The sequence below is a fragment of the Oncorhynchus mykiss genome, chromosome 1, assembly GCF_057628025.1.
Source record: "Oncorhynchus mykiss isolate SJ-2025 chromosome 1, ASM5762802v1, whole genome shotgun sequence".
Lineage (NCBI taxonomy): Eukaryota > Metazoa > Chordata > Actinopteri > Salmoniformes > Salmonidae > Oncorhynchus > Oncorhynchus mykiss.
In genome coordinates, this window is record NC_143022.1 from 32,996,392 (window position 1) to 33,284,749 (window position 288,358).

General features: G+C 42.3%; 6 protein-coding genes, 1 non-coding gene and 1 pseudogene across 29 annotated transcripts; 4 read left to right on the top strand and 4 right to left on the bottom strand.

The window, feature by feature from the left end:
- The first annotated feature begins 11,769 nt into the window (after positions 1 to 11,769).
- LOC110532186 (cholesterol 25-hydroxylase-like protein 1, member 1) lies at positions 11,770 to 12,788 on the top strand. Its single transcript, XM_021615874.2, has one exon. It carries the CDS (start codon positions 11,789 to 11,791, stop codon positions 12,695 to 12,697), a length of 909 nt encoding a protein of 302 aa, XP_021471549.2. The 5' UTR covers positions 11,770 to 11,788; the 3' UTR covers positions 12,698 to 12,788.
- A 3,066-nt stretch (positions 12,789 to 15,854) lies between these two features.
- Positions 15,855 to 23,803, bottom strand: LOC110521155 (zinc finger protein 592). Of its 3 annotated transcripts, none has more exons than XM_021598585.3 (10): positions 23,216 to 23,803; positions 22,539 to 22,612; positions 20,143 to 22,439; positions 19,858 to 20,036; positions 19,565 to 19,738; positions 19,294 to 19,453; positions 18,917 to 19,186; positions 18,615 to 18,724; positions 18,299 to 18,437; positions 15,855 to 18,212 (listed from the first exon to the last, which is right to left on the bottom strand). In XM_021598585.3, the coding sequence occupies exons 3-10, from the start codon at positions 22,417 to 22,419 to the stop codon at positions 17,715 to 17,717; spliced, it is 3,807 nt and encodes a 1,268-aa protein (XP_021454260.2). In that variant the 5' UTR covers positions 22,420 to 22,439; positions 22,539 to 22,612; positions 23,216 to 23,803; the 3' UTR covers positions 15,855 to 17,714. The 3 variants fall into 3 exon arrangements, with proteins under 3 accessions (XP_021454260.2, XP_021454268.2, XP_036831543.1); XM_021598593.3 differs by having other exon boundaries at positions 22,539 to 22,624; positions 23,216 to 23,794; XM_036975648.2 differs by having other exon boundaries at positions 22,539 to 22,624; positions 23,212 to 23,571.
- A 2,687-nt stretch (positions 23,804 to 26,490) lies between these two features.
- On the bottom strand, positions 26,491 to 53,236 carry LOC110521169 (alpha-protein kinase 3). Of its 11 annotated transcripts, none has more exons than XR_016493784.1 (16): positions 52,850 to 53,231; positions 52,213 to 52,492; positions 51,858 to 51,890; positions 51,297 to 51,418; positions 44,469 to 44,586; positions 42,904 to 44,338; positions 33,093 to 35,664; positions 32,772 to 32,919; positions 32,025 to 32,152; positions 31,886 to 31,921; positions 31,169 to 31,443; positions 30,887 to 30,975; positions 30,498 to 30,715; positions 30,353 to 30,401; positions 26,711 to 29,721; positions 26,491 to 26,666 (listed from the first exon to the last, which is right to left on the bottom strand). XR_016493784.1 is itself a non-coding variant. In XM_021598606.3 (15 exons), the coding sequence occupies exons 2-15, from the start codon at positions 52,350 to 52,352 to the stop codon at positions 29,355 to 29,357; spliced, it is 5,730 nt and encodes a 1,909-aa protein (XP_021454281.3). In that variant the 5' UTR covers positions 52,353 to 52,492; positions 52,850 to 53,231; the 3' UTR covers positions 26,491 to 29,354. The 11 variants fall into 11 exon arrangements, 8 of the variants coding, with proteins under 8 accessions (XP_021454281.3, XP_090085071.1, XP_090085115.1 ...); XR_016493782.1 differs by having other exon boundaries at positions 26,491 to 26,650; positions 26,694 to 29,721; XM_021598606.3 differs by having other exon boundaries at positions 26,491 to 29,721.
- Positions 53,237 to 54,094: 858 nt separating this feature from the next.
- Positions 54,095 to 76,613, top strand: LOC110521202 (mucosa-associated lymphoid tissue lymphoma translocation protein 1). Of its 9 annotated transcripts, none has more exons than XM_021598641.3 (15): positions 54,095 to 54,306; positions 59,498 to 59,587; positions 60,026 to 60,150; positions 60,258 to 60,396; positions 60,541 to 60,716; positions 61,115 to 61,211; positions 61,885 to 61,905; positions 62,573 to 62,776; positions 64,686 to 64,863; positions 67,127 to 67,201; positions 67,285 to 67,412; positions 70,332 to 70,481; positions 71,202 to 71,356; positions 75,451 to 75,573; positions 75,680 to 76,613. In XM_021598641.3, exons 2-15 carry the CDS (start codon positions 59,569 to 59,571, stop codon positions 75,827 to 75,829), a joined length of 1,740 nt encoding a protein of 579 aa, XP_021454316.3. In that variant the 5' UTR covers positions 54,095 to 54,306; positions 59,498 to 59,568; the 3' UTR covers positions 75,830 to 76,613. The 9 variants fall into 9 exon arrangements, 6 of the variants coding, with proteins under 6 accessions (XP_021454316.3, XP_090085124.1, XP_090085134.1 ...); XR_016494575.1 differs by having other exon boundaries at positions 54,097 to 54,306; positions 61,885 to 62,404; XM_090228998.1 differs by having other exon boundaries at positions 54,097 to 54,306; positions 61,885 to 61,911.
- Positions 76,614 to 82,301: 5,688 nt separating this feature from the next.
- trnah-gug (transfer RNA histidin (anticodon GUG)) lies at positions 82,302 to 82,373 on the top strand. Its single transcript has one exon. It is a non-coding gene; the product is annotated as a tRNA-His (tRNA).
- A 1,046-nt stretch (positions 82,374 to 83,419) lies between these two features.
- Positions 83,420 to 202,534, top strand: LOC110521218 (FERM domain-containing protein 5). 3 transcript variants are annotated; one of them, XM_090229034.1, is made up of 15 exons: positions 83,454 to 83,825; positions 116,599 to 116,750; positions 180,153 to 180,257; positions 181,212 to 181,254; positions 182,089 to 182,167; positions 186,504 to 186,601; positions 188,903 to 189,026; positions 190,760 to 190,847; positions 191,087 to 191,175; positions 191,850 to 191,913; positions 192,172 to 192,254; positions 193,265 to 193,339; positions 193,947 to 194,015; positions 194,149 to 194,255; positions 197,498 to 202,534. In XM_090229034.1, the coding sequence occupies exons 4-15, from the start codon at positions 181,248 to 181,250 to the stop codon at positions 198,079 to 198,081; spliced, it is 1,467 nt and encodes a 488-aa protein (XP_090085160.1). In that variant the 5' UTR covers positions 83,454 to 83,825; positions 116,599 to 116,750; positions 180,153 to 180,257; positions 181,212 to 181,247; the 3' UTR covers positions 198,082 to 202,534. The 3 variants fall into 3 exon arrangements, with proteins under 3 accessions (XP_021454340.1, XP_021454332.1, XP_090085160.1); XM_021598665.3 differs by lacking the exon at positions 116,599 to 116,750 and having other exon boundaries at positions 83,420 to 83,825; XM_021598657.3 differs by lacking the exon at positions 116,599 to 116,750 and having other exon boundaries at positions 83,442 to 83,825; positions 192,163 to 192,254.
- A 9,906-nt stretch (positions 202,535 to 212,440) lies between these two features.
- On the bottom strand, positions 212,441 to 214,927 carry LOC110532195 (recQ-like DNA helicase BLM; annotated as a pseudogene).
- Positions 214,928 to 228,594: 13,667 nt separating this feature from the next.
- LOC110521239 (ras-specific guanine nucleotide-releasing factor 1-like) lies at positions 228,595 to 261,392 on the bottom strand. Its single transcript, XM_021598687.3, has 27 exons — positions 260,735 to 261,392; positions 255,592 to 255,698; positions 253,054 to 253,201; positions 252,072 to 252,167; positions 251,713 to 251,966; positions 251,222 to 251,301; positions 250,876 to 251,069; positions 249,588 to 249,697; positions 249,302 to 249,420; positions 248,633 to 248,793; positions 245,591 to 245,654; positions 245,203 to 245,345; positions 244,991 to 245,073; positions 244,615 to 244,863; positions 243,152 to 243,522; positions 242,815 to 242,937; positions 233,297 to 233,473; positions 233,011 to 233,117; positions 232,790 to 232,902; positions 232,578 to 232,638; positions 232,267 to 232,370; positions 232,027 to 232,111; positions 231,694 to 231,891; positions 231,362 to 231,441; positions 231,119 to 231,236; positions 230,954 to 231,022; positions 228,595 to 230,780 (listed from the first exon to the last, which is right to left on the bottom strand). Exons 1-27 carry the CDS (start codon positions 261,008 to 261,010, stop codon positions 230,688 to 230,690), a joined length of 3,783 nt encoding a protein of 1,260 aa, XP_021454362.1. The 5' UTR covers positions 261,011 to 261,392; the 3' UTR covers positions 228,595 to 230,687.
- Positions 261,393 to 288,358: the final 26,966 nt, after the last annotated feature.

Here is a 288,358-nt window from a genome sequence, read left to right on the forward strand (position 1 = left end):
TAAGTGATTTATTTTATCATTATTTTTGATTTTCGTGATGCATCTGCTTGGTTGGAAAATGTTTTAAATGCTTTTGTTTGCGGGGTGCTGTCCTCAGATAATCGCATGGTATGCTTTCACCGTAAAGCCTTTTTGAAATCTGACAAAGCGCCTGGATTAAAAAGAAGTTAAGCTTTTAATCGATGTATAACACTTGTATTTTCATGAATGTTTAATATTATACATTTTGTATTTTTAATTTCGCGCTCTGAAATTTCAACGGATGTTGTCGAGACCGGGCGCTAGCGATACGACTTTCCTAAAGAGGTTTTAAGCGTCATGTGTTAGTTTAAGTGTCTGTTCAATTTATTATTAAAGATCTCACCATGAACGATCTTTACAAATGTGTACATGTACATGATTTTGCAAAAAATACTTTGATTGCCAGAGTAATCTAATCAATTTCATTTGGCAATTTATCTAAACTAGGCATATTTTTTTTGTTTTTCTACCTTTATTTAACCTTTCTGATCTCCCCATCCCGGATCCGGGATCGTGAATACAGACTCAAGCTCATTACCATAACGCAACGTTAACTATTCATGAAAATCGCAAATGAAATGAAATAAATATGCTAGCTCTCAAGCTTAGCCTTTTGTTAACAACACTGTCATCTCAGATTTTCAAAATATGCTTCTCAACCATTGCAAAACAAGCATTTGTGTAACAGTATTGATGGCTAACGTAGCATTTAGCATTAGCATTCAGCTGGCAACATTTACACAAAAAAACAGAAAAGCATTCAAATAAAATCATTTACCTTTGAAGAACTTCAGATGTTTTCAATGAGGAGACTCTCAGATAGCAAATGTTCAGTTTTTCCTGAAAGATTATTTGTTTAGGACAAATCGCTCCGTTTTCTGCGTCACGTTTAGCTATGAAAAAACCCCTGTATCCAGGATTGTGTAAATCTATCAGCAAGCTCATTAGCATAACACAACGTTAACTATTTATGAAAATCGCAAATGAAATGAAATAAATATGCCATCTCTCAAGCTTAGCCTTTTGTAAACAACACTGTCATCTCAGATTTTCAAAATATGCTTCTCAACCATAGGAAAACAATCATTTGTGTAAAAGTAGCTAGCTAGCGTTAGCATTTCGCGTTAGCATTTAGCGTTAGCATTAGCGTTAGCATCCAGCACGCAACATTAACAAAAACATAAAAGCCTTCAAATAAAATCATTTACCTTTGAAGAACTTCTGATGTTTTCAATGAGGATACTCTCAGTTAGATAGCAGATGCTCAGTTTTTCCAAAAAGATTCCTTGTGTATTAGAAATAGCTCCGTTTTATACATCACATTTGGCTACCAAAAAAAATCTGAAAATTCAGTCCTCAAAACGCGAACTTTTTTCCAAATTAACTCCATAATATCGACTGAAAACATGGCAAACGTTGTTTAGAATCAATCATCAAGGTGTTTTTCACATATCTCTTCATTGATACATCGTTCTTGGACACATGCTTTCTCCCCTATATCAAATGGAAAAGTACGAGCAGCTGGCAATTGCGCACCGAATTCCACGCAGGACACCAGGCGGACACTTGGAAAATGTAGTCTCTTATGGTCAATCTTCCAATGATATGCCTACAAATACGTCACAATGCTGCTAAGACCTTGGGCGAACGACAGAAAGTGTAGGCTCATTCGTTGCGCAATCACAGCCATATAAGGAGACAATGGAAAACAGAGCTTCAGAAATTCTGCTAATTCCTGGTTGATGCATCATCTTGGTTTCGCCTGTAGAATGAGTTCTGGGGCACTTACAGACAAAATCTTTGCAGATTCTGAAACTTCAGAGTGTTTTCTTTCCAAAACTGTCAAGAATATGCATAGTCGAGCATCTTTTCGTGACAAAATATCGCGCTTAAAACGGGAACGTTTTTTATCCAAAAATGAAATAGCGCCCCTAGAGATCTAACAGGTTAACTAGGCAAGTCAGTTAAGAAAAAATACTTATATCACCATAATACAAAAGTTATTAGGCTAGTTTATATTGCAGCCAGCCAACATGTGCTGACCAACTGGTAGGTGTCTCCACTGACATTTTCAACATGTTCCCATGTTCCATGTTCCTGTTCCTGTAATATCAACATGTTTCAAGCAGACCACCATAGTCCCTGTGCAAAAGAACACAAAGGCAACCTGCCTAAATGATTACAGACCCGTAGCACTCACATCCATAGCCATGAAGTGCTTTGAAAGGTTGGTAATGACTCACTAGGAAAATATAGTCATCCAACTCGGAATTCCAAGTCGGGGACTCAGGCCTCTTTCTAGAGCTCTGACCTGAAGTGATTCAACCTTGTTTTTTTCAGCGTTCCCAGTTGTCTTGAAAGCAGTTTAATGACAAAACTTGCCCACAAAGGATCGCCACGCAATCTTCCTGTTCAAGTCAGCACAGCACAACAAGGTGAGTCCAAAAATGTAGTGAATGCTGCTGCATAAATTATGTAATATGCCAGGGAGATACAGTTGAAGTTGGAAGATTACATACACCTTAGCCAAATACATTTAAACTCAGTTTTCCCTGACATTGAATCAGAGTAAAAATTCCCTAACTTAGATCAGTTAGGATCATCACTTTATTTTAAGAATGTGAAATGTCAGAATAATAGTAGAGATAATTATTTATTTCAGCTTTTATTTATTTCATTATGCACTCAATTAGTATTCAGTAGCATTGCCTTTAAATTGTTTAACTTGGGTCAAACGTAAATTCAAAAGAGTTATTTAACTAAACTCAAAAATCTGTAGTTCAGAAGAGCTTAGAGCTTAGAAAGAGCAGAGACCGGTCTTCCCTCGAGTTGGCTTTAGCCTAGAGCCCAGAGAGAGCAGAGATCGTCTTCTTTTGTGTTGGCTCTAGCTTAGAGTAGAGTGAGAGCATCTGTTTTCCTCTGATGGCTTTAGCCTAGAGCTCAGAGAGAGCGGTTGAGACATGAGACACACGTTTACATAGTTTAGACAGCAGTGCCTCTGCCCCTCTTTCCTCACTGTAAACCCCAATGTGATGTCATTACTCAAAACTTTTGAGGAAACCTGTTGCACTAAATACAGTTGAAGTCGGAAGTTTACATACACCTTAGCCAAATACATTTAAACTCAGTTTTTCCATAATTCCTGACATTTAATCTTAGTAAAATAATAGTTGAATGATTTATTTCAGCTTTTATTTATTCCATCACATTCCCAGTGGGTCAGAAGTTTACATACACTCAATTAGTATTTAGTAGCATTGCCTTTAAATTATTTAACTTGGGTCAAACGTTTCGGCTAGCCTTCCATAAACTTCCCACAATAAGTTGGGTGAATTTTGGCCCATTCCTTCTGACAGAGCTGGTGTAACTGAGTCAGGTTTTTAGGCCTCCTTGCTCGCACACGCTTTCTCAGTTCTACCCACATTTGTTCTATGGGATTGAGGTCAGGGATTGAGGTCAGCCAGTCCAATACCTTGGCTTTGTTGTCCTTAAGCCATTTTGCCACAACTTTGGAAGTATGCTTGGGGTCATTGTCCATTTGGAAGACCCATTTGCGACCAAGCTTTAACTTCCCGACTGATGTCTTGAGATGTTGCTTCAAAATATCCACATAATATTCTAACTCATGATGCCATCTATTTTGTGAAGTGCACCAGTCCCCCCTGCAGAAAAGCACCCCCACAACATGATGCTGCCACCTGCGTGCTTCATGGTTAGGATGGTGTTCTTCGGCTTGCAAGCCTCCCCCTTTTCCTCTAAACATAATTGCCAAACAGTTCTATTTTTGTTTCATCAGACCAGAGGGCATTTCTCCAAAAAGTACGATATTTGTCCCCATGTGCAGTTGCAAACCGTAGTCTTGCTTTTTTATGGCGGTTTTGGAGCAGTGACTTCTTCCTTGCTGAGTGGCCTTTCAGGTTATGTCGATATAGGACTCATTTTACTAGTTTGTTAACTATTTGAAATTTGTGGAGTGGTTAAAAAACGAGTTTGAATGACTCCAACCTAAATGTATGTAAACTTCCGACTTCAACTGTATGTACACCGCAGCTAAGAAAGTAATGCTAAGTACATGTTGTGAAGTAAACTGATAGTAGTCCTTGTGCCTCGCCCAAATAATTTGTTACCTTTCCCCTCATAATTTCCCCTATTTTTCTGACTTGGTGGTCCACATATAGCCTACAGCTTGTTTTAGAGAAACGTTATCTTCGGATATTGAAAGAGCTTTCATTGTCTGATTATATGCCCCCTTTATTTATCCTATGGTTCTGACTTGGTGTAGAGGGAGAATACTGTAAGAACAGCCCATGTTCTGTCGCTGTACATTTCAAAATTCCTGAACAAGTAGTTTTATTGACTATGTCCATCCTAGCTCGATCATTAATCTCTTAATCGACTGGGCATGCCCTGAGCTTGTAAAGTGAGCGCTACTGGAGGACTACTGGAGCTAAATTGGAGTGGATGAGAAGCCGATGCGCCAGCTTTTGGGAAACTCTCCACGCTCCAGTCAAATTGGGCACACTCCACTCCTCACTATGCTCCAGCTCTGCTCCGTTCACATACCGTTCCACAACGGCCGTGGACACACTTAACGGTGGACTTTCTTACCGACCTTCCCCCGTCCCAGGGAAGTACTACGATCCTGGTCGTTGTGGATCGGTTTTCTAAGTCCTGTCGTCTCATCCCGTTGCCCGGTCTCCCTACGGCCCTGCAGACTGCGGAGGCCTTGTTTACCCATGTCTTCCAGCACTATGGGGTGCCTGAGGACATCGGTCCCCAATTCACGTCCAGAGTGTGGAGGGCGTTTATGGAGAAACTGGGGGTCTCGGTCAGCTTAACCTCAGGTTTTTACCCCGAGAGTAATGGGCAGGTGGAGCGGGTAAACCAGGATGTGGGCAGGTTTCTGCGATCCTATTGCCGGGACCGGCCTGGTGAGTGGGCACGGTATGTTCCTTGGGCTGAACTCACTCAGAACTCCCTACGCCACTCCTCAACTAACTTGTCCCCTTTTGAGTGTGTGTTAGGTTACCAGCCTGTCCTGGCCCCATGGCATCAGAGCCAGACCGAGGCTCCTGCGATTGAGGAATGGGTACAGCGCTCCAAGGACACCTGGAAAGTCGTCCAGGAATCGCTAAGGTTAGCGGGAGAACGGCAGAAGAGGAGCGCTGACCAGCACCACAGTGAGGCCCCCGTGTTTGCACTGGGGGACAGGGTCTTGTGCGGGATTGTTTTTGTTACTCTGTTGGATAGTGGTTTTCATGTGTGTATTCTCCGGACTGTTTGGTCCTGTGTTTGGGCTGGTCGATGCGCCCTGTATGTTGGCGTGACCGTTTTTTGGAGGAGAATAAATCAAGATACACTGATTCCAACCCACCACTCCTAGTATCCCGTGACAGGCTGGCTGAGTAAAAATAATATTCCTTATCGGTCTTGTGGGTGTCACACCATACATCGAGCAGTCCTAGATCCTGCAGTATCCTATTGATCTTTTTGGCAACTAGGCTCATTTTCCTATTTTGGTTTGTGCTGTCCAATTTTGAGTTTAGAATTGTGTTAAAGTCCCCTCCACCAGGGGTTGAGGGGATGAGCCTGTCCGCAGGATGGGCCCCTCGCTCAGATATGAAAATGCGTGACGTAGTCACAAACAAGACCTGGTGGAACCGAAAATAATAAGGGCGCCAATTTCGACGCTAATACACATCGGTTAATTACAAGTGAAAACTATATCGGTCATGCTTGCATATCATGAATCCTCCCCTTGATATGCCCTTCTGTCGCCCCGTTGTCAATGTGTCACTAATCCTTAGCTATTATATATGTTATTAACATGACGCTACTTAGTGTGTTCGTAAAGAACACATGCTTTTGGCTACTCACCCTTGTTCAGCATTGGGGGAAAATAGGGGATATATTTTACCTATTGTAATGTCAACCGTAACAACCCAAAGTCTTAACAGCTCACGGTAACTATTAATTATTCCCGTTGGAAATGCCTGAGTCTCTCTCGGATGTGAACGTCCTCTAGCCGAGATGGTTTCCCTCTTTCTCCATGACCCTGCTTGTCAACAATGATCCATGGGAGAGCTTTCTCGAGTCTTTCGGCTGGTGATGTCGCCTTTCTCCTGGTGGTATACTCCACTGGGAAGCCCCTTGACTTCAGGTCCTCAGCCGCATCGTCTGCATGCTCGTAACGAGCCATTTTCCAGAAATACCCGCATTTTTGCCGGGTATGGTGTTAAGAAGCGAATACCCTTCTCTTTAGGTGCTTTCTTAATGGAGGTGTATTATTTCCTTCTTTTCAGTATCTCTCCCACGTAGTCATGATCAAAAAACACTTGTTGGCCTTGGAAGTTAACAGGCTTTTTCCAGGTTGCATGTAAGACTTTCTCTTTGACTGAGAATTTTAGGAACCATACTACCATGGATCTTGGTGGGGCGCCGCTGGGGGGTTTTGAGGCCAGAGCTCGGTGTGCTCTCTCGATTCCCAGGTCAGTGTCGTTTTCAAGTATGCCCTTGAATAGACCCTCCACGAAGTTGGGCATAGAGTCTTTTTCTGCGCCCTCTACTACGTTATAAAGTCTAATGTTGTTTCGACGTGAGAAACCTTAGATTTCTGTCACGTTTGCCTGTAGTGCGTGTTCGCTTTTCAGTGACTGTTCAAGTATTTCCTTGACTGCTGAGTTCCATGTGTCCGTTTCCCCAATGCGCTGTTCTGAGTCCCCCATTCTTGTAGATATGCTGTGAAGTTCTAATTTGTTTTCTTCCAGTTTCTGGTTAATGTCCGTCTTGAACTCATTTTGTTATTTTCTTACATCTTCTCGAAGTTCCTCTCATAAGCCTGTGAGCGCCTCGCGCCTCGCTCAATTCCTCCTTCATCACCTCACGAAATGAGGGTTCTTTTGCTGCTGCTATCTTATTTGCGCTAGCATTAGCCATTTCGGGTTCATCGATGATTATATCTTCTGCTATCTTGTTACGGGCTGTTGTTGTAGCTCCGCGACCTTTTCCTATTTTCCCCTTTTTCATTTTGCGTAAGTTATTATAATGCTCAGAGTAAATACTTGAATTTAGGGGGGGAAATACCCAACCAATTTGCCGTATGAAAAACTAGTTGCGTCACTGGAAGCGATGGAGGAGCCTACAGTATGTTTCTTATCCCAGCAAAAGCCTTTAATCAATGTAATGCCCTACATTTACAATTGACTCCTCAGTGGCACAACTTTTAAAATTATCTCCCAATTTAACCCACACATTTACAAAGGATGATATTTTTATGTATTTTAGGTAGGCAAGCTAGACAAAATCATAGGAGTTTTCCTATTCAACAAAAGTGGGGCAATAGGTCTTGAAATTACTGAAATGCTTTCTAAATATGGTAACAATATTAGTACAAGATTGGCACTATTTCTGTAACGTAAAATGCCGGGAGTCAGAAAGCAGGTGCAGAAGGTGAGGTTAATAATGAATCAATGCAGAAAAACAAAAGATGAGAAGCGAACAGAATGTGAGAGAAAACAATACTACATAATGACTGATGTCTATTGAGGGCTAAATAAAGGGGGAGTAATCAAGGAAATAATAACCAGGTGTGTGTAATAATGGGGAGTAGGTGTGCGTAATGATGGGGAGCAGGTGTGTGTAATAATTGTTGCCGGTGGTTAGTAGACCTGCGAAGACGTGCGCTGGAGAGAGGGAGCGGGAGTAGGCATGACAATTTCATATAACTGCCGGCAGAGTTTGTGTTTATATAGGATGTACCGCCCCCACCTACCCTCAACCAATCATTTCAATACGGCGCTATGCAGAACCCACCGCATTGTTATACAATTTGGGAGGCACAGGGCATCGCCATACGGAGCTCAATTTGGCTTCCCGCAAGCCTCTGGGGACTCCACAATTGCGTCACACCCTCCGGACCACATTGTCAGATCAAGAATAAAGTTGGCTTTTAGACACAAGCACTTTGTACACCAAAATGACAGTCGGAACCAGTCCAGAACAGCGCTACGTCCCCCAAATAGGGAATTTTTTTTGCGTTTAAAGATGGGACTGGCTTCGGCCACCCTAGTCATAGACTGTTCTCTCTGCTACCACACGGCAAGTGGTACTGGAGCGCCAAGTCTAGGTCCAAAAGGCTTCTTAACAGCTTCTACCCCCAAGTCATAAGACACTTGAACAGCTAATCAAAGGGCTGCCCAGACCCCTCTTTATGCTGCTGCTACTCTCTGTTTATTATCGATGCATAGTCACTAACTCTACATGTACATATTACCTAAATTACCTAAATTACCTCCGCACGTTGACTCTGTACTGGTACTGCTGCTGTTGAATTATTTGTTACTTTTATTTTCATTTTTTTTTTTTACTTATCTATTTTTTACTTAACACTTACGTTTCTTAAAATGTCTTAAACCATTGTTAGTTAAGGCCTTGTAAGTAAGCATTTCACTGTAAGGTTTACACCCGTTGTATCCGGCAGATGTGACAAATACGATTTGATTTGAATAACTGTGTCAGTGGTTTTCTCCCTTGAGCCCCTGACCTTAATTAAGTCTTAAGATTAGGTAAGATTACACAGAAGATTAGGCTGCACAATATGTTTAGGTCATATTACATGAAATTGAAAGTTCTTAACTCACTAATCTTCTGAAATACATTAAGACCACATTGTAAAATAACAGATGGAAAATAACAGATTTCATGGACTCTGAACTAATTATATTCCACCTTGGCCCAAACATGATATTGAGAATCAAAAAATTATTCTTGACAATTTTGATGATCTGAATAGGTCACCCCGGTTGTCTCCAATTGAGAGATACCAATACATATATGCAATGTTCATTAATGTTGTGGTGTTGTATATATTATTCATTTAATAAATTACACTGATAAAGACATATTGCAGTTTTGTTTTAACTTGTGATCGGTAATATGCATAATTAACTCATAACTCAAGCAGGGACCAACAGATCTGTATCTGGTACAGTATGACTTACCGTTTTTAATAAGCTGATTAACTAACTGGTCTGGGGTAAACTGCAATTGGGGGGAGGGTGCTGCAGGTCGGTCATTCCACGAAAAGAGTGCCCTTTTGATATTTTAAGTAGAAGTAGCATTTAATACAGTGCCTTGCAAAAGTATTCATCCCCCTTGGCGTTTTTCCTATTTTGCCAAAAGGCATGTGGGAGACTCCCCAAACATATGGAAGAAGGTACTCTGGTCAGAATAAACTAAAACTGAGCATTTTAGCCATCAAGGAAAACGCTATGTCTGGCGCAAACCCAACACCTCTCATCACCCCAAGAATAGCATCCCCACAGCCTGATGCTACCACCACCCATGCTGTGGGGATGTTTTTCACTGGCAGGGACTGGGAAACGGGTCAGAATTGAAGGAATGATGGATGTGGCTAAATACAGGGAAATTCTTGAGGGAAACCTGTTTCAGTCTTCCAGAGATTTGAGACTGGAATGGAGGGTCACCTTCCAGCAGGACAAGGACCCTAAGCATACTGCTAAAGCAACACTCGAGTGGTTTTATGGGAAACATTTAAATGTCTTGGAATGGCCTAGTCAAAGCCCAGACCTCAATCCAATTCAGAATCTGTGGTATGACTTAAAGATTGCTGTACACCAGCGGAACCCATCCAACTTGAAGAACCTGCATTAGTTTTGACTTGAAGAATGGATAGATGTGCCAAGATTTTAGAGACCCCAAGAGACTTGCAGCTGTAATTGCAGCAAAAGGTGGCTCTACAAAGTATTGAATTGGGGGGGTAAATAGTTATAGTAAATAGTTATGCACGCTAAGTTTTCTGTTATTTTTGTCTCATTTATTGTTTGTTTCACAATAAAAAATATTTAGCATCTTCAAAGTCGTAGGCATGTTGTGTAAATCAAATGATATAAACCCCCCCTAAAATATATATTAATTCCAGGTTGTAAGGCAACAAAATAGGAAAAATGCCAAGGGAGGTGAATACTTTCGCAAGCCACTCTATAGACCACATGTACAATTCAATAAATCTGAATTTGTCTATGAATAAAGAGTTGCTAATGTCCCTCTGTGGCCCCTCAAATCATAGTGTAAGAGTTCTACACTTTTCGGGAATTTTCTGGTGTTTTGGTGTGGAAAACTGAGCAGGTTATGGATAACAAGTCAACCCTGCTACCTATAGATAGACAGGGTAGACATTTTATAACGATTACTTTTATTTTGTGAAGCTTGCATTCAATCCCCCTCCTTGTTGCACACAATAAACTTCTATTCCCCCTGTTACAATGGGATTCATGGCTGATTTAAGATTAAATTGTCAATACTGTTACTTTATTTGGCACTGAATAGGCACTTACTATAGTCATTTGTTTTATTTAACCTCTTGAGACTGCACACACTTGGCATTCTCTCAACCAGCTTCATGAAGAATGCTTTTCCAACAGACTTGAAGGAGTTATCACATATGCTGAGCATGTGTTGGTTTTCCACTCTGCTGTCCAACTCATCCCAAACCATTTCAATTGGGTTGAGGTCGGGTGATTGTGGAGGCCAGGTCATCTGATGTACCACTCCATCACTCTCCTTCTTGGTCAAATAGCCCTTACACAGCCTGTAGGTGGGTTTTGGGTCATTGTCCTGTTGAAAAACAAATTATAGTCCCATTAAGCGCAATGGCGTATTGCTGCAGAATGCTGGTTAAGTGTGCCTTGAATTCTAAATACATCACCGACAGTATCACCAGCAAAGCACCATCATACCTCCTCCTCCATGCTTCACGGTGGGAACCACACATGCAGAGATCATCCGTTCACCTACTCCGCGTCTCACAAAGACATGGTGGTTGGAAACAAAAATTTCATCAGACCAAAGGACAGATTTCCACTGGTCTAATGTCCATTGCTTGTGTTCCCTGGCCCAAGCAAGTATCTTCTTCTTATTGGTGTCCTTTAGTAGTGGTTTCTTTGCAGCAATTCGACCATGAACGCCAGATTCATGCAGTCTCCCCTGACCAGTTAATGTTGAGATGTGTCTGTTACTTAAACTCTGTGAAGCATTTATTTGGGCTCCAATCTGAGGTGCAGTTAACTCTAATGAACTTATCCTCTGCAACCTTCCGGTTACTAGTCCAACGCTCTAACCACTAGGCTACCCTGTTTGATTGGCTCAAGCACATTAAGAAGGAAAGAAATTCCACAAATTAACTTTTAGAAAGGCACACCTGTTAATTGAAATGCATTCCAGGTAACTACCTCATGAAGCTGGTCGAGAGAATGCCAAGAGTATTTAAACTTCTCATCAAGGCAAAGTGTGGCAACTTTGACTAATCTCAAATCTCAAATATATTTTGGTTTGTTTAACACTTTTTTGGTTACTACATGATTCCAAATGTGTTATTTCATAGTTTGTGGGCACCGTTTGTCACGTGATAGTGCAATTATTTAATTGTTTTGTTTAGTGTTGTGTAGTGGCTTTGCTGGCATGCATCCCACATTTTTTTTTGCCCCACCAAGATTTACAAACTAAAATCGCAACAGCTCGTACTGTATATATATATATGTAAGTTACACTACCCAAAAGGTACTCAATTAGTGGAACGACCCAGGCACCAACTTAAACTGTTCAGTGTTGAAATCTTTGTGTTTTGTGGTGGATTTTGTTAATCTGACGGAAATGGACTTATTGTTGTAAAGGGGTATTATGAGGGAAAAATCAGCTGTCTCATTGAAGTGGGAGCAAAGTACATAGCTAAGCACTATAAAAAGGGAGAATGTCTTCTTCTCTCTGCACATTACAATCACAGGCATTCAGAGTCACCAGGATGTTGAACATCACCAAGGTTCAGTTTACTTTGCAGCTTCCTACCTTTTCCAGATTCTCAGACAGGCTTTTGCAGCCTCTATGGGACTATTTCCTTTTCAATCACTACTCCCTCATCTCTTCTCCCTTCTTCCCTGTCATGATCTGCTTCTCCAGTTACTTCTTCTCCAGTCTCCCCTTTGCTGTACTAGACCTCCTGGGAGATAATGTCCCCTCCATTCACCGCTACAAGATCCAGCAAGAGAGACGTCCAACCATTCGGATGATGGCAAAGAGCTTCGGAAGGGCTGTATATAACCACTTGATCTTTGTTCTGCCTGCTGTGCTGATTCAGACCTGCTTTATGCCTTCAATGGTGCTACCTACCAGTGCTCCAACTGTGGTAGAGGTGCTCATTGATGGACTGGCTGTCCTTCTTCTTTTTGACACACAGTATTTTATGTGGCACTTTGTGCACCACAAACATCCACAACTGTATCGGTGGGTCCATGCCATCCACCATGAATACATGGCACCCTTCTCCTGGTCCACTCAGCAAATCAGCATTCCAGAACTGATAACAGTTGGATTCTGGAGCAACCTGGACCCCATCCTGTTGAAATGCCACCCTTTTACCATCTGGTGCGTCACCATCTTAAGTATCTGGATGTCAGTGGAGGACCACATAGGCTATGACCTGCCATGGGGTCTCAACCACCTGGTACCATTTGGACTGTTAGGAGGAGCACCAGCACATGACATGCACCACCAGAAGCCCAACAGTAACTATGCACCTTTCTTCAGCCACTGGGATAGAATTTTTGGGACTGCCATCCTGGCAGGGAAGATAACTGAGAAAAAAGGGTTTTATTCTCTGTAAATAGAAAAATTCACTATAATTATTATGTTCATACTTACTTTTATTGCTTACACTGCATTGTACATACAAATAAAATGTGTCTTTGTTTTTATTCATTTGTCAGTGTCAAACATCAATTGTATTAAAATGTACTACATTTTTACACACAAGTGCAATGTTTGAAAATGTTCTAAATTAAATAGATGTAGTAATTGCTGGAATTAGAGCAAAAGTAATGGTCCTTGGTAGTAATACATAGTCAAAGGATACAACTAGACAGCCAACTCCAGTTTACCATTTGCCCCAGAGAATGGCAGCAATCCATAATTTAAGCATTTGTTTGCCTTATCTGTTACAGTCTGATTCAGTAAAACATTTAAAAAAAACTGGATTCTACACAATGCAGCTTACGATTTCTTAAACAACTCAAACATACTTTCAGTCTTTGAAGACTTAGTAAGGATTTTCCTGTTTTCATCTGGCTTTCCAATCAACAAATCTGTTTGTTGGCCAGGGGTCAAGATGAGCCACGGGCCAAGTTTTAAGTACAGGGCAAGGAAATGTTAGAGCCAATTAAGGAAATGTATTGTTAATCCATCGCTATGTGACAAAACTTGGTAAAATCAAAAATCTATATACAGTTGAAGTCCGAAGTTTACATACACTTGTTGGAGTCATTTGTTGGAGTCGCTGTTGGAGTCATTAAAACTCGTTTTTCAACCACCACAAATTTCTTGTTAACAAACTATAGTTTTGGCAAGTCTGTTAGGATATCATCTTTGTGCATGACACAAGTAATTTTTCAAAAAATTGTTTACAGACATATTATTTCACTTATTATTCACTGTATCACAATTCCAGTGGGTCAGAACTTTACATACACTAAGTTGACAGTGCCTTTAAACAGCTTGGAAAATTCCAGAAAATGATGTCATGGCTTTAGAAGCTTCTGATAGGCTAATCGACATCATTTGAGTCAGTTGGAGGTGTACCTGCGGATGAATTTCCAGGCCTGCCCTCAAACTCAGTGCTTCATGGGAAAATCAAAAGAAATCCTTCTAGGGAGCAATTTCCAAACGCCTGAAGGTACCACGTTCATCTGTACAAACAATAGTTTCTCTAGGAGACGCAGAAAACGCGATGAACGTACTTTGGTGCAAAAAGTACAAATCAATCCCAGAACAACAGCAAAAGACCTTGTGAAGATGCTGGAGGAAACAGGTACAAAATGATCTATATCCATAGTAAAATGATTCCTATATCGATATAACCTGAAAGGCAGCTCAGCAAGGAAGAAGCCACTGCTCCAAAACCATCATAAAAAAAAGCCAGACTACGGTTTGCAACTGCACATGGGATCAAATATCGTACTTTTTGGAGAAATGTCCTCTGGTCTGATGAAATGAAAATAGAACTGTTTGGCCATAATGACCATCGTTATGTTTGGAGGATAAAGGGGGAGGCTTGCAAGCCGAAGAACACCATCCTAACAGTGAAGCACGCAGGTGGCAGCATCATGTTGTGGGGGTGCTTTGCTGCAGGAGGGACTGGTGCACTTCACAAAATAGATGGCACCATGAGGAAGGAAAATTATGTGGATATATTGAAACAACATCTCAAGACATCAGTTAAAGTTAAAGCTTTGTCGTAAATGGGTCTTCCAAATGGACAATGACCCCAAGCATACTTCCAACGTTGTGGCAAAATGGCTTAAGGACAACAAAGTCAAGGTATTGGAGTGGCCATCACAAAGCCCTGACCTCAATCCTATAGAAAATTTGTGGGCATAACTGATAAAGCATGTGCGAGCAAGGAGGCCTAAAAACCTGACTCAGTTACACCAGCTCTGTCAGAAGGAATGGGCCAAAATTCCCACTATTGTGGGAAGCTTATGGAAGGCTAGCCGAAACGTTTGACCCAAGTTAAATAATTTAAAGGCAATGCTACTAAATACTAATTGAGTGTATGTAAACTTCTGACCCACTGGGAATGTGATGGAATAAATAAAAGCTGAAATAAATCATTCAACTATTATTTTACTAAGATTAAATGTCAGGAATTATGGAAAAACTGAGTTTAAATGTATTTGGCTAAGGTGTATGTAAACTTCCGACTTCAACTGTATTTAGTGCAACAGGTTTCCTCAAAAGTTTTGAGTAATGACATCACATTGGGGTTTACAGTGAGGAAAGAGGGGCAGAGGCACTGCTGTCTAAACTATGTAAACGTGTGTCTCATGTCTCAACCGCTCTCTCTGAGCTCTAGGCTAAAGCCATCAGAGGAAAACAGATGCTCTCACTCTACTCTAAGCTAGAGCCAACACAAAAGAAGACAATCTCTGCTCTCTCTGAGCTCTAGGCTAAAGCCAACGCGAGGGAAGACCGGTCTCTGCTCTTTCTAAGCTCTAAGCTCTTCTGAACTACAGATTTTTGAGTTTAGTTAAATAACTCTTTTGAATTTACTGGTTATATGTGAGTTATGCTAATTTATAAAATTGCGGTAATCAGTTTACATTTTTTTTAAATGTCAACTTAGTTACATTTCAGAAATGGTATGTTATAGTTTTTGAGTAAGGTTGGACTTTGTTAAACTCAAACATTTCAAGTATTGCAACTTATACTTAAAGTGACTGACTTATAAAGATTGTCATGTTCATTTCACCATATTGATTTAATTTAACTTGTTTTTTATGTCATAGAAAATCAAAATAACTAAGTTGATTTACATGAAAAATGTTAGTATACTCAAAACATTGCATGTGTTACTCATATGAAGGTATAACAATTCACTTCAGCTATTTGAGTTTGAACTTTTTTGAGGTAATCAGTTTCAAAAACAATGAGCATAATTTATCCGGTTTTAGTGTGCGTATTGCTTGCCATGGATTGCATTTGGCGCATCATAGGCTGCGTTTACACATGCAGCCAATTCAGATCTTCTGCCCAATTATTGGCAAAATAGCTGATCTGTGGTCAAAACCCCAATTACTTAAAAAGATCTGAAATGGGCTGCCTGTGGAAATGCAGCAATATTGTTCAGTTGGTTGGGGATACTGGCCTGAGAAAACACATTTTGGAGGGAAAACAATTTTCCCTAGGTGAAGGTGTATTTTTTTCCAGCACATGGTCATCAGAAGGGATATCAACCATAGCAGAAGGGATCTTTTGAGGACAAAGGATGCTGATGCAGTCATGTACATGTTTATTTGCAATTATTTGAAGTAAACATTACAGCAAGGCACAATGGCCGATGCAGGTTGAATAGATATGTGATAGCTTAAATAATGTTAATAAAATGTTAATTAGCTACTGTGTACATGGGTTAGCTTACAAGTCCTTAATATTGTACATATCAAAAGTACAAAGTTTCTCTTGACAGGCTATAAAAACACTGAGATGTGAAGTTTCATATCAGCCACTGAGTTAACACTGAATCCATTTAAAGCATGAACACTGATTCATATAACCACTAGAAAATGAACAGTTCATTAAGCACTTAAATAGAAAGTTCACAAATAAGTCAATGTGACTATAAGTATCTATCTCCAAAGTAATTTATAAAATTGAATATTATGGGAGATAATATACATTTTGAGAATAATAATACATTTTACATTGCAGTGAGACCAAAGGTGAAATCTCCCAGAACATCCAAAGTTTAACAATCACTGCCTTATACTGTGGAGGTAGGAAGAAAGAGCTGCACAGGTCTTTATATTCAGCTTATTTCACATGCACTCAAACATGCTATAACCCTTTACATTTAATCATTGCTCTTTCAATTGCCTTAGTACACCGTTAGAAATGAGCCATTTAACACCCTGCATTATCTTGCAAAACAGATGCTCTCTCACATTCAATGAACACTCGCCAAAGATCATAATTAACCAAGAAAAACAATGGCATCGCTAAGACAAGTCACCACTACTCTAAACATAGATATAAGAGCATTTTAAATGAATGGAAGCTCACTTTTATCAGGGTACAAAAGCAAGAGTACAGTAAAAAAGTGTCATATCTTTTAGCAAGGCATTTAAAACAGCAGAAGAAATAATAACAAAGCGTTATCCCTGCCCATTTCAGTAAAAAACAGATGGGGCTTGAGAAATGTAAGCACTAGAAATTATAGCCATAGCTCTGGATGCAAGGACTGATCATTCATGATATCAAAATTATATATCTTTAACCATGTTGTACATGTTGGTTTACATTTACTAATGTATGACAGTTTAAAAAAGCTCATGTTATATTTTAAGAATAAAATAGGTACATGTAAATGTATAGGTCCAAAAATTGATGTAGCTGATTGCCTCTAACTCCAACACATATATTTTAACTTGTAGAAAAGTGCTATTTTGGTAGTTTAACCAGATTTTATAATAAATTCCATATCACATACCATGTGGTATGGAATTGATATCAAATATATATTCTGTGCTAAGTGATACCTAGGTCAGAGTAAATATTTCAACATACACATACAGTATGATAGAAGTTGATACTGACAGTATGTAACAGTATTGCGTCAAAACCTGCCTGAAGCACCATCTATTATAATGTACTTAAGTAGGAAACCAAACATATATGCCTGCTATAGACTAAAGCAAAGTCTATAGGCTTTTATTATATCAAATTTAATGGGAGGTTAGCCTGAGGGACAGCTCCTTGACGTTCCTGAGTCGCTTGTCAGAGTAACTGGAGTCACTAGAGAATACTGTTGAACCAAACAGTGTGCCTTAACAGGTGGGTGTGGTTATGTACCAGAGGCTCTTAAAGACACTTAATACAACACATGCAAGCTTCAAAAGGTCAAATTAAAGTAAATAATTCATGATAATCTTTGCCCAAAATTACCCAAGATGAATTGTATATTTTCAGTTGATGTGGAACATCTGCCAGTCCCAAGGGCTTGAGAAACATAAAAATAATTTTGTTTTAAGACAAAAAAGAAAAGCGTGACTACTATTTACCAAAGAAATGGAGATAGCAGCTTTTAAGAAGTTCAACATTGCTCTTATTGATTCTATTATGCCTGAAGATTATCCATGAATCTCTAGGTCAGTGCTGTATGTGGATTTAAAGGTCAATGGTCTTACTGCAGTCTCAAAGTGCAACCTGGTTGGATCCTCTTCCCGTGAAGGGTCAGATTTAACTAATGGAGGTGGCAAGTCCTCTCCCTCATTCACACCCACTGTTTTCCCCATGTCCTCTTTCTGCTTCTTTCTGCTCTCATACTCCACGTCTATCATTTCCTTCTTCTCTTCCTCGGGGTCTTTGACTTTGTGCACAATAAACAGGTGTCTGTTGAGAGACAGCTGAGATGCAAAACATAATCCACAGTGCAGACATTGGGGAGAATTTTTATCGGTTTTATGCTGAGGTATGTGCTGCTGGAACTGTGTGCCATCCTCTGAGGTGAAACCACACTTAGCGCAGCGAAAGTGAGATTTCAGACGTTTGTAAGCGGAGCCTTCTAGGGCAGCACCATCCTCCCCCTCCCTCTGGGATGCCACAGCAGGTCTCTTTGAAACAAGCCTCTGCAAGTAAAAATTAATGATTAGATTTCAAGTGTCATTTTTGACAATCAGTAAAATGCAGAAAAAAATAAGAACATTGAAATCACCTCTCCCAAGGCTTTGCTGGTATCTAGAGGGGTTGATTTTGACAGACTAAAGTCTGGATTTTTGATCCCATGCATCAAACTGATGTGGTTCTTCAGCATGATGTTTGTGGTGAATGTTGTCCTCTCATCTGTGCAATACCTGCACAATAAGAACAAATTATATCATTTACAAAAAAATATTCAAAATGTGGTAACCACAGCTTTTGTTTTTGCACGTTGGACCAGTTCCTACAGTGCCACCCAGGGGGTGCCAGATATGACCCAACCTTTCAGAAAGTAATGTACTTTGTAACGTAGATTTCAGGATAAATCTCACCAGCAGGTAAAGGTTTTCTTTCCATTGTGGTCATTGCGAATGTGTCTTCTCAAACTTGTAGAGGAATTGAAAGACCTCTCACACTGCCGGCATGGATACCTCTTCAGTGACTACAGAAAGCACAGAGAGAAGATTGACTTAATTAGGGTTGAGCTGACTTGGGAATTATTTCCTTTCATTAAGGGCCTGAAAGATGAAAATCCCACGTCTGAAATGGTCCCTAAATTATCACCTGTCCTATAGTACAATTGCTACAGCGAATTAGTTTGAATGAACAATAGAATAACTAAGTTGCTCCTCACCCTCCCGTGGTTGTTCTTCATGTGAGAGACGTAGACTTCTCGGTCAGGCAGCCAGTGTAGGCACTCTCCACAGGTCCAACCAGCATTTTTCAGATTGGTCTTCCTGTCCCGAGCGGCCAAGTTGGCCCTCTTTCTGGTTGCATCAGAGTGTTCAATGGGAGTGTTTACCTTTGGCTGGTGGAATGCAGAGGTAACATCTTGGTGCTGTGCAGACATCTCTTTTGGCTTTGTGCTTTTCTCCACCTCTTTGAAGATTCCTTCATGCACCCCCTGTAATATAGGCAGACAGCGTTGAAAAAGACAAAACCAAAAACTTAACATGATGTGCCCCATTTTATGTCAATGTGACTAGATTGAATTTTAGGATGATGGCAAACCTTAAAATGCTGCATTAACGACTGCTTGTGGGTGAAGATTGAAGTGCACTCAGGGCACTTGAACACACAGGTTATAAGCTTTTTGGCGTTTTGACGGAAGTGCTGAAGCAATAACTGCTTTTTCTTGAACACTGTATCACAAGAACACTTGAAGATTAACCTGCAACAGAAAATAAACAATTAGAACAAACAGCATTACAAACAATCATGTCAAACTTTAAAATGGGTTAGCAAATATGCAATTTCAGAAGATGCATTTAGTTAAACTCACTGAGGAGACACTACACTGGCGTTGTGCTTAGTTGTCAAATGCATTTGACATCCATCAGAAGACTTGAAGGCAACAGGACAGATAGTGCACTTATAGAAGACCTCACAGTGTTTCTCCTCAATGTGACTCTTCTGCACATTAAATGACATGAAAACCATATCACAGTGAAGACACCTGAAAGAAAACAAAGGATTTAGAAAAGGGGGCCAATGTTATAGAACACTTTTCTGATATGTATCCACCAAGTCCCATTCAAGGTCCTAACAAAAGCATATACTTTAGTATTGATTTACTTATAGCCAGCCTTGCGTGCATAGTGAAGACAGTTCTCCTTCACATGCTTCTGTATGTCCACAGAGCGACTCAGCGCACCACACTCAGGGCAGCAGTAAGGAGACTTGTGGGCATGAATACGCTGGTGAGCCCGGAAGCTGCACTTGTTTGGTAGCAGCATCGGGCACACCTTACACATCTATACATGACAAAACACCACAAAGCAAAACATATAAATACATTTTTACCTGGCCTATGATAGTGAACATCTCAGCAATTATCGTTTCAATTCAATCTTTACTCACCAGTCCCTCCATTTCTTCCGACAGCCTCTGGTAATGGCCTGCGAGACCTCTGTAATCTGATAGCTGCTTGTTACACTCCAGGCAGCAGAGTCTGTGGCGGATGACTTTGTCTGCATAGAGGGGCATGACTGGTTGGGTTTTAGGTGAGGATAATGGGGGCACATGGGAGCCCACATGCATAGAGGATTCAGCGAGCAAAGGTACAAACATCTGTCCCTCTGCTATGGGCTTCATGGAGAGCTGTGTGCACTGCATCACCACACCTTTGTTCTTATGTTCCCGTGCATGTGCCAGCAGGGCACACTTGTTGAAGAATACCATGGTCTTAGCACAGTGGGTGCAGGCTACTTCAATGTGCACACTCCTCCTGCCATAATGATAGGCGAGACTCCTTTCTACCCCAAAGGAGTCCCCACATTCAAGACAGCAATATCCGCGTGGTGGCAAGTGGATGTTGCTCTCAGGTGGTGGGTTCAGGTTGGGTACGAATGTGGGTACAGGGTTCGCATTGTTTAACAGTCTGTTTAAAGTACCTGCTGCTGTACTAGGAATGGCAGCACATGGATTAGGGGCAGCTTTTTTTACTTGATGCACCAATGGGACAGTGCTGCACACCATAGAGGAGGAAAGTGCATGTTGTTGGCTCTGTTGATGGGAGGTGGAGCGTGCTGCAACTGATGCAGCAACACTGTGAGGGACTAGGTTCAGGTTAGCTAAGTGCATTGCCTTAGGAAGGAAGCTTGCATTGGGTGAGTTGCCTGTTTGAACTGATGAAATCCTCTTTTGTGTAGAAGGCCCGTGCTGGGCAACCGGCATAGGTCTCATAACCGGACTACTTGTATTATGAAAAATGGTTGGGGACTGCATTGGTCTTGGCCTCTTGGAGTTCCCCTTTAATTTGTCATCAGTAACCTTTGATGGCAGAATACCAACTGGTGTACTTTTGATGGGCATATCAACAATGATATCGCTTATCACATTATGAGAGGGATAGGGAGACAAACTAGAGTAGGCCTCAACAATAATTCTCTGGGATGGGGAGGACTCAACAGACAGGACCTCCTCATTTTCTGAATCAGGGACTACACTGGTAACCATGCGCTGGATTTGCCCAGTCGTAGTTTTAATGGTCTTTATTCTGACCCTCGGTATGGCTGGGGGTGAGCCAGATGCCAGTGCTGGGGATCCTTTGCCACTGCTATCACTGCAAATGCTTACAGGACTGTCAGGTGGATTCATTAATCGCTTCACAGCTTCAGGGGAACTCCGGGGACTTTGTGGTGACATGGGCATTTTTGGACTAACATTCATGGTGCCGTCATGAGCCACTGATAAGTCTCCAGAGTTTGGTGGTTCACTGGGATAATTTCTGGCATTCAGAGCCACTAATGCCTCAAGGCAAGACGATAGTTTGGATGTTGGAGTTTTGACACATGGATGAGAGGTGGGCATCTTAGACGTTGCCACTATATTGTTACTGCTTGACTCAATAATGTTATGATCACTTGCAGGGAGCACTGCACTATGACAATCTCCCTTGTCCTTCTGGTCACTGGCATTACTGTCAGGCTTCACCTCTGTTCTGGTATCCTTTGCTTTGATAGATTCTCCTTTGCACCTTGGAAGGTTCTCAAGTTCTTCACAGTCTACTTTATGGCACTGGTCAAACATGCTGTAAGACAGCTGTTTTTTCTGATTGTCTGACATTGGGGGTTCTGCAGACATAAATATAGAGGCAGCAGGGAAGTAGGGTCTCTCTTGTTTTGGATGGACATCAACCCCGTTGCTTGGGGTGTCTTCAGATTCTGGACTAGAGATGGGGCTAAACTGGGAAAAGGACTGAGAGAAGGAAGGTGTTCCTTCAGGTTTTTGCTGGACGGGGGTCATCCCTAAGAGTCCTCTTGAGCCATCCCCCTTCAAAGCACACACAAAAGACTTAGAACCACAGTGGCTTATCTGATGAGAGTCCATGGAGGCCCCTGACCCCCTGAACCCATTTTGCAATGGGTAATTGAAATGTGGGCCCTCTCCACCACTATCAGGCGACTCCTGGTGACTTGTGTTCTTCACTATAACACTGACAGCAGGAACATCAGATGCACCCACAGCTTGGTGAACAGATACACTGTCCTCCATACACATCTCTGTCTGCTTCAGCTGACCTTCTGCCTCATCATGACTCTCCTGGACGGGCTCTTTAGCATCCAAACTGGTGGCATCAGGGATGTCAAAGGCAGCCAAAAGATCATCAAAATCAGGGGTCTTCATGTCACCCATGTTTGAAAGCTTACAAACACCTGAGGAAAACATAAGAGGTCAAATATGAGTACATAAACTGGGGTACCAGAGATGTGGCACATTCCCTGATGATAGTGATGTTGAGGAGAATTATTTACCATTTGGCTCTCAATTATGTTTGTTGCTAAAATTCTGCAGGGTTGTCAGTTGGTGTCATGATGGGCTGCTCCATCTGTGCAGATACCTGAGATCAATTAATAGGTATTAGGTTTCCTTTTGTACATTATAGACATACAGTGAGCTAGATAGCTTGTAATGCTAAAAAGTGTATTTCACTGGTTAGCTGTCAAATAACTGCGTTTAGCCATGAGCCAAGTGGATAGTTAGGTAACTAGTACTTGTATCTTCAGCTGGCTAGCTAGCCACAGCAAAGTGTAATTGAAGTTGAGCATAAAAATGGATAACTAGATATGCAATATATCACCAAACAACGCATTGTGCTGCAACATAATTGTTTAAACTGTAAATAGTCCGAACATGTGAATACAGAGGCCGGAGTTATCATGCTAGCTGTTAGTTAGCAAGTTAGCTAGGTGTGTAGCTAATGTTAGCCAGTTTGCTTGCTAATTGTCTAGCTAACGTTAGCTGGCTCGCAAATTTGACACTCGCAGAGCTAGCTACCATTAGCCAACTAGCGCAAAATTTGCGAGTTAGCTAACGTTAAACGACACGCTAAATAATCTGCTACCGAGTGAGTTAAGGTTAGCTCTAAGATTAAAAACATATTCGAGCATATCGTTGTAGTCTAATGAGTTAAAATGTAGAATTCACCTACTTGACGATTAGTTAACGCGTTGCAGCCATAATTCATCCGATTCACAGGCCTCATTATTTCGGGTGGACTTCTTAATTTGCAACAAAACAGCTAGCTAGCTTCTAGCTTATTGCTTGCTAACTCGCGAGAGCTAAACACATATGTCATCTCGCGAGTCTGAAGTGAATAGATTGATAAATCACAAATCGATGCAATGTTGGAAGCTATCAATGCAAACTGCTTCAGTAAATTTGATATGGAGATTCTACAGTCCCCCTCTTGTACCATTCCTTACAGCTAGCTAATTGCTCAGAATAACATTTTTTTCTGAGCTCTCTACCTAGCGATTTTATGGCGCATCGCCAGCTTCCTGACGCAATTCCTCTAGGATCAGTGCTGCTATCCGGGATCCTTGGCAAGTCCATACTTTAACCTTAACCTGAACCTTAATCCCAACCCAAACCCCAACCCCATACCCTAACCATAACCCCTGCCTAACCCCCATGCTAGCCTTAAACTGCAGTCCTAACCTTAACCTTAATCCAAACCCCAACCCCAACCCCTACCCTAACCATAACCCTTGCCTAACCCTCATGCTAGCCTTAAACTGCAGTTCTAATCTTAACCATTAATCCAAACCCCAACCCCTACCCAAACCATATCCCTTGCCTAACCCTAACGCTGACCTTAAACTGCAATATCAAATCAAATTGTATTGGTCACGTACACATATTTAGTAGATGTTATAGCGGGTGTAGCGAAATGCTTGTATTCCTAGCTCCAACAGTGCAATAATATCTAAAAGTGCATTAGTATCTAAAAATGATTCACAACCATACAAACCATTCTGAAAGTAAAATAATGGAATTAAGAAATATATACAGTATATCACAAAAGTGAGTACACCCCTCACATTTTTGTAAATATTTGAGTATATCTTTTCATGTGACAACACTGAAGGAATTACACTCTGCTACAATGTAAAGTAGTGAGTATACAGCTTGTATAACAGTGTAAATTTGCTGTCCCTTCAAAATAACTCAACACACAGCCATTAATGTCTATGCCGCTGGCAACAAAAGTGAGTACAGGAGCTGAGGGTAAAGGTGATGGACTGGCCAAGCATGTCTTCAGACCTATACCCTATTGAGCATCTGTGGGGCATCCTCAAACGGAAGGTGGAGGAGTGCAAGGTCTCTAACATCCACCAGCTCCGTGATGTCGTCATGGAGGAGTGGAAGAGGACTCCAATGGCAACTTGTGAAGCTCTGGTGAACTCCATGCCCAAGAGGGTTAAGGCAGTGCTGGAAAATGATGGTGGCCACACAAAATATTGACACTTTGGGCCCAATTTGGACATTTTCACTTAGTGGTGTACTCACTTTTGTTGCCAGCAGTTTAGACATTAATGGCTGTGTGTTGAGTTATTTTGAGGGGACAGCAAATCTACACTGTTATACAGCTGTACACTCACTACTTTGTAGCAAAGTGTAATTTCTTCAGTATTGTCACATGAAAAGATATACTCAAATATTTACAAAAATGTGAGGGGTGTACTCACTTTTGTGATATACTGTAAATATTAGATTGTGCAATGTCGGAGTGGCATTGACTAAAATACAGTAGAATAGAATACAGTATATACATATGAGATGAGTAGAGCAGCATGTAAACATTATTTAAACATTAAAGTGACTAGTGTTCCATTATTAAAGTGGCCAGTGATTCCAAGTCTATGTATATAGGGCATCAGCCTCTAAGGTGCAGGGTTGTGTAACCGGGTGGAAGCCGGCTAGTGATGGCTATTTAACAGTCTGATGGCCTTAAATTAGAAGCTGTTTTGACCTCGTCTGTACTGTACTGACCTCACCTTCTCAATGATAGTGGGTTGAACAGGCCGTGGCTCGGATGGTTGATGTCCTTAATGATCCTTTTGGCCTTCCTGTGACATTGGATGCTGTAGGTGTCCTGGAGGGCAAGTAGTTTGCCCCAGGTGATGTGTTGGGCAGACCGCACCACCGTCTGGAGAGTCCTGCGGTTGTGGGCGGTACAATCAAGTTGTAGAAACATCTCAAGGATGATCAATGGAAACAGAATGGACCTGAACTCAATTTCGATTCTGAACACTTGTGTAAATAAGTATTTCTAGAAAAGTACAGAAACCTATTTTTAGTTTGTCGTTATTGGGTATTGTGTGCAGATTTATAAAGAATTCAATTAATTTAATCCATTTTAGAATAAGGCTGTAATGTAGCAAAATGTGTAAAAAGTCAAGGGGTTTGAATACTTCCTGAATGCGCTGTATTTAACCCATTTCTATATCTTGTGTTGTTTTTGCCTCCATTTGCCCATCCAGAAGTAGCGTTATCTCTTCTTTAGTGTTGAGGCCTGTTCATAGGTATCTGTGCATCTCTGATTAATGCCTGTATTGCAGGTAAGTGCTTATTTTCACTTCAAAACTATTCTTGATATCACAGTTAACGCATCATCTGACTCTCCTTGGTGTAACATATCACACATTTCTTTTTTCCATTTGTTTGAAGTGAACCATGCTTGCTTTGTTTTTCATTGTTCATTGTGACCTCTCCAGGTATTCTCTATGTTCCTCCTCCTCCTGACCTTCTGAATGTTTTTGGGACCTCCTTTTTCAACACCACAAATATAGACCTAAAAACCTGCTTTACTGATCTCTTTGGAAGGTAGGTTTGACCATTTACAACAGTAACAATGGTTTAAGAGCTGGTAGATATCAGGATATAACATGTTTCTCTACATATCATTCTACAAATCTGACCTAATGCTTTGTTGCTGCACTGTGAACAATGGGACCATATAATTTGACGGCTCCTGGAGCACGGTGATCAACGGCACTTTGTACTTCACCAAATGCTGTGACCTCTTTAATAACACCGATTGTAACTAGGCCATCCTGTAAATCTTATGTTGATTACCAGTGAGTAGATTAACTTATTCAATGTGTGTATATATTTTTCATAACTTCTATTCACATTTTATTGTATATATTTATACTGTAAGTAATATAGAGTAAACTCTGTCCTGAGAATGCAAAATGAAGATAAAGCATGTACAGATTAAACCAGCCCTTTGACATGTTATTTTTTTAATGATAAATATTTATTTCTTATGATTCACCCTTTCATTCAAAGTGTCAGAAGACAGATATTATGAAAATAAATGTCAAGATATATTGAATTGTATATTGATTGTAAATTATAACATTGAGTAAATCTGTAAATACAGTACGTAAAAATATGAGTATGAACGTTTAACAAGAATGGTATGTACACTTTTATTTTACAAAATCTGTTGGCACCACATAACATACCAAATATTACAGTGTCATGGACATTAATTTCAGTAGCACTCTGCCAACAAGCACACACATAACTCACTCACTCACTCACTCACTCACTCACTCACTCACTCACTCACTCACTCACTCACTCACTCACTCACTCACCTCACTCACCTCACTCACCTCACTCACTCACTCACCTCACTCACCTCACTCACCTCACTCACCTCACTCACCTCACTCACCTCACTCACCTCACTCCAGTACATACACTACAAACTAGTGACAATATCACCCCATTACACACATTACAGACATTTAACAGTTTGCTCATGTCACAACAGACCACAATTTACTTACAGTATTTTTGACACGGTCATCTACAGTTCATGAATAAGTAAACACCAGAAGTGTGAATGATGTGAATGCATATCAATTTCAGTCATAAAGATAAGCTACCAGGTGAGCTACTGCTTTACTGTGACCATGGGCCAGGTCTAACCCAGTTTTTACATGGTTCTCATATTATATAGCCATGTCTTTCACTTTGTAAGTTGACTCATGCGTGTAAATGGCACTAACAAAGTTAGTGTTCATTTCTATAAGCCCCTTCCCACTCTTCAACACTCAAAGCTTTGTCAGTTACATATCACGACAAGTGCCAATCGTTTGAGGAACCAGGGTAAGGGGATCGGTGTACTGTACTGTTCAGACTTAAGCTGTGAACATATTCATTTCTAATTAACAGATTATGGGGTTTATAAAGTTCAACAAAAATGAACTGAACTACAAAAACCTGGCAATTTTCAAAAGGCAAGAAAACATTTGCAAAAAATGTGCACAAAAACAAATTCCCAGTAAAGAGGCAAGAGTAATATTGTTTGCTCTGTATTTGGAAGAGTGCATTGCATAGTTTTAGGGCATAATACTGCCATAATAGAACATCTTAGAACATGCTATTCCACTAACATTAACAAGATCAAATTACTGACCAACAAAAACAATTTCTACAGTGCATTTGGACAGTATTCAGACACCTAGACTTGTTCCACATTTTGTTACTTTACAGCCTTATTCTAAAATTGATAAAAATAGTTTTTTTCTCCCTCAATCTGCACACAATACCCAATAATGACAAAGGAATACAGTTTTTTAGACATTTTTGCAAAAATACTGAAATATCACAAGTATTCAGACCCTTTACTCAGTACTTTGTTGAAGCACCTTTAGCAGCGATTACAGCCTCGAGTCTTCTTGGGTATGACGTTACAAGCTTGGCACACCTGTATTTAGTGAGTTTCTCCCATTCTTCTCTGCAGATCCTCTCAAGCTCTGTTAGGTTGGATGGGGAGCATTGCTGCACAGCTATTTTCAGGTCTCTCCAGAGATGTTTTATCAGGTTCAAGTCCGGGCTCTGGCTGGGCCACTCTAGGACATTCAAAGACTTGTCCCGAAGATGCCACCACCATGCTTCACCGTAGGAATGGTGCCAGGTTTCCTCCTGACTTGACGCTTGAAATTCAGGCCAAAAAGTTATCATGTTTCTTGTTTCTCATGGTCTGAGAGTCCTTTAGGTGCCTTTTGGCAAACTCCAAGCGGGCTGTCATGTGCCTTCTACTGAGGAGTGGCTTCCGTCTGGCCACTCTACCTCCGTGACCAAGGCCATTCTCCCCCAATTGCTCAGTTTGACCAGATGGCCAGCTCTAGGAAGAGTCTTGGTGGTTACAAACTTCTCCCATTTCAGAATGAAGGAGGCCACTGTGTTCTTGGGGACCATCAATGCTGCAGACATTTTTTGGTACCCTTCCCCAGATCTGTGCCTCGACACAATCCTGTCTCGGAGCTCTACGGACAATTCCTTCTACCTCATGGCTTGGTTTTTGCTTTGACATGCACTGTCAACTGTGGGACCTTATATAGACTGGTGTGTGCCTTTCCAAATGTCCAATCAATTGAATTTACCACAGGTGGACTCCAATCAAGTTGTAGAAACATCTCAAGAATGATCAACGGAAACAGGATGCAATTTTGAGTCTCATACCAAAGGGTCTGAATACATATGTAAATAAGGTTTTTCTGTCTCATTTTTAATACATTTGCAAAAATTCTGAAAACCTGTTTTCACTTTGTCATTGTTTGGTATTGTGTGTAGATTGATGAGAGAAAAAAATAATTGTATCAATTTTAGAATAAGGCTGTAACTTAACAAAATGTGGAAAAAGTCAAGGGGTCTGAATACTTTCCGAATGCACTGTATGTCCAAGACATATACAGTACATCACAGATGTACAAGGCAGTTGGTGCACTCCAATCCCCTTGCATCTGCATCAAGCTATTAGATTGCTGCTTACAGCCACCGCTTTTCATCCAGCACCATTGTTTCAACCACTTCATAAGTCTCTTCTCCTTTGCAGGGGACAGAGCACTTGGTTCTGGACCTGAGGTGAATCACTGTGTCCCATTTCCTTAGTGCTGGAAGTTGAAGAGACCTTAAAAGTACTGTACCTCCACTCAATTAACCAGTTCAGCAGTTCAACAGTAAGCTGGAGAAGGGGGAGTATCTTACTACTGATTGTGATTGAGAAATTCACAGTATTGTTACACAACCATCCAACAGGGTCGGTCATTGACCTATTCCCTAGATTTGAACTAATCTCCCTGTTTTTCTCTTGGATGAGGACTTTTCAGGCACAAAGTCTGCTGCATTTTGTTCAAGGCCATGCTGGTCATCTTAGCTTCAACCAAACTAAATACAGTAATGGGTGACAGGAAAACAAAGTTGAATGTTTGTGTGAAGGAAAAGGGAAGCTGTTTTGATATGTATTCCCTTTTGTCGTTTTTACCTCATACCACAACTTTGAGTCTGTCATCGGCATTGGGTTTGGCTGTGGACTTGTTTTCTGTCTCCCCAGTCTTTCTTGGCACCTTTGGGCTGGAGGTTGGCTTTCTGGTTGTCAAGGGGCTGTTCAGTCCTTTTCTCTGTAGCTGGGGGCTGGATGAGAGCAACTTCCTGTTGAGCTGAGGGCTGGATGAGCCCAACTTCCTGCCGAGCAGGGGGCTTCGGGAGACTTTGATTTTGGGGGGCTGCTGCAGGGTGTCCATGGGCTTCAGGGTTCTCAGGCTGAGAAGCCCACAGTAGTAGTTACACTGATGCTGAGTCAGGAACTGCTCAAACACCTTAGGAGAACCATCCTCTGTAAGGCTTTGATACCTGCAATGCAGAAGTAATTTCCTTAGAGTTGGATAAGACGATGTGGACCAACTGGTAAAACATTTGCACGAATATATGCCTACTTTAAATAATAGCATCAACAGAGTTGGGGAGTAGTGAACTACATGTAGTTCAACTGAATTTAACTACATTTTGCCGTAGCTTGGTGGTAGTTGTACTGAATTCATATCTAGGTAGTGTTTTCTCTAGTTAATTATATTTTTTCAATGTAGCGGTATAGCTAGCTACTGGAAATACACACTACCTTTTTTTTGCAAAAAGATAAGAAAATATGGGTGAAGTAAGCAATCATTTCCTTTCTTTTTTGGCATCAGACCTGCTTAATTCTCACTTGAAATATTTAATTGGCTAAATTACACATTTTGTTAACTTATGACCCCAGAGTTATCTGTTCTTGCAATTTGTAGTTTGACATTTCAGATTTACATGTGATAATAAAAAAAAAAAGAAGTAGTGAACTACTTTTTCAAAGTAACTATAGTTAAGTAAACTCAATTTTTCTTAAGGGTAGCTGTAATGTAGCTTAACTTCTTCCAGTGTGAAGTAATCGGTAGCTTGGTAAGTAGCTTTATTTCCATATGAGAACCTAAATATAGAATGATATACAAACCCCTTCAATTTTGTGACGATTCTAACTTTAGTGATCTTTGGTCCAACACCTGAAATAAACAAATAACACGGATCATTTTGTTGTTTCAACTGCCTTTTTTCATCTTTTTCTTTTGAGAATGACCTTGTCTGCTAGTCTTTCTTACCCTCCAGCCCAGTGACCAGTAAGTTGCCATTTGTCCATTGGTGGATCCAATGCTGGAAGGAGCAGCATTTCATTTCCACCTCTGAGGTGGCTCTGGTGATCAGCCTGCCTTTGGCATCCATCATACAGTACTTGAGGAAGATGTCCTTCAGGTCAGCCTCCACAGTGGCATATGGGACCGAGTTGGCAGGGCGGTACATCAGATAAAGAGGGCTCACTCTGTGTAAGCATGCAGAAAAACAAAGGGAATGAATGACATAACCATACTCTGTCATTTTTTGTCATTGATTTACTCATACTATTGTGTATTGATAATGATCATTGATAAGTGTATTGATAATGATCATTGATAATGATCAAAATTTGAATTGCAGTCATTATATTACTTACTCCAGTGAAAAGCCAAAGTTTTCAATCACCCTCGCCTCAGCAGCAAAGATTTTGCAATACTCCCGAACTGTGTTTTGGATTTTGCACTCCTGGTGAGACAAAAGGCAAAGACGCATTGCATTTGTGTCACATTTGTTTTCTCATATGCTTTTTCTCTATAATCACCAATTCAATGTTAAACTAGTGAAAACCCATTATGCACTGGTATGCACCCTGGACTCTTTTTAGTTTCTTAAATCTGTACCTGAATGTCCTCATGATGTGATGTACAGTAAGACTCACCTGCTTAGTAATTTCCATGTTTCTCTCTGCAAGGTTGCTGTCCTCATTGGTCCCATAGGCGATGGGGTTTTGTACTTTGATGATGCAGTTGGTTCCGGACTCAAACACAGGGTCCAGGCCATAGATGACCTTCACCCTGCAGGCCTTGTGTGCACAGCCCTCTCCCAGGTGGGCCTCTTGTGTCATGATGCGCCCAAAGAACTTCTCCCCCCAGTATCCCGGGTCTGCTAGGCCTTTGGTGAACAGCATTTGAGTCATTTCTATCTCTTCTCCAACTGTAAAGGATGCAATATGAATGTCAGAAACTCTCTACAGGAGCAGGAACATTGTGTTATATCATAGCAATAAGGTAGTCAACAATACAGTATGTTTAAGTTATTTAAGCAATAAGGCCTGAGGAGGTGTGGTATATGGCCAATGTACCACGGCTAAGGGCTGTTCTTTGCGCAACGCAGAGTGCCTGGACATATGACTCAATACAGAGTGCCTGGACACAGCCCTTAGCCGTGGTATATTGACCATATATCACAAACCCCTGAGGTGCCTTATTGCTATTATAAACTGGTTACCAACATAGTTAGAGCTGTAAAATAAATGTTTTGTCATACCTGTGGTATACAGTCTGATATACCACGGCCGTCAGCCAATCAGCATGCAGGGCTCGAACCACCCGGTTTATAATACTGTATAAACCTCCTCAGTGCCTATGAGGCTTACCTTCTAAATCCTCACGCAGGAAGTACTCTGAAAGTACTGCAGAAAAACAAAAAAACAAACACAATTAGTAACTCATGGAATAAATGGTTGAAGTAATGTTGTGGGATTTGAAATATGCCACTAGGTTAACATAATTTACAGTCTACGCTGAGAAGGAAGTCAGTTGAATCAGTCCCAAATTCGTTCTTGATTGTGCAGCCGTACACCCCACAATCTTGACTGGATGTCTGGACGATGGCCAGCGCTACTTGGCTCTCATCTCCTCCACTGGGAAATAAAAGAAGATAAAAAGGTTGACGTGACACAAGACACACGCTCACAGCATATTCAATAATGTATTCACCTCCACAAGAGGTCACTGTGAGACTGAGACAGACAGTAGTGCTGCGTGCCATGCTTGCATGAGGGGAGATTTTTCTGACCTAGCAGCCAATAGCACAGATTTATATTTTAAAGCCCCCTGGTGAATAGCGAAATAGTGTCTCAGTTTTCAGTGGCTGTGTCTGGCCAAAGCTTCACCTCCCTGTGTCAGTCAGGATCAGAGCTGTGGGCTCCCTCGTCACATAAACTGGACACCTCCCAGAGTGAGAATGAGAGAATGATATGGCTGTGTGATAAACCCGCTGCTAAAATTAAAGGCTGTTCATCTTCAGAACATTAGTTCTTCAAATATAGCACATGGCCCAGATGAACCAACCAATGGGGCTATTAATGAATGCTTACAGTAATACTGTACAAAGCAACTGTTTTCAGAGGGCAGGTGTCTATTACTGTAAATGCACGATGGCTTTGATCAGAGTGAATATAAATGCCATGTCACCGCTAGATAGATGTATTGCAAGCAGTTACTGTAAACTCTGGGTTGGGAGATGCCCTAGGGATTTACCTTCTTTTCACCTCAACTATCTCTTCCTCGTCCCTGTACCACTTGATAGAGGAGTCAATGAGCACGTTGAAGAACTGGCACCAGAGTTTCAAGTGTCCTGAGGCATCTGGGAAGGGCTCTCCCCTGATTTTACGGATAACCTGAGGAGCTGGGTGGGGGGACACCAAGGTAAAGATATACTGTACATGATTTCCTCTAACGTTTCTACATTCAGAAGCAGCTTCCTGATCAGCTCCTCCTGATAGGAGACACCAACACCAAGAGATGGACATAGAAACAATATTGGATTAATCTCATACATTTCCTATTTTATTGTTTTACCTTTGAAGGGGTTCAGCTTCTCCTTCTCAAGAGGTTTGACCTCAGTCTTTGGGCTCTCTGGCTCCTCTGTGTTGGTCTCCACAACTTTAGGCACCTCCAGAGTTGCCTTCCTACGGCTCAGCAGAGGGGAACGTCTCTCCAGCGGTGGGGTCTGTGAGCCTGCTGGGGCCTGCAGGAATGCTGCCCTGCGAGCCTGACTGGGCGACAAGTATGGAGCCGCCTCCTTGACCTGGGTGTCCAGTGGGCTACCACCCACACCCAGAGCCACCACTACCCCTTCTCCCTCCCTGGGGATGAAGATCTTGCGGCGAGCTCCAGACGCCAGCTCCTCAGGCGTGGCAGAGCGGATGAGGGTCAGACTGTCCCTTCTTTTCAGCTTGGGGCTGCTCTCACAAGACAGGGAGGACGTTGGGGTGTCTCCACCACTCTGCTCCAATCCTGCCTTCTCACTGTTAGCAGGGTCATCCACAGTAATGGCAGGGGGAGTCCTGGACATTAACCTACGAAGAGTACTGGGACTCCTGGGGGGTGTTGGGGGTTTGACAGCAAGCCTCTCAATAGGGGTTCTTTCTCTTGGTTCATCGCCAATGATGTAAGACTCTATCCTTGACTCTTTGAGTGGTTTTACCTTATCAGTTTCTGTAATACTGATGTCCTCAGCTTTTTGGATTGTTGTTTCTTCTGATGGCATTACGGGTTTATATGACACAGAGGGGATATTGTCTATCACACTACGTTCCTTTGTTTCTATAGTCTGTTTTTGTGGAATACTATGGGGTTTGTCAGACTCAGGGGTAGAATCATTTTCTAAATCACTCTTGACCCCCCTGAGCATAGCCACGAAGGATTCTGATTCTTTACTCTCATTTTTAAGAAGCTCTTCGCTTTCGAAAGGGCTATCCTCACAGATTACAGAAATAGGAGGGACCACAAACAGAGGCACTTTGGGTACTTCCTCCGATGTTCCTGTATCTAAGACGAGGGGCTTAACTTGTGGATGCTCATGGTCTAGTTCACTATCATCAGAATATGAAACATTTATTTTAGGAATGAACTTATTATCCGTCTTTGTGAGGCACTCACTACTCGTTGGTTTCTCTGCCGTAGGCGTTTTTGCCTCTTCAACTGGTGTAACTTCCTGCACTTTCTCCATTGGTTCGATGATAATATTATTCTGCTTACTTTCTTGAGTGGGTGTCACATCAATTATCACTGGGGTAACAGCTGCACTTTTTTCTGTGATCATTATGTCTAAAACATCTTTTGCATCATCCTTTTGGAAAATGGCTGACTCTGATGTAGGTTCATTGGGTGTAATACGTATTAATGGCTGTGTAGGCTCTTTGACTTCTGGTTCCGTAATCTCTATATTTGGTATAATCATTGGCTCTTCTTTTGTCTGTTGTTCTGTCACAATCATTTTGATTTCTTGGATTTTAAGAGCAGAATCTACAATTCTAATCTCTGTTACATTTCTAGAATATCCACCCAGATGAGGGGCATTAGCCTTTCGACTGGTAACTGATGCTGCCACTGGTTGCTCAGCGGGCACAATGGCAGAGCCTCTCACAGGCTGTCTCTCTGAGTGTCTCTTAGATTCACCCAGCATTTCTACCTTTATCTCAGTCACAATTTCAACCCGTTTCTCCATAGTGAGGGTTGGCACCTCATTTCTCTGTAAACTCACATTCTGGTTGCCAAATGGACAGTCCACTAACCTATTCTCCAAAGCAGGAGTACATTCCACTTTTAAGGCACTTTCATCGCTTTTCTCTAAAGCTAAGATAGTTTTCCTTTTTGTGTTGAGATCATGGTCCTCTATGCTCTCCCCTGCCACAGGAGGGTATCCATCTGTTATTTTTAGAACTCTATTCTTTAAACTCTTTTGCAGCAAAGTGGGAGAAGATTCCTCCAATCTTTTGAAATGTATCTCCTCCTCCTTGTTATGTATTTTCTCTTTACTCTCCTCTAAAACCGGGATGCATTCTACGTGTGCTTTTGAAGAAATTGTCTCTACATTCTCTTGCAAAGTATCAATATCCTTGTCTTGGGACTTAGAATTGTGTGTACTAACTTTATCATCCAAAGTAAGAGTCTGCTGCTCTTGTGTTTTAAAATGGCATGTTTCAATTCTCTCTTCCACAGCAGGTGTTTTGATATCAAATATCCCTGCACTCACATTTAAAGTGGGACATGGTTGATTCTCTGCTTTGACATCACTTTTCTCTCCATGATTCTTATAGACACTTTCAATGCCCTTGTCATCCACATGCATTTCCTTCTCTTTTTCACTTTCGATGAGGCACTGGCTGACTGTGGGTGGGACATTACTGTTAGGAGCACTCCCACTGTCATCCATACTAGTTAGGTTTGACATGTGGGGACCTGCTCCACTGCTGGGGTCTGGGTTCCGTGTAGAGTCAGATATACCCGGTTTGTGTAAATCTTCAGTTTTATCATTTAGTCTTGTCACCTGATCAGTCCCGGATGAAAACTCTTGGATGTTTATCTCATGTGGGGCTGAGACAACCATGTGGGGGACTGAGTCTGCCTGGGTCTGATCCTCGGCAGCCTTGAGGCAAAAACAAACACAGCTGTTTAGTACCACATAACATCAAACACTCACATGGTATTTGTAAAGCCCTGAACAACACCATAATTAATAACAACACCATGATAACTACTATGTTATGATTATATCAGCTACCACTAAGGTAAATCCTATTATCTTGTGACTATGAATCTTTATCGACACTTAGCTTTGGAGAAGTATCACAAACCAATAAAGATTATCTGCAACGAAAAGGGTTTTTAAATCATTGACAAACTATTTGTTATGGCCAACCACATGACCAAGGCCAGTATGTTCACCTTTGACTATTGAACACTCAGTGCTTCTTTAAGACTGAGGAAAGTTGTTTTCCATAATAAATCAGTTTTAAAGAATGTCCAGAGATATAATATAATTCCATAATATTTAAAGAATCATATCAGAGTTTGGTAACACTTTATTTGGATAGATGGTTTGTAGATGTTCCGTAGATATTCAATAACTGTCAACAACATTTCAACTATCTACTATCCCTAGCCCTAATCTTAACCCTAACCCTAACCCTAGCCCTAACCCTAATCTTAACCCTTTTACCATAACACTTAGTCTAACCCTTTACTGTAACCTTAGCAAGCAGATTCTTATCAACAGATAGTTTGTTGATAGTATGATCATCTGAAGATAAAATACAGTATATGGGAATATCCAAATAAAGTGTCACCCAGAGTTTTCAACATACGTGAACTGTATAACCTTTGTGAATATGTTAAAATCGGCAAATGTGTACATAATGTTTGTGTGACCACGGACAATTTAAAAAAAATGTTTACGACCGGTCAGTTTTCATGAACTCTCCCTTACCCATATCGAACAGGATCAAGTTTAATTGAAACCAAGTGTTGGAAAATGTCAAGTGTTTAAAAACGGACAGCTTTATCTGCACCAGATAAGGTAAACGGTTCCTCATGTTTTCCACACAAGGAAAAAACCTGTAACCCAAACACTGCTACTGTCACGTTCTGACCATCGTTCGTGTGTGTTTTCCTTGTTTTAGTATTGGTCAGGACATGAGCTGGGTGGGCATTCTATGTTGGATGTCTTGTTTGTCTATTTCTATGTCTGGCCTGATATGGTTCTCAATCAGAGGCAGGTGTTAGTCATTGTCTCTGATTGGGAACCATATTTAGGTAGCCTGGGTTTCACTGTGTGTTTGTGGGTGATTGTCCTTGTTCCTGTCTCTGTGTTTGGTTTGCACCAGTATAGGCTGTTAGGTTTTCATGTTAGGTTTTTGTATTGTTTGTTTTTCATCATTATTAAAGATGAATCTAAATTACCACGCTGCATTTTGGTCCGACTCTACTTCACCCAAAGAAAACCGTAACAGCTACTGTATTATATATGGCAGTCTAATAAGGGAAATAATAATATGATCTGATGATACAATTAAAGAATCAATAAATTAAACCATTCTATCGTTTATTTTATTTAATGCTTTTCTATTTTGCAGTAATGTATTTAAAGGGGGACCAGGTGTTGGGATAATTCAGATGTTTTCTTGTCAGGTACAGTAGGTTAAAGGATGCTGTAAATGGACCTGTTGTGTTGAAGTCGGGGATTTCCCCAGTCCTTTAACAGGTGTGTTGCTTGCACAGTGAGCTGAATGAATGAGTGCATATCTGTTGGCAAGGGACTATCATCCCACCTCAAGTGACTAATGCTGAAAGTAATTTGCTGTTGCTGAGCACATGCTTAGAAAATGTAATTGTCTTTGGGGAAATAGAGACAACACGTGACTTTAACATAAAAGTCATAAATTATATTTGAAAAATGGAGCCTTTAAAAAGTAACATTGCCTGTGGCAAAAGCAATTTCCATGTTAATTAAAACAATCAGATGCATAAATGTTTTATTCTAATGCAATATTTTTCCTGGATTACAGGTTTGTTTGAAGAGCAGTATGTAGTATAAATATCTGAATAATAACGTTTATTATTTTGAGGAATCTATCTTCAACTTCCCCTGGCTTTTTTCTCAGGTCATTCATTTTGTTATGTGACGTCAAACAGACCCCTTACAGTTCCATGACATGTTAGAACAGGAGAGTCCGAGTTGTGTTAAATGAAGAGGAACTGGTGTCATGTTCAGTCTAATTTTTTTTTACTCTAGCCTGAACAAGGCCTCTTTAACAGAATTTTTAGTCTTGTGCACAAACAAAGTTCTGTCCATTGTTATGAGTTCCTCCAATTGATTTGCCACAACTTCTAACATTAACTGGCCACAACCGGAAAGGGGAGTTGCAGTTCCACATTATGGAGAAACATATCCACAAAACCATTGTTTGTGTAAAGAGTGGAGAGCAGCTCCCCTTACTGCATGTTCTAATGTTCTAATCCAATATAAACACAATGGGCAGCAGACTTTCAGGTTAATTGGAATTAGCACCGTAGGGGACTAATAGAATTAGTGTCATAATGTGTCACACTGGCATTGAGAGAGATGTTGATTCTAGTTACATTACTGAGACATTAAATAGAACCATATCAGTTTGCCAGTGAAGTTAGTCTATGATGTGTCATATAGTTGCGTTGTGTACGGTATAACATTACAATGAACAACGTCAGTAAGTTGTGGGCAGGACTACAATCAAACAACCATTATATATACAGTACCAGTCAAAAGTTTGAACACACCTACTCAATCAATGGTTTTTCTTTGTTTACTATGTTTTACATTGTAGAATAATAGTGAAGAAATCAACACATATGGTATCCTGCAGTAACCAAAAGTGTTAAAAAAAATTGAAATATATTTTACATTTGAGGTTCTTCAAAGTAGCCATCCTTTGCCTTGATAGCTTTGCACACTCTTGCATTCTCTCAACCAGCTCCATGAGGTAGTCACCTGGAATGTATTTCAATTAACAGGTGTGCCTTGTTAAAAGTTAATTTGTGGAATTTCTTTCCTTCTTAATGCATTTGAGCCAAAATGGCAATTTAACTGCACCTCAGATTGCAGCCCCAAAAAATGCTTCACAGAGTTCAAGTAACAGATACATCTCAACCTCAACTTTTCAGAGGAGACTGCGTGAATCAGGCATTCATGGTTGAATTGCTACAAAGAAATCACTACTAAAGGACAGCAATAAGAAGAAGAGACTTGCTTGGGCCAAGAAACACGAGCAATGGACATTAGACCAGTGGAAATCTGTCCTTTGTTCTGATGAGTCCAAATGGTTCCAACCGCCGTGTCTTTGTGAGACGCAGAGTAGGTGAAAGGATGATCTCTGCACATGTGGTTCCCACCGTGTAGCATGGAGGAGGAGGTGTGATGGTGTGGGGGTGCGTTGCTGGTGACACTGTCAGTGATTTATTTAGAATTCAAGGCACACTTAACCAGCATGGCTACCACAGCATTCTGCAGCGATACACCATCCAATCTGGTTTGTGTTTAGTGGAACTGTTATTTGGGGCGGCAGGGTAGCCTAGTGGTTAGAGCGTTGGACTAGTAACCGGAAGGTTGCGAGTTCAAACCCCCGAGCTGACAAGGTACAAATCTGTCGTTCTGCCCCTGAACAGGCAGTTAACCCACTGTTCCCAGGCCGTCATTGAAAATAAGAATTTGTTCTTAACTGACTTGCCTGGTTAAATAAAGGTAAAATAAAAAAAATAAATAAAATAAAAATTTGTTTTTCAACAGAACAATGACCCAACACACCTCCAGGCTGTGTAAGGGCTATTTGACCAAGAAGGAGAGTGATTGAGTGCTGCATCAGATGACCTGCCCTCCACAATCACCCGACCCCAATTGAGAGGGTTTGGGATGTGTTGGACCTAGGGCTGTGTCTGTCACGAAATTTCATCAGCTGGTGATGGTCAATTACCGTCGGTCTCATGGTAATTGCCTATTAATTAACATAAAGGAGTTCCACACATGCAAGCTGCTGATGCGTGCCTTTTAAACATCTACATTTTAAAAGTCTAAAGTGTAATAAATCCATTTAATTGCCTGTACACCGTCACAATAAATCCATTATTAATTTTAGGCAGGTCTTTCCTATGAAACATTAGAATATGAAGAAGTGCCATTATTTTATATTACATGATTTTATAGTAAGAATATAATTGAACATCACTGAATAAAATTGAAAGAATATTTTTCCTTGCTAATGCGTGCATGGCGCTGTTATTCTGTATTCAGCTTAAATTGTGATAATTTGAAGCAGGTTATATGCTTGATTTGGAGTTATTTAAACATATACGGGCTGCATGATTCCACATTATTGATGATGTAAAAAACTAGAGTGGTTTTGTCGCCACCATGACAGGGGGTCAGCAGATGTGTCCGGTTCCTTCTCTTCCATAAAGCAGGTCATCGCGGTGTCGGCACGCACTTACAACTTTAGTTGTTCTACAAAAACGTTGAGCTATAAGTTTTGATTTTTAATACATCGTAAGACTGCATGATGAAACTCTAATGATGATTTGAAAAAAGTAACTTGAAAGGCATGAGCTCTGCTTTCTTATTGCGCAGTCTGTACACACTCCAATAGTCTCTCATTCACAATTTGACAACTTGATAATACCTTGAATTTCACGGTGGCATCCCCTTTGTGGCCATAATGCACCCTAAAGAAATGCATGCCTTTTGCAGCCCGGAGTGCTGCGTAGTGCCCTTCTCCCTGAGTGTTCTGCGCAATCCGAAGCTCCTCTCACTTACACGGCTCTCTGTCATGTGATCGGGTCTTTCTCACAGGCTACAAGTGAAGACAGTCACATCGGGGACGCACCTGCACGTGTCCTTATCCAACTCCGAGGTGCATATTGAAGATATTGGAAGAACTGTCCACATTTACTTTTCGTCAGCCAACAAGATGAGTAGGCCTAATGAACAGCAAAAGCACTAGACTATGTCAATCTACTATCCCCCATAGTACAAAAGTTGACCAATTCTATTCTGTACGAGAAATAAATATTCCGAACATCGTCTGGGACACTTGTGGGATGCAATAGATCCCAAATCAATACAACCACTAGCATCAAACATTTTTTTTATGCAATGTGGCTGACACAACAGATCAGAATGTTTAGCTTAAAATGTTGATAAACTATTAGGCTATTTCTTCACATTATAAGCGCTGCAATGCGCACATGGTAGTAGGCTATAAGCACCAATGTTCCATTAGCGGAAAACACCCTTATCAAAAGTGACCGCAAATGCAATTATGCATGTAATGCTTTTATAAAAGGTACATTTTATGGTGAAAAATATCTTCAAACTTTTAAACCTACGCACTGCATAGAAATGCTAGTTAGACTCTACATCCCTTGCTTAATTTGAAGAAGTTATTTGGCCACTTTAGTTGTGATATAAACCTTACTAAAACATATAGGCCTATGGGATAGGCTACATGAGATGTGCGACTATGATAAAAATAAATATTAAAAAAGGCATTCTTATGCTGGGCATCATTCACAAGTGATAATATCATTCACAAGTGGTAGGTTAATATTGTCACCCATCAGACTATCCTTGATTTAATCTTGTCTTTACATATACTAAATAATGTATGTGTGACATTTGTTTTGATTTAGAATGTACCATTATCATGCGCCTGTATCGAAACAGGGGCAGCGGGAAAAAATGCATGTCATCTATACACTTAAATAGCATCTATGCTTTTCCCTGTGGTTAATTTAAAAAAAAATGTAACATTTTAATTTTCATGCCAGCCAGGTAGGCTATACTCCTGTTGTAAATGTGAGCAATGTGCTTAATATAAGGAAAGTTCGACAAATAAATATAGCAGTCCTAGCCTACAGAAAGCTGATGGGATCCTCGTCTTTTTATTAGTGGCCATCACTCTGTTTTCTTGCGCAATTGCATAGCCTATAGAAATGTTGCGCAACATGAGCGCATGGGCTCTCATGAAGTGTTTGATTCGATTTTCAAATACATTTGCATTGATGTCAGAGTGATTAGAGGGACAATAGAGTGCTGAGTGCCAGGCAGTTAGCAAGTTTGGTAGCATCAGAGCTTGGAGAAGCCTAATTACTGTGACAAACGGTAATGTGGAATTTGACTGCCTTCATGACTGGTAACCGCCGGTGTGGCGGTAAATCGGTGACCGCAACAGCCCTAGTTGGACCATTGAGTGAAGGAAAAGCAGCCAACAAGTGCTCAGCATATGTGGGAACTCCTTCAAGACTGTTGGAAAAGCATTCCAGGTCACTACCTCATGAAGCTGGTTGAGAGAATGCCAAGAATGTGGAAAGCTGTCATTAAGGCAAAGGGTGGCTCCTTTGAAGAATCTCAAATATTAAATATATTTTGATTTGTTTAACACTTTTTCAGTTACTACATAGTTTGATGTCTTCCCTATTATTCTACTTTGTAGAAAATAGTAAAAATAAAGAAAAACCCTTGAATGAGTAGGTGTGTCCAAACTTTTGACTTTTGGGGGGGTAGATCAGCTTTAATATTGTGGATAGATGATTATATTATCCAGCAGAGCTAATTGTTAAAATATAATGATATTTCATGGTCACAACATAATAGTTGGGTACGCCTATCTTAATTTCTTCAGTACATGCAAATGTGTGCTAATACAACCCTAAGAGTTTGACAGTGAGATAGATGTAGAGTTTTGTCATTACCATCAAAGCACAATGAAAACAGTGCACAGAGAATTACAGAATGTTTTTCATTTCAATTTCTAGGAGTTTTTGTAAATACAATTTTTTTTCAGCTTATCCAATCTCCCTGAGAATTATTTGTATTAGTCAACACCAGATTGCCCGAACTGGTCTCATTCTTTTATACAAGTTGGGCAGATTCCCTGTTTCCCCCACTACATTGCTTGAGGTGTTGCTCTCGAGTGATACTGATGCATTGAAACCCACACTCTCAAGAGTCTAGATAGTCTGACAGAGCCTGGCTGACACACAACATGCCCCCATGTTGCTGATAGTTTCTTGGTTAGTGTGTTCTGTCTGTTTTAGACAGTACAGTGGCTACGAACACACAACTAACAAACTAATAGTCTCTGTTATGATTCATCTGCATTCAGCATGTTCTTTGGACTTTCTCTAGCTATTTGCTGTGGCTTAATCATATGTATCATTTTAGCTGTTGGCCTGGAGTGGTTAGACTCAAGTCTTGTTGCACAAATGTACAATCTATAAATAGCCTTTAAGTGGCTCCCTACTGCAGTGTGCAACTGAGCGGTCAATGTAATCTTAGAAGCAACAAGGCACAACTTACCTCACTGAGGGCTGGAGGGCCAGACATGGGCACTGTCTCTGTAGTGTTGCTGATCACCTCCAGACATACATCCATGGCACTCTGCTCAACATGCTTCAGTGAACGAGGCACACTCTCTGGTGCTCTTTTGGAAGCTGAAGGGGGTTCTTCTGGGTGTGAAATAGTAATTCCACGCTCGTGTTCATCTGGATTCAACCGTTCCAATGAATCTGGCTGCTGGTGTGGTTTCATAGTTATCGGGGCTTTCTGTAGCCCATCTACCTCCATCGGTACTGTCTCCTCTGTGGGGTTTTTATACACCTCTGGTTGACCATCTTGCTCTTGTGGATGTGGATGGGGAAGGCTAGGGTATGGCTGTGTTGGGGCTAATGTATGACCTCTCTCGCTCTCCTGACCTTTCACATGATGATCATGAGAAGCATGATCCTTCTTGCTCTTACCAAAGAAAAAGTATTTGACTGAGTGGAGCACATTGGAAAGAGTTTCCTGCATGTGGTGGTGATTGTGATGATCTCCCTCCTTGTGGGCATGTGTCTTAGCCTCCATTTTGACTTCTGAGGCTGTGTTGCTATGTGCTGTTGTCCTATGCAACTGTTCTGCTTCTCTTGCTCTTTCTTTTTCGCTCTCAATTGACAGTTCTCCCGCTCTCATTTTCTCTCTTTCCTGTTCTCCAAGAATCCTCTCTCTGTCCATCCCCTCTCTGTCCTCCCTCTCTCTCCCCTTCTCCTCTCTCACATCTGTTTCAGGATCAGCAGCAGTAGTATCCATTGTCTCCGCTGCCAATGTTTCCTCCACTTGTGCAGGGATCTTTTCTTCAGCAGTCTGCGAATGAAGGGTATCTGCCAGAAATTGAGACAAACTTATCCCTCCATCATATGAATTTTCTCCGGTGCCCGGGCCTGTATGACTACTGCCTGGTCCTGTATGACTACTGCTGACAACACCAGAATCTACACCATTTGAGATCTTTATTTTCTTTTTGGCTTCTCTGGTTTCTCTGTTGGGAATTTTGCCCCCATTCTCTGTAGGTTTTACTGGAGCCAATTCACTGGCTTTAGCACTGACCCCATTAGGTTCTTCAACAGCAGGTGCTAGCTGCTCCACAGCCTCTGCCCCCTGGCTGACTGTGATCTCCTCCCCATCTGGTGGTGAGGAGGGGACGCTTGAGGCCCGGCGTTTCCTCTGAGAGGGGATCGGGCTTCTTCGGAGAGGCTGCTGTTCCAGAGGCTCTTTCTGGATGTTCTCCTTGCCCCTTTTCCTGCTCTCCTCCAACTCCCTCTTCTTGTTCTCTGCCTTCTGTTTCAGCTTGGCAAAGAACCTCTGGTGGATCTTGTACTCACTCATGGTGCCTACCTCCAGAACCCCAGAGCAGGAGACAATGCCTTTGCTGTTCCTGGCTGAAGCCTGATAGATGGCTGCATCATCCACTGTGCAGCTGCAAAAAGAGGCTCAAATAATTTAAGGAACTGTGCAGGCATCATTGAGCACAAGTTCAAATAGAAAACCCAAATTGTAATTGTTGAATTATATGGTTTCTGGTATATGGTTTTCTCTGTCTTACTTACTTGTAAATATGGAGTGTGTGAGTTTTTCCATTGCAGCCAATTTTATATTTTGGAAGACCGCAGTATCGGTCCAACTCCATGTCGTCTCGGTACCACGTCAGTTCTGGGGCTGGGTTACCTATGGACATCACATGGAGATGGTACATCACAGACATACAGTAAAATACAGTAATACATACAGTAAAATACAGTAATACATACAGTAAAATACATACATACAGTAAAAAAAAAGTGGGACACAATCATGAAGTGGAACGACATTTATTGTATATTTCAAACTTTTTTAACCTGTCTACGATATTGGTTCCCAATTGGGAATCAACCCTCCCACGTTCAGCTGAAACGGTGGCGCATGGAACGCAAAAATATTCTTAACAATATTTAAACCTCCACACATTAACAAGTCCAATAGCTCAAATGAAAGATAAACACCTTGTTCATCTAGCCAGCAAGTCAGATTTCTAAAATGTCTTACGGCGAAAACATAGCACATATATATGTAAAACCACCACCAGACACAGCTCATTTGAATAGCCAAAACATGCAATCAACAAACGCAGGATTAAAAAATAAATCGTTCACTAACCTTTTGAAAATCTTCATCAGATGACAGTAATATGACATGTTACACAGTACATTTTTTTTTTTCAATAATATGCCATTTATATCCATAAATGTCCATTTACAGTGAGTTCACGTTCAGAAATTACTCAAAAATGCCCGCAGGAAATCTAGGTAGCGCGGCAAGATAACGTAAATAGACATCATAAACTTTGACTAAATATACATGTTCTACATATAGTTAGAAAGATACACTGCTTCTTTATGCAACCGCTTTGTTAGATTTATTTTTAACGTTACAGAAATCGCACACTATTCAATATGCTGAGACGGCGCTCAGTTCCAAGCTACATTTCTACGTAATGTTGGAGTCAACAGAAACACAGATTTAAGCATAAATATTCCCTTACCTTCGATGGTCTTCGTTCAGAATGTTCTGGAAGGCTTCATACTTACCCAATACATTGTTTGGTTTCAAGTCTTGCGTCTTTGTATTAGCTACTGCTAATAACATCAGCTGAAATGCACCCAAAACGTCCTCTGGTCCGGAAAAGTTGCGCATCAAAACTTCAAAATTACATATTATATGTCGACTAAGTGCAGAAGCAAGCTTTATGATGTTTTAGACACACAAAACAAACTTCAATTCAATCGGCCATCGTCTGCCCTTCTCTTGAGTGCTGGAACAAAGGAATGGCTGGGACCAATTCGCGCCCCTACGCACAGCCTATTTTCTCGTGGCACGCACTAATTTCACTCCCATAGGGTCAATTCTCGCGGGATTTGAACGATTCAAAGCTCTACTGAAAGAGGACATCTAGCGGAAGAGATAGAAAGTCTCCTAAGTCTCCTCATAACTGGTTGGGAAGGGTGGGGGCCATGACGTCAAAGTTGCTCCAACTTTCATGGCCACAAAAACTAGTTTGGAAGAATGCCTGCCCTGTGAGTTCTGCTATACTTACAGACATAATTCCAACAGTTTTAGAATCTTTAGAGTGTTTTCTATCCAATAATAATTTTTATTTGCATATATTAGCAATTTTTGACAGATTTTTTTTTCCAGTTTACTAGGGGTACCCAATCTCTCCAAAGGGGGCATATGTCTGCCATATCCTTAACAAATCAAAAACTGAAAAATTGGGCGTGCAAAATTATTCAGCCCCCTTAAGTTAATACTTTGTAGCGCCACCTTTTGCTGCAATTACAGCTGTAAGTCGCTTGGGGTATGTCTCTATCAGTTTTGCACATCGAGAGACTTAAATTTTTTCCCATTCCTCCTTGCAAAACAGCTCGAGCTCAGTGAGGTTGGATGGAGAGCATTTGTGAACAGCAGTTTTCAGTTCTTTCCACAGATTCTCGATTGGATTCAGGTCTGGACTTTGACTTGGCCATTCTAACACCTGGATATGTTTATTTTTGAACCATTCCATTGTAGATTTTGCTTTATGTTTTGGATCATTGTCTTGTTGGAAGACAAATCTCCGTCCCAGTCTCAGGTCTTTTGCAGACTCCATCAGGTTTTCTTCCAGAATGGTCCTGTATTTGGCTCCATCCATCTTCCCATCAATTTTAACCATCTTCCCGGTCCCTGCTGAAGAAAAGCAGGCCCAAACCATGATGCTGCCACCACCATGTTTGACAGTGGGGATGGTGTGTTCAGCTGTGTTGCTTTTACGCCAAACATAACATTTTGCATTGTTGCCAAAAAGTTCAATTTTGGTTTCATCTGACCAGAGGACCTTCTTCCACATGTTTGGTGTGTCTCCCAGGTGGCTTGTGGCAAACTTTAAACGACACTTTTTATGGATATCTTTAAGAAATGGCTTTCTTCTTGCCACTCTTCCATAAAGGCCAGATTTGTGCAATATACTACTGATTGTTGTCCTATGGACAGAGTCTCCCACCTCAGCTGTAGATCTCTGCAGTTCATCCAGAGTGATCATGGGCCTCTTGGCTGCATCTCTGATCAGTCTTCTCCTTGTATGAGCTGAAAGTTTAAAGGGACGGCCAGGTCTTGGTAGATTTGCAGTGGTCTGATACTCCTTCCATTTCAATATTATCGCTTGCACAGTGCTCCTTGGGATGTTTAAAGCTTGGGAAATCTTTTTGTATCCAAATCCGGCTTTAAACTTCTTCACAACAGTATCTCGGACCTGCCTGGTGTGTTCCTTGTTCTTCATGATGCTCTCTGCGCTTTTAACGGACCTCTGAGACTATCACAGTGCAGGTGCATTTATACGGAGACTTGATTACACACAGGTGGATTGTATTTATCATCATTAGTCATTTAGGTCAACATTGGATCATTCAGAGAGGATCACTGAACTTCTGGAGAGAGTTTGCTGCACTGAAAGTAAAGGGGCTGAATAATTTTGCACGCCCAATTTTTCAGTTTTTGACTTGTTAAAAAAGTTTGAAATATCCAATAAATGTTGTTCCACTTCATGATTGTGTCCCACTTGTTGTTGATTCTTCACAAAAAAATACAGTTTTATATCTTTATGTTTGAAGCCTGAAATGGGGCAAAAGGTCGCAAAGTTCAAGGGGGCCGAATACTTTCGCAAGGCACTGTATATATATTTTTGATAAGATATTGATAGTTTCATGTTTATCTCTCATTAAGAGTACACCATCATTATCCTCATTTTTTTATTTACAAGTTACCCTTGAGATATCACACAGTAGCCACTAATCATTAAATAAATAAAAAATTGAAGTTTTGAAATGAAATTGTATCAAGAACAAAGGCATGTTTCAGACTGTTGCATCATAGCGGTATGCAAGGCCACAAGTTTTACTGCTGTAGTTGAAAAGCAGCCAACCAAAGTGCCAGAGGGAAGGCAACAGCAAAACCTGCTTAGATTTTCAAACCTATTTTTGTCTTGATTCTCTGCGCCAACATTATGACATTGCATCATTTACTCTCAACTGCCTTTATTTTTTAACTGCTTTTTTTCTTTTCACGTTATTGAATACGCTTTAGAATAATTGTAAAGAACAGGAAGGCCTGCGCACTTTATGCTCCCAATTTACTGATTTATTGACTATTCTTGTAGAGTGCTCACATCCCAAAATATACACATTTCACCTCACATGACCATTACGCACATGCAATGGTGGGTGAGGAAACAATTAAATTCACTTTTGCGCATAGTCAATCATAATTTTTCACAGAGGTACATATGGTCATATCGGATAATATACATACAAATGTGTCCAAGTTAAAGCCTAGGCAACAGTAAAAAAAAAAGAGATTACATTGTAATACCCGTCCATATGACCATTACGCGCAGGACCCGTGGTGGCCATAGTTATAACTACAGTGACCTACACTACAGGACCAAAAATATGTGGACATCTGCTTGTCGAACATCTCATTCCAAAATCATGGGCATTAATATGGAGTTGGTCCCCCTTTTGCTGCTATAACAGCCTCCACCCTTCTGGAAGGCGTTCCATTAGACGTTGGAACATTGCTGTGGGGACTTGCTTTCATTCAGCCACAAGAGCATTAGTGAGGTCGGGCCATGATGTTGGGCGATTAGGCCTGGCTTGCAGTTGGCATTCCAATTCATCCCAAAAGTGTTAGATGGGGTTGAGGTCAGGGCTCTGTGCAGGCCAGTCAAGTTCTTCCACACCAATCTCGACAAACCATTTCTGTATGGACCCCGCTTTGTGCATGGGGGCATTGTAATTCTGAAACAGGAAAGGGCCTTCCCCAAACTGTTGCCAAAAAGTTGGAAGCACAGAATCGTCTACAATGTCATTGTATACTTTCGTGTTAAGATTTCCCTTCACTGGAACTAAGGGGCCTAGCCCGAACCATGGAAAACAGCCCCAGACCATTATTCCTCCTCCAACAAACTTTACAGTTGGCACTATATGCATTGGGGCAGGTAGCGTTCTCCTGGCGTCCACCAAACCCAGATTCGTCCGTTGGACTGCCAGATGGTGAAGCGTGATTCATCCCTCCAGAGAACGAATTTCCACTGCTCCAGAGTCCAATGGAGGCGAGCTTTACACCACTCCAGCCGAAGCTTGGCATTGCGCATGATAATCTTAGGCCTGTGTGCGGCTGCTCGGCCATGGAAAACCATTTAATTAAGCTCCCGACGAACAGTTCTTGTGCTGACGTTGCTTCCAGAGGCAGTTAGGAACTTAGTAGTGAGTGTTGCAACCGAGGACAGACTATTTTCTACACGCTTCAGCACTCGGTGGTTCCATCTTTGAGCTTGTGTGGCATACCACTTCGTGGCTGAGCTGTTGTTGATTCTAGACATTTCCGCTTCACATTAACAGTACTTAGAGTTGACTGGAGAAGCTCTAGCAGGGCTAAAGTGTGACGAACTGACTTGTTGGAACGGTGCCACGTTGAAAGTCACTGAGCTCTTCAGTAAGGCCATTCTACTGCCAATGTTTGTCTATGGAGATTGCATGGCGGTGTTCTTGATTTTATACATCTGTCAGCAACAGGTGTGGCTGAACTAGCTTGAACTTAATTATAACATAATAACACACAGAAATATGAGCCTTTGGTCATTAATATGGTTGAATCCGGAAACTATCATTTCGAAAACAAAACTTTTAATCTTTCAGTGAAATACGGAACCATTCCGTATTTGATCTAACGGATGGCATCCCTAAGTCTAAATATTGCTGTTACATTGTACAACCTTCAATGTTATGTCATAATTATGTACAATTCTGGCAAATTAATTAGGGTCTTTGTTAGGAATAAATGGACTTCACACAGTTCGCAACGAGCCAGGCGGCCCAAACTGCTGCATATACTGCTTGCATGGAACACAAGAGAAGTTACACAATTTCCCTAGTTATAAGAAATTCATGTTAGCAGGCAATATTAACTAAATATGCAGGTTCAAAAAGATATACTTGTGTATTGATTTTAAAGAAAGGCATTGATGTTCATGGTTAGGTACACATTGGTGCAACGACAGTGCTTTTTTCGCGAAAGCGCTTGTTAAGTCATCACCCGTTTGGCGAAGTAGGCTGTGATTCGATGAGAAATTAACAGGCACCGCATCGAATATATGCAACGCAGGACACGCTAGATAAACTAGTAATATAATCAACCATGTGTAGTTAACTAGTGATTATGTTAAGATTGATTGTTTTTAGATACGTTTAATGCTAGCTAGCAACTTACCTTGGCTTCTTGCTGCCCTCGCGTAACAGGTAGTCAGCCTGCCACGCAGGCTCCTCGTGGAGTGCAATGTAAGGCAGGTGGTTAGAGCTTGGACTAGTAACCGGAAGGTTGCAAAAACGAATCCCCGAGCTGACAAAGTAAAAATCTGTCGTTCTGCCCCTGAACAAGGCTGTTAACCCACCGTTCCTAGGCCGTCATTGAAAATAAGAATGTGTTCTTAACTGACTTGCTTAGTTAAATAAAGGTGTAAAAACAATACAAAATAAAAAAAAAAATTGTCCCCAATCGGTGTCCAAAAATACAGATTACCGATTGTTATTGGTCGACCTCTAGTTCAGACCTTTAGGAAACATGGTGGACAAACGGTGAATCCAATACAATTCTCTTATCAGTAATAGATTATCAGTATTTCCCCCTCCTAGGAGTCTTAACATGTTCAATACCAATGTATCTCAGAGAGCTGATGTTGTGACGAGCTTCCATGAAATGCGCAGCTATAGGCGTTTCTCTGATCAAGAGTCCTGATATTACTCCTGTGTTCAGCAATCCTTGTTTTCAGATCTTGTTTAATTTTTTCCTACATAGCATAGACCACAAATAAACTTGATCAGGTATAGCATATTTTTTGTGGAACACATAGTGATGCCTGTAATCTTAATGGCCTTGCCTGTGATAGGGGAATTGAGCTTTTGCATTTGTTCGTGAAGTTACATGGCCGCATCTGTAATTATCATTTGGCACATTTTGTCTAGGAAGGTGCTACGCAGCGTTGGTGAAAGATCAGACCTCACCACCATTTGACTGATGTTGGGGGCGCTTCTGAAAACTACCCGTGGGGGTTCTTTAAACATCTTTTCCAGTTGTGGATCAGTGCTCAAGATGTGACATAGTTTTTTTTATGATAAAGGTCGAACTGTTTGCCAAGTGGGGAGTATTGAAGGAAGCAAAAGTCAACGTTTCTCATCATTTATCGCCATTCTCACTTCATGTTTGCATCGCTGTTTAGAAGTTGGTTTGTTTCTCCGCTTTCTCCAAATCCTCAACTCACAACTATCTAATGCATTCCCACACATACACAACTCTGAAGGATGTAGGCGTACCTGTAACCACACACGTCAACTTCACATTACAATTCTCTGACACAGCCTTGGATTTAACGGTGGTCTCAAATACAGGCTGGGTGTCCTCAGTCAGCTGAGCCATCACACCGAACAATGTACTCCTGGAGAAAGAAAGGGTGCTTTAGCTTGAGTGTCTGTTCTTCAGGGCATGTGCTAAAGTACTTTCCAATGAGAAGGCCAATATTTCAGGGATCTTTTAGCCAACCTTTATTCTGTACATTGTTTATTCCAGGCAGGGGAAGAAGGCAGTTACTAATCATTACTGATTGTGAAGGGAGATTGCTCTCTCAAACATTAAACATTTCTCAGCAGTTGAAAAAGTGACATGGTAAAAGTACTTACAAAGTTATATTTTCAACAATGTCATATCAATGAAATTGTATATCAACGTCAATGTTCAATAACATCAAAGTCAATATAACAGGTTCACTTACAGTATTGTTAAAAACCGGTGTAGATTTGCTCTTTCACTCTTGGGGGTAAACCGGGATGTGTGGTTAAGATGTTAGTTGGAATAGGTGTTGTAAAAGTATGCATTACCTCGATGACCTGGATTGAGAATACCTTGAGTAGCTATTCAGAGAGAAGGCAAATAAAGGCAGCCCATCAGACATATTGGTGGTTTTGTGTCTTAGATTCTCTTACATGGGACTCAGTTGTATTTATAAAGTAGGCTACAAAAGAGATTATTACTGGTATTCTAAGAGTTGTGCTTTTCTTGAGAATGCTGAAATACTGTTACTTGGTTATTACTTGCCATGTAGCATTTTGGACATTAGGAAACAATCCACAGATATGTTGAGGTGGCCGAAATATCTAATGAATGTGTGTGGTGGACAAAGTCGCACTGAAACGCCAAGCGTCACAATGAAACAAGTAAGAAGAGGTGATCTACCTGTTTTCAGGCCTGACATTGGAGAGGTAGTTGCTGCTCTCCAAGCGGCCATTCGAAGAGCTGGGCTCCTCCTCATTGTAGCTGCCGCCGGACCTCCCGTTGCTAGAGTAAGAACGGGTCATTGGTCTTCTGGAAGTCATTGTCCACTCAACAGATATTCCCACAAATATAAAGGAAATGTGTCTACTACAGCAGACTGCTCCTTGAGTAAAAAAGGCTCAGCTTGTCATGTATCAAAGCCCCAGTTTCAAGTTGCAGTGTCTTACCGGTGTAAGAGTAGCTGGAAAAGAAAGGAGAAAACAGCTGTTAATACTGTTAAATGTTGGTCTAGGTTAGTCTGGGAAACCATTCACTCATTTGAATAGATCCTCAAAGAAAATATTACCTGTATGCACCTTTCTCAAGCAATGCAACAATTATCAAAACTCCAAAGTAATTCAGACAGTGACAACTGCTTTCCTTTGACCAAGCTAAGCAGTTGCAATGAAAAAGGTATACATATGAACCGTTATCAGGCTCTACAAGGGTTATTAGGAGTCAAGCTGAACCCTTAGACATTATTCTAGAATTCAGAGAACTAACATTGAACTCAAACACTTCTTGGTTGAAACAAAAGTTGATGAATTTGTGAACTTACCATTGATAGGCTTTTCAAAGTCCCAGAGGCAAAGCTCTGACTGCAATTGTCAATCAAACACATGCTTGTGGTGCCAGCAGGACCCTATTTATAGCAGGCCTACAAATAGGTGCAAGTGCACATCACATTTTCTGAAACCAGCCTTCAGACATGTATTCAACAAGAGAACGCTATTTTGCTCTGAGAACAAATGAATGTTCTCCAAATTTGAGAAAAATATTTAAAATAGAAATACCAAGAGAAAACAGATCATTAAACACTACCATAGTTGACCAAGAAAGGTCATGTCTAAAACACAACCTCTTAACATGTTGACAGCAGTGAGTATAGACTCACATCTAGGTGGGACACTGTGTTGGTGAAAGACTTATTGCAAAACACTGATATGTCATGTGTCCAGAGATACTTGGGGATTTATTTCATGAGGTAGATGATGACGACCTAAGCATGCTTGGTTCTTACCCAGGACAGCCCTCTCCCTTGATACTGCCTGCCCCTCAAGAGTTCTTCCAAAACACCCTTGAGAATAAATTCAGCCATCTGACCACATTGCTTCATTTTCCAAACATAAGATTGCCTAATTAGGTTACACAGTAAGGTCACAGAGGACTACCAGGGTATTACATAAAATAAATGAACTGTATTGCTGTAATGGTCGTTGTATGAAGAAGGTGTGGACCAAAGCGCAGCGTGGTAAGTGTTCATGTTATTTTTATTTAAACTGAACACAAAACAAAATAACAAAGAGAATGAACGAAAACGAAAAGGTCCTGTCAGGTACAGAAACACAAACCAGAAAACAACTTCCCACAACACATAGTGGGAAAACAGGCTGCCTAAGTATGGTTCTCAATCAGAGACAACGACAGACAGCTGTCTCTGATTGAGAACCATACCCGGCCAAAAACACAGAAATACAAAAACATAGAAAAAAGAACATAGAACGCCCACCCTAGTCACACCCTGGCCTAACCAAAATAGAGAATAAAAAGCCTCTCTATGCTGTGCTATGCTATTTTGACCCATATGTAATTGTGGATGGATCTGGTTTTGGATCATTATTTCTGCTAATTGAATTACGATATGATTTTGCCTTTCATAAAATATTTAATCATATTCACATACACGCTTTACATGTATGTGAATGTATAAAATGTGCACTGGAGTCAATTATTGTATTTAGAATGGATTTCCAATTCAAACATTTTGCGGAAGGCTATGCAAACATATTTGGCCTCATATACTACATACAGTACGGTAATAGGTGGGGATCATTGTTCCGGGAAAAGGATGTCCTGTTTTTTGTTGATATAATGTTGAGGATTTACAAGAGTTACATTCTCTACTATAGTTTGTAAAGGCCATCTTACATTCTCTACTCTAGTTTGTTTAATGTCATCCGGTCATCTGCTGTTACAGACAGTGTGGCATGTGCATGGTGTTTGGTCGCAGTTCAGGTATGTACACTACATTGATACAAGTAGCCTACACAATAACCCTCTCTAGCAATAGAAATGTGTTGATACATTTTCCAATACCATACTATTTGCCTGTTTGACTTTAGTTTAATGTAAGCATACCTCTCACAATCACAACAATTAACATAGGCCTAGTTTTTTATTTTTTATTATCTATGAAAATAATTGAGTAATTATCAATGCACTCATAATTTTATAACATATATGTTTTTCTTGACTTCCAAGAGCTGATACACCATAACACAAAACATATGGGCTGAGTGTGCAAACAGGAATGTGTTGTGATTGTCTTGACCAGGGTTGCCAGGTCTAGCTTAAATTTTCAACGAAGACCACTCAAAACCCACCCACAGGGCCTCAAAACTGAGCCAAAAACTGTTTCTGCGCAGCAGTAGAGGAGTTGAAATATTTATCCAATAAACCCCTTTTCGATAATGCTATTGAGCTAATATAGAAGGAATATCGATTTAATATGTAATGACAAGAAGCAAAATTCAGATTTACATCAAAATAATAATTATTACAAGCTAACGTGACTAAAGGAATTTGAATATGTAGCAAGAGAAAGGATAATTTGCCTTTATTAACCTCACTAGGGTAGGGGGCAGCATTCGGAATTTTGGATGAAAAGCGTGCCCAAAGTAAATTACCTGCTACTCAGGCCCAGAAGCTAGGATATTCACACAATTAGTAGTTTTGGATAGAAAACACTCCAGGTTCTAAAACTGTTAAAATAATGTCTGTGAGTATAACAGAACTGAAATAGCAGGCGAAAACCTGAGGAAAATCCATCCAGGAAATGCTTATATTTTGAAATGCCTGTTTTTCCATTGAAAGCCTATCCACCACACAAAGACTTATGACCCAGTTCACGATCTCTATTGCTTCCTCAACAGTCTCTAGGTATTGTTCCAGGCTTTTACTCTGAAAAATTAGGGAGAAACAGCACGTTCGATGAGTGGACAGTGGAAATTTCCAGACATGAGTCCAGTGTGTGACCGGGAGCGCTCATTTCTATTTCTATTTCCACTGTCTATTTCTCATTTCGTTTCTATTGACGAAGCTTTTGTCCGGTTGAAATATGATTGATTATTTATGACAAAAACAATATGAGGATTGATTATAAATATCGTTTGACATGTTTCTATGAACTTTTATGGTACTTTTTAGATTTTTCGTCAGTCTGTTGTGACCGCACTTTGTTCCAATAGGTTACTGAACAAAACGCACCAACAAAATGGAGATTTTTGAATATAAAGAGGGACTTTATCCAACAAAACAAACATTTATTGTGTAACATGGAGTCTTTGAGTGCAATCATATGAAGATCATCAAAGGTAAGTGGTATATCTTAACGCTATTTCTGACTTTTGTTACTCCTCTTCTTGGCTGCTAACTGTTTGTAATGATTTGTCTGCTGGGCGCTGTTCTCAGCCTTTTTTAAATCTGACACAGCGGTTGGATTAACAAGAAGTTTATCTTTAAGCTGATGTATAACATTTGTATCTTTTATGTATGTTTATTATGAGAACTTCTGTTTTGTTGAGTTTCACACTCTGCAATTTCACCGGATGTTGTTTGAGACAGTGTTTTACTGAACAAAATGCGGTAACAAAACTGAGGATTTTGAGGAGGGACTTGATCGAACAAAACAAACATTTATTGGGTAACTGGGAGTTTTGTCAGCTGGGCGCTGTTCTCAGATAATCGCATGGTTTGCTTTCGCCGTAAAGTATTTTTTAAATCTGACACCGTGGTTGGATTAACAAGAAGTTAATCTTTAAAAAGATGTAACACTTGTATGTTTCATGAATTTTTATAATGAGTATTTCTGTTTTTGAATTTGGCGCTCTGCAATTTCACTGGATGTTGCCCAGGTGGGACAGTAGCGTCCCACACCCCCTAGAGAGGTTAAACTCGTCAGATCATTTACCATCCATCAATGGATGTCCATTTAACTGGTTTGACTGCTATGAATAAGCAATAATGCCCGAGGGGTGTGGTATATGGCCAATATACCATGCTAAGGGCTGTTCTTAAGCACGATGCAACGTGAAGTGCCTAGATACAGCCCTTAGTCGTGATATATTGGCCATTTACCACAAACCATGAGGTACCTTATTGCGATTATAAACTGGTTACAAATGTAATTAGAACAGTAAAAAGTCATGTTTTGTAATACCTGTGGTATATGGTCTGATATATCACAGATTTCAGCCAATCAGCATTCAGGGCTCAAACCACCCAGTTTTGAATTGTAATTATAAACTGGGTGGTTTGAGCCCTGAATGCTAATTGGCTGACAGTCGTACTTTTAGAAAGAGAGGGTCCAGATTGTCTAGCCCAGCTGATTTGTAGGAGTCCAGATTTTGCAGCTCTTTCAGAACATCAGCTATCTGGATTTGGGTGAAGGAGAAATGGGGGAGGCTTGGGCAAATGCTTATTGAAATTCTCAATTATCTTGGATTTATCGGTGGTGACAGTGTTTCCTAACCTCAGTGCAGTGGTCAGCTGGCTGGAGGTGCTCTTATTCTCCATGGACTTTACAGTGTCCCAAAACCTTTTAGAGTTTGTGCTACAGGATGCAAATTTCTGTTTGAAGAGGCTAGCCTTAGCTTTCCTAACTGCCTGTGTATTTTGGTTCCTAACTTTCCTGAAAAGTGGCATATCGCGGGGGCTATTCGATGCTAATGCAGAACGCCACAGGATGTTTTTGTGCTGGTCAAGGGCAGTCAGGTCTGGAGTGAATCAAGGGCTATATCTCTTCTTAGTTATACATTTTTTGGGGCATGCTTATTTAAGATGGTGAGGAAAGCACTTATAAAGAATATCCAAGCATCCTTTACTGATGGAATGAGGTCAATATCTTTCCAGGATGCCCGGGCCAGGTCAATTAGAAAGGACTGCTCGCTGAAGTGTTTTAGGGAGCGGTTGACAGTGATGAGTGGTGGTCGTTTGACTGCGGACCCATTACAGACGCAGGAAATGAGGCAGTGATCGCTGAGATCCTGGTTGAAGACAGAGGACAAGTTGGTCAGGATGTTATCTACGAGGGTGCCCGTGTTTACGGATTTAGGGTTGTACCTGGTAGGTTCCATGATAATTTGTGTGAGATTGAGGGCATCGAGCTTTGATTGTAGGACGGCTGGGGTGTTAAGCATATCCCAGTTTAGGTCACTTAACAGTACAAACTCTGAAGATAAATGGGGAGCAATTAATTCACATATGGTGTCTAGGCCACAGCTGGTGGCTGAGGGGGGTCTATAACAAGTGGCAACAGTGAGATACTTATTTATGGCAAGGTGGATTTTAAAAAGTAGAAGCTTGAACTGTTTGGGCACAGACCTGGATAGCATGACAGAACTCTGCAGTAGATTGCAACTCTACCCCCTTTGGCAGTTCTATCTTGTCGGAAAATTTTGTAGTTGGGGATGGGAATTTCAGAACTTTTGGTGGCCTTCCTAAGCCAGGATCCAGACACGGCTAGGACATCAGGGTTGGCGGAGTGTGCTAAAGCAGTGAAAAAAACAAATTTAGGGAGGAGGCTTTTGATGTTAACATGCATGAAACCAAGGCTTTTACTGTTACAGAAGTCTACAAATGATAGCGCCTGGGGAATAGCAATGGAACTGGGGGCTACAGGGCCTGGGTTAACCTCTACATCACCAGAGGAACAGAGGAGGAGTAGGATAAGGGTATGGCTAAAGGCTATAAGAACTGGTCATCTAGTGTGTTGGGGACAGAGAATTAAAGGAGCAGATTTCTGGGCGTGGTAGAATAGATTCAAGGCATAATGTACAGACAAGGGTATGGTAGGATGTGAGTACAGTGGAGGTAAACCTATGCGTTGAGTGGCGATGAGAGAGGTTTTGTCTCTGGTGGCATCAGTTAAACTAGGTGAGGTCTCTGCATGTGTGTGTGGTGGGACAAAAGAGCTATCTAAGGCATTTTGAGCGGTACTGAGGGCTCTACAGTGAAATAAAACAATAAAAACTAGCAATGTCTCCAGTGATATCCTCATTTCAACATATTTATTGTATCAAGTGGTAGGCAAGTAACCTACGATCGCATAGACATTATTAGGCTACTTGATGACCAACAGATTCAAATGTATCATTCTCCACGTTTATTGTGAGTTTCATTGTGGACTTTCCCCATAACAGAAGCACGCAAGGGAGTTCCATAATTTCTATTTAAAATTTCCAACTGCGCAGTGCTCAAGATCCAAGAACTGAGCATGCAGTTTAAACCACCTTCTAGCGAATTTATGTAATGCGCACTAGTGCGCCTAAAGTCGTTTCCCAGTGCTTTGTCACAGTTATTTCTTGATGTGCATCAGTTCTTGCACATTAATACTGTATGTTTTATGGAAAAAGGGTTGGAAATACTTCATAATCTCCATAATGAAATTGGCCTGTCTACAACTGGTAAAAAGTTGTCAGAACATGCTGCAGTTCTCTCTCAACACACACACACACACACCCCTCCGGCCCTCCCTCCCCACCACTCACACACTCAGCAACAGCCTTCCTTACTGCCTGATAGTGAGTTGAATTTAGAAGTAGCCCAGAAACCTGGTACATTTTCATCCTTGACATCTTTTTCAAATGAACTAAATGTCTGGAAAACTGCGGACATGTCAACCCTGCTCTAGACATTTATAGGCTATTCATCTTATTGGTCCAGTTAGAGACCATATCATTTAGAGTCACAATTTGAGCTGTAGACTATAAAGGACATGATTTGGCCCTAATTTTACAGCCATTGATAAACTTGCAAATGTTCATAGTAGCCTATAATTGTTACTACTCTGTAGTAAGCCATTTTCAGGAAAATGTCCAGTTTGGCTGACCTTTTATTAAAGCACAGATTGTTTTGCAAATATGCTAACCTACCTAACAGTCTCAATTTCTCTTGAAATAGATTCATTGTTCCTTGTGTTATCCTGTTTGTCACATGCGCGGTTGTGAAATGGGAAGTGGGGAGAAAATCTATTAGTGACACTTGTGCGCACATATGTATGCACATTTGTTCCATGTGGCCCTTGTCAGATGTCATCTCCATGACATGTCCCTGTGATTTTTGGCTGGATCTTGACTTGTTTTTCTTGATACACTGTTCACTCACCCCTGGCACAACTGATGCTCACATTCTGTCTTTTGCTTAATAGGTAGCACAGTGCAGTAATGACCAGAACAGATCATACTTGAGGTTCAGAAGTTCTTATTTCACGTTGAAGTGATGAAAAACATGATCAGAGGTGTGTATTTGCCCTATTTATTGTGCAAGTTAACTATGTTCCATTTTATCAGTACACTGACATAATATTATGCTTTGTCATTCAAATTATTGTTATGTTATATAACTTATCCTACAGTAACTGCGAAAGGGGCTATCTATTTTTAGAATTATAAATTAATGATGTATATACATAGTGATTCTTGAAGAATATAACTTAATGAGCTTAGTTCAAATGTCACACCCAAAATATAAGGTTGTTTTACTCCAATGTTTGTAAACATTGTAAATGTTAACAAACACTGCGTAGCCTAAAAACACAAATGCTGATATCATGGATGGTAAGCCCTTGCATCCCTCAGGTTTTTACCAACACAGAGGTGGGGTGTTGGCTTTGTTATAGTTTCAACTGCGGATTGGCCCTTTAATCACTTATCACTTTATAAATGTACATTTTCAGACATCGTCATTGTGCAGCATCCTGTTTCTGTGTATGTACCACTGAACTATAAGGTGACTCTGAGTGTGAGAGCAGAGGGAACCGGTATCCTGAACTACCAGTGGTTCAAGTCTAGTAAAGAGGAGGTATGTGGTTGTTGAGGATTTTTGTAATTCTTGTCTGACACAGTATTATGTTGTCAATTCATAGAGTATCACAGTATATATCCAATGAAATGGTTAATGTTTTTTAGGTATTTGGTGGGACCAGAGCAGATCTGATTGTCACAGCCCAGAGGTCTCAGTCCTACATTTGTCGCGTGAATGACCAGTTCTGCAACTGTGTGTTCAGTGAATGGGTCACAGTAAAGGTCCTGGACATTGCTAAACCAGGTACAGAAATCCCCTATATTAGTTACCAGTTCTAAGATAATAACATGTTTGTAATACAGGTTATTAAATCTTCTTTGATCAATTTAGAGCACTATTTTGCCTGTACTGTATTGCTATTGCATGTTTTCTTTTTTTTTCCTTCAGGTCTCCCAGTAGCATGGCGAGGGGAGCCCCATATCGCTGTACAACCTGCACCCCAGACTGTCAGACAAGGGGAGAGACTCACCCTCAGCTGCACCGCCTTTGGCATTCCCACCCCTCACTACCAGTGGTACAGAAATGGACATCCTCTGTTGGGCAAGACCACGGACACACTGCAGGTAACACCAGTGTTTATTTACTCCTGCACTCAGGTCATTGTGTTTACTCTGTCTTATCATTTGCTGGCTGAGATACCATGCTTCACCATTCCTATTTAGTGATGGAGTGGTAAAAAAATAGGTGTGAAAACTCTGGTTGAGGTGAAAAAATGAACTCTCCCTATATTTTCAATGCAATTTCCCCCAGAAAGTGAGTGACAAGTGCCGAGCAAAAAAAAGTGGGTTAACTGTGTTTACTTGTGTTTACCCTCCAATACATCACTTGCCCTATGTAAACATTGTAATTTAGAATAACTTAATTCATATTTAACATGAGGTTTAAATTCTAGGAGAGAAGTCTTATGTGTATGAGTAGAGCCAAACAGTGATGTGAATGCATTTGATTGTGTCCTTTGTAGATAGAGAATGCAGGGACAGACCATAGAGGAACATATCTCTGCTATGTATCCAATGTTCAAGAGGAGAGATGGACAGAGGCAGCTGATGTTGAAATAGGTAAATGGAAGTGGGATGCTACTTGAAGGGCATCTGGGCAACAAAAAGGAAATAATGTTTACATGAATTGAACATACTGTGAATGATGATGTCATATAGCCAAGTCTTTTGTGAATACTGCTCTGTAATTATAAACTGTGCAATAGTGAATATGAAACTCTCACAGTAGCAAATGACAAAGCACTAGCAGCAGTTATTTTATGTTTTCAGTGGCATGAGCTTTACTATTAGCGTTTTATATATTCCCTGACAAAGTCTACCACATAATTTACTGGAAAGTAATTCCCCACTTTTCACTGAGCTAGTGGAATAGCGGTAAGTTCAGATTTCTGCACATCCCTCCCACAAGTGGGTCTTTCCATTCCGCTGACGATTTAAGGTATTTCCCTTTGTTAAAGACTGTACTAGAAGTTTTCAGGCTCTAAAAAGTGGTCAAGGAACTAGCCTTTGGATGTAGGTTCCCCTTTGTATGTGTTTTCTACATGTTGGCACATCAACAACATTCATATTTCAAAATCTTTATGAATTTGACCCAACCAGATTGAATGAAAAGTAGGAGTCCTTTTACACTCTCATATTGCTTTTGATCTTGTTTGTTGTGTTAACAGATTGAAGTGTGAAGTGTTAGGTTATGCACTGATTATAACTTTTATTATTTTTCCATTTCTTTCAGTGCCATCTAATCAACTCACAGGTAGGGGTCAGTGGAAATACAGTGTTTTATTTTTATTCTTTTTGTTATTTTTTGAATTTTACCCCTTTTTCTCCCCAATTTCGTGGTATCCAATTGTTTCAGTAGCCACTATCTTGTCTCATCGCTACAACTCCCGTACGGGCTCGGGAGAGAAAAATGTTGAAAGTCATGCGTCCTCCGATACACAACCCAACCAAGCCACACTGCTTCTTAACACCGGAAGCCAGCCGCACCAATGTGTCGGAGGAAACACTGTGCACCTGGCAACCTTGGTTAGCGCGCACTGTGCCCGGCCCGCCACAGGAGTCGCTGGTGCGCGATGAGACAAGGACATCCCTACTGGCCAAGCCCTCCCTAACCCGGACGACGCTAGGCCAATTGTGCGTCGCCCCACGGACCTCCCGGTCGCGGCCGGTTACGGCAGAGCCTGGGCGCGAACCCAGAGTCTCTGATGGCACAGCTGGCGCTGCAGTACAGCGCCCTTAACCACTGGTTTGAGGTATTCTTAGAATGCGGTTTGAGCATTATGTCATTGAAGTGGGGAACTGTTGTACCAGTATTTCCTGATATGTGTGGTTTCATGTTTCTATAGTATAATTAATTAGCTGTTCTCAAAGTACAGTAAGGTGACCCTGATTACAAATTCCACCATGGTCTTTTCGTGCAGCGACTGACAAAGTGGCCCTGCTTATTGGTAACCTCAACTACTCCCACCATCCGGACCTGATGGCCCCCACTATGGATGTCCAAGAGCTGGCCAACCTGCTGCAGCAGCTGGGCTTCAGAGTGGTGTCTTTACTGGATCTCACCAGGGAGGAGATGCTGGCGGCTATTGACAAGTTCCTTCTCCTGCTTGACAGGGGCGTGTATGGTGAGTTCAATACTGTTCTGGTGGTTACATTACAAGGGAGAATGTATTTTGAATTGAGGGTTTTTCAGAGACTCTAGAAAGTTAACGATGACACTATTCACTGAAAAGTTGCAAATGCATACAAAAATATTTCTCTGTTAAGCTGAAACCAGACATCGTAGTCTTGTTTAGCTCCCTTTAAACGTATTCTGCCCGTTTTGGTTGATCTAGCATAATCCTATGCTGCTGTTTAGAGATCTTATTAGTAGCTTGGTGTGAGAGTGTGGTTTAGCTGTCAAATAAGAGGTGGAAAGGAGAAGCTTGGGCCTGTAGTGTTTGAAGAGAGATGCCTTGCTATGTATAGTTGTTTCCTGTGCTGTGAAGTACTTGAAAGTACTACTTAAGTAGTTTTTTGGGGTATCTGTATTTTACTTGACTATTTATATTTTTGACAACTTTTTACATTTTCCCTGACACCCAAAAGTACTCATTACATTTTGAATGCTTAGCAGGACAGGAAAATTGTCTAATTAAGACACTTCTCAATAGAACATCTTTGATCATCTCTACTGCCTCTGATCTGGCTGACTCACTAAACACATGCCTCGTTTTTAAATGATGTCTGAGTGTTGGAGCATGTCCCCTGGCTATCAGTAAATGTTTTTGTTTTTTTAATGTTTTTTTTTTGCTGTCTAGTTTGCTTAATGTACGTATTTAATTGATTTATACTATATATATATACTATATTTTAGCAATTCTATTTACTTTTGATAATTAAGTATATTTGAAACCAAATACGTTTATACTTTTACTCAAGTAGTATTATACTGGGTGACTTTCACTTTTACTTGAGTCATTTTCTATTATGGCATCTTTACTTTTACTCAAGTATGAAAATCGGGCACTTTTTCCACCACTGGCTGTTTCTGAGGCCTATAGCACTTCGACTTGGCAGATTTATTTAGCACCTGTAAAGGGCCTTTAGCAACCTAGCAACTGTCAGCTTATTTTCCTTTTTATATTTGAGTCAAATAAGAGCATTACATTTTATGTGGCATGTAAACATTTGTAAGAGTTTGACATTTTCTGTCTCTTCTAATAATCCATGCTTGTGTGTTATATGGCTGTTATAGAAAACGAGGTCAGCTTAATATGAAAACCAATCTGAAAAGTAGCGATCTGGATTTTCTAGGAGCTTTAAGGACCTGCACAGTTTACAGATTCAAAACATGCTACTTGAAATTACTCAACTCAGCTGCACAGGGATGCAAATCTTCCGGTAGTTTACCAAAGTTACTGGAATCTTCAGTCATTTTGGTAATTAACAGAAAATCTATGGCAATCTATCATAACTTTTGTGATTTATACATATGATACATTCATGATACATATATTTCTATATTTTATTTGATTAACATTTTTCAAGTGATAAAGCCACACAGAGGGACAGAGATAATTACAGGCAAGTACCCAGAATGGCCACTAGATGTCTTGTGATATATTACATAAAATCCTTGAAGGATACCAGAATTCTGGTAGTTGACTGGTAGTAACATACACTCCCTTTGCAACCCTACACATAATATATAGAGCACAAGCAACATAATATTTTATTGATGAAGGACAGGGTCAGTGTTGTGTGATATTCTACAGTATATGATTGCTAAAATGAAACATGGAGGCTTGTTTGACAGATGCCATATTAGATCTGTACCTCTCGCTGAACTGGAGTATCGGGTGCTCTGAATTTACCCTTATGCCTATGAGAGACTTTGCTTTTCCTGTTCACGCCATGTAACATGCGTTTGCCATGGATTTGATTTTAATCTGATTAATTAACAGCGATCAATGCTAAATAACTAAATAGTTATTTTGGTGTATAACTGAAATACACACAAAATATACAACTAACATAATGCTATCCCCACAGCCCTGTTCTACTATGCTGGTCATGGGTACGAACGTTTAGGAAGAAACTATCTGGTGGCCATAGATGCTCCACAACCATACCGTTCAGAGAACTGTGTCTGTGTACAGAGGGTCATGCGCAAGATGCAGGAGAGACGGACTGCATTGAATGTGGTCTTACTAGACACCTGCAGAACATGGTAGGCCTCCTGATGGACACCTCATGTCATTGTTTGTTGCTCGACAGTGAATTGCAAAAGTATTCACCCCCTTGATGTTTTCCCTATTTTGTTGCATTACAACCTTTAATTTAAATGGATTTGTATTTGGATTTCATGTAATGGACATACACAAAATAGTCAAAATTGGTGAAGTGACAGGAAAAAAATTGTTATAAAAAAAATATTTTAAAAAAAAACGGAAAAGTGGTGCGTGCATATGTATTCACCCCCTTCGCTATGAATCTCCTAAATAAGATCTGGTGCAAACAATTACCTTCAGAAGTCACATAATCAGTTAGATTGCACACAGGCAGATTTTATTTAAGTGTCAAATGATCCGTCACATGATCTCAGTATATATACACCTGTTCTGAAAGGCCCCAGAGTCTGCAACACCACTAAGCAAGGGGCACCACCAAGCAAGTGGCACCATGAAGACCAAGGAGCTCTCCAAACAGGTCAGGGACAAAGTTGAGGAGAAGTACAGATCAGGGTTGGGTTATAAAAAATATCAGAAACTTTGAACATCCCATGGAGAACCATTAAATCCATTATTAAACAATGGAAGAATATGGTACCACAACAAACCTGCCAAGAGAGGGCCACCCACCAAAACTCACAGACCAGGCAAGGAGGCCATTAATCGGAGAGGCAACAAAGAGACCAAAGATATCCCTGAAGGAGCTGCAAAGCTCTACAGCGGAGATTGGAGTATCTGTCCATAGGATCACTTTAAGCCGTACACTCCACAGAGTTGGGCTTTACAGAAGAGTGGCCAGAAAAAAATAAGCAAACATGTTTGGTGTTCGGCAAAAGGCATGTGGGAAACTCCCCAAACACATGGAAGAAGGCACTCTGGTCAGATGAGACTAAAATCGAGCTTTTTGGCCATCAAGGAAAACGCTATGTCTGGCGCAAACCCAACACCTCTCATCACCCTGAGAACACCATCCCCACAGTGGAGCATGGTGGGGGCAGCATCATGCTATGGAGATGTTTTTAATCGGCAGGGACTGGGAAACTGGTCAGAATTGAAAGAATGATGGATGGCGCTAAATACAGGGAAATTCTTGAGGGAGACCTGCTTCAGTCTTCCGGAGATTTGAGACTGGGACGGAGGTTCACCTTCCAGCAGGACAATGACCCTAAGCATAATGCTAAAGCAACACTTGACTGGTTTAAGGGGAACATTTAAATGTCTTGGAATGGCCTAATCACATCCCAGAACTCAATCCAATTGAGAATCTGTGGTATGACTTAAAGATTGCTGTACATCTGCGGAACTCATCCAACTTGCAGGAGCTGGATCAGTTTTGCCTTGAAGAATGGGCAAAAATCCCAAAAATTGGCTAGATGTGCCAAGCTCATAGAGACATACCCCAAGAGACTTGCAGCTGTAATATCTGCAAAAGGCGACTTTACAAAGTATTGACTTGGGGAGGGGGGGGGGGGGGGGGGGGAATAGTTATGCACGCTCAAGTTCAGGTTTTTTGTCTTATTTCTTGTTTGTTTCACAATAAAACATATTTTGCATCTTCAAAGTGGTAGGCATGTTGTGTAAATCAAATGATCAAATGATTAATTCCAGGTTGTAAGGCAACATAATAGGAAAAATGCCAAGGGGGGTGAAAACTTTCGCAAGCCACTGTATAGCCTATTTAACATTTTAAGAAGTCTACAATTCCATTGATTGAAATAAAAAAATATCACATCAGAAGACAAATAAGGCTAACACAAACATAAGCAAGCAGATTAATTTTACTTCACTACATTCTTAAAGAAAATAATGTACTTTTTACTCCATACATTTTACCTGACACACAAAAGTACTTGTTACATTTTGAATGCTTAGCAGGACAGGAAAATTGTCCAATTCACGCACTATCAAGAAAACACATTGTCATCCCTTTTGATCTGGCGGACTCACTAAACACAAATGCATCTTTTGTAAATTATATCTGAGTGTTGGAGTGTGCCCCTGGATATCCATAAATAAAAAATAACCAAATGGTGCCACCTGCTTTGCTTAATAGAAGGAATTTGATTATTGTACATTTACTTTTGATACTTAAGTATATATAGAACCAAATACTTTGACTTTTGCTCAAGTAGTATTTTACTGGGTTACTTTTACTTGAGTAACTTTCTATTAGGATATCTATACTTTTACTCAAGTATGACAATTTATTACTTTTTCCACCACTGCTAAAACAGGTGTTGAGTTGCATCATTTTATTTTCAGGTACAACGTAGATTGCATAGCTTCTGAAATCAGGCCCTTGGTACCAATGGGAAACACTGTGTATGGATATGCCACGTATGTATTTTTACTCTATGTAACAACAATTGATTTATGAGTGTTCATTCATGGCCTGAAATCTAAATGACCTGCCTTAACAGATGTGAAAATGCAGAGGCTTATGAGGTACAGGACGGAGGGAAGAGCACCGGAATCTTCACTAAATATCTGAACAAGCACATCCTACAGCCAGAGAAAGTCACCCACATCCTGGAGCTGGTGTCTGAGAGTCAGTATTCTTGTATGATAGGCTTTGCTCTTGTGGAAGCCATTTTAACATATATTCATTGCATTTTTTACATCAATATTTGTATTTTTTATATCAATAATGGAATTTTCCGTATCAATAATTCAAAATGTTTATATACAAAAATTAATAGCTGATATCAATAATAATAAAATAATGATATCTATAATCACATTTTTTATATCAATAAAATTCAAATTATTTATATAAAACATTACATTTTTGATATTGCTCATAATTTTAAATATAAAACGCTCAAATTATTGAATTATTATTATTATAGTGATAATTGGAATTATTGATATCGATTTATATACATTTTGTAAATTAATTATATAATACAATTCAATTTTAAAAAATTCACCATTGAATCCTATGGGGAGTTATTGATATAAAAAAAAAAATGTACGTAAAATCTTAATTATTGTTATTGAAAATGACATTACTGATATCAAAAATACAATTATTGATATTTTTATATATATATATATATATATATATATATATATTAGCATATATTTAGCATAATTAAGACTTAGACCTGTATCTAAAATTGTATCTAAACATTTATTCAATTATTTTCCATTTCTAAAGTGAAAGAAAAATGATAGAAAATAAAAAAGACAAAAAGAAAATGTCTTGATTACAAACTGTATGTCTTCACACCCCATAGTTAATACTTGGTGGAAGCACCATTGATAGCCATTACATGTGTGAATCATTTTGAAGAAAATGAGTATTGAGGTGGCAGCATAATGTTATGGGTATGCTTGTTACTGGCAGGGACTGGGGAGTATGTTAGGATCAAAATAAATATGAAAGGAACGAAGGACAGGTAAAAAGTTAGAGGAAAACCCTCCATAGTCATCTGAAAACCTAACCTGGCGACAGTTTTATATTTCAGTGGAACAATTATACAAATTCTAATGACAAAGACACACCACAATGGCTTTCATGAAGTGTTGAGTGTTCCTGAAATTGTCTAGTAGTCTCAATCTTGGCCTAAATCTGCTTGAAAATCAGTGATAACATAAACATTGAGTATTGCTATCCATCAATGATTCCCAAGCAATTCCTTGAGCAATTTTGACAAAAACAATAGATATATGTTGACCTAAGAGTTGCGTAAAGCTGGTAGAATCGTATTACTCCGTACGGGATTTGCAGCGATGGGACAAGACTGTAACTACCAATTGGATGCCACGGAATATGGGTAAAAAAGGGGTAAAAAAATAAAATGTGGAGTAGGTTGTATACATCAGTAGGAAAAATACAAAATACAATTTTAAGCCAGCAAATGTCAAGACTGTGCAAGGGCCTTGTGTGTATGCTTTCAATAGGCGCTGTATGTAGGAGCATGCACATGTAATACCACCCCCATGAAGGTCTTTAAAATATCGTTTTTATATCAATAATTCAGTTATTGATATCATAAATGTGAATAATTTATATAAAAAAAATATATGATTAATATAAAAAAATATATATATATATATTGATGTATAACGGTGGCTTTGCTTTTAGCACTTCCCTCTAGTGGCCACATTCTGCAGTCTGTGTGACTGACATTTCAGGATGGATGTTTTGACATATTATTAACACCAATCCATGACTCACATTGAAAATCCCAGGGTTTCTTTTAATAAATAGGAAAATTACTTTTGACAGAAATGAGAAGATATTATGCAAGAAATACTAAATTCCCTGCTAATAAGAGCAGAAGTGTGGCTTTTGGCTCCATTGCTCCTCTATAGGAGATGTACAGCAGTGTCTGTAAACAGGGTCAGTGTGGAACATGTTGTTGTCTACTTGTTGGAGTACAGACATGTTGACATCTAAATGTTTATCCGTCACTGGCTACTCACTGGTGTTTACCCTGCAGCAGGTAGCAGTGGGCGGAGCTTGGAGGGCTAGGCATGCTGTCCCCACTGGGTGCTTGTTTGTTTGTTTGATGGGTCTCTCTGGTAACATGACTTTGTGCGACAGAGCTGCATTAGCTTGTGACCTCATTCTCTAGAAATTCACACTGTTGGCCATAGCACAGCAGGAAACCTGAGAGGGGTAGAGTTAAAGACAGCTGCTCTGCCATGTGTGTGTGTGTGTGTGTGTGTGTACCTCCCTACACTGCTCTCCTGTGGTCACTCAGCTCCAGTGACAGTGATCCTGCATAGCTTAACACAGCCCATCAAAGGGGGTGGTGGCACAGTACTGTATAGGTTGACTGATGAGTTGTCAGTGGCTGTAACAGTCGAACCTTGGCACAGAACCTCACGGCTTAGATTAGAGATATTTGCTGTATGTTAAGATTTCTCAGATGAGTTGCACCGCTACTCACAATAGGTTTTATTTCAGGGTTACAGCTGAAATACATTTCTGAAAGTGTTACAATTGTATCCATGTCTAGGAAATAGTATTCACTGAAGTGACAGATCACATCACAATCACGAGACCATTTCATGAACAATAAACACAGCCTTCCCAGAAACTCCTTTGAGGAATTATGATCTATGTCCTTCTTGTCTTAGACTTATTTATAAATGGAAAAAATAGTTGATGTTGAACTGCTGTCCACTCAACTCTTATAGAAACATGGCGAAGACAGCTTGCTTAAAATATGCACTGAAGCCAAATCCTCTGCAAGAATAAGAGTAAGCCTGTATCCAGACACCTGAATAGGATTTCAGTGTATCCGTTTCTGATCTGGCCAGCAATGCCTTTCACATACATGCTTTTGCCTAAACATTTCTGTAAGTTCACTCTTATCGTGCACATGTTCATAATTTAGGAGCCTTTACATCAGTCAAATAGTATTATTATTTTAATTTCAGTCCTACCATTAAACACTCCTTAAGGACAGCTGTTACATAGGTTGCGTTGGCTAACCTTTAACCTGTTCCTTAGATCTGGGCAGAGACCCTTTCGTCACAGGCAAGCAGGCGGTGGAAATCAGACACACGCTAAAGGAGCCCCGCTCCCTCACAGATCCGATCAGGACCACCAGCCACACTGGAGAACTACATCTGAGAGACGCCTGCTGGAGACAGGCCAACGGTAAGCTTTAACACACCATAATATCCCCAATACAGACATGATCTTTACCCCATTTTTCACAATTGATAAATGACTGGGTGTATGTCAAGTGCTCTTTTTATTTCAGATGTTTTAGCCATGGTGTATCATTTGCTATGAAATCGTGTAACTGTTAAGTCAGTTTCTTGCCCTAAGCTAGTCTTAACAAGAAAGAGGAAAAATCACTATTTTTCAGTTGTGTATGTGACATGGTTGTGGCTGTTATAATGTACAAACAGTGTGGTTTAGCATGAGTAATGACCATCACACCACCATTCAAGGTTTTACTGTTTATTTGTGTTGATAGCAGAAAGCGAACTTGTTTGTATATTTAAAGTCAGCCTTCAGTTTATTTCACTCACAGTGTACCATTATTTATAACATAAGGGAATATACTTTTGTCTTCCCCATCACATAAAAACGTACTTACAGTATCTTGTATTCTTTCTTCAAATTGAATTTTGTCATCACTAAAGTTCTTCAGAATCCCCATATATACTTCTGGCTCAGAGAAATGAGAAAAAATAGTAACTGCTACTATAAACTTCTTCAAGGACAAGATGACGACCTTTTAAAGCAACATTTCTTAACATGGCTGCCTAACTTTCTTATCACGTCTATCTAGCCTGCATTCCAGAGATGCTTTGTTGCGTAGAATTTGTATCTTAAAACTGTCTTTCTATGTGATGTTCTCCCACAAAGAGCTACCACATCAGAAGTTGCTTATTTTCCCCTGTGGAGTTGAGGTGGAGGTCAGCTTCTCAGCCTTGTTCTCCAACGTCATGGTTGCTTTTGGCAGAGTGATAACCACTGGACCCAGAGCCCAGGACTGCACTATCACTCTGAGGAGCATACCTGTGAGTGACATCTTCACTCTTACTTGCCGCTACCTGCCACACTACCTAGAGAGCAGGACATGGTGTACAAACAGCCCTTATTAATAAGCAGTTTGATTTAGTTGCATGACTTCACATGATACTACACATAAATATTTTATTAAAATGACTTTTTAACTTCTTGTGAGACCTGAGCAATATATGTAACCCTGACAACAAAACTGAAAACCAAATGTTAGGAAAATGTGTTTAGGTGCTAAACTTTAGAAGGTTCTAAGAGTGGGTTCTGCACAAGGTGTATGAACTATTTCCTGCTGTGGTCACATCTCAATGCTAAAACTGTTGCATAGATATTTATCTGATCCTGACATGGCATTACTCTTTATAATTTTGAAAATGTGTTGCTCATAAAACAATGTTTTTTATATATATACAGTGGGGCAAAAAAGTATTTAGTCAGCCACCAATTGTGCAAGTTCTCCCACTTAAAAAGATGAGAGAGGCCTGTAATTTTCATCATAGCTACACTTCAACTATGACAGACAAAATGAGGAAGAAAAATCCAGAAAATCACATTGTAGGATTTTTAATGAATTTATACACCTGTCATCTCCTCTTTCCTCTGTACACTCAAGGCAGTGGTGGTTGCTGCCATTTAAGATGAGGGAGAAGCATTTTTTTAATGAGCATGGCCTAATTTCTATTACAGCATATTGGATGACTGTGATTCATATTCCATTCACCCAGCTCAATGTAACATTGATAGGTTTAAGCTACCACTTTATACACAAAATGTCCCTATACCCATCATGGGGTTGCTACAACCTAGCCTATGAATGCAAAATTACAATGTAGATGCTTTGGTCGAGAGAAAAATTTGAGTAATCAAGATGAGACATTTAATACCGCCTTGCACACTCTTGCCGGCATCTAGCTGATCTAGGGTGTAATCATTAGTCTAACAGTTGCAAACGAGAGCTTCTATTGGACAAATTCAGGTATGTTTATCCCCGTTAGGTTCTGTTTAAGAAAAGTTTTTCAACAGAATCGGCGGCATGAATATACCCCTGATCACTCGCACACATAGTTCACTTTCATTGCAGCCACATACAAACAGCATGATCAATTTAATCATTGTATAATTCCTTCTCGTCTCTACACTCTCTCCTCTTCTCACCTTTTCCCTTCACTTGTGAACTTCAGAGAAAAAATCAGCTGTCTGTGACCAGGCTAAAAAACCTTTCCAAGCCCAGCCTTCATAACCGCTAACCGCTACACAAAGCCTCGTTGTCGCCATATTAGTTAACGTTATAATCATTACTAACGCATAACTAAACCCACTACAATCATGCATTACAGTCAGCGAGCAGTTTAGCAGTTACACCGGCAGGTGGCAATAAATTAATAAAACCAAAAGGTTACCTTGACTTGGAAGAGTTCCAATGTTGGATAGCCATAGCCAGCTAGTTAACATAACATCCCTCTCTGTTTGAGCCGGGTGTTAGAGTAGCCTAAACTAGATAGCTGCATTCGCTAACTAAGTAAAAGTAAAAAAATAATACAACAAAGTATAGCTCTCTCTCCCTCATCTCCTTCATTTTAAAGAATTGTTTTATTATTATTTTTTCAGTTGAGAACAAATTCTTATTTACAATGACGGCCTAGGAACAGTGGGTTAACTGCCTTGCTCAGGGGCAGAACAACTGATTTTTACCTTGTCAGCTCAGGGATTCGATTCTAGCAACCTTTCAGTTACTGGCCCAACACTAACCACTAGGCTACCTGTTCAACTCTTGTGTTACTCTCTCTTTGAGCCTACTCACTACATTTTATGCACTGCAGTGCTAGCTAGCAGTAGCTTATGATTTCATAAATGGATTCATTCTCAGATCCTTTGATTGGGTGGACAACATGCCAGTTCATGCAGCAAGAGCTCTGATAGGTTGTAGGACGTAATAATTACTGTATAAGTCTATGGAAAGAGGTGAGAACCATGAGCCACCTAGGTTTTATATTGAAGTCAATGTACCCAGACGAGGACAGAAACTAGCTGTCCTCCATCTACACCATGGTGCTACCCTTTAGACTGCTTTTGAGGCTACTGTAGGCCTTCGTTGCAAAACAGTGTATTTAAATATTTTTTTTGGCGACATATTTATATTGATTATAGTTTTATCAAAAAAAGGATACATTTATTAATGTTTTACTATTTTTATTATACATTCACTGAGGAGGATGACCCTCCCCTTCCTCCTCTGAGGAGCCTCCGTTGAAGAATACTGTTCATTCGGAAAGTATTCAGACCTGTTGACTTTTTCCAGATTTTGTTATGTTACAGCATTATTCTAAAATGGATTCAACTGTTTTTTTCCACTCATCAATCTACACACAATACCCCATAATGACAAAGCAAAAACAGTTTTTTTTGGGGGGGGGGCAAATGTATAAAAAAGATTGAATAAAATATAACATTTACATAAGACCCTTTACTCAGTACTTTGTTGAAGCACCTTTGGCAGCGATTACAGCCTCGAGTCATCTTGGGTATGACGCTACAAGCTTGGCACACCTGTATTTGAGGAGTTTCTCCCATTCTTCTCTGCAGATCCTCTCAAGCTCTGTCAGGTTGGATGGGGAGTGTTGCTGCACAGATATTTTCAGGTCTCTCCAGAGACGTTTGATCAGGTTCAAGTCAAGGCTCAGGCTGTGCCAATTCAAGGACATTCAGAGACTTGTCCCGAAGCCACTCCTGCGTTGTCCTGGCTGTGTGCTTAGGGTCGTTGTCCCGTTGCAAGGTGAACCTTTGCCCCAGTCTGAGGTCCTGAGCGCTCTGGAGCAGGTTTTTTTTATCAAGGATCTCTCTGTACTTTGCTCGTTCAACTTTCCCTCGATCCTGACTAGTCTCCCAGTCCCTGCCGCTGAAAAACATCCCCACAGCATGATGCTGCCACCACCATGCTTCACCATAGGGATGGTGCCAGGTTTCTTCTAGACGTGACACTTGGCATTCAGGCCAAAGAGTTCAATCTTGGTTTCATCAGACCAGAGAATCTTGTTTCTCATGGTCTGAGAGTCCTTTAGGTGCCTCCAGGCAGGCTGTCATGTGCCTTTTATTGAGGAGTGTCTTCCATCTGGCCACTACCATAAAGGCCTGTTTGGTGTAGTGCTGCAGAGATGGTTGTCCTTCTGGAAGGTTCTCCAATCTCCACAGAGGAACTCTGGAGCTCTGTCAGTGACCATCGGGTTCTTGGTCACCTCCCTGACCAAGGCCCTTCTCGGTAGTTCCAAACTTCTTCCATTTAAGAATGATGGAGGCCACTGTGTTCTTGGAGACCTTCAATGCTGCTGTAATTTTTTGGTAGCCTTCCCCAGATCTGTGCCTTGACACAATCCTGTATCGGAGTTCCACGGACAATTACTTCGACGTCATGGCTTGATTTTTACTCTGACATGCACTGTCAACTGTGGGACCTTATATAGACAGGTGTGTGCCTTTCCAACTCATGTTCAATCAATTGAATTTACCACAGGTGATTCCAATCAAGTTGTAGAAACATCGCACCTGAGCTCAATTTCGAGTCTCATAGCAGTGTCTTCATACTTATGTAAATAAGGTATTTATGTTTTTTTTATGTTTAATACATTTGCAAAATGTCTAAAAACATGTTTTCATTTTGTTATTTTGGGGTATAGTGTGTAGATTGATGAGGGGGGAAAAATATTTAATACATTTTAGTGTAAGGCTGTAACATAACAAAATGTGGAAAAAGTCAAGGGGTCTGAATATTTTACGAATGCACTGTATCTTATGAACAGCAGTTATTTTCATAGTTTTCATAGTCTGCCTTATGTCCTCATCTTTCATGACAACCTTGCTATTGGGAATGGCTGAGAAACAAGAGCAGGACATTTTGGCACAACAGTTTATCAGGTTTCTGCTTCTGTGTAGTAATAATTCCTTGGAGCACACTGACATCTAGTGGTTCAATGCGTTATGATCTCCCTACTTACTTCAGTAGTCTGCCACTTGTTATGCACTTTGTAAAATAACAAGTGGGTATCACAGGTTTTGCTGTAGTTGCCTGATGTATTGTATTCCTGACTTCTGTGTTTAGGCAATGGAGGATGTATTCTCTAGTCCTGGGAGGTCAGGTGAAATGGACTCTCTGTTGCTAAATAACTTGGTTGCTGAAAACCCTGACTGTAGCCTCAGACTTTGTGGCCTTCAAAAGCTTCAGGTAGGTTTACTATGTCTGGGACCCCATATTTAATATGTGCAATTATATGTCTAGAAATGTATAAATTCAATCTGTATTATGTTTTTTCTCTCTCCCTGTTGTAAAGGGATCCTTAGTGATAAAGGTGGACCTACACTATACCCACATGGACAGGAAGCTGTGGCTGCAAGAGAGCAAACAGCTGGACATAGGGAAGCCTCTTGTGGCATCCTGTGATCTGCACAGGGGACAGCAAGCAATGGTTGCCCAGAGATGAGATGGTGCCCCTGCCCAGAGTATGGGACACAGCTGCATCTCACACAGCAAGCAGCGCCCACGTCAGACATTAGGCCAGCCAGGCCGCCCCTTCACTAAGAGTGCAGAGTGTGCTGCCAAAGTCCCCACTGCAAGGAGCAATGAACCAGGGGAGAATGATGAGACTGAGCCTCAAGACTTTACCCATTGATTTCCCCTCTCCACGTCTATGGAAAAAGGATAGTCTAGTAGTAGTGACTAGTGTAGTCCATCGGATATTTGCTGTTTAGGCTTTAATCAATGCACATAATAAAATCAGCATGATACATTCCCTTTCGCTGGTTAAATTCTATCAGTCTAATTGTGGTTATAAAGGTGTGTATGTACTGTATACATGGGTGCATGTGAGTTTGAGGAGATGACATTCTGGATTATGTTCCTCCCAATAAGCACTATTGTTCTGTTCTCAGCATGACACTCAAACAAATGAAATATGTATTATTTAAAATGATCACAGAATTAAATAAATTACACAATATAAATGGGACAATATTTTCATGTTGCATATCTTTTAACCATCTCATCTTTTAACCATCCCATCTCATTAAATGGTTTCAATATCTGTTTTTACAATTTATAGTTGGTTAGAAGTTTAAGTCATTGAAATTTGGAGCTATTGAAATTGAAAATATTGTCCCATGTACAGTGAGAGTACAAGTATTCATACCCCTTTACTTATTCCATATTTTGTTGTGTTACAGCCTGAATTCAAAATGGATTAAATTGTTTTTCCACTTACCCATCTACACACAATGTCCCATAATGAAAAAGTGCAAAGAAATGTTTTCACATTTATTCTGAATGAAATATGGAAATCTAATTTGCATAAGTATTTAAACCTGAGTCAATACTTTGTAGAAGGACCTTTGGTGGTGATTACTTGCGCATGTCTGTAACAGCTTTGCACATCAGGATTTAGGGATTTTCTCAAGTGCTGTTAAATTAGATGGGTAGCAGCGGAGAACAGCAGTCTTCAAGTCTTCCCACAAATGTTCATTGGGATTCAGGTCTGGGCTTTGGCTGGGCCACTTAAGGACTTCCACATTCTTGTTCTGAAACCATTCCAGTGTTGCTTTGGTTGTATGCTTGGAGCCATTGTCCTGTTTTTAATGTAAATATTCACCCCATTCTAAAGTTGTTTGCACTCCGAAGCAGGTTCTCATCAAGGATTTGCCTGTAATTGGCTCCATTCATTGATCCCTCTATCCTTACCAGTCTCCCAGTCCCTACCGCTGAAACGCATCCACATACAGTAGCATGATGCTGCCACCACCATGCTTCACAGTAGGGATGGGATTAGATGGGTGATGAGCTGTGCCTGGTTTTCTCCAGATATAGCGCTTTGCATTCAGGCCAAAGAGTTCAATTTTTGTCTCATAGAACCCCTAATTCTTTAGTCTTATGCTCTTGGAGTCTTTCACATGCCTTTTTGCAAACTCCAGGCGTGCTGTCGTGCCTTTTTCTCAGGAGTGGCTTCCGTCTGGCCACTCTTCCATAAATGTCAGATTTGTGAAGTGCTGTAGAGATTGTTGTCCTTCTGGCAGGTTCTCCCATCTCAGCCAAGGAAGTTATGTCAGTGTGGTCATTGGGTTCTTTTTCACCTCCCTGACCAAGGTCCTTCTTGCCTGGTTGCTCAGTTTGGTCTGGTGACCAGCTCTAGCCAGTCTGGGCAGTTCCAAATTTTTTTAATTTCCCAAGGATGGAGACCACTGTGTTCTTCAAAACCTTCAACAGTCTATAAATAGTTTTTCCCCTTCCCCAGAGACAGTGGGGAGAACAAGTATTTGATACACTGCCAATTTTGCAAGTTTTCCTACTTACAAAGCATGTAGAGGTCTGTAATGTTTATCATAGGTACACATCAACTGTGAGAGACGGAATCAACAAAAATCCAGAAAATCACATTGTATGATTTTTCAGTAATTCATTTGCATTTTATTGCATGACATAAGTATTTGATAACCTACCAACCAGTATGAATTCCGGCTCTCACAGACCTGTTAGTTTTTCTTTAAGAAGCCCTCCTGTTCTCCACTCATTATCTTATCAACTGCACCTGTTTGAACTCGTTACCTGTATAAAAGACACCTGTGCACACACTCAAACAGACTCCAACCTCTCTCCACAATGGCCAAGACCAGGGAGCTGTGTAAGGACATCAGGGATAAAATTGTAGACCTACACAAGGCTGGGATGGGCTACAGGACAATAGGCAAGCAGCTTGGTGAGAAGGCAACAACTGTTGGCCCTATTTCGTAAAATAACAAGTCCATATAATGGCAAGAACAGCTCAAATAAGAAAAGAGAAATGACAGTCCATCATTACTTTAAGACAGTCAATCTGTCTTAAAGGACAGTCAATCGGGAAAATGTCAAGAACTTTGAAAGTTTCTTCAAGCGCAGTCGCAATAACCAACAAGCGCTATGATGAAACTGCCTTTCATGTGGACCGCTACATGAAAAGAAGACCCAGAGTTACCTCTGCTGCAGAGAATAAGCTCATTAAAGTTACCAGCCTCAGAAATTGCAGCCCAAATAAATGCTTCACAGAGTTCAAGTAACAGACACATCTCAACATCAACTTTCCAGAGGAGACTGTGATTTTTTTTTTTTTTTAACCTTTTTTTTTAACTAGGCAAAACAAATTCTTATTTTCAATGACGGCCTAGGAACAGTGGGTTAACTGCCTGTTCAGGGGCATCAGGCCTTCATGGTCAAATTGCTGCAAAGAAACCACTACTAAAGGACAGCAATAAGAAGAAGATACTTGCTTGGGCCAAGAAACACGAGCAATGAACATTAGACCGGTGGAAATCTGTCCTTTGGCCTGTTGAGTCCAAATTGGAGATTTTTGTGAGACGCAGAGTAGGTGAACGGATGATCTCTACATGTGTGGTTCCCACCAATAACTATCAAGGAGGAGGTGTGATGATGTGGGGGTGCTTTGCTGGTGACACTTTCTGTGATTTATTTAGAATTCAAGGCACACTTAACCAGCAAGGCTACCAAGGCATTCTGCAGCGATACGCCATCCCATCTGGTTTGTGCTTAGTGGGACTATCATTTGTTTTTCAAAAGGACAATGACCCAACAGACCTCCAGGCTTTGTAAGGGTTATTTGACCAAGAAGGAAAGGGATGGAGTGCTACATCAGATGACCTGGCCTCCGCAATCACCTGACCTCAACCCAATTGAGATGTTTTGGGAAGAGTTGAACTGCAAAGTGAAGGAAAAGCATCCAACAAGTGCTCAGCATATGTGGGAACTCCTTCAAGACTGTTGGAAAAGCATTCCAGGTGAAGCTGGTTGAGAGAATGCCAAGAGTGTGCAAAGCTGTCATTTAGGCAAAGCGTGGCTACTTTGAAGAATATAAAATATAAAATCTATTTTGATTTGTTTCACACTTTTTTTGGTATTGATTATTCCATGTGTGTAATTTCATCGTTTTGATGTCTTCACTATTATTCTATAATGTAGAAAATAGTACCAATAAAGAAAAACCCTTGAATGAGTAGGTGTGTCCAAACCTTTGACTTGTACTGTGTATTTCCACACTATGAGGTTGGATTAATACTGTGAAAGAGCTGCTTTTATGTTGAGATAAATTTGATTTTGAGATAAAAACGGCTGCATTGGACCTAAGCTTTTTTTTCAGCTTAATTTAGTTAAATTAATTTAGTTTTTCTGTTCATTTAATGTCTCGATTTCACTGTTTTACACTTTTTTTGCCATGTCCTTCAGCCAGACTTTTGATATTCAGCAATGTATTACACTTAGAAAATATTTAATGCACCTGTTTAGAAAAAAAGAGTCAAAAACATGGAAACTAAATACATATTTGATGTTCATATGTCAAGGCTGTGGGTAACTGGTGAAAGGAGCCAGGCTCAGGAGAGCTGAGATGCGTGTACAAGGTATTTAATTCAAGAAAACACCAGTATAAACAAAATACTATGGTGCTGGAAAAAAACGGTACCACGAAATAAACGGCCCCCAGATGTTCCATGAACGCCCTCCAGACCCTTGACGTGAACTGGGGACCTTGATCAGATACTATGTCCTCAGGCACCCCGTAGTGCCAGAAGACGTGTGTGAACAGGGCCTCCGCAGTCTGTAGGGCCGTAGAGAGGGAGGAGACGACAGGACTTAGAAAACCGATCCACAACGACCAGGATCATGGTGTTACCCTGTGAGGGAGGTAGATCCATCAGGAAGTCCACCGACAGGTGCGACCACGGCCGTTGTGGAACGGGGAGGGGTTGTAACTTCCCCCTGGGCAGGCGCACACCAAGCAGGAGGAAACATAAACCCTCATGTCCTTAGCCAAGGTGGACCACCAGTACTTTCCACTAAGACAGCGCACTGTCCGACCGATGCCCGAATGACCAGAGGAGGGTGACGTGTGGGCCCAATAGATCAAACGGTCGCAGACAGCAAACGGAACGTACAGACGCTGGACACTGGGGGGGAGTGGGCTCTGTACGTAATGCCCGCTCGATGTCCTCGTCCAGCTCCCACACTACTGGTGCCACCAGGCGAGAGGCCGGGAGTATGGGAGTGGGATCCATGGACCGCTCCTCTGTGTCATACATCCGAGACAGTGCATCTGCCTTCGCGTTCTGGGAACCTGGTCTCTAGGACAGGGTGAAAACAAAACGGATAAAGAACATGGCCCACCTTGCCTGGCGAGGGTTCAGTCTCCTCGCCGCCCGGATGTAGTCCAGATTGCGGTGGTCCAGATGAGAAAAGGGTGTTTAGCCCCCTCAAGCCAATGTCTCCACGCCTTCAAAGCCTTGACGACAGCCAACAACTCCCGGTCCCCCACGTTATAGTTTCGCTCCGCCGGGCTGAGCATCTTCAAAAAGAAGGCACAGGCACAGAGTTTTGGTGGCGAGAGAGAGAGAGAGAAAAAAAATGCTATTTGGCCCTAAACAGAGAGCACACAGTGGCAGAATACCTGACTGCTGTGACTGACCCAAACTTAAGGAAAACTTTGACTATGTACAGACTCAGTGAGCATAGCCTTGCTATTGAGAATGGGCGCCGTAGGCAGAATGAGATGGAAACTGAGCTGCACATCCTAACACATATTTCCCTCAGATTAAACAGAACCAAAAATTTGAAAACAAACCCAATTTTGATCAACTCACATATCTACTGGGTGAAATACCACAGTGTGCCATCACGTCAGCAAGATTTGTGACCGGTTGCCACAAGAAAAGGGCAACCAGTGAAGAACAAACACCATTGTAAATACAACCCATATTTATGTTTATTTATTTTCCATTTTGTACTTTAACTATTTGCACATCGCTACAACACTGTATATAGACATAATATGGCACTTGAAATGTCTTTATTATTTTGGAACTTCTGAGTGTAATGTCTACTGTTCATGTTTATTTGACTTTTGTTTATTATCCATTTTACTTGCTTTGGCAATGTTAACATATGTTTCCCATGCCAATAAAGCCCTTGAATTGAATTGAAAAATTGAGAAATAGAGAGCAATGACCTGGTGCTGGTGCACATACTGTATCTAGCCAGTAACTCCTCCAGAATTTATTTTTGGACGGAAGCTAGTTGTCGTGTCTTTAATATCATTAACTGAAGTCTGATAGTTTTTATCAAAGATTCTCTGTAATTAAGTATTACACGATTAAGTATTACACAACTTGAAGGAACTTTTGCCTTGAAGAATAGGCAGAAATCCCAGTGGCTAGATGTGCCAAGCTTATAGAGACATATCCCAAGAGACTTGCAGCTGTAATATCTGCAAAAGGTGGCTCTACAAAGTATTGACTTAGGGGGGTGAATAGTTATGCACGCTTTCAGTTTGATTGTTTTATTTCTTGTTTGTTTCATAATAAAAAATATTTGAATCTTCAAAGTGGTCGGCATGTTGTGTAAATCAAATGATACAACCCCCCCCCCATGCCATGGGATGAATACTTTCGCAAGCCACTGTATAGCCTATTTAACATTTTAAGAAGTCTACAATTCCATTGATTGAAAGAAAAAACATCACATCAGAATACAAATAAGGCTAACATAAACATAAGCAAGCATGAAGAGCAGATGAAGAACCAGAGGATATTAGCTAGCTAATTACATTGAACATTTCCAATTCTAATTGAAATTTCCCATGCAAAAATAGAGATAGCTACCAAGCTACTGTTTAAGGACAGGAGTCAGCATCCAACCGTAGCTAGGCTAGTTCTAAGCTACTTCAGATTCAGTATATCTGAATAGTTTACTAAACATACCTTTCGAAATTTGTAATTAATATAAAATACAGAAAGGTTCAACCTGATCAAGAATACGTTATCTAGCCACATATTTATCAATTGAAAAAGCTTTCTGCAGTTGAATGCGTCACCGCTGGCTAGGTTATAAGCCCAATATCTCATCATTGGTACAAGCCCTGGTAGCTCGCCGTGATCGTATAGTGGTTAGTACTCTGCGTTGTGGCCGCAGCAACCCCGGTTCGAATCCGGGTCACGGCATTGCAAACACAATGTCACGGCATAAGGGTATATTTTTGTCCTTATTCTTATTATTTGATATATTTATGAAGCTCCAATTTATATGATACTTTATCCTTGTTCAGTCATTGCGTTGTCGAACCAATACTCCGAACACAGCGAAGCTACCAAATCGGCTGGAGTGTGTTATTCATATAAGAATTGTGTTATATGTCCACTAGGGGGTGAAAGCGTCTCGTCGATATATTGTGTTGCTGTGCTGTTGTCCTGTGACTGTGTGAAAAGCCATATTTTTAAATGTATGTCATTCAAGTAATATTGAATGAAGCTATCATATTCGGAATGGTAGGCTACATAAAAACCTGTCTTCATACCTGCCCGCAAATTGTATACGATTTAGTCCGGCTAACCTATTGGGCCTAATTATGAGAAGAGCCCCCTGCAGCCCCGTTTATTGTCTTGTTTTTTACTATTGTTATCCCCCACAATTTTGTTATTGTTTAATATAGTTTCATGCACATACCGTCGCCTATATGAAGGTTTCATGACTGCTCTGACTATAGGTTAACTCGTCACTGCAATTGGGAAAGAAAATATTGCCATTGTGAATGTGCAGTACACCATTATTGTTGCCGACAACCATTGTCTATCAAGTCTACTCAACAGCTTTATTGTGATCTATGACTGTGGCCTATAGGCTATAGATGAATGAATCATGCCTATAGGCCATTGAATAGCATGATGCCCTCTTGACGACTTTTTCGTCATGCATTTAAAACAAAAGTTAACATTTTGTCAGATAGGGACTGAAACTTCAGACAATCCCTCATCCATTTGCTCTTCACGCATTGAAGAGGCCTTGTCTGTCGTAAACATTTATAAACATGGGTTTTATAGAAGACTGAAAATCCCAAATATTTACCGTCTAGTGCCAATTGGTGGTTTGAGAAAATGAAAGGATGAAAAAAAATATTCCGTTTACACTAAGGGCTATATTTCCCATTTTGTAGAAATCTCTCCCCGTTGGTTCTCATTGACGTCAGTCTACTCTAAGGGATCCGCCCTCTAGCTCAAATTGCAAGCAGTGAGTGGTGAATGGTCACCCATCTTTCGATTACGGGTACACAAGGGTGAATTGCTCCTGGATCTGGATGCGGGCATCCTTTCAATGATTCCGCACTGTGGCTCGTGTCTGTGTTGTGTTCACTTCATGGGATAGACAATGCTCTGTGTCTTGGCATTACGATCTTCAACTGCTGCTCGTCTGGTTGATCGGAAAATGTAGTCATTCAATGTGACATTAGCCTACTTCTATGCTGTGTTCAGATTATTGCTCTGGTCCTAGACGCAGACCAGCAATTCTGTGAAAATATGTTGAGCCGAATAATGAGTGGCAGTATCCGGAATCTGGATAGAGAATACGACTGCACCGTCAGACTCCTGGATGATACGGAATATACCTGCACAATTCAGGTCAGTCACTTACTATATTCAGACAATAATTGTTTATATGCCATCAGCAGAGAATATCAAGTGGTGAAATTGTCTCATGTGAAGAAAAGCGCACAAGTGCCTGCATCCCGCAGGTCCCGCGATAGTCACCGTCTGAATCTATTGTGTGAAACATTTGTTTTCTGACACATTTTATTACCATATGCCATTTGACTTGATGCAAATATCGATAGTTTCGTCGTCCGACGAATAGACTGGATGCTCTCAGGACCTTATCGGTGTTTTCGTGACTGATCAAAACATGGCAAAAAATGAAATGGTTTATCACAGACAAATAGCCTACTGGTATTGTTATTATTCCAAATGAGCGCTGGAAGTTTGAAAAGTGATCAACAACCTCTCGAACATTTGATTTTATAGGCTTTGAGCGGCATTGTATTTCCAATGTCTATACTCATAGTTTTTATTGAGTAATTAATCCGACAGTGAGAGTTACAATGAAGCTGTAACTGTTACAATCTAGATTTAACAGAGTTACAATCTAGCTGTAACAATTCAAATTAATGCAGAGGTGATAATCCCATCACTATCAAGTTATATGAATTTGTCAACAAAATCAATACTTACAATAGAGGTCTATGTTATTGTGAGAATAATTTACCTCAGGGCAATTCCACGATATGCCAAACAAAAACCATTGATTTGAAAGGATAACAAACAATTAAACTCTATGCACAAGGACTACTTTTAACAATTTGTAGTGAACATTAAAAAAAAAAAAAAAACATTCACTGGGAGAACTGTGAACAGGCCAATTCTGGTAACAGAATTATTTTGTTAACTCCCGTTTTTTATGTGACCATGTTTTCCAAAAAAATTCTCAGAATTAAGATTCAAAAGATGTCTGCAGAAAGAATGGGGTGTCATACAGTTGAATTCGGAGGTTTACATAAACTAGTATTAATGTCTCCAACATAAGTGTTTCAACCACTCCACAAATGTATTGTCAACAAACTATAGTTTTGGCAAGTCGGTTAGGACATTTACTTTGTGTATGACACAAGTAATTTTTCCAACAATTGTTTACAGACAGATTATTTCACTGTATCACAATTCTAGTGGGTCAGAAGTTTACATACACTAAGTTGACTGCATTTAAACAGCTTGGAAAATTCCAGAAAATGATGTCATGGCTTTAGAAGCTTCTGATAGGCTAATTGACACCATTTGAGTCAATTGGAGGTGTACCTGTGGATGTATTTCAAGGCCTACCTTCAAACTCAGTGCCTCTTTACTAGACATCATGGGAAAATCAAAAGAAATCAGCCAAGACCTCAGGAAAAAAAGACCAAGCAGCCGTCATACCATTCAGGAAGGAGACACGTGCTGTTTCCTAGAGATGAACGTACTTGTAACGGCCGTTGATGGAAGAAGGTGAGGACCAAGGAGCAGCGTGGTACATGTTCATATTTATTAAATAGAACTGAACACTAAATACAAAACAACAACCGAAACTGCTCCGTCAGGTGCAAAACACACTAAACAGAAAGCAACTACCCACAAAACCCATGTGGGCAAGAGCTACCTAAGTATGGTTCTCAATCTGAGACCACGACAGACAGCTGTCCCTGATTGAGAACCATACCCGGCCAAAAACAAAGAAATACCAAAACATAGAAAAAAGAACATAGAACACCCACCCTAGTCACACCCTGGCCTAACCAAAATAGAGATTAAAAAGCCTCTCTATGGACAGGGCGTGACAGTACTTTGGTGCGAAAAAGTGCAAATCAATCCCAGAACAACAGCAAAGGACCTTGTCAAGATGCTAGAGGAAACAATAAAATGAGTCCTGTATCGACATAACCTGAAAGGCCGCTCAGCAAGGAATAAGCCACTGCTCCGTACTTTTTGGAGAAATGTCCTCTCGTCTGATGAAACAAAGATAGAACTGTTTGGCCATAATGACCATCGTTATGTTTGGAGGAAAAAGGGGGATGCTTGCAAGCCGAAGAACACCATCCCAACTGTGAAGTGCAGGGGTGGCAGCATCATGTTGTGGAGGTGCTTTGTTGCAGGAGGGACTGGTGCACTTCACAAACTAGATGGCATCATGAGGTAGGAAAATGATGTGGATATATTGAAGCAACATCTCAATACATCAGTCAGAAAGTTAAAGCTTGGTTGCAAATGGGTCTTCCAAATGGACAATGACCCCAAGCATACTTCCAAAGTTGTGGCAAAATGGCTAAAGGACAATAAAGTCAAGGTATTGGAGTGGCCATCACAAAGCTCTGACCTCAACCCTATAGAAAATTTGTAGGCAGAACTGAAAAAGCGCGTGCGAGCAAGGAGGCCTACAAACCTGACTCAGTTACACCAGCTTTGTCAGGAGGAATGTGCCAAAATTCACCCAACTTATTGTGGGAAGCTTGTGGAAGGCTACCCGGAACGTTTGACCCAAGTTAAACAATTTAAAGACAATGCTACTAAATACTAATTGAGTGTGTGTAAACGTCTGACCCACTGGAAATGTGATGAAGGAAATAAAAGCTGAAATAAATCATTCTCTCTACTATTATTCTGACATTTCACATTCTTAAAATAAAGTGGTGATCCCAACTGACCTAAGACAGGGAAATTTGACTAGGATTAAATGTCAGGAATTGTGGTAAACTGAGTTGAAATGTATTTGGCTAAGGTGTATGTAAACTTCCGACTTCAACTGTATATGACATAGTCTCGTCAAGAACCAGGCTTTTAAAGGTATGGCAACACGAGACTAGCTATGACATGAGACCTTGACTTTGAAAACATTTATTTTGGTATTTGAACTACATTAAGTGAAGTGGATTCACACCCAGTAACAGAATTACGTTTATGGAATTTCATCATGACTCCCTGATCTGTACTACATAGAAATGCATATTTATGGATATGTGTGTCATTCACTTCATGGTGATGTGTCCTAAATAGGTACACAACGGTATAAATATGCAATTTCCTCCTTTGCATATCTCAGTATTATTCTACACACTGGCTATTATTTTAATGAACTCCACACCCAAACAAGACCAAATTTGGTTGGTCCATCCTGGACCAAATCTGAACCAATCATAGATGTCTATGTTTCACAAGTTTTAACATCAAGGTACATCATAGTAGAGTACAGTGGAATACTTTACAGTACAGCACAACACAACACAGAACAGTCAAGTATAGTTCAGTAGAGTATAGTTCAGTACGGTAGAGTACAGTATAGTTCAGTACAGTACATTATAGTGTACTCAATTCTAGTGTGCTCTACTGAACTGTACTCTATTCTACTCTATTGTACAGTACAATATGGTACTGAACTTTACTCTGCTTAACACTTTTTTACTTTACTGTACTCTACTTTACTGTACTGTACTGAACTCTCCACACTTGTGACAACCATAGACGTCTATGATTTGGTTCAGATTTCCGGACCAAATCTGAACCAATCATGGACCTCTATGTTTGGGCCAGATCAAGGCCGGGACCATACCAAAAACCAAAAATGACATCTGAGGACTACTTTTCAACATCCATGGACGTCCGGTGTCAGTCTGTACTCAATGGGTAAGGATGCTGGTTACTGTAAATGAAAAGAGAGGGGGCTTATGAGTAGGTGTCAGTAAGAGAGAGGGAGAGGTGACATTAACTGGGGATAGAGGAAGAGAGAGAGGGAAGGGTTGTCCAGACTGTTTTCACACTTGCTTTGACCACCATACAACAGAAAGAGAAAGAAAACAGTTATGAGTTGAATGTAACAGTATGCCAGTGTCAGGGAGAACTGTAGCAGGTGAACCAACTATGGTTTGTGACTATGATTTTCCATTGTAGCCAATCAAATTGCAGTAATTCCGTCACTGATTTTTCGGAAGCTACGTTACCAATTTGGGAACAGAATTTCGAGGTTTAGTCACTTAGTAGTTCATAACCAAATAGATATCAGTAAAAACACTGTAACTAATTGTAGGTCTACCTTAACTGGTTCATTCTGTGTTTTCTTTAATTTCCTCCCTCCCAGTGTTGAGCAGGTGTGAACTACATGTAGTTCAACTAGTAATTTACCAACATTTTACAGTATCTTAGTGGTAGTTGAACTAAATGTTGTTTTTTTGCAAAAATTAAATATGGGTGAAGTAGACAATAATTTCCTTTCTTTTTCAGCATCAGACCTGCCTAATTCTTACTTGAAACAGTTTTTGTGTTTTATATGCTAAATGACACATTCTGTTAACGAAGTGATCTGTTCTTGCAATTTGTAGTCTATGACATTTCAGATTTATATATTATATTTTTTTACGAAGTAGTAAATTACTTTTTCAAAGTAACTTTAGTTAAGTAACTATATGTTTCTCAAGGGTACCTTTAGTATAGCTTAACTTCTTCTAGTGTGAAGTAATTGGTAGATTGGTAAATTGATAAACTATTCTGTATTTTCAGAGTAGCTTCCTCAACGCTCCCTCCTCTTGAGGGAGAGAAATGAGAAAATATCTTAAAGATATGTGGGTTTTTGGAAATGGAATTTCAAGGCACAGGGCAATATTTCTTAAACTTACACAAGGCAAATAATTTCTCCAAAACTAAATATAAGTGTTGATATTAGTTGGCGGGGGTCTTTACTTATAAATTATTGTGTTTTGATGTATTTCTAATACCTTAATTTCTCAAAAATATAGACACTTAGTTTTCATTTGACACCAGATTTGACATGCTCCTAGGAACTTCACGTTGGTCCTCATGGGTCCTGTTACATGGAAATGACCCTCAGTCAATAGGGGACTTAACATTCTACAAACACATCATACAATAATTAGATGGTACGTACTAGCTCAGTACTGAGATTAAAAGTCTAGTTTAGTTTCACATCAAGTCAAAAAGCAGTTACCAAAGCCATCTACTACAGCCAGCCATCTTTACCTCTGCACTGTTTTGAGAAAAAGTCGATGAGCTCTCCATAAAACCAGCCATACAAACAGCCTTCCCTCCCGCTCCCAGGTGTCCGCATGGCCCTAAGCCAGCCATTCATACTGCTAAAATGCATTTCCCTTTTAATCGGGATCGGAATGATTTTAGTAGCCTATTTTAAATTGTTGGTGTTGAGCTACCCAATTGACACCCTGCCTTACATTATGGCCTATTCCTCAAATGTCATTTTATTGTTATTCAATATACATTTGTTTACTGCAACTGTTATGAGCTTTATACAGTATAGTTCACTGTAGTGTAGACCTAATAATACAAATACAATGTCATGTTTTGAACAAAGTAAGGTTGAATGGATTTCCTTGAAGGGAAGACAGGAGTAAGGGGCTGGTTCTTTTTCTTTTGTTTCCATGCTGCTAGTCTTGCTTTGATGTTTCCTCTGTTTTATCTTCAGCCTGAAATAAAGGCAGGGGAGATGGTCGATCAGAATCCATTACAATATGTGTGTGTGTGTGTGTGTGTGTGTGTGTGTGTGTGTGTGTTCATCTGTTTGACCATCATTCCTCAGAAGCTATTGGGGAGAGCTGTCTCCTGGACTGAGGAAATCCCTAGAGGTCTCCTACTACTTTTTTTTAACACATTGAGACATTGAAGATATAGGGATACCTCTATGATGTAATGAAATGTAAAAGCTACAGTCCTGGTTTCTGTTATTTTGTAGAAAATATTTCAATTTTTGGTGCACGGAGGTGTCACTGGTGGAGATATACACTGAGTGTACAAAACATTAGGAACACCCGCTCTTTCCATGATTAAGGTAATTTGTACATGTAGGTAGGGGTAAAGTGACTGCATAGATAATAAACAGTGAGTAGCTGTGGGGGGATCAATGCAAATAGTCTGAGTGGCCATTTGATTAATTGTTCAGCAGTCTGATGGCTTGCTGGTAGATGCTGTTAAGGAGCCTTTTGGACCTAGACAACGCTCCGGTTCCGCTTGCCGTGCGGTAGCAGAGAGAACAGTCTATGATTTGGGTGACTGGAGTCTTTGACAATTATTTGGGGCTTCTTCTGACACCACCTAGTATAGTGATGCACTGGACTGTTTCCATTACTGGGCTGCACGTTGGCCAATAAAACGGATGGTCGAGGCGTGTTATCCACTTGCCGGTGAATTCTCACAAGGCACCATCGTAGGGACAGTCCAGCATCACGATGCCCCGTATATCGCCATCTATTCTTTATGTGAATGACGAGGATGTATTTAAACATGTATATGTTTTTGTTCTTTGTTCTTTGTTATAGAGCCAAAAAGATTGGAGAAGTGGTTTATCCATACATCTCTGTTTTGGATAGATAACACTTCATGTTGTTGTTTGTTTAGAGTTTTCCAATTTTTCCAGATGCCACGGATCCCCCCAGTTCTGCTGCTCATTCCGTGCACCAGCTCCGGAGGTCTACATCACCGGCCTTCTAGGCGTCAATGAACTAGATTCATTACCACCAACCCCGGACACCTGGTTCCCATTCCCCCTGATTACTATGTTATATATGTGCCCTCTGTTCCCCAGTGTCCTTGTCGGTTATTGTTACCATGTCTGTTGGTCCTATGAGTACCTGTGCTGTTGTATCGGCTTCCATGCTACGTGTTATTGTGAGCTTGTTTTACGGGTCTCATCCTGTGTATTATTTAGAGGTTTACACCTCGCTCTTTTGTTTGGGTGGAGTCAATAAAACCCCTTATTACGTATTCCTGCCACCTGTCTCCAATCATTAGACATCATGACAGAATAACCGACCTCATAAATGGAGACAGCAGGAAAGACCGAGCTATCAACCATCGTAGGGACAGTCCAGCATCACGATGACTGTCTTTCCAGACTCGGCAGCGCAATGGACAGCGTGCTGGCAACCATCCTGCGTTTTGAGGTGCGCGCCAGCGAGATACAAGGGATTCCTTCTGCAATGAATCCAGTTCTGTGATGCCTAGAAGGTCGGTGATGTAGACCTCCGGAACTGGTGAACGAAATGAGCAGCAGTACCAGGGGGATCCGTGACACCAGAAGTGGTTAGATTCTATGGATTATTCAATTACATTGAGCTGATTTCTGACGTGCTGTTCCTTCTTTTTCCGTAGTGTATTTCTGTATTGTTTTAGTGATTCACCATAGTGAAGGTGTAGGCTCAGGATTTCTGGGTCTCTATGTTTTTGGTTGGATAGGTTTCTCAATTTCTTAATTACGTTTTTGCATTCTTCATCAAACTATTTGTCGTTGTTGTTCATTTTCTTATCTTTGTCTGCTTTAAATTTTTAGATTTGAATGGGAAGCTGAGAGGTCATGTATACTGATTAGGTTTTCTACTGCCATGTTTTCACCTTCACAATTACAGTGAAACATTTAGTCTATTAATGCTTACATTTGTTGTTGCCAAATTGTTTTTTGGTAGATTTTCACATGACTTTCCTTCCGTCTATAGCATATCATTATATTATTAAGTTCCTTTGGCTTTAATGCCTCGTGATTGAGCATAGGTCTGTTCAAGTAGAGTGGGGTTTTGCTGTGATCTGATAGTGGACTGACTGTGAGAGTGGGGTTTTGCTGTGATCTGACAGTGGACTGACTGTGAACACTCTAAGAGACTCTGGGTTGAGGTCAGTGATAAAGTAGTCTACAGTCTACAGTACTACTGCCAAGAGATGAGCTATAGGTGTACCTACCGTAGGAGTCCCCTCGAAGCCTACCATTGACTATGTACATACCCAGCGTCTGACAGAGCTGCAGGAGTTGTACCCGTTTTTGTTGGTTAAGTCATAGTAGTTGTGTCTACGGGGGCATATGGGGGAGGGAATGCTGTCACCTCCAGGTAGGTGTTTGTCCACCTGTGTGCTGAGGGTGTCAGGTTCTTGTCCAGTTCTGGCATCTTTGGGATAGGCGGGACGCAAATGTTCCAACTGGCCAATTGCCAGGGAAAATGCAGAGCGCTAGATTCAAATAAAATACTATAAAATTAAAACTTTCATTAAATCACCATGTAAGATACTCAATTGAAGCTACACTTGTGAATCCAGCCAACATGTCAGATTTGAAAAAATCCTACTTGGCCTACTTCTTCATTGCACAAAGGAATAACCTCAGCCAAATTCCAAAGACTGGTGACATCCAGTGGAAGCGGAAAGGAACTAAAATCAGGTTCCTAAGAAATATCCCTTGGCAATGACAACTCAGGGAACAGAGAGAGGCAAAAAAAAGAACAATTCTGAACAGTTAGTTCTCTGGGTTTTGCCTGCTACATAAGTTCTGTTATACTCACAGACATGATTCAAACCATTTTAGAAACTTCAGAGTGTTTTCTATCCAAATATGATGCATATCTTATATTCTTGGCATGAGTATCAGGAAGTTGAAATTGGGCATGCTATTTATCCAAAAGTGAAAATTCTGCCCCCTAGCCCCAAGAGGCTCACCACAGACTAGTACATGTTCCTGGGCCTGGAAATGGTTGATCTCCCCCTCTAAGACGGAGAAGCTGTAGGTATAGGTAGCACACATGGAGGGCATCTTTCTCTGTTTAGATAATTTCCTTACTAATTTCTAGCCAGATGTAAAATGTTCCTGTTTTGACTAATTTAATAGAGTGGGTTAGGTCTGCTCTATTCCAAATTAGCTCTATACCAAATTAGTCTCTTCCCTGTTTCACAGCTGGTAGTTTGGTGGATGGGACTACCAGTTGGTCCGTCTCCTTTATACCACGTTTCTTGTAGGATGACAATGTCTGTATTTCCAATTTCTTTGATGAAGTCTGGCTTCCTACTCTTTAGGCCAAAGGACTAAATTGAATTGAACCTGAAACCTTGTATATTCCAGGATGAGATTTGTGTTCAATGGTGTCTAGTGTTTTTGTGTGGTTTAGGCCTGGACCATCACAGTAGGTGTGAGCAGAGCATTTTGAGCATCTGATACATCTTAGGTCGCAGGATGGGGCTTGGGTGGGTGTAATAGTGGGGGTTGGGCCTGTTGCTCTGCTCAGGGCCTGGGCATGTGTCATGCTGTCATGTTGAGGTCCTTTCTCTCGCTCGCTTACTTACTTACTTTTGCTCATATCCTGTTCCCACTATGTGCTGCGATTCAATCCCCTGTGGACCTGTTTTCATTACACTCTGATCTCTTCCCTAAACTGTTTAATCGCTCCATATTCAGGGTTACCTCTGGTGCAGGCTGGCCTCCTTCCTCTGACATCCACACAGCACAGGTGGGCCATTACGGCCTTGAGTTCTGGTAGCTATTCCTGTGTTCTGAATGTCATCATCAATAACATCAGCTTCAGAAATTATAATGCCAGAACCAGGGAGGAGAAAGTCCTTATGCTAGCAGATACCCATAGACTTCCAGTCATTGCACTAACACCAGTTAGCATTGGCTTGTGAAACTACCTCTAACTTCCATCATACTGGACACAGAGACATAAAAATGGTATCCATGAGTTCATCTGACTCTGGGAAAGTAGATAAAGGGCTTCCTTGCCAAAATCCTGAAGTATCCCTTTAAAACATAGATGGGAAAGCACTGTATCTATCTTCATATTTTTAACAGCTATAATGCATGACTTTAAAGTTGTACTTCAATGAATTCTGGATCTTTCCTCTATATTTGTGCGATAAGAAAGTGAGTGCTCAACATTATACACCCCTGTAGTTTGATGGAAGTCGCTGCCATCCCGCTTGCCCCAGGCCTCTTCCGCTCTCTAATGCAGAATTGCAGCACCGGTGATGGTTGGGAATTTAGAGGCTCCTCACATCTCTAGGTCACAGTGGAATACCACACAGGCCACAGCAGCCAGGCTGCAGTGATTTTGCACAAGAGAGAATTCAAAATGGTAAGGTAGAGAGCTGAATGTTTAAAGTGTATACACGGAAAGTCACAGTAATTACATAAATGCACACATACACACACTCAGAGGGGTTGGGGTTTAAAAGCATTTCAGTTGAATGCATTCAGTTGTACAACTGACTAGGTATCCCCTTTTCCTTTCGTTAACAGTGTTTTTCCAGAGTGCTTCTCTACTCAGGGAGTGTGCTGTTTGTTCAACAACCTCGTTTGTTGAATTTACAGTTGAAAGGGTGCTGTGTTTCATTTTACACTTTGAGCTGACCAACTGGGAGTGGGGGTTACTTGCCCTCTGTGAAAGAGGGGAGATGAAAGTAGGCTCCAAGTTGAGTAGTGTCTCTCAAAAGTTGTTTGCAGAATAGTTGTCCAGATGGAGCTAGTCTTAGCGGGGTGGTAGGTCTCCTAGTGGTTAGAGCGTTGGACTAGGGGCAGGTTGCAAGATTGAATCCCTGAGCTGACAAGGTAAAAATGTGTCGTTCTGCCCCTGAACAAGGCAGTTAACCCACTGTTCCTTGGCCTTCATTGAAAATAAGAATTTGTTCTTAACTGACTTGCCTAGTTAAATAAAGATAAAATAAAATAAATAGTGTTGAGGTAGAATTTAGAAGGGCACAGAATTAAGGCACTTTATTCAGCTGCAATCAAAGCAGTGTCTTCAGGTCTTAAGCAAGACTTAAACATGATTCTGGTCCTGTCCAACATATTATTTAAGATTCTGAATGGGACTTCTTTGCTCATGTTGTTTATTATGTGTTTGCTATACTTTTAAACGTTTTGTCAAGCCCCTGGGTAAAGCTGCATGGTGACAGGAAAGCCTTGAGTGCTTGTTGCATCGCTGCATCTACAGACCTTTTACCAGCTAAGCCCATAAAGAACCACAAAGTTAAGGCGAGAAGGAGAAATTATTGTTCAAAATATAGTGATGGTGTGCTTTATCCTGAGAAGGTGCAGCTTCTTGCCTGTAAATGGTGTAAATGCCAAGATGTGCAATAGATTGTGTTGAATATGTACAGGACAAGTACATTCAACACAGTCCAGGGAGTGTGTGCAGGCAAATGTATTTATTAAATGTGTGTGTGCATGCGTGTGGGGGGTACTCATGATAATATCTGGCCAGCATTATTTGGCTTTTTAAGAAGCTTTATTTCCCACAGCTCAGACTTTATTTAGAATAAAAGTAGAATACACTTTAAAGTCATATCAGAATACTTATATTTTGATGATAGCGTTCACAGAGAATTTAGTCACAGTTTAGTCAAGAAAGCATATGTGATAAATTCAGTGCTTGAGTCATTTTTTTTTCTCTAATTAGAGGAAGAAACATGTCATTTCCAGGAATCCCAATGTGTTGTTTATTGTTAATTTGTGTTTTATTCTTACATTTCATTTGTGATTTGATGAATGATCAGACGGTTGTCAATACTGCTGCATACCTTCCCATATTAATTCATTAATTTTAATTTCACATTTATTTAACCAGGTAGGCCAGTTGAGAACAAATTCTCATTTACAACTGCGACCTGGCCAAGATAAAGAAAAGCAGTGCGACAAAAACAACACAGAGTTACACATAAACAAACATACAGTTAATGACACAATATATATATCTTTTGAAAAATCTTTGTACAGTGTGTGCAAATGTAGAAGAGTAGGGAGGTAGGCAATACATAGGCCATAGAGGCAAAAATAATTACAATTAAGCATTATTATCAAATCAAATTTATTTATATAGCCCTTCGTACATCAGCTGATATCTCAAAGTGCTGTACAGAAACCCAAAACAGCAAGCAATGCAGGTGTAGAAGCACGGTGGCTAGGAAAAACTCCCTAGAAAGGCCAAAACCTAGGAAGAAACCAATAGAAACCTATTACTGGAGTGATAGATGATGAGCAAGTAGAGATACTGGAGTGCAAAAGAGCAAGAGGGTAAGTAATAATGTGGGGATGAGGTAGTTGGGTGTGCTATTTACTGATTGGCTGTGTACAGGTACAGAGATCGGTAAGCTGCTCTGACAGCTGATGCTTAAAGTTAGAGAGGGAGATATAAGACTCAAGCTTCAGTGATTTTTGCAATTCGTTCCAGTCATTGGCAGCAGACAACTGCAAGGAAAGGCGGCCAAAGGAAGTGTTGGCTTTGGGGATGACCAGTGAAATATACCTGTTGGAGTGCATGCTATGGGTGGGTGTTGCTATTGTGACCAGTGAGCTGAGATAAGGTGGGGCTTTACCTAGCAAAGACTTATAGATTACCTGGAGCCAGTGGGTTTGGCGACGAATATGTAGTGAGGACCAGCCAACGAGAGCATACAGTTTTACGGGGGTATGTTTGGCAGCATGAGTGAAGGAGGCTTTGTTGCGTAATAAGACAATTCTAGATTTAATTTTGGATTGGAGATGCTTAATGTGAGTCTGGAAGGAGAGTTTACAGTCTAACCAGACACCTAGGTATTTGTAGTTGTCCACATATTCTAGGTCAGAACCGTCCAGAGTAGTGATGCTTGTCGGACGGGAGGGTGCGGGCAGCAATCGGTTGAAGAGCATGCACTTAGTTTTACAAGCATTTAAAAGCAGTTGGAGGCCACGGAAGGAGTGTTGTATGACATTGAAGCTGATTTGGAGGTATGTTAGCACTGTGTCCAAAGAAGGGCCAGATGTTTACAGAATGGTGTCATCTGCATAGAGGTGGATCAGAGAATCACCAGCAGCAAGAGCGACATCATTGATATATACAGGAAGTGAGTTGGCCCGAGAATTGAACCCTGTGGCACCCCCATAGAGACTGCCAGAGGTCCAGACAACAGGCCCTCCGATTTGACACATTGAACTCTATCTGAGAAGTAGTTGGTGAACCAGGCGAGGCAGTCATTTGAGAAGCCAAGGCTATTGAGTCTGCCGATAAGAATGTGGTGATTGACAGTCGAAAGCCTTGGCCAGGTTGATGAAGACGGCTGCACAGTACTGTCTTTTATCGATGGCGGTTATGTTATCTTTTAGGACCTTGAGTGTGCCTGAGGTGCACCCATGACCAGCTCGGAAACCAGATTGCATAGCGGAGAAGGTACGGTTGGATTAGAAATAGTCGGTGATCTGTTTGTTAACTTGGGTTTTAGAAAGGCAGGGCATGATGGATATAGGTCTATAACAGTTTGGGTCTAGAGTATCTCCCCCTAAGAAGAAGGGGATGACCACGGCAGCTTTCCAATCTCAGACGATACGAAAGAGAGGTTGAGTAGGCTAGTAATAGGGGTTGCAACAATTTCGGGGGATAATTTTAGAAAGAGAGGGTCCAGATTGTCTAGCCCAGCTGGTTTATAGGGATCCAGATTTTGCAGCTCTTTCAGAACATCAGCTGTCTGAATTTGGGTGAAGGAGAAGCGGGGGGCGTGGGAAAGTTGCTGCAGGGGGTCCTGAGATGTTGGCCGGGGTAGGGGTATCCAGATGGAAAGCATGGCCAGCCGTAGAAAAATGCTTATTGAAATGATCGATTATCGTAGATTTACGGTGGTGATGGTGTTTCCTATCCTCAGTGCAGTGGTCAGCTGGCTGGAGGTGCTCTTATTCTCCACGGACTTTACAGTGTCCCAATACTTTTTGTAATTAGTGCTACAGGAACCAAATTTCTGTTTGAAAAGCTAGCCTTAGCTTTCCTAACTGAGTATATTGGTTCCTGACTTCCCTGAAAAGTCGCATATCGCGGGTTCTATTCAATGCTATTGCAGAATGCCACAGGATGTTTTTTGTGCTTCTGGTCAAGGGCAGTCAAGTCTGGGGTGAACCAAGGGCTATATCTGTTCTTAGTTCTACATTTTTTGAATGGGGCATGCTTATTTAAGATGGTGAGGAAAGCACATTTGAAGAGCAACCAGGCATGCTCAGTAGAGATGGGATGAGGTCAATATCCTTCCAGGATGCCCGGGATCAGGTCGATTAGAAAGACCTGCTTGGTGAAGTGTTTTAGGGAGCGTTTGACAGTGATGAGGGGTGGTTGTTTGACCGCGGACCCATTACACATGCAGGAAATAAGGCAGTGATCACTGAGATCCTGGTTGAGAACAGCAGAGGTGTATTTAGAGGGCAAGTTGGTCAGGATGATATCTAAGAGGGTGCCCATGGTTATGGATTTAGGGTTGTACCTGGTAGGTTCCTTGATAATTTGTGTGAGATGAAGGGCAACTATCTTAGATTGTAGGATGGCCGGGGTGCTATTAAGCATGTCCCAGTTTAGGTCACCTAACAGTGCTATCTCTGAAGATAGATGGGGGGCGATCAATTCACTTATGGTGTCCAGGGCACAGCTCGGGGCTGTGGGCACAGACCTGGATAGCATGACAGAACTCTGCAGGCTATCTCTGCAGTAGATTGCAACTCCGCTCCAATGGCAGTTCTATCTTGTCGGAAAATGTTATAGTTAGGGATGGAAATTTCAGGATTTTATGTTGCCTTCCTAAGCCAGGATCCAGACATGGCTAGGACATCCGGGTTGGCGGAGTGTGCTAAAGCAGTGTATAAAACAAACTTAGGAAGGAGGCTTCTCATGTTAACATGCATAAAACCAAGGCTTTTACAGTTACAGAAGTCAACGAATGAGAGCGCCTGGGGAATGGGAGTGATGCTGGGGGCTGCTGGACCTGGGTTAACCTCTACATCACCAGAGGAACAGAGGAGTAGAATAAGAGTACGGCTAAATGCTATAGGAACTGGTCGTCTAGTGCGTTCTGAACAGAGAGTAAAAGGAGCAGATTTCTGGACGCTGAAGAACATATTCAAGGCATAATGTACAGACAAGGGTATGGTAGGATGTGAGTACAGTGGAGGTAAAGCCAGGCATTGAGTGACAATGAGAGTGGTTTTGTCTCTAGAAGCACCATTTAAGCCAGCTGAGGTGTGTGGGGTTGGAACAAAGGGGCTAGCTAAGGCATATTGAGCAGGGCTGGAGGCTCTACAGTGAAATAAGACAAAAATCACTAACAAAAACAGCAATAGACAAGGCATATTGACATTAGGGAGAGATATGTGTAGCCGAGTAATCATATCAGTCCAGTGAGTAGCTAGGCGAGCTGGAGACACAGCAATTCAGACAGCTAGCAGGCCGGGGCTAGCAGGCTAGCAGATGGGCCTCAGGGGGACGTCGCAACGGAAGTGCCTGTTGAAACCCCCTTGTGTGATTACGTCGGTAGACCAGTCGTGATGGATCGCTCCGTGTTGGCAGCAAAGGGTCCAAGCCAATCGGCAAAAGAGGTATTGAAACCCAGTAATTGTCTGATGGATCTCTTCGGATAGCCGGGAGATGGGCTTAGCTCAAGGCTAGCTCCAGGCTAACTGGTGCTTGCTTTGGGACAGAGATGTTAGCCAGGAGGAGCCAGGAGGGTAGCAGCTAGCTAGCTGCTATGATCCAGAGTAAAGGTTCAGAGCTTGCGGTAGGAATCTGGAGATGTGGTAGAGAAAAAGCAGTCCGATATGCTTTGGGTTGATATCGCGCTGTGCAGACTGGCAGGAATTGGCCGGGCTGAGGCTGACTGATGTCCGAGTTAACGGTGATGACCGCTAGTAGTGGCTAACTGACTACTAGCTAGTAGCTAGTTAGCTGGCTAGCTACTGATGGGGGTTTCTGTTCTAAAGATCTATACCACATTGGGTGATGCGGGTTGCAGGAGAGTATGTTAAATTCCTAGATGGAAATTGAGATTAAAAATATAAAACATATGTATGAAATATATACGAAGAAAACTATATATACACGGGATGGGACAATACAAACAAAACAGACACCCGACTGCTACGCCATCTTGGAAAGTCAAGAAAAAAAATGAAATATCCAGTGTGAGGAGGTTGGTTCTTTCAGAACTGCCATACAGATAATTTGATTAAGGGAAACTGAGGTTACACTTCAATATTAGGATTTTATTCTGAGATCTTTGTTCTCTTGTGCTCAGCTTCTCAATCAATGTCATGCTGAGATCTTATCAACACAAATGAAATATCTTGCAAACGTGGGGTCTTTACTGTAACTAGCACTGAAGAATCCAGTAGACATTAGATCTTACATCTGCGCATGTGGTGAGACAATATTGGATGATAGATCATTCCATGCAGGAACTGCACTGTAAATAGAGGCTTTGGGAGTACACCCTCCCCTCCTTGCAGGAATGAAAGGTTTGGGAACATTTTCCCAAGGGGGTGCTGCACAGCCTGTCCTGGGGGCTGTCTCCTTGGTGATACGGCAGGCAGGGGGAAAGGGGGTTTACATTTAAACATGGTGCCACTGTCAGCCAGGGTCTCAGCTGTTGCTACGGTGACTCCCCAGTAACACTGCCAAAATGTGAGAGCACTTCATTCAGGATATCCCATTGTAATGTAGAAGCCCCAACAATGGACAAAATGTAGCTGCTCACAGTGTAACAGAGGACAAGATAAGGTTATTTATTCCCTGAATGTTATTGGAGAATGCTGGTGATGATGTGACTTATCCCACTTAAACCACCACTAGCCCCAATCCTATCCACTGTCCCCCTGACCCAGTTTCCTAGTCCTCCCCCCCAATGGTGTTCTCAGGGTAAACATTAAAACAACTCCCAACTCCACTGATCAGACACTTTTGTGTCTCACTTAACTTTTATAAGCTAAAGAACAACTAATTGTGAAAATTACATTTTTCTATAATTTCTCTCTTGTGGTGTTTGTGCTTTGATGCTACAGTGATCATGGAGCCTGCAAGTGTGAATGGGGTTGGAACTCAATGAATGGAATTCTTGCCTCTTCAGAAGCTCAAGCTGTCACTGTCACTGTTTCTATTGGCTATGGCTAAGCCAAAATTTCTCGATTGCGGGTCTATAAGGCAGCCCATACAATCAACAATGTGATTGGTTAATGTGCACTTTTGTCTTGTTGTGAGTGGTATCTTGATATTCCAGCTGGATTTGCAGATATTAAATAATGCACTGCTGCTTGACCTGGCAAGCATAATCCAGAATCATTTTCATAACAAGTTTAGCGTCGATTCTGCCTGAGCTGTTAGACATGGTAGAGAAAGGATAAATTATAATCTCTAATTCAATACCTTGTCAGCACATTTTAGTTCATATTCAACCCTATAAACTGACCGCACTCTGGTACGTCCCAGCAGACACATTATCAGTGTTTTCCAGTCTGTTCCCAAACTTCTCCCAGGCCTCGCTAAATGTATCTCCAAGTCCCAGCTCTCTCCCAGGCCTCTCTAAAGGCCTCTCCTACACTCCTAAATACAAACATAGACAAAGCAATAGAAACCTTAACATTTCACAAACATAGATCCACTAAACTATACATGACGTATGGTTGGGATTTTATTCCCAAGTTTTGTTGTATTACTTATAGAGTTTGACCGATTATGATTTTTCAATACACAACCCAACCAAGCTGCACTGCTTCTTAACACAGCGCATCCAACCCAGAAGCCAGCCTCACCAATGTGTCGGAGGAAACACCATGCACCTGGCATCCTTGGTTAGCACTGACTGTGCCCGGCCCACCACAGGAGTCAACGGTGCGCGATGAGACAAGGACATTCCTAGCGGCCAAGCCCTCCCTAACCCGGACGACGCTAGGCCAATTGTGCGTCGCCCCACAGACCTCCCGGTCACGGACGGTTACGACAGAGCCTGGGCACAAACCCAGAATCTCTGATGGCACAGCTGGCGCTGCAGTACAGCACCCTTAACCACTGCACCACCCGGGAGGCTATGAACACTTATTTTAACTTAATATAATACATCAATAAAAATCTATTTATCCTCAAATAAATAATGAAACATGTTAAATTTGGTTTAAATAATGCAAAAACAAGGTGTTGGAGAAGAAAGTAAAAGTGCAATATGTGCCATGTAAAAAAGCTAACGTTTAAGTTCCTTGCTCAGAACATATGAAAGTTGGTGGTTCCTTTTAACATGAGGTAAGAAGTAAGAGGTTGTAGTTAATATAGTATTTATAGGACTATTTCTCTCTATACCATTTGTATTTCATATACAGTGGGGCAAAAAAGTATTTAGTCAGCCACCAATTGTGCAAGTTCTCCCACTTAAAAAGATGAGAGAGGCCTGTACTTTTCATCATAGGTACACTTCAACTATGACAGACAATATGAGAAGAAAACAAATCCAGAAAATCACATTGTAGGATTTTTTATTAATTTATTTGCAAATTATGGTGGAAAATAAGTATTTGTTCAATAACAAAAGTTTATCTCAATACTTTGTTATATACCCTATGTTGGCAATGACAGAGGTCAAACGTTTTCTGTAAGTCTTCACAAGGTTTTCACACACTGTTGCTGGTATTTTGGCCCATTCCTCCAAGCAGATCTCCTCTAGAGCAGTGATGTTTTGGGGCTGTTGCTGGGCAACACGGACTTTCAACTCCCTCCAAAGATTTTCTATGGGGTTGAGATCTGGAGACTGGCTAGGCCACTCCAGGACCTTGAATTACTTCATACGAAGCCACTCCTTCGTTGCCCGGGCGGTGTGTTTGGGATCATTGTTATGCTGAAAGACCCAGCCACGTTTCATCTTCAATGCCCTTGCTGATGGAAGGAGGTTTTCACTCAATCTCACGATACATGGCCCCATTCATTCTTTCCTTTACACGGATCAGTCGTCCTGGTCCCTTTGCAGAAAAGCCCCAAAGCATGATGTTTTTTGGATGCAACTCAGCATTCTTTGTCCTCCAAACACGACAAGTTGAGTTTTTACCAAAAAGTTATATTTTGCTTTCATCTGACCATATGACATTCTCCCAATCTTCTTCTGGATCATCCAAATGCTCTCTAGCAAACTTCAGATGGGCCTGGACATGTACTGGCTTAAACAGGGGGACACGTCTGGCACTGCAGGATTTGAGTCCCTGGCGGCGTAGTGTGTTACTGATGGTAGGCTTTGTTACTTTGGTCCCAGCTCTCTGCAGGTCATTCACTAGGTCCCCCCGTGTGGTTCTGGGATTTTTGCTCAACATTCTTGTGATCATTTTGACCCCACGGGGTGAGATCTTGCGTGGAGCCCCAGATCGAGGGAGATTATCAGTGGTCTTTAATGTCTTCCATTTCCTAATAATTGCTCTCACAGTTGATTTCTTCAAACCAAGCTGTTACCTATTGCAGATTCAGTCCTCCCAGCCTGGTGCAGGTCTACAATTTTGTTTCTGGTGTCCTTTGACAGCTCTTTGGTCTTGGCCATAGTGGAGTTTGGAGGTTGACTGTTTGAGGTTGTGGACAGGTGTCTTTTATACTGATAACAAGTTCAAACAGGTGCCATTAATACAGGTAACGAGTGGAGGACAGAAGAGCCTCTTAAAGAAGAAGTTACAGGTCTGTGAGAGCCAAAAATCTTGCTTGTTTGTAGGTGACCAAATACTTATTTTCCACCATAATTTGCAAATAAATTCATTAAAAATCCTACAATGTGATTTTCTGGATTTTTTTCTTCTCGTTTTGCCGGTCATAGTTGAAGTGGGAGAACTTGCACAATTGGTGGCTGACTAAATACTTTTTTGCCCCACTGTACCTTTGACTATTGGATGTTCTTATAGGTACTTTAGTATTGCCAGTGTAACAGTATAGCTTCCGTCCCTCTCCTCGCCCCTCGAAACAGGAACACATCGACAACAGCCACCCTCGAAGCAGCGTTACCCATCGCTCCATAAAAGCCGTGGCCCTTGCAGAGCAAGGGGAACAACCACTCCAAGTCTCAGAGCGAGTGACGTTTAAAACACTATTGGTGCGCACCCCGATAACTAGCTAGCCATTTCACATCAGTTACACCAGCCTAATCTCAGGAGTTGATAGGCTTGAAGTCATAAACAGCGCTGTGCTTGCGAAGAGCTTCTGGCAAAATGCACAAAAGTGCTGTTTGAACGAATGCTTACGAGCCTGCTGCTGTCTACCATCGCTCAGTCAGACTGCTCTATCAAATATCAAATGATAGACTTAATTATAACATAATAACACACAGAAATACGAGCCTTTGGTCATTAATATGGTCGAATCCAGATACTATCATTTCGAAAACAAAACGTTTATTATTTCAGTGAAATATGGAACCGTTCCGTATTTTATCTAACGGGTGGCATCCCTAAGTGTAAATATTCCTGTTACATTGTACAACCTTCAATGTTATGTCATAATTACGTAAAATTCTGGCAAATTAGTTCACAATGAGCCAGGCGGCCCAAACTGTTGCATATACCCTGAGTCTGCGAGCAATGAATTCAAGAGAAGTGACACAATTTCACCTGGTTAATATTGCCTGCTAACCTGGATTTCTTTCAGCTAAATATGCAGGTTTAAAAATATACTTCTGTTTATTGATTTAAAAAAGGCATTGGTGTTTATGGTTAGGTACAGTCGTGCAACGATTGTGCTTTTTTCGCAAATGCGCTTTTGTTAAATCATCCCCCTGCGTTCCATCGATTGTATGCAACGCAGGACACGCTAGATAAACTAGTAATGCCAACCATGTGTAGTTAACAAGTGATTATGATTGATTGTTTTTTTACAAGATAAGTTTAATGCTAGCCAGGAACTTACCTTGGTTTCTACTGCATTCGCGTAACAGGCAGGCTCCTTGTGGAATGCAATGAGAGGCAGGTGGTTAGAGCGTTGGACTAGTTAACCGTAAGGTTGCAAGATTGAATCCCGGAGCTGACAAGGTAAAAATCTGTCGTTCTGCCCCTGAACAAGGCAGTTAACCCACCGTTCCTAGGCCGTCATTGAAAATAAGAATGTGTTTTTAACTGACTTGCCTAGTTAAATAAAGGTGTAAAAAAAAAAACGGCCAAATCGGTGTCCAAAAATACCGATTTCCGATTGTTATGAAAACTTGAAATCAGCCCTATTTAATCGACCATTCCGATTAATCGGTTGACCTCTAATTACTTATACAACTAATATAAGGACAGGATATGAGACAGGAGTAGAAATTAACGTGGGGATTGTTTAATGCGTTTCACAGGAAGAACATTCCAAGCATTTCAACGTAGGTAAGCAAGGAGGGGTTACAGGTGCCCTAAAGGGACAAAACTAGAATATCAATACACAACACCAACCTTCAACATAAAGAAAAAAGACGAATAAAGACAAAAACACCAAATCAGACGTACATACATTTCAACAAACATTGACATCCTACTTGCTCAGACCCACATGTTCCCACTATTCATACCCATGTTGTTTCTTTCATAACATTTTTTCCCTCATTTTTCATCTATTGGATGTTGATGGTCCTCGTACTATAAATTTGACTATTTTAGTAGTTTTTCTCTAGTTATTCTCAAGCCCACATTATTATAATAAGAATGCATTTGTCTTAACGATAGAGGATCATTCGATTTCCAGTTTTTAAGTAAAACATTTTTCAAAATGATTGACGAGAAAAGTATGGTCCAACCCATTGGGTAGCTCACCTCACCCCTAAATGCCATGTCTTGAAATGTGCAGAACACTGACACTTTTGACACTTTTGTAGCTTTACAAAAGTGTAGGATTTCCTCAAGAGCCTATGCATATTCAAATGTTGGGATAGTTACCGCTTTGTTACAATATCTAAATAATGTTAGAAATGTTATTTCAAAATATGTAAAGTGCAAATATATTTAAGGGGAATTTACTTTTGCAGTGTACAAACTTAATATGATGAACAGGAATGACATTTACTCACACGGGTGGCCAACAATAACTATCTAAAAGCCACACATCCCTGAAGATTGCTTATGGATTACCCCCCCATAAAAGACCCAGCTGCTGTTTTTGACGTCAGAGGATTAAGGAGGGAGGAGAAGGTGACAAAGTTTCCCAGGGTTGGAGACAGAAGCTTGACATTTTAAGTGGCTTTGGCAGTGGATACAGAGGAAGAGAAGATAAGAGAGGAGGGAGTGAAGGATAATAAATCCTCCGGATGTTTAGTTTTCCTCCATTTTCACTCAGCTGCCTACAGCCTTGTTCTGAAGCTCACATTGAGTCACTCAGCTACGTAGCAGGAGGAGAGGGGACAGTGCGAGTCATAGAATGCGGAAAGGGAGGAGAGAAGGGTCGAGGAGGCAGAATCAGGAGACAATAGGGAGAAGGATTTAGCAGAAGGAAAAGATGATAGGATAGAAGAAAGAGAGAGAGTTGTGGGAGAGAGAGGGAAGATTGCGACGACACTCTAGTAAAGTTGAGGTCAAATGTATTTCCTGCCTTGTGAGTGGGAGGGGACTGGGAAAGGGTAGGGTCAAAACAGTTAAGGAGGGGAAAGAAAGAGGTAGAAATAAATTAATTGAAGGCAGACGTCAGGAAGTTGAAGTTACCAGGTACGAATACTTGTAAACTATTGTCAGGAAATTAGTTTCTCAAGGAGTCAAATCATTGAGGAACTCTCTAAGGGCACCTGGTGGGCGATATATGACAATGTTAAGCTTGAGTTGACAATTGACAGTGACAACATGGAATTCAAATGAGGAGGTGGACAGGTGAGTGAGGTAGAAAAGGGAAAATATCCACTTAGGAGAAATTAATATCCCTGTGCCACGACTGCGACGACCAGATGCTCTTGGACTATGAGAAAGCACATAGTCAGATGAAGAGAGAGCAGCTGAAGCAGCAGTGTTCTCTGGGGTGATCCATTTCTCTGTCAGGGCCCAAAAAGTCTAGGGATGCTGCCGGAGACCAGGAATTCCTAATGTGTTGTGCGTGCAGTGTTCACTAAATTATAAGGGTTGCAGCCAAGGGGTGGGGAGCGTCTGTGAAGTCTACAGGGAGAGGAGCAAACAAGTATAGAAAACACACACATAGTTGATAAAGGTACACGGAAGAAACATTTGATAATCTGTAAATAACTAGGTAAGTGTTACTGTAATTTAATTATGCCAATGTGCTTTCATTAATTGAAAACCCTTAATCTATTTTGAGAATTTGTAAGATTCTTGTTTGCATAAAATAGAGGGAGACCAGTCTTTTTAATAATAGGTAACAGAATTTATTCTCTGAGCGCGCTCCCACTTCACCACGAGCAACAGTTTATATACAAATCATGACGTAATTTCATTGCTTTAACAGAATCCCCTCCTCTCGACCGGGACAAAGTGAGGTGAAAAGTTCATTCTAACTTACTAACACACTCCCAGGTAACTTTTGACCCCTCAACATTATCGATCAACACTGAGCTGACAGTTCTAATTAACAGAAAACCTAAGAATGCACTCACTGTCTTATCTAAAAAGCCCAGAGCCCAGTTCTGTAGGTTCAACCATAGGTTAACGACCTTATGTGTTTACACAGTCCACAACCCATTAGTTTCTTCCTAGTTGGAATGGTGTTCATTAACTCCTTGTCTGTGTCTCACAATCCCTTCTTATGAACTCATATTGTTAATCAGATATAATAAAACAGAGTATAAGTTTTACTTAGTTACAGTTCCATTTAAAATGATTTGTTCAGTCATTTAATCATCATTTTACCAACAGTAAGATACTCAAGTGAGAGAGTGGTGTGGAGTCTTCCTCTCTTTCCTTCCTCTAATAACCCTCTAGAACCGTCTTTGTTTTGTCAACGAGAAAACGGGAGTACTAACACGAATAGCTAATTGCCTAACAGAGGTGAAGAGCACACCTCCTCGTACTAACTGCTGATTGCCTAAGGGAGGAGAAACCACTCCCCCTCCAACACAGCAACTGATTACCAAAACAACAACAGTCCCAAATTTTCCTGCCCCTTAATCCTGGTTGATGTGTAAAAAATCAGATGCAAGTTATGAGTAGTCAACAGTTAACACACTGTAGGCTACTGGAAAGACAGTAAGCACTTAAAGTAGACGACCCTAGTTAGAAAAAATACAATACTAGACAACAACAGATTAAGACCAAAATGATACTCATCACTCCTAGAGATATCAGGAGTTCTCTAGCTATACATTGAAGCACATTGAGATGTAGCCTGAGTAGCTGGTTATACAGTGTACTCCCAGACTGCTTGTGCTGCAGTGCTGAAACAGACTGCTCTCTCTCTCTCTCACCGTATGCTCACATGCTCCTCCTGTCAGGTCCTCAGGAGCCGCATGCAGCGCTCTGCCAGATAGTCATGTGTCAGCCTGCGATGATGGAGCAGCCGCCCAGCCATTCAGACACTGTGTGTTTAGAGATCATGCTGCCTGCCACACTGTTGCTATGCTGCCTATTAAATATTAAAATGTGTGCTAGGCCTAAATATTTTATGAGGAGTTACCTTTGGAGTACATCGCCACTGTTTACCAGCGTCACGACGCAGCAGCGCTCCGATTGGCTAGCTTCAGGCTGTGTGCCTGCCGCACTTAATGATTACATCACATGGAGTGCCAGTACAGCATCATACTAAGAGAAGATCATCCCAGCTCTCTGGATCCCTTTCATGTGTTTTATCTAGGAAATAAGCCACTTGCCATCATCACTCATGTCTGGTTCATATGAAATCTTTGATGCATCCTTCCAGGGTTAAGAGGCAGTCTTTTTTACGGCTGTCTTTCGATGGGATTCTTCACAGTTCCAAAGCTCTGATATTCCACTGAAGTGTTGTAGTAAAATTCAACTCTTACAGACCTGCATTGGATTTCCGGAATTCATTATGGTACTTAGTGTGGTAGACAAGCTGCTCAGCAAGTCTCTCCCAAATTCACACACACATAAAAGACAAATGCAATTGACACTCATAGGCAGGCCTGGTACCACTGTGTGGGTGAGTGAGTGTTTGTGATCTTTTGGGTGGGTGGCTGAGCGTCCTCTGCCTAGTCCTTTGTGTGTGTTTGTGTGGGCTGGACAGACAGCAGGCGAGCAGTCTGTCAGTGTATCAATAACTGTCTGCCGTGCCCTCCTATTGTACTGCCTGAGCTGTATTGTGTTAGAGAGAGAACTGAGAAGTGCCTGAGGTGATGCTCCAGCGGGGACTATGAATACTAAACCTAAACCTCCCCTGCTCTATACAGGGCATTGGCATATACCACTATGACCACTATGATGACCTATGGAGAGAAGGGGAGAGGGCATATAGAGCTCCACGTATGCCTAGGTGCAGTGTAAAAATAGATAGCCTGTGGCTATGGCAGGGCTAACAGATTGCACAGCTTGTTGGTGATGTTTATATGCTCCAGTGGCCTCATAAATGACTTAACACGGTGCACTGGAAGCCTCTGAGGGGAATGGGAGGGCCAGAGTAGCCTCCACTCCTGGGGAGAAACTGTGTAAAGAATCAGGGCTGTTGATGAACTGCACCAAAGATATACTGTACAAATGTAGATGATTATCTTCATCTACTGTAGAATGCCTCAAGGAAGGTATCTTACCAGATCTGAGCTTCAAAAGCTGACCTGAAACAGGCTTTGAATCACCTCTGGTCTCAAACACAATTATAGTTTAAATGTTATCTTACACTCAACACTTCAGCTACAATGGGATTAGATTTATTTTTATGATTCGACAAATGGTTCAAACAATGGCCAAGTATTCTTTGTGTCAGGGCTTTTAAGTCTATTCACGCAGTATATTATCCTGCGTGTGTGCATGTTAGTGCTGTATACCTGTTAGTGTCCCTGTCTGAGTATGTCCAGGCAGAGGATTTAGTTATGTCGTTTCCGAACGTTCAATCAGGAAGGCTGGTCTAAATGATTGTTTAACTTCATCCAGTAAGCATAACAAAATTCACTTAATTTCCTATTCTACAGGCATAGTGGGAATGAATACAAATGTATCATCAGAATAGCGTCTTGTTTCTTCTCCTCTTTCCTATTAGCCATGTTTGGAATGCCATTCACCGGTTGACCTTATAGCCTATAAGCACGGCACAATAATACACATTCCTAATGCTTGCCGTTTAACCTATGGGCTCACTCTTGCAATTATCTCCTTCCTCTCTCTCAACCAATGGGCAAAAATCTTGGCATGTATTTACAGTATATGTCAACGTACCCTTCTCTCACTCGCTGTTTTTCAGACAACCATACATACCACCACCAGCAATAATAACCTTAAGGCCCATCATTGGAACTCCGTTCCCTCAGTGGGGAGAGTTTTGATTAGAGGTCGACCGATTAGGATTTTTTCAATGCCGATACCGATTATTGGAGGACCAAAAAAGCCGATACCGATTAATCGGACGATTTTTATTTATTTATTTGTAAATTGACAATTACAACAATACTGAATGAACACTTATTTTACCTTAATATAATACATCAATAAAATCAATTTAGTATCAAGTAAATAATGAAACATGTTCAATTTGGTTTAAATAATGCAAAAACAAAGTGTTGGAGAAGAAAGTATAAGTGCTATATGTGCTATGTAAGAAAGCTAACGTTTCAGTTCCTTGCTCAGAACATGAGAAAGCTGGTGGTTCCTTTTAACATGAGTCTTCAATATTCCCAGGTAAGAAGTTTTAGGTTGTAGTTATTATAGGAATTATAGGACTATTTCCCTCCATACCATTCGTATTTCATTAACCTTTGACTATTGGATGTTCTTATAGGCACTTTACTATTGCCAGTGTAACAGTATAGCTTCCATTCCTCTCCTCGCTCCTCCCTGGGCTCGAACCAGCAACACAACGACAACAGCCACCATCGAAGTAGCATTACCCATGCAGAGCAAGGGGAACAACTACTAGAAGGCTCAGAGCGAGTGACGTTTGAAACGCTATTAGCGCGCGCTAACTAGCTGGCCATTTCACTCCGGTTACAACAGCCTAATCTCGGGAGTTGATAGGTTTGAAGTCATAAACAGCGCAATGCTTGACGCACAACGAAGAGCTGCTGGCAAAACGCACGAAAGTGCTGTTTGAATGAATGTTTACGCGCCTGCTAGATAATATTGAGTAATATCATCAACCATGTGTAAGTAACTAGTGATTATGATTGATTGTTTTTATAAGATATAAGATTAATGCTAGCTAGCAACTTACTGCATTCGCGTAACAGGCAGTCTCCTTGTGGAGTGCAACGAGAGAGAGGCAGGTCGTTATTGCGTTGGACTAGTTAACTGTAAGGTTGCAAGATTGGTTCCACCGAGCTGACAAGGTGAATCTTCCCTCAGAGACAAGACTTTCCCCCAAACTATTTTTATTATAAAAGGTCATAATGCATTCTGTCTTTGTTTTTCATTAAGTTAAGCCTGTACTCGATTGAACTGGTGAATGTGTGTTGGCAGACTGTACCAGAGAGAGATGTCATAATGACAGTGCCCATACCAACCCCAGCCCTACCTCTCCCCTCATCCCCTCCTCTCTTCCTTCTCTCCTCTCTGCTCTGGCTGGTCTTTGGGCTTCAGGGCTTTCCACTGCATGAGATGAGAGAATCCATCCTTTGTTTGGTTCTCTCCTCTGGAGCCCTGTGCCTCTGCCGACTAATGAGGGAACCCAGGGATGTGCTGGTACCACTACACTCAGAGACAAACAGCTAGCAGGGCTGGATTACTATGTGACTGGTCACATATTTTACCCCAGGAACTGGTTCAGTGCATATTGCTGGGTTGGGAATGGATGGTGGTATTCGGAGATGCATGTAGCAGCTGCCCTCCTCTTTGATATTTGATATTTTCACCATTGTGTGTTAAGTGCAGACATTGCATTACAGTTCCAGCATCAGCAGGACTTATTTCACCGCTGCTCTGAAGTTCAAATACTAATTGTGTGCGTGTGCCATGACTCTGGCCAGGTCAGAGGAACTGCTGGGGCTTAAGGACTAATCCGAATGGCATCAGATCAGTAGGCAGGCACTTCGCAGGCTGGGTGCAGTGTGGTAGGAAATCAGACCGAGCTTGACAGATGTGACAGCCAGGCCAGCAGCAGAGCAGTGGCTCTGAATGCTAGCCTAGCGCTGAATGGCTGCTAACATACATCAAGTTGTCACGTGAGACCAGCTCTCTGCGCTGTTGTCTCAGAGTCCAGCCAGGGCCATGGCTGAGGCCCCACTAGCCAGCCCCCTCTTCTTCCCACCTCTCTCCTCTCACTCGCTGTCCCTCATCCATCTCTTATCTCACTCTTTTCTCCATTGCTCTGCCGGTTATCTCTCTGCAACATGTCTCTTGTTCCGCCATGGTCCCACTCCCTCTACACTTTTGCTATCTCTCTTATCCTCCATTTCTCTAGGTCCTCTGCCAATCGTGGTTGCTTCTCTGCAGCAGAATTGATGTGCCTTCCACCTTTCTCTCTTGGCTTGAATATGGTCACTGGTGTTCAGAGAAAGCTCTGCCACTCAACATGCTGTTCTCCACGTGTCCCGCTGCTACTGATGGTTAATGACACAATATGACAGAGGAGAGTCTCTTTCTGTCTGTATCACATCCTCTCACACCTCTCCCTTACATGCTGCCAAGCCCCTCCCATCTCCCCCCGCATGCACACACATTCCTGCACACATGCAGACACAAATGCACAAAGAACACATTTATTGCATTGTAACAAATTATGTGGTCTTTAACAGACATGGCCTTCTCCCTCTTATAGGCTATTTCTCTCTATCTATTTCTAACCCCATCTCCCCTTCCTCCTCTCCCTAGGAGCAGAGGCCATTGATCTCATCCCTAGACTGGGAGCACTGCATAGCCACGGTTCTCCCTGGGGGCTACTCTAGCCATGGTCATGACTGGTAGACTGAACACGTTTCATATGGACTGGTTTGAAGCTCCATTGAATTTCTTTCAACAGGTTCATTCAACAGGGCAACTTAATTCACGTTGTCATCCCTCACCAGGCCCTGTGTCCATGCTGTAACTCTGTCCAGCTGACAGAAGTCTGTGACTCGTGGTGAATGGCTCTGTCTGTGAGAAGCAGACAGGACCTGATAGGATCCAGCATGTTCATAGAGATGTGACATGAATAGAAATTATCCTCACATTTTCTTCTGTCACACAGAATGGAGACAGAACTTGTACCCTGGACTTGGTTACAGCACATTCTACCTCTTCATTTTCATAACTGAAAATATATGAAAGGTTAACCGATTCTGAAGTTTGAAATAGACAACATTTCATATGCTTCTCTTGAAAATCATAGCTAATGGAAGTAGCAAGGGAGAAGTATTTTATTTGATTGCCTGATTTGCCTGATTGATATGGTGGAGAAGAAAATGTTTTCTCCACTGGAACACTCAGACTACGGTAGCAGGATGTGCTTTCCAGGCTTGTGTTTACTACTACTGTGGAATAGGTTTTGGATCTCTAGCAGTCTACTGAGACTAGGCACTTCTCGAAATGAGTGTCTAGCTCTCAGAGAGAAATAAGACCCTGTCATGATTGTGCAAATGTTGCTAGGAGCCAGCCTGTAAAGAGGGCTACTTGAGCTGTGGTAAGGTATCGTATCTGTTCACTCTCTGTGGATATCTCTCTCCCTCTGACTGTCTTTCATCTTGGAGTTGAAATTCAGTGACAAAGCTCTCTTTCTCTCAGGTGTGCCACTGCTCACAGTTGAACAAATCCTTTTATGAAAACTGAAAGAGGCAGAGTGAGAGAGTTCTAAGAGATGTGTGTCTTGTTTCTGCACAGCACAAAGGCGAGTTTGTTATTGTTTTCAGAGTTAGAAATCTCCCATTTAATGATTAATTCATATATGTCTAATTCTCTAATCCCATCTGGCAGTTTTCCACCAGAGTGTAATTTGTTTTCCACTGGGTGGATTGATGAATGGACTCCAGTTGCTTTGTGTGGGTCTGTGCTTTTGTGTGTGTGCATGCGTGCCAGCCATGAGCCTGGATGGGCTAATAGTATTTATTTATTCCATCTTACTCACCAACCCACACATACACCCCCACCAGCCCGTCAGGGTGCCACTACCGGCTGCCAGAGACCAGGCCAGGTGATACATGATGTTCCTCTCTCTCTCCCTGTTGCCATTGATTATATATATATATATATATATATATATATATATATATATATATATATATATATTAAAACTTTTATTTAACTGGGCAAGTCAGTTAAGAACAAATTCTTATTTTACAATGACGGCCTACCCCGGCCAAGCCCTCCCCTAACCCGGATGACGCTGGGCCAATTGTGCGCCACCTTACGGGACTCCAGATCATAGTCGGTTGTGATACAGCCCGGGATCGAACCAGGGTCTGTGGTGACGCCTCTTGCACTGAGATGCAGTGCCTTAGGCCACTGCACCACTCGGAAGCCCTAATTGGGTTATGTGTGTCTGGAATGTCTGAGATAGAAACAACCAGCCAATGGAGGCCTGTTGTCTTTGTTTTAAGAGAGGCTGACACACTCACACTGCTCCCCCCCTGTCCCCTCTCCACCTGCCTCCCCCCTGGCCTCCACCCTCTGTCTCCGCCTTCAGCCTTTGTCCTCAGAGGCAGCAGCAGGAGGGACTGGGAGAGAGAGCCCTCTGCCTGCACTGCATGCCCCACTGGCTATAATAGCAGAGTGGGAGCAGAGAGGACTCAATCACAAAGCAAAATGCACACTTTGCATCTTTGTCAGCTAATTTAATCTGCAACACTGGTTCTTCTAATATTTTAGCATTATGTAATTCATGAATGTACACACCATACTATCACAGTAGAAAATGAACACATGCTTAGACCTGAACTAGTGATATGGTCTTAACAGAAATAATGGCTGATTGAGTGATGGTAAACTGATGAGTAGTAATTCTTATTTGTTAGACATACAGAATGCTGTATTTTTGGCCACGATGTCCCAGACCTGAACCCAGACGTGAGCAGATGTGTAGTGAAAAGGGTTAACCGTGTAACAGGGAAATGTGTGTCTCTTGGGGTTGACTGTTCTGACTGCACAGAGCATCTGACGAGTACAAAAGGACCCAGCTGCGCTACCCCTCAACCCTCTGCCAAAACAAAACAGGTGGTTTCATTTAACAGCTAAATATTGATTCAAATGAAATTAAGTGCATTGTTAGTAGACTAATATATTGCACTTTTGACAGTCAAAAGACAATGTGAAGTGTGATTTGTACATTTAAAAAAAATCTGTAATGGAATTACTTCAATTGAATTGGCTACGATGGTAAATCATAATATTCACAAGCCACAGTTGGGTCACCTGCTACTGTCCCCCCTTCCACTGGCATACTCTACTTGCATAGCTCAAAGATATGTGGGTTTTACAAGGCAATGTTTATTTCTTACAGAAGGTAAACTATTTCTCTAAAATGAAATATATGTGTTGATATTAGGGGCCTTTACGTCAACATCATTGTATTTTGATGTATTTATGGTACCTTTTCCATCTGTTTATCCAGAAATCAAAGCCTTTACTTATGCCACATTATTTAAATGGAAAATGGTTGAAAAATGAATTTATGCCTTAATTTCCCAAAAATATAGACCCTTAGCTTTCATTTGACACCCAATTTGATATGATTCTATGAACTTCATGTTAGTGCTCATATGCCAGGAGAAAGGGAGTCTGGGTATTGGTTCAACAGGAGCTCTCCTCTCATTGAATAGAGCTCCCTAGGGCTGCAGACAGCTGTGGGAAATAAAAGACTGTTTGCACAGCTACCCTCCCTGCTGCACTCCAAACATTTGGAGGAAAGGAGTGATTGTTTGCCTCTGGCCCTGCTGCTGGGTCTACAGTCACCCCAGTTTGGAAAAGGCTATTCAATTTTAAAAAGTGTTTAAGGAATTCAAATATGATGATCTGTTTTTTCCATGTAGTTCCACTCGCACACACTAACAAAAATTTGAATGGAGATTGTTTTCCGATACCATTTATGACAGTAATCCAGAGAGCCGCTTACACTTCCCTAATTGTTATTCAATTCAAGTAGATTAGTCCTATCAAGACAAGGATCAACAATTCTTGAGCATGCCAGGCAGTGTGGATGGATGCTAATGCCATGCTGCGGTCTAGCCTGTGGTGGAGTGGAGCTATATTTAGCCTGAGCGGATCCCCACAGTACAGGTATAGAGATTAAACTCTCTCTAGACGACCAGCCACATCGGATGCCTCATCCGTCATCGGCATGTTGCCTCACACGCAATGCCAAGATCATGAATTGTAATTTATACATTGTCTGATCTGTGTGTCCCTCTCACCCTTTTTTGATGCCTCTTCATCCCTGTTAATCTAACTTTCCACAGAAGCTGCCTCTGTCTGAATTCACGTCCTCTCACTCACTGCCTTATCCCCTGGTTGTCTCCTCTTTCCTCTATTTTAGTCATATCTGCTGTTTCCATTCCTCTGCACCCATATTGGCTCTAAAACGTGGATATTAGCTCTCCCATTGGGCCCTCAGTTCTCCGCTACCACAAGAGAGAGGTTTGCAGAGAAACAATTCTGTTTCTGAAGGCTGATCCACTGTGTTATTTTAAACCACGTTATTGTGAGTCAGTTTACTGAGGCAGGGCTCCCTGCGCCGGCGTCTTCTGTCAGGTGTACTGAGGCGATGGAGGGATGAAAGAAGAGTGGCTCAAACCCATAGCCTCAGGGAGGAAGCTCAGCCTGGAGTGGTAGTGTGGTGGAAGGGCGGCGTGATGACTCACAGACACCAGGCCCAGTCTCTGACTCGTGGTCTTCAGGAATCTGGCATTCCACTCGTTTTCAGGGTATTTGCACTTTCTACGTTGTAACTTTGACTTTATTGACGAAAGGCTCTGAGACTGAGTTTTATATTTGGTACACCGCCTGTTCACCTCGTTGTTAGGTCGATGGATATCAATCTGAGGTATTGTACCATTGTGTAACATTGTGAGGTATGACTCTTCTCTGGTTGTCAATACAGTGCAGGGGGTTTTTCAGGGATGAATTGGTTCTTGATGCTCACACTGGTTTCCATGAACAACTCATTTAGCTTATTCCATCAGAATACACATGCCTACTTTGAGAAAGTACCTCACATTCAAAACCTTTCAAGTCAACTGAAGTGGCTTGCATTCAATGCAAGTTGTATATCAGTGACAACCTCAATGGTTGCACTTCTCTCCTTGACCACTGTCCTCTTCTCCTTCTCCCTTCCTCCAGTGGCTCTCCTGAGAAGCCTCTCATACTGCAGGCATTAACTGTCCTCCATTATTAATGAGAGTGGTGAACAGAGGAGTGGTGGCACAGATTTGTGGAAAGCCCCCAGGAGTGCCCTTCAGGATGTGGCCTTTCACCCCCTCCCTCCATCTCAGGTGGGACCAGCCTCTGACTCGTGCTCCAGTGATGTGTGATCTATGATGTCTGTGACAGAGGATGAGTTGTTGTTTTTTTTACTGGAAATTTCCCCAAGAGGAAATTCAAGACAAATTACAGTGATAATCATTTAGATTTCAGTTTTACATTTTAGCCATTTAACAGATGCTCTTATCCAGAGTGACTTACAATTAGTGAATTCATCTTTCTTTTAAGATAGATAGGTGAGACAACAACAACAATACCAATCGTATCAAGTAGAGGCCGACCGATTATGATTTTTCAACACCGATACCGATACCGATTATTGGAGGACCAAAAAAGCCGATACCGATTCATCGGTCGATAAAAAAAAAAAAATGTAGTTGTAATAATGATTACAACAATACTGAATGAACACTTATTTTAACTTAATATAATACATCAATAAAATCTAGCCTAATTTAGCCTCAAGTAAATAATGAAACATGTTCAATTTGGTTTAAATAATGCAAAAACAAAGTGTTGGAGAAGAAAGTAAAAGTGCAATATGTGCTATGTAAGAAAGCTAACGTTTCAGTTCCTTGCTCAGAACATGAGAAAGCTGGTGGTTCCTTTTAACATGAGTCTTCAATATTCCCAGGTAAGAAGTTTTAGGTTGTAGTTATTATAGGAATTATAGGAATTATAGGTCTATTTCCCTCTATACCATTTGTATTTCATTAACCTTTGACTATTGGATGTTCTTATAGGCACTTTACTATTGCCAGTGTAACAGTATAGCTTCCGTCCCACTCCTCGCTCCTCCCTGGGCTCGAACCAGCAACACAACGACAACAGCCACCATCAAAGCAGCGTTACCCATGCAGAGCAATGGGAACAACTACTAGAAGGCTTAGAGCGAGTGACGTTTGAAACGCTATTATCGCACGCGAACTAGCTAGCCATTTCACTTCGGTTACACCAGCCTCGTCTCGGGAGTTGATAGGCTTGAAGTCATAAACAGCGCAATGCTTGACGCACAACGAAGAGCTGCTGGCAAAACGCACGAAAGTGCTGTTTGAATTAATGTTTACGCGCCTGCTTCTGCCTACCACCGCTCAGTCAGATACTTAGATACTTGTATGCTTGTATGCTCAGTCACATTATATGCAACGCAGGACACGCTAGATAATATCTAGTAATATCATCAACCATGTGTAGTTAACCAGTGATTAAGATTTATTGTTTTTTATAAGATATAAGATTAATGCTAGCTAGCAACTTACCTTGGCTTACTGCATTCGCGTAACATGCAGTCTCCTTGTGGAGTGCAACGAGAGAGAGGCAGTTCGTTATTGCGTTGGGCTAGTTAACTGTAAGGTTGCAAGACTGGATCCCCCGAGCTGACAAGGTGAAAATCTGTCATTCTGCCCCTGAACGAGGCAGTTAACCCACCATTCCTAGGCCGTCATTGAAAATAAGAATGTGTTCTTAACTGACTTGCCTAGTTAAATAAAGGAATTTAAAATATATATATATGCCTCTCTCTCGTGGGGCAAAAAAGTATTTAGTCAGCCACCAATTGTGCAAGTTCTCCCACTTAAAAAGATGAGAGAGGCCTGTAATTTAATCGGTCGACCTCTAGTATCAAGTACATGTTCCCTCAATAAAGTATATATCAGCAAAGTCAGTGCTAGTAGGGAAAGACAAGCGATAAGTTAACTGGTTTGGGTGTAGCCTTATTGATGACAGCATACTGTAAGCCATGTGGTTTTTGACCTCTCAATTAGCTTTGTTATCTAATGCTTCTGGTAATTTCTTTCCATTTATGTAGGGTCTGGAATACTCAATAAACAAATCCCCAAGTTAAGGGCTTGTGTATAGAGACTTAGCCCAATAGGCAACACAGCATCAAAGGAAACATAAACACTGGTGGATTGAATGTCGCCATAGTCCCAAGGGTGGAAATTATGAAGGAACAGTATATCAATGTTATAGGGGGCACACTAATATAATGTACGTACCAGACGACTTATTACACAATTGCAATTTTCCTGTCTCTCAAAGTTGCAGGCTAGTTCCTTGAATAATAGATGCATCTAAATATTATGAATTATATATGTGCTTAGACAATGCAACAATGTACTTTCTTAGAGTTAAGGTTAGGGATAGTATACGTTGTCAAAATCAACATATTGCCTCTGAGTCCTCAACCTTTCATTGACTTAACTTCTGATCCCTGACTTGTATCAAAAGCAGTCTGAAATGAGGAGTAGGCAGAATATGAGTGTTTGAGTTGTGGCCAGCCAGTGTTGTGCCCTTCAGAGTCAGTCTGCATTGCAGTAATTATGTCTCGACTGTCGGGACCTCTCTGGATTCTCCTGACTCCAGAAGCCACTAGGCCAGATAATACCTCACAGTCAGACCATCTACAATCACCTTTTTTACATATATTACCATGGCTCCCACGGCCATGGCACAGCCACAGGTCCAGAGACAAAACTACAAGTCTGTGGAGAGTCAGTTTGCACTAATTTATGTATTAGTTTTCCGCTTGCAAAGATGAATGGTAGAGGCTTTGTATTGCCAACTGCCAGCTGTTCTACTCATTGCTTCACCCTGGGTAACTTCTTGGTGGTGTCTGGTACAGACAGGTTTATTATATGGTGTCCTTTCTCTATCACTTTGCACATTCAATCAATTTAGCTCATGTGTTTTCTGTAGTGAGGCAGAAAACTCAGATGTACTGCATTTTAAAAGCCATCATTAAAGAGAACGGTCTAGCCTGCAGATAAAGGTAATCGTCAGCTACATGGCCCAGCTGATGAACTTTCATAGAAGTTCCAATAGAACATGACCACTGGCTCATATCTGTCTAGTGTCAGGGTAGGGGCCAAATACGATATTTCCTGCGGAGCTGTCAGGGGGAATTGGGCAGCATTGACTTATTAACTAATTGATCGTTGTTCAATGTTCGTTCAGAAGTTGATCTGCTCAAGCTGGTGTGGTTCACCATTGTTCTATTACTAATACAGCTCTGGTCAAACTAAAAACCGGTGTTCATGTCATATCTTGGTGTGTTTGGCCCCAATAACACAATAATAGACAGATTTATCTTAATTAGTCGTCTCTGTGCATCAACAGAAGCGCTTCACGCCTTTGTTGATATTTCAATCAGTCTGTCTTCCGTGGTGTGGTGACATTTCAGAGCATTACCAGAATGCTGCTAGCCCTCCCATGCATGAGTTGTTTATGTCTGTGTCGAAGAAGACCATTTGTGCAGGAAAAGGATGCTCCCTTTGTTAGGGTGGTAGATAAAGGACTCCTGTTTACTAGTACACGATAACAACAATCTGTGCTGCTTTTGATACTTTATCATGCCACTTACAGAGAAGAGAGACTCTTTCCTCCCGAAGCAATGATACTGACTGTCAGCATTCTATGCAGCACAACCTCCAAAAATATGAGCTCTCTCTCCAGACTACACATTGTGTTTGTCATCAGCATGTTTCTTCGGTCCCATTCATAGTGGGGTAGATTATGTTTTTTTTCATTGATGATATCCATGCAGAACATTGTATTCTTCCCCCAGGACAGCGCTTGGCAGATTGCTCTGCTCTACTTTTCCTCTATGTGTAGTTGTGACTGCTACTGTAGTCGTGGTGTTGTTTTTCATTCTGACTGACATTGATGCACTATTCATGTCAAACAAATATAAACAAACCACATCTGAAGGCCTCTCATAACTGTATTCACTGTCTCGGAGAAATATGATAGAACAAAGTAAAACTAACAAGACAAGTACAGCGTCTAATAGACAATATTCAATCAAATATTCAGTGTGTCAGTGTAATAATGCACTATTTCCCTATGGGAAATGGTGGTTCTACAGGACTGGGAAGATCTCAGAATGGGATGGTGAAGGCTATTTCTAAAATGCTCTGTACATTTGTGCTCTCTGTCCACTTTGATACTAGAGCATCAAGGTCATTCATCAAAGAGGTACTTCCTGTGCAAAGGTCAAACTGTTGATCAGAGAGCGTGTGGCGGGTCTGAATCATGGAAACTCACACAGTAGGCCACATGCAAAACTTAAACTGCAATACTCTCAGGCTCTGTCACAAATCTGTTAGGATATCAACATCAGAGAGGATGGACAGATGCTTGAAAATAGTCCAGAAGGTCATTTGAGGAAACAGAACTAAAAGTCAGACAGCATGAAATATGTATCACATTAAGGCATGTCAGGCAGATGAAATATGAGTTTTAAAACTGGTCAAAGCTAGGTGCAGTGTCTATTGGCCGTTCGGTCAGTCTGGTCCAACCAACCAAGTAATTAGCTATGACAGGTAAGAAAATGTCAGTTCCTATGTGAGGGACGGTTCTGGACAGGACAGCACAGCACAAGGGATCACATCACTTTTGCAGTTTGAATCCAGGTTTTCTCTGTATTCTCTCACTCTCTGCTTTACTTTGCTCTCTCCCAAAACACAGGCTATCATGCTGTTGGTTGTTTATTTTAGGTTTATTTCACTCTGATTATTCACTCTCAATCAAGGATTATGCATACAGTAATTCAGCAATAGCATAGAGTCCACTGTAAACACATCTTTCTAGTTTTGGCATGTTGCTTGTGACATACAGTACTGTGTCACCATGATTTTCAATCTATTCAAAGCATAGGCTAAATGTTTACAGGGTGTTGAACCAGATGTAACAATTATTTACAGTATTGGATGGTATATGGACATGTTCTAATTTTGTTAACAACATCAGAACATAATCACATCTACTTGGACCACACAAAAGAAGCTCAAGGTCACATTGAAATTAGCACCCAACAGAATAGGTTAATGAACATTACTCTCCGGGATCATTTCCATTTGTCTGGTGTCTCCCTAAACGCAGCCCAGGAAGATGACATTTCCCCGTCCTTTGATTTCTGTGATGCTGTGCCACCTCGTCTCCATGGTAACACTTCATTCCATCATCCCTCCTCAGCTGGGCTGGGTAATACATGCCTACCGGTAAACTCTCTCAGCTCAGTTTTAAGGGCAACACTATTGACACCTCTGGTTGCGCCTCTCACCAGAACTATTACCATAACATTGAATTAGCCATGCTCAGAATTTATTAACAGTCTCAACATTAAAAGGTTCTCTGCTGTAGCAGGGAGTTCACCCACATTGCCCTACTTGTGTGAGTCATCCTCAGCATTGAGATACAATATGATAGACTTTAGAATAATTTTTTTAACCTTTATTTAAACAGGGAGTCACATTGAGATTAAAAAATCTCTTTTACAAGAGAGCCCTGTACACATTACAATAAAAACAGAATAAAACATACACGTATATAAAACAATATAATTCAGTACAATATACAAAAATAAACCTTTTAATTAAAGCAATCACATTCAACTACATAGAGGTCCTCAATCAATAATTTAAACTGCCTGAGTGGCACCAGTACATTTAGCTGCAGTGAACTCGGTATATTGTTCCACGAATTAAGGGCAAAAAAAACCCTGCAGATTTCCTCAAATCTGTGGAGACTGGAGGGATCTCTAGTCTTATCCATTCCTGTGAACGGGTTTGGTAACTTATGATTCTTATCTTAGTTATGCTACCTATAGAGGGAGTTTCTGTCAGATTGCTTTGTAAATAAATACAAGCGAATGTAGCTCTCTTCTTAAAGACAGAGGTCTATCCCACATTTTTATACAGACTACAATGATGTTTTAAAATTGTCCCCTGTGATAAAACGTATTGCAGAATGGTAGACTGTGTCCAAGGGTTTAAAAACAGAGGTTACTGCATGCACGTAAACAATATCACCAAAATCCAATACAGGGAGAAGCGTTGTTTGAACAATCTTTAATCTATTTTTAATACTAAGGCATGATTTATTTCGACATAAAAAACTATCTTGGATCTTAGCTTCTTAGTCAGATTTTCTATATGCGTTACGAAGGACAACTTGTCATCAATCCAGACACCCAGGTACTTTGGCTCCATTTATAGCCAAATACGCATATTTCCCACCATAAAAAAGTCCTACAATGTGATTTTCTGGATATTTTTTTCTTCTCATTTTGTCTGTCATAGTTGAAGTGTACCTATGATGAAAATTAATCTAATCTTTTTAAGTGGGAGAACTTGCACAATTGGTGGCTGACTAAATACTTTTTTGCCCCACTGTACATAATGGCTAATGGCTTCACAAACTAATTGAACCTTTCTATTCTCATAGCTTTTACAGATTGTAAATTAAAAATATTTTTTTTTCCTAAAATAATGATTATATTATTGATTGATTGACTATGGCTTTTCAAATAACCCAGTATTGCTATCTGCAGCGTTAGTTCTAGGCAAATGTTGCAGTTCTTCAGCCATTCCTGGACCTGTGACCAAAAACGAGCAACATATGGACAATACCAAAATAAATGCAGAATCTGCAGAGCTGGGAAGATTGTATCCCCCATATATATTAGTTGCAAGAATTTTGTAAAGTAATTTAAACTGAAAAATATGAAATTTTGCATCCGGCGTTGTTTTGGGTATAAAATTCATAAACCATGTGTCATGTTGTGTCTTGTCTCTGTCCTTTCCCTTCACCCTGTCTCCCTCTGCTGGTCGTTGTTATGTTACCTTTTCTCCCCCGCTTTCCCCCAGCTGTCCCTTGTCTCCTCTAACTACCCGTTCCCCACCTGTTCCCTGTTTCCCTCTGATTAGGTCCCTATATCTCTCTCTGTTTCTGCTCCTGTCCTTGTCGGATTCTTGTTTGTTTGTGTTTCATGCCTGAGCCAGACTATCGTCATGTTTGCTGTAACCTTGTCCTGTCCTGTCGGAATCTGCCGGTCTATCTGAGCCTACCTAAGTTTGGTTATTAAAGAAGCTCTGTTTAAGTTAGTTCGCTTTTGGGTCCTCATTCACTCACCATAACAGAAGAATCCGACCAAGAATGGACCCAGCGACTTCGGATCCTCTCCACTCAGCCGTCGGAATCCAGGGAGCGATGCTAGGCAGACACGAGCAGGAAGTGTCTGCTGCTCGACATGCCGTTGAGACCCTGGCCACCCAAGTCTCCAACCTCACAGAACAGGTTCACCATCTCCGCCTCGATCCACCGGCCACTTCCAGGGCTTTCGAATCTCCGGAGCCCAGAATCAATAACCCGCCGTGTTACTCTGGGGAGCCCACTGAATGCCGCTCGTTCCTCACCCAGTGTGATATTGTGTTTTCTCTCCAGCCCAACACTTACTCCAGGAGCACTGCTCGTGTCGCCTACGTCATATCTCTCCTTATTGGACGGGCTCGTGAGTGGGGCACGGCAATCTGGGAGGCAAGGGCTGAGTGTACTAACCAGTATCAGGACTTTAAGGAGGAGATGATACGGGTTTTTGATCGATCTGTTTTTGGGGAGGAGGCTTCCAGGGCCCTGTCTTCCCTATGTCAAGGTAATCGATCCATAACAGACTACTCTATTGAGTTTCGCACTCTTGCTGCCTCCAGTGGCTGGAACGAGCCGGCTTTGCTCGCTCGTTTTCTGGAGGGTCTCCGCGCAGAGGTAAAGGATGAGATTCTCTCCCGGGAGGTCCCTTCCAGCGTGGATTCCCTGATTGAACTCGCTATTCGCATTGAGCGACGGGTTGATCTGCGTCACCGAGCTCGTGGAAAGGAGCTCGCGTTCTCCGTTGCTCCCCTCTCCGCATCACTACCATCTTCCTCTGCCGGCTCGGGAGCTGAGCCTATGCAGCTGGGAGGTATCCGCATCTCGACTAAGGAGAGGGAACGGAGAATCACCAACCGCCTCTGTCTCTATTGCGGTTCTGCTGGTCATTTTGTCACTTCATGTCCAGTAAAAGCCAGAGCTCATCAGTAAGCGGAGGGCTACTGGTGAGCGCTACTACTCCTGTCTCTCCTTCAAGATCCTGCACTACCTTGTCGGTCCATCTACGCTGGACCGGTTCGTCAGCTTCCTGCAGTGCCTTAATAGACTCTGGGGCGGAGGGCTGTTTTATGGACGAGACCTGGGCTCGGGAACATGACATTCCTCTCAGACAGTTAAGGGAGTCCACGGCCTTGTTCGCCCTGGATGGTAGTCCTCTCCCCAGGATTCAGCGTGAGACGCTACCTTTAACCCTCACTGTTTCTGGTAATCATAGCGAAACCATTTCTTTTTTGATTTTTCGTTCACCTTTTACACCTGTTGTTTTGGGCCATCCCTGGCTAGTTTGTCATAATCCTTCCATTAATTGGTCTAGTAATTCTATCCTCTCCTGGAACGTCTCTTGTCATGTGAAATGTTTAATGTCTGCTATCCCTCCTGTTTCCTCTGTCTCTTCTTCACAGGAGGAGCCTGGTGATTTGACAGGGGTGCCGGAGGAATATCACGATCTGCGCACGGTGTTCAGTCGGTCCAGGGCCACCTCTCTTCCTCCACACCGGTCGTATGATTGTAGTATTGATCTCCTTCCGGGAACCACTCCCCCCCGGGGTAGACTATACTCTCTGTCGGCTCCCGAACGTAAGGCTCTCGAGGATTATTTGTCTGTAGCTCTTGACGCCGGTACCATAGTCCCCTCCTCCTCTCCCGCCGGAGCGGGGTTTTTTTTTTGTCAAGAAGAAGGACGGGTCTCTGCGCCCCTGCATAGATTATCGAGGGCTGAATGACATAACAGTTAAGAATCGTTATCCGCTTCCTCTTATGTCTTCAGCCTTCGAGATCCTGCAGGGAGCCAGGTTTTTCACTAAGTTGGACCTTCGTAACGCTTACCATCTCGTGCGCATCAGGGAGGGGGACGAGTGGAAGACGGCGTTTAACACTCCGTTAGGGCACTTTGAATACCGGGTTCTTCCTTTCGGCCTCGCTAACGCTCCAGCTGTCTTTCAGGCATTAGTCAATGATGTCCTGAGAGACATGCTGAACATCTTTGTTTTCGTTTACCTTGACGATATCCTGATTTTTTCACCGTCACTCCAGATTCATGTTCAGCACGTTCGACGTGTCCTCCAGCGCCTTTTAGAGAATTGTCTTTTTGTGAAGGCTGAGAAGTGCACTTTTCATGCCTCCTCCGTCACATTTCTCGGTTCTGTTATTTCCGCTGAAGGCATTAAGATGGATCCCGCTAAAGTCCAAGCTGTCATTGATTGGCCCGTCCCTAAGTCACGCGTCGAGCTGCAGCGCTTTCTCGGCTTCGCGAACTTCTATCGTCGTTTCATCCGTAATTTCGGTCAGGTGGCCGCTCCTCTCACAGCCCTTACTTCTGTCAAGACGTGCTTTAAGTGGTCCGTTTCCGCCCAGGGAGCTTTTGATCTCCTCAAGAATCGTTTTACATCCGCTCCTATCCTTGTTACACCTGACGTCTCTAGACAGTTCGTTGTCGAGGTTGACGCGTCAGAGGTGGGCGTGGGAGCCATTCTTTCTCAGCGCTCCCTCTCTGACGACAAGGTCCACCCATGCGCGTATTTTTCTCATCGCCTGTCGCCGTCGGAACGTAACTATGATGTGGGTAACCGCGAACTGCTCGCCATCCGGTTAGCCCTAGGCGAATGGCGACAGTGGTTGGAGGGGGCGACCGTTCCTTTTGTCGTTTGGACTGACCATAGGAACCTTGAGTACATCCGTTCTGCCAAACGACTTAATGCGCGTCAGGCGCGTTGGGCGCTGTTTTTCGCTCGTTTCGAGTTCGTGATTTCTTATCGTCCGGGCTCTAAGAACACCAAGCCTGATGCTTTGTCTCGTCTCTTCAGTTCTTCAGTAGCCTCCACTGACCCCGAGGGGATTCTCCCTGAGGGGCGTGTTGTCGGGTTGACTGTCTGGGGAATTGAGAGGCAGGTAAAACAAGCGCTCACTCACACTCCGTCGCCGCGCGCTTGTCCTAGGAACCTTCTTTTCGTTCCCGTTCCTACTCGTCTGGCCGTTCTTCAGTGGGCTCACTCTGCCAAGTTAGCCGGCCACCCTGGCGTTCGGGGTACGCTTGCTTCCATTCGCCAGCGTTTTTGGTGGCCCACCCGGGAGCATGACACGCGTCGTTTCGTGGCTGCTTGTTCGGTCTGCGCGCAGACTAAGTCCGGTAACTCTCCTCCTGCCGGCCGTCTCAGGCCGCTTCCTATTCCCTCTCGACCGTGGTCTCACATCGCCTTAGATTTTGTCACCGGACTGCCTTCGTCAGCGGGGAAGACTGTTATTCTTACGGTTGTCGATAGGTTCTCTAAGGCGGCCCATTTCATTCCCCTTGCTAAGCTTCCTTCTGCTAAAGAGACGGCACAAATCATCATCGAGAATGTTTTCAGAATTCATGGCCTTCCGTCAGACGTCGTTTCGGACAGAGGTCCGCAATTCACGTCTCAATTTTGGAGGGAGTTTTGCCGTTTGATTGGGGCTTCCGTCAGTCTCTCTTCCGGCTTTCACCCCCAGTCTAACGGTCAAGCAGAACGGGCCAATCAGACTATTGGTCGCATCTTACGCAGTCTTTCTTTTCGCAACCCTGCGTCTTGGTCAGAACAGCTCCCCTGGGCAGAATACGCCCACAACTCGCTTCCTTCGTCTGCGACCGGGCTATCTCCTTTTCAGAGTAGCCTCGGGTACCAGCCTCCGCTGTTCTCATCTCAGTTCGCCGAGTCCAGCGTCCCCTCCGCTCAGGCTTTTGTCCAACGTTGCGAGCGCACCTGGAAGAGGGTCAGGTCTGCACTTTGCCGTTATAGGACGCAGACTGTGAGGGCTGCTAATAAGCGTAGAACTAAGAGTCCTAGATATTGTCGCGGTCAGAGAGTTTGGCTCTCCACTCAGAACCTTCCCCTTAAGACGGCTTCTCGCAAGTTGACCCCGCGGTTCATTGGTCCGTTCCGTATTTCTCGGGTCATTAATCCTGTCGCAGTTCGACTTCTTCTTCCGCGATACCTTCGTCGCGTCCACCCGGTCTTCCATGTCTCCTGTATTAAGCCCGTTCTTCGCGCCCCCGCTCGTCTTCCCCCCCCCCCCCCCATCCTTGTCGAGGGCGCACCCATCTACAGGGTCCGCAGGATTTTGGACATGCGTCCACGGGGCCGTGGTCACCAGTACCTTGTCGATTGGGAGGGGTACGGTCCTGAGGAGAGGAGTTGGGTTCCCTCTCGGGACGTGCTGGACCGTGCGCTGATCGAGGATTTCCTCCGTTGCCGCCAGGTTTCCTCCTCGAGTGCGCCAGGAGGCGCTCGGTGAGTGGGGGGGTACTGTCATGTTGTGTCTTGTCTCTGTCCTTTCCCTTCACCCTGTCTCCCTCTGCTGGTCGTTGTTATGTTACCTTTTCTCCCCCGCTTTCCCCCAGCTGTCCCTTGTCTCCTCTAACTACCCGTTCCCCACCTGTTCCCTGTTTCCCTCTGATTAGGTCCCTATATCTCTCTCTGTTTCTGCTCCTGTCCTTGTCGGATTCTTGTTTGTTTGTGTTTCATGCCTGAGCCAGACTATCGTCATGTTTGCTGTAACCTTGTCCTGTCCTGTCGGAATCTGCCGGTCTATCTGAGCCTACCTAAGTTTGGTTATTAAAGAAGCTCTGTTTAAGTTAGTTCGCTTTTGGGTCCTCATTCACTCACCATAACACCATGTGCCATGGAACATCGAAAATCTCTTCCCAACTATTTTGTAATTTATATGGCACAGCTGTCAGTTTTTTGGTCCTTCAATGGAATTGGTATATGTTTTTATTTATCACACTTTTCTTTAACCATTTATGTTCTTTAATACAGGGCCGACATACAAGTTCCTTACTTTTTTCCCCTTCTAGCAAATTCTTATTTACAATGACGACTTACCCCGGTCAAACTCTAACCCAGACGACGCTATGCCAATTGTGCACCGCCCTATGGGACTCCCAATCACTGCCGGTTGTGATACAGCCTGGAATCGAACCAGGGTCTGTAGTGACGCCTCTAGCACTGAGATGCAGTGCTGCGCCACTCGGGAGCGGTGTCACACTCCTGATAATCTCTCATGGACATTATGGTACCGTAATCTGTCATCATGCTATGGGATTTATGAGATAATGAGCAGCATTATTCTGGTGCTTGGATTTTCGTCACTGGTTATTTGGACTAATAAGGATTGGGCAAAGGCGGTGATTAAACTGGGAGCTGGGATTTCAAGCCTCTGTGTGATAAACACAGCTGAAATTATCAGAAGGTGGGTGGGGGCTTTGCCTGAGAGTTTCCAGGCTGCGAGGGTGAAGACTTCGCTAACTGGAAATCTACATTTATAACACACCTCCCCCAGTACCTAATCAAGCATCTGACCAAATTGCACAAGATTTTAGTTCTGGGTTAACTGAGATTACACTCCTGTGAGGTTGATCATGGGGTTGGAATTTAACAGTGAGGAGGCATATGAGGAAGATGAGGAAGCTTTTTCTTGCTAATGTGAGGCTATTTATTTTATAAAGTGAGTTTTGTACAATTATTTTCAAAATCAAATAAACAGGACGATGAACAAAAAGTTAGGCATAATAAACTTATCGGAATCAAATAGAACTCTAACAAAAGAGAACCCAGGCTTCAATCATCCTGTATACCCGGCAGCATGCCAAACTGTTAGTTACCTACCTACCTACAGTACCTACCCAGCTGTCTTGTCTTGTCTCTCTCGCTCTCTCTCTAATCAAGAAAATTAAAGGTACTTAAATAGGACTACAATCATGCATCTGACCAATGAGAAGAATATATGACACCATAATCAATTAACATTAACAAGGCAATATTACCATACTCACCCGTTCAGGTCATAAACATACATACTACCATCAGTACACACTTCAATAACGGTGCTCACATGCTTTAAGTCTCAATACAACCTGGGATATAAACATGTACTTCCCCTGGGAATAAGCTACTACTATGACATTACACCGTACCATGAAAACCCTTGGGCTCGAGCGAGCCCCATTAGACCATCACAACTATGACCAGGAAATGGACCGAATTGTCTTCCATCAATGAGGAAATATCAGGTAATCGTTTACATTTCTTCATTTCTACATTTCTACTTTCATGTTTTACTTGCTAAACATGCTCACATTATACATGTAACTTGTGATCACTGAATGCATGCACAGAAAGAGTTATATTAACTGGAGATGCACAGCAAAAGGTTTCGGTGCCAAATCAATAATCCCAACGCTCCAAACTCAAACTCATAATAGGCATTTTTCTTTCTTTGACAGGTGATCAACAACAATGAAAACATTGGATAACATTACTACATTATTACAATAAATAAATATGATTCTCAACCCGTAAATCATGTCTGGTAATTTATAATAGCAAGTCTTTAGATCAAGTGGGCGGCAGGGTAGCCTAGTGGTTAGAGCATTGGCCAAGTAACCGAAAGGTTGCAAGTTCAAATCTCTGAGCTGACAAGGTACATCTGTTGTTCTGCCCCTGAACAGGCAGTTAACGCACTGTTCCTAGGCCGTCATTGAAAATAAGAATTTGTTCTTAACTGACTTGCCTAGTTAAATAAAGGTGAAAAAATTAAATAAAAGTGAGAACAATCATCAGACTCCTGTTGGAAACAGTTTCTGAAAAATAGTACTAGACCTTACATTAACACTTGCGACACTGGTGTGGGGTAAGTCTAAGTTGGAAATGGCACACTAATGTTCTCATCTCAGCAACCGTCTGCTTCACTTCCTGTATTTACAGGTCAGAGTGCCAATAAACACTGAGGAATGGCAAGTGGCCTACACTCCAGTGTGAGCAATGCAGCCGGTTGATTAAATCAATCACTCTCTCCTACAGTAATTACTGCCCGAGGAGCCCATCGCTCTGCTAGCACATCCTGCTAATCCAGGCGGTAGTGCTCCAGTGGGGCCTTTGTCTGTCTGCTGACGCTGGCTGGGCCTGGAAGAGCAGAGCAGTGCTGGTGGGTCCCAGAGGGCCAGATGGGTGACATGATCACAGGAAGTCTGAAAGGAGCTGCGATCATTTCAAAGGCTGATTGCAATGCACGCTACTAATGGGATCAGTGTTTTGGGATCAATGTTGGTGGTTTGGTTGCTGGGGTTCCCTTTCTGTTCTATTATACTACCAGATTGGCTATGAAGTTTAAAGGATTCTTCAATCTCAAATACCTCCTGAGTCCTGACATTTACTGAAGGGTGATGTGTGATATTGCCTGTTGATAAATTGTCCCCCGCAAATGACTCATATCATGTTTGAGCGTCTCCTTCCAGCCCAGAGCAGGGATTAAGATTTGATTAGAAGTATTTGTCAATTAGGATGTAACAGGAAAGTTAAATGGAAGCAAGAGCCTCATTTGGCTGGATTAAACCAGATTTACCAGCAGTCTTCTTTCTGTGGGTTGGAAAAGACTGCGCTCAAAGGCCCTCTTTCATGCACTTCATTTATTCTTTATGGTCCGTTACAGAAATCATATGAAAGAGTGTTTTTGGAACTCTTTACATGTGATCATGTTTCACATGTGTAGTTTCATGTTATTTCATGTTGCTTTACATGTTGTCATATCACATGAACTTTTACATTAGATCACGTGTTTACTTGAAATTCATGTGTTTTTTCCGTAAGGGGTAAAGCTAAACAAACTTTATTTTGAAGGCATTCAGGTAGAGGGGGATGATATGAGCAGCTTAGTCTAACCCTAACCTTCTAGTAATGGACAGAGTGACCTTGCTGCTTGACTGAACCCCTCACTCTCCCTAGTTGAGGTGTCATTTAAGTGACCATCCATGACAACCAGAGATAGGGGAACCTACTGGACTGCATAGAAGAGCACTTAGTGCTGTGAGGTCAGGTTGTAGGACGTTAAAAGTTATTTTCTGAGCAGCCCCGAGCTGAGCACAGATGTGGATGTGAACCCTAACTGTTCTATTAGAGACGGTGAGAGGCCAGACAGACAGACCCTGGAGGCTGCCTCTGTCCTGTCCCAACCCCCCTTTTTTTCCTGAAGTCTTGAAACTGTAGTCTGTGCAGAACCTTAAAATAAAACTGGCTATGTCAGCACACACAGCTGCATGCAGCGGTGAAAGGTATGAAATAAAAAATATGAAATTGACAAAGTTCATGTGGTGAAGGGAGGCTGTCTTGAACTCATGCACCTCAGCTCACTCAATTCAATTAAATGCAAAGGGCTTCACTCTCCTCTCTAACTCTCCCTGTGTAACTCTGCCACTCCATTTCTCAGGGTGGCGTGGAACTTTTTGTTGATGGGTAGACCTGAACGGCAGAGCAAAGAGCACATAGAGAGAGAACTTTCATTGATTTTTCTGTCAGCATTACCTCCCAGTTTCCATCTGAAAAAGGATGTAGTTATCCTGTGTACCTTTTGTTCATGGGCACATTATGGAAAGTGGAGTATGAAAGAGAAAACCCACATGATGATGAACTGAATTGTCCAACAGGGCTGGTATTGTGTCATGTGCATCAGGGAAAGGTTGTCTAATAGTGTCACTCACCCCTGTAATTGTTCATTTTCTCTCCTTATCCTTCTCATTTAGAGATGATATGGTGGTGTAGAATGTAAATCATCCAGAAGCCATTTTCTCTCCCTATCCTTCTCATTTAGAGATGATATGGTGGTGTAGAATGTAAATCATCCAGAAGCCATTTTCTCTCCTTATCCTTCTCATTTAGAGATGATATGGTAGTGTAGAATGTAAATCATCCAGAAGCCATTTTCTCTCCTTATCCTTCTCATTTAGAGATATGGTGGTGTAGAATGTAAATCATCCAGAAGCCATTTTTTTCTCCTGCATGCTGTAGTTTTAGTCAGACTAATTTCTCAGCTGTAGATTGGCTTTGCTGAGTGGGGCTGTTTAGTGCAGCAGTGCCCAATGAGCTGCTGTAAGGTTTGGACTTTACAACCTCTCATCCATCTCGTCCTTGGTGGCAGTAAGTGCAGAAGAATATGATGGTGTTGAGACACAGGCTTCCTTCTGGGACCAACTCTATCTCCTTGTCCTTGTGTCTCAGTTGATCGATGGCTTCCACAAAATCCACTGTCCTATCCCACTGCACCATGCTCAGCTTCTCATACTGTATGTGGGGAAAACACTGTTTTTAAAGTGGTCTTGTGCCTAAACCTCAGATATTGTATCTGAATGTTGGACATTTTTTACTGGATTAAAATAATAAAGAACCCCCTTCCCCCCAAGACCGCAAGGTAATGACTTTCTGTTTATAGCACTGTAAGGCTAATTGTTTCCTGATGATTCTCCAGAGTGGTTGGTGACAGGACAAGTCCCTGCTTGCTGGTGTAGTGGGTACAGTACCAGAAGACCCAGGAAATGACATGGAGCAACCACGTCATTTTAAACTGATAATAAGAACAAAACAATATTAAAAGAGGAACATAATGTGTCTTAGAACACATTACTACGATTTTGAAATTGGTGAAATGATCAGTTTAGCTTTTCCTAAATTCCAGGGCTCAGAGCTCACTGTGTTGAGATAGACCTGTGAGGCTCCCCTGTCTGCAATACTACATGACATCATAGTTCCCTAAGCCTTCAGACACTTGGCTAAAAGGAGGGTGGAAAGATGGGGTAAATGGCCTGCAGCAAAAATCACATCCTCCCTCCCACACCACCCAGTCAGAGTCCCAGTCCTAGTCTGACCGACCACATGCAGCCCAGGCCAATGCAGCCAAGCCAGGCCACTCCTGCTCCCCCCGGGGAAAACAAAGCCCCCTTTCAGGCCCTTCTCATCTGTGACCATGCAGAGCAGAAGCAATCTGTTCCTTTTGGCTGCTTCATGTGAAGTGAGCCGTTCATTCTACGCTACTGTTACTGCTTTGTGTAACGCTCGACCAGCCAGGCTGATTTCACTGTTTGATTTCCCTCCCTGCTCAGCCCATCTCAGAAAAAGTCATGGACGCATAGCTGAACAATCCACCCAAGTTTCTGCAGCAATGCATCAACTATGCTCAGTGTCATCATTGATTTAAGAGAGGCACATTCTTTTCTGTAGTTTTGTGAACAAGAGGGAAGCAAAGATCACACAGGGAGGTAACAGTGAGTTAACTACCCCATCAGATAACACAAAACCACTTCAGAAGTCTAGTTATGGACTTAACCATAGAAGGGGCCCCTTGGCGCTCCAGTGGAAATGAGGACATGGTGATGTTGATGCTCATAGAGATGAGGAAGTGTTGAGTAAGCTCATTGGCTGTGTTGCGTGTTCATTCTAACCCTACTCTGATCGCCTGAGCAGCTCCAGGGGCATGTGCTGGGAGGCTACTGTACTGGTAACTGGTGAGGTCTACTTGGACCTGCATGCACCTGTGCTCCCTTGATGGATGTCACATCCATTACCTGTCAAGCCAACAACCTCCCTGCCCTGTTGCCTAACTTCATTGGCCTGATTCAGTCACTCTTGTCACAACCTTAGGTGGTCAGATGTGCTAGTGTTACTTTTACCTGTTAAAACATTCAGTGTCTGAATACCTCAGGACGGTTAAATCTGCTTTCACAAATGTAGTCTTGCTTCAGATTTGAATTGATGATCGGAACTGAGAAGATTATGGGGTTAATATATGAGGAGCCCAGGTCTTTAATGAGTAGTTAATTCACCTTTGACAGGGAAAAGGTTCTATTGGTCAAATACGTTTTACAGTTGACTCATTCAGAGGCAGTAAACAAAAGCAGATGGGATTTGATCAAAGCTTTATTAAAATCGCCGTACTTCAGTAAAGGAGATCCATTAATACATTTGTTCTCATAAGGCTATTTCACAGGTTCAACCAACTGCTTCACAGGCAGATTGTAATCTAAAGAGATGTCGCTCTTGTTCCAGTAGAACTGTGAATGGTAAGAGTAAGGTAATAGCTGAGTAAGATGTATCTGACGGTATTGACCTTTTACGTACCACTTTCTCTCTCTGTCTCTCTATCCGTAAGGACGCATAGCTTTCAACTTCAAAGAGAGAGAAAGCCCTGACTTTGCCCAATGCTAATTTTAGCCAAGGCTTTTTGCTGAGTATTGCTAACGATGGCAAATAAGGCAATTTTATGTGGATAAATCAGGATGGATGCTGTAATAAATGAGTTATGTATACTTTGAAATGTGTATGCATGAAGTCTGTGGAGGCTGAGGTAGTTTATTCATCCCCAGGGGCTCAAATAAAGTGCAACACAGTCAGTAATGCAGTGCCTCGCTCATTATTGTGTTTGGTTTATTTAAAGCTGCTTATCACAGCTTCCCATCTGATTTAAGAAAAATTGGTAAAGAGCCTCCACATTTATATTTACGTAATGTCAGGGCTAAAAGTTCATGGGAAACCTTGCCCCAATGGATATCAGGGTTTTGGTTACATACTGTAGTGTATGTTCCTGGGACTTCTCCTGGTACTTGTAGAGTAAACCCACTAAGATTAAACCTCTCCACATAGAAAAGGAGGGTGGAAGTGAAAGCAGACAGGGACGAGGGATAAGGAGCAGCTCTCTATCTGGAAGAGCTTAAGTCTATTAGCAGAGTGTCACATCTCTCATCCCTCGCCTCCACTCCAGTGTGTTTGGACTGCGGAGCTGCATTCACAGAATCTCATTACCTCCATTGGAGTGGAGGTCACAGCTCTCCATCCCTTCTTAGGCAAATGGAGGGGCTGACACAGCCTCTGTTGCACAGACGTAATTAGGAATGTTAGATTAGGCCTGCTCCGAGCAAAATGGAGAGAATCGAAACTAATTTGGAAAGGAATAATTAGATACTTTATATGTGAAAATGCAGCTGTCAGTGGCTGTGTTGGCTGTAAATAAAGGGTTTAACAGTTGTCCCTCTGATATGATGAATAGGATTATGATGATTACATATTTTAGTTTGTATGGGGGTTGCTGTCCTTGTCCCCGTGCCATGAATGTCACAGTTAATCTGCATCTTCACATGCAAATACTTGTAAACACTTCTGTACAAATCATTTGAGAAAACATGGTTGCACAAACAACTTAGCATTCTTATACAGTACCAGTCAAAAGTTTGGACACACCTACTCATTCAAGGGTTTTTCTTTATTTTTACTATTTTCTACATTGTAGAATAATAGTGAAGACATCAACACTATGAAATAACACATATGGAATCATGTAGTATCCAAATAAGTGTTAAACAAATCAAAATGTTTTTTAGATTTTAGGTTCTTCAAAGTAGTCACCCTTTGCCTAGATGACAGCTTTGCACACTCTTGGCATTCTCTCAACCAGCTTCATGAGGAAGTCAGTCACCTGGAATGCTTTCCCAACAGTCTTGAAGGAGTTCCCACATATGCTGAGCACTTGTTGGATGCTTTTACTTCACTCTGCAATCCAACTCATCCCAAACCATCTCAATTGGGTTGAGGTCTGGTGATTCTGGAGGCCAGGTCATCTGATGCAGCACTCCCTCACTCTCCTTCTTGGTCAACTAGCTCTTACACAGCCTGAAGGTGTGTTTTGGGTCATTGTCCTGTTGGAAAACAAATTATAATCCCACTAAACGCAAACCAGATGGGATGGCGTATCGCTGCAGAATGCTGTGGTAGCCATGCTGGATAAGTGTGCCTTGAATTCTAAATAAATCACAGACAGTGTCCTTCATGCTTCACAGTGGGAACCACACATGCTGAGATAATCTGTTCACCTACTCTGCATTTCACAAAGACACAGCGGTTGGAACCAAAAATCTCAAATTTGGACTCTTCAGACCAAAGGACAGATTTCCACCGGTCTAATGTCTATTGCTCTTGTTTCTTGGCCCACGCAAGTCTCTTCTTCTTATTGGTGTCCTTTAGTGTCCTTTAGTAGTGGTTCCGTTGCAGTAATTCGACCATGAAGGCCTGATTCACAGTCTCCTCTGAACAGTTGATGTTGAGATGTGTCTGTTACTTGAACTCTGTGAAGCATTTATTTGGCTGCAATTTCTGAGGTGTAGTTAATTGCCAATTTCTGAGGCTGGTCAATCAATAATATGTATTTATAAAGCCCTTTTTACATCAGCTGATGTCACAAAGTGCTATACAGAAACCCTGCCTAAATCCCCAAATAGCAAGCAATGCAGATGTAGAAGCACGGTGGCTAGGAAAAACTCCCTAGAAAGGCAGGAACGTAGGAAGAAACCTAGAGAGGAACCAGGCACTGAGGGGTGGCCAGTCCTCTTCTGGCTGGACCGGGTGGCATAATATGGACTTGGTATTTTAGCCTATTTGGTATCTTCTGTAAACCACCCCTACCTTGTCACAACACAACTGAATGGCTCAAACGCATTAACTTTTAACAAGGCATACCTGTTAATTGAAATGCATTCCAGCTGCCTACCTCATGAAGCTGGATGAGAGAATGCCAAGAGTGTGCAAAGCTGTCACCAAGGCAAAGGGTGACTACTTTGAAGAATCTCAAATATAAAATATATTTTGATTTGTTTAACGCTTTTTTGGTTACTACATGATTCCATATGTGTTATGTCATAGTTTTGATGTTTTCACTATTATTCCACAATGTAGAAAATAGTAAAAATAAAGAAAAACCCTTGAATGAGTAGGTGTGTCCAAACTTTTGACTGGTACTGTAAATCAATGACTTATGTGTGGGTGTTGGTGTTGCTTGATGAGTGAATAGACTGTGTTTCTTTGGAGATTCTCCACAGGCAGGACTGACTGAAGCCTCTCTCCCTCTTTCTTTCTCTCTCTCTCTTTCTCTCCCTCCAGCTGTCTCTCGCTCACTTTCTCCATCTATCTTTCTCTCTATTCTTTCTCTTTCTCCCCATCTTACCCTCTCGCTTCCTCGCTCAGCAAGAGACAAATGTTTTTACTGAGTGTAACAGGGAGAGAAAAGGCCAGATCTGTCCCTCTGGGTTTGTGGTTAGTTGTTATGAGGCTGAGAGAAGGAGGTAAAGGGACAGGCTTAGGGTCCACTGATTGTTTCGGAAATGTCTCAGACTCTCTGGTGGGAAGCGCGTAGCTCTGGAGTCAAATGACAGAGTGTGTTTGTTGAACTGGTTCTGTTGGAGACAGGAGGACATTGTGGGTCGCCAGGGTGATGATGAGTCAGCGTTGTATGTGTCCTCTTCCCACCTCCTCAGCACCCCTGGGTCGTCCTCTCTCTGAGTCTCTGGATCCCACTGGGTCTCTGACAGGCAAATGTCACACACGCTTTTGTGGGAGCACACGGGTTGGCCTATACTGTACATTCTACATCAGTACGGTATCTTTTTAAAGGTAGGCACTGTAACTTCTGCCCTAGGACAATGGGAAAATGTACAGTTGCACTGCTCTCCTGAGGAATTCAAATCAAACTGTCCCAGAGATAAAACTGAAATGCTTCTAAAATAATTATCAGAATTGCAATTTGAAATATCTATTTTTATTGCCCTTTTTGGGCTTCTATTTTAAGAGGCTTGGATTATATTAACTCTCTAATCAGATTGGTCTCAAAATAATCCGCTTTTAATTAAGTACACCAACCAATTAAGTGCCACTCTGTTGAGGAGGCAGTCAATGTTCCCAGTGGTTAACCTCAAAGAATGTTATCATCTTACCCCCTCTCTCTTTCTCAGCGAGAGACAAAATCATAATTTAATGATAACCTCACCGCAGAGACAGAGGTGAAGCTCCCCACATAGGCAGCGACATCATGCTCCCAGGATGTCCTCTCCTCTTCCCCAGGTTTATAGCCCACTCAAGTTTAATGTACAGCAGATTGGTACAACACAGCTTTTTGTGCTAATCTGCCTGTGTGACTGGATTCCATGTCATTGTAAACACTTGTCAAGCATTTCTGTCACACTACTCTCTCGGAGTCTTACTTGCTGTCTTTCTGAGTTGTGTACTGACCATCGTGGATCCAGGATTATAGTGTCATGACCTAGTGAAGGTACAGAGACAGTGGTCTAGAGGTAAGAAAGACTTTAGGTTAGCTTGCCTCCCTTTAGTGTTGTCACTTTCCCCTTTTCCTACATGTTTTATAAGGTTTGCCTTCATGTCTGTGTAGATTTAATGGATTCAATTCTGTCCTCCAGGCTAGGTTTGAAAAATATTTGTATATAAAGTGCATTCGGAAAGTATTCAGACCCCCTGACTTTTTCAAAATGTTGTTACGTTACAGCCTTATTCTAAAATGGATTAAATTGTGTTTTTCCCATCAATCTACACACAATACCTCATACTGCCAAAGCAAAAACAGGTTTTTTGAATTTTTTGCAAATGTATACATTTTTTGGGGAGGGGGGATTATCACATTTACATTAGTATTCAGACACTTTACTCAGTACTTTTTTGAAGCACCTTTGGCAGCGATTACAGCCTTGAGTCTTCTTGGGTATGACGCTACAAGCTTGGCACACCTGTTTTGGGGGAGTTTCTGGAAGACACATTTCAGTTGAATGCATTCAGTTGTACAACTGACTAGGTATCCCCCTTTCTCCCATTCTTCTCTGCAGATCCTCTCAAGCTCTGTCAGGTTGGATGGGGAGCATCGCTGCACAGCTATTTTCAGGTCTCTCCAGAGATGTTCGATCAGGTTCAAGTCCGGCTCTGGCTGGGCCACTCAAGGACATTCAGAGTCTTGTCCCGAAGCCACTCCTGCATTGTCTTGGCTGTGTGCTTAGGGTCGTTGTCCTGTTGGAAGGTGAACCTTCGCCCCAGTCTGAGCGCTCTGGAACAGGTTTTCATCAAAGATCTCTCTGCACTTTGCTCCGTTCATCTTTCCCTCGATCCTAACTAGTCTCCCAGTCCCTGCTGCTGAAATACATCCCCACATCATGATGCTGCCACCACCATGCTTCACCGGAGGGATGGTGCCAGGTTTCCTCCAGACGTGGCGCTTGGCATTCAGGTCCAAGAGTTCAATCTTGGTTTCATCAGACCAGAGAATCTTGTTTGGTGCCTTTTGGGAAAGTCCAAGTGGGCTGTCATGTGCCTTTTACTGAGAAGTGGCTTCCGTCATGCCACTCTACCATAGACCCGATTGGGGGAGTGCTGCAGAGATGGTTTTCCTTAAGGAAGGTTTTCCTATCTACACAGAGGAACTCTGGAGCTCTGTCAGAGTGAGCATCGGGTTCTTGGTCACCTCCCTGACCAAGGCCCTTCTCCCCTGATTGCTCAGTTTGGCCAGGCTGCCAGCTCTAGGAAAAGTCTTAGTGGTTCCACACTTCTTCAATTTAAGAATGATGGAACCCATTGTGTTCTTGGCGACCTTCAGTACTGCAGAGAGTTTTTGGTACCCTTCACCAGATCTGTGCCTCGACACAATCCTGTCTCGGAGCTCTACGGACAATTCCTTCAGCATAATAGCCTGGTTTTGCTCTGACATGCACTGTCAACTGTGGGACCTTTTATAGACAGGTGTGTGCCTTTCCAAATCATGTCCAATCAATTGAATTTACCACAGGTGGACTCAAAGCAAGTTGTAGAAACATGTTAAGGATGATCAATGGCAACAGGATACACCTGAGCTCAAAGAGTCTGAATACTTATGTAAATAAGGTATTTCTGTTTTACATGTTTATACATTTGGGAAAAAAATATTTTTTTTGCTTTGTCATTATGGGGTATTGTGTGTAGATTGATGAGGACAAATGTTTATTTAATACATTTTAGAATAAGGCTGTCATGTAACAAAATGTGGAAAAATACTTTCAGAATGCACTGTACATCACTCGCATTCTGCATGTTAGTTTGATGTGATTCACATAGTTAATTTTTAAAATGTTTTTCAGTGAGAAAATTCCAGGTTAGCTGAGGCTGAAATGTAATTTCATTGAAGGAATAGATCAAATTAATTTAGGGGAAATGTTTGCACAGCCGAGTTAACACTGCAGAAACAAATAATGGAAAGTGGAGCAGCCATCTGAAGATATTGGTTGTCAACAGGTGAAGACAGATGAACATCTTCCATTCAGAAAGCTTTAATGCTTCTACCATGATGCTATTCTAGAAGATCTACTTAGTTTTGTGTGGGGCCCATCAAGTTGGCTCATCCTTAGTTCAGTTATGTAGTTATTTTATATGCAGTGGGGAGAACAAGTATTTGATACACTGCCGATTTTGCAGGTTTTCCTACTTACAAAGCATGTAGAGGTCTGTAATGTTTATCATAGATACACATCAACTGTGAGAGACGGAATCTAAAACAAAAATACAGAAAATCACATTGTATGATTTTTAAGTAATTAATTAGCATTTTATTGCATGACATAAGTATTTGATCACCTACCAACCAGTAAGAATTCCGGCTCTCACAGACCTGTTAGTTTTTCTTTAAGAATCCCTCCTGTTCTCCACTCATTACCTGTATTAACTGCACCTGTTTGAACTCGTTACCTGTATATAAGACACCTGTCCACACTCAATCAAACAGACTCCAACCTCTCCACAATGGCCAAGACCAGAGAGCTGTGTAAGGACATCAGGGGTAAAATTGTAGACCTGCACAAGGCTGGGATGGGCTACAGGACAATAGGCAAGCAGCTTGGTGAGAAGGCAACAACTGTTGGCGCAATTATTAGAAAATGGAAGAAGTTCAAGATGACGGTCAATCACGTTCGGACTGGGGCTCCTTGCAAGATCTCACCTCGTGGGGCATCAATGATCATGAGGAAGGTGAGGGATCAGCCCAGAACTACACGGCAGGACCTGGTCAATGACCTGAAGAGAGCTGGGACCACAGTCTCAAAGAAAACCATTAGTAACACACTACGACGTCATGGATTAAAATCCTGCAGCGCACGCAAGGTCCCCCTGCTCAAGCCAGCGCATGTCCAGGCCCGTCTGAGGTTTGCCAATGACCATCTGGATGATCCAGAAGAGGAATGGGAGAAGGTCATGTGGTCTGATGAGACAAAAATAGAGCTTTTTGGTCTAAACTCCACTCGCCGTGTTTGGAGGAAGAAGAAGGTTGAGTGCAACCCACAAGAACACCATCCCAACCGTGAAGCATGGAGGTGGAGCATCATTCTTTGGGGATGCTTTTCTGCAAAGGGGACAGGACGACTGCACCGTATTGAGGGGAGGATGGATGGGGCCATGTATCGCGAGATCTTGGCCAACAATCTCCTTCCCTCAGTAAGAGCATTGAATATTGGTCGTGGCTGGGTCTTCCAGCATGACAACGACCTGAAACACACAGACAGGGCAACTAAGGAGTGGCTCCGTAAGAAGCGTCTCAAGGTCCTGGAGTGGCCTAGTCTCCAGACCTGAACCCAATAGAAAATCTTTGGAGGGAGCTGAAAGTCCGTATTGCCCAGCTACAGCCCAGAAACCTGAAGGATCTGGAGAAGGTCTGTATGGAGGAGTGGGCCAAAATCCCTGCTGCAGTGTGTGCAAACCTGGTCAAGAACTACAGGAAACGTATGATCTCTGTAATTGCAAACAAAGGTTTCTGTACCAAATACTAGGTTCTGCTTTTCTGATGTATCAAATACTTAGTATGTCATGCAATAAAATGCAAATTAATTACTTAAAAATCATACAATGTGATTTTCTGGATTTGTTTTAGATTCCGTCTCTCACAGTTAAAGTGTACCTATGATAATAATTATAGACCTCTACATGCTTTGTAAGTTGGAAAACCTGCAAAATCGGCAGTGTCTCAAATACTTGTTCTCCCCACTGTAGGCGAAGCATTTTACATCAAACTTTTTCATTTTAATTTGTCCCCAAAGTATAAGTTAATCTTTGTGTCAGTCAGAGATAAAGCAATACACAGAGATGCTTCCTTGAAGCATCATAAGTGACACCAAAGTAAATCTCTCAAATGGGCTGTCCTGCCTGGGCATTTGAATATGGAGTAGACAGCAATGTGAGGCATCCTTGCAAGTGAGCAGTTAGTCTCCTCGCCCACTTGCTCACACCATTCATGTCTGTCACACTGAATCAACAACATCTATTCTATCGCGCCCAGAAACCTGCTCCTTTTACTCTCTGTTCCGAACGTACTAGACGACCAGTTCTGATAGCCTTTAGCCGTACCCTTATCCTACTCCTCCTCTGTTCCTCTGGTGATGTAGAGGTTAATCCAGGCCCTGCAGTGCCTAGCTCCACTCCTATTCCCCAGGTGCTCCCATTTGTTGACTTCTGTAACCGTAAAAGCCTTTGTTTCATGCATGTTAACATTAAAAGACTCCTCCCTAAGTTTGTTTTATTCACTGTGCCAACCCTGAGGTCCTAGCCGTGTCTGAATCCTGGCTTAGGAAGACCACCAAAAACCCTGACATTTCCATCCCTAACTATAACATTTTCCGACAAGATAGAACTGCCAAAGGGGGCGGAGTTGCAATCTACTGTCTTACTATCCAGGTCTGTACCCAAACAATTTGAGCTTCTACTTTTAAAAATCCACCTTTCCAGAAACAAGCGTTGCCACTTGCTATAGACCTCTGCCCCCAGCTGTGCCCAGGACACCATATGTGAATTGATTGCCTCCCATCTATCTTCAGAGCTCGTGCTGCTAGGTGACCTAAACTGGGACGTGCTTAACACCCCAGCCATCCTACAATCTAAGCTTGATGCCCTCAATCTCACACAAATTATCAATGAACCCACCAGGTACAACCCCAAATCTGTAAACACGGGCACCCTGTTAGATCATCCTAACCAACTTGCCCTCCAAATACACCTCTGCGGTTTTGAACCAAGATCTCAGAGATCACTGCCTCATTGCCTGCATCCGTAATGGGTCTGCGGTCAAACGACCACCCCTCATCACTGTCAAACGCTCCCTAAAACACTTCAGCGAGCAGGCCTTTCTAATCGACCTGGCCCGGGTATCCTGGAAGGATATTGACCTCATCGCGTCAGTAGAGGATGCCTGGTTATTCTTTAAAAGTGCTTTCCTCACCATCTTAAATAAGCATGCCCCATTCAAAAAAATTAGAACCAGGAACAGATAACCCCTGGTTCTCTCCAGACCTGACTGCCTTTGACCAGCACAAAAACATCCTGTGGCGTTCTGTGTCATAAAGCAGGGTCTGCTCTATTGGGTACCCACACTACAAGTTGATTTAAAATAACAACTATTTTCTATTTTCCACAACATATAGTGCTGTATGTCTCATCATGCTCACACCAGACCTTCACTGAGCTTTCAGGGCAATCCAGAAGATAACACTAAACCGAGTCATGTAAAAATGTTTGTAGGGGGCCCATAACTTTGTTATTCATAGTAAACCAGTGATGACCTCTCAAGGAAACCAAAGAAACATACTGTAGCTCTCCGCTTCCCGACACTATGTAGGAGTGGGCAATCACAATCAGATGCCTTTGTTACATTAATTGTTTGTAATCATCATTGTCATTTGTTACATCCAGGAAGAATATTGTATTTTCCTTCTTAATCAAAAGGTGTATTTCTAATTTCAAGAACAGCCTGCAACATGAGTGTACCAGTGATTAGATGCACCCCCCCTCAGGGGAAAAGGTACAGAATCCCAGCTCTATGCAATGATCATCACATCGCCTTATCTAGGTAGAAGTGACCATACCCAGAATGCTTTGCTAAGCCCATGTGAGAGAGATGAGGTAGAAAAGCTATTAAGGCAGTGCTGGCAGAGAGATCCATCATGGATGGCGTCTAGGACTCATGCCTCAGAAATCCTCTACGAGAAACATGTTCATTTCCCTGAGCCTGCGGGTGCGCAGGTTATAATTTAAGGAAACATTGTTTCCAGGTCAAATCTCTGCCTGTTTTATTCTACCCTACTCATACTGTAGCATGACAAGTTTTGTTACAATGGTTAACTTACAATGGTCCTGTGTACTGTACCGTGTGGTTGGGGACCTGGGGACTGGTGAGCTTGTAAAATCTTTGCTCCTATTAAAGTGGCACTCACAGCATTTGAACTACTTCCAGCAACACATGCACACCATTTTTTAAATTAGTTTTATCTGCATTGCTGTTCATCACTTATTTTCTTTGGTGCAAATAAATGAAGCCTTACTTTGCAAACAATCGTAATATCACTTAAATACAGTGGCTTGCGAAAGTATTCACCCCCTTGCCATTTTTCCTATTTTGTTGCCTTACAACCTGGAATTAAAATAGATTTTGTATCATTTGATTTACACAACATGCCGACCACTTTGAAGATGCAAAATATTTTTTTATTGTGAAACAAACAAGAAATAAGACAAAAAAAACTGAAAATTGAGTGTGCATAACTATTCCCGCTCCCCCAAAGTCAATACTTTGTAGAGCCACCTTTTGCAGCAATTACAGCTACAAGTCTCTTGGGGTATTTCTCTATAAGCTTGGCACATCTAGCCACGGGGATTTTTGCCCATTCTTCAAGGCAAAACTGCTCCAGCTCCTTCAAGTTGGATGGGTTCTGCTGGTGTACAGCAATCTTTCAGTCATACCACAGATTCTCAATTGGATTGAGGTCTGGGCTTTGACTAGGCCATTCCAAGAATGTTGCTTTAGCAGTATGCTTATGGTCACTGGTCACGATGGCAACACCCACCCGTAGCACGCGCTCCAGCAGGTGTATCTCACTGATCATCCCTAAAGCCAACACCTCATTTGGCTGCCTTTCCTTCCAGTTCTCTGCTGCCTGTGACTGGAAGGAATTGCAAAATTCGCTGAAGTTGGAGACTTTTATCTTTCTTCACCAACTTTAAACATCTGCTATCTGAGCAGCTAACCGATCGCTGCAGCTGTACATAGTCCATCGGTAAATAGCCCACCCAATTTACCTACCTCATCCCCATACTGTTTTTATTTATTTACTTTTCTGCTCTTTTGCACACCAGTATCTCTACCAGCACATGGCCATCTGATCATTTATCACTCCAGTGTTAATCTGCTAAATTGTAATTATTCGCCTACCTCCTCATGCCTTTTGCACACAATGTATATAGACTCTTTCTTTTTTTTCTACTGTGTTATTGACCTGTTTATTGTTTACTCCATGTGTAACTCTGTGTTGTTGTCTGTTCACACTGCTATGCTTTATCTTGGCCAGGTCGCAGTTGTAAATGAGAACTTGTTCTCAACTAGCCTACCTGGTTGAATAAAGGTGAAATAAAAAAATAAAAAAATAAAAAATTGGGACAGGGTAGCCTAGTGGTTAGAGTGTTGTACTAGTAACTGAAAGGTTGCAAGTTCAAATCCCAAAGCTGACAAGGTACAAATCTGTCATTCTGCCCCTGAACAGGAGGTTAAACCCACTGTTCCTAGGCTGTTATTTGAAAATAAGGATTTGTTCTTAACTGACTTGCCTAGTTAAATAAAGGTAAGATGTTTTTTATTTTTTAAAATTGTCTTGCTGGAAGGTGAACCTCTGTCCAGTCTCAAATCTCTGGAAGACTGAAACAGGTTTCCCTCAAGAATTTCCCTGTATTTAGTGCCATCCATCATTGCTTCAATTCTGACCAGTTTCCCACTCCCTGCCGATGGAAAAACATTGTTGGGTTTGCGCCAGACATAGCGTTTTCTTTGATGGACAAAAAGCTTGATTTTGGTCTCATCTGACCAGAGTACCTCCTTCCATATGTTTGGGGAGTCTCCCACATGCCTTTAAGCAATGTCTTTTTTTCTGGCCACTCTTCTGTAAAGCCCGGCTCTGTGAAGTGTATGACTTAAAGTGGTCCTATGGACAGATACACCAATCTCCGCTGTGGAGCTTTGCAGCTCCTTCATGGATGTCTTTGGTCTCTTTGTTGCCTCTCTGATTAACGCCCTCCTTGTCTGGTCTGTGGGTTTTGGTGGGCGACCCTCTCTTGACAGGTTTGTTGTGGTGCCATATTCTTTCCATTTTTTAAGAATGGATTTAATGGTGCTCCGTGGGATGTTCAAAGTTTCTGATATTTTTTTATAACCAAACCCTGATCTGTACTTCTCCACAACTTTGTCCCTGACCTGTTTGGAGAACTCCTTGGTGCTGCTTGCTTGGTGGTGCCCCTTGTTTAGTGGTGTTGCAGACTCTGGGGCCTTTCGGGACAGGTGTATATATACTGAGATTATGTGACACTTAGATTGTACACAGGTGGACTTTATTTAACTAATTATGTGACTTCTGAGGGTAATTGGTTGCACCAGATCTTATTTAGGGACTTCATAGCAAAGCGGGTGAATGCACCACTTTTCCTTTAAAAAAATAAATATTTTTTAAACAAGTAATTTTTTCATGTCCGTGAAATGAAATCCAAATAAAAATCTATTTTAAATTACAGGTTGTAATGCAACAAAATAGGAAAAACACCAAGGGAGATGAATACTTTTGCAAGGCACTGTATATCAAATTCTCAGTTTATGCAACAAAACCAACTTTATAAGAGGTTTTAAAATAGGTTCTATTTGACTCAACATTTCTTGATGTACACTAAGCCATTGTTGGCAGAACAGATGGATGCAGTGATTAATATAATTCAACAATTCTTGGTAGTCCCAAAAAATATCCAACAGACTCCCATTCAGAGCGTCACACTGAAGCATCCAGGATCAATGCTCTGCTCAAGGGCACGTTGACAGATCTCCCACCAGGCCAAAAAACTTGAACCCGAACCCTCCCAGATCCCCCCACAGTTCTCCAATAGCTGTCCCTCAACCATTCGAGACCCCTACCACAGTCCCCCCTCAAGAATAACAACAAAAAATTAATTCCATTCCCCACCCCTAAGAACCAACTTTATTTAACTAGGCAGGTCAGTTAAGAACAAATTCTTATTTTCAGTGACAGCCTAGTAGCAGTGGGTTAACTGCCTTGTTCCGGGACAGAACGAAAGATTTGTACCTTGTCAGCTCAGGGATGTGATCTTGCGACCTTTTGGTTACTAGTCCAACACTCTAACCACTAGGCTACGCTGGGGCTAAAAATATATAAATAAAAAGACAGAAGAAAACAGCAATGCATTTTTTTTATTTTTTTTTATAAATAATTTAAAACAAAGGACATCAAGGACAACTAAAATCATAACAGCAATGGTAACTGTATATGTTTGTGTGCATGTCTGGCACTATTACATGTACAGTGGGGCAAAAAAGTATTTAGTCAGCCACCAATTGTGCAAGTTCTCCCACTTAAAAAGATGAGAGTGGCCTGTAATTTTCATCATAGGTACACTTCAACTATGACAGACAAAATGAGAGAAAACAAATCCAGAAAATCACATTGTAGGATTTTTAATGAATTTATTTGCAAATTATGGTGGAAAATAAGTATTTGAAAATAAGAATGTTCTTAACTGACTTGCCTAGTTAAATAAAAGTGTAAAAAAAAAAAAAAAATTGGCCAAATCGATGTCCAGAAATACCGATTTCCGATTGTTATGAATACTTGAAATCGGCCCTAATTAATCAGCCATTCCGATTAATCGGTCGACCTCTAGTTTCTACGCAACACATATCTTTCAACTATGCTGTGATGTTTAATGTAAAATTTCAATCTATCTAACTAAATAGAATCCACAGATTGCGAGTTGAAGAGAAATACTTTTACTAACAGTATTGGTATATTAGTAATTGACTGACCCGGTCTCTCCAGATCTCCTAACAGTACTATTTCTAGGGTCTATTTTAGATCAATGCTATGCATTTTCAGCCATTCCTGAACCTGAGACCAGAAACAGGCTACCAGAGGGCAATACCAAAATAAATGGTCTACTGATTCTGTATCCTCACAACAAAATCTGCAGAGCTAGATGATTTTATGCCCCAAATATTCAACATTTTGTTGGTGTCAAGAAAGCTGAAAGCACAAAGTCTTGAATATTGTGTTGTTTTATATATAAACTCGTACACCCTGTACCATGGAATCGGTACATCAAAAATCTCTAACTATTTTGCAATCTGTATGGCACAATTGTCAACATCCTGGTCCTCAAATGAAACTGGTATACTTTCCTATTTATGCTATTTTTATTCGGAAATGGAAAAGAGAACATCTGCCTAAAATAATTAGCTTAATCTTTTAAAATATCATTTGGAGAATCATAGATGACTCCGTCTTCAGTAATGAGTTTCTGCAAGTTATTTTTGTTAGTGTTCATGTATTGGAGATTCAGGAAGAAGTTTGCATTTTCCTCCATATTCCATCCCATTTGATTTATTTTTGTAATAGATTACATTAGATTGTGCTTGAATAAGTTCCTCAAGTTCTTTTTGGTTTTCCTCTAACTTATTTTGTATCTCTGTAGTATCGTTTTTATTGCTATCTACCTGTACAATTAGTTAATGGATTTCCCTTGTTAGTCTTGCCTCTTTAGTCAGAAATTGCTTTTTTATTATTGATGAATATTTAATTGAATGACCTCTTAAGGTACATTTAAAGGTTTCCCAAATAATACGGGGTTTTGCTGAGCCTATATTATAATGGAAAAATTCAGTTATAAATTATTTTGTCTTAGTTAAAAAATATGTTGTCCTCCAGTAAACTTAGATTAAATTTCCAATATTTCCAGTCCATGTGGAAAATCTATAAGTTATGTGAATGCCAATTAGATGTTGATCCTATCGCATTCTGTCTCCTATTAAAACTGTTTTAACCTTTGATGCAAGAGAGAAAGAAACAAGAAAGTAGTCAAGACGACTAGCTTGATTAAGTCTCCTCCTTGTATAGCTCACCAAGTCTGGGTTTTTAGTGTCCATAATATTTGTGATTTCCTTAAGGGCACAGTGATGATAGTTTGTAGAGTGATTACCTTCACGGTCCATTGAGGTACTACACTGTGTTATAGTCTCCTACCATAATGATTTGATCATTTGTTGCCTGTAAATTCAATAAATTGGTATAAATGTTTTCCAAGAAGTATGGATCATCCTGATTTGGACCATATAGATTAATGAGCCAAAAGTCAAAAAAATATTGCTATCAGGCTGTAAATCTCAGCTGGCCTGGCACATTGTTTGTTGCCTCCATTCAGGATGCACTGTTTCAGTTTCAATATTTTGGACAAAAACGGACAAATGTAACTAAGGCTGGGAATGTCAGACTAGCAAGGGCAATGATCACAAGTCAGTCATAATGTGGCTAATAGGCTAATGTATCTATTTACGTAGCAAGCTAAAAACACGGAGCTTAATGTTAACTAGATAGCTAGCTAGCTTCTAGGAGGATGTCATTTCATCGGAGAAGTAGGTGAGTGACAGACTGTTTGCCCTGATACCGTTTTTCGGTGGCTATAAACAGCTAGAGATGCAGGTGTTATTTGGTTAGCTAGCCAGCATATACTATTATCCAGTTAGCTAGCATATCTCTTGCGTTCGCAAATTCACTCTGGTGATCTAGCTACTCCGATTTCAGAGGACTCTCATCTGAGTGTGCCAGAGTGCAAAATAACTGATGAATTTACGAAAGCTCAACACCCGTTGAATATGACCGGTGTCAGTAAACGTTGGCAAAAAAGCAAGTTAGTCAGCCTAACCAACTCTGGGCGATTAAGTGCCCAGTGGTATGTATGAACAGATTTTTACAAGATGTTGCTAAAATGCTGTAATTTCCACTTTAAAGGCGGATCTGAAGAGTAATGCACGTTAAGTAATTTCTCTCCTCTCTCAGTGCATTACTCTTCAGATCCGCGTTTAAAGTGGAAATTACAGCATTTTAGCAACATGCAATCTTCTAAAAATCTGTTCATATATGAGCACTTAATCGCCCTAGCAGAGTTGGTTAGGCTGACTAACTATTACTTTTTTCCCCCTACGTTTACTGACACCGGTCATATTCAACGGGTGTTGCCAGTGGCATCGGACCAATAACGTAACTGTACCTTTAAATCCCTTTGGAATGATGATGCTTTGTCCTGGATCCCTGACAGCCATTGAATCCAACAAAAAAGCGGAATTAATCTGAATCTGCAAATATGACCCTAACCCTCTGTCTTAAACCTGAGATTATTAAATCTAATTTTATTAGTCACATACACATGGTTAGCATGTGCCGCATTATCAATACAGCAATATCCAAAATGTAACCTAACAATTCCACAACAACTACCTAATACACAAACATCTAAGTAGAGGAATGGAATAAGAATATATACATATATACACATATATACACATAAATATATGGATGAGCAATGACAGGGCGGCATAGGCAAGATGCAATAAATGGTATAAAATACAGTATATACATATGAGATGAATAATGCAAGATATGTAAACAATGATGACCAAGGCTGCAACTGGGAAAACACTCTAGCTTTACTGTAACTATACAATATACACAAGAGACACTACGCTACAGGCAACAGAGAGCGGGAGAGAGAGTTTTCGTGTTCTGACACTAAAAGCGTAATGCTTAGCGGCCCAGGCTCATATGAGAGACTGTCAATATTCCTTGACAGGGTGTCCTCTCATTAATTTGTCTATCACTTTGAGGGTATCTGGCTTCTAAATCCCTGTCTCATGCCATTTCTCTAATGAGTAAGAGAGACGAGAGCAGGCTGAGGGGAACATGTTAAATAACACAAAACGATGGTAGGAATCACAAGTAATAGATATGTGCAGAGCCTATGCATGAAGAGCAAAGCTAAAGCGACATGAGAGAGAAAGGATTTTTAATGGGTGCATTTCAGACCATGCTGCTGTATTAGCAAGTAGCCTAATGCTCTATCATTACCACAGACAATGACTTCTGAATAAGACAGCAACCGGCAGGCTGGACTAGAGAGTCTGAGGGAGTGAGGGAGAGGGAGGTGCCGTAGTTCATGTCTGTACATCCTTTAGGGTGATGAGGTGACAGCCCTGCTTCTGACCTTCAGCATGAAGGGTATACTACTGACTATATACTACGCACACACACTGAAATGCTTTTGCTAAAATAAACAATATTAACACAAGCCACTGAGTGGACGCTGAATATAATGAGGTGTCATCATTTTACAAAGGAAATGTCACAATATAAAATAAAATATAATAAAATCAACTTGCATTTGTCACGTGTGCCGGATACAACAGGAATACAACCTTACCATGAAATGTTAATTTACAAGCCTTTAACCAACAATGCTGAATTTATAAAAAGTAAGAAAATATTTGCTAAGAAAATGAATACAAAATTAAATAAACTAAAGTAAGAAAAAAAGTTACACAATAAAATAACACTAACAAAGCTATATACAGGGACCGAGTCAATGCGCAGGGGGTACAGGTTAGTCAAGGTAATTTAGGTAATATGTACATGTGAGGGGGTAAAGTGACTATACATAGATAATAAACAGCGAGTAGCAGCAGCGTAAAAAACGGAGTCAATGCAAATAGTCAGAGTAGCCATTTGATTAACTTTTTAGCAGTCTTATGGCTTGTGGGTAGAAGCCGTAAAGGAGCCTCTTGGACCTAGACATGGCGCTCTGGTACTGCTTGCCGTGCTGCAGCAGAGAGAACAGTCTTTGACCATGTCTATGGCCTTCCTCTGACAGTTTCTGGTATAGAGGTTCTGGATGGCAGGAAGCTTGGCCCCAGAGAGGTATACACTAGCCTCTGTAGCGCCTTGGGCGGATGCTGAGGAGTTGCCATACCAAGCGATGATGCAACCAGTCAGGATGCTCTCGATGGTGCAGCTGTAGAACATTTTGAGGATCTGGGCACCCATGCCAAATCTTTTCATTCTCCTGAGGGGGAATAAGCGTTGTCGTGCACTCTTCGCGACTGTCTTGGTGTGTTTGGACCATGATAGTTTGTTAGTGATGTCTACACCAAGGAACTAGATGCTCTCGACCCGCTCCACTACAGCCCCGTTGATGTGAATGGAGGCGTGCCTTATTACTGATAATACAATAACAAAGTGATTAATGGAACTTCTAGAATATATTCTCAGGATTGTGCAGAAAACTCAAATTTGATTAACTACATTAAATCCTGTATGGAGGGTTGAAACAGGTTGACATTCCTCATGTTTTCAGGCATGTTCCATTGCAACGAAAAAAGGTTCATTCTCTCATTTAGGGCTTGACTTGAGATACAGTGACCTTTAGCGATCAACTACTCTCCCCAGAGATGAGCTTTACATTCAGATGGCTGCCTGCTTCCTCTACGCTGGGAAATGAAGAGATGATCTTATTGGTTACACACCAAGGAATTCACTGCTGTGAAACAAAGGGCCACTTCAATGCCTCTGTGGTTTTTCTAGTGCACTCTAGAACAGTGCCCTCTTTGATAACCACCAAATGACATTCGTGTCGAGTCATTAAATTATAAGCGACAGGGTGGCCCAGTGCAAACGCAACACGATTTGTCATCTGCTTCATAACATTAGGCCTCCCCCAAATCACAAATCCACAAGTCCAGTCGGCTTAGCATGCAGTGTCAATGATGCAGAAAATTCAACAGCAAAACTGATTTCATTCAACCATGCCCTCAGAAATGTAACATTAACAATAAATATTGGCATGTCTATTTGCCAAATGATTTTAAAATCCATTTGTGTCCATGTAAAAACATTAGGAGCTTTGTGATTTTTATAAAGGAGTCACTAAAAACTGAGATTCCATCCCAGAAAACAAGGCCAGATACCAGTGTAAAGCTTTCAATAGTAATCCATTGACATAATGAGATTCAATACATCAAATCTGTAAACCCTCATAGTTTAATCTAATATGAAATTACATAATCCTTGGCTACTCTCTGCACGAGCGACTGCATGCCACTCTCTGACAGCTCGAGACAGTTAGGGACTTGGATTAGGATAAGTAGCTTTCCGTCATTCTTCCAGCATTCATCCAAGCTTTGAGGACAAAATTGTGAGTAAAATTATTTATTTTCAGATCATCCTATTGAATGTTGTTTATTTATTTATTTTTATTTCACCTTTATTTAACCAGGTAGGCTAGTTGAGAACAAGTTCTCATTTGCAACTGCGACCTGGCCAAGATAAAGCAAAGCAGTTTGACACATACAACAACACAGAGTTTCACATGGAATAAACAAACATACAGTCAATCATACAGTAGAAAAAGTCTATATACTGTATGTGCAAATGAGGTAGGATAAGGGAGGTGAGGCAATAAATAGGCCATGGTGGCGAAGTAATTACAATATAGCAATTAAACACTGGAATGGTAGATGTGCAGAAGATGAATGTGCAAGTACTGGGGTGCAAAGGAGCAAGATAAATAAATAAATACAGTATGGGGATGAGGTAGTTGGATGGGCTATTTACAGATGGGCTATGTACAGGTGCAGTGATCTGTGAGCTGCTCTGACAGCTGGTGCTTGAAGCTAGTGAGGGAGATATGAGATTCCAGCCTCAGTGTTTTTTGCAGTTCGTTCCAGTCATTTGCAGCAGAGAACTGGAAGGAAAGGCAGCCAAAAGAAGAATTGGCTTTGGGGGTGACCAGTGAGATATACCTCCTGGAGCACGTGCTACTGGTGGGTGCTGCTATGGTGACCAGTGAGCTGAGATAAGGTGGGGCTTTACCTAGCAGAGACTTGTAGATGACCTGGAACCAGTGGGTTTGGCGACGAGTATGAAGCGAGGGCCAGCCAAAGAGAGCGTACAGGTCGCAGTGGTGGGTAGTATATGGGGCTTTGGTGACAAAACGGATGGCACTGTGATAGACTGCATCCAGTTTGTTGAGTGCAGTGTTGGAGGCTATTTTGTAAATGACATCGCTGAAGTCGAGGATCGGTAGGATGGTCAGTTTTACGAGGGTATGTTTGGCAGCATGAGTGAGGGATGCTTTGTTGCGAAATAGGAAGCCGATTCTACATTTAATTTTGGATTGGAGATGCTTAACCTCTAGTGACACCCCATCCCGTGAACGGGGCCGTTGTCGTCATCTGACACTAATTAGCATAACGCAACGGACATAAATATTACTAGAAAATATTCCTATTCATGAAAATCACAAGTGAAATATATTGAGACACAGCTTAGCCTTTTGTTAATCACCCCGTCATCTCAGATTTTCAAAATATGCTTTACAGCCAAAGCTAGGCAAGCATTTGTGTAAGTTTATCGATAGCCTAGCATAGCATTTTGTCCAGCTAGCAGCAGGTAACTTGGTCACGGAAATCAGAAAAGCAATCAAATTAAATCGTTTACCTTTGATGAGCTTCGGATGTTTTCACTCACGAGACTCCCAATTAGATAGCAAATGTTACTTTTTTCCAAAAATATTATTTTTGTAGGCGAAATAGCTCCGTTTGTTCTTCACGTTTGGCTGGGAAATCACCCGGAAATTTCAGTCACGAAAACGGCGAAAAATATTCCAAATTAGCTCCATAATATCAACAGAAACAAGGCAAACGTTGTTTATAATCAATCCTCAAGGTGTTTTTCAAATATCTATTCGATAATATATCCATCGGGACAATTCGTTTTTCAGTAGGACCGATTGGAGTAATGGCTACCTCTGTATTTTACGCGAGAATCTCTCTGGGAGCATCAGGTGACCACTTGCGCAATGTAACCGCCTACGGGTATTCTTCAACATAAATGCGTAAAACTACGTCACAATGCTGTAGACACCTTCGAGAATAAGGAGAAAGCGTAATCTGGTTGATAGCCCATTCACTGCTCAATAGGGACACATTGGAACGCAGCGCTTTCAAAACATGAGGCACTTCCGGATTTGATTTTTCTCAGGCTTTCGCCTGCAACATCAGTTCTGTTATACTCACAGACAATATTTTTACAGTTTTGGAAACTTTAGAGTGTTTTCTATCCTAAGCTGTCAATTATATGCATATTCTAGCATCTCGTCCTGACAAAATATCCCGTTTATTACGGGAAAGTTATTTTTCCAAAAATGAAAATACTGCCCCCTAGTCACAAAAGGTTAATATGAGTCTGGAAGGAGAGTTTACAGTCTAACCAGACACCTAGGTATTTGTAGTTGTCCACATATTCTAAGTCAGAACCGTCCAGAGTAGTGATGCCGGACGGGCGGGCAGGTGCGGGCAGCGATCGGTTGAAGAGCATGCATTTAGTTTTACTTGCATTTAAGAGCAGTTGGAGGCCACTGAAGGAGAGTTGTATGGCATTGAAGCTCATCTGGATGTTAGTTAACACAGTGTCTGAAGAAGGGCCAGAGGTATACAGAATGGTGTCATCTGCTTAGAGGTGGATCAGAGAATCACCAGCAGCAAGAGCGACATCATTGATATGTACAGAGAAGAGAGTTGTCCCAAGATTTGAACCCTGTGGCACCCCGTAGAGACTGCAGAGGTCCGGACAACAGGCCCTCCAATTTGACACACTGAACTCCATCAGAGAAGTAGTTGGTGAACCAGGTGAGGCGATCATTTGAGAAACCAAGGCTGTTTAGTCTGCGGTGATTGACAGAGTCGAAAGCCTTGGCCAGGTCGATGAATACAGCTGCACAGTAATGTCTCTTATCGATGGCGGTTATGATATCGTTTTTTATTTTACCTTTATTTAACTAGGTAAGTCAGTTAAGAACAAATTCTTATTTTCAATGACGGCCTAGGAGCAGTGGGTTAACCACCTTGTTCAGGGGCTTACCGACAGATTTTTACCTTGTCTGCTCGGGGATTTGATCTTGCAGCCTTTCGGTTACTGGTCCAACTCTCTAACCAATACCTGTGGCTGAGGTGCACCCATGACCAGCTCTGAAACCAGATTGCATAGCGGAGAAGGTACGGTGGGATTCGAAATGGTCGGTAATCTGTTAACTTGGCTTTCAAAGACCTTAGAAAGGCAGGGTAGGATAGATATAGGTATGTAGCAGTTTGGGTCAAGAGTGTATGACCGTGGCAGCTTTCCAAACTTTGGGAATCTCAGACGATACGAAAGTGTCATGTATTGTCATGTTGTGTCTTGTTTCTGTCCTTTCCCTTCACCCTGTCTCCCTCTGCTGGTCGTTATTAGGTTACCTTTTCTCCCCCTCTTTCCCCCAGCTGTTCCTTGTCTCCTCCTAACTACCTCGTCACCCCTTTTCCCACCTGTTCCCTTTTTCCCTCTGATTAGTCCTCTATATCTCTCTCTGTTTTTGTTCCTGTCTTTGTCGGATTCTTGTTTGTGTTTTTCATGCCTGAACCAGACTATCGTCATGTTTGCTGCAACCTTGTCCTGTCCTGTCGGAATCTGCCGGTCCATCTGAGCCTACCTATGTTTTGTTATTAAAGAAGTTCTGTTTACGTTAATTCGCTTTTGGGTCCTCATTCACGCACTGTAACAGAAGAATCCGACCAAGAATGGACCCAGCGACTTCGGATCCTCTCCACTCAGCCGTCGAGATCCAGGGAGCGATGCTAGGCAGACACGAGCAGGAATTGTCTGCTGCTCGACATGCCGTTGAGACCCTGGCCACCCAAGTCTCCAACCTCACAGAACAGGTTCACCATCTCCGCCTCGATCCACCGGCCACTTCCAGGGCTTTCGAATCTCCGGAGCCCAGAATCAATAACCCGCCGTGTTACTCTGGGGAGCCCACTAAATGCCGCTCGTTCCTCACCCAGTGTGATATTGTGTTTTCTCTCCAGCCCAACACTTACTCCAGGAGCACTGCTCGTGTCGCCTACGTCATATCTCTCCTTACTGGACGGGCTCGTGAGTGGGGCACGGCAATCTGGGAGGCAAGGGCTGAGTGTACTAACCAGTATCAGGACTTTAAGGAGGAGATGATACGGGTTTTTGATCGATCTGTTTTTGGGGAGGAGGCTTCCAGGGCCCTGTCTTCCCTATGTCAAGGTAATCGATCCACAACAGACTACTCTATTGAGTTTCGCACTCTTGCTGCCTCCAGTGGCTGGAACGAGCCGGCTTTGCTCGCTCGTTTTCTGGAGGGTCTCCGCGCAGAGGTAAAGGATGAGATTCTCTCCCGGGAGGTTCCTTCCAGCGTGGATTCCTTGATTGAACTCGCTATTCGCATTGAGCGACGGGTTGATCTTCGTCACCGAGCTCGTGGAAAGGAGCTCGCGTTCTCCGTTGCCCCCCTCTCCGCATCACTACCATCTTCCTCTGCCGGCTCGGGTGCTGAGCCTATGCAGCTGGGAGGTATCCGCATCTCGACTAAGGAGAGGGAACGGAGAATCACCAACCGCCTCTGTCTCTATTGCGGTTCTGCTGGTCATTTTGTCACTTCATGTCCAGTAAAAGCCAGAGCTCATCAGTAAGCGGCGGGCTACTGGTGAGCGCTACTACTCCTGTCTCTCCTTCAAGATCCTGCACTACCTTGTCGGTCCATCTACGCTGGACCGGTTCATCAGCTTCCTGCAGTGCCTTAATAGACTCTGGGGCGGAGGGCTGTTTTATGGACGAGACCTGGGCTCGGGAACATGACATTCCTCTCAGACAGTTAAGGGAGTCCACGGCCTTGTTCGCCCTGGATGGTAGTCCTCTCCCCAGGATTCAGCGTGAGACGCTACCTTTAACCCTCACTGTTTCTGGTAATCATAGCGAAACCATTTCTTTTTTAATTTTTCGTTCACCTTTTACACCTGTTGTTTTGGGCCATCCCTGGCTAGTTTGTCATAATCCTTCCATTAATTGGTCTAGTAATTCTATCCTCTCCTGGAACGTCTCTTGTCATGTGAAATGTTTAATGTCTGCTATCCCTCCTGTTTCCTCTGTCTCTTCTTCACAGGAGGAGCCTGGTGATTTGACAGGGGTGCCGGAGGAATATCACGATCTGCGCACGGTGTTCAGTCGGTCCAGGGCCACCTCTCTTCCCCCACACCGGTCGTATGATTGTAGTATTGATCTCCTTCCGGGAACCACTCCCCCCCGGGGTAGACTATACTCTCTGTCGGCTCCCGAACGTAAGGCTCTCGAAGATTATTTGTCTGTAGCTCTTGCCGCCGGTACCATAGTCCCCTCCTCCTCTCCCGCCGGAGCGGGGTTTTTTTTTGTTAAGAAGAAGGACGGGTCCCTGCGCCCCTGCATAGATTATCGAGGGCTGAATGACATAACAGTGAAGAATCGTTATCCGCTTCCTCTTATGTCTTCAGCCTTCGAGATCCTGCAGGGAGCCAGGTTTTTCACTAAGTTGGACCTTCGTAACGCTTACCATCTCGTGCGCATCAGGGAGGGTGACGAGTGGAAGACGGCGTTTAACACTCCGTTAGGGCACTTTGAATACCGGGTTCTTCCTTTCGGCCTCGCTAACGCTCCAGCTGTCTTTCAGGCATTAGTCAATGATGTCCTGAGAGACATGCTGAACATCTTTGTTTTCGTTTACCTTGACGATATCCTGATTTTTTCACCGTCACTCCAGATTCATGTTCAGCACGTTCGACGTGTCCTCCAGCGCCTTTTAGAGAATTGTCTTTTTGTGAAGGCTGAGAAGTGCTCTTTTCATGCCTCCTCCGTCACATTTCTCGGTTCTGTTATTTCCGCTGAAGGCATTAAGATGGATCCCGCTAAGGTCCAAGCTGTCATTGATTGGCCTGTCCCTAAGTCACGCGTCGAGCTGCAGCGCTTTCTCGGCTTCGCGAACTTCTATCGTCGTTTCATCCGTAATTTCGGTCAGGTGGCAGCTCCTCTCACAGCCCTTACTTCTGTCAAGACGTGCTTTAAGCTGTCCGTTTCCGCCCAGGGAGCTTTTGATCTCCTCAAGAATCGTTTTACATCCGCACCTATCCTTGTTACACCTGACGTCACTAGACAGTTCGTTGTCGAGGTTGACGCGTCAGAGGTGGGCGTGGGAGCCATTCTTTCTCAGCGCTCCCTCTCTTACGACAAGGTCCACCCTTGCGCGTATTTTTCTCATCGCCTGTCGCCGTCGGAACGTAACTATGATGTGGGAAACCGCGAACTGCTCGCCATCCTCTTAGCCCTAGGCGAATGGCGACAGTGGTTGGAGGGGGCGACCGTTCCTTTTGTCGTTTGGACTGACCATAGGAACCTTGAGTACATCCGTTCTGCCAAACGACTTAATGCGCGTCAGGCGCGCTGGGCGCTGTTTTTCGCTCGTTTCGAGTTCGTGATTTCTTATCGTCCGGGCTCTAAGAACACCAAGCCTGATGCTTTATCTCGTCTCTTCAGTTCTTCAGTAGCCTCCACTGACCCCGAGGGGATTCTCCCTGAGGGGCGTGTTGTCGGGTTGACTGTCTGGGGAATTGAGAGGCAGGTAAAGCAAGCACTCACTCAAACTCCGTCGCCGCGCGCTTGTCCTAGGAACCTTCTTTTCGTTCCCGTTCCTACTCGTCTGGCCGTTCTTCAGTGGGCTCACTCTGCCAAGTTAGCCGGCCATCCTGGCGTTCGGGGTACGCTTGCTTCCATTCGCCAGCGTTTTTGGTGGCCCACCCGGGAGCATGACACGCGTCGCTTCGTGGCTGCTTGTTCGGTCTGCGCGCAGACTAAGTCCGGTAACTCCCCTCCTGCCGGCCGTCTCAGGCCGCTTCCCATTCCCTCTCGACCGTGGTCTCACATCGCCTTAGATTTTGTCACCGGACTGCCTTCGTCAGCGGGGAAGACTGTTATTCTTACGGTTGTCGACAGGTTCTCTAAGGCGGCTCATTTTATTCCCCTTGCTAAGCTTCCTTCTGCTAAAGAGACGGCACAAATCATCATCGAGAATGTTTTCAGAAGCACCTTCCAGCGCACCTGGAAGAGGGTCAGGTCTGCACTTTGCCGTTATAGGGCGCAGACTGTGAGAGCTGCTAATAAGCGTAGAACTAAGAGTCCTAGATATTGTCGCGGTCAGAGAGTTTGGCTCTCCACTCAGAACCTTCCCCTTAAGACCGCTTCTCGCAAGCTGACCCCGCGGTTCATTGGTCCGTTCCGTATTTCTCGGATCATTAATCCTGTCGCAGTGCGACTTCTTCTTCCGCGATATCTTCGTCGCGTCCACCCGGTCTTCCATGTCTCCTGTGTCAAGCCCGTTCTTCGCGCCCCCGCTCGTCTTCCCCCCCCCCCATCCTTGTCGAGGGCGCACCCATCTACAGGGTCCGTAGGATTTTGGACATGCGTCCTCGGGGCCGTGGTCATCAGTACCTAGTAGATTGGGAGGGGTACGGTCCTGAGGAGAGGAGTTGGGTTCCCTCTCGGGACGTGCTGGACCGTGCGCTGATCGATGATTTCCTCCGTTGCCGCCAGGTTTCCTCCTCGAGTGCGCCAGGAGGCGCTCGGTGAGTGGGGGGGTACTGTCATGTATTGTCATGTTGTGTCTTGTTTCTGTCCTTTCCCTTCACCCTGTCTCCCTCTGCTGGTCGTTATTAGGTTACCTTTTCTCCCCCTCTTTCCCCCAGCTGTTCCTTGTCTCCTCCTAACTACCTCGTCACCCCTTTTCCCACCTGTTCCCTTTTTCCCTCTGATTAGTCCTCTATATCTCTCTCTGTTTTTGTTCCTGTCTTTGTCGGATTCTTGTTTGTGTTTTTCATGCCTGAACCAGACTATCGTCATGTTTGCTGCAACCTTGTCCTGTCCTGTCGGAATCTGCCGGTCCATCTGAGCCTACCTATGTTTTGTTATTAAAGAAGTTCTGTTTACGTTAATTCGCTTTTGGGTCCTCATTCACGCACCGTAACAGAAAGAGAGGTTGAACAGGCTAGTAATAGAAAGAGAGGGTCCACATTGTCTAGCCCGGCTGATTTGTAGGGGTCCAGATTTTGCAGCTCTTTCAGAACATCAGCTCTCTGGATTTGGGTGAAGGAGAAATGGGGGAGGCTTGGGTGAGTTGCTGTGGGGGCTGGAGGGCTGTTGATCGGGGTAGGGGTAGCCTGGTGGAAAGCATGGCCAGCTGTAGAAAAATGATTGTTGTAATTCTCAATTGTAGTGGATTTATCGGTGGTGACAGTGTTTCCTAGCCTCAGTGCAGTGGGCAGCTGGGAGGAGGTGATCTTATTCTCCGTGGACTTTACAGTGTCCTAGAACTTTTTTGAGTTTGTGCTACAGGATGCAAATTTCTGCTTGAAAAAGGTAGCCTTAACTTTCCTAACTGCCTGGAGGGGCAGGTAGCCTAGTGGTTAGGGTGTTGGACTAGTAACCAGATGGTTGCTAGATCAAATCCCCAAGGTAATAATCTGTTGTTCAGCCCCTGAACAAGGCAGTTAACCCACTGTTCCTAGGCTGTCATTGCAAATAAGATTTGTTCTTAACTGACTTGCCTAGTTAAATAAAGATACAATATTGGTTCCTAACTTCCATGAAAAGTTGCATATCCCGGGGGCTATTTGATGCTAATGCTGAGGAATGTTGCAACTCCAGCTTTTTGTGTTTTTGGAAATGTGCCAATGCCTAGTGTGGCATCTGTCACTGAATGGCCTATTTTTAAGTAATTCTCTCACTGCTAAACTCGCTCAGACTAAATGCATTATTTGGGGTTGGAGTTACGCTTCTACTGTACAATAGTTAATTTTGCTCAGTAAGAAAGTGTAGAAAATACCCTCAGAATAGAATACATGCCACACAATGTGTGTCGTTCAGAGAATTAGCTTAGAAACAATAACTCATTATGTGGCATCTGCGGAGCCCTGATAGTGATGCGTTAATCAGTCTCATCTTACACAACACATTGTGGTGTCATGCTGTCTGTGAGGTAGTGACTCAATGTCTTTAGACTTCATCATCAGCCCTCAAGACCTGACATTTATTCTGTTCTACTACTGCCTTTTAACCTGCCGGGGATTGCTCTGTTGGGTACTCCCACAGCACATATCACCATAAACTATGCTTGGCCTTCAGACTTGGGTTTTAGCCTGACTTAACATCACCAGTTGAGCACATTAGCATTGCTGGCAAGATCTCTTTCACACACTGAACAATTCTTCCTTGGCATTTATCAGTGCTATAGCCATAAGCCTGCAGAGTGCATACACTACTGTATCATTGGATTTCTTCCTGAAGCAGAAGTTATGTACCCCTGAGCCTGTTAAGAGTTCTCTCTCACCTCACTCCGTTTAATTTGGCCTTTTAAGATATCCCCAGTTGGTACACCTTAACAGAAGGTAATGTCAGACCGGTTTCATGTGGAAGGCTCCCTGTACTGTATAGGTAATAGAGGATCCAGATGGTCTCAGGGTACAGATTAAGCTCACAGTCTGTCTGGGCCCTCTGGGCTCTTTGGAAACAATAGATAACCCTGGCCAGGATGGGGTTGGTTGTTAGCTGAGCCCTGCCTCTGCCTCCATGCTCCAAGACCTCCACCATGCCAGAGCAGCTGTGGCCTACAGCCACTCCTCTTCACCGGCCCTTTGAATTTGGCCTCCTGTTTGTAAAATATGCGTAGACACCAACTGTGACTGATTGTTCCAGTTCCATTGCACCCTCTGTTTTGCATAATTGCCACTCTTAGTGAGCAGATAATGCGATAACCCCCTGTGAGAGGTGCCTGCATTTCAACTCCTCTTGCTTCTTTTTCTCTCCATCTCCTTTTGGCCCGGCTTTGATTATGAGCCCTGTTCAGGAACCGGTTATCTGACTTTTTTATTGAAGCTTTTCTTGACATTTAACATTTTATTTGTATTATTTCCAACACTAGTTTACTTGTTAAACTGTCCCTTCGACTGCCACTTTAAGAATTTGCTGACGCAAATAAACCAGCTGTTGAAGATAATGTGTGTCTTCCTCAATAAACCTGAGATGTCAGATCTCAAAAAGAAAAGAGAGTGCATAAGAAGCAGGGCAGCAAGAAGCGCTTTTCTGAAGAACAAGGGCATTCACTGTGAAATGTTTATCTTTTGACTGTTGAAATGTAATTCTATCTTGAATGTAATGTCTTTTTAGTCAAGAAAAGTCATTCCCATTTTTGTCTATTTAATTGATTGAATCAGAGCCCACAGGAGAATAGCTCAGTGTGGATGTGCATTTCAAAATTTACTCTCTCCTTACATGCAGGGATGGTTGGAAGGTTCAGGCCAACTGATGTGTGATATGGAGCCATACAGTGGGGCAAAAAAGTATTTAGTCAGCCACCAATTGTGCAAGTTCTCCCACTTAAAAAGATGAGAGAGTCCTGTAATTTTCATCAAAGGTACACTTCAACTATGACAGACAAAATGAGAAAAGAAAATCCAGAAAATCACATTGTAGGATTTTTTATGAGTTTATTTGCAAATTATGGTGGAAAATAAGTATTTGGTCAATAACAAAAGTTTATCTCAATACTTTGTTATATACTCTTTGTTGGCAATGACAGAGGTAAAACGTTTTCTGTAAGTCTTCACAAGGTTTTCACACACTGTTGCTGGTATTTTGGCCCATTCTTCCATGCAGATCTCCTCTAGAGCAGTGATGTTTTGGGGCTGTTGCTGGGCAACACGGACTTTCAACTCCCTCCAAAGATTTTCTATGGGGTTAAGATCTGGATTCTGGCTAGGCCACTCCAGGACACACGACGAGTTGAGTTTTTACCAAAAAGTTATATTTTGGTTTCATCTGACCATATGACATTCTCCCAATCTCATTCTGTATCATCCAAATGCTCTCTAGCAAACTTCAGACGGGCCTGGACATGTACTGGCTTATTAAGCAGGGGGACACGTCTGGCACTGCAGGATTTGAGTCCCTGGCGGCGTAGTGTGTTACTGATGGTAGGCTTTGTTACTTTGGTCCCAGCTCTCTGCAGGTCATTCACTAGGTCCCCCCCGTGTGGTTCTGGGATTTTTGCTCACCGTTTTTGTGATTATTTTGACCCCACGGGGTGAGATCTTGCGTGGAGCCCCAGATCGAGGGAGATTATCAGTGGACTTATATGTCTTCCATTTACTAATAATTGCTCCCACAGTTGATTTCTTTAAACCAAGCTGCTTACCTATTGCAGATTCAGTCTTCCCAGCCTGGTGCAGGTCTACAATTTTGTTTCTGGTGTCCTTTGACAGCTCTTTGGTCTTGGCCGTAGTGGATTTTGGAGTGTGACTGTTTGAGGTTGTGGACAGTTGTCTTTTATACTGATAACAAGTTCAAACAGGTGCCATTAATACAGGTAACGAGTGGAGGACAGAGGAGCCTCTTAAAGAAGTTACAGGTCTGTGAGAGCCAGAAATCTTGCTTGTTTGTAGGTGACCAAATACTTATTTTCCACCATAATTTGCAAATAAATTCATAAAAAATCCTACAATGTGATTTTCTGCATTTTCTTTTCTCATTTTGTCTGTCATAGTTGAAGTGTACATATGATGAACATTACAGGCCTCTCTCATCTTTCTAAGTGGGAGAACTTGCACAATTGGTGGCTGACTAAATACTTCTTTGCCCCACTGTATATACAGTTGAATTCGGAAGTTTACATACACTTAGGTTGGAGTCATTAAAACTAGTTTTTCAACCATTCCACACATTTTTTGTAACAAACTATAGTTTTGGCAAGTCAAATCTATTTTCTGCATGACACAAGTAATTTTTCCAACAATTGTTTACAGACAGATTATTCCACTTATAATTCACTGTATCACAGTGGGTCAGAAGTCTACATACACCAAGTTGACTATGTCTTTAAACAGCTTTGAAAATTCCAGAAAATGGTGTCATGGCTTTAGAAGCTTCTGATAGGCTAATTGAAATCATTTGAGTCAATTGGAGGCGTATCTGTGGATGTATTTCAAGGCCTGCCTTCAAACTCAGTGCCTCTGCTTGATGTCATGGGAAAATCAAAATAAATCAGCCAAGACCTCAGAAAATAAATTGTAGACCTCCACAAGTCTGGTTCATCCTTGGGAGCAATTTCCAAACGCCTGGAGGTACCACGTTCATCTGTACAAACAATAGTACGCAAGTATAAACACCATGAGACCACGCAGCCGTCATACCGCTCAGGAAGGAGACATGTTCTGTCTCCTGGAGATGAACGTACTTTGGTGCGAAAAGTGCAAATCCATCCCAGAAACACAGCAAAGGACCCTGTGAAGATGCTGAAGGAAACAGATACAAAAGTATCTATATCCACAGTAAAACACGTCCTATATCGACATAACCTGAAGGGCCGCTCAGCAAGGGAGAAGCCACTGCTCCAAAAACCACCATAAAACAGCCATACTACGGTTTGCAACTGCACATGGGGACAAAGATTGTACTTTTTGGAGAAATGTCCTCTGGTCTGATGAAACAACAATAGAATTGTTTGGCCATAATGACCATCGTTATGTTTGGATGAAAAAGGGGGAGGCTTGCAAGCCGAAAAACACCATCCAAACCGTGAAGCACAGGGGTGGCAGCATCATGTTATGGGGGTGCTTTGCTGCAGGAGGGACTGGTGCTCTTCACAAAATGGATGGCTTCATGAGGGAGGAAAATTATGTGGATATATTGAGGCAACATCTCAAGACATCAGTCAGGAAGTTAAAGCTTGGTCGCAAATGCGTTTTCCAAATGGACAATGACCCCAAGCATACTTTCAAAGTTGTGTCAAAATGCCTTAAGGACAACAGTCAAGGTATTGGAGTGGCCATCACAAAGCTCTGGCCTCAAAATTTGTGGACAAAACTGAAAAAGCATGTGCGAGCAAGGAGGCCTACAAACCTGACTCAGTTACACCAGCTCTGTCAGGGGGAATGGGACAAAATTCACCCAACTTATTGTGGTAAGCATGTGGAAGGCTACCCAAAACATTTGACCCAAGCAATTTAAAGGCAATGCTTCCAAATATTAACTGAGTGTATGTAATCTTCTGACCCACTGGGAATGTGATGAAAGAAATAAAAGCTGAAATAAATAATTCTCTCTACTATTATTTTGACATTTCACATTCTTAAAATAAAGTGGTGATCCTAACTGACCTAAGACAGATAATTCTTACTAGGATTAAATGTCAGGAATTGTGAAAAACTGAGTTTAAACATATTTGGCTAAGGTTTATGTAAACCTCCGACTTCAACTGTATATACTGTATTCTCATGGCTCATCCTATATAGCTACTGCACACACCTTTTCTATTCATATACTGTCCATACTGTCTATACACACCATTATTTAAAAATATATATATTTATATTCCAGACATTGTTCATTCTGATCATTTTTAATTTTCTCCTTTTTTTCTTATTTTCTTTTAATTTTTGGGATGATGTGTGAATTGTTTTGTATTGCTAGGTATTACTGCACTGTTGGAGCTCGGAACACAATCACTTCACTGCACCTGCCTAAACATCTGCAGATCTGTGTACGCGACCAATGAGCTTTGATTTGATTTGTGTACGGTAGCCTACTGTGAAGAATGAAGAAGTATGAAGAAGATTTCAGAGGCAGTTTGGTTCCCTCCAATAGACATGTTCCTCTTGGTTTCTCCCTCTTAAGAGTTTTCTCCAGGTGACTGGCCTCTTCCCTGTCACATAAAGTTACCCAACACAGCCACAACATGTGACCACCTTGTCCATAATAGAGCTGCACAGAGCCTAGCCAGGGCGGTGAACAGAAGAGTGATGACAGGGGCTTCACCTAGTCTGTGCTGTTTGATAAATTGCTTCACCAGAGCGTGGTGGATTCAAGGTGAGGCCAGGCTACTTTAGACCATAAGTGCGCATTTATTTGTCACATTTTATGTGTGCTTGCGTGTTTGTGCGTACTTGCACTTGTGTGTGTGTGTGTATGCTTCTGTATGTGTGTGTACACAAGGGATCACAGTGCTGTGTTTTTTTTGTGGGGATACAACAGTCCCAATACCAAAGACAGCTCCTGTCTGTGAGCAGTCTGATATACAGTATGAAGCATTTCCTTGTCTGGGTGTTCCATGTAAGGGATGCCACTGGAATGCCCACTGAGCCAATCCAATCACAGAGCTCGTTTTGTTCATCAGATTCAGGCCCAGTGTTGGCTGTCTCCCTGATGTGATGTCTGTATCCTCTTAGTGCTACAGTAGATGGATAACATGTCACCAGTCTGTGCTGCTCACTGTGGTCAGAGCAGGAAGCACTCTTCCTTTTTGCATAATTAAGAGCTTTTGCGCAGCTCTGGCTATTTTAATGCCTCTGTGGATGCCATGCCAAAATCTTCCTCCACCTCGTCCATATGTATTAGGTGGACTGTGCCAAATGCACATCTCTTGAACTTTGCAGCTGCTGCAGTCTTTTCTCTTACTTTCTTTCTTCACAGCAACTGCACACACACACAGCACACACACCACAGAGATCCCTTTAGTCAACAACACCCCTCAAACCCTCATCTACTGAGAGAGCAGTTGCCCCATCTCAACCATCCTCACACTGGGATCCAATGCATTTATATTTATTTTTAGAGAGGATCCAGCTCAACATACAGTATTACAAGTAAACTGCACATTCAGTGGCTGATCGTTGCGGTCAGTGCTGTTTCTCAGGAATACCATGCTAATATTTCTGTAATCAACAGAAGGGATATAAACAGAGAGAAGTGCAGAAGCCAGCGAAAAGCTCAGGCGTAAATTGCAGCGGAAAGCTTGATTTTTATCTATGCTGATGACGTCACCTCTGCCGTAGGCCTACATGAGCTCAGCTCGACAGATCCTCTCTTCTCCCTGTGAAACTATGTGCATTGGTCTTACTGAAAAAGAACGGGCAAAAATTGCTGTGAAGGTTATACGCCGGGACCGCTGACCTTGCTGAGGGAGATTGTCCTTCTGTTCAATGACATGTTTAGTCATTTTGATGTCCATTGTGGTTTTGTGAGCTGTTTCCAGCTTGCAGTTGAAGCAACACACTGTAGCATGGAGTGTGCTTGACTGCAGATAATAACATATTATTGATGTTTTTCTACAAACTGTATTATATGAATCAATCAGTATTGGCAGGTTCACTGGAGAAGAGAAAAGGGGAGTGGTGAAGTGGCACGCATTACAGTACAGCTCCTGCCTCAGGACTGGAGTTCCTCTGGCTACCTCAGGTGTGGAGAGGCAGGGAGTTCCATGGTGCCACTTTACCCCCTCCATTGTTTCCCAGGCCTCAGGAGAGATCACTTACCATTGGTGAATCCAGCCATGAAAATGCAGAAAGCTGTTTGGCCCTGGAGACTGGCTCCTTGTGCATGCAGGCGTGAGAGGAACACCGCGGTTTTGCGTGTCAACGCGTTAATGGAGGCCCCGGGGAGCCACAATCTCCTCAATAAATGATTCAGATAGACCAGGCTCTCTTATAGAACCCAGTCCAGTACAGTCCCAATATCTTCTGAATGTTGCAATTGATGGCTTCATCTAATTGTTGTATGTACTTAATAAGACATTCCAGAGGGTGGACAGGAGGATACTGACAAGAATGGTACAGAATGTTGTTAGGACCCGATTGAAGACGTCTGTATGTGTTCTTGTTTTAATCTGGTTGGATAGATGGTTTACATGAGTCAGATACTCAACGGCAAAGTCTGAATGTTTGTCATGGATATGATTATACATACATTAAAATGTGTATTTAAAAATGTATGTGTTTATTCAAGCGGTTATCAGAGAGCTACGATACAATCGTCAGTGGTGTAAAGTACTTAACAAAAAATACTTTAAAGTACTACTTAAGTAGGCTCCCGAGTGGTGCGGTGGTCTAAGGCACAGTGCTAGCTGTGCCACTTGAGATTCTTGGTTCGAGTCCAGGGTCTGTCGCAGCCGGCTGCAATTGGGAGACCCGTGGGGCCGTGCACAGTTGTCCAGGTTAGGGGAGGGTTTGTCCTTGTCCCATTGTGCACTAGTGACTCCTGTGGCAGGCCGGGCACTAGGTACATGGTGCTTCCTCCAACTGACTTCTGGGTTAAGATAGCATTGTGTCAAGAAGCAGTGTGGTTGGGTTGAGTTTCAGAGGATGCATGGCTCTCGACCTTTGCCTCTCCTGAGTTTGTACGGGAGTTGCAGTGATGAGACAAGATTGTAACTACCAATTGGATACTAACAAACTAACAAAAAATTATAAATTAAAGTAGTTTTTGGGGAAATCTGTACTTAATTTTTTGCTCTTTATATTTTTGACAACATTAGAAAATAATGTACTTTTTACTCCATACATTTACTCTGACACCCAAAAGTACTTGACAGGGAAACGGTCCAATTCACACACTTATCAAGAGAACATCCCTGGTCATAGGCTCTGATCTGGCAGCGTCACTAAACACAAATACTTTGTTTGTAAATTAAAGTACCCAAAAGTACTTGTTACATTTTGACAGGGAAATGGTCCAATTCACACACTTATCAAGAGAACATCCCTGGTCACTGCCTCTGATCTGGCAGAGTCACTAAACACAAATACTTTGTTTGTAAATTAAAGTCAGAGTGCTGTAGTGTGCCCCTTGCTATCCGTAAATATAAAATAAAAAAATGTATTGTGCTGTCTGGTTTGCGTAATTTAAGGATATTACATTTGTAATACTTTTACTTTTACATTTTAGCAATTCTATTTACTTTTGATACTTAAGTATATTTGAAACCAAATACGTTTATACTTTTACTCAAGTAGTATTTTACTGGGTGACTTTCACTTTTACCTGAGTCATTTTCTATTAAGGTATCTTTACTTTTACTACAGTATGATTTTTGAGTATTTTTTCCACCCCTTGACAATCGTTAATTATGCGTCATTATTGAACTTGAAGTATTGCTCTGGCATTAGTGTGGATAGTGTGGATCCGCTCTCGCTGAAGGGTTTGATTATCATGTGTGTTCCGTACATGCCAACTTGCATTCCATACAGCTACATTTAATGTTCTGCTCAATTGAGCTTTTCAAAAGCTTCTATGGACGCTCATACAAGGAGATGCAGTATGTGTGGTTAATATTATGTAGTCATTGTTGGTTTCAGTCCGTCCCAACTCCCCAGCTTCTGTTGCTTTTCTAGTTTTCCTGTTTCTTCCTGTTTCTGGGGCAAATCCATACTCCGCCTCATTCCCGTCGTGTTTTGATGGCCCACTTTTTGCCTGGTGAGTGTGAACAGCTTGCTTTTTCTCCAAGCAGAGCATTATGCTGCTGGTGGGAACCCTGGCTACTAGGAGGCTGCAGGAACTAGTTCCTGGACAATACAACTTGATTCTCTCAACACGCAACAGCTTTCCGGAGGTTCATGTACATGTAGGCACAGTGACAAACACAGAGCCCTGGTAACAGGAAATTACAGGTTTTGGAATGTAAATTCTATGTGAGTGTTGACAGATGGAATTTAACACTAGGATATCTGCATTTCTTAGATGTAACTTGTATTTTTCTGTTTATGTGTACAGGCATGAGGCATGGGCCTATGCTGATGTCTGCCTGTCTGTTTAGCATGTTACCATGAGTGATCAGAGTGTGAATAGTATTTAGTATTCAGGCTGATCACACTTGATAAGTCATTCTGCCACTCACTGTGGTTCCTTACACTGACCTGCTAACAGTTCTGCTCTAGCATCCTGTACTTCTTGAACACCCCAGGCACACTAAGGAGATGTTTCAACTCTGTATTGATGGGAAAGGCTTACAAAGCAAGCATTTCACAATGAGCTCTGATAGGTCAATTCAAATTAAACTGTATTTGTCACATGCACTGAATACATTGGGTGTAGTAGACTTTACTGTAAAATGATTGCTTACAAGCCATTTCCATGATGCAGTTAAAAAATGATAATGAAAAAAAAAATTGTAGCACAAGAGGAATAAAATAAACCAGAATGAAACGATATACAGGGAGTACTTGCCAGAATATATTTCCCCTTCCATTACGCTTGTTTACACTGAGCTGCACTGGAGTTCTGGAGAATTCAATCATGGTTACATTAAGACACCGTAGAGCTGGTGCGATATATAGGTGTGAATACAAGGATGGGATAACGCACTATTCTCCAAATGCAACCTTTTGTAAGAACTGCAATGCTGCTGGGTTTTTCACACCCAACAGTTTCCCGAGTGTGTCAAGAATGGTCCACCACCCAAAGGACATCCAGCTAACTTGACACACACAACTGTGGGAAGCATTGGAGTCAACATGGGCCAGCATTCCTGTGGAACGCTTTCAACACCTTGTAGAGTCCATGCCCTGACAAATTGAGGTTGTTCTTAGGGAAAACGGGGGTGCAACTCAATATTAGGAAGTTGTTCCTAATGTTTTGTATACTCAGGGTATATCATAAGGCTTTCTTTGAGAGCCTAGTTATCTCCAAACACAGGGGTATTAGGAATCTCCTGGTTTGCAGGTCACATCAGGCCTGCAAATTACATTATGATGCCTTGCAAAGTGATGTGTAATTCCTATTGGAATCAAGCCAGAGTTAGGATATCCAACAAGTGGACTTGTTAATCACCCGCAACCTGTATTCAGAATGACTGCCAGGGTAGGAAAGATTGAATACTGAGACTACCTCAATTATCTAAACTGGAACAGCAATTAATCCAATTACTAACAGATTGGATTAGGTTACAAAACTGTATGTTATTTATCTTTGTGTTGCATAAAATTAATCAACCAATCAATGTAAAGTACATGCAAAAACATGGATATTATAGTAAAACAAACTATTCTGAAAATCTCCCTGCAATAGACCATGCTGGGAAATGGTTCTGTGGAGAACCCTTCTTGCCTTCCAAATAGTCCTTCTTGCCTTCCAAATAGTCCTTCTTGCCTTCCTTACGTTTAAAAACAGTTATTAGGATGTTAAAGGTTATATGTAGATCCATTTGCATTACAATGAACCCTTGTCTTCCAAAAAAGGCTTATTCTGATCAAAACGGTTCTTGGCAGAACTCCCTTTTGGAACCCTTTTTTCTCAGAGTGTATGTGTTTTTGTGTTGTGTCGCTATGCGTTTGTGTGTGTGCGTATGTAGTGTATGTGGATTTGTGTGGGTTTTGTGTGAGTGACTATAGTGTGTTAATACTGTGTATAGAGTCAGTGCAAGATAGGGTCAGTGCAGATAGGGTAACCAATGAATTAACTATTTAGCAGCCTTTTGGCTATTTAGTGGTCTTATGGCCTAGGGGTAGAAGCTGTCTAGGAGCCTGTTGGTCTTAGAGCCGATGCTCTGGTACTGTTTGCCGGACAGTAGCATAGTCAACAGTCTTTGCCTTTGGTGGCTGGAGTCTGAGGCCATTTTTAGGGCTTTCCTCTGACACCGCCTGATATAGACGTCCTGGATGACAGGGAGCTTGGCCCTCGTGAGGGGATACGAGGTCCAATGAGGATCTGAGGGCAAATGCCAAATCTTTACAGCCTCCTGAGAGGGAAGAGGCGCTGTCGTGCCCTCTTCACAACTGTGCAGGTGTGTGTGGACCATGTTAAGTCCTTAGTTATGTGGACGCCAAGGAACTTGAGCCGCTTGATTCAATCCACTACAGCCCCATGGATGGGGGTGTGCTCTCCCCTCTTTCTCCTGTAATCCTCAATCAGCTCCTTGGTCTTACTGACATTGAGGGAGAGGTTGTTGTCATGGCACCACACTGCTAAGTTTCTAGCCTTCATCCTATAGGCTGTCTCATCGCAGTCGGTGATCAGGCCTACCATCTTCGTGTCATCAGCAAACTTGATGATGGTGTTGGAGTCAAGTGTGGCCACGCAGTTATGGGTGAACAGGGATTACAGGAGGGGGACTAAGCACTAAGATATATTTACTCTTTTCTACTTCCTGTGTGATTTTATCCTGTTTGAGTCATCATAGACTCTCTAAAGTTTTAATTAGCTGCTGTGTTTGTGCCACAGATTCTACCATTGTCTCCCAGGTCCCAAAATGTCAGTTCAGCTTATCCCCCTCTAACCCCAGCATCCTAGCTTCCTCTCCTAGTGGGACCAGTGTGTGATGGAGACTAGGTGGTCAGAGTTTTAACTGGGGGAGATGAGCAGCACCAGCCCAGTGCAGGTGAAAGGTTTAGAGGAAGCCTCGTTCCCAATGTTCGCCACTAGGGTTGCCTAGTGGGGCCTCGTTCCCAATGTTCACCACTAGGGTTGCCTAGTGGTGCCTCGTTCCCAATGTTCACCACTAGGGTTGCCTAGTGGTGCCTCGTTCCCAATGTTCACCACTAGGGTTGCCTAGTGGTGCCTCGTTCCCAATGTTCACCACTAGGGTTGCCTAAATTCATGGAATTTTCAATAAATTCCCTTGTTTTCCAGAAATCCTGGTTGAAGGATTCCGGATTTTCTGCTTATTGTAGAAACCTCCAACCGGGATTTTGGAAAAAACAGGGAATTTATTGAAAGTTCCCGGAATTTTGCAACCCTATTCACCACCATACGGTATGAACCTAGCAGATGAAGCTATGGGGAAGTGTGAAGTGGCTGAGTGGAGAATGTGCTCTATATCCCTTTGCCTTACATTCCCATTGCCGCAGAACACTGCAGATATCTGAAGGACACGCTCTGAGGTCAATAAAGCTTAAGTGCTTGATAAATGTCTTGAGTGCTTAAGAATGAATATAACAAATCTACATCATAATGATTTGCTCTTTACAACTGTCTGATGTTATGTTCTCTGTTTAAAAGAACCTATAGGTTTCCTGGGTGATCGTTAATCGTTCTCTAATCGTTACTTGGAAAGGCTTAAGCACTTGATTGTTGATTTTCCGTTTGAAGCAGAGGTATGTGTGTACTGTATGTAATGGGTTGTGGATGAGTTGCCGTGTGTGCATGCGTTGGTGTGCTCTGGGTCCCAGGCCCCAGGCTGTGATGCTGTGGCAGCAGAACCTGAGCTTGAACCTCACACAGACTGAGTGTGCTACATTAACAATGCAATCACTCACACACCCCAGGCCCCGAAGCTAAGGAAAGTAATCTATTAATGAAACCGGAGGATTTACCCCAGGGCTCTACCACTCCAGGTCCTCTCTGTGCTTTAAACCACACACACATACACACACACACGCACCAGTCACACACGAGCCAACAGCATTGTGTTTCCCTCCCCCTCGCTATGAAATGAAACTGTCTTTTATTAATGTTCTGTGTTGCAAGGTTGACATAGAGCCCATTTTAATGATTAAACTGAAAGGAAAGTGGGCATTGTACTCAAGGGGACCCTTAGGCAATAGGGTAGCAATGATGCTGTTTTAAGCCTGGGGATTGTTTTGCTGGTCAGTCTTTTTGCCATTGAGCGTACTGTTAAGTTGTAGGCCTATGGCTATCTGCGCCATTCAAGTATCTGGCTAGAGCTCCATCAACTTTGTGTCCTGTGAAGCCTTATACCCTGCAGGAGCTCTGGATGTCTGTTTGGACACACAGACATTATGGAGACTGGGGTTGTTTTGCCAGTTAAAGCAGCCCAACCATTTACAAGGCGACACGTTATGGGCATTGCATGGAAGATGTGCTATTGTTGGCGCAGATTTACGTCCAGGATGAGCTATTGTTCAGTAAATTACCGTTTAATTACAAAATTAAGACTGCAGCCAACAGAGACAACGCAGGAGAGGAAAACGCTTGTGAAGCAGTATGACATTTAATAGAATTATCCCTGCTTTTCATGGCTGTGCTACTACTTATGCGTATGGTAGTATTAGTACAGGACAGGCATTTTGCCACAGGTTTAGCCAAATGTTTTTATGATTTATGATGAATTAGGGCTGGGAATTGCAAGGGACCTCACGATACGATATTATCACGATACTTAGGTGCCGATACGATATGTATTGCGGTTCAATATGTATTGCGATTCGATACTGTGATTGTATTGCGATTCGGTGTTACCAACATATTGCTCACCGTATGTTTGCTGCAGAGGGACAAGAGAGAGCGGTGAGAAAACAAGTTTTGATCAGTCATGGAAATAAAAGGTCAGAAAACAAATGGGCTCCCTGTTTAAAAAGAAGATACCTAAGGAAAAGTAGTGGAGTTTTGGTGTAGGTACAGCCAACTAGCGCAAACATAATATTGCGATATTGTCAAGATGATACGATTCGATATAACGTCAAAAGTAATATCCCGATATGTAACTGTATTGATTTCCCCCCCCAACCACTTCACACCAGATGCTACTGCCACAACAACAATCACTGAATCCCCGTTCACATGAACAAACCAATGTCTTTATCGGAGATGCTATTTGATTTGGTTAGTCAATGGTCAGACCAGGGGATTCTATGGGCAGTTTGGTCGATACTCTTTAACAATCCATGACCAACCCAGCTGAAGAGACATTGGTTAATTAGGAATTCACCAGCATCATTCATCAGATCCTTTTTTCCCGCCACACCGTCACACAGATCCTGTAATTACAGAGCCTGTTGGAGTGGAATAATGCAGCTGGGCTTTGTGTGGGGTAAAGAGATGACTCAGGGAGGGAGAGAGGAGAAGGAGTGAGAGAGGGAGAGAGGAGTGCTATGGAATACTAACACACTTGCTGCCTGCAAAAAAAAAAGCCAGGCTTCCTGTCTGACTCAATGCGTCATCGTTTGCCCATATACATCACTGTCTTCCAGACTTTTTTGCTTTGTCATTGGCTCGCCTTGGCGGGGATTTCTGCCCAGTGGTGGTTTTTGAGGCTGGTGCATCTCAGAACAATGTGTATTGTCTATTTACAGCTTTCATAAAATACAAGTTATTCAAGTTGAATAAACAAAGTTGAATTCTAAATTCAAGGTAAACAAGAATGGTTTATTATGATGGGATGTCAATACTCAGAGTGAGAGACTGTGATTGATCTTATTGAGGGATCTGTGTCCTATACCTATTTTATAAGGATGTAATATGCATAATTGATAAGCGTGTGTGTCCTTGCGCAATGCATTGCCCCTTTGCGCTACAATTTCTGCCCGGGGCAAGTAAGCAGGCATGTCGGGTTGAGTTGGATGTGAGGGAGAGGTCTAGGGAGAGGTCTAGAAGTGACAGTGATGATCGCCCATGGAGGTCCGCAAGCCCAAAGTCTTACTGTGAGAAAGGTCAGACTGTTAGCAGCGCTTGCTCGCACTGATATTTGTCCGGAGAGTCACGGCAGGCACCCGGTAAGCCTTCTCTGACAGGGCTCTCTCTTAATGAAGTGTGTTAGCTGGAGCCTGAGTAATGACGTTGAGGAGATTACTGATCAAAGAGACACTTCCTCTGCCATCACAGGCCCAGTGAGGACAGAGAGAGTGACTGAGGCTGACTCTAGCAGCCCACTGCCCTGGTCTGGCCTGGCCTGAGGTGACCTCCACTCACAGCTCAAGGGTCATACTGTTCTTAATGGTGAGGGGGAGGGACATGTCTTCTTGTCCTCTGGACTGGAGAGATCCAGTGAGATCCAGTAGCAGCCATCAGGTGGTGTCCAGGCCAACAGCAGCATGTTACCCACGCATGGCCAGTGTCTTATTCTCAGCAGACCTCAGCCCCCTCTGTGTCAGGGGCTCATTTAGGGAATCCTCTGCTGTTCACCCACACATCACATTGTGCTTTGCATGCTTCAATCGTATGCGTTTAAGGTTGACTGCTCCCCATCTGTCAGACTACCAAAAATAGGCATGCAGAGCTCTGACTGCACTGAAGGCATCATGAACATCTCTGGTTGCTGTGCAAATGTAGACAGTGGGAAATGCTAGAGATATGGATGTGCTGTAAATACAAATGTGGATTAACCACATTATCCTCCCCTCCAAGGTCACTAAACAGTCCTCATTGGCTGACATGTTATCAATTGGAGCGTGACAGATTCATCTGGCGCATGATACTTGTATGCTTGACCTTGAAGCGTGTTCCTTTAAAAGTTTGCATGAAGACTTATGAGTTTGATTGTGAGGAGCATGTGTGTTGACTGACCCCATTACTAAGCTCCATTAAACGGCCCCAAGTGAGCCAGTGGGGAGGGAGGGAGGTGGCACGTGAGGCCTGTTTGTCCCTGGCATGGGGAGGGAGAAGGAGAGGGAGAGCAGTGGAGCGATCATTAATCTGCGTTCTCTCCCTGGCACTGATGTATCACCTCTCCATCCACATCCCAGTTATTAGTAAGACTGGGAGATGCAATCCTCTTAATATGTCACACATGTCATGCCTAGAAGGCACAACTTCAGCACCTGCATGTATCCTCTTCAGCTTTTAAAACAGATCATTCACATGTATTGATTGCATATATTTTTAGTGTATAGCCTTGCTTTGAAGATTACTTTTTACGTTGGTACTGATTCAGGATATTGTAATCGTTTAGTCTGTCGTTTCCTGATGTTGCACAGTAATCTGTGAGGGGTGCCAGTGTATCAGAATTCTAGTCCACCCAGTTTCAGTACACATGCTCATCACAGAAGCGCTGCCATTATTCTAGTTAGCAGACTAACAGACACAGTGTTAAGCTGACAGCCCGACTGAGTCTGCGGTATATAACTCCCAGGTTGTAGGCTAGGTAGAGAGGTGTATTAGTTGCCTGCCTGCCGGATGGATCACCACCCTGTCCCAATGAGCTGTAATCATCCCTGGTTTGTGCTTCTGCTAATACCAGCAGCCCTTACAAAAATGCCTTAAGCTCCACCAGAGGGAAACAACTTATTATGGTGGTGTGCAATGTTTGCTGAACATTCAAATAACTTATCTTTATGGAATAATTCAGAGAGGGTGGATATTATTATGGAAAACATGTTGATTTGAGTGACATTTCAAATAGTAATCAGAGCTGGGAGCCTGATAGGTCTTTCAGTGGTGTGTGAGAGAGGGAGGGGAAAACTGGTGCCGGTGCAGGTGGGCAGAGTCTTCCCTCCTCTTCTATCCTCTCCTTCTCTGCCTTGCCTTCTCTTTGATCTCCTCTTAACTAGAGCCCGCGCCCCCGTGGAAATCTAATTAGCATAATCCAAAATCCATCTGTTTAATCTAGTGATATCTGTTGCTTTGCATGGGCTCAATCCACCGCATCCACCGATGTTGTCTTCCATCTGCGGTGGAAGGTGGCAGAGCTACCAAAAACGGTTTCGGCTACTAATGCTAATATGACCCCTTTATGGAAAGATGAGACTCTCACGAGCACGATGGTGTTCTCCGTTTGTCTCTACGACCCCCACAAGCGTCATGGGACTTGTCTGAAGTAGGTACCGCCAATCTGCAAACTTCTATCTGAGGCGTCCGAATAGTTTGGGCTACACAGTAATATGACCCCATAATCGAAAGGTGAGACTCTTACGAACACGTACATGCTGTCTCACAAGACTCATCTTAAGGTAGCCCAGTACCTGTTTAAAAAATGAATGGAATTATATACACTGAGTGTACAAAACATTAGGAACACCTTCCTAATATTGAGTTGCACCCCCTTTTTGCCCTCAGAACAGTCTCAATTTGTCGTGGCATAGATTCCACAGGGATGCTAGGCAATGTTGACACCGTTACTTCCCATAATTGTATCAAGTTGGCTGGATGTCCTTTGGGTGGTGGACCATTCTTGATACACACGGGAAACTGTTGAGTGTCAAAAACCCAGCAGCGTTGCAGTTCTTGACACACTCAAACCGGTATGCCTAGCACCTACTACCATACCCCGTTCAAAGGCACTTAAATCTTTTGTCATCCTCTGAATGGAACACATAAACAATCCATGTCTCAATTGTCTCAAGGCTTAAAAATCCTTCTTTAACCTGTCTTCTCCCCTTCATCTACACTGATTGAAGTGGATTTAACAAGTGACAAATGATTCCTCAATAAGGGATCATAGCTTTCACCTGGATTCACCTGGTCCGTCTTCGTCATGGAAAGAGCAGGTGTTCCTAATATTTTGTACACTCATTCTATGGAAGTACTTTAGTGCCAAAAAAAGGGTTTAATATGGGTAAAAAAAAAACAGAATTTCATGAGCTTTCTCATATCTCTCAGATATAGGACAGGCACATCGAAGCCTACTTCCTTTTGATGTATTGTTTTACTGGCTGTTTTGTCATGTATGAATATGTTATTCAATGGGTTTCTATGGGCTAATGGCAGTAAGGCCAAATTCATATAGTTTTTTTGGGGGGGCTGGGGGGGGGGGGGGGGGGGGTACTTACAGGGGTCCTAAAACTCTAAAGCAAAAAGCAAACATTTTCCTTGGTATGACCATCGGAAGACAATTATATATGTTAGCTTAGTTTAAACCTTAATTATTGCCTTTAAATCATATGCAATTCTTCTCAGCATAATATACTGTATATAGTGCATTATAGGTTTGACCAATCATCATACCTAAACTGTGTGATACTTGGATGACCTTCATTAACCTTTAGAATATAAGCGGAGGTGCTGTAAATTTAGGGAGAAGAAACATTTGCATTACACTCATGTAGAGGGTCTGGCCTCAATAGGGAGGCTGGGTTAGTCCATAGGAATTGTACCTGTGGCTGTGCAGAATATAGGAGACTGACGGTGGCATCTGATGTGCAGTAGAGAGTCAGTGGAGGAGTGTGCCCACTGCGTCCAGTCCTCTGTGCCACTGTGTGGTGTGCCAGACTGCTGCTCTGAGGGCAGCGTGCCCACACACAAGCAAGGGAGGGTCACAGTCCATCAGTCTAACCCAGCCAGATCTCAGCACACTTAATCCACTCTCTCATTTTTTCTCAGCTATGGTGGGCTTCTGGCCCAGACTCAGCAGATGGCTGTGGTGGCTGTCATCAATATTGGATAAATCCTAAATATCTCCACAGGTTCTGGGAAATATGAAGCACATTTATACATCAGTAAATTACCTCCCTCTTGCCCTAGTCTCACACTCAAACTTTGGCAGAGGTTCTCCCTCATGTCCTAATGGAGTTGTTGAGTCCCTGGACCAGCCCACTTATGTCCTTTAAGTGGGTGTATTTCCTCGATATTGCCTGCGTACAGTAGTTTGTTGTGCTCTTTTCTTGTGTTTTCTGTCAGTTCCTCATGTTATTGTTTTCTCCTTGTCTTGCAGCGGGATGCTAAAGGACAGTATCTGTTCGACCTCATCTGCCACCACCTGAACCTACTGGAGAAGGACTACTTTGGCATCAGATATGTGGACCCAGACAAGCAGCGGGTGTGTGTGTGTGTGTTTGTGTGTGTGTGTGTGTGTGTGTGTGTGTGTTTGTGTGTGTGTGTGTGTGTGTGTGTGTGTGTGTGTGTGTGTGTGTGTGTGTGTGTGTGTGTGTGTGTGTGTGTGTGTGTGTGTGTGTGTGTGTGTGTGTGTGTGTGTGAGTGCGTGAGTGTGCTGCATGAAGCATACTGCAGTAGAGGTGGCGGTTCAAACAGATACAGGGCCAGATTGAAGATGTATGTTATTTTCTTTCTTTCATAACACACCATATTAGAGTGACACTCATTCCATCAGCAGCAGCAGAGCACTAAAAATAGCGTGTAGCTGCACTGCTTGATTCATGAAGAATTAACGTGTGCTCAGAGTGTGTGTTTTAGCCACAGAGACAAGACACAGGTCCTGCTGATCCTGCATTTCCAATGAAGAGAGGGGCTTGATGGAGTTAATGTTCCCAGAAGGACAGGGGGATGAAGCAGGGCCTGATATTCTGGCAGAACCAGAGTTACCTTCAGCACTGAGCCTAGAGAGCACTGCCGCAGTGTGTCTGTCTGTCTGGCCAGGCCCAGGCATACTGGTGTAGTATCATCTGATACAACATCCATTACTGTCATTTATATACAAAGAGGTTATCCTTATGGGCCTTCACTGTTCAATTTGCTTTAGCATGATGTTGATTTAATGACACAAATCAGGACTTGATAGCATGAATGATGTTGGTGTGTTTTAGATCCGAAGCTGACATGACATGACACAGGCTTTCACACGTCTTCAGATGAACAGTCATTCCTGTCTATTGCATTTAACCTGCTAGCTTTTGTAGCGTGATATGGAGTGATATGAGCATGGTGTCAGGAGTAACAGCTCAGCTCAGCTGTAGTTAAGGCGGTAGAAGCAGGATTTTCAGACGTTTCACTTTTGTCACACTTTGATCATGTGTCTTTTTTGTTGTTGATGCAGCATTGGTTGGAGGTCACAAAGTGTATTGCCAAGCAGATGAAATGTAAGTATGTTGAGTGTCTTCCTGTTCATGCTATGATAATTTTGCCAATTGAGCAATTATAGTTATCATCACCATGGGGTCTCTAATGACACGTCATGTAATTTGACTAATGGGAGGCAGGTAGCCTAATGGTTAAGAGCGTTGGGCCAGTAGCCAAAAGGTTGCTGCTTCACATCCCTGAGGCATCTAGATGACAAATCTGTCATGAGCCCTTGAGCAAGGCACTTAAACCTAATTTCTCCTGTACATGGCTCTGGCTAAGAGTGTCTGCTAAAATGTAAATGTAATGATTGTGCATTTGAATACAGATGGTAGGAAGTTACTGTATTTTGATTTCAACAGATCACGATTCTCCATTTGACTGTGAGTAGGGACAGAAAATATGAACTGTCTCTCAAAAAAACTCAAATAAATCCTAGCAGAAGATAATCCACACTAAGCTCTCACCCACTCTCTTGTCTTTGCAAATCATCATGAACTGTGTCTTGCTAATTGTGGATACAGAGTTTTTAAGTGAGATTCTGTTAACCTAATCTACTGTATACTGTGCTATGATATGAAGTAAAGATCGAAACTAATTTTCATTCATGGTAATAATTTTTCAGTGTCACCTTCAAAGATTGCTGCTAATGGGTTCTGTTTAAATTGAGTAGGCATTTGAAATGCTAATATGTTAACTGAAATGGTTTCATCAATTCATGTTAGCACTATGTTAGAACACCTTTTCAAGGTGGTGCTTTTAGAGCATTTTTTCAGTTAATCATTTTAACTCTGACCATGAAATGTTCCTGACCATTTTGTTCTCCATTGCTGACTCAAGCCTTTGTCCCCCAGCCCAGCCTCCGTTCACTATGTGTCTCAGAGTCAAGTTTTACCCTCCTGATCCTGCTGCTCTCAAAGAGGAAATAACCAGGTAGGATCTTTTGTGATGCTCAGCAAAGTAAAGAAATGCCAACAACCATTCCCCCAGCCACCTCTCGGGGTTCCTCTAGTACAGGTATTCCCAAACTGGGGTACGTCTCACTGCCAAAAATAAAATGAAACCATCTAGTGTTCAGCGAAATAACAACACAATCTCAAATACAGGTAGTCTAACAAATAATTAACATCAGATCACATTAACCGTTACTTTCTTGCGGGAAACCTTAACTCTTCCACAGACATATAGAAACGAAACATGACAATTTGAATATAAGCCACAGGAGTTTTTGGAGCGAGAATAACTACTTTTGAGTAGTAAGACGTGTAAAAGCAAAAGATACCATTAATAAGATGGGTCTAGAAGCGTTTTCTATGGTGAGCTACCGAGTGGCTAGGACAGCCAAGCCCCATACTATTGTGGAGGACTTAATTCTTCCTGCTGCCACGGATATGGCTGGGACAATGCTGGGGAAAAGGCACAAAACACTATTGCATTATACAATGATATGGGCAGCAAACATGTAACGCTTTTAAAACATACAGAAGTGCGCTGGTTATCAAGGGGGAGAGTATCCACATGTATTTTTTAAATGGGGAGACTAGCTTAAAGTTTTCTTTACTGACCATCATTTTCACTTGACTGACCGCATGCATGATGACAAGTTTCTCAATCTAGGATTGCAGGGACTCTCCACAAGTATATTCAATGTGCGGGACAAAATTGAGGCTATGAATAAGAAGTTGGAGCTCTTTTCTGTCTGAATTAAGAAGGATCACACACAGGTCTTTCCATCATTGTATGATTTTTTTGTGTGCAAATGAACTCAAGCTTACGAACAATGTCAAATGTGATATAGCGAAGCACCTGAGTGAGCTGGGTGCGCAATTACGCAGGTACTTTCCAGAAACTGATTCGTTATCCCTTTCATGCCCTGCCTCCAGTCCACTTACCGATATCTGAACAAGAGAGTCTCATCAAAATTACAACAAGCGGTTCTGTGAAAATTTGATTTAATCAGAAGCCACTGCCAGATTTCTGGAAAGGGCTGCGCTCAGAGTTTCTTGCCTTGGCAAATCGCGCTGTTAAGACACTGATGCCCTTTGCAACCACGTACCTATGTGAGAGTGGATTCTCAGCCCTCACTAGCATGAAAACTAAATACAGGCACAGACTGTGTGGAAAATGATTTAAGACTGAGACTCTCTCCAATACAACCCAACATTGCAGAGTTATGTGCATCCTTTCAAGCACTCCCTTCTCATTAACCTGTGGTGGGTTATTCACAATTTTTGATGAACAAATAAGGTTTTATGTAAGATGGATAAATTAAGAGCAAAAATATTGATTATTATTATTTGTGCCCTGGTCCTATAAGAGCTCTTTGTCACTTCCCACGAGCCGGGTTGTGACAAAAAGGGTTGTGACATTCTTATGTTTAATACATTTATCGTATAGCTTACAATGATGGCAACAAACAAAATAAATATTTGAGTGTGCGCTGACCCTGGTGCTAGAGGGGGTACGCAGCTGGAGGTTGAATGTTTGAAGGGGTACGGGACTATAAAAGTTTGGGAACCACTGCTCTAGTATAAAGAAGAAGTAAGGTAGAGCAGCTATGGTTTTGTGTATAAAATCTTTTAAAAACTTTTACCTTTTCAAAAGCAGTTTCAAAGCACCCTCTGCTTATCACCTTTTCTCATACTTTTCTTTTTCTCCAGAAGTGTTTGCCTGCTGAATGCACATACAGTATTTTTAGTTTTTCTAGTCATTATTGAAGGGCCTCCATAATAAAGCAATTCTGAGCACTTTGTTTCTAAAATAGTGCGATAAATATTAAAAAGAGACTGCAGTTTGAAGTAAAGTTGAGATGTACGTAAAAAGCCTTCCTAAGTAAGCTGGCGGGCAAGCCTGTTCTCAGAAATTTCTGCTAAATTGGGAGGCTGTGTAGCTGGGCTGTGTTCTCCGTTGGTCTCTCTGGCCGGCTGACTGGCTGGCTGTGGAGGGAAGGCAGGGAAGGAGGAGGACTGAGGGTCAGTGACGGCTAGCAGACTCTTCTAAATGATACATGATTAGCCCCCAGCTAGCTCAGATTGGAATAATTTTTGCACAGTTCTTCGCCTGACTCCCTCATCCCCTGTGCAGTCTGCAATGAGGTCACCCAGAAAAGCCTCTCTGTGCCCTCAATAGGGCCTTTAAACACCCTCTGATACGCTCTGATTTCTACCTCCTGATGATGACATCAAAGAAGCTAGTACAGTGCATTCGGAAAGTACCCCTTCACTTTTCCCACATTTTGTTACGTTACAGCCTTATTCTAAAATTGATTCATTGTTTTTTTCCTCATCAATCTACCCACAATACCCCATAATGGCAAAGCAAAAAAAGGTTTACACATTTTTATAGAAAAAATGGAAATGTCACATTGACATATGTTTTCAGATCCTTTACCTGTGGCAGCGATTACAGCCTCACCTTTGGCAGCGATTACAGCCTCGAGTCTTCTTGGGTATGACGCTACAAGCTTGTCACACCTGTATTTGGGTAGTTACTCCCATTCTTCTCTGCAGATCCTCTCAATCTCTGTCAGGTTGGATGAGGAGCGTCGCTGCGCAGCTATTTTCAGGTCTCTCCAGAGATGTTCGATCAGGTTCAAGTCCGGGCTCTGGCTGGGAACTCAAGGACATTCAGAGACTTGTCCTGAAGCCACCCCAGCGTTGTCTTGGCTGCGTGCTTAGGGTCGTTGTCCTGTTAGAAAGTGAACCTTTGCCCCAGTCTGAGGTCCTGAGTGCTCTGGAGCAGGTTTTCATCAAGGATCTCTCCGTACTTTCTGAATGCACTGTACGTGTGCAAATTGAGTATGAGTGTGTTTCTTTTGCCTGTGTATCGGTACGTGTGTTTGATTATGTCTATTACAATGTGTGTGTATGTGTTGAAAGGAGGCATACACACCTAGCCTGTTTCATATGAGGTGTTTGACATCTCATATTCATTACTGTCTAGGGATTCATTCACTTGGGTGTGATGAAATGAACATAGAATGCTGAGTGCAGATAATGAATTGTGTGGTTTATGTATGGGTGACAGGTTCTGATGGAGTGGGAGAGGGAGGGGAGAAGGGGAGTGAAGGCTGAAGAAAAGAGAGATAGAGAGAGAGAGATTATGAGAGTGGCAGGGAGGGATAGACCACCTCATCTAGTTGGAGGTCAGGAAGAGGAACGGTAAAAGGAGGCTAAATGATACAAATCAATGACATGTATTTTTCAATGTTGTTTCCTTGTTAATCAAATACTGAAAGGATACTGTATAATATATAGCACAATGCTTAGACCACACAATTAGGGAAGAGGATAGGGATGGGTAAAATATTCATTTTAATTCACGGCTGTCCTTCAACAAATCTACCGACAGCAGAAGTGTGAAAGGTAGATAAAAAGACTAAATAAATGTAGGGCAGAAAATTGGCAGGGTACAGCATCGGTGATTTACTGGTGTCACCCAGAGAGAGAAAGGAAGTTGTTTTTTTTTAACACATATGGCTCCTTAAGTGATATGCTATTGACTGTTGTGGAGTTGGTCTAGATTACAAAGTTACAGCCGACCATACGTGTCTTTTCGCATTCACATAGGTTCTCCTGGACTTATTTTGGTGTTGGTTGTGTCAAGTTGGTGTCAGGGGAATCTGGGGTCCATTTGGTCATCTCTCCAAATGGTCCGTAAAAACCGTTTCTTTCACATGTTACATTCACTTTCAGAATCTTTAAATGGGCAAACCTGTACAGAAACCATTGCTAACACCTGCATTGTTCCAGGTGTTAGTCTCAGTCTGCAGCTTGTGCAGCTGCATTGTTCCAGGTGTTAGTCTCAGTCTGCAGTCTGTGTAGCTGCATTGTTCCAGGTGTTAGTCTCAGTCTGCAGCCAGTGCAGCTAGTGTATCTGGCAGACAGTGCTGCTGTGTTCTGGGAGGCCCTGGTCCCATCTGGGTTCTAATCTGTAGGCTTGAACAGAAACACAGTCAGTCGACAATAGCAGCAGTTTGCCTCAGGACCTTCCCTACCAAACCCTGTCCCCAAAACTAATTTAAACATCCTTTCCCCAGAAACAGAAAGCACATTTTGTGCAAAATCTATACTTTTTTCATTCAAAGCACCCAAGGGAATCTGAAAATCAGCATTCTTTTGAGTTTGTCAGTGGTGATGTCTTGCCATGTAGTTGTTTTGCAATAGATCTAAAAATACGTGTCTGTAATATTGATGAATCTCTTTAAAGTAGACGTGTGACTGAGTTGCATGACCTCTGACCTGCTTTCCCCTCTCTGTGCTGGTCACAGATATTTAGTCTTCCTGCAGATCAAGAGAGATCTGTACCACGGCCGCCTCCTGTGTAAGACATCGGATGCTGCCATGCTGGCTGCCTTCATCCTGCAAGGTACAGTGACAGGACCTGACAGGCTGGATTTGCCTGCCCCACTCTCTGGACTGTATTTTCAAATTACTTCTCCCCTGCCAGTCACCCCACCATTGAGATAAATACCAGCCAGGAAAAAAAATACTTGGATTGTAGTGTAATCAGTTTGTAACGCAAATGATATGTCCTGTGGGTTTCTTACCTCCGTATTGACTGATCTCTACTGTATACTAAAAAGCATGACATTAGAATTTCATGCAGACAACATGTGCACCTCCATACTAATTTCCATTGTCAAACCATAGCTGACAAAGAAAGATGGGACGGCTGATAAGTAAGATCAATACTTTGAATGCATAAACATGAGGTTGTCGTTCCAGGTTATAAGGTCTTCAACATAATTATCAGGCATCTTGCTATCAGCACTATCGTTAGCTGTTTAAAATCAAAAGCAAATTGTATTCGTCACGTACACAGTTTACAGCAAGTGTAATGAAATGCTTATGTGCTTGCTCCCTCAACAATGCAGTACTTTATTCAATTACATTTACAGCAATAAAAATAGTCAAGTCCAAAATAACTGTTAATAGAAGTAATAGGAGAGGTAGTATGCATAGTGATAATGGAATGTGTTACACTGGATTTACTATTACACTGTATTTACAAATATAAAGTGGGTAGTGACTTGATCACGCAGTAGAATAAATAGTATATACTAGAACAGCAGCTTTGACTGTGTGTGTGTGCATGTCTGTGTGTGTGTTCTGAGTGTATGTTTGGGCATACGTTAGTGTGTAAGGTTTGGATGTGTGGGTAGTCAGTGGAAATAATCTCTACGGTGCAGGTCTATGCAGGAAGACATCTAGGGTTAGCTGTTCAGCAGTCGAAAAGCCTGGTGGTCCGAGACCCAATGCTCTGATACCTCTTGCCAGATGGTAACCGAGTGAACAGTCTGTGACTCGGGCGACAGAAGTCCTTGATTATCTTTTGGGCCTTCCTCCGACACCCTCTGGAGTAGATGTCCTGCCTGGCAGGGAGCTCTCCCCCAGTGATGTATTGGGCCGTCCTCACCACCCTCTGTAGAGCATTCTGGTTGAAGGGGGTGTAGTTGCCGTACCAGGTGGTGATGCAGCCGGTCAAGATGCTCTCGATGGTGTAACTGTAGAACTTCTTGAGGACCCGTGGGCCCATACCGAATTTCTTCAGTCGCCTGAGGTTGAAGAGGCACTGTTGCTCCTTCCTCACTCCGTTTCCTGTAGTCCACGATCAGCTCATTTTGCTGACATTGAGGGAGAGGCTTTTTTCCTGGAACCACTCTTGACAGGGCTCTAACCTCCTCCCTGTAGGCAGTTTCATCGCAGTCAACGTCAGGCCCACCACCAGTGTGTCATCGTTAAACTTAATGATGGTGTTGGAGTCATGTGCGGCCACGCAGTCGTGGGTGTACAGGGAGTACAGGAGGGGGCTGACCACACACCCCTGGGGGGCCCCCATGTTGAGGGTCAGCGTGGCGGAGGTGTTGTTGCCTAACCTCACTACCTCACTACCAGGGGCGGCAGTAACCAGTAACCACTAGGCTAGTGTTGGGCCAGTAACCGAAAGGTTGGTGGATCGAATCCCTGAGCTGACAAGGTAAAAATGTGATGTTCTGCCCCTGAACAAGGCAATTAACCCACTGTTCCTAGGCTATCATTGTAAGTAAGAATTTGTTCTTAACTGACTTGCCTAGTTAAATAAAGGTTAATAAATAAATAACCTGGGGTCTGCCTGTCAGCAAGTCCTGGATCCATCTGCAGAGAGGGGGTGTTCATGCCTTGAGCTTAGTGTCAATGGTGTTGAATGATGAGATGTAGTCAATGAACAGCATTTTCATGTAAGCATGGAGCTCACACACAGTAGACACTCTAAAAACAGGCAGGCTGTATGTGTGAGGGGTACAGCGAGCGAGCCAAAGTCTGCAGAAAGTGCAGTATCAGGTCCCTTGGCAGGTGCCCTTGCTCTGTTCAGGATGGGCTGCTGCTGAATTAAAGATGTGCTGCCTGGTCACCTCCTCGTCCTCGCTCGCTGGGGGAAATAATTGTCAGGGACTTTAGTGCTGCATGAAGTCACAAATAAACAACAGCAACCCTGGGCCAGTTTAAAAATGTTGTCATTTCAGAGCTCTGCTGACATACAACACAGGCTGCCTGTGAACCAACACATGGAGTGATGTGGATATTAGACATATTACTGTATATACTGTATGTAACCATGTAGGGTTAGAGTGTGGTGCTGTGAAATGGTATATCATTTCATGACATTTTTTCTATCTCTGTGTTCCAGCTGAGATTGGGGACTATGACCCTGGGAAACATCCTGAAGGATACAGCTCTAAATTCCAGTTCTTTCCAAAACATTCAGAGAAGCTGGAGAGACGAATCTCAGATATACACAAGACAGAATTGATGTAAGGACCGATCCACTGTTCTTGGGTCTCTCTCAACCACTCACACTTGCATGCACGTTCATGTATACACACAACATTCAACCTATAAGACAACTCAAAGCACTTACAAGTGATTCAACTTTTATAGCGCTATTCATTTAAAAGAAATCTCAAAGCACTGTAATTGTTATCATCTTGGAGACTAGTTCCTTCACCCTTTTCTCAAACATTTGTTTCATCAAATGGAAAATCTTCTAAAGCTTGCAACTAGCAGAAACGAGGCAGATAGACTGACTAATGGCCCTCTGTTATTTAAGGGTTTTATAGAAAGCAGGGTTGAGATGGTGGAATTGTCTTGAGCACACAAATTAGTACTACCTTTCATTAGTACAGTCATTAGTGTACTAATGATCTAGTAGGGAGTGCAATGCATTACACCTAATGAAGTAGGATAAGGTAGTGTGCACACAACGCACGCACACAAACACGCACACACATCACTTTCTCTGTGAGCAGGTTAGGAGACATCACTGAGGGTTTCTTCATGATGATACACAGGTTAGCAGATTAAGCATCACTGAGGGTTTCTTCATGATGATACACAGGTTAGCAGATTAAGCATCACTGAGGGTTTCTTCATGATGATACACAGGTTAGCAGATTAAGCATCACTGAGGGTTTCTTCATGATGATACACAGGCTGTGACAGACACTTACCACACTGATCCTTCACGCTCTCCCTCAGGACTCTGAAGGTCATGTGATTGAGGCCGCATGGATAATGGTTTAGCCATAATGAATGAGCTATTTATCCTCCCGCAATGCACTTCTCCTTTGTTTAAACCATAATTAGTATGAGATAATGTGCTCTATAGAAATGAAAATACATTGAAACATGGATCAGACATTTTCACTTTAGCTCAGAGGTGATTTAAAGGTTCTTTAATGTTTGTTGCCATTACTGAGTGTTTTGTCTACACTGAAAAAAGGTGCTTCAGTATCTAGAACCTAAAAAGGTTTCTTTGGCTGTCCCCGTAGGCGAACCCTTTTTGGTTGTAAGTAGAACATTTTCCACAGAGTGTTCTACATGGAACCCAAAAGGCTTATTCTATGGGGACAGCCAAAGAACCCTTTTGGAATCCCGTGAACTGGTCATGGCCATGGAACATACTTTATACTGTGGAAAGCATGGAGGATGTGACTGCACCCAAATGAGTGTAGTCTGAGTTTCGTAGATATAGGAGCTGTAAGATAATTATAGATAAGATCCTCTGCTGCTCTCTAGTGGGTTGTTCACATCTCACCACCAACAGAACACCTGTCCAACATGCCTGGCTGTGGAAAATATCCTTGAAATGCTGAGGCAGGTGCCTATTTAGATGTTTTGAGTGTATCAGTAATTCAAGCCTAAGGGTCGTGGGCATATCTTGATGTGTTTTGCTGGAGGTCAGGCTGATACTCACGTTACTCCATTGCTATTGGATGTTGAATGGTTGGTGCTTGATTACATGTTAATTTGTAAAGGCATCTAGGACGGTTGACACACTATCTGCATGTCTGGCCATGTATCCAGATCTCTGTGGTCTATTCAGCATCTGCTAGCTCCGTCTGGTGATCAATCCTCTGTGTAAGGGGAAGAGTTTTGTCACTGTTAATATTATTCAGGCACTTTACTTCTTTTCACAGACCTGGCTCTATTGATGTTAAGTATCTTATCAGACATTGATGCCATATTTGCTGGTGCTCTTTCTCAGTGGCCAGACACCTGAAACATCAGAGCTGAACTTCCTCCAGAAAGCCCAGATGCTGGAGACATATGGTGTGGATCCTCATCCTTGCAAGGTGGCCAATTCTCACACACTGCTGCTTCAGTTTAAGACATTTTCATTTAAAGACCATTTTTTTCCCTCTACTTGAGCTTTGAGGTCTCTCTTGGTAGAACGGATAACAACTTTCTTAAACAAATAGCTGCATATACAGTTATGTAGTATATTCAGTGTGTTTGTGTGTATTTGATACAGGTATATTGAGTATGTATGTATGGTGCCATTATGTAAAACACTTTATTCTGTTTCTGACAGGATGTATCTGGAAATCCAGCCTTTCTTGCCTTCACCCCGTTTGGATTTGTCGTGCTTCAGGGAAATAAGAGGGTTCATTTCCTCAAGTGGTGAGTAGAAGGATTTCTCCCCTAACCCTAAACCAAAATACCCTATCTTGTTATACTGTCACAATCAACAGAGTGTGTCCATCTGTCTCTCTCCTCCTGACCAGAATGCATACAGGACTTACAGGAAGGAGTCTCATTATCTTAGCTAGTCGCTACCATTCTGGGCATATGATTCCCACAGCCTGTCTGTTCAAAATCAACTTGTTTACAGATTGGATGCTTAAGAGAAAAACATGTTTTCAACCACAACGCAGAAATGTTCATGCATGCAGCAGTGGCTATAAGAATCTTCAAAGACATATGGATCAATGCTGAATTCTATTCCATACAGCTCCTCTCTTTAAGCCAGTAACTCACTGTATTGGGTACTGTAATAGTTCAATATGGGTTAGATATAGAAATCCCACCGCCTAATTCAGTACCGTATGTCTGTAATACTTACTAATTCTGGCCAAGAAGACAATGTGAATGTTACAACATGTTACAATATTTATGTTTCTTTGTTGGCTTTACCCATCCCATGTCCCCAGTTTGCCTGGGAAATTATCAGAAATGTGTTCTGTCAGACAAACATGGAGATTTTTGTGTGATCTGTTAGTGGTTGTGAGGACATTTTAAAGAGCCTCTCAGTGCAGCCGGATGTGTGTGTAACTATCCCCTTTCCTTGTGGGCAGGAATGAGGTGACTAAACTGAAGTTCGAGGGAAAGATATTCCATATATATGCAAATCAGAAGGAGGTGAGAGCATGAATTATTGTTGTGTGTTGGGGGAGTCAAGCAGAGAGAGCAGCGCAGCAACATACTGTTACTGTTTTATGGCCATTATACTCTGACAACAGGGCTTGGAGACACCATGATCTAGTCATTACCACAGACCAGTGTGTTCCATCAACAGCGGTAGTTACAGTAATGGCTCTTGACTCTTGAAACTCTGAGATAAACTGTCAGTTTGTTTTATTTTCCTGCACATTTATTTCTAATGTGCAGGACAAAAAGATCATCTTGACATACTTTGCACCAACACCAGAGGCCTGCAAGCACCTGTGGAAATGTGGAGTGGAGAACCAAGCCTTCTACAAGTAAGTGTTGTTCTTCCTCTAGTCCGTAGCTACACACTGTACTCCAGTGTATCTGTGAGAGTGGTCGAAAGGGGGCTCTCCTCCCACCCTGAAGTGTCCTTTTCCGAGAGGGGATGAGACGCGTGGCAACGGTGACCTATTGTGAGTGAGTGTGCACTGGAGTGAGGCAGTGAACACCCCACTGCTCCTCCAGAGAAATGAGTACTCCTTCCGTCTCAGCCATGACTGATTGTATGTCCTCTACCCATCACCTCTGGGAGGAGTTAAAATATCCCCACCCCCTGCAGCACATCAACACAATGACTGGAGAGAGTGTTGTAATGGATGAGGGTGACAGGGAATGATGCTAAGGAGCGTGTGGGCTGAGAAGGTGCTCAGGTGATATAAGGACACAGGGGAAGGGGAGGGAGAAGAGAGAAAGGGGGAGGAAAGAGCAAACGTAGGGCAGCTCACAGCACACAGCGAAATGGAATTAGTATGATGAGATTTCCGGCTATAGGGCTGTAGATCTCAGTGGGGACTGGTGGATTTTCAGGGACGCCTGGCTCATTGGCACAGAGTTTCATACTGCTGTAATGAAAGCCATCTGTCTATGAGTGCTACATCCCACAGAAACAGACACATGCACATCAGGCACACACCACACATACACACATTTATAATTCAGGGCACCATGATCTTTTATGTAATTTTCCCATAGTTATAACTAAGCTATGTCTTACATATAGTATACTGCATGCACACATCTCCCAGGAGGACTAGGCACTAGGCCATAATACTTGACAGTCAGGGTGTTGGTTTCCAGTCCAGCCTGGGCTTAAAGAACCAGATAGCATATAAGAAGGCTGGAAATAAAGAAGCCCATGGTATGTACTAAAAGTGAGAACAGCAAATTGAGAATAGGCTGTGATGCTGTAGGAGGGAGAATAGGATCAGTCCACAGACTCCTTACAATGTAAAGAGGGAAAAGTATTTAACACCCCTCTTCCCTTCTTTTGCCCCTTCATCAGGCTGGAGAAGTCGAGTCAGGTGCGGACAGTGTCCAGCAGCAACCTGTTCTTCAAGGGGAGTCGTTTCCGCTACAGGTATAGCCAATTATGACAGTGAATAGAGGGCACAGCAGAGAGCCCACAGCTGTGCTGTAGAGCTTGTCCCTTAGGAGGGGACCATTACCTGAGCCTGACACCTCACACAGTAGGCTAGAGGACACAGACGTGACAGTGTTTTAGTTGCAGGTTCCATTTCATTCTTTTCATATCTGTGAACACCAAAGGGCAAGGGGCGGGAAAAATAACTGGGCATGTGAAACCTTTTAAAGGTTTTAGACTTATTGTGTTTCACCTGTTTTATAGTTATTGTGGTTCACCACAATATGAACTACAAATCTAAATGTTCAAATGGTTTCAAATGATTACAGGTGAGTCCAGTGTGTTATGATGAAAGGTTGAGTTTGTGTTTCAACCTTTGGTTATCTTTTTGATATTGCAGTATTGTCTTGAGACAGTGATTGGGAATAAGAGAGTGGGTTCACCAGGTTAATCTAATCTCAGTTCCCATGTACTGATGCTTCTCACTGAACTGCTGTCAGTGTACTGTGTGGCACCAGGGAGTCTGGGGTCTTGTGTGTGTGTGTGTGTGTGTGTGTGTGTGTGTGTGTGTGTGTCTGAGCTCAATTATTGTGCTCTATTGTAGTGGACGAGTAGCGAAAGAAGTGATGGAGCAGAGTGCCAAAATCAAACGAGAGCCTCCAGAAATACACAGGTAATATCCATGCTATCCACTAGATGTCAATGTGGGAACTGTATCATCTCAGATTACAAATATGGGATGTGTGTGCATGTGTGCCTCCGTATGTATGTTTGTGTGGACATGTGCATGTTGTGTGTCTCCACAGGGCTGGCCTGGTTCCCAGTAGAAGCTGTCCGTCCATAACTCATGGCCCGCGCCTCACCAGTGTTCCACGCACCCGCCGGAGAGCTGTCCACATATCCATCATGGAGGGTAAGAGTTTGACCTGACCCTTGACACACTAGTTCCCTCAGTCAAACCTGGCACTCAATAACAATCCCCTCAGGAATGTGGACAGTAGGGACACAGCTCTGTCAGTTTCTGTAGCAAAATGAACACGTACGGTAGACTGGAGAGTTGTGGGAATGTGTCGCAACGCATTAGTTTGGATCTGTGGTTTTAAAAGTCATCTGTGGATAATTCAATGGAGCAATAATAGAGGGGAGGGTGTTAAATCCAAAGAGTTTTAAATGGATCAGGTTCTTGCTCCTATTTGGGAGCTTGTTATCCCCCTCCCCAGAACACACACACATATACACACACTGTAACCTGAGCTTGATCATGTCCCAGCTTGTGGGAGTGGAGGGCTAAGTCGCATGTGTGTGTGTCACTCAGGCTACTCTATTTCAGTGCCAGCTCTCAGCGCTGGGCGTGTGTGTGAGAGTGAGGGGTACAGTGCCAGTACAAAGGCAGTTGGTGCAGCCATCAGTCAGTCCATCTGCCCTGGGGCCTGGGCTCTGAGCCTGCAGGTGGGCCTGCTCCTCCTCTCGCACACAGTGATCTGACCTGCCTTTGTCCCTGAGGCTAACCTTGCAGGCTGACACTGCAGCATGGGCTTGGGTGAACAGGAGCAGCATGACTGAAGGTCACTGGTACCTGTCCTTGTCACAGCTGAGTCCCTGCTTGCCTCCCAGTATGTACACCTGGCTATACGCAGGTCTGGCTCTAGGCTGCTGCAATGAGTGAGAGGGTCTGATGCTGCATGTCTCAGGGAGCTATGAGAAGTGCTCACCCATCACCCATAACCCCCTGCCTGTGCTGACTGGCTGTCTTACAGTTGTATTAATACCTCTGCTGAAAATAGCCAGGGCCTTTCTCTCCATGTATGTCACTGCCCTGGGTGGGGCCTGAACAGGGCCAGCGCTGGCCGTCTGAACACTGCTAGAGCAGGACAGTGGCTCTCGCTATCCCTCATACTGCCAGCCAAGACAGCAGCCATCGGTCTAACACACATAGCGAGACCACCAGGGCTCTGGGACAGGGACCACCAGGACTGTACAAAGACACACATGCTTTGAGCTCTAGAAGACGCCACCATGGTAAAGTGTCTGATCCGCATCACCACCCGGGTGAACGTCCACCTGCGGATGATCAACCACTGCTACCGAGATGTGAAGGTGCGTGTGCTGAGCCTGGGACCCCGGATGCTGGGAAAGGCCCTGGGCGTCCTGCCCCTCTACCCTTCCCTGACTGGGCAGGAGCCTGACAGCCTCTCCCCTCTGCCTCCCCCCATACTGCCTGGCACCCCTCTGCCCGACAGCCGGCCCCAGTCCAGCACCCCGACAGGTAACTTCATCAGTACCATCCTGGAGTGTGTGTTACACAGTTACCAGCTCTCTCTGTGTTAAATCACTCCCACCACATCAATGTTGACCGAATGGAAATGGCACCATGCATTTGATGCTGTTGATGGCGGATCCTCTAAATCATATGGTCCTTGGTGGTCCTTTGTGAATGGAGTGTCTTTTGGTCTATTTTTCTTTGAGATGTTGGTTAATTTATCCTTTTTGTTGGTTTTGACGAAGTCTTGAGTTTATGGGTCTCATTATTCTGGTTGTGATGGTTGAGGTACAAACTAATGAGCTGATCCTGGTTTGTTGTTGTTTTGTGAAGTTATGATTTGATTTTGAATTCAATATAAGTTGAATTATATCTTGGCCTTTCAAGGATTTTGATGTCCTTTGCAAAATATATTGTTGCAGTCAATTGTTTGTAGGTTGCATTTGGCAATCTGCCCTGCAACCAAGCATATCCTAGGATGTACTGAAGGAGATTACCAATGAGTAAAGATGGCCTCTCACTGCCACCTACTTCAGAAGCATCCTGCTTTTGCCTTGACAGAATCTCAGCAGTCAGCATGGTTTAACACAGCTGGCTTCGTCTCGATTTTCTAATTCCTTCACAAGGATTTTTTTTTGCCTGTGGATGAAAAGCACACATATGAGCATTGACATGCGTCTCATCTTCAGGAGATATGTTAATCCCTATGCCTCTATGAAGGTGTAATATTGCGGTGGCTGTCTGAGGAATGGAACAGTCAGTGCAAGCTCAACTCTTTCTCACCCGCAGTGACGTCTATCCTTCAGCTCTTATGAAGAGAATATCTAGATACTTTTGTTTGCATGTCCTTTACTTATATTCAAAAATGCTGCTTTTGCTTTTTACAGGGTAAGCATGTGATCACCAATGAGCTAGCAACCTTTAATGCATCCAAAAGCTCCCTGTAGGCTACCCCAGAGACCCATACTGTGTCAGTAGCTATTTACGAAATCATGACAGTTGAAAATGAGAGCAAAGGGAATTCAATTGACATGGGACATTACTTGAAATATTTATATGTATTGTGTATTATGATATTCTCCCCGTTATTGCATAGGCCTGTTTACTTCACATTTTGTGGTAATTATAACTCCCTGTTAGTAGGTTGAAATGAGCAATACTTAGTGTGTGTTATTAACGTCCTGTACTTTGACTTGAAGGCCCATCAAGAGTCCATATACAGTACATAGGCCTATATTAGCTTCTGACTGAAAGATAAAACGCACACCCACCGTGACCTTCAAGGTTTAGACCTGGGAGGGCTCAGAGTGCTGTGGGACTAATGAACGAGCTGCTAAATAGAATGGAGCATGTGTTTGTTGATCTATCTGTATGTCACTGGACATTGCCCACTCATCAGACCTTCATCTAGATCAATGATCCAGTCCAGACTCATGTTCATATGATCCACCATTAAAGCAAACAGATTGCATTATGTTACTGTATAAACACACTGATATGCTCTCGCAGGATTGAAGCTATCTCTTATTAGACATTAGGACTGCAGTGTTGTGTGTACTAGAAACACCCTCTCACTCTGGGGATCTATGATCGAGTTTCCCTTCTCAGACTGGTCTGACTGGAGCCTGAGTGTCTCCTGCCATTAACAGACCTCTTTACACCCCATTTATGAACTCCTCTATACCTGCTGTACCCGTGTGAACACTAGATAGTCTCTAGATACTCATACTCTGATCTCATGTCAGTGATCTGTAGTGTATGCATAGTGTGTGGATAGCTGGGGTCTGTAGCCAACTGTACTGGTATGTTTTTATTTCTCCTGAGAGTGTTTCTGTTTCTCTCTCTCCCTCCCTCTCTTCCCTCACCCTCCTCGCCCCGCCCCCCTGCCCTGACAGGTCTGGAGTCGTTGCGTGACAGTGCCCACTCTACACCTGTGCGCTCTGTGTCCCATGGGGACTCCTTCATGCCGCGCTCCCGCAGCCTGGCCACGAACGCCAGCGAGGGCTCGGCGGTGATCTCTGACGAGGCCTACAGCCCCTCTGACAGTGTGCTGCCCACCCCCGTGGCAGAGCACAGCCTGGAGTTGGCCGTGGCACGCCAGGTCAATGGAGCTCCCTGCAGCATCGAGGAGGAGAAGGAGTCGGAGGCGGGCACCCCCTCTGTGGGGGAGGCAGGCGACTTGACAGACAGTAGAGCGGCGGTAGAGGGTGCAGGGGGGGCCTCGTCGCTCAGCGAAGTGGAACAGGTGAATAAGTTTGTTTTAAGTGTCCTCCGTTTGCTCCTTGTGACCATTGGACTCCTCTTTGTTTTGCTCCTCCTCCTCATCGTCCTCACCGAATCCGACCTTGACGTTGCATTTTTACGTGATATCCGCCAGACCCCCGAATTTGAGCAGTTCCATTACGAATACTTTTGTCCCCTCAGGCGGTGGTTTGCCTGCAAGCTCCGCTGGGCGGGCAGTTTGCTCATTAACAAATGAGAGAGAGCATGAGGCCGTAGAGTGCGTAAGCCCATTCGGGGGTTTGAGAAGACGATTAAGGCTCCGGAGAGATGGAGGGCAGCCCCGTCCCAACCATGAACCCAGCTTCTCTCATGATACTCCCGCTGACATACACCTCGGACCACTCCTGGAATCACTGTGCCAGGAGTTTCTCTCTCTCTCCCTCCATTTTGAGTTACTCCCCCTTTTTCCCCCTTTACGTTAGTTTCTTTTTTACAAAGCCAGAAGACATTTTTGCATTTTTTTTTATTTCAGGTCATTTCAGGTATTTTATTTTTTCAAAAAATATAAACAAAAAAATATTAAACTGAAATCAAAGAACTGAAGTATTTTAGAACGTTACTTTTTAGGAAGTAGACATTTTGTTGCAACGAATGAAAGTTGCCTTCATTTACTATTTATTGTTTGGAACATAAAACATTTGCAAATGGGAGGAATGGGATGCAAGGATATCTGGAAAGCCACTAAGTCATTGACATGGTTCAGAACGAAGTGAGCTAGATACAGGTTTGAAAACATCCATCCCAATCAATACATCTTTAATGGTTTTCATTGGGTGGCCATTGATCAGAACACCTTGTGTGAGGGAAATTAGAGCAATGTGCATTGTGTCTGTCTGTCAAAGTGCAAGTGATTTTGAAATTGAGTAAGTCAGGATGATTACCAAATGCCTTTTATGAAGAAAAAAGTAGATGACATGAAGACCGTTTTGAATTTGGCGGATTGTTTTACAGTTATAATTTAGTGGAAATGCAACTACTGTATGTGTTTTAAAGTAGAAACTGTGAAGTTTTATAAAGGATACAGTTAAATAAACCAGTAACCATGGTGTTTTGTGACCCCATTGTGTCAGTAGTTAGAAGCGTTGATGATCAACCTCATAGAAACACTCACTAGCACCAATAGGACCAGTCTAGGTAGATGTGCAATACTCTTATGGTTAAATACTTCAGTACTTTTGAATGAGTGCATTTGTTTTGTCATGTTTCTTAATTTAGTTGTGTCTACATTTCTTTATTATGTTAAGATCCGATGAAATTTAAGGATTTCTTTGTATAAAGAATTTATAGTTTATTTTAGTTACATATCAACCTTGCTCTTAAGTTTGTGTATATCACACTATAATTCATTGTTAGCATAAGAATGACACTGATGTACTTTTTGTACAAAGTCGTTTGTTTCCTAATATATTGACAGTTTTTCCATGTATATTTTAACAGAACTGAAATGTTATTTTGTTATTGAAGATTAAATTATACATTTTTTTAGCGCTGTGTTTCAAGTGAGGTCTAGCATTTATGGACATATTGGAAGGGGGGTTTAACTCAGAAACAGGTATTTTATCCAGATCCACTGACTCCCCACAGATCACACCTCTCTCACTCCACCAGCAATGAAGCATCAGTCACTGTATGCACACTTTTTAGAAGTCAATACAACTATTTCCAATGCCCACTATGGGCCAGGAAGGCACAACAGATGGTGGAGGAACAATACAAATTTTAGAAAGTAGACGGGACTACAATACCAACAGAAAAAGCATAGTCAGTCCAAAGACACGCCTGTAAACGTCACAACAAATGCACATAGTCAATAGTTTTCCAAAGTTTGAGAGGTGACTGTGCAGACTCTTCTGCCTCATAGCTCAAAGGAGCAATAATTCTGCTGTCATGGCTGCTGGATTCTGGGTAAAATCTGTTTTTGTGTTTTTGTCTACCTCCTCTACTGTACTTGGTGCAGGTGTGAGTGCGTTTGTGTGTCTGTATGTAGGAATGTAACAAACTTCAAGATGATAATGTGAAGTGTTGACTGAGAAAAATATGGTCTTATTTTTGAAAAGGGAGAATAAAAGAGAGTGATAAGTAAGAGAGTTTGGAAAGAAAGAGATTGAGTGAGAAAGAGGTACAAGGGACGTCAGAGGTGAGCAATGAGGAACTGGTGAGTGACCAGCCTCACATGAAAGTGGCCGGTACAAGTATAGTCAAAGGGGAATGCATATGTGAGCACTTGGTGCTTGAGATTCAATTGGCAGTACAGCCATGCCTGTTTTGGCCTGTTATTTAACACCATGACCTCCACACAGCTGATCCATGCTCTGATCCCCCAGCGGTGCTGCTGCCTGCTCTTCCCTGGGGAACCCAGCCTGGGCCCATGTAACCAGAGCACTGTAGCCCCTGGCCCTAAGTGTAGTCTGTCTCCCAACAGCACCCTCCTAGTTGAGGTAGACCCAGTAATGAAGACACTACAGCATACTGTAGTGCTATGGATGGGTGTCTACTGTATTCATAGCCATTTCAGTTCTTAACCCTCAATCAACCGGGTGGAGCCCAGACATCTGTGGTGATAAATATCCATGTTTATGGCACAGGGGTGGTAAAAGCAGCCCTTAGTAGCAAATCTGGTGCAGCAACCGTTATATACCGTATAAAGGCAGAAATTCCTGAGTGAAATATGCATGCTCTCTATGCTCTTATACCATGCATGTACTTCCAATGAACAACAGATACAAGGATGAAGGACGACTTTGTCTGTACCTGGATGGGGAGTGTAGATCCGATATGCAAGATAACGGTACTGTTTCATTGTTTTATGCATTCATATTTCCTATTTATTACTTGCCTAAAGCTAAATACCGTAAAGGTCAACAGGACAGTAGGCAGAGTATGTTAGTGTTACTTCTTAAAGGTCAGGGAACTGGAAGAGCAAAAAGGAAGGAAATGTCAATTGATGGTCTACGTTCGTAAGCATTAGCATAATGTAGCTTCCAATGTCTTTCCAAGCATGCACCAATTAAGGCAGCATCATTCAATGAGCAATAATCAGTCAAACTGGAAGAGCAAATGGACATAGAAATGTAAACAGAAGTCTGACACTGGACATTGTGCTGTTGGTTTTTGCAGTGTCAAAAATCTGTCTACTGTCACTGTATCTACAAAACCAACAAGTGCTCATGGTACGCTCCTTTTCCTTCTTTTTAAATAAAAACAGTAATAATGTGAAGACAAATACAGTTATCATTATTCTTAGTATTTACCACATTTTATAGTGTTTCTTTCATTGTTAGTGCTCTTGTTGGGATGTTAGCCTGCAGAGTTTTGTTCAACAGTACTTCAGTGTGACCGAGGTGTCTTTCCCTGTGCCTGGAATCTTTAGTACCCAACAGCTCTGCATTTTACAAAAGGGGCAAATGAGTGAATGAACATAGACATATATTCAGTGCATCCTCCTCATAAAGTATGGACGACCCTTTCATTTCACAGACTCAAAGGGAAAACACTTCCTGCTGTGTAGCTTTGACGTCTCATGCTGTAGATGTTGTGTTAATATAGGGTGGTATTTACTGATCCCATGTCATGTTTATGGTCAGCACTTATGGCAGCGTGAGTCACCTGTGTGTCTGGGGGAAAGTTCTGTAGTTGTCTCCACCTGTATCTGTCTGTACAGGTATGTTGCCTTTGAAAAACCTTGAAACTATACAGTACCTTTAGTCTGGTGATGTCATGTTTCAATTATTTTATTTGACTGATCTCTATTGGGAACTGGCTGTAGTACTTGTTTGTCTGGTAGGTGTTTCAGACTCTTGCTGGTAGTGTGTTAAACAGTATGGAATTGTTCTGATGTTATCTTTGGACATCTGCTATGGTTTACATGCAGTATGTTGGCAATCATTCTGCAGTTAAGGTCTATAGGACGAACTACATTAGTTACTGAACATCAGTTAAATTAGCTAAATTCATTTCAAAAGTCAATACACTGGCCATACCCATAACGTCTGAACTGGGAACCACAGGCTAATAGATCACTTTTACTGGCTATTATTCTGATAAAAGGAGGTGCAAGATATTCTACATATGATGGCTGTTTGCCAGTGACATGAAGAGTAAACAGTAGCCATGCAGAAAGGACAGCTTGAAAAGAATATGCTAGTTTGACTGCATACAAGGTAAATGGCATTGAGTGGGCTTTTCCTGAAGGTCCCCTTTACTCTCACAGTAATACTACTTAACAAGTAGAGGACAGACAGAGCAGCTGAGGGAGTTAATAAAATCAGTCATACTATGGTCACCTTGTAATATGCTTCTACCCCTTCACCAGCTCCCAAGCAAATAGACGCTCACACAGCCATGCATATACATGTAAATAAGTGTATATGCATACCAGTGTCTGTCGGCATGTCTTATGTATTCTGCATCTTTCCAAGTCAGGACTGAAGGTTGCTGTTTATTTACGTAATATATGAATATACAAATATATACAAATGTATGTGCCAAATCCAGTCCTTGTTCAGTCTCATCCATTCCGAACCCATGTTTGTACTGTAGGAAACCTTCTGTACAACACAGTATAAAATATTGTTTCTCTCTGATAGTCCCTTGTAACTGGTGCCATTAAACTACTCAAACTTGAAATAAACATTGGATAAAAATGTAAAGTGGATTCTTGTGGTTTATGGCTCTTCACTGCACATTCCCATCAAGGCAATTAAAATGTCCACATTTTTGGATAAACTTTCCATTAAAACAGTATGTCTCCGATAGATTTTCTGAAAGGTCATACTATACAGACGTCTAAAGGAAACCTCTTCATATTGCATGTTTTTGGGTGTAAATGGCAGGAAGTACAGTATTCAAAGTAGGTGTTCAAGACAACAAAAAATCAACACAATCTGTCAAATGAGCTTTGTTCAGGTGAAAGCAGGTGAGCAATATCACATTTAGGAATCCTATTTTCAGGAGCCTTTATTAAAAGTGGAAACCTTCACAGCTGAAAGGATAAAACTAAGAAATACTGTTAAAGAAACAAACTAACAATGATAAATATCGACAGACTGGAAGACAGATAACGCTGTACAAAACTACACATTGTGCAACAACTGTTAAAATGTAACAAGTAAATAATTTACAGTAAATTGTAAACAAAATGAGTCAGTCTTGAATGCTGTACTGTTGCCTATGACTACGATTTTTTTGCTATTCCACAAAGTCCCTCTGTTGGACTCCAGGTATACACCTACAGTGCAGAAAAGACTGGTTTGAGGAATGGCCAGCTGTTGGTCTGTGGTGTGGGGAGGGGAGGGCCATGAAGCTGGGGCTCCGTCCCACTGGGGCTGCTGCTGCTGGCCTTGAGCCTTGTCCTGCTGAACCCCTTCCTGCTGAGCACCGGCCTTTAGATTCACCTCTGGAGTTAGACCCTGCCCACGACCCGTTGCTGCTGTAACCTCTACACCACGAGAGACCGGAGTACACAGAAATTGTTTCAATGGGAAAATGGAGACTTAAATATAACCTCATAAGACTTTTCAAATCAAATGTATTTATAAAGCCCTTCTTACATCAGCTGATATCTAAAAGTGCTGTACAGAAACCCAGCCTAAAACCCCAAACAGCAAGCAATTCAGGTGTAGAAGCACTTTTGAGACATAACACGAAACCTTTCAACTTTTTGAATTTCTAGAACGCAGGGGCCTTCTCTGCTGTTACTGTTGAAATAACTGGATGACCCAGTGTCTTTCTCTTGGTCTCTGCGGCCTCGCGTCATGTCTATCTATGCCATAGTAGAGCTTCCAGTGGTGTCAGACGACTGCTCCTCAGCTGCAGAGAGGTTCAGACAGCATTAACAGAAACCAACCACTCAAACAGCAGGGCACAAATATGACTGAGCAACATCTTAGTATTTAATTTTGGTTAATTCAGCAGGATTTTATATACACTGCTCAAAAAAATAAAGGGAACACTAAAATAACACATCCTAGATCTGAATGAATGAAATATTCTTATTAAATACTTTTTTCTTTACATAGTTGAATGTGCTGACAACAAAATCACACAAAAATTATCAATGGAAATCAACCCATGGAGGTCTGGATTTGGAGTCACACTCAAAATTAAAGTGGAAAACCACACTACAGGCTGATCCAACTTTGATGTAATGTCCTTAAAACAAGTCAAAATAAGGCTCAGTAGTGTGTGTGGCCTCCACGTGCCTGTATGACCTCCCTACAACGCCTGGGCATGCTCCTGATGAGGTGGCGGATGGTCTCCTGAGGGATCTCCTCCCAGACCTGGACTAAAGCATCCACCAACTCCTGGACAGTCTTGGTGGATGGAGCGAGACATGATGTCCCATACGTGCTCAATTGGATTCAGGTCTGGGGAACTGGCGGTCCATAGCATCAATGCCTTCCTCTTGCAGGAACTGCTGACACACTCCAGCCACATGAGGTCTAGCATTGTCTTGCATTAGGAGGAACCCAGGGCCAACCGCACCAGCATATGGTCTCACAAGGGGTCTGAGGATCTCATCTCGGTACCTAATGGCAGTCAGGCTACCTCTGGTGAGCACATGGAGGGCTGTGCGGACCCCCAAAGAAATGCCACCCCACACCATGACTGACCCACCGCCAAACCGGTCATGCTGGAGGATGTTGCAGGCAGCAGAACGTTTTCCACAGCGTCTCCAGACTGTCACGTCTGTCACATGTGCCCAGTGTGAACCTGCTTTCATCTGTGAAGAGCACAGTGGCGAATTTGCCAATCTTGGTGTTCTCTGGCAAATGCCAAACGTCCTGCACAGTGTTGGGCTGTAAGCACAACCCCCACCTGTGGACGTCGGGCCCTCATACCACCCTCATGGAGTCTGTTTCCGACCGTTTGAGCAGGCACATGCACATTTGTGGCCTGCTGGAGGTCATTTTGCAGGGCTCTGGCAGTGCCCCCCTCTGCTCCTCCTTCCACAAAGGCGGAGGTGGCGGTCCTGCTGCTTGGTTGTTGCCCTCCTACGGCCTCCTCCATGTCTCCTGATGTACTGGCCTGTCTCCTGGTAGCGCCTCCATGCTCTGGACACTACGCTGACAGACACAGCAAACCTTCTTGCCACAGCTTGCATTGATGTGCCATCCTGGATGAGCTGCACTACCTGAGCCACTTGTGTGGGTTGTAGACTCCGTCTCATGCTACCACTAGAGTGAAAGCACCGCCAGCATTCAAAAGTGACCAAAACATCAGCCAGGAAGCATAGGAACTGAGACGTGGTCTGTGGTTATCACCTGCAGAACCACTCCTTTATTGGGGGTGTCTTGCTAATTGCCTATAATTTCCACGTGTTGTCTATTCCATTTGCACAACAGCATGTGAAACTTATTGTCAATCAGTGTTGCTTCCTAAGTGGACAGTTTGATTTCACAGAAGTGTGATTGACTTGGAGTTACATTGTGTTGTTTAAGTTTTCCCTTAATTTTTTGGAGCAGTGTATATTGAGAACATCCCTGGTCATCCATACTGCCTCTGATTTGGTGGACTAACTAAACACAAATACTTAATGTAAAAACTATGTCTGAGTGTTGGAGTGTGCCCCTAGCTATCCATAAATGTAAAAAATAAAATTGTGCCATCTGGCTTGCTTAATATAAGGAATTTGAAATGATTTATATACTTTTGATACTTAAGTATATTTTAGCAATTACATTTACTTTTGATGCTGAAGTATATTTAAAACCAAATATTCGTTTACTTTTACACAAATAGTATTTTACTAGGTGACTGACTTACTTGAGTAATTTTCTATTAAGGCCTACCTTTTACTCAAGTATGACAATTGGATACTTTTTCCACCACTGGAAAGCAGCACTCCTACTCACTCCATTGTCGACACTAAACAAATCATATTCAATGCTTTCAGGAAAGTATTCAGACCCATTTGACTTTTTTCACATTGTTACTTTACAGCTTTATTCTAAAATTGATTAAATAAAAAACAAAACCCTCAGCAATCTACACACAATACCCCATAATGACAAAGTGAAAACAAGTATTAAACATTTTGGCAAATTTATAAAAAAAAACAGAAACTACTTATTTACATAAGTATTCAGACCCTTTGCTATGAGAATCAAAATTGAGCTCAGGTGCATCCTGTTGCCATTGATTATCCTTGAGATGTTTCTACAACTTGATTGGAGTCCACCTGTGGTACATTTAATTGATTGGACATGATTTGGAAAGGCACACACACCTGTCTATATAAGGTCCCACAGTTGACAGTGCATGTCAGAGCAAAAACCAAGCCATGAGGTCAAAGGAATTGTCCTTAGAGCTCAGAGACAGGATTGTGTCGAGGCACAGATCTGGGGAAGGGTACCAACAAATTTCTGCAGCATTGAAGGTCCCCAAGAACACAGTGGTATTCATAATTCTTCATTGAAAGAAGTTTGGAACCATCGAGACTCTTTCTAGAGCTGGCCACCCGGCCAAACTGAGCAATCAGGGGAGAAGGGCCTTGGTCAAGGAGGTGATCAAGAAACCGATGGTTCAGAGCTCTAGAGTTCTGTGGAGATGGAAGAACCTTCCAGAAGGACAACCATCTCTGCAGCACTCTGCCAAGCAGGCCTTTATGGTAGAGTGGCCAGACGGAAGTCACTCCTCTGTAAAGAAGACACATGACAGCCTGCTTGAAGTTTGCCAAAAGGCACCTAAATGACTCTCAGACCATGAGAAACAAGATTCTCTGCTCTGATCAAATCAATATTGAACTCTTTGGCCTGAATGCCAAGCTTCACATTTGAAAGAAACCTGGCACCATCCCTACGGTGAAGCATGGTGGTGGCAGCAGCATGCTGTGGGGTGTTTTTCATGGTCAGGGACTGGGAAACTAGTCAGGGTCGAGGCAAAGATGAACCGAGCAAAGTACTGTGAGATCCTTGATGAAGAGCGCTCTGGACCTCAGCCTGGGGTGAAGGTTCACCTTCCAACAGGAACACAACCCTATGCACACAGCCAAGACAATGCAGGAGTGGCTTCGGAATGGAGTGGCTGTGAATGTCCTTGAGTGGCCCAGCCAGAGCCCGGACTTGAACCCGATCGAACAACTCTGGAGAAACCTGAAAATAGCTGTGCAGCAATGCTCCCCAGTGTTAGCAGTTGTTACTCTTCAATAACACAGACTCCAAAGCAAATCGGGGGGAGAAAAATAGGTTTATTCAAGAGGACAAATCATAGATGTTATGCTGAGAGATAGATGTTCATTCTCCCCTGTCCTCAGTGATTTTCTCCACAGAACAAAGAGACAGGGTGTAGTTTTATACCCCCAACCCTAGTCTGTGGTTGGCCAATTACAATTCCTGGCAATATAATTGAGCCAATGTCCAAATAACAAGTATCCTGTTTCAGGGTCAATGCCTAGACAAATTCCTCCCATGTCTCTGACCCATTGATCATTAATTCCCTATTACAGAAAAAACACTTTCCATTGATCGTTAATTCTCTCTAGTCCTCTGCGTTTATCTTAAATATTTTTACACCATCCAACCTGACAGTGCTTGAGAGGATCTGCAGAGAAGAATGGGAGAAACTCCACAAATACAGGTGTGCCATACCCAAGAAGAATCGAGGCTTTAATTGCTGCCAAAGGGGCATGATGCCTTGAATCTATTCTACCGCTCCCAGAAACCTGCTCCTTTTACGCTCTGTTCCGAACATACTAGACGACTAGTTTATTTCCCTTTAGCCATACCCTTATCCTCCTCTGATGATGTAGAGGTTAATCCAGGACCTGCAGTGCCTAGCTCCACTCCTATTCCCCAGGTGCTCTCATTTGTTGACTTCTGTAACCATAAAAGCCTCCTCCCTAAGTTTGTTTTACTCACTGCTTTAGCACACTCTGCCAACCCGGATGTCTTAGCCGTGTCTGAATCCTGGCTTAGGAAGACAACCAAAAAACATTAAATGTCCATCCTTAACTATAACATTTTCCGCTGAGATAGAACTGCCAAAGGGGGTGGAGTTGCAATCTACTGCAGAGATAGCCTGCAGAGTTCTGTCTTACTATCCAGGTCTGTACCCAAACAATTCAAGCTTCTACTTTTAAAAATCCACCTTTCCAGAAACAAGTCTCTCACCGTTTCCGCTTACTATAGACCACTCCCAGCTGTGCCCTGGACACCATATGCGAACTGATTGCCCCCCATCTATATTCAAAGCTCATGCTGCTAGGTGACCTAAACTGGGACATGCTTAACACCTCGGCCATCCTACAATCTAAGCTTGATGCTCTCAATCTCACACAAATTATCAATGAACCCACCAGGTACAACCCCAAATCCGTAAACACAGGCACCCTCATAGATATCATCCTAACAAACTTGCCTTCCAAATATACCTCTGCTGTTTTCAACCAAGATCTCAGCGATCACTGCCTCATTGCCTGCATCCATAATGGTTCTGCGGTCAAACGACCACCCCTTATCACTGTCAAACGCTCCCTAAAACACTTCAGCGAGCAGGCCTTTCTATTCGACCTGGACGGGGTATCCTGGAATGATATTGACCTCATCACGTCAGTAGAGGATGCCTGGTTATTCTTTAAAAGTGCCTTCCTCACCATCTTAAATAAGCATGCTGTTATGCACGTGAGTGAGGACCCAAAAGCGGTTTAACAAAAACAGAGTCCTTTAATGTCAAAACACAGGTAAGACATAGATCCTCTTCAAATGTATATGATGGCAAAATAAAAAACCCGCAGAGAGGGCGACAAATGAAACATAAAGTCCTTCTGAATATCACAGAAGAGTTCCCCTTCTAGCAGCAGAGGAGAATAGCTGGGTTAGAGTCCCCTTCTAGCAGCAGAGGAGAATAGCTGGGTTGTAGAGGACAGAGGTACCTGATCACACGTAGCCTCAGATGAACAGGCAGATTCCGACAGGACAGGACAAGGGTGAAGCAAACGAGACGATAGTTTGGTTCTGGCATGAGAAACTCAAACGAGAATCTGACAAAGACAGAAGCAGGAACAGAGAGAGAAATAGAGACCTAATCAGAGGGAAAAAAGGGAACAGGTGGGAAAAGGGTGAACGAGGTAGTTAGAGAAGATGAGGAGCAGCTGGGGGAAGGAGAGGAAGAGAAGGTAACCTAATACGACCAGCAGAGGGAGACGGAGTGAAGAGAAAGAACAGGAACAAGACATAATATGACAATACATGACACATGCTCCATTCAAAAAATTTAGAACCAGGAACAGATATAGCCCTTGGTTCACTCCAGACCTGACTGCCCTTGACCAGCACAAAAACATCCTGTGGCGTACTGCATTAGCATCGAATAGCCCAGGTGATATGCAACTTTTCAGGGAAGTGAGGAACATATGTCCACAGGCAGTTAGGAAAGCTAAGGATAGCTTTTTCAAGCAGAATTGTGCATCCTGTAGCACAAACTCAAAAAAGTTCTGGGACACTAAAGTCCATGGAGAATAAGAGCACCTCCTCCCAGCTGCCCACTGCACTGAGGCTAGGAAACACTGTCACCACCAATAAATCCACTATAATTGAACATTTCAATAAGCATTTTCTACGGCTGGCCATGCTTTCCACCTGGCTACCCCTACTAGAGGTCGACCAATTATGATTTTTCAACGCCGATACCGATACCGATTATTGGAGGACCAAAAAAGCCGATACTGATTAATCAGCTGATATATTTATTTATTTGTAATAATGACAATTACAACATTTTTGGACACCGATTATGGCCGATTACATTGCACTCCACGAGGAGACTGCGTGGCAGGCTGACTACCTGTTATGAGAGTGCAGCAAGGAGCCAAGGTAATGTGCTAGCTAGCATTAAACATATCTTATAAAAAAACTATAAATCTTAACATAATCACTAGTTAACTACACATGGTTGATGAAATTACTAGTTTATCTAGCTTGTTCTGCGTTGCATGTAATCGATGCAGTGCCTGTTATTAATATATCATTGAATCACACCCTACTTCGCCAAACGGGTGATTTAACAAGCGCATTCGCGGAAAAAGCCCTGTTGTTGCATCAATGTGTACCTAACCATAAACATCAATGCCTTTCTTAAAATCAATATACAAGTTTATATTTTTAAACCTGCATATTTAGTTAATATTGCCTGCTAACATGAATTTCTTTTAACTAGGGAAATTGTGTCACTTCTCTTGCGTTATGTGCAACAGTCAGGGTATGTGCAGCAGTTTGGGCCGCCTGGCTCGTTGCGAACTGTCTGAAGACCATTTCTTCCTAACAAAGACAGCCAACTTCGCCAAACAGGGGGTGAATTAACAAAAGCGCATTTGCGAAAAAATCTCAATCGTACGGAACGGTTACGTATTTCACTGAAAGAATAAACGTTTTGTTTTCGAAATGAGAGTTTCTGGATTTGACCATATTAATGACCTAAGGCTCGTATTTCTGTGTGTTATTATATTATAATTAAGTTCATGATTTGATAGAGCAGTCTGACTGAGCGGAGGTAGGCAGCAGCAGGCTCGTAAGCATTCATTCAAACATCACTTTCCTGCGTTTGCCAGCAGCTGTTCGCAATGCTCTGTTTATGACTTCAAGCCTATCAACTCCCGAGATTAGGCTGGCAATACTAAAGTACCTATTAGAACATCCAATAGTCAAAGGTATATGAAATAGAAATGGTATAGAGAGAAATAGTCCTATAATAACTACAACCTAAAACTTCTTACCTGGGAATATTGAAGACTCATGTTAAAAGGAACCACCAGCTTTCATATGATCTCATGTTCTGAGCAAGGGACTTAAACGTTAGCTTTTTTACATGGCACATATTGCACTTTTACTTTCTTCTCCAACACTTTGTTTTTGCACTATTTAAATCAAATTGAACATGTTTCATTATTTATTTGAGACTAAATAGATTTTATTGATGTATTATATTAAGATAAAATAAAAGTGTTCATTGTTCATTCAGTATTGTTGTAATTGTCATTGTTACAAATATATATATATATATATATATATATATATATATATATATATATATATAAAATATAAAAATAAATCAACATTTTTTTTAAAACGTCCGATTAATCGGTATCAGCTATTTTTGGTCCTCCAATAACCGGTATCGGCGTTGAAAAATCATAATCGGTCGACCTCTAATTTCAACTCATCGTTACCACTTCCATTACATGGGACATGTAATTTCACTCACAGCAGACGATGAAGAAGCATCATGCTCTCACTCCGCCGTAAAATAAATTAGACTGCAGCTAACCACAGCGCACAAAAATAACATAGGTACCGAGAGCGGGGAAAGACAGCAAACTGGCAAACCAGTAGTCTTTACCTGCCATTGCTCGCTTTGTGATTGACAGGCACCTGTCCTATCAATAGATCACTAGAAGATGTATATCGTTCATTCTAGCAGAAGTCTACACAGACTCTTCTGACTAGCGAATTGAAACTTTTAAAATGAAAAGAAGCCTAGTTAAAGTGGAAAAAGTAGATGGATTACAATGAGTCTTATCAGCTATTTAGCCGAAGGCTGGTGCATATGGAAAAAACTGCTATTGAAGAGTATGTCTTTACCTGAAGCCAGTGTGTGATGTGCGTCAGCTCACCTGCATGTGTCTTCCTAGGATGTTTATGGCATTGATTCCAGCAGAGCTGTAGGCCACTGCCTGGTCGTTGGCTGTGATGTACAGGTCCTCCACCAGGAGGTGATCCAGCACAAGCTTCTTGAACAGCCTGTCAGCGTTGTGTCTGGAGAAGGCCGCTCCAAACCCAAACATCCCCGATTGGATACGGGCAGTTTTAGTGCCTATCAGAACGTACAGTTGGTTTCTCAGAGTTTCTCAGAACACATACAGCCATTGTTAATGCTTCATTTGAGTGACGCTACACTTTACTGCTTACCCAAGAAAATGTTCACCAGCATGTTCAGAGTCAGTCGGTTTTGGTTCGCAGATTTGTCATGTCTGGATCCAACTTTTTCACACTTTGACATATAGGATTTTAGACCCTTCCTTGGAACTCTCAATAGTTTCACAGACATTTTCCAATGTGTGTGTGTTATAACACATACAAACTTTTTTTAAACTTTGTTTATTTTTTTTATTTCACCTTTATTTAATTAACCAGGTAGGCTAGTTGAGAACAAGTTCTCAATTGCAACTGCGACCTGGCCAAGATAAAGCAAAGCAGTGTGACACAGACAACAACACAGAGTTACACATTGAGTAAACAATAAACAAGCCAATAACACAATAAACAAGTCAATGACACAGTAGAAAAGAAAGTCTATATACAGTGTGTTCAAATGGCATGAGGAGGTAAGGCAATAAATAGGCCATAGGAGCGAATAATTACAATTTAGCAGATTAACACTGGAGTGATAAATGAGCAGATGATGATGTGCAAGTAGAGATACTGGTGTACAAAAGAGTAGAACAGTAAATAAAATAAAATCAGTATGGGAATGAGGCAGAGTATTCTTTGTAAGAAGTTGTAGGCCTATATAGTCAGAATTTAGATACATACCTGGTAAAATAAGGATTAAGTTTAAAAAATCTATAAAATGAACCTCTCAATGCGAATGATGTCAGAGTAGGAGTAGAAGAGGATGCAGTGAGAGATCTCTCCATCCCTGGCTGCTCTGTTTGACTCCTGGTAGTAGCCCTCCACTGACTTGGAGACTGGCGTGGATCACCTAGCGAACATCAGACTTGTCGATGCCTATGCCAAAGGCTATGGTGGCACACATGACCAGGAGGACAGGGATACAACATTAACCTCTTCATGAAGTTAGTAGAAGGTTGTTAGTGATGTTAACATCTGTTTAGATCACCTCACCTGGCAGCCATCCTGATTGATTCACTTGGTCTGCACATATTCTCTGTCTTTGTCATTGAGGGCCTGCCCGGTAATCTACCTCTAGTATACCAGCCCTCTGAAGACTGTCAGCCATGGTGTCAGACATTACGGGACAGACAGCACACAATGCCTGAATCACCTAGAGTATACACAAGGAGTAAAAAACAAGTTTGGATCCCAGTCCTCAAAAACACATTATTCAATGAGCATTGGAAACTTCAGACAAACTTAGGGAGAACACTAATGTGGATGATGGTTATTGATCTATCAGTCCTCATCTACCTTCTTGGGTTTCTTGGGTAGCACAGCATACTTGCGGTGGTTTCTGTTGAAGCTGATGGTAAATCTGAAAGAGAAAAGACACAGTGAGGAACATTCATTCAAACAGCTGCTGTATGTTTGCATGAGACATCACTACATCTGTACTGGTATTTTGTCCCAGGTAAGACACCTCTTAGAGTATGTACACCTGAAGTCCGGTCATCTGCAGCTGGTTGAGGATGTCCTTCTGGACACTGGGGGTGGCTGTGGCCGTTAGAGCCATGCGGGGCACTTTTTCCGCAGCTCATGCATCCACTTGTAGTCTGGCCGGAAGTCATGGCCCACTGAGATTTAAAAAATAAATGTGCATGAGGCTCATCCATGACCACAAAACAGTAGGGCAGATAAAGCATCACATTCACTACATGAACCTACCTGACTGACAGCGAGCCTCAATGACAAAGCGTGCCAGAAGACCGCTCTCATACAGGTTCTGAAGGGCACTGATCAATCTGCCACTCGCACACACCTGGGGAAAGGGATAGGTCAGAAAACACAGGTTTGATTAGAGCAGTTTCTGTTCTTGCTAAGCATGTTATTGTCACAGTGTGAACAAACAGGGGGTTTTCAAGAAGAGGTTCATGTTAGTTTTTGCTACAGGCCTTGTGATTTTATTCTCACCTTCTCAGCAGTGGCATAAAGCAGTTTAATGATGGGGGTCCTTTTTGGACAGCTGCAAGATCCTCCCTGCTTCACCATCAGCCTTGTCAGCCTTGACAAACTTGTGGCAGGAATCTAAAAGCATGTAAGGATGTTTAAAACACCTTCCACGCACAGGGTGGCAAGAATGTACACATTTCATACTTCGCACTGTGAGCAGTATGGTTGAAAACGTACGTGAAGAGTAATGAGTTTCTGGGCCTGGTCTACAATGAGTGATTTCAGTGGTGAGATGACCTCAGTCACTCCTGCGCACACACACGCCGGCAGCTGGTAACAAAGACTTTTACCCCCTCCTGAAAAACAGGAAATAAATCACAGTTTATTACATTTCCATCAAAATGATCTGTTCATAGCTACTAAATGTTACAAATCTGCAAAGTCAGTTTAAGTTATTTGAATTAATGCATTAAAATGCACTTGTTGTATGGTACAATGTTCTTAACTCTTCTTGAACTGGTTAAGGGCTTGAAAGTAAGCATTTCACGATAAGGTCTACACTTGTTGTATTCGGCGCATGTGACAAATAAAATTTGATTTGATACAATCTGCATTGATTCACCACTCACCGAACAACGTAGCATTAATGGTCTCTAGTTGATTGAATAGGAACCAGACCAAATCGCTTGTGGAAAATCATAATCTCTGGACAGTTGGGGAAGTTGAAGCGATCGTGGGCAGGGTTTCTTTATGTGGTCTCTGCAAATTATATGAGAGATAAACATGGGTGTCTGGGCTACAGACCAAGTAATACATGTCAGAAAAAATTATCAATTTTTTTTAGTAGAAGGAACAATACAATCAAATCTCAAGGCTGCTCTATTGAATGTACTTGCCAGGAGAGGGGATTTTAGGAGGCTTGGCCACAGGGGCTGGTGTAGCTGGTTTCTTTTGCCATGTTGATGTTCTTGGTCCTCCCTCACACACCACTTTAGTGACAGCACTGCTGTGCTTCTTGCCTTGATGCTGAGGAGCTCAGGGGTTCATCAAAGTAATCAGGGATATCTGAATCACTGATGTCATCTATGTCAAAGTCATCAATGAAAATAAATAATCCGGCTCCGTGACTGCCGGGGCTTGAGCCACAGAGGCTTGGGTACTGCTCTCCCCAGTCCCTTGTACAGCAGCTGCCGGCCTCTTCTGTGAGAAGAAGAGATTTGACTGCTCCACATCACAAGTTAGATTTTTGGAGATGGTGTTATTTGGAGAGAGTCACAATTACTTTGGCCTCTTGTAAATACTTTCCCCTCGTCTCCAGAGAAAATAGGACTTGCCAGAGTGCTGGGTTTCCAAGAGGTGCTTTGTGCCGGAACTCCATTGATCATGCAGTCAGAGTCCTCAAACAAAGTGCTGTTGTAGTCCACAGATATGACTGAGGATCCCCTGAATGGAAGGGCTTTCATGGAAGAATCTCCTTTATCATTGGGCAGGCAAGTGGTGGTAGACAGGACACACGGTGTAGCAAAAGAAAAGGTAGGCTTTTCTCTAAATCTGGGTTCAAAGACAGTGCTGTCTGGCTGTTGTGTCCTGAAAGATGTGTCACTGCTGCCAGTAGCAATGATATTTTTCCTAAGGGTAAAACGTGATATAACTAGCAGATTTGTAAGATTTAAAAAAAAAGTAACATTTATTTAACTAGGCAAGTCAGTTAAGAACAAATTCTTATTTACAATAGGCCATCATTCAACATTTAATATTAAATAAAAATATAGGACAAAACACATCACAATAAGAGAAACCACAACACTACATAAAGAGAGACCTAAGACAACAACATAGCATGGCAGCAACACATGACAACACAGCATGTTAGTAACACAACATGACAACGACATGGTAGCAACACAACATGGCAGCAGCACAAAATGGTACGAACATGATTGGATACAGACAACAGCACAAAGGGCAAGGAGCTGGAGGCAACAATATATCATGTGAGATTAATACATAGTATTACAGTAAAATTACAGCTGAAACTTAATCGACAGCTGTTGTCCCATATAGCGCAGAATCAAGGAATTACCTGTGAGCCCGCTGCAGTAAGAGTTCTGTCCCACAGGACAGGCCTATCAGTTCATGCTCGGGAATAGAATCCACCAGAACACTGATGATACTCAATGATCCATGATCCTCAAAAATTGATCTTCTGATTTTAGATTGGTGACTTTTCGGGAAAAATAAATGTTTGTTAAACCATTTGAGCGTATTATACCTTAGAGGGAACTTCCACCTTGGTGATGCCTGATGTGAACTTATTTTTTTAAACAAAATGTCCTGCAAACAAAAGTGAAGTCAAGCGATTATAGCTAACCTCATAACAGTGTTTATGTAGCTGGAAAGATACTTAGTGAGGAGCTATAAGACTACCAAGGCAATATTTAAGCAATAAGGCCTGAGGGGGTGTGGTACATGGCCAATATACCACGGCTAAGGGCTGTTCTTATGCACAGCGCAACTCGGAGTGCCTGGACACAGCCCTTAACCATGGTATATTGGAGATATTTGGGGTGGCAGCGTAGCCTAGTGGTTAGAGCATTGGACTAGTAACTAAAAAAGATTGCAAGATCACATCCCTGAGCTGACAAGAACCAGGATCTTTGCCCTCTTTGGGAACCAGGATCTTTGCCCTCTTTGGGTACAGCAAGCACCCCTCCCTCTGCACCAGCCCCCTCCATGCACCACCCCCCGTCTCCCACATCCAGGCTGCTGTGGTCAGAGAGAGGTTGTAAATTCCTGAGATTATCTCCTCATGGCCACAGTATAGAGACAGAGTCAATTTTCATAGGGAATAAAGGAATTTCTTCCACCTCACAGAACTGGAGAACCGAACAACATTTATGTTCTGGAGAAGGTAGAAAAGATTGGTGAAGAATCCAGCTACGAACTGGTACAATTTGGTGAAACTCATGGGAGACAATACGGCCACATTACCATAACGCTGTTTATATAATAGCCTCAGATATCCTGTCTGGGAACGGGGTTCCATTAGCGGAAATTGCAGGGCGCCAAATTCAATCAACAGAAATCTCATAAATCACATTTCTCAAACATACAAGGTATTAGGCAACATTTTAAAGATAAAATTCTCATTAATCCAGCCACAGTGTCTGATTTCAAAAAGGGTTTACAGCGAAAGTTCCACAAACGATTATGTTTGGTCACCACCAAGTCACAGAAAATCACAGCCATTTTTCCAGCCAAAGAGAGTTGTCACAAACAGCAGAAATATAGATAAAATTAATCACTAGCCTTTGATGATCTTCATCAGATGACAGTCATAGGACTTCATGTTACACAATACATGTATGTTTTGTTCGATATAGTGAATATTTATATCCAAAAATCTCATGTTACATTGGCGTTTTATGTTCAGTAGTTCCAAAACATGCGTTGATTTTGCAGAGAGACACATCAATTAACAGAAATACTCATAATAAACATTGATAATAGATACAACTATTATACATGGAATTTTAGATAAAAAGCATCATCTGAGTACGGAGCTCAAAGCCCAAAACAGCCAAAGAAATATCCGCCACATTGTGCAGTCAACATTAGTCAGAAATAGCATTACCTTTGATGATCTTCATCAGAATGCACTCCCAGGAATCCCAGTTCCACAATAAATGTTTGATTTGTTCGATAAAGTTAATCATTTATGTTCAAACCCCTCCTATTGTTAAGGCGTTTCGTAAACAAATCGAAACTCACGAGGTGCGGGAAAGTCCAGTGGAAATGTCGGACGAAAATTTTAAAAATATATATTTTTCTTGTCGTAGAAACATATCAAACAATGTATAGAATCAATCTTTAGGATGTTTTTATCATAAATGTTCAATAATGTCCCAACCGGAGAAGTCCATTGTCTGTAGAAAAGCAATGGAACGAGAGGTAACTTTCTCATGACCGCGCGTTACGAGCCCGTGGCTCTCTGGCAGACCTCTGACTCATTCCCCTCTCATTCAGCCCCCCTTCATAGTAGAAGCATTAAACAGTGTTCTAAAGATTGTTGACATTTAGTGGAAGCCTTAGGAAGTGCAAGATGACCAATATCCCACTGTATCTTCAATAGGGGCTGAGTTGAAAAACTACAAACCTCAGATTTCCCACTCCTGGTTGGATTTTTTCTCAGGTTTTTGCCTGCCATATGAGTTCTGTTAGACTCACAGACATCATTCAAACAGTTTTAGAAACTTCAGAGTGTTTGCTATCCAATACCGCTAATAATATGCATATATTAGGATCTGGGACTGAGTAGGAGGCAGTTTACTCTGGGCACGCTTTTCATCCAAAAGTGAAAATGCTGCCCCCTAGCCCAAACAGGATATGAGGCTAACATCTAATTGCTGTATAAGATGAATGAGTGAGGATGAGACTGTTTGTGAAATTGTGTAATGTGATGTTGGACTGTTTAATGAAGGAAACTCCAATTCCCTTTCGAGTTTAACTAAATCCGAGGACCTCCCATGAGCACAGTTATGGTCATCCTGGGACAGGCCCTTTCCTGCAATTCCAAATAAAAACCCCACCTTGAGAATTTCTCAACAGACCATGTTGCTCTCAATTACGAGAGTACAAAGGTTGCAGACCAGCTTACCTCGATAACGAGAGGGCCAAGGTTTGAGACCAGACTGCTGAATCTTTTAACCATCCCACGTGATTAAACTCTTAGACTATCGATACCGACAGAATAAGAACAAGTCTTTGATATTAATTACTAGTCTGCAGCTAGGTTTTCGGTATCATTGAACGCGAAGACCGACAACCGCCAAAACATCTATCCATAAATGAATGAATGTCACTCTGAACTATCCATTCTAACCACGACAGAGAGGGCGGACACACTCTCCAACAGAAAATAACTTTTCAACAGAGATCCCGACGACACACTGAGCATAAATATATATATTGATTGCAATTGTTCCCGAATGAGTGAGCGTTCATGTGCAAAGGATTAGCATTTCAATTGTTATAATTATCAACTGTGTGTTGTCTTATCTTAGTCGACCCCAACTTCCCTTTTGTCTAACAAGCCGCCATGCCGGTTTAGCCCACTAGGGCACATTCTCCTATCATTTCTTGTAACCATATTTCATTTATTTGTTTGTGTGTGCACTTCTGTGATTGTTTAGTTAATTAATAAATAAATGATTTAAGACAATTGATGTATGGATTACTCATAGTGAAGACTGGGTTCATGCAGATAACCAACAATTTACGACATTAGGAAAATTATAACTTTGTAATCTGAATATTTTCCTTGGTGCCCCGACTTCCTAGTTAATTACAGTTACATGATTAATCAGTTTAATCGCGTAATATAATTACAGAGAGTCATTTGATAAAGACTAATCTTCAGTTTAATGATGCCAAAGACACGACACCACTGTTCCTAGGCTGTCATTGAAAAAAATGATTTGTTCTTTAACTGGCTTGCCTAGTTAAATAAAGGTAAAGATATATACCACAAACCCCCGAGGTGCCTTATAAACTGGCTACCAACATAATTAGAGCAGTAAAAATACATGTTTTGTCATACGCTGTCAGCCAATCAGAATGCAGGGCTCGAACCAGCCGGTTTATAATGAACTCAGCTTGGTGCAGACTTTTAGCTGCCTCTGGTCCACACGCACACGTATGCAGCTTGTAGAGTTAGTAAAGGTACAAAATAGTAGTTTAGCTATATCGCATTTTGCGAGAAACAACAGATTGCGCATACATAGCAAAGTTCAACAACACTCTAAAATATCTTTACTTTGGAGGCTTGACGCCAGTCAATAAACAGCATCAGGGCAACAAATCGTTGGAAGGTTCCATGTAATGCTCAGGACCAGACCGTCCTAACAGTTAGCCAGTTAACATTATACAACTCAAACTAACTAAATAATTTATCAACATAGCTACTCACCCTGGTTTGGGTTTAAACAGAGAGCATTTGCTGTGAGCACCATTGCTATATATCTCAAATTGTTCTACCAAATTATTTTGAAGAAGACTGGACATCATCAGCTAACGCTTTAGGCTAGCGACTCAACTTCATAACGTTAGTGTAATCATAAAAAGCTGGCTAGCTTGTACAGTCTCTGAACGTCTTATTGTCGAGGTGTAGTAACAACAAAAAGGCTGTCTATGTTGCTGTTTACATAGCTAGCTATAATTTACTAAAATTAATTCAGCAAATAGGCTGTATGTTTTGCGCCATTCTGACTAGCTGGCTTCCCATTGGCTGATTGTCTTTTATAGGGGTCAGGTACTGCAGGGGGATCAGCCAGATATCTAAATTTACATTGTAGTTTGTTTTATGGATATTGCTAACAACAACAGATTAAACCAAAATGTGTTCTGAACATAAATGTACAGTAAGTTAATATGTACAACTTGCAAAGTGTTCTCTCTGCCTATGGCAAAATGTGAAGAATTTTGCAGGAAATTATATTGAAAACCGCTTCATTTTCTCAAGAGGCAGGACTTTTAAATGTTCTGTAGACTTGGTTCATCCATCCATGCACTGCAGACATCGTAGTAAAATGTATTGTATGCTATTTTATCGCACTTGAGATGTGTTCTGATTTTGAGGGGGCCCCTGATGAGTTCCCTATCACAAAAGGGGTCTCTAAAAAGTTTGTGAACCCCTGGCCATCTGGCTGCATGCAAAGAGGAATATATAGAACAGTACAGTCGTGGCCAAAAGTTTTGAGAATGACACAAATATTAACTTCCACAAAGTTTGCTGCTTTAGTGTCTTTAGATATTTTTGTCAGATGTTACTATGGAATACTGAAGTATAACTAAAACATTTCATAAAAACACTTCATTTCAAAGGCTTATATTGACAAATTACATGAAGTTGATGCAAAGAGATCGAACGGGAGCACCCGGTACTGATATAATCTGTCTGGTGTCGAAAACGCCTTCTTCTCCCGGGAGGAGGCTGCCAACGATACTTGCCAATATCCTTTGGTCAGGTCAAAGGTGCTGATGCACCGGCCTTTCCCAATCGGTCGATGAGCTCGTCCACCCTCGGCATGGGGTATGTGTCGAACAAGCTTATTTCGTTCACACCCCAGAAATCACCGCCTTCCTTCGGGCCTCCGGAATCTGATATGGCCTCTTTCATACCGTTGCCCCGGGCCGGGTATGGATGTGGTGTTCAATGAGGGTCATACGGCCCGGCTTCACGGAAAGCAACGCCATGTTCCGATCAACGAGCTCCCTGAGCTCTTGCTTCTGGGCTGGGTCGAGGTCTTCATTGTTCGGGACCACCACTGGTACCATTGGCGTCCGGGGTCCCGACCATAACACGGCCAAGGCTGTCCTCTCGTGCCACTTCTTCAACAGGTTCACGTTGTAAATCTGTTGAGGTTTCCGTCTCCCCGGCTGCCGTACACGGTAATTGACAGGTTCCAGCTTCTCGATCAGCTTGTATGGCCCGTGCCTTGTTGCCAGGATCTTACTTTCGGCCGTGGGGATTAAGACAAACACCCTGTCTCCCACCTGGAATTCTCGGGACTGGGCCCCCCTGGACTTGGGCGCGTTGGGCCTTCTCCATATGTTCCCTCACGACTGGCTATAAGGCGGTCCCAGTTCTTCCCGTCCTGCTCGATGACCTTCCACAGCATTTGTTTGAGCATTTTATTGAACCGCTCGACGAGTCCATCCGTCTGCGGATGGAAGACGGAGGTCCGGATCTGCTTGATCTGTAGGAGAGCACACAAATCTTTCATTAGGCGGGACATAGACTCAATACCTTGGTCTGTTAGGATCTCGTTTGGGATGCCAACCTACTAAAGAGGTGGAACAGCACCCGGCCAATTCCCTTGGATACCGCCGCCCGTAGGGGAATGGCCTCGGGATATCGGGTGGCATAGTCCACTATTACCAGGATGTACCGGTGTCCTCGTGCTGCTTTTACGAGGCATCCCACTATGTCCATGGCGATGCTTTCAAAGGGCAGGGGGACCAGTGGGTTTCGGAAGTGTGCCTTTGGGGCAGTCTTTTGACACTCCGGACAGCTGCGACAGTAATCTTCCACAGCCCTCCTCATCCCGGGCCAGTGGAACTGGGCGACGATCTGTTCCTGGGTCTTCTCCATTCTCAGGTGCGCCCCCAACAGATGGGTGTGGGCCAGCTGAACAACGGTTCCCATGTACTATCGGGGCAGCAACCATACCTCTCAAAGTTCCCCCTGTTGGCGCGACACCTGATACAAAAGGTTATTCTTGATTTGGAAATGGGGGTATCGCCAGTCACTCACCCCCGGAAGTAGCTGTCCCATCCACCGCTATCACTTGGGCTGTGGTGGCTTTTAAGTTAGGATCCTCCCACTGGGCCGTCCCAAATTGTCCACTCAGTTTGCCCCCAGGGGGTGTCTCGACTGGCCCCTCGAAAATCGAGGAGGAGGCTCTTCCTTCTGTGGTTCCCCCAGGGGGGGGGTCTGGTTCATATCAAATCAAAATGTATTTGTCACATACACATGGTTAGCAGATCCTGTTATGGCAAAGCGATCCCCGAGGGGAACTCCACCCCCCCATTCAGCTGAAAAGGTGGCGCAGGGAATTCAAAAATATTCTTTAGAAATATTTAACTTTCACACATTAACAAGTCCAATAAAGCAAATGAAAGATAAACATCTTGTTCATCTACCCATCATGTCCGATTTTTAAAATGTTTTACAGCGAAAACATATATATTCATGTAAGACCACCACCAAATCAAAGGAAAAACACAGCCATTTTTTCCAACCAAAGATAGAGTCACAAAAGCAGGATTAGAGATAAAATGAATCACTAACCTTTTGAAAATCTTCATCAGATGACACTCATATGACATGTTACACAATACATTTATGTTTTGTTCGATAATATGCATATTTATATCCACAAATCTCGGTTTACATTGACGCCATGTTCAGAAATGCCTCCAAAATATCCGGAGGAATTATAGAAAGCTACGCCAGACAACAGAAATACTCATCATAAACTTTGACTAAAGATACATGTTCTACATATAATTAAAGATACACTGGTTCTTAATGCACCCACTCTGTCAGATTTTTTTTAAACATTACGAAAAAAGCCTACCATGCAATAATCTGAGACAGCGCTCAGACGTAAAAGTATTTCTCCACCATGTTGGAGTCAACAGAAATACGAAATTACATCATAAATATTCCCTTACCTTTGATGATCTTTCATCAGAATGCAGTGCAAGGAGTCCTAGTTCCACAATAAATTGTGGTTTTGTTCCATAATGTCCAATACTAGTGTCCAATTAGCTGCATTTGCTAGCACTTTCAGCTCAAGTGCCCAAAAGCTGACGCTGGTCCAGGACAACTCGCACGAAAACTTCAAAAAGATGTATTCCAGGTCGAATAAACTGGTCAAACTAAGTAGAGAATCAATCTTCAGGATGTTATTTTCATATATATCCAATAACGTTCCAACCGGATCATACGTTTTCATCTGCAGCCAAATGGAACGACGGTGGCACCCACAGAGAAATGCGCCACAGGGAAATTGCATTCTGCCAAGACCGTGACTATTTCCCCTCCCATTCGGTCAAAGTTCACACCAGAAGCTCCATTCCACGTTCCTCTGAATGAGGACATCTAGTGGAAGGCGTAGGAAGTGCTACTAGATCCATATCTTGTTGGGAAAGGAAGGGGCGATGACGTCAAATTTGACCCACATTCAGAATTTCACGTCTTGTTTGGAAGATTGCCTGCCCTATGAGTTCGGTTATACTCACAGACATGATTCAAACAGTTTTAGAAACTTCAGAGTGTTTTCTATCCAATAGTAATGATAATATGCATATATTAGCAAGCTAGGACAGAGTAGGGTGCAGTTCACTATGGGCACGCAATTCATCCAAAGTGAAAATACTGCCCCCTATCCCCAACAAGTTTTAATGCGAGTGTAGCGAAATGCTTGTGCTTCTAGTTCCGACAATGCAGTAATAACCAACGAGTAATCTAACCTAACAATTCCACAACTACTACCTTATACACACAAGTGTAAAGGGATAAAGAATATGTACATAAAGATATATGAATGAGTGATGGTACAGAACGGCATAGGCAAGATGCAGTAGATGGTATCGAGTACAGTATATACATATGAGATGAGTAATGTAGGGTATGTAAACATTATATTAAGTGGCATGGTTTAAAGTGGCTAGTGATACATGTTTTACATAAAGATGGCAAGATGCAGTAGATGATATAGACTACAGTATTATTTATTTATTTATCCATTATTTTATCAGGTAAGTTGACTGAGAACACATTCTCATTTGCAGCAACGACCTGGGGAATAGTTACAGGGGAGAGGATATACATATGAGATGAGTAATGTAGGGTATGTAAACATTATATTAAGTGGCATTGTTTAAAGTGGCTAGTGATACATTTTTTTTACATCAATTTCCATTATTAAAGTGGCTGGAGTTGAGTCAGTATGTTGGCAGCAGCCACTCAATGTTAGTGGTGGCTGTTTAACAGTCTGATTGCCTTGAGATAGAAGCTGATTTTCAGTCTCTCGGTCCCTGCTTTGATGCACCTGTACTGACTTCGCATTCTGGATGATAGCGGGGTGAACAGGCAGTGGATCGGGTGGTTGTTGTCCTTGATGATCTTTATGGCCTTCCTGTGACATCGGGTGGTGTAGGTTTCCTGGAGGGCAGGTAGTTTGCCCCCGGTGATGCATTGTGCAGACTTCACTACCCTCTGGAGAGCCTTACGGTTGTGGGTGGAGCAGTTGCCGTACCAGGCGGTGATACAGCCCGACAGGATGCTCTCGATTGTGTATCTGTAGAAGTTTGTGAGTGCTTTTGGTGACAAGCCAAATTTCTTCAGCCTCCTGAGGTTGAAGAGGCGCTGTTGCACCTTCTTCACAACGCTGTCTGTGTGGGTGGTGATGTGGTGATGTCTACGCCGAGGAACTTAAAACTTACTACACTCTCCACTACTGTCCCGTCGATGTGGATAGGGGGGTGCTCCCTCTGCTGTTTCCTAAAGTCCACAATCATCTCCTTTGTTTTGTTGACGTTGAGTGTGAGGTTATTTTCCTGACACCACACTCCGAGGGCCCTCACCTCCTCCCTGTAGGCCGTCTCGTCGCTGTTGGTAATCAAGCATACCACGGCAAACTTGATGATTGAGTCCAGTCGTGGGTGAACACAGGGAGTACAGCAGAGGGCTCAGAACGCAACCTTGTGGGGCCCCAGTGTTGAGGATCAGCGGGGTGGAGATGTTGTTACCTACCCTCACCATCTGGGGGCGGCCCGTCAGGAAGTCCAGTACCCAGTTGCACAGGGCGGGGTCAAGACCCAGGGTCTCGAGCTTGATGACGAGTTTGGAGGGTACAATGGTGTTAAATGCTGAGCTCTAGTCGATGAACAGCATTCTCACATAGGTATTCCTCTTGTCCAGATGGGTTAGGGCAGTGTGCAGTGTGGTTGCGATTGCGTCATCTGTGGACCTATTGGGGCGGTAAGCAAATTGCAGTGGGTCTAGGGTGTCAGGTAGGGTGGAGGTGATATGGTCCTTGACTAGTCTCTCAAAGCACTTCATGATGACGGAAGTGAGTGCTACGGGCGGTAGTCATTTAGCTCAGTTACCTTAGCTCTCTTGGGAACAGGAACAATGGTGGCCCTCTTGATGCATGTGGGAACAGCAGACTGGGATAAGGATTGATTGAATTTGTCCGTAAACACACCAGCCAGCTGGTCTGCGCATGCTCTGAGGACGCGGCTGGGGATGCCGTCTGGGCCTGCAGCCTTGCGAGGGTTAACACGTTTAAATATTTTACTCACGTTGGTTGCAGTGAAGGAGAGTCCACAGGCTTTGGTAGCGGACCGTGTCAGTGGCACTGTCAGTCCTCAAAGCGAGCAAAGAAGTTATTTACCTGGGATTTTGCCTGGGAGCAAGATATCTTGGTCCGCGACGGGGCTGGTTTTCTTTTTGTATTCCGTGATTGACTGTAGACCCTGCCACATACCTCTTGTGTCTGAGCTGTTGAATTGCAACTCTACTTTGTCTCTATACTGACGCTTAGCTTGTTTGATTGCCTTGAGGAGGGAATAGCAACACTGTTTGTATTCGGTCATGTTTCCAGTCACCTTGCCCTTGTTAAAAGCAGTCGTTTCAGTTTCGCGCGAATGCTGGCATCAATCCATGGGTTCTGGTTGGGAATGTTTTAATCGTTGCTGTTGGTATAACATCGCCGATGCACTTTCTAATGAACTCACTCACCGAATCAGCGTATTCGTCAAAGTTGTTGTTGGCCGCAATGCGGAACATATTCCAATCCACGTGATCGAAGAAGTTTTGAAGCGTGGAATCAGATTGGTCGGACCAGCGTTGAACAGACCTGAGCGCAGGAGCTTCATGTTTTAGTTTCTGTCTGTAGGCTGGAAGCAACAAAATGGAGTCGTGGTCAGCTTTTCCGAAAGGAGAGCGGGGGAGGGCCTTATATGCGTTGCGGAAGTTAGAATAACAATGATCCAGGGGTTTACCAGCCCTGGTTTCACAATCGATATGCTGATAGAATTTAGGTTCTGGCACCCCCTCTGACTCCGACTCCGGACCCGTAGATACAGGTTGATCAACCGTTTGTTTCCGGGCTGCACAGGCAATGGGTTGTCCTCGCTCTCGTCTTCGGCCGGCTTGCACCTTCTTCCTCAGTTCGTGCCCCCACAGGGGCGCGATCAGCGGACAATCTCGTCCCACTAGGAGAGGTACCGGCAACTCTGGTACTGGCAGTTCCCTTGTGGCGTCACGATGTTGATCCATACGGTTGGATACCGCTTTGTGTCCCCATGAACACAGGAAATTGACATCTCCCTACCACGTTCGGTATCCTGGTTCAGCAGGCTCGTGGTTACGAGGGTAACCATACTCCCGGAGTCTAATAGAGCTTCCGTGTCATGTCCGTCAACCTTCACCGGGACCATGGGTGCAGTTGATTTGTGGTGTGCCCAACAGGAGGTGATATAGTTCACTACATGACCCACCTTGCCTCCGGGGCTGGCTGATGGTATTTACTCCTCTCGAGCCAGGCAATTCCAGGCAATGTGCCCCCGGGCACACTTCCTTTGGTCTCCATCCACCTGGGGTCGTCGGTGGCGGGTCGACCCTACCCCAGCCGTCTCTCCACGGGTCCTTGTCCTTGGATTAGCTCAGTTTCAAAGGTGTTTCTTAAAATAATAGTCCTTAAGAAAAGAATAGGTCTCCCCCAAGAGACCTTCTTTGGGATACCGTCTTCTGGGTTCCGGGTCTTGCTGTATCCTGTGGGGATCAAAAACTGAACTCCCTCCTATACGGGAGTCCTTTCCTCCTCCAGTCTCTCTGTTGTGTGCTGCCCTTCTGGCAGCTTTATGGGAGTTGTAGCCATCAGTGAGCCATCAGACCTTGATTATTCACCAATCCCCAATCAGTCCCAATTAGTCCTGGCCAGAGAGCCCGTCGAGACCTGGCATGTCCAGCAGATGGAGCAATCGCCTCGTGATGTATACTCCGTCTGTCACCAGGCATTGACGAGTCTCCCCCTGGTGGCTGACCTGCTGTACGCCACAACTGATATTACCATTATTCTAGGTTTAAAAACATAGTAGAGACTCATTCTCACGTGCTGTACACACCACTATGGTAATGCATGAAATCAGAGGTCACCTCATAGGCAAGGCTGACAGGGTTGTGTTTGGCCACAGCATCCAGCATACCCATTTCATCATACTGCCATGAAAAAAACAAACAATAAGATGACTGCCTGGGTAGTCAATGCACCAAATAACCCAAAGTAATGTGAATTTACTTACCCTTGTTATGTTGACCACATCCTTAACGAAAGCAGCGGCCAAATCAGTCTTGAACTTGCAAGTGCCCTCCTTCAAAATGATTCCAGCATAAATGATGTTAATAGATTGTCACCTTTCAAAGTGCTAGTACTGTAGTTGTTGTAAAGATGGCATTGCTATTTACATATATGTGCTGTTATGGATAGTTATCCTCTGTCATGAGTCCCTTGTTATACTTGATGTACTCAAATGCTTGACTGCTAACATGTTTTTTTTTTCAGAGCTGGAGTAAGAATCTAATAGTGTCCAGTTAGACCAAGATATTTTTGTGAATATACAGTATTTACAAGGAAATGGTTTTTCCAGTCGTGACACTCACCCCTTACTGCCATGGTTGTTGAAGGCCTGAGCAAAGTAAGGTCGTGTCCGAGAACGGATTCAGTCCCACTAGGTAAGGAGGTCAAATCTCAGAAGAAGGCACAATTAATATATTGACATACTCAAAGGATATGCAAACTTCTAACAACTGAAGAAACACAACTGTAATGCAGTTATTCATACTTGTGAACTTGTGATTTCCTTCACAGTCATGGTCAATCCTCTTGTTCTCAATGAAGATCTGAAGTCTGTGGTAGTACTCCTCCATGTCACACTCCTTGTTGTACTGCATGGATGACACAGTAACATCAAAAGAATTCAGGTCATTGTGAATTTACTGTTTTATTTTGTGTGGATACAGTGCATCCCAATATGCATCAGATAAGACAGTTTCTAGTATCCTAGTTTCTCAGTAATTCCATACAGGCTATTGAAGTTGAAAACAAAATGTAGTATATCTATCTATCTACAGGGCCTAGTATGATGATAATATAATGCAACACAAAAATTGTTCAATAGCTTTTTATTGTAACAACACAAATTCTTTCACCTCCAGCACCCGTACTTCCCACGGCTATGGTAGAGTGTGTGTTTGTGTGGTGTGTGCATGTGATAGAGGGGGGTGGGGAGTGAGAGAAGAGCGAGAGAGAAGAAAATGTATTGTTTTCTCACAAACACACTTGAGACAACAATGCCCCTGAGATAGAATAGATTTATTAGCAAGAGGTAATCAGGAAACATACATTTTTTCTTTTTACAAAACTGGAAATATTTCTCAAGCTGTGGAAATAAACATAAGGGTTGAAAGATAATTCTCATACCACTGGGTATTGCTAACAGCAAAACGTTTGTTTGTTAATATTTCATTTATAAGAGTATGTGCACGTATAAGTGTATACAGTATATATATGTATATATATTGTTTTAATATTGTCTGATACAGTGTTGCATGCCTGCCATATGAGCTTTAAATGTTTCTAGACTGTACATGGTAAAAATACATACAAATATTCACAGAATAAGCACTACATTACTATATTCCTGCTAAGAGAATGATTATAGACAGGATTACAGTATATGCAAAACACTTTGAAGTTGTCTTCTACCTCTAAGTCATGGTTTCAAAATTACAATTGTTGTAGCATTTTGTGTTGACGCTTGGGATACAATGCTTTTCAGAGGTGTACTTGACACTGTTCCACATTAATAAATATGCAGGGCTGCATGTACAAAATGTACAGCATACATTTCAGCAAGGTGAATTAACAACAACAAAGTACAAAATACTTTCCTGTGTTCTTGTAACCCCTTGCCTTGTACTAATACTACAAAAATACCTTTTGAATGCTGCAGGCGGAGTAACTCATTCACTTACTTTTATCATACTCTTAAACAACAATGCATTTAACAGAGTGATATACGGTCACGTTCCACAATCACTGGAACAGCAAAAGGACATAGATCGTCTTTGAATGATACAGTATAATAGCGGAACAACCTTTTACTGTACACAAATATCACAAAGCCTGAAAATACTACAATTTCAAGGGTGTTGCTTTATTTTTCTTTAATATGTGTGCTCCGTTAAGTTTAAATTGAAAGCTAACACACATGTGCTTTTAAAAAGGGAAACAGCTACAATGGCATGCTCCAAGAATAGCAGCAAACTTCCCCAAACCCCTAGTCAAACAAGATGTCACCCCCAACTAATCATTATCAAACTGGAAGTACACTCGTATTGGAGATATAACGTACACTGGCTTATTACCAGCCATTTCAATTGCATGGATTAATAGAGTTTATTCTGCAAAACAAAATTGTATTTATGGCTACTTGACTTGAATTACTTCTGCAAATATACTGTAAGAGGTTTGTGATTTAACCGCCTGTTACAATGCAACATGCAACAGTAATGAAATAAAGCTACAAATATTGTTAATCATGTTTTAGGTTAGGGTGTATTCACACTTGACTTCAATGTTTTCAAAAGAAACCAGACCTTGCTGGTTCTTAGATAAAAGCTTGTTGTGTGGATATGCCCTTATATATTTGCTGTTCTTCATTCATTTCAGAGCAGATTCAGTACTGTACTGCAAGTCAGGAACTTCCTGTATCAGGCAAGTGTAATATCTTATTATGTAAGAATCACTCCTCATGACGACAAGACAAAGCTCTGTGGTGCTAGTGGCTCTCATATCTCAATTGTGACAAGATTACTCAAATGTTGATAGAAATTCAAATGGAAGCAAATAATCAAAGCAGGGAGGAGGCAGATTGATATAGAACAATTAAAGGAACACACATTGGTTTAGCCGCATCAATTTTGGGTTTAAAAATGTCCATGTCGTTTTACCTGGTTAGATTTTTACAATGCTACATCAGTTGCAGATAAACACATTATATCTATTTGAGTAAAGAGAACAATATTTCCTGTACAGTAGGACCCTGGCAGCAGGTGTGCTTACAGGAAGTGCAAAGTCCACAGTATGAAAAGGTGTCAATCAATTTCATTGGTTACAAAGGACACACCATTATGCAAGATCATTGTGACTTTAGTTATCACTCTAATAAGCCCAGTGAAATGGTCCTTGTTGCAGAGGAAAAATTAAATATTTCAACAACAATGTGACAATTAAATGAACATGTGTACATAAGATAACATCTCAAAACAACACATGTATAAAGAGCAAACATGTTAAACATGACTTAACACCAGTTATTGTTTATGTCTACTGTGTACGACATAGTTCTTTAACAGAGAGTACACTTTGGGAAACTGTCATCCTCTTCAGTTGTTGACTTTAGGCTCAATTCTGAGAGAGGCTTCATACAGGCTTTCTTCATCCAGAACAGAGCTGTTGTCCAGCAAATACTGTGCTGCCTAGACCAGGACAAATATACAGGTTCAGCAGGTTGGCTACAACTACGATAATCTATATGATGTGACTAATACCGACACTCAGGATTTCCCTCATGGCCATTGCCATTTTCTTCTGTTTCTCTTTATATGTACAATATAACAGAAGTTACCACGAAACAGCTTTAAAACTTTACCTTTGGCTGATGATCAATCTTGTATGCTGTTTGCTGGAATTGTCTAATTTCTCTGATGATATGTGAAATCTGCAGAGAGATAACAACATAAGCCATGTATACAATACAAAGCCACAGAACGCTTTTGAATATCTCTGTAACATTACATGAAGCAGAGCCGCTTACCATCCTCATCTTTGAGAAGTTTACTAATTTGTCCTCAGTGTAGTTGGGCGTCCCCTCCTCAATGAAAGCCAGATCAGTGAGGTACATCCCCAGGTATGGTACACAGGGAGGGTCACAGCTAAAATGAAAAACAGAAGTCACAAATTTGCTAATACTTTGATCGAGCCACTGCCCGAATGGCCAGTAACATTTTATTGGCTTTTGGCTTTTGTAGTTATTAGAACAAGCAGAAGAAACACTCACTTCTTTAAAGCCTCCCTCAGATTTTTGAACCTCCCCTCTGACGAAACCAACTTCTGCAGCTTGTCAATGACGGTTTTAGTCTGAGAGATTAAATAAAATACTGTGTCAAAATATTATGTTGGAAAACACGCAGGTATAATCACCATTGTTAAATTGATGTCTTATCGGTAGTAAGCTATAAGGATTCATAGAGGTCTGAGGTGTCATAACAAGCTGTTTATAAGAGTGTATTGAGGTCCCAGTGCAATGATAAAATATGTAATAATATTACTAGGACCAGGCTACGAGCCATCAGTGAGCTGGGTGTGTGTAGTGAAGAGATGTGGCCTTACCTGCTTGGACACTTTGAGCCAGGTCTTCTTGAGGCGGAACACAGAGCTGCGGTTGAGGGAGGAGGTGATCTCCAGCACAGCGTTGTAGTTATGGAGACAGCGGCAGATGTCCGCCACCGCCACCCACTTCTCCATCACCGCCACCCGCGTGGTCACATCGTCACAACGCAGGATCTCCGTGGCAATCAGGTTACTGATCTAACAGAGGCAAGACAGACAAGGAATAGCCATGTTCCTAATGCATAACAACCAAAGCCAAACACTGTAATAAAAAAAGTGAAAATGTACAGTTGTAATATTATGTTGGGGGGGTGGGCGTTGTTAGCTGCATACATCATTGAAGTGCTTTGTTGTTTTCATGATATATGGTGTCCTTTCAGTCTTGTCATTCTTCATCCAGCCTTGACCAAAGAACTCTCTGTAAAACAATATTGGAGGATCAAGTAGAAATAAATCTAATTTGTTCTCATTAATACTGCATAGTTGTTATTCAAAATCACTGTATGTCTCCCATATTGTATGTCTGTATGTATCATCAACTGAGAATACAACATGTGTTTGGGTGTCACTCACTCATATGGGATGACCTTAAATACCAGGTGGTCTAGTAGGGTGAGCTGCTCTGCTATCTCCAGGGCAGAATGGCTCTCAAATGCCTCTGCCTTCCCTACTGACGCCTAGTACACCCATAAAAGAGCATCAGTGGTAACCATTCTCAAGACGCGAGGTATGACAACTACTTCCCTATAATCTAACATTCCTGAGACACATACTTAACATATGTCAAGGAGAGATTGTCCTCTATTGACTCAATTACCATCTTTTGTAAAACACAGTGTCTTCTTTACATTACTGCCAGATCCACATGCAGTCATCCCACTCACCAGCTGTTTAACCTCCTCCAGGCTGATCTGATTGTCACCAGGGTCCTCCTGTGTCAGGGTCCTAATAGACCATACAACAGGTATGTATTTATAATGTGTTTCTCTTTACTCTGTACATCAGTGTTAATCAGCCCTATAGAAGTTATAGCCCATGTATTCAATGTTAGCAGTGTGTGTCTATAAGCTGAGGCGATGGTAGTGCTGGTAGGTACCTGATGATGTTGGCGGCTGCTTTCCTCTCCTGGGTCAGCAGCTCTGGGTCATGCATCACCTCCTCCAGGAAGGCTATGACCTTCAGCTTCAGCTCAGTGTTACTCTCAAAGTCCTGGAGGTCAATACAAATGCACACAAAAATGTTAACTGATTGGAAACCTGCACTCTATTTTACATTAGAAGTAGTGAATTATCATAACTATGTATCTGGAAGTGTTACCTGAGAGTGTTTTGACACCCAGTGCCTCAGAACATTTAGGACTCTGTTGGTTGCAGCCCTTCGGATGACAAACTCTTTGTCCCCATTCCTCTGGTCTGTTTGGAACCCTGCGTAAAATGTTTCAAAAACACCATGCAAATATCACACCTACATTTTTAATGACTATATCGATTTTTTTTTATCTTGAGAAGAACAAAAATGACATTAAAGTTCTCATGCTTTTGAAAATGTGGTATATTCAAATGGTCCCATTGTGGACAGAACTGATGTTTAACACGCTCTGTACCTGTGCTGGCCAGGGACATGCGGCGATACTTCTCCTTGGTGGGCGTGCCCTCATTGGCTCCTGCCGTGGCGATGGCGAAGGCGGAGGCTGCAGAGAGGGCACTGCGGTTGTTGTTGTCCATCTCAGGGCGACACGAAGACATCACTGTGCCATTGTTGTATGAGAACAGGGAGAATTCTACAGGGAGATACAATATGGAGACAGTTATACTGGCTGTAAAATGCCATGGGATTTATTTTAGTGAACTTAATTGATGTAATGCGATACCTTTACAATAAAGTACTATTGGTATAACATGGAAAGACCATTCCAAGCCAATAAATTGTTGAGATTATGACTGCCCTTGGACAGCCACTAAAGTGATCCATGATAGAGTCAGCTGCAACAACGGCAAAAACGGGTTGAATCAACATTGTTTCCACATAATTTCAACCCCCAAAAGTCTATATGATGACAGTGAATCAACATGGAAAAATTAATCAACCTAAGGGCATTTCTTATTTTCACTTAACTTTTAACCTAAATCCAATGACATGGTGACATTTTTTGTTGACTTCACATTGAATTCACAATAGTTGACAATTCAGCCAAATTTAAATCAATACTAGACGTTAAACGGACGTCTGTGTCCAGTGGATCACTGTGGATCACTGTGGATCACTGTGGATCACTGTGGATCACTGTGGATCACTACTACTTCAGTAGGTACTGCAACTCTAACCTTTTCGCTGAGATTTAAGAGGTAGTTGACAACATTTAGCAAGCAACATTAATCTTGATATGCTACTAAATGGATCTTACCCAAAAAGGCATTAGCTATTGTGTCAGTTTAATTCATTGTGTAACAGGACAGGTTTTCATTTATTCTGTCTCCAGTAGAGGGCAGCAGAATCCAAGAGCACCACATTCTCTCCCAGTAGAACATAGACTTTACATGAGGCTTTGATATTTAAGATGGGTGTAGCTAAATATAGCCACCAATATCAGCATAATGGAAGAATGGACTGGTTTCTGTGCACACTGTCTGCACACTGACTTACAATAATCATTCATTAACAAATAAAATTGAGCTTTATGGTGAGAGTAATATAAAACTAATCTGAGTACAATTTAGTGGAGCGACTTACATGACCAATTTGGTTTTAGTGCCTTGCTTAAGGGCACATCAACAGATTTTTCACCTAGGCGGCTCAGGGAATCAAACCAGCAACCTTTCCGTTACTGGCCCAATGCTCATTACTGCTAGGCTACCTGCTGCCCCGGTACTGTCAATGCAAATTATGGCAGATTTCGATTCACCTTTGACCTGGTGTACATTCTGTCCTGAGAGCAGGAAGACAGACAGCAGAGCTTTCTTCACTGACTGTCTTGTACTAAAACAACCTCGTTACCGGGGGCGGCAGGCAGGGAAACACGCTCATACTGTAGTTGCTATGACACAAGTATCCCCAACACCTACTCATTCCCAGCGTTGGCTTTCCCTGCATGTTCATATTCTCTCCACCGAATTAGTCTGCATGAATTTTATCTTGTGTGGCAGAGATCACTGCACATAGAATTGAGCATTTCTGCAGTGTATGCACCATGCCACTGACAATTGAATAGGCATAGAACACTCAAATAATAATTTTCTATATCACTTTTGACTCTTTATTAGAAAAACAGAGATAGAGAAAAAACATGAATAAGATATATATATATATATATATATATACACAGTGTCTTCGGAAAGTATTCAGACCCCTTGACTTTTTCCACATTTTGTTACGTTACATCCTTATTCTAAAATTGATTAAATTCAAATCCTTGAGATGTTTCTACAACTTGATTGGAGTTCACCTGTGGTAAATTAAATTGATTGGACATGATTTGGAAAGGCACACAACTGTCTATATAAGGTCCCACAGTTGACAGTGCATGTCAGAGCAAAAACCAAGCCATGAGGTCGAAGGAATTGTTTCATAGAGCTCCGAGACAGGATTGTGTCGAAGCACAGATATGGGGAAGCGTACCAAAAAATGTCTGCAGTATTGAAGGTCCCCAAGAACACAGTGGCCTCCATTATTCTTTAATGGAAGAAGTTTGGAACCACCAAGACTCTTCCTAGAGCTGGCCGCCCGGCCAAACTGAGCAATCAGGGGAGAAGGGCCTTGGTCAGGGAGGTGACCAAGAACCCGATGGTCACTCTGATAGAGCTCTAGAGTTCTTCTGTGGAGATGGGAGAACTTACCAGAAGGACAAACATCTCTGCAGCACTGCGATTAGCATGAGGTTGTAAGTAACAAGAACATTTCCCAGGACATAGACATATCTGATATTGGCAGAAAGCTTACATTCTTGCCAATATAACTGCACTGTCCAATTTACAATATCATGCTATTGTTTGAGGAGAGTGCACAATTTTGAACATGAAAAGATATTCAAAAACAGATTAGGCACATTTGGGCAGTCTTGATACAAAAATTTGAACCGCAATGCAAAGGTTCATTGGATCGGTCTAAAACTTTGCACATACACTGCAGCCATCTAGGGGCCAAAACCGAAATTGCACCTGGGCTGGAATAATACATTATGGCCTTTCTCTTGTATCTCAAAGACGATGGTACAAAAAAAATACAAAAGAACGGTTGGTTTTTTCTTTGTGTTATCTTTTACCAGATCTATTGTGTAATATTATTGTTATTACATTCCTTTCACATTTCCACAAACTTCAAAAGTGTTTTCTTTCAAATGGTACCAAGAATATGCATATCTTTGCTTCAGAGCCTGAGCTACAGGCAGTTAGATTTGGGTATGTCATTTTAGGAGAAAATTGAAAAAAAGCGGCGAATCCTTAAGAGGTTTTAAAGGCAGAGGGTCCAGACGGAAGCCACTCCTTAGGACCTCAGGACCGCGCAGGACCTCAGATTCGGGTGAAGGTTCACCTTACAACAGGATAAAAACCCTAAGCACACAACCAACACAAATCAGGTGTGGCTTCGGGACAAGTCTCTGAATGTGGTGTGGGGATGCTTTGCTGGTGACACTGTCTGTGATTTATTTTGAATTCAAGGCACACTTAACCAGCATGGCTACCACAGCATTCTGCAATGATATGCCATCCCATCTGGTTTGTGCTTGGTGGGACTATCATTTGTTTTTCAACTGGACAATGACCCAACACACCTCCAGGCTGTGTACGGGCTATTTGACTAAGGAGAGTGATGGAGTGTTGCATCAGATGACCTGGCCGCCACAATCACCCGACCTCAACCCAATTGAGATGGTTTGGATGAGTTGGACCACAGAGTGAAGGAAAAGCAGCCAACAGGTGCTCAGCATATGTGCGAACTCCTTCAAGACTGTTGGAAAAGCATTCCAGGTGAAGCTGGTTGAGAGAATTCCAAGAGTGTGCAAAGCTGCCATCAAGGCAAAGGGTGGCTACTTTGAAGAATCTAAAATCTAAACTATATTTTGATTTGTTTAACACTTTTTTGGTTACTACATGATTCCATGTGTGTTATTTAATAGTTTTGATGTCTTCACTATTATTCTATAATGTAGAAAATAGTCAAAATAAAGGAAAACCTTTGAATGAGTAGGTGTGTCCAAACTTTTGACTAGTACCGTATATATATATATATATATATATTTTTTTTACCTTTATTTAACTAGGCAAGTCAGTTAAGAACAAATTCTTATTTTCAATGACGGCCTTAACTGCCTGTTCAGGGGAAGAACGACAGATTTGTACGTTGTCAGCTCAGGGATTTGAACTTGCAACCTTTCGGTTACTAGTCCAATGCTCTAACCACTAGGGTACCCTGCCGCCCCGGGATGTATGTATATATGTATGTATATATACATTGTATATACATTGCCTTCAGAAAGTATTCAGACCCCTTGACTTTTTTCACATTTTGATAGGTTACAGCCTCATTCTAAAATGGATTAAATATGTTTTTCCCCCGCATCAATCTACACACAATGCCCAATAATGACAAAGCAAAAACATTTATTTTGACATTTTTGCTATTGTTATTTTCAAAAAACCCTGACATATCACATTTAAATAAGAATTCTGACCCTTTACTCAGTACTTTGTTGAAGCACCTTTAGCAGTGAGTACATTCTCGAGTCCTCTTGGGTATGATGCTACAAGCTTGGCACACCTGTATTTGGGGAGTTTCTCCTATTCTTCTTTGCATATCCTCTCAAGCTCTGGCCGCTCAAGGACATTCAGAGACTTGTCCCGAAGTCACTCCTGTGTTGTATTGGCTGTGTGCTTAGGGTCGTTGTCCTGATGGAAGGTGAACCTTTGCACCAGTTTGAGGTCCTGAGCACTCTGGAGCAAGTTATAATCAAGGATCTCTCTGTACATTGCTCTTTCCCTCGATCCTGATGAGTCTCCCAGTCCCATCTTGGCAAACTCCAAGGGGGCTGTCATGTGCATTTAACTGAGGAGTGACTTCCATCTGGTCACCCCACCATAAAAGCCTGATTTGTGGAGTGCTGCAGAGATGGTTGTCCTTCTGGAAGGTTTTCCTATCTCCACAGGAGTCAGAGTGACCATCGGGTTCTTGGTCACCTCCCTGACCAAGACCCTTCTCCACCGATTTCTCAGTTTGGTCGGGCGGCCAGCAATATGAAGAGTCTTGGTGGTTCCAAACTTCTTCCATTAAATAATGATGGATGCCACTGTGTTCTTGGGGACCTTCAATGCCGCAGACATTTTTTGGTACCCTTCCACAGATTTGTCCCTCGACACAATCCTGTCTCGGGGCTCTACGGACAACTCTTTGACATGCACTGTCAACTGTGCGACCTTATATAGACAGGTGTGTGCCTTTCCAAATTATGTCCAATCCACTGAAATTACCACAGATGGACTCTAATCAAGTTGTAGCAACATCTCAAGGATGATCAATGGAAACAAGATGCATCTCAATTTTGAGTCTCATAGCAAAGGGTCAGAATAGTTCATTTGCAAACATAAAAAAAAAATCTGTTTTGCCTTTGTCATTATGGGGTATTGTGAGAAGATTACTAAGGATTGTTTTTCTTCATTTTAGAATAAGGCTGTAACGTAGCAAAATGTGGAAAAAACTCAAAGGGGTCTGAATACATTCCGAAGGTACTTTACATACACTACCATTCAAAAGTTTGGGATCACTTAGAAATGTCCTTGTTTTTGAAAGAAAAGCACAAGAAAAGAAAAGGAAAAGGCCAGCAACGCAGAGTCGCCTCTACACTTTTGACGTTGAGACGGGTGTTTTGAAGGTACTCTTTAATGAAGCTGCCACTTGTGAGGAGTCTGTTTCTCAAACTAGACACTCTAATGTACTTGTCCTCTTGCCCAGTTGTGCACCCAATCCTCTTTCTATTCTGTTTAGAGACAGATTGCGTTGTTCTGTGAAGTGAGTAGTACACAGCGTTGTACGAGATCTTCAGTTTCTTGGTAATTTCTCGCATGGAATATCCTTAATTTCTTAGAACAATAATAGAAAGTTATTTGTTTCTGGCCATTTTGAGCCTGTAATCGAACACTAACATAATTGCAAAAGGATTTTCTAATGATCCTTTAAAAATGATAAACTTGGATTAGCTAACACAATGTGCCATTGGAACACAGGAGTGAGGGTGGCTTATAATGGGCCTCTGTACGCCCATGTAGATATTCCATAAAAAAACAACCGTTTCCAGCGACAATAGTCATTTACAACATTAACAATGTCTACACTGTAATTCTGATCAATTTGATGTTATTTTAATGGACGAAAAAAAATGGCTTTTCTTTCAAAAACAAGGACATTTCTAAGTGACCCCAAACTTTTGAACGGTAGTGTCACCATCTTAAATAAGCATGCCCCATTCAAAACATGTAGAACCAGGAACAGATATAGCCCCTGGTTCACTCCAGAACTGACTGCCCTTGACAGCACAAAAACTTCCTGTGGTGTACTGCGTTAGCATTGAATAGCCCCCGCGATATGAAACTTTTCAGGGAAGTTAGGAACCAATATACACAGGCAGTTAGGAAAGCAAAGGCTAGCTTTTTCAAGCAGAAATTGGCATCATGTAGCACAAACTCAAAGAACTTCTGGGACACTGTAAAGTCCATGGAGAATAAGAGCACCTCCTCCCAGCTGCCCACTGCACTGAGACTAGGAAACACTGTCACCACCGATGAATCCACAGTAATTGAGAATTTCAATAAGAATTTTTCTACGGCTGGCCATGCTTTCCACTTGGCTACCCCTACCCCGGTCAACAGCTCTGCACCCCCCACAGCAACGTGCCCAAGCCTTCCACATTTCTCCTTCACCCAAATCCAGATAGCAAATGTTCTGAAAGAGCTGCAAAATCTGGACCCCTACAAATCAGCTGGGCTAGACAATCTGGACCCTCTCTTTCTAAAATGATCCGCCGCAATTGTTGCAACCCCTATTACTAGCCTGTTCAATCTCTCTTTCGTATCGTCTGAGAACCCCAAAGATTGGAAAGCTGCCGCGGTCATCCCCCTCTTCAAAGGGGGAGACACTCTAGACCCAAACTGTTACAGACCTACACCTTTCTAAGGTCTTCGAAAGCCAAGTTAACAAACAGATCACCGACCATTTTGAATCCCACCGTACCTTCTCTACCTTCTCTACCACCTACCTTCCGCTATGCAATCTGGTTTCCGAGCTGGTCATGGGTGCACCTCAGCCACGCTCAAGGTCCTAAACGATATCATAACCGCCATCAATAAAAGACAATACTATGCAGCCGTATTCATCGACCCATTCAATTCAATTCTCACGCCCTTATTTCTCTGTATACATCAATGATGATTCTCTGATCCACCTCTATGCAGACGACACCAACTAACCTCCAGACAAGCTTCAATGCCATACAACTCTCCTTCCGTGGCCTCCAACTGCTCTTAAATGCAAGCAAAACTAAATGCATGCTCTTCATCCGATCGCTGCCCGCACCTGCCCGCCCGTCCAGCATCACTACTCTGGACGGTTCTGACCTAGAATATGTGGACAACTACAAATACCTAGCTAGGTGTCTGGTTAGACTGTAAACTCTCCTTCCAGACTCACATTAATCATCTCCAATCCAAAATTAAATCTAGAATCGGCTTCCTATTTCGCAACAAAGCCTCCTTCACTCATGCTGCCAAACATACCTTAGTAAAACTGACCATCCTACCAATCCTTGACTTCGGCGATGTAATTTACAAAATAGCCTCCAACACTCTACTCAGCAAATTGTATGCAGTCTATCCCAGTGCCATCCGTTTTGTCACCAACGCCCCATATACTACCCCCTACTGCGACCTGTATGCTCTCGTTGATTGGCCCTTGCTTCATATTCGTCGCCAAACCCACTGGCTCCAGGTCATCTGTAAGTCTTTGTTAGTTAAAGCCCCGCCTTATCTCAGCTCACTGTTCACCTTAGCAACAGGTATATTTCACTGGTCACCCCCAAACCTAATTCCTCCTTTGGCTGCGTTTCCTTCCAATTCCCTGCTGCCAATGACTGGAACGAATTGCAAAAATCACTGATGCTGGAGACTCAAATCTCCCTCACTAACTTTACGCATCAGCTGTCAGAGCAGCTTACAGATCATTGCACATGTACATAGCCAATCTGCAAATAGCCCATCCAACTACCTCATCCCCATATTGTTATTATTATTTTTGCTCCTTTGCACCCCAGTATCTCTACTCGCACATTCATCTTCTGCACATCTATCACTCCAGTGTTTAATTGCTAAATTGTAATTAGTTCGCCACTACAGCCTATTTATTGCCTTACCTCCCTAATCTTACCTCATTTGCGCACACTGTATATAGACTTTTCTATTGTGTTATTGACTGTACGTTTGTTTAATCCATGTGTAACTCTGTGTTGTTGTTTGTGTCGCACTGCTTTGCTTTATCTTGGCCAGGTCGCTGTTGTAAATGGGAACTTGTAAATGGGAGCCTTGTAGTTGTAAATGGGAACTTGTAAATGGGAGCCTTGTAGTTGTAAATGGGAACTTGCTCTCAACTTAAATAAAGGTAAAATAAATAAATAAATAAATAAAAGTAACAACCCCTTAAAACTGTATGTTTTGATTTCGTATCACTGACTCTGTTTAACAGAGGAAACAGGAAACTAAGCGTATGTTGCGGGTCAGTACTTGACAGGAGAGCCGTTTGAGTCATTGATAAATGTGACCCGTTTCAGGAAACTAAGCGTATGTTGCGGGTCAGTACTTGACAGGAGAGCCGTTTGAGTCATTGATAAATGTGACCCGTTTCAGGAAACTAAGCGTATGTTGCGGGTCAGTACTTGACAGGAGAGCCGTTTGAACGTTTTCTTTTGTTTTTTTATCAAAATGCGTTTTTGGGCAGAAACGTCTTCTTGAACATGTGAACTTTCACGTGCCTTAATAACAAACTTGTATGCCATTTGTAAATACGAATAAAATGGTTCAATTATGAGCCTAGTTGGAATATGTTAATTATATAAAGCAGCATGGGTAATCATCTGCCAGAGAGTAGCCCCAATCGACCCGAGCCCAAGTGATACATTTGGGCCAGATAACTAACACCGGAATCCGCCCGAGCCCCAAGTAATATATTTGGGCCAGATAACTCATACAGGAATCGGCCCAAGCACAATCCCTGCATCCTAGCCATAAGTAATACTGCTGAAGGCGGCTCAGACTAGGGCCACATGATTCGGCCGAGTCTGACTCTCAGCCGGAGCTGGCCCAGATCCACTGTGATGGCTGGGTAACCAGTACTGCTAGGGCGAGTAAAATGGTCAGAGTGGGGTGTTCTTTCATTATGTGTCTGGAAGTAGCTAACAAGCTAGCCAATGTTAGCCAGTTAGCTCGGTGCTTGACTGCCGTTGTGAGGTCAGAACGTTCGGATCAGCCAGAGCGTCAGGTATGCGCTCTGAATGCGAAACGCTCTGAATTTAGGAACGGACAATCTGACAAGACAGTTGCAGTCACCAATGCTCTCGAAAACATAACAGCCTAACCAGGTCTGCTTGGGCGAGTAATGTTCCGTGAGCTGTTTTCTCTCACTTAGATGTCTGGAAGTAGCTAGCAAGTTAGCTTGGGTGCTTGACTGCTGTTAGTACATTCGGATCAACCCTTAAAGAGATGGGTGGGGCTAAAGCTTAAGAGGGTGTGAACAATGCTGAATGGGTGTAGACAAAGAGGGCTCTCCAATAGTAGTACCAAAACATTAAAAGGTAATTTTCTCAAAACTGAGCTTACAAGTTTACCAACTTTCAAAACAAAATTACTTTTCCATTGTTCCTGTAGTGTGTGATATACCATTTTGTAACTCTGAGTCTCTACTTTTATCCAATATAAAAAAGGCAATTTCAAATTTTCCTACATAAGATCGATTAGAGCCGGTCGGTCACACATATGGTATTTTGGCTGAGAGGAGGATGCAGATAGCTTGCCAGCATGTGATTCAGGTGCTCTGGTATCATGGCATGAGTGATAACAACACCACTGTGCTGTCTGGGACACAATGTACCTGAGGAGTTTTTGCACTTCACGTTTTTTTGAGGAGTGGTTGGCGACTTGATAGGAGACGTTTCTGGGTCTGCATCATCGCTCTGGCTTTGGTCAATGTCACTTTCCTCCGGAACTGAAATATCTACACCAAGCGCAAAACAGGTCAGCAAATACCACAATCTAGACACCTGTCATGATTCAAAACAGGTCAGCAAATACCACATTCTAGACACCTGTCATGATTACAATTCTGAACCCTCATTCTATATTCAAATAAATAGCCCAACATTCCTCTTTAGAAGCATCAATAAGGACATAAATCCCCCCATCTCCACAGTGCAGATTAGCTGGCTTACCTTGTTTAGACACAGTGGTCTCCTCTGCCTTGTCCGTCTTGCCCTCTCCCTCAGCAGGGATCTTGCTGGTGATGGGACTGGTGACATATAACTTGTTGATGTCCAGGGTGGTCTTGCTGAAGGGGGACATGGAGGAGTACATGCTTGCATAGCCATTGGAGGAGCAGCTGAGGGCGGCCAGGTCCAGAGCCTTTCCCCCAGTGATGATGGGGATGTTGAGGGAGAGTTTACGCCGGCGGTTGGGGGACGATGTCTTGGTGATGGCCAGAGGAGGGGGGGAAGAGAACTTACGGCTGGCCCTGGGGGATTTGGGTGGCTCCCCATATAGGAGTTTATTGTTCTGACTGCTGGCGAAGAACAACTCCAGGGATCTGCATCAGGAAAAAACAACACATTTTATTCTAGTCAGAAGAATGTATTGTAGCTATGTACTTCAGCACTTCAGTGTGTTGCAAATAACTAAGACATCTGAATTATACACGTCTTTCTGTGTTAAATATAGAAATCAATACATTGTCAACAGCGACAACACAAGGCAACATGGTATTTCTGCAATAAAAGTAAAAAAATCTGATACAATGTTGCAGAAGACCTCTCCCACTCACTGCCACCCTCCTCTAGACCTCATGAGTTCCCATAAATAGCACAGCAAGTGACACCGCGAGCGAGCAGCCATGCTGCTGACACAAGCATCAGAGTGGCGGTGGCTCACAGAGACATGACAGGCTCCACAGGAGAACATGCTGCAGGGTGTGGGCATGGGGAGGGAGCTCCCCCTGATAAGAGCCTTGGAGCTGGGCTCACTATCCTAGGCCGGAGAAGGGGTCTGCTCTGCTCTGGCCGACAACACGGACCATAAATATTTCATACTATAGATCCTCTGCAGACCAGGGGAGGGTGGGGTCCTGCAGCAGAGAGACCGGTTGCTAAGGTGACAGCGACAGAGCCCCGCTGAGACGCTCTTAGGCAAGCAGGAGAAGAGTCTGGGCCCAATTACTGCCTTCTCACACAGAACACACCACACTGACACACACAGACATGACCTCACCTCACCTCACCCTCACACACACACGCACACACACGCACGCACCCACCCACCCACCCACCCACATCCAAACATAAACGCACACACACACACATAGACACATAGACACAGGACGTGGTTAAAAATACCTAATACTGTGGGCTGTGGAAGTAGAGCTGTGAGGGAATCAGTGGTGGGCTAAAAGAGATAGAGGCAGCCAGAGGAGGCCAGAGGCTGCTGGGCCTGTCAGGGGATGTTATCGTCATCAGCCCTAACTACAGCCCTCTTTACTGTGTCGGGGACATTGCAATGCAAAAACACTGACAATGTATCTTCTTTAAACAGCTAAAGCACTACGCATGAGATAGATCTAGACATTTTGCTGACTGTGTTTGTCAAAGTCAAGGCTAAAGCACTAGCAGCTCCTTTATGGCCTTACCGGGCTGGGATGGCACTGATGGGTTTCTTGTAGATGGTGATGAGTTTGTCCAGCACCACGTTGGCGCTGGTGAACACGCGGTAGGAGTGCAGGAAGGTGTTGAGAAAGTCAATGGAGAGGAAGCGCAGGTCTGTCAGCCTCTCCAGGAGTCTCTCCACGCTGGCATAGCGGATCTGCAACACCTTACACGAGTTCATCATCTTACTGAAACGGATGTCCACGTCGTCACAGTACAGGCTGGCGTCGGACCTGCTCACAGAAAAACACACAAACACATATGAAAACACTAGAACACACAAATAAAGACATCACACAGATCTGCCTGTTGCATGAAAATCTCATTGACTGTTTTGCTGTGATTGTGAACGGGGCTCACTTGATCATCTGTGGCACGGTGACTTTAGAGTTCTCCTCAAATGCGTTCATCATAAGCCCATTGCAGCGGATGTTGTCTATGCACTGTAAGAGAGAAGAAGAGAAGGCATGAGGGAGAGGAAAGGTGTGAGTACAGCCACTCTGCAGACAGACACCCGTGTATCCCTGCTGGAGAGAGACAGATGCAATGCATGCAGAGCAGAACAGACATGCCTGGCTGATGTCACTGGTCCATGCAGATTTCTCCTGCCGCGAGGAGGCCACCAGGATCACTGTAAACGACTGGCCTTCTTTAGGCTCCACCACGATCTTAAAGTCCAGATGCTCCATGTCCTGTACACCCTTGTCTGGTTTGGCTTTGGGCAAAACAAAAACAGAGGTGAATAGGAGAAATGGGTCATTACTATGGCATAAATGAGAGGTTTATTGTACTTATTGTAAGAAGAGATGAACCTTGCAGGGAGTCTATAGTATCAATCAAATTGTGACACTACATCTTGTACCATATCTTACACTGTGCATACAGGAATCATACATTATACAGCACTGTATATATGCTCCATATTTCAGTGAGGTAGGATTGAAACATTGTGGTGCTTACACTCATCATCTGTCCCCTCGGGGTCTTCCAGAAGAGTGCAGTCAATAAGAGAGACCACGCCATTCTGAGAACAACAATATGCATTAGCACACTCACAACCACATTCTATGAATCCCCTCCACTACTGAATAATCAATAACAATATCACTGACATTATTATGTAGCTCAACAACTTTCAACACATGTAGGTCAATAAACAGATGAAATCAGATACAGTCAAATGACCAAAACTGGGGTGGTAGCCTAGTGGTTAGAGTGTTGCACTAGTAACCCAAAAGCTTGCAAGATCACATCCCTGAGCTGACAAAGTAATATCTGTCATTTTGCCTCTGAACAAGGCAGTTAAACCACAATTCCTAGGCTGTCATTGAAAATAAGAATTTGTTCTTAACTGACTTGCCTAGTTAAATAAAGGTAAAATATTTTTTTTTTGTGGCCTCATGGGTGGAATTGTATTATTATTTGTCATCATTTCATAATTAATAAACATTTACAAAAACCAACCAGAAATCCGGTGTTTCTATATCAAACGTTTTTTTTTACATTTTATTTCAGTCTTCTGTGCTGTACAGTGGGGCAAAAAAGTATTTAGTCAGCCACCAATTGTGCAAGTTCTCCCACTTAAAAAGATGAGAGAGGCCTGTAATTTTCATCATAGGTAAACTTCAACTATGACAGGCAAAATGAGAAAAAAATACTTTTGTTATTGACCAAATACTTTTTTCCACCATAATTTGCAAATAAATTCATAAAAAATCCTACAATGTGATTTTCAGGATTTTTTTTCTAATTGTGTCTGTCATAGTGGAAGTGTACCTATGACGAACATTACAGGCCTCTCTCATCTTTTTAAGTGGGAGAACTTGCACAATTGGTGGCCGACTAAATACTTTTTTGCCCCACTGTATATAAAGTGTAATATTGGGATAAAAACTTACAATGTACACATTTGAACTCTATATCTGACATGTTATACTTTTGGGTAAGTAGACAGGGTCTGAGAGGCAGAAAATCCATCTCTATGATAGTGTCCTTATGTGGGATCTGGGGTTCCTTTGTGGATCTTCTCTAAGGTGTATACTTTTGTTACAAAGTAGATTTGTTTAAGACTACCAAGAAACACTCTGTGTGACCCGAATTAGCCCAGTGCAGTAAAATAATTAATTCATTAATAAGGCCTTCTTTTGAGGGCCTAGTTTTAACCTAATACAGTGGCCTGAAACTCAAGGTTTTCAGGCCTGAAAGTCACATTATGATAGCTTGCAAAGTGATGTGCAATTCCTATTGGAATCTAGCCAAAGTGGGTATATCTAACATTTTGAATGAATGACTGCAAGGTTGGGAAGACTAACATATGAACCAACTTAACTTGACAACCATTTCAGTAATGGGTGCAATAAGTCCACATATCAGATTGGAAGAGTATAGAAAAATGTACACTAGCGTTCAAAGGTTTAGGGTCACTTAGAAATGTCCTTGCTTTTGAAAGAATATCACATTTTTTGTCCATTAAAATAACATCAAATTGATCAGAAATATAGTGTAGACATTGTTAATGTTGTAAATGACTATTGTAGCTGGAAACAGCTGATCAACTTAATGGAATATCTACATAGGCGTACAGAGGCCCATTATCAGCAACCATCACTCCTGTGTTCCAATGGCACGTTGTGTTAGCTAATCCAAGTTTACCACTTTAAAAGGCTAATTGATCATAAGAAAACCCTTTTGCAATTATGTTAGCACAGCTGAAAACTCTCGTTCTGATTAAAGAAGCAATAAAACTGGCCTTCTTTAGACTATCTGAGCATCTGGAGCATCAGCATTTGTGGGTTCAAAATGTCCAGAAACAAATAACTTTCTTCTGAAACTCATCAGTCTATTGGTGTTCGGAGAAATGAAGGCTATTCCATGCGAGACATTGCCAAGAAACTGAAGATCTCATACAATGCTGTGTACTACTCCCTTCACAGAACAGCGCAAGTGACTCTAACCAGAATAGAAAGAGGAGTGGGAGGCCCCGGTGCACAACTGAACAAGATAAAAAAGTACATTTGAGTGTCTAGTTTGAGAAACAGACACCTTACAAGTCCTCAACTGGCAGCATCATTAAATTGTACTCACAAAACCCCAGTCTCAACGACAACAGTGAAGAGGCGACTTCGGGATGCTGAGAGGCGAGTTGCAAAGAAAAAGCCATATCTCAGACTGGCCAATAAAAAGCAAAGATACAGATGGGCAAAAGAACACAGACACTGGACAGAGGAACTCTGCCAAGAAGGCCAGCATCCCGGAGTTGCCTCTTCACTGTTGACGTTGAGACTGGTGTTTTGCGGGTACTGTTTAATGTAGCTGCCAGTCCAAGTTCATCATTTTGATGAACTTGGACTAATGTTAAAATGATAAACTTGGATTAGCTAACACAACGTGCCATTGGAAAACAGGAGTGATGGTTGCTGATAATGGGCCTCTGTACGCCTATGTAGATATTCCATAAGAAATCTACAATTTCCAGCTACAAAAGTCATTTACAACATTAACAATGTCTACACTGTATTTCTGATAAATTTGATGTTATTTTAATGGACAAAAAATGCGCTTTTCTATCAAAAACAAGGACATTTCTAAGTGACCCCAAACTTTTGAACGGTAGTGTATGTTATTTATAGATTAGTAGAATAATAATAATTAATAATTAATTAATCAATGTACATGCAAAAACATAGACATTGAAACAAACGATTCTAAAAACCAACCAGCACTAGAGAATTCTGGGAAATATAATGTTTTTGGTTTAACACTGGTTATTAACACCAACACTGGGGTTCTTTTACACATCATGAGTGTTAATTTAACACCTGAATAAACACTAAAAATGTTACACTGAAAAAGTACGGCCAATTTGCTGTGTATTAACTAAAGCCTTATCTGTGTATTGTATCCCCTGAATGTTATTTGATTTTACATTAAGCTCTGGGAGTTTGGTCAATGATGCATCTTGAGAGATTGTATAGCAGGCTCAGCAGCCCAGGGCACACCCACCTTGGTGAGGTGCAGTTTTCCTCCAGAGCCCCTGGTGCAGATAATGACATGCTTAGAGAAGAGGAAGCACTGCCTCTCCCCCTCCTTCTTCAGAGACAGAGAGCCCAGTCGCCCACGGGTGATCTTGCCCTTCTCACTCATTGGCACCTGGATGAGAGAGCCTGTATGGCAGGAGAGGGAGAGAGACAGCAAGGGGCCCTGTCAGTGACGAGAGGACCACAAATCAACTGTACTGCAAGACTGGGAGAGGCCTCCCCTCACCTGTTCACTGACTGGGGGGATATATACATACTATAGGGTTAAACCATTTCTCTATATGTTTTGCCTCTTCTTCTTTAAACGTCCATCAAAGACTGTTGGGGATGTATGACATTTACAAACCCTGACTCATCGTCGTATTGCCTCCTAACAGTCTAATTACCCTTGGAAATGAAAGATTCGGCCCACTCTCAGTACATGCTGTTCTTCAGAGACAGACAGGATTATATGGCCCAACCCTCTGGTTAAGTCTTTCCCTTATGGAGGCTCAGGTAGGGCTATGGATGTTTGAAGTTGTGAGAACACAAAGGGGCTGGCAGTCAAACAGTTGAGAGGCAGAAAATCCATCTCTATGATAGTGTCCTTATGTGGGATCTGGGGTTTCTTTGTGGATCTTCTCTAAGGGCTTACCTTGTCTGACGAATGTCTGGCTGGTGTCAAGGAGGATCTCGCAGCCTTCTACGATCATGCGCTCAATGGCCAGGTTCTTCCTGATGTTCTCTGTCTCGCTCACCTCATCATGCATGATTCTAGGTTCAGATTTGGAATGTCATTGTATTTACTTTGTCAGTGTGTATACATTCTGTACAATAAGCAATTATCATACTGCGTTTGTGTTTAACAACTTAGGAAAGCGTTGATTAACTGAGGTGTCCTGTGTGCTGCTTGGTGCAATAAGGTGGTAAGGCAGGTATACCTGGACAGCTCCTCCAGCTTTGACTTGGCATAGTCCAGACTCGTCCTCTCCACATGCTCATGTGGTGTGTGGGCCAGGAGCTCATGGAGTGTAAGAATGTAGCGGGGAATCTGGAATGACAGGGAATGAATAGGGGCAGGTGAGTCACACACACTTGCATACAAGATTGCGTGCAAACACACACACACACAAACTCGTAGCAGCAGATCAGTGGGGAGCTCTATGCACATCCACAGTCATCAGCAGAAATTTATTACCAACACAGCAGAGCCCAAAGTAGACCCCAGTGGAGCAGACTGCACTGAAACTGCATGCCTTGCCAGAAAAGAGCCATTATGAAAACCTGTACTTCACAAACAACCGGTTTATGTGGTTATGAAAAACATAACAGGGATATTCTGAGCAAAGGCATGTGAGACAAATGGCTGCTGTGTTGTTAGTGATCAGTGGTGGAGACTTTGTCTGAACAGAGAGAGCTGTTTCAGGTGAGATACAGGGTCTGGACAGAGAGAGCTGTTTCAGGTGAGAGACAGGGTCTGAACAGAGAGAGCTGTTTCAGGTGAGAGACAGGGTCTGGACAGAGAGAGCTGTTTCAGGTGAGAGACAGGGTCTGGACAGAGAGAGCTGTTTCAGGTGAGAGACAGGGTCTGAACAGAGAGAGCTGTTTCAGGTGAGAGACAGGGTCTGGACAGAGAGAGCTGTTTCAGGTGAGAGACAGGGTCTGGACAGAGAGAGCTGTTTCAGGTGAGAGACAGGGTCTGGACAGAGAGAGCTGTTTCAGGTGAGAGACAGGGTCTGGACAGAGAGAGCTGTTTCAGGTGAGAGACAGGGTCTGGACAGAGATAGCTGTTTCAGGTGAGAGACAGGGTCTGAACAGAGAGAGCTGTTTCAGGTGAGAGACAGGGTCTGAACAGAGAGAGCTGTTTCAGGTGAGAGACAGGGTCTGAACAGAGAGAGCTGTTTCAGGTGAGGGACAGGGTCTGAACAGAGAGAGCTGTTTCAGGTGAGGGACAGGGTCTGGACAGAGACAGCTGTTTCAGGTGAGAGACAGGGTCTGAACAGAGAGAGCTGTTTCAGGTGAGAGACAGGGTCTGGACAGAGAGAGCTGTTTCAGGTGAGAGACAGGGTCTGAACAGAGAGAGCTGTTTCAGGTGAGAGACAGGGTCTGAACAGAGAGAGCTGTTTCAGGTGAGAGACAGGGTCTGGACAGAGAGAGCTGTTTCAGGTGAGAGACAGGGTCTGGACAGTCAATGAGAAGACAGTAGAGTGAACAGTACTGTATGCCCACCTGGAACATGGGGTAGGTGAGGAAGGTCTCCAGAGTCCTCTCCTCACAGTCGGGCTTGGCCTCATACTGCTTCAGCAGCTTGTCAAAGTCTCGGTTCTGCTTACAGTGGGCCAGAATCTGCAGACTGTACTGGTGGTTCCTCACAAACTCCTGGTAGATGTTTAGCATGGGCAGTAGAATATCAAACAGGTCCGCTGTGGAAAGAGAGGACCAATGAGAGATTGAGACACTGAATGAGAGATTGACAGATGATATTGAGAACAATTGGGGCATATTATTATCATAGTATTATCATATTCATCCATCCATTTGAGTGATCCCCAAAAAAGGAGTTTAGTCTACTTACCCAAAACTAATGTTGGCCAGCTTGCTATTCTTGCTTTCAACCCTTGGTAGAATATTTGATGCAGAAACATGATGGTCTCACTAAAGAAAAGGGTAAATCAACAGGACTCTAAGTATCCATTCTGAGAAAAATATACACTCGCCATAGTTCTGTAAAAAGGATTCAAACATGCAAACAGCAAATATGCCTGTACGTGCAAGTGTGTTTAAATGTTATATCGCTGCACTTGTCTCTTGACAGGTCATCATTGCAAATAATAATCTGTTCTTAAGGTTAAATAAATAAAATAAATAAACATCTTAGAATGAGGCTTTGACATAGTATATTGCCATCACATCTCACTGTCTTTATGTTCTCATTATCGACCATAGTTGTCAAGCATGAACATAAAGTCCTACAGCATTGAGACAGTCACATCACTGTCTCCCTGAGAGAGGTGAGAGACAGCAGTGTGAGTAATTTGCTTGGTGTGATCATCTACAGCTGCACACCTGTTGAGGAAGATGCTGCTGACGTCGTCGTGGGTGATGGGTGGTTTCTTGGAGCTGGCGGCCATACGGAGGGGTCGAAGGAAGTTGTTGACCAGGATGTGGAGCTGCTGGACGTACTCAGCCTCAGAGTCCAGCATGCTGAACACCACCTGGTTCCTCTTCCTCATGCTCTCTGCATGGGGAGACCGGATGTAGTCCTGGATGATGGTCTTCCACTTCCTCCTGCACATCCAGCCTCGCAGGAAACTTTGCACCTAGTGGACCACGGGAATTGTGGGGAATGGAAGGTGAGTATTTTCCCCCAACTTTGGCAAATATACAGAAAATAGAATCAAAAATATTTTGTGTAAAATATGTACTTTTTTGATTTTCTTGAGTTCAGAGTCATCATCTTCGCTGGGTTCGGCTGTTGGACTTGACTGGATCTTCCCGTTGTCTTTGTGCAGCCCGGAAAGCTGCCAAAGAGAACATCCACAGACAGGATAGACCAGTCATCATCACTCACAACCTGCTCTCCAAGTTTCCTCCTCACTTGCCAGCGTATTAACAAAGTGACTGTGTCAAATGAGATTAGAGGCTATCAGAGCTGCCAGCTCTGACATGTGGTAGTGGTGGTGGATATACTAACTCTATTCACCTGGCTGATATCTCTACATCAGCACTCATTTCCATTGGTTAGAAATGCAGATGTACTGTGCGATAATGTGCTGCTGTACATTGAAAAGCCATAAATGTGTTGCACAAAAGAGCTGGGAGCTACTCAGAACTGTCTGAAGGTAAGTGTCCCCATTTACTTTGTATAGACTGATATAGTTTATTATTATGTTTGTGACGGTGGGGTGGGGGGTGGGTGGGATGGTGGGGGGGGTGCACCGTGTATAATAAAGCCCTGTTCATGCATATTCAACACACCATTTCATTTCAAGCCCCACATTTGCACATTAAAGTAAAATGACTATTTGATCTGAAGAATACAGCAGGGAGCATAGTTTTATTGGAGGGATTATTTATGAGTGGAGATGCAAAGTGGAGCCCAGTGGGTCTGCACACATCTCTTTGTGACAGAGTGGCGCTCCCATTTCTCCTCTCCCAATCTCTCTCTCTCTCTCTCTCTCTAATGATCAAATAAGACAGACATAAAGAAACAACTAGCACAGCCCTTATCCATTTCAGTTCACTCAGATGACAAAATCCTAGAAATCTTGAGCGGTGCTCCTGAGAGACATTTAACTGTACTGTAGTTGCCCTAGATCCCACACAAGCTCCAATCCATTTCCTGTTCAGTATGGCAAAAACATAACAATGCCCCACCGAGGCAGAAATAATCATTATGAATATTACCTCTGATTTTAGCCGTTCAATCTCTATTTCCCCGTCCTCTATCTGTTGTCGAAGTTGCTTAGCAACCGTTTTCTCTGTCTCCACGATCTGGAGTAGATGGAGATACTTCTGCATGAGCGTCTCATGCTCTGTGGCCAGGTTCCTGTAACTGTGGACAGGAAACACACACTCACACACACTGCAGCAACTCACCACAGACATATTTCAAAAGCTCCAGACACACTCAAGACTCTATATGCTCCCCCACATGCAGACTGTATACATCCACCAATCCACCCCTGCCCCACAGACACACCTGTACCCATACAGCCCTCTCAGGTGTGTAGGTCTATGCACATTCACATAATGGAGTGCTATGAAATATTAATATCCTTTGTGTTCAGTGAAGTGTAACTACAGTAGATTGTCTCGGCAGATAAGAAAACAAAATACAGCAGGCCCATTTGGTTTAGAACAGGAATGGGCAACTTTTATGGGGGTAGGGGCCACAGAAAAGGGGCCATAGTAGCTTGCGGTTCTGCGTATCCCCTCCATTTAGCTTTCCTCAGTTTTATAGCATATTTTCTGCAATTCTACACATTTTGGCAAGGGTGGAGAAATGTTTGCAGTTTTTAATATTATATCTGAGTGAGTGACTAACAAAATCAATGGGGGCCGGGTCGTTAATACAACCGCGATTACTACAGGTTTAGATAGCTGGCAGATAGACACATTTTTTATATAAATAATGTTAGCTGACATGGGCTAATCGAGTGACTATCAGTAGGCAGGTTTTCGTTGACCCAGGTTTATTCAACAAAAGCAATGTCGCAAAAAAAATCATTGCAACGTGTATAATGGAAATGGTAGATAGAGAATCCATTTTTATCTGTTAGACAGGGTTGGATTTTTCTTTTGTCTAACTTTATTTATTGTGACAAATGATGATGGAAACTGGTTTTCGAATAAATTATGTTTGCCGAAAATGTTTTAAGGTTGTCATGTCTTCGGCCGAAGTCGATGCCTCTCCTTGTTCGGGTGGTGTTCGGTGGTCGACGTCACCGGCCTTCTAGCCATCGCCGCTCCATTTTTCATTTTCCATTTGTTTTGTCTCGTTTTTCCACACACCTGGTTCTCATTGTCCCTCATTATGTGTTGTGTATTTAACCCTCTGTTTCCCCCATGTCTTTGTGTGGTATTGTTTATCTGTTTTGATGTATGCTCACGTTAGTCTGGATGCGCTGGGTTATGTATACCGTTTTGTATTTCGTGTTCATTGTGCCTTGTGCTTTTGGTTCGCCTGAATAAAAGGCTCTGTGTGCTACCAAATACCTGCTCTCCTGCGCCTGACTTCCTTGCAGCCACTTACGCATACCTGACAAAGGTACATGGGGCATGTGATGTCAACACGTACCTACAGTATGAAGCTCCACCGCACACAAATGCCTACTGCCTGCTAAATAAAATGTTCAACTATAAAAATGATGTTTCTTTGCAGGATCCTGTCCTGACTTTTAAGAATGGCTGAATTGCTTCGCCTTGCTTTTCTGGTTGGTTGGATGCAAGTTTCACCATAGAATTATTTCTGATCTACAGGAGTGCAAGATTCACCATGGCACGGTCCGTGGCGATACATTGGCACATGACAATAATTAGAATACGACAAATATTCTTGCATTCTATCCATGCTGACTTTTGCGGGCTACCTGAAACATGAAAGAGATAGGTGGGAGTGCATGCAGGCTGTCTGCAATTTATTAATGTGCAATTTGTCTAAATGGGTAATGGAAACACTTGAACCAATTAATTTCTATTAGACACTGTAAGTTTTGAGAACAAGTAGTTTTTTTGTTGTTGTATGCCATCACGTCCAGATGTTTTTATCGACGCAAGATTGTTAAATGGAAATGCACTGTAGCAGGCAATTTTCAAATCTATTTTCTACGAGAACAAAAAACTAAAACAAAACAAAAAAAATCACTGGGCAAGTTAATGGAAACATGACATAACAAGCAAAAAAATGGTGATGTACAACCACATTTCGAAATTGCACCTTGTTTACTCTAGTATTCTAACTCTCAAATCCACAGTCACAATAGACCACCAATCATTACAACGCCACTGCTTATTTCACAATGATTATTATACAGCAAACTACACCGCCAGTCAGCCTGTTTCATTCAACTGAAATCATTCAATACTAATTCACAGCCAAGAGTTTAATAACAAAATGTGAGCAATACGTTTTAACATGAGCTACATACATACTATTACCTCAGGAGACAAAAAAGCCAAACAGGGGGCCTTTGCACAGACCTTATCAATGCCCCTATCAGATTGTCTTTACGATTTGTCCCCAGAACTGTATGTCAAAAAGCTTGCCTTAATGCTGCATGACACTTCTGTCACACCTCAACAGAGTTGAGTTTCGAACCGTACATCATGTCATATCTACAGTAAGAGACTAAACCCAGCCATACAGCAAGCATCAATAATAGCCCATGTGTGTGTTGACGCAGTTGTTGACTGGGTAGAGCGGAAGTAGTAGAGGCCTGGTACCTGGCATGTGTTATTGCAGCCACCCATTCATCGCAGTCCTTTACATCCTCTGTACGCAACTCCAGGGCTTTCTGGTTTTCATGGGTGAAATTTACGGTGAAGTAGTACTAAAACACACCAAAACAAAGCACAGGTTTAATTAGCTCGTAAACAGATTACTAGATTGCATGGGTAAGGAGGCCTTTGTATTCTTTATTTTTTAATACATTGTATGAGAAAAGGTATTTGTATTATTCCATAGGAATCTAGATGAGATAACACGTTATAACCACAAAATGCAATGAAAAGGTCAGACAATGCACAGTATAGTAGGCGCTACACCACAAAAACAATTACACTAAATGTATATTTTACCAGAAAAATAGGAAGACTATTTTTGGCCCTTAAAAAACTGTGTGCTGCAGACACACATCATTGGAACCATGAACCCTCTCACAATCTAAGCTTGTATCTATCCTTTCTCACTGTTGACATTAGGGGAGTAAACAGCACAGAGGGGGGTGGGAAAGGGAAACCCACATCCTCACCCACCAGCTCAATCGATGGGGTTTTTAGTAGGAAGCCTCCCCCTGACTGCCTGGCTGCCTGGGATGGCTCTGGTTCCCAGGAGGAAAAGCCATAAGACATGTAAGCTGGAGGCATTGCCAATTACATAACTGTGTGCTACCTGTTACCTAGCAACTCCACTCTGTGCGAATGGATAGGCTCTTAGCGCTTCTTGTCTCACTCCATTTTAACTAAGCAGGTCTTCTCTGCGCTGAATTCCCCAGCATCACTAGGTCTGTGTACAAACCATCACAGTCACGATCATAGACCATCCACTATCCATCACAGTCACCTCATAGATGTCATAGGTCATAGACCATCCACCATCCATCACAATCACATTAGCTGATGGAACAAAAGTTAATTTCAGACCATGCCAGACTACTGTTTTGTGCATATAGTCCATTTCTACACATTTGTTGTACATTTAACACTCCCTTAACATATGATGAATAATCCTTATTCAAAGAAGAATATAATTGCACTTACAATTTTCTTGTAAAACAATATGTTCTGACCACACCAAAACACACAACAAAATAGCTAGATGGAAAAAAGACCAGTGCTGCTTGTGAAAAGAACGCCTACATTATCACATCTCACACATTGGAATCACGCTCAAGGTTAAAAACATGACTCCTTGTGTGTACTTTGGCAGCAACCATGTTGAGTGAAAGCCAAGCCTTATCTTTGGCCTGCAGATGTCCAACAGGTGCCCATCAACCTGCACCTCATCACTATTCATGGCTGAATGCTTTTCCATCTTCACATTCATTAGGTATTCATCCTCCCTTCAAAGAGAATCTATTTGTGTCAGGGATGCATGCTTGTTGTTGTTGTAGTTTTCCTTCATCCTCTCTTTAAGAGCAGGGAGAGTGGCTTGTTTAACACATAGCCTGCTTCGCGCTTTATGTTTATGGCTGAGTCATACCACTCACACACTTTCAATGGTTTCTTAACATATACAATCAAAGCTGAACACCTGATGATCTGAACTGAACAATTGTTTGTTTTGGAGATGTGAGTAATGAATAACATGTTTCTCATGCAGCTGGAAAATCAATGTTGTGATAATGGAATGTTGTGCCTGCTGGTGGAAAATTGTGGATGACCTATGCTCCCCAAGGAAGGAATAAACAGGTTTAAGTCACCAGTAAGTGAGTCAATGTTGTGATACAGCCTAAACCAACATCTGCTACATGCCTGTACCTGCAACCCATTCCCCTAACAGAATAACAAAAAAGCCAGAGCAGAGGCCTTTGTAATAAAACAATATCCCACCTGTCCACAAGAGCAACCATGCAGCGTCAATCATTTTCCTCCCATCTATGCTTCGTGTGAATTAGCATAGCATTAGCAAGTCACATATTATCCTGCCATATAATGATGCACAATGTTGGAGAACTGAAGTGGTAAAATATACTGTATAGAGGCAATCTACTACATCTTTTTGCTCATAGCAATAAAAAGTCCCAATATTCTGTCTGGCTTTGAGTGTCATCCACTCATTCAGCTACCTCAAAGTCATCACTGGCTGCGGAATGCTAGAAAATATTGCTGTTCTCCAAAGAGGAGTGACTGTGTTTTTCTATAAATGGGCCCTGACCCCTACGAGATACTGCAAGGAACAAATTTAGCACAGATTGGTTGTATTAATAGGGGAAGGGAGTCGCGACGACACACTCTCTGCAGTCCCCGAGCCCTTCCACACATCATTATTTTAGATGCAAATAAGGTTGCCATAGGAACCTTGGGCTCAAATACATTAGCATTCTTTAGATAATGGCTTTTGGGGATACATACATGTGGGAATAAATGCTCAATCCAGAACTGTAGTGACAGTTAAAAGGTCATTTAAACACCTGATTTTGATGCAATATGAGAAAGGCAAGACGTCCTTGGGCATTAATGCTCTCTTTAGAAAGCACTGGCACCTCTGTCTTTCTGCGCTCTCATCAATATGGTGGCCACTAAAGCTGTCAAACTTCACAACGACCTGCATCATTGCAGTTCACTTCAGTAAAATTTCATGTAAATCTGCCAATGTGTGAGGGCAGAAATGGGAGTGATATAAATATGATACAGTTTGTATGAATAGTATAGATAATGTTCATTACAAACCGGCATAACATGACTATTGAAGATTATCATTAAAGTCTACTTCTCTAAATCCTAGGGTTGTCACAGATTTAGACTGTTGATTGTCTCTGTGCCATCCTATATCCTATCATTCAGGATAAACTTGCTGGTGTGCAAACAAGTTGAATGGTCTCTTATACTCATAAGACATAAAAATACAGCTCATTCTTCTACAGATCCCATAACTTAATTTGAGCCAGTTTGCTACAGCAGGAAAATATACCTGCAGCAATAGGAAATGTGAATTATTATGTGGATTATAATTCATTTACATTTTGTGTAGGGGTTGATACATTTTTCGTTAGGGCAAATCAATTCTGACATTTTAAAGTGGAAATTACAAAAGAAGCCTTTTTAAACATTGAATACACTACAAGTTTAAAATAATTCTCAGCAACAAAAGAGTGATCTAATGAAGATTAGGCATCTGTATATTAAATAATTACATATAATTTATAATATATTTCTCATATTTTACCAAATGAACACGGACTGACCAATGAACACTCACTCACATGTAGTATATGTGACAGTGTGGTGGTGTTTTTGTTTTCTAATAAATAACTGCTATAAGCAGTAATGTATGTTGGCTTGGAGAAGGTAGTAGGATGCAATTGGGTGTGACAAATACAATCTGAACTATGTAACACAGATTAAGTTGTGAACAGAGCTTGTTGACTCTGGCAGCTATGAAGCGAGACAGGTGGGAATGGATCAATCCTTCAAATACAGACTCTACAGACACTATCAAAACAACATCAAAATCTCTGTTTTAGATAGCCATCAGATAATCACGATGAACAGGATGGATCAAAACAAGGAAATTCCTGACAAATTCCTCTGTAACAATTTGCACGTTTGTGATATGAGGAGTTTTCATTCTCCTTTGAGGGGACTGGGAGAGCAAAATATTAGCCACTATGCCACATACTGCTTTGTCAGCACAGGGACAGCTGTTCACAGGAAAGGCCTGGACTCTCTTTGGACTGCAGCCCTATAGAGTCATGGATAGGGACTGCAGACTGAACAAAACAGACACAAACAGAACCACTCACAGATATAGCCTCAATCCAATGATCCTACACACAAAATATTCCACAATCATTACATCTTCTTTCATGTGCACAATAGTTCTAACTATCCTATATCGGTAATAGAGAACACCAGGATTACAACACCATTTTGTATTCTATTTTTCATTACTGTTTTTCTGTAAGAAATGTGAAACAAGTTGAGCCATATAAGAAAATGAAGGATATCAATTAACCATCTTATTTGAAGTAAGAACGTAGTATCTTATGGTGTCTACTTCTACAGTTTTACTCCAGCATTATAAATCATATTCTTCCACATCAATGGGTATGTTTCATTAGTTGAAAGTACTGGAAATATTACAGACCCTGGCTTACTGTATATTATTAATAGGCTTACAGTGGGTAGCCAATCAAGACAAATGATTACGTTTTATTTTTTTCTTCCAGATCTGAACAACCTCATCCTACCATTCACTGATCCCAAGGAATAACTCCACCCATTTCTTTGAGAGCAAAATGCAATGTCTCAAAACATAAAAACACTAGTGATGATGACCCCAATGCTCGCTTGAAATAGGCCTTGTTATTAAACACTATTTGCTGCAGACGCAGTTGCCAAGGTAGGATGCTATTAATATCAGTGCGAGTCTGGGAGAGTTAAATCAATACGTCAAACAGTGGTATTACGTCCATGTTCCACAAGATGGCGACTCTGAGATGCTATACCTTTTTTCTTTAGCGCAATTTTCCTGAAAAAAAAAACAGTATCACCAAACTTGACTGTATATCAGTGAGATAACATTACGTTGGTTGCACAATAATATGTCCAGATCAACCACATTTAAAAACACATAGGCCTTTAGACTATGTAGGCAATTTAGATGAAGGGATTTATACATTTCTATAAATCCATAATTTCCAATTAGTTGCTATTGTATTGTTGTCTCAAATAAACAAACCCGATGAAGGCACAATGCAGCAAAATCGCGAGGTAGCTCGGTATTCAATTTGGTGTTGATAATGGAATCATTAATCCGATGCACAGATTACATAACACACGCACACTGAGCAAACGGCTCTGAATTTAATCTGATATAGGCCTACAGTAGGTTATAATTCCGCTGGATTGGAATGTTAATAATTGCTGTGGATAAAGAGGAATAGGAAAAAAAACATAAATCATGGCAATACTTCAAGTAGGCTAGACTACTCTTTAAAAAAAAGATCCGTTACATGCACTGATAACATTGAACCGTCTGATTCACATGATCACCTGTTTTCAACCTCACAATGAGGATATCTGTACATCGGTAATTGGTGCATCACTCATGTTTATTCAATGAACCTGTAAATTAGTTACAGTCGTTTCCCCCCCAAAAGGCAAATTAAACAATGTTATGAACTTGAATGTGTGTTATTCCTACCTGCTTTTCTAAACACTCCTTGGATGATTGTGAGGGTTTCGGTGACGGCGCTCTGTCACACACACATCCCTCCAACAGGTATAATCCCGCGGGTCGAGAGCTGGACTCGCTCTCAAAATAAAACAGCATATTTTGTAATAAAGCGAACCACTTTGTGTGCCATTTAGTGTTGTCTGAGCTCTTTTTGCTCAAGCAACCTCGCCTCGTACCATCCTTCTTTGCCAAAAGACCCAGGTACGTGACATGCCCATCATTAAATCGTATTCCCTTCTGCATTTTGATAAAGAGACTCTGGTTGAAAAAAAGCTACTTGATCCTTACATCTTCTTAAACTCGGTCCCCAGACAGACGTGGACTTTCTGATTGCGGACAAGCAGTCCGCTCTACCCCCTGCATTTACCGTGTTGGCATGAAGGAAAAAAGAGAGAAACAAAACGAAGAACACGGATGTATCATCCTAAATTCGTTGACGAGCTTGTTAGGGCTTCGATTATCACATTCCTCCACAAAAAGAAAAAAGAAACAGACCGACTGTCAATTTAAACCGCGACTGGCAAAGGAAGAGAATTACAGTGTGCGCGACGTGGTTTGTCGTATTCTCACGTGAAATCTCCAGAAACCAGTGAGCTCGGTGCTGAGCGAGGCAGGCAGGGAAGTCACGTGACGGGTCCTTGGGAGAGCACATTTCAGAACCTTGGACAACGAATTAAAAACAAGTAAAGTGAAGACATTGCATGAGCTGTTTTTTTTCATGCTTATTTCTCAGGTGTTTCGAATTAAACATTACACTTGATTACTCTCATTAAACAAACATGGAAGTTGTCTTATTGGCGAATTGCTACTTCTTTTTTTATTTCATGAGGTGGAATGGTAACTCCTTGTCACTCTGAGAATGAAAAGCATACATTTCAAAAGGGGGCAGTAATATAGTGAAAGCTCATTACAGACTATAGTACATTGGACAAGTGGCTTTATAAGGGTCCTAAATCCATGTGATTCACAGAATACCATAGACCTTTCAAACGTTTAAATAAAATAATCTCAGAACAGTTGGCAGTCTTGAACACTCAACTGTAAAGCTCAGTATTATTCACTGACACATCAATAACGACTTTTCCTTGCCAATATATTCATGTAATATATTTGGTTAATGATTATGTCGATTGGACATACATCTTGAATTGCTTTAGCCCATGTTTGGCAACCTATTCAAGTGGACCCACCTGAGCAATTGTCAGTGCCTTCTGTTTCCTTGCAATAAAACATGGTGCTTTGTTGCTGTCAGTACTATTGCACTCTCAGCCTACCTAACAAAGATTTGGCTGCAGTAAATTAGGGTCCAGTGACAGAAAGCAGATGGTTGGAGAACGCTGTCCCATATTGCTCCTCGATCTGGGATGAAGAGTGAAATGTTTTCAGAGCGGCCATCATCACAGGACAGTAAGCAGCAGTATTTTTCAAATAACATCCAACTGTGTTTCCTCAATTGTTTCAACAAATGTATATTTAAAAATTGTATATTTAGAATATTGAATGTAAATGGAACTGGCTTTAGCCTACTTTACAGGATGTTAGCATAGGAAATACTTTGACATTTTGTTTGTTGAAGATCAAAGTGCTTATTCTACCAGAAAAAATTGAAATCCATTCTCTTCACTTCACACATGATGCAAAGTGCTGGAGGCCATAGCTGTCTTATCCGCTGAGACCGTGGCCTCCCTCAAATTCTCTATTATATTAAGCTTATGCTAATGGTCACTCATCCATCATTCCCTAACATGGCTCTCCTCAGCCAGCCAGCCAGGTCCACACATACCAGAGTGGCAGGGACAACTCATTTCAGCCCATCTGAGGGCTGTCTGCTCTGCCCTTGCTGTGCTATACACATTCCTGCTTCATCCTCTCTCACCTCTCTCTCTCTCTCTCTCTCTCTCTCTCTCTCTCTCTCTCTCTCTCTCTCTGCCATCCAATAACCACCACTTTCTTATTGCAATCATACTGGCTGTTTACATCCATGTCATACACATGAGGAGGTATATTAAGATCTCCTTCACCCATACAGTAATTGATTCACAGCAATCTGTCTTTATTGATCTTTGGTAGCTCTCTTCTCTTGTATTATATTTCTCTCATTAGTTGCTCTGATTAGTCCCAGGGCAGCAGATTATCTACAGCCATTCCATAAGAGGCTTGATGACAACATTTTCAGACACAATAAAATCGACAGCGCCTCATAAAATACAATATGTTGCTGAATAATGCTATCATTCATAGTCAGCACAAGATAGAAAGAGCAACATCTGGATGACTCTGTTCAATTAATGAGTATCTTTAGCTATTCAAATCCCTTACTGGGGGACTTAACCTTCATGGAGTTGAAAAAAACAGTCCAGTATCAGATTAATAGATTGACCTGACAATAAATGTGTACACTACTCTGTTTACAACAATACATAATGGTATTCTATAGTTTTCATTAATATCATATGAGGAACCCATTATCTGAACTTGTTGGAGCTCATGGTATAATGTCCTGTGGCTTGTGCTATAAGTGTTCTGTGTCACAGTGGTTATATATCTGAGCTATAAAACATCTTCTAGGACACAGGCAATATGCCTCTCTGACCACCCAATTTGTTTAAAAGGCCTAGCCTTTAATCTGGTGCTGTCAGTCCTCTGGCTACTTCTCTCTCACAGGACATTTATTTATGATTTCATCCCTGTGGTTATCTGCTCTCTCTCAGATGCATTCTATCATAAATCCCTCTTCTTTCTAAGGCAGCTATTTAATCAGACCTTTTTTTCCTCTATTCTGTCAATTAGCTAGCTATTCATGGGGATTGATATTAATCCAACCTCAAATTCATCTAATGGTTATATAAACCGTACAATGTATATAGATTCAAAGAAATAAGAGCAGATGTCTCCTTTTGCCGTAAACTGAGCCAACGTTGGCTTAAAGCACCAATCAGCAACTAATCTTTACGGCCTATTTTGAATACATTTGCTTAAACGCACATGTGAGAGGCTGATAACACTGGGTGTATTGTTGGTTTGCTCTCCTGGAGCCAAGCTCAGGGCCAGGTGAAACCATCAAACAACTGGGTTGTTGTGCTCAGTGGGTAGACTCTGGCTCCGCCAAACAAACACAGCACAGTGAATCCTTGATCTTTGAGCATGGAACCCTCAACACATGCATCATTTGTATGTTTAGAGATGCCTCTATGCTGCTCCCTTCAACAGATTCATAGAGCAGATAAAAGCCACTATATGTTTGGGGCGATCTGAATCAGCATTCCTCTGGTAGCTAACGTAATGTTCTGCTGCAGCTCCAATCAGGCTGACTACACTGTTGCGCTCAAGCAGAAGAATGGCTCTGCAACTCTGCCGGAGACCCCTCTCCCCCACACACCAACACACTGTCTATAGCCTACCCCCAGATGCACACTTCCTACAAAGGGGAGATGGCACTTGCTTGTCTGTCGATACAATAAACGGATAATCAGCTAGTTATCCATGCCTCTTCAAAGTCTGTTTTAACACTCAATTAATTCTGAATGATAAGTGCACATATTGATTTAAAGGCAACAATATTATAGTCATGGTCAAACACAGTCCTAATATTTTTGTGAAATATATTTTCTAATGATTTCCGCAAGCGTTAAAGTAGTCATGATGAAGGCATGACCAATGTGATTCTGATATTTCCCACCCTGAGATCCCTACAGTACCCTCCTCTCAGTGCTGTGGTCCAGACATGCCTACTCCTAATTACATGATCCAGCAGGTTTCTAATTTGCCATACTCCTCTCCAACGAAATTCACTAATTACTCCTTCCTTTTTTAGAAACAGCCTGCTTGGTTTGATCATGCCCCTCCTCATGCTCATTGTCTTCTTGATCTTATGCATACTCAGGGTGGCTGGGGTGGGGGCAGTCCCAAGCTGTCTCTTTGAAACTGAGTAAGCAAAACATTCAAATTAACATCACTGAAACATGATTTTCCTCTGAAGAATCTGGAAGAGAGAGTGGAAGGTATAGAGCTTGGTTGACCCTATCAGTCATAGATAGCTTTTAATAGTTTGCATCTCAAACCATTCTGACTCTACAGATGTTTTTTTCGGGATCTGCCCTTGCCTTACAAACACCGCTCTAGCTCCAGTTAATCACACAGACGAATGGTTGGTACGTACCAATGCATGCAGAAGTCTTTAGCTCAAGCACATTATGTTTAGAAGGGGTTAGAAGTCCATATCGCACTAGTGTCACGATGGGACTCATTGAGTTAAAATGCAGAGGACGAAGGGATATGTTGGAAGCTGCATTGCAGTGATAATGTGGCGTCCTAATCTGTCTGAATTCTGCCTTTTGTCTGAGAGCTCACACTGGTAGTCCAACGATGCCAGCACATCAGCCCATGATTTTCTGGTGGCTAGCTAGTACAGTTTGACCAATGTAAAGTAACGATCCACACAGTTGTCATTGGAGATTATATTTGACAGGTGATGACTGACCAATAAGCTGTAACCAAACAACCCTCACAGCTTAAAAAAAAACAACTTGGATCATACTATAGGTGTTATCATGTAGCTTTGGTATTGGCTGCTGTTCTGCAGGCTAAGAAAGGAGGAATGGTTGGGTGGTGGTAAAGGAAAGTAAGAGATGGTATTTAGAATCTTGAATGAATGAAGCCTGGTCGTTCTTGCTGATGGCCAAACAGAGTGGCAGGCAGGTGTTTCTCCAACAGCTGCTCCCTCTCAACTGAAGCTGATTCTCTTCTGTCAGGACCCATTAGCTGGTCTGCCAGTCAGAGGTGATGGTGATGGGTGGGGGAATGTGGGGACCCAGGAAATGCTTGTCTGATTTTGTCTTTACTTTTGCCTGTTACTGTGCCATTGTCAAAAAAACAGTCTTGATTTCATAATACATTTCTGTTACCAATAGTTTTACTGTTACCACTAGTTACTGTACATCTACTGTCATACAGTATTTCTTGAAGGCACTGAGTCTTGGTCACATGTAGAAAGTACGTTTTTGAACAACATGAAGGTGTCATGTCTGCCTGGGTGAGCCCTCTCCAACCAGAAAGACCTCTGACTTAGTTCCACTTCAATCCCACATCAGCCCAGCCACTGGCACTTACTGTCCCTATATCTCACAGTGGCAGAGACAGGCAGAGTCACCAGGTGGTTCAATTCACCTAATACATCACATATAACCATGAATTCAGTATCATAAACAAACACTTCACCAGTTCAAACTCCAAAGGAATCCATGATGTTTAGGGTACAATATACACTGAGGGTACAAAACATTAAGAACACCTTCCTTAGAACAGACTTAAAAGTTCAGTGGCACAGTTTAGTATAATAATTCAAAGGAAAATAGTCCACAGAGAAAACCCCCCAAATATACACTGAGTATACCAAACATAAGGAACACCCACAAGGAGGCGGGCCCATGTTGACTCCAGTGCTTCCTACAGTTGTGTCAAGTTGGCTGGCTGTCCTTTGGGTGTTGGACCATTCTTGATACACACAGGAAGCTGTTGATCTTGAAAAACCCAGTATCGTTGAAGTTCTTGACACAAACCAGTGCACTTGGCAACTACTACCATACCCTGTTCAAAGGCACCTAAATCTTCCTTCTTGCCCATTCACCCTCTGAAAGGCACACATGCACAATTGTCTCAAAGATTAAAAATCCTCCTTAAACCTGTCTCCTCTCATTGTCTCCTCTCCTACACTGATTGAAGTGGATTTAGGAAGATCTTAGCTTTGGATTCACCTGGTCAGTCTATGTCATGTAAAGAGCAGGTTCAAAAAGTTTTGTTCACTCAGTGTATGTCATCGTAATGTTCGGTACTTGTGTGTTTTTCTAACCACAAACACAGTTCTACACATGTTTTCCCCTCAAAAACCTCCCATATACAGTGATTCTACTCTGTGAGTGTGTGGAGATGAAACAATCAGAATGTGCTATATCAGGAGCAGGACATGAGGTATAGAGGAAAGTGCCCAACAATGTACTTTACCTTCCTAGTGACCTGAGTGCAGAAAGGCAGCTAGAGCCATCTGTGGAGACTGCATGTCTGCGACTAGTGACCATGTCCATTTACTTTTGTTGTGTGGAGTGGTGAGTGGTGGTGTTGGTGGGCTGGGAGGTGGCAGAGCCCCAGCTCTTGGCTGTGGCCCAGGGCATTGTGCTGTGTGTTAGATACTGCCTGCAGGGTCGCCACCTGGCTAGTGCTTCCTCCAATCAGACAGTGTTGCATAGAGGGCCTCCACAGCGGGTCTGTAATTGAATTTCACACATGCCACACAGTCCACTTAACTGTTCAGTACTGCAAAAATCCTCTGTGAAAAATTCTCAGTAATTATTACAATGAATAAATACTTACTGTATTGTAACTTTTTGATGTATCATGTATTCCTGTTCAATTTTTGTTCAGACATTTTGTATCATAGAATCATTAAAAAAAACGATATCTGTACATCTGTGAATATGCTTACAATAAGCTTTCAGTCTCTATTTTAAACGTATACCTCAAGTAGACAAAAGCAGTTTTACAAGAAATGCAGCATTAACAACTCCATGTAAGCTGTCAACGTCCTTCGATTCTCTATTTGTCTCATTTCTGTCATCACACAGCTAAAACAGTGTGTTATTAGGGATGGCATGTCACACAGTGGGGAAAAAAACCTTAAAAGCAACATCCCAGACATGCAGTACAGTGTGTGCTGCTAGCTTCTAGGGAAACATGCTTCTTTTTTGGAATGACTGTCATCGACTCTCTTGGCTAATGTCTTATTTTGTCTAAACAGTTCCATTTCAAGGGTTTGATATCCTGAACATTTCTCCTATTACATGTTTGCCAAATTAAAAACAGAACACATTCATTTGGCTGTAGTGTACAAGGAAACACCACAGTTATTTTGTACAGTAATTTAGCATAAATGTATCTTACTCAGTGATAAAATACAGATTGCAACCATGCATACAATCCTAATCTGAATACTGTATAAATGTTTTATTCTTATTGTAGATATTTAACATTGTCTGCAATGGTCAAACAATGAGACTGTGCACAATAATTCAGGGACAAAATGCAGAACAATTCCTGATGCATGAAAGAATCTAGCCTCCAGTAGCAGTTTAGCCATGTACTGTATTTTTTTCAATTTTCAATTTGATTTCACTGCATTATCACTCTCTCTGCTTTTCTCTGCTTCTCTTTGCTTCTGCTTTTGCACGTTTACTAGGATACAGATCGGGGAAATCAGTCTGCATGCTGCACACCATAATTATATAAATGTATAATTCTACAGAATATACAGTAGCAGTAAAAAGTTTGGACACATCTACTCAAGGGTTTCTCTTTATTTAAAAAATGTTCTACACTGTAGAATAATAGTGAATACATCAAAACTATGAAATAACACATATGGAATCATGTAGTAACCAAAAAAGTGTTAAACAAATCAAAATATATTTTAGATTTTAGATTCTTCAAAGTAGCCACCTTTTGCCTTGATGACAGCTTTGCACTCTCTTGGCATTCTCTCAACCAGCTTCACCTGGAATGCTTTTCCAACAGTCTTGAAGGAATCCCATATATGCTGAGCACTTGTTGGCTGCTTTTCCTTCACTCTGCGGTCCAACTCATCCCAAACCATCTCAATTGGGTTGAGGTCAGGTGATTGTGGAGGCCAGGTTATCTGATGCAGCACTCCATCACTCTCCTTCTTGGTCAAGTAGCCCTTACACAGCCTGGAGGTGGGTTTTGGGTCATTGTCCTGTTGAAAAACAAATGATAGTCCCACTAAGCGCAAACCAGATGGGATGGCGTATCGCTGCAGAATGCTGTGGTAGCCATGCTGGTTAAGTGTGCCTTGAATTCTAAATAAATCACAGACAGTGTCACCAGCAAAGCACTCCCACACCATCACACCTCCTCCTCCATGCTTCACGGTGGGAACCACACATGCAGAGATTATCCGTTCACCTACTCTGCGTCTCACAAAGACACAGCGGTTGGAACTAAACATCTCTAATTTGGAATAATTAAACCAATGGACAGATTTCCACCGGTCTAATGTCCATTGCTCTTGTTTCTTGGCCCATGCAAGTCTCTTCTCCTAATTGTCTCTAATTGTGTCTTCTTCACACAGTTTCTTCTGTACAGTTGATGTTGAGATGTGTCTGTTACTTAAACTCTGTGAAGAAATTACTTGGGCTACAATCTGATGTGCAGTTAACTCTAATGAACGTATCCTCTGCAGCAGAGGTAACTCTGGGTCTTCCATTCCAGTGGCGGTCCTCACAAGAGCCAGTTTCATCTTAGGGCTCTATGGTTTTTGTGACTGCACTTGAAGAAACTTTCACATTCTGTAAATGTTCCATATTGACTGACCATGTCTTAAAGTAATGATGGACTGTTGTTTCTCTTTGCTTATTTGAGCTGTTTTGCCATAATAGGGACTTGGTCTTTTAACAAATAAGGCTATATTCTGTAAACCACCCCTACCTTGTCACAACTCAACTGATTGGCTCAAACATTAAGAAGGATAGAAATTCCACAATTTAACTTTTAACAAGGCACACTAGTTAATTGACATGCATTCCAGGTTATTACCTCATGAAGATGGTTGAGAGAATGCCAAGAGTGTGAAAAGCTGTCATCAAGGCAAATGGTGGCTACTTTTAAAAATATACAGTGCCTTGCGAAAGTATTCGGCCCCCTTGAACTTTGCAACCTTTTGCCACATTTCAGGCTTCAAACATAAAGATATAAAACTGTACTTTTTTGTGAAGAATCAACAACAAGTGGGACACAATCATGAAGTGGAACGACATTTATTGGATATTTCAAACTTTTTTAACAAATCAAAAACTGAAAAATTGGGCGTGCAAAATTATTCAGCCCCTTTACTTTCAGTGCAGCAAACTCTCTCCAGAAGTTCAGTGAGGATCTCTGAATGATCCAATGTTGACCTAAATGACTAATGAGGATAAATACAATCCACCTGTGTGTAATCAAGTCTCCGTATAAATGCACCTGCACTGTGATTGTCATGTACTGTCATGTTGTGTCTTGTTTCTGTCCTTTCCCTTCACCCTGTCTCCCTCTGCTGGTCGTTGTTAGGTTACCTTTTCTCCCCCTCTTTTCCCCAGCTGTGCCTTGTCTCCTCCTAACTACCTCGTCACCCCTTTTCCCACCTGTTCCCTTTTTCCCTCTGATTAGTCCTCTATATCGCTCTCTGTTTCTGCTCCTGTCTTTGTCGGATTCTTGTTTGTGTTGTTCATGCCTGAACCAGACTATCGTCATGTTTGCTGCAACCTTGTCCTGTCCTGTCGGAACCTGCCGGTCCATCTGAGCCTACGTTTTGTTTTGTTATTAAAGAAGCTCTGTTTACGTTAATTCGCTTTTGGGTCCTCATTCACGCACCGTAACAGAAGAATCCGACCAAGAATGGACCCAGCGACTTCGGATCCTCTCCACTCAGCCGTCGAGATCCAGGGAGCGATGCTAGGCAGACACAAGCAGGAATTGTCTGCTGCTCGGCATGCCGTTGAGACCCTGGCCACCCAAGTCTCCAACCTCACAGAACAGGTTCACCATCTCCGCCTCGATCCACCGGCCACTTCCAGGGCTTTCGAATCTCCGGAGCCCAGAATCAATAACCCGCCGTGTTACTCTGGGGAGCCCACTGAATGCCGCTCGTTCCTCACCCAGTGTGATATTGTGTTTTCTCTCCAGCCCAACACTTACTCCAGGAGCACTGCTCGTGTCGCCTACGTCATATCTCTCCTTACTGGACGGGCTCGTGAGTGGGGCACGGCAATCTGGGAGGCAAGGGCTGAGTGTACTAACCAGTATCAGGACTTTAAGGAGGAGATGATACGGGTTTTTGATCGATCTGTTTTTGGGGAGGAGGCTTCCAGGGCCCTGTCTTCCCTATGTCAGGGTAATCGATCCATAACAGACTACTCTATTGAGTTTCGCACTCTTGCTGCCTCCAGTGGCTGGAACGAGCCGGCTTTGCTCGCTCGTTTTCTGGAGGGTCTCCGCGCAGAGGTAAAGGATGAGATTCTCTCCCGGGAGGTTCCTTCCAGCGTGGATTCCTTGATTGAACTCGCTATTCGCATTGAGCGACGGGTTGATCTTCGTCACCGAGCTCGTGGAAAGGAGCTCGCGTTCTCCGTTGCCCCCCTCTCCGCATCACTACCATCTTCCTCTGCCGGCTCGGGTGCTGAGCCTATGCAGCTGGGAGGTATCCGCATCTCGACTAAGGAGAGGGAACGGAGAATCACCAACCGCCTCTGTCTCTATTGCGGTTCTGCTGGTCATTTTGTCACTTCATGTCCAGTAAAAGCCAGAGCTCATCAGTAAGCGGAGGGCTACTGGTGAGCGCTACTACTCCTGTCTCTCCTTCAAGATCCTGCACTACCTTGTCGGTCCATCTACGCTGGACCGGTTCGTCAGCTTCCTGCAGTGCCTTAATAGACTCTGGGGCGGAGGGCTGTTTTATGGACGAGACCTGGGCTCGGGAACATGACATTCCTCTCAGACAGTTAAGGGAGTCCACGGCCTTGTTCGCCCTGGATGGTAGTCCTCTCCCCAGGATTCAGCGTGAGACGCTACCTTTAACCCTCACTGTTTCTGGTAATCATAGCGAAACCATTTCTTTTTTAATTTTTCGTTCACCTTTTACACCTGTTGTTTTGGGCCATCCCTGGCTAGTTTGTCATAATCCTTCCATTAATTGGTCTAGTAATTCTATCCTCTCCTGGAACGTCTCTTGTCATGTGAAATGTTTAATGTCTGCTATCCCTCCTGTTTCCTCTGTCTCTTCTTCACAGGAGGAGCCTGGTGATTTGACAGGGGTGCCGGAGGAATATCACGATCTGCGCACGGTGTTCAGTCGGTCCAGGGCCACCTCTCTTCCTCCACACCGGTCGTATGATTGTAGTATTGATCTCCTTCCGGGAACCACTCCCCCCCGGGGTAGACTATACTCTCTGTCGGCTCCCGAACGTAAGGCTCTCGAAGATTATTTGTCTGTAGCTCTTGCCGCCGGTACCATAGTCCCCTCCTCCTCTCCCGCCGGAGCGGGGTTTTTTTTTGTTAAGAAGAAGGACGGGTCCCTGCGCCCCTGCATAGATTATCGAGGGCTGAATGACATAACAGTGAAGAATCGTTATCCGCTTCCTCTTATGTCTTCAGCCTTCGAGATCCTGCAGGGAGCCAGGTTTTTCACTAAGTTGGACCTTCGTAACGCTTACCATCTCGTGCGCATCAGGGAGGGGGACGAGTGGAAGACGGCGTTTAACACTCCGTTAGGGCACTTTGAATACCGGGTTCTTCCTTTCGGCCTCGCTAACGCTCCAGCTGTCTTTCAGGCATTAGTCAATGATGGCCTGAGAGACATGCTGAACATCTTTGTTTTCGTTTACCTTGACGATATCCTGATTTTTTCACCGTCACTCCAGATTCATGTTCAGCACGTTCGACGTGTCCTCCAGCGCCTTTTAGAGAATTGTCTTTTTGTGAAGGCTGAGAAGTGCTCTTTTCATGCCTCCTCCGTCACATTTCTCGGTTCTGTTATTTCCGCTGAAGGCATTAAGATGGATCCCGCTAAGGTCCAAGCTGTCATTGATTGGCCCGTCCCTAAGTCACGCGTCGAGTTGCAGCGCTTTCTCGGCTTCGCGAACTTCTATCGTCATTTCATCCGTAATTTCGGTCAGGTGGCAGCCCCTCTCACAGCCCTTACTTCTGTCAAGACGTGCTTTAAGTGGTCCGTTTCCGCCCAGGGAGCTTTTGATCTCCTCAAGAATCGTTTTACATCCGCACCTATCCTTGTTACACCTGACGTCTCTAGACAGTTCATTGTCGAGGTTGACGCGTCAGAGGTGGGCGTGGGAGCCATTCTTTCTCAGCGCTCCTTCTCTGACGACAAGGTCCACCCTTGCGCGTATTTTTCTCATCGCCTGTCGCCGTCGGAACGTAACTATGATGTGGGAAACCGCGAACTGCTCGCCATCCGCTTAGCCCTAGGCGAATGGCGACAGTGGTTGGAGGGGGCGACCGTTCCTTTTGTCGTTTGGACTGACCATAGGAACCTTGAGTACATCCGTTCTGCCAAACGACTTAATGCGCGTCAGGCGCGCTGGGCGCTGTTTTTCGCTCGTTTCGAGTTCGTGATTTCTTATCGTCCGGGCTCTAAGAACACCAAGCCTGATGCTTTATCTCGTCTCTTCAGTTCTTCAGTAGCCTCCACTGACCCCGAGGGGATTCTCCCTGAGGGGCGTGTTGTCGGGTTGACTGTCTGGGGAATTGAGAGGCAGGTAAAGCAAGCACTCACTCAAACTCCGTCGCCGCGCGCTTGTCCCAGGAACCTTCTTTTCGTTCCCGTTCCTACTCGTCTGGCCGTTCTTCAGTGGGCTCACTCTGCCAAGTTAGCCGGCCACCCTGGCGTTCGTACCTGCCTCTTTACCTGCTTTACGCTTGCTTCCATTCGCCAGCGCTTTTGGTGGCCCACCCGGGAGCATGACACGCGTCGCTTCGTGGCTGCTTGTTCGGTCTGCGCGCAGACTAAGTCCGGTAACTCTCCTCCTGCCGGCCGTCTCAGGACGCTTCCCATTCCCTCTCGACCGTGGTCTCAAATCGCCTTAGATTTTGTCACCGGACTGCCTTCGTCAGCGGGGAAGACTGTTATTCTTACGGTTGTCGACAGGTTCTCTAAGGCGGCTCATTTTATTCCCCTTGCTAAGCTTCCTTCTGCTAAAGAGACGGCACAAATCATCATCGAGAATGTTTTCAGAATTCATGGCCTTCCGTCAGACGTCGTTTCGGACAGAGGTCCGCAATTCACGTCTCAATTTTGGAGGGAGTTTTGCCGTTTGATTGGGGCTTCCGTCAGTCTCTCTTCCGGCTTTCACCCCCAGTCTAACGGTCAAGCAGAACGGGCCAATCAGACTATTGGTCGCATCTTACGCAGTCTTTCTTTTCGCAACCCTGCGTCTTGGTCAGAACAGCTCCCCTGGGCAGAATACGCCCACAACTCGCTTCCTTCGTCTGCGACCGGGCTATCTCCTTTTCAGAGTAGCCTCGGGTACCAGCCTCCGCTGTTCTCATCTCAGTTCGCCGAGTCCAGCGTCCCCTCCGCTCAGGCTTTTGTCCAACGTTGCGAGCGCACCTGGAAGAGGGTCAGGTCTGCACTTTGCCGTTATAGGGCGCAGACTGTGAGGGCTGCTAATAAGCGTAGAACTAAGAGTCCTAGATATTGTCGTGGTCAGAGAGTTTGGCTCTCCACTCAGAACCTTCCCCTTAAGACCACTTCTCGCAAGTTGACCCCGCGGTTCATTGGTCCGTTCCGTATTTCTCAGGTCATTAATCCTGTCGCAGTTCGACTTCTTCTTCCGCGATACCTTCGTCGCGTCCACCCGGTCTTCCATGTCTCCTGTATCAAGCCCGTTCTTCGCGCCCCCGCTCGTCTTCCCCCCCCCCCATCCTTGTCGAGGGCGCACCCATCTACAGGGTCCGTAGGATTTTGGACATGCGTCCTCGGGGCCGTGGTCATCAGTACCTAGTAGATTGGGAGGGGTACGGTCCTGAGGAGAGGAGTTGGGTTCCCTCTCGGGACGTGCTGGACCGTGCGCTGATCGATGATTTCCTCCGTTGCCGCCAGGTTTCCTCCTCGAGTGCGCCAGGAGGCGCTCGGTGAGTGGGGGGGTACTGTCATGTACTGTCATGTTGTGTCTTGTTTCTGTCCTTTCCCTTCACCCTGTCTCCCTCTGCTGGTCGTTGTTAGGTTACCTTTTCTCCCCCTCTTTTCCCCAGCTGTGCCTTGTCTCCTCCTAACTACCTCGTCACCCCTTTTCCCACCTGTTCCCTTTTTCCCTCTGATTAGTCCTCTATATCTCTCTCTGTTTCTGCTCCTGTCTTTGTCGGATTCTTGTTTGTGTTGTTCATGCCTGAACCAGACTATCGTCATGTTTGCTGCAACCTTGTCCTGTCCTGTCGGAACCTGCCGGTCCATCTGAGCCTACGTTTTGTTTTGTTATTAAAGAAGCTCTGTTTACGTTAATTCGCTTTTGGGTCCTCATTCACGCACCGTAACAGTGATAGTCTCAGAGGTCCGTTAAAAGCGCAGAGAGCATCATGAAGAACAAGGAACACACCAGGCAGGTCCGAGATACTGTTGTGAAGAAGTTTAAAGCCGGATTTGGATACAAAAATATTTCCCAAGCTTTAAACATCCCAAGGAGCACTGTGCAAGCGATAATATTAAAATGGAAGGAGTATCAGAGCACTGCAAATCTACCAAGACCTGGCCGTCCCTCTAAACTTTCAGCTCATACAAGGAGAAGACTGATCAGAGATGCAGCCAAGAGGCCCATGATCACTCTGGATGAACTGCAGAGATCTACAGCTGAGGTGGGAGACTCTGTCCATAGGACAACAATCAGTTGTGAGTGGCAAGAAGAAAGCCATTTCTTAAAAATATCCATATAAAGTGTCGCTTAAAGTTTGTCACAAGCCACCTGGGAGACACACCAAACATGTGGAAGAAGGTGCTCTGGTCAGATGAAACCAAAATTGAACTTTTTGGCAACAATGCAAAACGTTATGTTTGGCGTAAAAGCAACACAGCTGAACACACCATCCCCACTGTCAAACATGGTGGTGGTAGCATCATGGTTTGGGCCTGCTTTTCTTCAGCAGGGACAGAGAAGATGGTTAAAATTGATGGGAAGATGGATGGAGCCAAATACAGGACCATTCTGGAAGAGAACCTGATGGAGTCTGCAAAAGACCTGAGACTGGGACGGAGATTTGTCTTCCAACAAGACAATGATCCAAAACATAAAGCAAAATCTACAATGGAATGGTTCAAAAATAAACATATCCAGGTGTTAGAATGGCCAAGTCAAAGTCCAGACCTGAATCCAATTGAGAATCTGTGGAAAGAACTGAAAACTGCTGTTCACAAATGCTCTCCATCCAACCTCACTGAGCTCGAGCTGTTTTGCAAGGAGGAATGGGAAAAAATGTCAGTCTCTCGATGTGCAAAACTGATAGACATACCCCAAGCGACTTACAGCTGTAATCGCAGCAAAAGGTGGCGCTACAAAGTATTAACTTAAGGGGGCTGAATAATTTTGCAAGCCCAATTTTTCAGTTTTTGATTTGTTAAAAAAGTTTGAAATATCCAACAAATGTCGTTCCACTTCATGATTGTGTCCCACTTGTTGTTGATTCTTCACAAAAAAATACAGTTTTATATCTTTATGTTTGAAGCCTGAAATGTGGCAAAAGTTTGCAAAGTTCAAGGGGGCCGAATAATTTCGCAAGGCACTGTAAAATACATTCAGATTTTTTTAACACTTTTTTTGGTTAGTACATGATTCCATATGTGTTATTTCATTTTGATTTCTTCACTATTATTCTACAATGTAGAGAATAGTAAAAAATAAAGAAAAACCCTTGAATGAGTAGGTATCCAAACTTTTGACTGGTATTGTACAAACAAACAAACCCTTCAAAGTAGGCCAATTATCAGTGACTAGGAATGTCACTAGGTGTGTGGCATAGCCCAAGTAAGGAAAGGCAGGGTGTCTTGAAGCTTCCCCTCCTCCATCTGCTAATGTGAACTAAGAGGGGACATGCAAACAAGTCCCTCCATTATGTAACCAGGCCCGTCCTCTCGGCAACCCCTCCATTCCACCACCCCTGTTTATTTATGTCTTATATCTGCTCTGGAGGATGGCTGGAGAGGAGTGGAGTGGGGGAGATGGAATGCTTGATGTCGGTTGGCTCACACTTCCTCTCATCCCTCCTGGGAATGTGTGATAGTTGGACAAGTCTCCTCTTCCCATATTCTTAACATTGGCATTAGATTCACCAGCAGATCTTGCTCTGCTCAACAAAAAAATATGTCCAGTGCATCCCATAACTGAATAATGTAATATTTAAGGTGTTGCTATGATGGCCAGAGACATTAAAGTAGCTGTCTACCACCATGCACAGTTGTTCACTGAAGACGCCAAGCCACCTCATAAATTAAAATGAGATATTGATTAGTGACTTAAGAACAACTGTGCAATCGCTCAAGAACAAATGGTCCCTGGTCTTCCTCTATCTAGAGCAGGGGTGTCAAAAATAAGGCACTGCGAGCAGGATATAAATATATATTTTTTAACTGGGGGGGGGGGGGGAAAACTCAATCTACTTTAAAACGACTAAAACCAAATCAAGACTGTGTAGAAATGCTAATGGACCTACATTCATACAGTTTCTTGACTGTGTCAAGCCCGCTAATAATCACAGAAATGAAAGATAGACCGTCAGGGAGTATCGTAAATTCCCAAAATGATGGAGAAAGGACGATTTCCTAACACATTTTTTTTGTGTGGCCCTCCAAACCTCATTGAAGACCGAATGCGGCACCCGGGGATTCGGAGAGCGGAGCTCTTTCAGGGCAGGTTGTCACAGTCTAGGAATATAGCACACCTGGACAATCCAGAACTATTTACATCTGTTGTCTGAAATGAAGTTTTTCTTCATCATGGTAAGTAATAAAATTGATATGGGAAAAGAGAGCAAACGCTACTGTAAATACGTATCTTGAACACACCCCCTACATTTGCAGCATAGATCAAGTGGGCACAGAGGTCAATGTGCCATTAAGGTTGGCGGACACAGATTCCATCTGGAAGAGCCAGTGCAATGAGATAGCCCGCAGGGGTTATTACCAAGCTGTCCTCTCCAGCACTCAATCACCGCTAAATTAAATCTAAGGATGACAGATGCTGCCAATCAGGGATGGGTTAGTGAGGTCAAATCAATATCCATACGCTGACCTTTTCCTGCGCCGCTACCTTTCGGAGTACCTATCAGTGCATCAGGGCTATCAATTGAGACTAATGAGTCTTAGTGGTCAGATCCTGGCAGAGACCCATCACTCATACTACAGCTCAGTGCTTGTCAGGCCCAGGCAAGGTTACGCCACTGTTGATGAGCACTCTCAATAAAAGCTCTATTATCAACGGCTGTATTGGACCTTTAAAAATACAATTTTAATAAGTAAATGTTATCCTATTTCATTCTTCCCCAGAGGAAATAGTCCGGACAAAAACTGGTTTTCATTTCTATAGCTAAACTGGCTCGCTAGCTTACAGCTAGCCTAGCTATGTCTGCTAACATTTGTTCACATGAATCTGTCCATTGCCATTTATCATGCATTCATTAAAAACTAAAAAAGTGTCCATTCTCCTCTTTGCAGGAACAGTATCCATTCTCCTCTTTGCTGTCGGATTGGTGTTGATCTTTGTGACTAACGTCAAAGATCATTTGAATAAAGAGGCCTATAGACTGCTTCTCCATAGAAATCCCTGATCTAAATCAAATCAAATCAAATCACATTTTATTGGTCACATACAGATATTTAGCAGATATTATTGCGGGTGTAGAGAAATGCTTGTGTTCCTAGCTCCAGCAGTGTAGTAGTGTATTACGCACAACAATACACACAAATCTATGAGGGCACAGGGCGAGACCCAGATGCAGACACGGGAGGCAGATTATTAGAGTCTCTGATATTTATTAGTATCCTAGGGGCAGGCAAGAGAATGGTCATGGACAGGCAAAAGATCATAACAAGGTTAGTCCAGGAGGTACAGAGTAGCAGGCAGGCTCGAGGTCAGGGCAGGTCAGGCAAGCGGGTTCAGAGTCAAGGCAGGCAAGGGTCAAAACCGGGAGGACTAGCAAAAAAAAAAAAAAAAAGCAGGAGCATGGAGTAACACACTGGTTGACTTGACAGAACAAGACGAACTAGCACAGCCAGACAGAAAACACAGGGTATAAATACCCAGGGGATAATGGGGAAGATGGTTGACACCTGGAGGGGGTGGAGTCAAGCACAAGGACAGGTGAAACAGATCAGGGTGTGACAAAATCTGAAAGTAAAATAATATAATTAAGAAATATATAAATATTAGATTGTGCAATGTCGGAGTGGCATTGACTAAACTACAGTAGAATAGAATACAGTATGTGCATATGAGAAGAGTAAAGCAGTATGTAAACATAATTGAAACATTATTAGAGGGACTAGTGTTCCATTATTAAAGTGGCCAGTGATTCCAGGTCTATGTATACAAGGCAGGAACCTCAAAGGTGCAGGGCTGCGTAACCGAGTGGAAGCCGGCTAGTGATAGCTAGATAAGATAGAAGCTGTTTTTCAGTCTCTCGGTTCCAGCTTTGATGCACCTGTATTGACCGCTCTTTCTGGATGATAACGGGGTAAACAGACTGTGGCTCGGGTGGTTGATGTCCTTGATGATCTTTTTGTCGACAAACTATTCATGTGCAAGCTGTCAAATCAAAGGCAATCATTTGATGTAAAGTCGTTTTTTATGAACATTTCACAAGGTTGTAGTAATGACAGTTCCATCTACATTGTTTTGACGTTGTTTCGAATCTTGGCATTGCTTTAAGATTTCGAGAAGATTTTCGAAGATACATATATTTTTATTAACTAGTATGATGGGACATTCATTTAAAAAACAAGAGAGAAAATAGATTAAAAGTGAAATAAAAATGTAATAATAATAAAATAACACCAATCAGAAAAGCCACATTTCTCATGGGGGAGTTAAAGGCAGGTGCTCTATCTGCACACTTGCCTGGGTGTTCCTATTCGTCGAATACAGCTGCGAACTTCCTATTTCCTAGGTGTGACATCAGAAATTCGACTTTGTTTAATTCATGTGATTTTTGGTTGCAACAATTCTTCAACCAATAAGATTTTAGCTAGCTTGATAAGCTAGCTAACATTTCTAATAATAAAGGTACCTAGCTTGCCTAACATTGACAATATGGTCAAACTAACTACATTATCCATATTGATAAGGTTGTAGTTGTCAAAAACAGATTTGTTGTCATTTGGATAAAAAGGTAAATGGTCAGTGGTTAAACATTACAACTCGGCAACTCGACTCGGGAAACCATTTTCAATGGCAGGGGAAAGCGGCATACAGCACGGCTTAGAACGTGGTTTGTCAAATCAGCAACCAGGATCCAAACAAAACGTTTACAACAAATTATATGTAACTACAATTTTATTACAAAGGATACACTTGCAATTATAATTACTCAGGAGAAAGCAACTTAATGTAAAGTTAAATAACTTTCAATGCCTATTAAGTTACAATTTAACAGCCATTTTGCACAGGAGAATAAGGTATAACCCTTTTGGTTACATTGTACTTACAATATAACAATCTTCAACAATCAACTCTGTTATTACAATGTTGTTACAAAGGATATACATGTATTTACAATGCACTTACCCAGGAACAAGCAACTTAATGTAAAGTGAAATTACTTTTTAGTGACTATGTAACAACCACTGCAGTTAATAGGCTAACCAGGAAAAATTAGGAGACAGAAGAATGGATATACTTAACAGAATATCGGTTTGACTTCTGTTTAATGGATAAAAAAAAAGATCATATTCAAACCATTCAAATGTATTCCCCATTTCAGACTCAGCAATAATTACTTTAGTGAGTAAAACAGGTTGATAAATTTAGTAGCTAGCATTCCCCTATTCATTCACTAATGTAGCTAGCTAGCAGCTAGCTAATCTCAATGTCAACGCGTTTTCCAACTAGGTCAAAACATTTGACAAAATCGTCATTAAACTCATGAAACATTTAGTTAATAATGTTATTTCATGATTTGAGACTTGCATTGTAGTTTTTCTCAGTGGTGTATATTAATGGATGCCAACAGAAGCCAGGCTTCCTAAAATATTGGACAAATAAAATAAATAAATAATAAAACTATTGATTTCGTCTTCCAGTGTTTTCATAATTTTCCTTCATATCACTGAATCTATCTGGAGAAATCATCAGAGCGAGGGAAACAGCGCCCATCTGTCTCTTGTAGCCCATATATCTGAGGCTGTCTGGACAAATAGAGTATGACATGTTGCCGTCATAGCATTTGATTGATTGATGCCAGCAAGCATTTGGCCTCCCTTGATAAAAAATTATTACAAAAATAGCCAATTATCGTTGAGCTAAGCTCAACTGTGGGTAGTTCTGGCACAGCAAAACCACCCCCAAGGGAGGCCAGTTGGGATTTGGCTTTACACCAATCTAATCACATCAAATGAAAAACATAATTGTCAGAAACTAGTGTCTGTTTCTGGTCTCCTTGTGTTTTTGTCCTGCTGTAGCTAGCTAGTTAAATCTGCCCTTTCCTAAGCCATCGATGGAGATGGGGGTTTGAACTTATTGTTTGACTTAATTCTCTGTCAAGGCCAACGATTATAGTGGCAATTCTGATCTAACCATACATTCATACATTGTGCCACTGGCCTGAGCCTATTGAAGTTCAATATGTAGACTAGATGTAGCCTCACAATAACTACTGTAGCAAGCTAAATTAGCTTGCTCATTATTGCCCATGCAAGGAAGTTAGGCTAGTTGTAAGGGGTGCGTAACTAGTGGCAGGGAAGTCAGACGCAGGAGAGCAGAACTAGGTAATAGCCGGAGCAGGTTAATGGCAAAACCAATGGCATAAAGAATAACAAACATGGGTACAAAACCCGTCGCGCACCAGTAAACATGTGCACAAGCACTTACAACAAACAATCCCACACAAAGAGATGGGGGGAACAGAGGGTTAAATACACAACAATAAATGAGGGAAATTAAAACCAGGTGTGTAGGAAAACAAGACAAAACAAATGGAAAATGAAAAGTGGATCGATGATGGCTAGAAGACCGGCGACGCAGACCGCCGTACGCCGCCAGAAAAAGGAGAGGAACCAACTTCGGTGGAAGTTGTGACACTAGCAAGCCTTTGCCGGGTAGTCTATCCCATAACACCTTGCGGCGCACCAAAAATTCTGATTTGAAGTCGACACTGTTTCAGAAGAATAAGGAATACCTTTGTGAAATGTAAGTATAATGTTTGATTGTTCACCAAACTGTTAACATTTTCAGCCAATTACTTTCATGTGAATTTTGAATTCAAATGTTGAATATCTGTTGTTTATCAGCCTACAGATGTAAATAACTTTTTGGGAACCTCCTATCCACCAGGATAATCAACAGGATTTTATTATGCAGTGTGCAACATCACAATGTCAGATACAGTAGAAATACATAGGTTGTGTGTCAAGTTTTTTTCTGCTTGTGCCTGCACACACACACAAATCACATAAACACACACACACACACACACACACACACACACACACACACACACACACACACACACACACACACACACACACACACACACACACACACACACACACACACACACACAGAAATCAGTAACGTGGTCAAGCACATGTTATTTAGCAACATTGATATTTAGCAACATTGATTGGACTAATTCGTTTTTGGTATATTTTGCCCCACAAGTTTTCTGGGCAGATTATTATTATTATTATTTTTATTGTTGGACATACGACTGTAAAAATACCAGAAAATCCAAGTGAATTTAATTTAGGAAAGTATTCCCACTCATAATAAAGAGATAAATGTGATTGTGTACAAATGTAAGCAAGGTTTGAAATTATTATGTTTTAGTTAAATATTTAATCTGTTTGGGTTTCTTGCAGTCAATTTGCAATCTACAAATGATTTGTAATTGTGTTCTGGCCCCCTGACCATATGCTCAAGAAAAAAATCGTCCCCCTGAATTTAATTGATGATCCCTGGCCTAGTTGATTTAATGATGTTTAAATGTTTACATTGAAATGGTTTTGGAATAATGGAGGCAGTACTACTGTTTATTTTGTGCTGACTTGCGTAAACTCTCCGTGGTTCTAAATCAGTAGTTGTTTAGTAAACTGTCGGAAACATTATTTTGCTTGACTATGCTGTAGGTCCCTCAAACTCAAAGCTGGACCGCGAAGCCAGTTCCACTGTGTTCTTTCATTGTTCCCCTCTAATTAGGGACTGATTTAGACCTGGGACACTAGGTGGATGCAATTAATTATCAGGTACTGCAGAACAGAAAACCAGCAGGCTCCGGCCCTCGTAGGGTAAGAGTTAAATACCCCTGCTGTAGGTCATGCTCTCCGGTTTCGTGATGAAACAAACGTATGTGTGGTTGAATTTATTCCTCCACTGTGTGAATGCTGTATTTTTGTCGAGGCTTTATTGTATATCACAGTGGCGTATGAACAAATGGGTTATATAACAAACAACACAATTATCTCAACATAAGTTGTAATATGGCTTTTTTTTCCTGGCTTGGCTTCCTCAGTGAATTTACCCATGCACCGCTACTGCTTTTTCACATCACAAACCTTTAAAAACAGCACAAATTTGGAGACAGAATCAGCATGTTTTTTTTCCATTTGTGCTGCAGAGGAAAGTGTGAGAGGTCAGTGTGACGCTATTTCCTGGTGTCAGCCCAGTGCTTTTCTGGCTTCTTATTATTCTTTTGATTTTAATGTGGAAACATACAGTATCAGTCATGAAATAGTGAACAAATTGGTTAACTTTAATTTTTTATTTATTTTACCTTTATTTAACTAGGCAAGTCAGTTAAGAACACATTCTTATTTTCAATGACGGCCTAGGAACAGTGGGTTAACTGCCTGTTCAGGGGCAGAACGACAGATTTGTACCTTGTCAGCTCGGGGGTTTGAACTTGCAACCTTTCGGTTACTAGTCCAACGCTCTAACCCTGCCGCCCCGATGTTTTGTTAGTTTTTGGGATGATTGTTTCAGAAACAATGACACCGCTCTCTCTCCTCTGCAATGCAACACCAAATACATTAAGTACAGCATGAAGAAAGGCAGAATCTGCTTCTCCATTAGAAATCCCAGATCACACTTGTAGGCAATGTCATGTCGACGTTAGCTAGCACAGCACAACATGTGCATAAACACGTCATCGGTTCTAACTGTGGTGTCGCACTGAACTGTGCATATGCAGGCCGTCAAATCAAAGGCACTCCTTCAATATAAAGTTGTTTGAAATAAATGAAAACTTGTTTGTTTGTCACAAGGTTGTCGTAATGACAGTTTCAGCTACTTAAGACATTGGCTCCAATCTAGGTTTAACTTTAAAATTTTTGAAAAATTAACCATTTAGTAGGAATCTATGTGGAATCCATGCAACTTATTATGTGACTTGCTAAGCACCTTTTATAAATGTAATCAATGTTCAATTCTGGCTGTAACACAAAAAAATATGGGAAAAAAAATCAAGGGTGTGAATACTTACAGAAGTCACTGTATGTAGAAAAATGAAAAATACCAAATGCATGTCCAAACTAAAGACTCAAAAACAGACAAAAGGCCTCACGCCTTGCAAGCTGGGACACTGACTGACCTTATTTGGCAGCACATGATGTGCTCATCAACTAGTCTCGGCATCTGGACAAGGTTGCTGCTGCCCCCTGGGCGAATGGAGTGTGGAAGTGATAGTGAGCTGTTGTGTGCTGTCTAAACTGCATAACTTATCCCTTAACAGTGCATTATAAATACAAGTGCATCCATTTTTAACAACATTGTAGTTACATACCATTTGATTCAATATACCCTTTGAACCTGGTTATGACATCAAAAAAAGCTAATGAAAACAAGCTGTAGGTAAAGTGTGCCTTGTTACCAGGTCCTAGACTATTTACATCATTAGATCAAGATAGTGCCAACCCTGGGATTACCAGTGGATTTGATGGTAGTGGCAATTTTGTTATTCAACAGGTGACTTTCGAAAAAGTACTTACAAAACAGTACTTACATAGTGAAACAAGAAAACTGTTTAATAACCTTACGAGTTGCACATGTGGAATAACCTTCAGCAAGTGGATGTGTAATTACACAGTCCTTGCTCCAATGAAGGGATAATTCCCTCGAAGCCGGTGTTTGTAGGATATATTGGCACAGGTGTTATTAGACCCGAGACGAAGTCGAGGCAAAGAGTTGCAACTTTGAAGAATCTAACATCTAAAATACATTTTGATTTGTTTAACACTTTTATGGTTACTACATGATTCCATATGTGTTATTGTATAGTTTTGAATTCTTCACTATCATTATATAATGTAGAAAATAGTAAAAAATTAAGAAAAACCCTTGAATGAGTAGGTGTTCTAAAACTTTTCACCGGTAGTGTATTTTCATTAAAACGTTTTTGGATTAATTTATTCATACTATTTCATCCTTCCACAAGATATAGTCCCGACACAAATCTAGGGTTGCTACCCAAGCCGGCAGGCCATTCGTTCTATAGGTTCGGTTGCTAGAGACGCGACCCAGTCGTGGTAAATCTTCCATTGCTATACTGGCTGGCAACGTTCTTATTCCCTGCTTGCTAGCTAGTCAACTACGGCTAACTTACAGGTACATCAAACAGTGTAGCCAGAAGCAAGTAGCAAAGAAGCTGAATTTGTGTTTGTTTAAGTTGTTTTCTAGTTACGTTTATTTGGATATATCCATAACAATGAGCTAATGATGTGCGATTCAAACTGAATCACTTCAAACTAAAGCTGAAAAGACAGAAAACTGGCTGCACTTAATTTTGTTTGATCGGTTTTCTATTGATAGTTCTTTGTATTTATCCATAACAGTAATACTGATTCATGATTTTGACTGGCTGAGAAAAGCTGCCTGCCTGTCTGGCTCATCCCGACTCCCGACATGTTCATTACTATGGGACATCTGGAGATAAAATTTGAATTTTGAAACAATGTTGCAAATGTCGGAGAGACAGACAGCAAGGTTTGTACAAATCTCAGCTGTTGCAAACTAAATGTTAGTCTAAAAGAAATGTGAGATAATGTCTAGATGCTTTTTATATTAAAGATCAAGTTTATTAATTGCCTGGCTGGGCTGATTAGACAGTGGATTGCGCAGTCAGATGGAACAGAGTAAATAGTTATTTTAACATCATAGATTTGGCCGGTGGTAACTTGTGGAATAGACACCAACTGGAATGCGGTTTTAACAAATCAGCATTCAGAATTAGGCCCACCAGTTGTATAATTGTGTAATAACTCATACCATTAAACCCTATAACCATGTAACTACATAGTAATAGTTATGTAAGTACTATGACATTACTGCAGTTATTACTGTGTAGCTACATATTAACAGGGGGGAAACGTGATGTAAAAGGTTAGCCAAAGAGGTGTAAAGTATCACATTTTACAATTTGGGTCTATTACACAAGCAAAACTCACCAGGCCTGCTCTCATGTTTATACACAGAGATATGAAAATGAAAATGTCAGCTCTTATTAACATTGAATTCCTTCTCCCTTCAAGAAACAACCTAGTGCAGTGGACATTTATGTCTGTGCTTTATACATTTAGATAATCTACGTGTAGGAATCTATTTGTGGCTCAATGCATTTCTCCTGGTCGTGGCCTGAAGAATGGATCTACGGTGCGGTGCAGGCATTAATAAGCCTCTCTCAGTCTGTCTTGGTTAGACTCAAAGCCAGAGGAAACCCAAACAGCAGCCGCCTGGTTTGCATAACAGCTGTTCCAAAACTGATGGAATTGGACAATTCAGCCCAATAGTGCAAGTCTTGCGGAAAAAAAAACGAATTATTTGTCATTTAAGGGGCAATCTGGGATTGGTATATCTATTACATTTTTTTACTTTTAAAATAATGATATATTGCCATCGATTCTGTGTCTATACATTTGAGAGTGGTTACATTGCTTCAGCCCCATCCCTCCCAAAACAAGTGGCAGGGTGATAGCTTTGTTGCTTTTCAAATCCCTGATTGCCCCTTGACTTTTCCATTCCTTTGCCTTGTAAGATTCTTCAAGGGATTGTGATTATGGAAGAAATAACTCATATTATATCCAGTAAATCAGGAACCACTTTAACTATGAATACATATAATTCACAGGTACAGTAGGTACATGTGTAAATAAAGAGACCAGTGATTCTGACCATGCAAATATTGGTAGAGGTGGACACACCTGTTGATGTGAAAGTGCCAAGAACAATACCAAACAATTTGCAGAAGACAGTGAAAAGGTTAAAACGGTCATTTAGAACCAAATCCAAGGACGCTAATAGAAATTATAAGGGAGGGCACAAATGTCTGGAAAATAATGGTGTGTATTCACAAATAAATCAGATGGCATCAATCCTACATTCCACAACAATCAACACAATCAACTCAAATGTACAGGCTCAGTCTCAGTGCAGAACTGAGCAAGAGGACAAGTACATTAGAGTGTCTAGTTTAAGAAACAGACGCCTCACAAGTCCTCAACTGGCAGCTTCATTAAATAGTACCCGCAAAACACCAGTCTCAACGTCAACAGGGAAGAGGTGACTCCAGGATGCTGGCCTTCTTGGCAAAGTTGCAAAAAAAAAAAAAAAAAGCCATATCTTAGACTGGCCAATAAAAGGAAAAGATACAGATGGGCAAAAGATCACAGACACTGGACAGAAGAACTCTGTTTCTCACACTAGACACTCTAATGCACTTGTCCTCTTGCTCAGTTGTGTATCAGGGCCTCCCACTCCTCTTTCTATTCTGGTTAGGGCCAGTTTGCGCTGTTTTGTGAAAGGAGTAGTACACAACATTGCATGAGATCTTCAGTTTCTTGGCAATTTCTCGCATGGAATAGCCTTCATTTCACAGAACAAGAATAGACAGATGAGTTTCAGAAGAAAGTTATTTGTTTGAGTCTGTAATCGAACTCACAAATGCTGATGCTGCAGATACTCAACTAGTCTAAAGAAGGTCAGTTTTATTGCTTCTTTAATCCGAACGACAGTATTCAGCTGTGCTAACATAATTTTAAAAGGGTTTTCTAATGACCAATTAGCCTTTTAAAATTATAAACTTGGATTAGCTAACACAGCGTGCCATTGGAACACATGAACGATGGTTGCTGATAATGGGCCTATGTACGCCTATGTAGATGTTCCATAAAAAATCTGCCGTTTCCAGCTACAATAGTCATTTACAACATTTACAATGTCTACACTGTATTTCCGATCAATTTGATGTTATTTTAATGTACAAAACAAGGACATTTCTAAGTCACCCCAAACGTTGTCCTCCAATGAAAGTAAATGTTTAATTCAGTTCAGTTCCAAAATAGGATTGACCTTAACAGTTCAGTTCCACAGTTTGGTATAATAATACAAAGGAAGATAGTCCACAGAGCAAAAACCCCAAATATACACAGAGTTTACCAAACATTAGGAACACCTTCCTAATATTGAGGTGCACCCCCCCATTTTTCCCTCTTAACAGTCTCAATTCGGCTTGGACTATGCAAGGTGTTGAAAGCATTCCACAGGCATGTTGACTCCATCGCTTCCCACAGTTGTGTCAAGTTGGCTGGATGTCCTTTGGGTGGTGGACCATTCTTGATACACACGGGTCTGGCACCCACCACCACACCCCGTTCGAAGGCACTAAAATGTTTTGTCTTGCCCCTTCACCCTCTTAATGGCACACATACAGTGCCTTGCGAAAGTATTCGGCCCCCTTGAACTTTGCGACCTTTTGACACATTTCAGGCTTCAAACATAAAGATATAAAACTGTATTTTTTTGTGAAGAATCAACAACAAGTGGGACACAATCATGAAGTGGAATGACA

Coding starts and splice junctions, on each gene's coding strand:
- LOC110521239 (XM_021598687.3), bottom strand. CDS start 261,010: ATGCAGAAGGGAATACGATTTAATGATGGGCATGTCACGTACCTGGGT. Junction 248,794..249,301: donor CCAGACATTCGTCAGACAAG/GTAAGCCCTTAG, acceptor CCTGCCATACAG/GCTCTCTCATCCAGGTGCCA. Junction 242,938..243,151: donor GACCACTGTGTCTAAACAAG/GTAAGCCAGCTA, acceptor CGCTTGGTGTAG/ATATTTCAGTTCCGGAGGAA.
- LOC110532186 (XM_021615874.2), top strand. CDS start 11,789: ATGTCTTCTTCTCTCTGCACATTACAATCACAGGCATTCAGAGTCACC.
- LOC110521169 (XM_021598606.3), bottom strand. CDS start 52,352: ATGACTTCCAGAAGACCAATGACCCGTTCTTACTCTAGCAACGGGAGG. Junction 35,665..42,903: donor GCCCTCCAGCCCTCAGTGAG/GTAAGTTGTGCC, acceptor TTTTGCCTCAAG/GCTGCCGAGGATCAGACCCA. Junction 30,976..31,168: donor ACATGGAAATTACTAAGCAG/GTGAGTCTTACT, acceptor TTGTCTCACCAG/GAGTGCAAAATCCAAAACAC.
- LOC110521155 (XM_021598585.3), bottom strand. CDS start 22,419: ATGGGTGACATGAAGACCCCTGATTTTGATGATCTTTTGGCTGCCTTT. Junction 20,037..20,142: donor CGGAAGAAATGGAGGGACTG/GTGAGTAAAGAT, acceptor TGTCATGTATAG/ATGTGTAAGGTGTGCCCGAT. Junction 18,213..18,298: donor CCAGCAAAGCCTTGGGAGAG/GTGATTTCAATG, acceptor TTTTACTTGCAG/AGGCTTGTTTCAAAGAGACC.
- LOC110521218 (XM_021598657.3), top strand. CDS start 83,724: ATGTTGAGCCGAATAATGAGTGGCAGTATCCGGAATCTGGATAGAGAA. Junction 189,027..190,759: donor ATACACAAGACAGAATTGAT/GTAAGGACCGAT, acceptor GCTCTTTCTCAG/TGGCCAGACACCTGAAACAT. Junction 190,848..191,086: donor TGGATCCTCATCCTTGCAAG/GTGGCCAATTCT, acceptor TGTTTCTGACAG/GATGTATCTGGAAATCCAGC.
- LOC110521202 (XM_090228998.1), top strand. Junction 61,912..62,572: donor TAATCAACTCACAGGTAGGG/GTCAGTGGAAAT, acceptor CTTTTCGTGCAG/CGACTGACAAAGTGGCCCTG. Junction 71,357..75,450: donor TCACTCTGAGGAGCATACCT/GTGAGTGACATC, acceptor TTCTGTGTTTAG/GCAATGGAGGATGTATTCTC.